The 288,358-nt window shown below is 39.6% G+C and overlaps 7 protein-coding genes and 3 long non-coding RNA genes across 20 annotated transcripts in view; 5 read left to right on the top strand and 5 right to left on the bottom strand.

Moving 5' to 3' along the window:
* The window catches only part of LOC121902846 (insulin-like growth factor 1 receptor), a 50,500-nt gene extending 45,359 nt beyond the window's left edge, over nucleotides 1–5,141 (bottom strand). Inside the window, exons 1-2 of one of the 2 annotated variants that reach the window (XM_042420010.1) lie at nucleotides 4,944–5,141; nucleotides 4,085–4,177 (exon numbers count right to left, since the gene is read on the bottom strand). In XM_042420010.1, coding sequence (XP_042275944.1) covers nucleotides 4,085–4,177; nucleotides 4,944–5,130 — 280 coding nt within the window. In that variant the 5' untranslated portion in view covers nucleotides 5,131–5,141. Of the gene's footprint in view, nucleotides 1–4,084; nucleotides 4,204–4,943 lie in introns of both variants that reach the window. The other variant, XM_042420011.1, reaches the window with a different exon arrangement.
* Nucleotides 5,142–6,824: 1,683 nt separating this feature from the next.
* Nucleotides 6,825–22,994, top strand: ap3s2 (adaptor related protein complex 3 subunit sigma 2). 2 transcript variants are annotated; one of them, XM_042420013.1, is made up of 7 exons: nucleotides 6,825–6,841; nucleotides 10,405–10,476; nucleotides 14,190–14,281; nucleotides 16,424–16,535; nucleotides 17,689–17,760; nucleotides 20,704–20,811; nucleotides 22,201–22,994. In XM_042420013.1, exons 3-7 carry the CDS (start codon nucleotides 14,199–14,201, stop codon nucleotides 22,324–22,326), a joined length of 501 nt encoding a protein of 166 aa, XP_042275947.1. In that variant the 5' UTR covers nucleotides 6,825–6,841; nucleotides 10,405–10,476; nucleotides 14,190–14,198; the 3' UTR covers nucleotides 22,327–22,994. The 2 variants fall into 2 exon arrangements, with proteins under 2 accessions (XP_042275947.1, XP_042275946.1); XM_042420012.1 differs by lacking the exons at nucleotides 6,825–6,841; nucleotides 10,405–10,476 and adding an exon at nucleotides 12,917–13,120.
* A 95-nt stretch (nucleotides 22,995–23,089) lies between these two features.
* On the top strand, nucleotides 23,090–40,360 carry LOC121902898 (aminopeptidase N-like). The gene is made up of 21 exons (XM_042420014.1): nucleotides 23,090–23,712; nucleotides 30,544–31,276; nucleotides 31,423–31,565; nucleotides 31,898–32,037; nucleotides 32,209–32,335; nucleotides 33,085–33,239; nucleotides 33,642–33,755; nucleotides 34,015–34,158; nucleotides 34,640–34,705; nucleotides 35,007–35,072; nucleotides 35,163–35,338; nucleotides 35,549–35,625; nucleotides 35,731–35,864; nucleotides 36,225–36,280; nucleotides 36,380–36,527; nucleotides 36,672–36,763; nucleotides 36,914–37,024; nucleotides 37,512–37,679; nucleotides 39,021–39,161; nucleotides 39,413–39,494; nucleotides 39,617–40,360. The coding sequence occupies exons 2-21, from the start codon at nucleotides 30,672–30,674 to the stop codon at nucleotides 39,767–39,769; spliced, it is 2,898 nt and encodes a 965-aa protein (XP_042275948.1). The 5' UTR covers nucleotides 23,090–23,712; nucleotides 30,544–30,671; the 3' UTR covers nucleotides 39,770–40,360.
* Nucleotides 40,361–41,894: 1,534 nt separating this feature from the next.
* On the top strand, nucleotides 41,895–53,904 carry LOC121897584 (aminopeptidase Ey-like). The gene is made up of 21 exons (XM_042412159.1): nucleotides 41,895–42,082; nucleotides 43,464–44,118; nucleotides 45,310–45,452; nucleotides 45,773–45,912; nucleotides 47,216–47,342; nucleotides 47,520–47,674; nucleotides 48,006–48,119; nucleotides 48,257–48,400; nucleotides 48,677–48,742; nucleotides 48,877–48,942; nucleotides 49,826–49,998; nucleotides 50,137–50,213; nucleotides 50,307–50,440; nucleotides 50,552–50,607; nucleotides 50,701–50,848; nucleotides 51,635–51,726; nucleotides 52,149–52,256; nucleotides 52,408–52,575; nucleotides 52,966–53,106; nucleotides 53,313–53,394; nucleotides 53,493–53,904. Exons 2-21 carry the CDS (start codon nucleotides 43,466–43,468, stop codon nucleotides 53,652–53,654), a joined length of 2,949 nt encoding a protein of 982 aa, XP_042268093.1. The 5' UTR covers nucleotides 41,895–42,082; nucleotides 43,464–43,465; the 3' UTR covers nucleotides 53,655–53,904.
* A 927-nt stretch (nucleotides 53,905–54,831) lies between these two features.
* On the bottom strand, nucleotides 54,832–55,760 carry mespaa (mesoderm posterior aa). The gene is made up of 2 exons (XM_042410409.1): nucleotides 55,077–55,760; nucleotides 54,832–54,918 (listed from the first exon to the last, which is right to left on the bottom strand). The coding sequence occupies exons 1-2, from the start codon at nucleotides 55,758–55,760 to the stop codon at nucleotides 54,832–54,834; spliced, it is 771 nt and encodes a 256-aa protein (XP_042266343.1).
* Nucleotides 55,761–66,258: 10,498 nt separating this feature from the next.
* sv2ba (synaptic vesicle glycoprotein 2Ba) lies at nucleotides 66,259–80,337 on the bottom strand. Its single transcript, XM_042412343.1, has 12 exons — nucleotides 79,536–80,337; nucleotides 75,002–75,182; nucleotides 72,953–73,104; nucleotides 72,550–72,683; nucleotides 71,575–71,664; nucleotides 70,131–70,244; nucleotides 69,923–70,011; nucleotides 69,526–69,690; nucleotides 69,245–69,378; nucleotides 68,802–69,002; nucleotides 68,526–68,685; nucleotides 66,259–67,725 (listed from the first exon to the last, which is right to left on the bottom strand). Exons 1-12 carry the CDS (start codon nucleotides 80,011–80,013, stop codon nucleotides 67,542–67,544), a joined length of 2,082 nt encoding a protein of 693 aa, XP_042268277.1. The 5' UTR covers nucleotides 80,014–80,337; the 3' UTR covers nucleotides 66,259–67,541.
* A 20,597-nt stretch (nucleotides 80,338–100,934) lies between these two features.
* LOC121892100 (A-kinase anchor protein 13) lies at nucleotides 100,935–211,373 on the top strand. 7 transcript variants are annotated; one of them, XM_042405176.1, is made up of 40 exons: nucleotides 100,935–101,271; nucleotides 122,255–122,298; nucleotides 130,199–130,352; nucleotides 133,392–133,555; nucleotides 134,122–134,293; nucleotides 139,464–139,647; nucleotides 141,413–141,608; nucleotides 141,872–144,032; nucleotides 146,215–146,300; nucleotides 159,680–159,734; nucleotides 167,479–167,615; nucleotides 171,516–171,880; nucleotides 174,283–174,330; nucleotides 175,848–175,910; nucleotides 176,884–177,061; nucleotides 177,502–177,601; nucleotides 179,893–179,935; nucleotides 180,186–180,297; nucleotides 183,282–183,441; nucleotides 185,510–185,577; nucleotides 185,673–185,739; nucleotides 186,372–186,522; nucleotides 186,859–186,971; nucleotides 187,296–187,442; nucleotides 188,199–188,455; nucleotides 189,021–189,146; nucleotides 189,692–189,809; nucleotides 193,869–194,117; nucleotides 194,231–194,307; nucleotides 195,908–196,089; nucleotides 197,354–197,436; nucleotides 197,609–197,797; nucleotides 200,058–200,204; nucleotides 201,919–201,992; nucleotides 202,852–202,896; nucleotides 204,077–204,127; nucleotides 204,372–204,644; nucleotides 205,775–205,957; nucleotides 206,342–206,639; nucleotides 208,332–211,373. In XM_042405176.1, exons 2-40 carry the CDS (start codon nucleotides 122,266–122,268, stop codon nucleotides 208,382–208,384), a joined length of 7,362 nt encoding a protein of 2,453 aa, XP_042261110.1. In that variant the 5' UTR covers nucleotides 100,935–101,271; nucleotides 122,255–122,265; the 3' UTR covers nucleotides 208,385–211,373. The 7 variants fall into 7 exon arrangements, with proteins under 7 accessions (XP_042261110.1, XP_042261046.1, XP_042260968.1 ...); XM_042405112.1 differs by having other exon boundaries at nucleotides 177,499–177,601; nucleotides 204,080–204,127; XM_042405034.1 differs by having other exon boundaries at nucleotides 177,499–177,601; nucleotides 205,778–205,957.
* Nucleotides 211,374–214,922: 3,549 nt separating this feature from the next.
* On the bottom strand, nucleotides 214,923–218,472 carry LOC121892435. 3 transcript variants are annotated; one of them, XR_006094564.1, is made up of 4 exons: nucleotides 218,235–218,472; nucleotides 216,364–216,436; nucleotides 215,395–215,899; nucleotides 214,923–215,087 (listed from the first exon to the last, which is right to left on the bottom strand). It is a non-coding gene; the product is annotated as an uncharacterized LOC121892435 (long non-coding RNA). The 3 variants fall into 3 exon arrangements; XR_006094460.1 differs by lacking the exon at nucleotides 214,923–215,087 and having other exon boundaries at nucleotides 215,273–215,899; XR_006094513.1 differs by lacking the exons at nucleotides 214,923–215,087; nucleotides 218,235–218,472 and adding an exon at nucleotides 218,043–218,174 and having other exon boundaries at nucleotides 215,273–215,899.
* A 22,210-nt stretch (nucleotides 218,473–240,682) lies between these two features.
* Nucleotides 240,683–255,751, top strand: LOC121912457. Its single transcript, XR_006100071.1, has 3 exons — nucleotides 240,683–240,766; nucleotides 243,047–243,136; nucleotides 255,641–255,751. It is a non-coding gene; the product is annotated as an uncharacterized LOC121912457 (long non-coding RNA).
* A 12,153-nt stretch (nucleotides 255,752–267,904) lies between these two features.
* Nucleotides 267,905–288,358, bottom strand: part of LOC121903983 — a 26,633-nt gene continuing 6,179 nt past the window's right edge. Inside the window, exons 5-6 of the long non-coding RNA XR_006098154.1 lie at nucleotides 272,111–272,210; nucleotides 267,905–268,808 (exon numbers count right to left, since the gene is read on the bottom strand). This is a non-coding gene — a long non-coding RNA (uncharacterized LOC121903983). The remainder of the gene's footprint in view (nucleotides 268,809–272,110; nucleotides 272,211–288,358) is intronic.

Here is a 288,358-nt window from a genome sequence, read left to right as displayed (position 1 = left end):
AAAACTGAGAGTCAGAACTCCAAAATCATAGACAGTGATCTTTTTCAGATCTAATCTGCAGAAGTATAGAAACAACAAAACAAGAAATGTGTATCTGTCCTCATACTTTCTTGCTGCTTTAAGAGAGGACTGATCCCAGTGAAATCACAATAGTGAAGTACACAGTATTTAAATTTAAAGGTCCAATGTATAAGATTTAGTGGCATCTAGCTGTGAGGTTGCAGACTGCAACGAACAGGATACCCCTCCCCTCACCCTCCACTTCCAAGCATGTGGGAGAACCTATGGTGGCTGCGAAACTCTCTAGAGTCAGTGTTTGTGGTTTGTCTGGTCTGGACTACTGTAGAAACATGGCAGTGCAACATGGCGGGCTCTATGGAAGAGCACCCGCTCTCTATATAGATATAAAGGCCTCATTCTAAAGTAACAAAAACATGACGATTCTTATCTTCAGGTGATTATACACTAATGAAAACATACTTATGAATATTATATCCCATTTCTGCCGAGTCTGTTCTGCTAGATGCCACTGAATTCAACACAATGGACCTTTAGGGTAGAAGATAAAAAGAGGAGAAAAATAGTAACATTTCTACATTATATTATATATATTATCCAGTCCAATGCCACATCTCATGTCTACTGCTTTGCTCCAAATACTACACTCCTTGATCCTTTTCAGGGACATAAAATACACGCAAAAAGCAGCAGACACAACAAAAATTGGCAGATAGACGCACAACTTTCTACTGAAAAACACAAAAAAGAAAGTTGGGCCCATTTATGAAAATTAAGTTGGTAAACTGGCTCAAACAAGTCTAAGATTGTCCTGTAATTTTTTTCCCCAAAAGCATGTTTTACCACAGTAAACTATACAGACAACAAATATATCCAATGTAAAAATGTCCCAAACTTGACCTCTTTCAACCCTACTTGGGACATCAATGCCAAAGCACAGTGACGCTGTGGCTCGCGGTGTACCAGTGTCCTGCTAAAATACGTTTCATTTGTATTGCCTTTCTTTGCATTTGGCATTTTAATTGGGGATAATTTGGTTCTCACATAAAATAGAGGGTTGAGAGCAGTAGGCTTTTCAAACTGAAGCTGCCGAGAGTTTAGGTCTTCTCGAGAGACGACATGAGAGCCTTTGGTGTGCCATTATAAAATGCCTTTGGTGTGATTTAAGGCCAGCAGTGTGCTGGTATGGCGGTTATGTCTTTCTCTGTAATCTACTTGTCAGTGCACACTGTCAGCAGCCCTCAGTGAGCTGCATACCTGTTAATACAATCCCAACACCCGGGCCTGTAAAAAGACACACTGCCTAGTGATGTTACATCACCACAGCCTCAACGCTTCACCCTCAGTGGCCTCACTGCAGCGCCAGCATGGCCATCTTTCATGGGAACTGCTCCTAATCAAGCCTGTGAAAATACTAAAGAAAGTTTCTGATCAAAATGTACACCCGGCTAAGTGAAAAATACCAATGGCAGGTGTAGGAGCTTAATAACTCCCCCTCTCTTTCCTCTCATACCGACACATTTTAAACAGCTGAGTACACAAGCCTATCTCCGCAGGCTTTGATGAGCCTCCAGATCACATATTTACTTTTGATAACCTTTTCCCAGCTGGCTGCAATACCCAGACTGTCCGCAGACAATCAGCGGAAATCCACTAGAAGCCCATTAAGAGAAGAAATAGGAAGCAATACGCCCTCTTAGCTGGCACTTCATTCACTGCCAATAGACTGCAGCAAGTCTGTTTACTCCTCATTTCCATCCCGTTAGTGACAGACGGCCCGAGGGGGAACGTATTCATAAATACTTTTCCACATGAGAGACAAGGTGAGAAGAAATGCGCTGGGAAGCTTTAGCAAAAGATCGCTCTTGACAGATAAAACTTGTATGGTTCATCTGAAAAGCTGTGTCTGCAGGAACAGAGCTGAACCTGGTTAACCCAAACCAGCCAGCTGCCCTTAAGCCTCAACTGATACAGCAGACCAGCAGGAATGTTCAGAGTTTAGCCACACAAGGAACCTTTAGACAGCTCCACACCGGAGTGAGAATGAATGTAGGATTTCGATGGGAGAACCTCTCTGCAGCTCCCAGGTTTGTCCTGTGACCACTGGGGCTAACAGTAAACCCCATAACACACAGTTCACAAGCTCCTCACTCTTTCCAATCAACAGAACTTGGTCTGTTTTGCTTGCGAATGTACTTTGGCTTGTTCTATTTAAAACCCAGACCCTGGATCAACCCCCTGACCCACCCCTCCCCAACATGTCATGATGAATGGGATGAATCGGGAAGCCCAGTTTACAGAGTAGCTGGAAACATGGAAAATTTTCAGATGGCAACACATATAAAGATTTTTTAAATAAATACAAAAGCTTAAAATTCATTAAACGTGAAGGTTTACAAGCTGACAGAGCATATGAGCTTGATTAGGCCACCGTAGTTTGTCACTAAAAAGTCCTAATCCTTGCACTGATCCATCTGTGTGGTACCAATTAGTGCCTCTCAAAATTATCTCGAAGTTTCAAATGAGTATTAGTTCACTTCAGGAAAAACATTGGACTGTAATCTATAACCTCAGCCCTTCTGTGATTCCCATCATTTGCCTGATGGGAGGATGTTGTTGCGCCTGATCAACACAGCTGCAGCAGTCTGGCATTCATGAAACTATTTCCAAGTTCAAGGTATCCCCAGGTTTGTTTTACAAAGGAGAATAAATGACTATGTTCTGCCAGAAAAGTGCACAGTGACCCCTGTAGACAAATAGCGTTTGTTGCTGTGGTTTCAGTCAGTATTAAGGGAGTTTTGTTCAAATGGATGGCTTTTTTGGGGAGAATATCTACATACAAAAGAAGACGTAAAGTTGACAGTGGTGGTTGTGATTATTTCCCTCGGTTTAGATCTGTTCTCTCACCAAAAATCATGGAAAGTTAACACGAATATGATGGCAAAGCTCTTCCACAGTTTTAAATTAAGTCAAGACCTTTATCTACAATAACATTGCTCCCTTTCTGGTGTTTACATGTTTTTATGTTGCACTTTCAAGATCCCAATTGGACTAGACTGTAAAACCATCAGAGCAGCAGTAATCGAGGGATTCCACAAGTTTTTCTGACTACTTTTGACTCCTTCGGATGTTTAAAAAAAAACAGCCCTGTAACCCACAACCATGAAAAACTAAATATTGTGCGCATGTCTGTGTGTGCTTGTTCATTTTACGGCTCTATGATAGAATACACAGGGTGTTATTTGTCAAGGCTTAGTACAAGCAGGTCCAGTGACAACTGACGTGTTTGCCCACCGTTCGCAGTAGTGTTTCTCACTTCAATATGAAATTAATACATGATATTTTTGAATGCAGAGGCAGACAAGCCCAACTAAACTCAATTAGCTACATTTTAATTACCCAATTCCTAACTCTGTTTGAGTTTTTCTCTTGAGATTACAGATACCTCCCACATTTTGTTGATTCTGATTCACCACACTGTGACTCAGAGTTGACAGTGAGGTTTGTATATATAGCATGACTGACTTTCTCCACTGGCTGAGTCATAGTAATGTATTTACCAACAAACTTAAATTAAGTCTTTCTTCTTTATAGTGGAGTTTAAAACTGACTTTTAAAACACCGTCTACAATCTATCACAGTATTCACCAAAACCATGTAAACTACACTTATTTGCATTACTGACACATTGTATATTAAGTACTTTTCCCACTGAGGTAAAATCATATTTATATCAGAGTATTATACTGTACAATAATACAGCTTTCATGAAGTAGGTTTAATGTAAACAGAAAAAGGAGTCCCCAAAGCCACATGCAGAACAGCAGTGTGATGACATTTTTCTTAACTAATAATAAACTGCAAATTCAAGCACTCATATTTTCGTAATGTAAAGATGTAACATGTAAAATAACAAGAAAACAATGTCTCTATTTACATAGTGTTGTACGATACAGAATATATACAGTGTATTTAGTTTTTATCATAAGGAAAGCTACCGTTACTTCCTCAGTTTAGATAGTATTTGAGCATGTAATAAACAGCAGTGTGGAGTAGCAGTACTTACTCTCTGCGGTGGCGGGCCGGAGGCAGGACGACAGACCCAGCATCACACACCAAAACAAGGTCAAGCGGTTCCTTTCCATTCGAGACCTCATTCCTGGAGAAGTAAATCCCCCCCAAATCCTGTAAATAAATATGTTGAGGGGAGGAAACGTCGGCATAAACTGGTCAGAATGATTAAAAGGCTTTTTTAATCTCCAGCCAGCACCTTTTAGCTGTTAGCCGGCTAATGGAGCTAATAGCTACTACAAACAGGCTAGCAGGACAGTCCAACCGTGCTCCAAAAATCACCGATTTATTCCCCTGGCCAGAAAATATGTATTCATATTTCTGTTTATTCCCGCCAAACAAAAACAACACCACGTTGATGTGTATAATGAAACCAATGCGGCTAAACTAGCGGTGGGGGATTCCTCTGTAATCCGCATCTTCACTCTCCATATCTGGAGGAAAAAACGTTCAACGTCCCGCTGCTGGAGTATCCTCAGGAGGCAGGAAAAAAGAGTCAAACCCCACTACAGTTGGGATGGAAAGAGAGGGTCTTGGGTGTACAATAACATATTAAAAGGGTACACAACCCCCTTGAGTGAAGGACACGATGTTTTGTTTCGAAATATCCAGGATAAAATCTGGTTTTCAGACCGCAGCCTCCTTCTCCTCCTCCTCCTCCTCCTCAGCCGCTCATCATGCACTCACACGCCGCGTTGTTGTTGTGGCTGCAATTCATCTTCATACCAACGGAAAATGGAGTATTTGACCTTAATGCTCCGGGCCAGTTCAAGTCATCTGGTTATCTAACGCGCTCCGTCGATAGATAGCTGAACAGGTAGCGTCGTTAGACAGATTAATGTACAGGTACATACCGTACACAGTCTCTCCTTCGGTCGGTCTGCAGTCTGCCGTGTCCGCTGTAAACACGCCGCCGTGCGCAGAGATCGTCTCCGTTTCAACAGATGAATCACTCCAGCTTGTTTTTGCCCCGCCTTCCAGTCTATGAAAGTGGGCGTGGCTCCTGCTGCAGTTCAGCCACAATATGAGAGCAGTTACCATAGTGACCGGTCTGGTACTCATCACAAGAAGGTCAGTTTTTATCTCTGCGTGTTAACAGTATCGTGGACAGAATAAATAGTAAACATCTACGCCACGGACACCACATCTCATTAATCTATCATATTTTCATATCTTTTACTTAAGTGAAAGTAGCAATCGTACATACCACGGCACAAAAATACAAAAATACTTCACTACAAGTAAAAGTCCTGCATTAAAATACTACTTAAGTAAATGTATAAAAGTATCAGCAAAATTTACTTAAAGTATTAAAAGTAAAAGTACTCATTATGCAAAATATACAAAATGTAAAATGTACTCACCACTCTTGGACTTTGTCATGTTTTCTTGTCTTAAAACATTGAATCAAAGAGGATTTAATGCAGATTTTGTGACACTAATCAACAGACAAAGAGCCCTTTAATGTCAAGGTGAAAACAGATCTCTACATAGTGATCTAAATGAATTACAAATCAAAAAATAATCTGTTTTACATGTGAAATATTGAACTGAAAAGTATCTAGTAACTATAGCTGTGAGGCAAATGTAGAAGAGTAAAACGTAGAATATTTCCCTGTGAAATGTAGTGGAGTGGAAGTATAAAGTAGCATAAAATGGAAATACTCAAGTAAAGTAAAAGTACTTCAAAGCTGTACTGAAGCACAGTACTTGAGTAAATGTACTTAGTTACTTTCCACCACGGCATATTTGCGACAGAGGACCACGTCACTATGCCACCTTTGCTTCTCTATACACACCAGTAACTGGAGTAAGGGTTATTAGATACACTGTCACTGATCCACCAGAAGCCTATAAACAAACTGATTCCCAGTTTGATGAAGCATTCATTTGTGCTCTTCCTCGCTGAGGTGCCCATCGTCACTATAAACGATCACAAATTTTGACAGAGTGAGACCTCAGCGCTTCTTCTCCTCTCTGGTCACCGCCGTAGAGACTCCGTTTACGACGCGGTGCGAAGGAAATCCGGGATGCTGATCCAGGATCAGGGTTGTTTTGCTGCTCACAAATACTCAGCAGAGGGCTGCCTATACAAAGATCGTGTCTGTCTGTCTGCACCACCTAGAATTACAGTCTCAATCAATCTGCGTAGTTTCAAGTGTGTCTTTATATGTGCACAGTGTACAGGCTCATCATTCATACAAGTACGAATATCACTTGTGCCTTTATACATCATTACCTACATTAACGAACCCACGGGTCCACATTATGTCTGGCCTAGTGTTTTGTAGGCATGTGGCCATAGTTTTCACATTGTATATGTGCGTGTTTATATAATAATCTGTAAAAGAATTCATGTAATATTTTTGTGTCTAAGCTCTGTGCCTTGTAATATTACAGTATATCTTAAATAAAAAGACACAAATTTAAGACTCATTTAAAAATTGGCTACTAAAATAAAAACCCTGCAGAGATATGGAATCTGTTAGGATGGTTATTCCATAATAAACATTGAAAATTTTGAAAATTAGCCCCTCAAATACATCTCATCAGCTCTGAGCTCTGTATTCCTGCAACGACATTAAAGGGGTTGTAAGCGATAACTTGGCTAACTTCCTGTCTGTTCTTGCAGGTAGCACTTCCCTCCCTCTTCCACACATCACCACATGAACGTGCAGCGGTCTTCGCCACAGCACCTTACAATATTAGGCACAGCAGCGATGGAGAGCAGAGGTTCAGCTACCTCAAACCAGTAAGTACAGTAATATATCTGTATAGCTACTGCAGAGTAAAATATAGCTTACACTGATATAAAGCAGGTCCTGCATGACACCTGTCTCTTTTTTTTCCGGGCAGCTTTCTTTTCTTCTTTCTTTTCTTCAGCCATCTTAAAGTAATAATCGCAAAGATTTTCACTAAATAAATGTTGCTAAGTCACTATCTATCGCCAAATGAGGTAACACAATGGTGATTGACCCTATGGTCCACTGATGAAAGCCCTTGCATTTGCAGTATTATGATTATTATGAACTGGGTGTCGGTGGCGACATTCCTGGGAAAAATTCAAAAGTAGTGACGTGTTTTCCATCACCCAGCAGTGGTTGGTCCGCCAAAGACGGGGCCTTTCTCTGTCTGTGTGAAGTGGTGTACTGTTTTTTGGGTCTCTGCTAGTGTGACATCACATAGGTAATGCTGTTTGGATCTCTGGGAGTGAGGTTGAGTGAGGTCCAAAAACACACCTGCAATTACCGCTTATCTCTATAGTTGCCGCTAATGAGAACAAAACGGAAATCAAGATTGTTACTTTCATTCTCTTGGTGTATTTGGTTGTGTAAGCCATTCCTGGGAGCGCTGGAATCAATAGGTTAACCTGTTCCGCCACTGAAATTCTGCTGCTTGCCCATGAACGCACAGAGAGGACCGCCTCTTTGTGGAGTTCTCTCTCCTGATTGAATAAAGTGGGAACGGGATACCAGAAAATGTATTTTCTGTTCACTGGAGAGCAGAGGGACTGGGTGACCCATGTTACCGTCCAAACACACTATATCAGTGATGGCTGTCGAATGTAAAGCTTTTTAACACTTATGTTTACCAAAAAATATTGCTTACAGTAAATTTTGGGTTTCCTCTGAATATACACTGAAATGCTGCCATCTTGAGGAGATAGGAACCAACTGCAGACTTTTAATGTACAATTAAATAAAACACAAGGTGGACTTTTTGTCCACATTTCTTTGCATTATAATGATCTGATGGGTAGTCCCAGTAGGTATATGGACCCCTTAACCCTGACAGTGTTAATGCTGTGTTCTACCTATAGAGCTAAACAGGCTTTCACACCTTTAACCTTGGCGTTGCTGTTGCCTTGCTCTACCTGTTGAGCTCCAGAAAGTCACATCATTAAAAGGGAGAAAATAGTAATATTGTATCATTGTGAGCCGAATATACAGGAACACAGAACAGTTCAAGTTGTGCCCTTCTAAATGTGTATGGATACAAAAACAACTCATCACATCTGCCTTTTCATCACACTGTCTTTTAATTTGTTTGAGGAGGTGCAGTTGCACAGGTGCAGTTGAAGTGAACTGTTGATGTCTGAGGCCAAGGCGGAGGAAGCTGAGGGCCAGCAGCTTGTGATGCTGTGAGAGAAGCAGACAGTAAACAAAACCATCCATAGAAGAGCCCCTGACAGTTTTGACTATCCCTGTAATTACAGGCCGCTTTCATCACAGAGCAGAGCAGAGCACAGAGGCATTATTTGAACGCCACACATTACCTCAGCTCTGGCAGACAGCACGCAGCATCCGTCGCAATTCAACAATTAGCACTGAGAGAAAAAAAAAAAAGCACATTAAAAATGAAGTGAATATCAGTGGCCACCCAAGAGTCCAAATACAGTGAGTCACCCTGTAACAAGTGCTCACTGTACCAACATGACCCGCTTGTGCCAGAGAATGTTGTGCCTGTCTACATGCATTTGTTAAGTCCCTATTAAAGTCCCCATGAAGGCAGCCGGCGGGCCCACCTACCTCGACTGTCCCGGTGGAATCCATTCTCACACTGCACTCATGTGGAAATAAGCCTGTTTACCACCAACGGGTCACACATGCTAATGAGCGTCTATTTGTTTTCCACTGTGCTCATGTAGGAGGAAGGGAATTTAGGGGGGAAATAATAGATGATACACAGGCAACAACCCGGGTGGCTTTGCAGCACTAATGATGGAAAACGTAGGACAGAGAATTAATGGATATGAAATCAGAACAGGAAATGCGGATTAACATTTTGATATTGCTGAGGATGATCAAACAGAAACACAGAATGTCGTCTGATCTGGATTGAAAGTATTGGTGCAGTTGTTGGGCAAGGACCCTCAGGTAGATTTACAACAGATCCCCATAAGGTTTGTCTGATGGACCTCCATCAGAGAGATAAGGTGTGATAGAATTAGATACGTGTCTAGACCATAGGTTCTAGAAATAATCAGCTTATAGTGTATATAAGTCATCAGAAAAGTCTTTTTGTATGTTTCCCCTTTGTGCAAACAAACAAACACACACACACACACACACACACACACACACACACACTACAGCATACACTATATTGTCTCAACATTCGGCACAACCATGAAAAAGTGCTAAATCCCCTTTAGGAGAAATTTTCATTAAGTTTTCTTTCTCCAGCGAAGTTAATCAGATGGTCTCCCTTACTCGTGGTTCCCTTGAGTAAGGTACTCTGAAGTACGGGTGTGAATGTGTGGAGCAGGACTCCGATGACAAACACATTCATGATACAATATGTGGACCCCAGGAAGAGTAGCTGTTGCCTGGTGTAATTGCTATTGGGGATCCCAATAAACGGATAAACTAAACTAAACAAGCAAATACTTTGAAGCCAATCGCGGCCCAATTTGCAACTCACAAAAGTGTGATGTGGAAACTTGAAGCCTGTAGTGCACATACACAGAATGGACTTTTCAGTGACGTCTTCTGTATGTTTGAAATGAAAAATATTTGCATATTCATAAATTCAGAATATTTCAATGAGGGAGATAGAGTAGATGTAATTTTAAGAATTTTTAACAAGTTAACTGAACTATTTTGTGGAAAAACCATATCAGACACAAATTATCATTCAAAGTATTACAGCATTTTTTATATATCTTAAAACATGTCTGATGGGTATCTTTAAAATTACAGTAATCACATCATCTACAAAAGTGTTAGAGAGACCTGGAGTGGATTTTTTTTTTTTGTATAACTTAAAGAAAATTCTGACCGTAACCTGAATGCATTATCTACTGATAAGACACCAACCTTTTATTTTTGCAAGTATGTCCAGCAACCTGTTAGTTAGTGTTTGGGAACATTCTATATAAGACCAAGACAACCCACCGCTAAGACGTGGCTTAGACTTTACGATGACAGAAGTCATTAGCCAAAGATGCTTGAAAGATTTTATTTGATGTTTTTGTTTCACAAGGCAGATGTTGCTGATTCTCATCTTTTCTGTGTGGCGTTTGAGTGGATTGAATCCTACAGTCCAAAGACCTGCAGGTTAGGTCGACTGAGGAATCTAACTTGCTTGTAGATAAAAAAGAGAGAGAGCATTAAACTGTTTCCCTGTGTGGTTTCCCCTGCCTCTTGCCAATTCATGCAAGCACTGGCTCCAGATCCCTCGTGACCCCAATAACCCTGATTAGAAAATAGAGGATGAATACATTCTGATTTCATGAATAATAATATTAAACTGACAGTATTTTGATTGTTAATTCACTAATTATATTACCCTAATCAGTTATTTTTGGAACAGGAACAGTCTGAGATGAGCCATAACAGAATTCACTGGCGGTAACAGAGATATTTACAGAGCAACATTACACAGGTAAGAAAAGATTTGCACCTTTATTCGCATACAGGGGCTGTCCAAAAACAGTTCCTTACAACACAATCATTTTGAAGTGAACAGGCTTACCAGTTTGGTCAAGATCATGATATTTGTTTTTGTGGAGACTGTCAGCCATTGACTGTTAACCATTTCTGAGGCTTTATTTCATAGTCTGGTCAAGAAGAAATTTCTTCAAGAGTTTTAGTGAAGCTCTACTCTAAATACAATTTTCCTGTTTTCAGGATGTATATAGATTGATTTTTTATACATTTTGCGGCTACTTTACATAATGTTAGTTTTAAACCGACTCTCCACCAATTCAAGCAGAAACAAAGAAAAGTAAAGCTGGTGTGACATCATCGCTTTGAGAGGTCAACGCAGTGTGAGGCAACTTACAAAGGTACAAAGGGTCCAGTAATTGCATGGTGCCTCAGTTGCTGGTGCATTACTCACAAAGGCTGCAAATTATGTAATGTTGCAGGGGAAAAGTTTCAGCTTTTGTGATGACACATGGGTAAGACAGAAAAAGAGAAGAAAGTGTAAACCCTCACCAATGTTAACTAAGGTCACTTTGTGGGATATTGGTTTAACAACACTACACATTTCCAACAAAAACTATAATTATGAGCTTCACTAAACTGCTGTACTGCAGGGCTCCTGTATTATATTGTGTGGTGTCTGAAGAATAGAACGTGTCATGTCAATGTGTTTTGAGAATGAGCTGACATACGAAGAACAATTGTACTAATGTTCAGGGGAAGCAAGGAAACAATCTTAAGTTTTTAGATGTGTTCCGTAATGATAATTTGGTTGAATTAAAAGCCTTAATATGTGCTGTAAATTCAATTACAGTTTTCCAGCTATATTCTTTCACATTCACTTTGAGTTTATTTAGTCTTTTAGAGTGTTTCTGACATGCAATGCATAATCAGAAACAGAATCAGAATAATCTTTATTGTGTCCATTGTGTTTATTTATGTCCAAGTACGTTTACACATAAAAGAATTTGACACTTGTTCAGTGTACTTAAACAGAATAACAACAAGAAAGACAATATACAGATGAAACCATTTCTGTGAACTGTAAACAGGATACAAATAATAATACATAAAGCTAGAATATGTGCATTTTCTGAAGAAAATGCGTGTGAGAGGTTGAAGCTGTTAGTTGCTGCTACCAGCTGCTACAGCTGCAAGCTGCTGCTCCAGCAGCCATTTTAAAATCTTTTAGCGCCACCTACAGGTGGAATTGTATTAAATGCTACAGACTTGTTTAGCATCCCCATCTGTACAACTTTGCTGAGTTTGGTTACCATGGAATATTACATTAAAGAGATGTGGCAGTTAATAAGTAGTATGGTGGTATTTCACTAATGACCACAAGGTGGGGCTATTGGTGCCATGATTCAATATCTCGTGCACATTCTCATGGAGAACTTGTGTACCAAGTACAGTTTTATTAATGACAACAGAATTGCAAAAATATCATGTTAAAATGTTACTTTAGTGCTCCCTTGGGGTAGAATTATATGAAATGTTACACCCTTGTGCAATATGACTGTGTGTACAACATTCCCAAATTTGGTTGCAATCCAATTTAGTATTGAAGAGTTATGGCCTGTTAAGTGCATCAGGCCACGTTTTCAAAAGTTTGGTAACCAATTACAGACAAATGGTAAGTGATATTCAAAAACAAACTCATAAGTGTTGTTCGGGGTCATCTAAATATGGTATGTTCCAAGTTTGGTGATGATTAAATGAAATATGTACCAAAAGAAAGCAAAAAATATGTTTACCAAAAAACCCAAAATTTTTCCAGGTGCGAATGAGCATGGCCTATATCAGTATAAGCTCATCCAAGGATCACACTGTGAAAATATTGTTTTGATACGCCTCATGGTTCATGAGTTATTAACCAAAACATAAAAAACACATAATAACTGTCCACATGGCGGCGCTATAGGTATCGTGTTTTAATATGTTAAGCATTTCCGCATGGGACACCTGTCCATGGAGTATGAATACTTTAGCACTTTTAGTTTTTGAGATATCAACTTTCAAACATTCCTCTAGACTTTCCATATAAATTTTAATATTTGAAATTAATGAGTAATTACATAAATTTAATTATATTTAAAAAGTATAAAACTTATATTAAAAAAGAATGATAGCAGTATTGTTCTGAAAAAGCTGAATGTTTTGATATTTGAATGGTTTCTGTAGCTGAAAGTATGCAGAAGTAGTTAGCGACCAGCTGCTGTGCAGCTCTCACACAATTATAAATAATAAATAATAATGTGCTACAACAGAGAGAGAATATCCGCATTTTATTCGATATTTTGATGAAGAACCAATAAAACTCATGTTTCAGTATTTCACCCGGAACGAATGATGTGATGGTGTTCGTTGGCGGTCGACTGTTGAATGTGGAGACGCAACCGGATGTACCTTATTAAGTCGTCCGGTCAGCTGAGAGGCCGTTCAGTACGATAGCTAATGTCATCTAAATAGTAAAAATAATAACATTTGAACAGTTATTTCTTATTGTGCTTTGAAAACGCGAAAGAGTAGAGATGATTAAAGCCATCTTGATATTTAACAACCACGGCAAACCGCGGCTGATCCGATTCTATCAGTATTTTGTGAGTATTTTGGGGATTGTCGTTCAAAACATTAGCGCTTTGGTAAACGGTAATATGTAACGAGCAGTCAGTGTTTGATTCGTTTTTATCAGTTTTCAAACAAATACTTTCAAACCTTTGACCGGTGGGTGTTGTGGAGATTGTTTGACAATAACACAAGTTACAACTCTTGTCAGAAGTCACAGTTGGTAGCTTTATCTTATGCTAGCATGCAGTTAAATGAACCGACATCTGTTAGTTTCAGTTCCCCTCCTGTTGAAGCAAACATCATGTTGATGACATATTTTAAGGATGTATTAAAACGAGCATTATTAAACGGATAGAATTCGGCTGAAGACGTGATTTCGCACAGAGGAATCAGTTTCATCCAGTAAATAATTATTTATTTTTCAATAAAAATTCGTCAGACTTTCTTTGGGGTAACAAGGGTCTAATGCTACACTTACTGTTTTATCAGCTAACCAGTTAAAAATCACATGGGACTACAAGTAATAGTAGTAGTAATGATAATAATAATAATAATAACTATTGATACAGCACTTTTCAGAATCAAGTTACAGAGTGCTTTACAAAGACATGAAACCAAGAGAAATTACCAGATAAATAATAAATAAAAGTAGAAGTGACAAAGTAATAATAACAAGTAAGGTATGAACTATTAAAACACAGAGTAAAAACAAAAGAATAACCGATTCAAGAAAAAGCAGTTCTGAAAAAAATGTGTTTTTAAAAGAGAAAACAGGGCTAGTCTGCCTGATCTCCGGCAGGTCGTTCCAGACTCCAAAGACTCAGTCTCCTCTGGTTTTTAGCCTTGACCTAGGAATTACTAACAGACCTCTGCCAGAGGATCTCAGGCTGCATTCAGGCTCGTAAGGAGTTAGTGAGTCAGTAACATAAAGAAGGGTCAACCCCAAACATGCTTTAAAAGTAATCATGAAAAATTTTAAATCATTTCTATAACATACAGGTAACCAGTGTAGAGATGCTACACTGGTTACCTGTAGGATAGAATTACAAACCAGACTGAACGGTCATCACTTAGTAGTCTGTGTACCATGTTTTCTTGCAGGCGGAGGACATGCAGCAGCAGATCATTCGGGAGACTTTTCACTTGGTGTCGAAGAGAGATGACAACGTCTGCAACTTCTTGGAGGGTGGAAGGCAAGTAGTGCTGTTTGCTATGACACACTTGAAGAACTAAGAGTGTATCTGCACATGCACATGCAAAAGGACTTGCAGATGTGTTTGTCAGTGGTTAGCAAGGTGCCACTGTTTGGAAAAACTACATCAACTGAACTGGGTTGGTTTATGTTGTGACAGCTAAACATGAGTTTTTCATATATTGAAGACTGTATGGCAGACCTCTCATTTCGATTATGATGTGTTATTACATGTTGACAACATTTTAGAAAAGACAAACAAAAGAACAAAAGACTGACACTATGAACCCTGGGCCATGTTTGTGGGATTTTGCTGTTCGATTTGATGTCACCTGACAGATGAAGATGAGCCAGCAGCTGACCGCAGATGCAGTAGCACAACTTTAACCATTAGATGGAGGCAAATCCACAAAAGAGTACTTGGTCTTGGTCACTGTTTTTTCTTTTCTCAATCAAGTCATTTTCATACATAGACCAAACTGATAGCATGTATTTATATCATTGACCATGCTGACCTGTCACCTTTGTTAACTCTTCACAAACAGCAGAAAGCTAAACCCAGTGTAGGAAATGTTAAAAAACATATTTTGGGGGGCAACTTTTGTCCCCACTGTCTAAAAAAAATTGGGACATTAACAATATTTTGGGGGCACTTTTAAAAAAAATAGTAATTAGTGCATAAAGTTGCTGTTTTTAATGTGAAATGAGCCCAGATTAACATGCATACAGTAAACACCACCTTGTGTAACCACAACCACCTCAGTAAACACTGTCTTATTCACAATAATTGTCTACATTTACTAACTTCAATAATAAGCATATGAAAAGCAAAACAATGCAGGCCTGTTCCCTTTCAACAACTAAGAGCCTTCAGTATAAACCACTAGATGATAGTATAAGATAATGATCATCAGGTCATGACAATATTTAATGGCCTTGATCTAATTAAATCTCCTGAAAGTTCTGGTTGGGGGGGATAATGTCATATTCAGATCTCCTACAAGTCAAAACTAGTCTAACTTCGATGATTTCATCATTGTGGGTTTGATGCTTTGCATGTCACATCCTCAGGTGTTTCACACAGTAACAGAGTAGTAGCTACAAGTACTGTCAAAAGAGCAAAAATGAAATTATTTATCGATGCAGTTCTGGAAATAACTTGAGTTGAAATTTCTAGCATGCTTTATTTCATCTCCAAATGTAGCCCTGATGACGTTTTGACCATGGATGAAATAACATTATAGACTCAACTATCCAGCACTGCATCTTTGGTTAGTAGACTGGAAACATGTTCTAGATTTGAGACTAAAAAGCTTCACTTCACTTGATGCACTGAGCTCAGTAACGTTAGTCAACAGCACCGATCAACCCTCCAGTTGGAAGGGAAAGAAACCACATGTAGGCTGTAACATTAACGCTACCTAGCCAACATGCTAACACTAATGTTAGCTAACGTGCTAGACCAAACACATTTTAAAGTCTCTAGCATTAATGTTACTTACCACAAGCGTAACGGTGATGCTTGCTTGTTTGGTGAAGATGAGCTGAATACTTTTTAACCTGTTTGTTTCCTTTAACAAAGTGGTGATTAGCTTGTGGCTGTCCAGACTATGTTTGGGTGGATGAGCTCTGCATGCTTTACAGAAGAGGAGAGTCATCTTATTCACCTCTTCAACATCAAGCTGGTCTATTTTCCATTTTTCAGTTGTAGAAGCAGCAACTTTCTTTGCCGTCTTATCGGCTAGGGATGGCGTTGGTGATGACTCATGATTTGGGTTGCTTTCTTTGGTGACAGTTGGAGCTTTTTTAATGAGGTAATGGTCCATCACAGCAGCCAACTTCACTGGAGGTGCAGGATTGCATGTTCTCAGCGCTGTTTGTGTGAGTGTGTGTTAGAGATGGAAATGAAATTAATTGAATTAGAATAAAATGATGGCTTAATGTAGGATTAGGGTATCAGTCTAAACTGGAAATATGAAATTATTTTTATTGAAATCTTGGGGGCAATTTTCGCTCCTCAATCACAGTTTTTAGGGGCATTCTGAGATTTCTTGGGGCATTTTTTGTCCTTGCCCCCCAATTAGTTTACAACACTGGCTACAGCTGAATTTTCTTCTCAAATGGCATTTTTATCTGTTTTCAGTCTCATCGGCGGCTCTGACTACAAGCTGATTTACCGGCACTATGCCACCCTCTACTTTGTCTTCTGTGTGGACTCATCTGAGAGTGAGCTCGGCATTCTGGACTTGATCCAGGTAAGCTGTTAGTTTATGGAATTGCTCTGTAGAGATACTTACTCTACTTTATTTATTTAATGTGTGGTTTCTGTAGGGGAATCACATCTCCTTTTTCCCATAACACCTTCTGTTTGTTCTCAAAGCTTGAAAAGAAAACACCCCGTCTCTCCTCGCCTTCTCACCAACCTCTACGTTAAAATATGTTTTATCAGAATACTCTATTTCTAAGACAGTCATGCAATGACAGAATGTGAATGAGGAAACTGTTATCACAGATACAGGCTGTACAGGCGGGTTAACTAAATTATCACCTGAACATGCTGACATGCTTTTTTCTTTCTTTCTTTATCAGTGCAAAAATCTGCCTTCGCATCTTTATTATCCCTGTGGGGAAATGTCAGTGTTCTTAGAGGCATAACTCATCCACATGTACGAGAATCAACGCCCTAAAAAGATAATCAATGTCACTATTACATTGAACTGAACGGACTTACTGGCAGGAGAATTATGACATGCAGAATAAAATACACAAGAACACTTACTCAAGGGTAAAAAATCTAATTCACTGGAAAAGATGTGACTGCATCTGTCTTTGCTTGTCTTCCGAGAATTGGTGCAACAAATCACCAAACAAACATTAACCAACAAAACCAAGAAAAGTGCATCACCAACGTCAGTTACGTCAGCAGCCATGTAGCTAATAAGCTGCTCAGCTGCAGCACATTAAACAGTGTGTAAAAATATCCACAGATGTCACTGAGGACCAGTTAGATGCTGGTTTGGTCGTTGCTCTTCTAAATCCCTGTTAGCGACGCATCTGATGACTCATCACACAGTAATTTGCAGACTAACAGTAAACCCAGATCCACTTGTGTGGTCCAACTCTTAATATTGGCATCAATATATTTTAAATCAACTACCATATGTGTAGTTTTTAAGATGTTCTGTGTGTTAGAGTCAGTATGAGGTGTGAAGTTTGGACCACAATCATCTTCACTCACATTCTACAGACTTAAAGGAAATTGTGTCATTCACATCTTAAATGCCAACAGTACAAATCCCTGAAATGAAATCACAATCTCAACTGAAATCATTTTTAGGCTCACTCTTCTCTACATGTAGATGTTTGAGAAATGAGATGTTTGACCGCTTGCATCCTTCTTCATCATAGGTGTTTGTGGAAACGTTGGATAAATGCTTTGAAAACGTCTGTGAACTGGACCTGATATTCCACATGGACAAGGTGAGAGAAAGGTCGTCCTTGTTATAACTATTAATGTTGGGTGGATACTTTGGTTTCTCTGATGAGTGCTGGGAATGACATAATGACATCATAAATGTCTCTGGGGCAGAACGCAACAGCCTTAGTAAATCTGACCCTGTCTCTGTTACTTTCATCCAAAAATCCGTCATCCAAATCCATGTTTGTTAAGTTTAATTTATGTGATGATTGATGGACATGACCCCAAAGTAATGGGCAGGGTAGTTATGTATCTGTGTGTGTGTGTGCGCGTGCTTGTGTGTTTCTCTGCTACACAAAGAACTGCTGTTTGTTTTGTGTGTAGTTCCAGTTTTTTTTTCCCCTAACGCTGTGTAACAAACTGGCCTCCTGACATACAGGAAGTCATGAGAGAGTAAGTCTGCAGTTTCTTTTCTTGCCATTTTCACCTCAGAGGAGAAAAAACAAACACATGTTCAAGGTTTTTAAAGATGTCTTTCAGATAATGGATTCTAAAGGGAATTTATGTTGGACTATACAGGCTCTTTTTAAAGTGAAGCTGTGTGTTGCTCAAGCCTCCTTTTCTCTCCCAGGAGCTCAGACAGAAGTGTTTGCTGGAGACTAATCAGACACTTCTACGACCATCTTGATTGAATTTTCTCAGCAGGAAATTGACGTCATGTGGTGCAGGGGGGTTTGGCCTGAGGAATGTTCACAGGATGAAACTTGAAGCTGGACAACAACCTTTCAGTCACTTATGCAGGGTTCAGTGGGTAGTTAGTTGTTTTTTAAAAATAGGCTTAATATCCCCAGTTTATCATAGACATATGCAGATTAATAAATTACAGATTTAGGCTGCGTCACCAGTTTTAATGAGGTTATTGTTTTTATTGCCTCACATCACTTAATGCAGCTATTACCGATACAGTCAAAGCTGTTCTAGGCGTGACTTCTTTTTTTTTTCCCAGTTAATCATCCTCAACCTCACAGTCAAACTGCAACCAAGGACACTCTCATGCTCCCCGAAATATATTCTGCCCACAGGAGTTCCCTAAATTTAAACGTGAAATTGAAAGTGAAAAGTCTAAAAGTGACATTGAAATAGTTTCCTAATGAGCCGTGAGTGAACGGCACGTTCCAGAGAGAGAGCTGGACTCTCCGACATTAGATTATATTCTTTTCTCACCCCATTTGTTTAGTTTACATACATCTTAGCCAAATACATTTAAACTCTGTTTTTCACAGTTCCTGACATTTAATCGTAGTAAACATTATCTGTCTTTGGTCAATTAGGATCACTACTTTTAACTTTTAAGAATGTGAAATGTCAGAATAATATTTCCAGGCAGAACTGGTGTAACTGAGTCACGTTTGTAGGCTTCCTTGCTTGCACACACTTTTTCAGTTCTGCCCACATATTTTCTATTGGATTGAGGCTTTGTGATGGCCGCTCCAGTACCTTGACTTTGTTGGCCTTAAACCGTGTTGCCACATTTTGGAAAGTATGCTTGGGCTCATTGCCCATTTGGAAGACCCATTTGCGACCAAGCTTTAACTTCCTGGCTGATGTCTTGAGATGTTGCTTCAATATATACACATAATTGTCCTTTCTTATGATGCCATCTGTTTTGTGAAGTACACCAGTCCCTCCTGCAGCAAAGCAACCCCCACAACATGATGCTGCCACCCCCGCGCTTCACTGTTGGGATGGTGGTGTTTGGCTTCCAAGCCTCCCCCTTTTCCCTCCGAACTTAATGACGGTCATAATGACCAAACAGTTGAATGTTTGTTTCATCAGACCAGAGGACATTTCTGTGGATGTAAACTTCCGACTCATTGGAATTGTGATATAGTGAATTGCGAAATTGGGAACACAGCTGCTAAAATTTCACACGACCACTAATGACTGTGTGAGCACAATAACACCCTACGTAATCGTGGAATTGTTTTGAGTCATCCTCATTCCTCGAAGGACATCTACAAGGACATCTGTACGGTGCTGTTATGTAGGAGTGTTTTCGTTATGTGTGTGCGTAGGGAGTCTGTGGTTGAGCAAGCGGTAAAATGAGCAATTCTCATTTTAGCGTCAGCCGCTCTTAAACAGAGAACGGAGAAATGTCTGGCTGCTGAGTCTCTTCCAAGTTTTGCCCCCCCCCCCCCAATCAGTCAACGTAGGGGAAACCCTTGAATTTAAGGATGCACGATATTATCAGCTTGTCATCGGTATCGGTTGATAAAAGCTCTAAAATGAAAGGGTGAAACAGTCCGTCAAGGAGCTGCTATGCTCGGCTGCACAGATAGTAAACACTTCAGCTGACAAGATGTACCACTCTGTTTGGAAAAAATTTCTTCTTTTTTTTTTTATAACGGCGATTGGCAACCAGCGTATTAGGTGCATTACCACCACCTTCTACTCCGGAGTGTGGACCAAAGATTAAATCCTACACATTAATGCTACTGCTCCACCCACATGACAAGTTCATTAAATTCATTAAGTTCATTAGATTTCTTGATCATGCTTAGTACAATCTATGCTTGCATGCATAATAGTCTCCTCAGCCAGCTGGGAAAAAAGTGCATATATCGGCATCGGCATTGTAAGTGAAATAATCTGTCCCGAAACACTTTTGTAAACATTAAATCTTTGAAGTGGTTAAAAAAAGGCAGTGTCAATGACTTTAGCGTAAGTGTGTGTAAACTTCTGACTTCAACTGTATAAAGAAACACAGATGAGATAAGTTGCGAAACAAGGCAGTATTAGACTCCACACAGCTTCAAACATATTCGTCTGACTGCTGTTTAGAACAACCAGCAAGTGATGATTCGTCTTCCTTTTTGTTTCTTTTGTCGTTGTTTTTTAAATTTTAAATTTGGCAGCATCTTCTAAATGTTACTGTAAGTCACAGCAGAGACTTGTTGTAGGGACTGTGACTGTTTATTAACCGCTGCGCCGTGCTCTCTCTGCAGGTCCATTATATCTTGCAGGAGGTGGTGATGGGAGGCATGGTGCTGGAGACCAACATGAATGAGATCGTAGCTCAGGTGGAGGTGCAGAACCGCATGGAGAAGTCAGAGGTCAGATTCAAGGGTCTTTACATGTCTTAACCCACAAACTTGAAACAGTGTGGACTTTCCATTAGTATTGAATATTCTCCAATGTGTACCATGAGTTTTTAGAAAGATGAATGTGTTTGTTTTGCGTCTCTGGCAGCCACTTTTTATCATTTACTTTACTTTAAAGCTTGCTTGAGAGGTCATCCATCACATTAAAGGTCACTGACATTCTGAGCCAGGATCCAGACCTCTGAGTCACCACCTACGTTTCAGATTTTTGTCAGTGATACAAGCATATCCTTTGATGGCTGTTCCCCACAGTTTAAGAAGTGACTGACCAATCAGAGTTACTTAGGTGGGGCTAAGGATGGGGCAGCTGTACAAGTTGCACAAGTTGTACAAATGACAGAAATAATAACTCTGCAGCTGCTTCCGTGTCAGCTGAAAACGATGTGGGACAGATATATCACTAGTTTCACAACTGATTTGTTAGGGGTAAACAAAACAAAATAGTCCCTCGCCACAAGACATGGGCTAACATGAGCTGAATGAATGAAATGAAACAAAACATGTTGTGTAATGACACGTAGCCTACTACAACAGCTCACATGGTAAATTTATTATGATGAAAATAATTCCAATCGTTTCTTCTTTACCGGACTCTTGTTTTTTGTTAAGCCACCATCAACAAACTCAACACTTCTGATGTTTTTTATCACATTTAAAGCCAACTATGTATGTAAAGGTATCCGCTTTCTTGCTGGTAAAAAGAAAGAGAAAATCAGTACCACTCTCAATATTTTTTTCATTTTTGGAGAGAGACAGTCCAGCTGTTTCCCCTCGCTTCCACAAGCCAAGCTAACTATCTCCTGTCTGCAGCTGACAAATATAATGAGTTTGCTAATCTTATCAGCTTTTAGCAAAGAAGCAAAGAAGCAGATTTCCCAAAGTGTCAGACTTCCTTGGAGGCTGCATCTCCAAATTTCCTGACATGCAATGAAAAGGAAGCCTTTCGTCAACAGTCCCACAACAGATTGTGAAAATGTCAGCAACATGATGTACTATGGGATAGAAGAAGTAAATTTCAGATGATTTTTCTTACTGCACAGACAAACTACCCAACGGTAACCTTGAAGGTAGAAAAAATATCAGAAATCTAATGATATGCTGCATAATATTAATCTAATGGTATGCTTTAAAAATAGCTGGCAAAGTATACATGATACTGTATGTAATAAGTGGGTTAAAACATTTTTCTGAAAAGCCCACAGTTATTATCTCCCTGCAGGAGCTTTTTTTCTGTTCCCAAAAACTAATGCCATCACAATAATACATAAGATGCTTTAACTATTTAAGAATTTCACACACTGTGGCTTAAAAGTTGTTTTCCGTGTCGTTGTGTTTGGGCAGGGAGGTCTGTCGGCGGCCCCCGCTCGCGCTGTCTCCGCCGTGAAGAACATGAACCTGCCCGAGATTCCCCGCAACATCAACATCGGAGACATCAATATCAAAGTGCCGAGCCTCTCCCCATTCTGAACAAGCATCCCAGCTGAGCTCTGCAGGGCTGATGTACTACTGACGGCCTCTTTTCCCTGCAGCTCCCCCCCCCCTCCCCCCCTTCCCGATTCCTCCACCCAGCTCTGTTGTTAATACAGAGTAACAGTTTTTATATTGTACCACAAAACCACAGCAGCCGTATTCTCCCCCTTCATTCCAGTCTGTACGGGAGAGAAGCTGCTGATTGTTTTTGAGTTCTACTGTATACTAGTTACAGGAGACTCCAGTTGAAGGATTTGCACAATAATGTAAAGCTCGATTCTATAAAGCATTAAGTGTGATATTAATATCTATGTATTTTCTGTGATTGTATATTTTCTTTTCTCTTTTTCTTCCTACCAGTTTATTTCCCTACTTTCCAAAAGAAAGATGATCTTTGTTGGCCCAGCGCACATTTTCCTACATATTTCTTCCAGTCCTCTGACGTTCATCACCAGTCCTGCCTACATTTTGAAAACGTTTCCCCTCTGTGTGGAGTGGAGCTTTTAGACAGTTTGCTATAATCATTTGTCTTCTGTGTTGGGCTCCAATTACTCAAACACATATTTATCTCCTGTTCCAAATGTCTGCTAATAATCTTCCCTGCACTTGGCTCCTGTCAAAATGTATTTTCCCTTTTCTGTAAAATATAGTGTTTCTGACATCCATGTGATTTGTTAGTGATATCACTTGTCCTCCTGTGTATAGATTGTGCAAATCTACATGTCGTTTAGTTCTAGCCAAGTTTTTATATGCTGTGAAAGGTTCTTGCCAACATCTGTGTAGAGACGCGACAGACTAACTGACCTTTTTTGGATCTTTAAGGGTCGTATAAAGTGTGTTTGAGTCTCATGGGCTGTGTTTAGTGGTCAGATAGAATCAGATTCATTAAAGCCATACGCTGTTGGTATAGTGAAACCATGAAATCCAGTTAAGCCTCTCAGTAAGGAGTTGTTTCTCTGTGTCAAAGACATTCCTTGCCAGTGATATAATCTGGAGTTTTTGTCAGCAGGTAAACAGTCACCAGGCTGCGTTCAAAACCACATCATGTGAAGTTCGCATTAGAACAGTCAGAACACTCTGTACCAGAAAGGATTTGAATTTTTTCTGCCCAACAATAAGTTAGCAGCATTGTTGACACAGGCACATTCTTTCAGCCCCCCTTCACACAAATTTAGGGATTTTTTTTTTTGTTAATTTAGGGGGTTGTTCCCTCCCTATATCCCTAGGAAAACCTGCGGTAGCTCTCACCACCCTCCCATCTCCACACTCGGAGATACAGACCGCGAGTGTTTCACATCAGCCAGGATCATTTTAGCTCAATTGATGTGTCTCATGCTGACTTAAAGCAGAGCTTGCAGTGGACATCCAGCTACACAGGGTTTGGTATGTACTGCTTTCCCATGTTTGGCAATTTAATTTACACAACATACTGCATGCCAAGTCGCTCTTTTTGTTGCAGGTTGTGTTTTTCTCCACTGAAATCGTTCTACGATTGCCTGTACTGTAAGTTTTATTGCTTTTGGCGTCTGGTACAATGTTTTTCAGCTTCTTTTATGCTGAAAAGGTTTCTCAGAATTAGTCTGCAACAAACCAAAAAGATTTACACCTCAGAGAGAGAAAAGACTGGAGCACACTGATGGATTTGCAGCCTTTAATAGTGCAAATGTTTCCACAGTCTGACTGTCTGTTTGCACTATTAAAGGCTGCAAATCCATCAGTGTGCTCCAGTCTTTTCTCTCTCAAGTTCGCTGTTGCCTGATCTGAGAAGCACCTGATTCAGCTGCACATTGCTTGAAGATTTTAAAAAAAGATTTATACCTGACTGTCCACAACTGGTGCATGAATGCAGTATAGACAGAATGTGTCCACAAAAATCTACATAAAACAAAACTACAAACTACTCTTTCAGTAGTATTCAAATACTTAATAGCACTTGCGTAATACAGTTGTAAAACACTTGTTGCCGTTACTAGGAAATAATTTGTTATGTTGTTATGCTTTGGCTTCACTGGTTGTCTGACTACATCCAGTGGGGGGCTGTACTGGATGTAAACTCTGCAACTCCTACAGCTGGTGAAAGCTTATCTGCACAGTGTGGCGCTTAGAACACACAGGATTGATAGTGCAGGTAGAATGATAATGCAAAAATGTGTGTACAGGTGATTAACGGTATTTTACCTTCACACATGAGATAAGATTAACTTTATTGATTCCCAACAGGAAATCTGGTTGAAATAGCAAAAGATAAAGTGTGAGAGAAGAGATAGATGATGTGGAGAAAAAAAAGACCATGTGTTGCACTGATGATGTGTTTTTTCTATACTGGCCAATGTAAGACTTGCATAGAAGGCAAATGGCCAGTTTTAGACATTCCCAGATGTTACCAATAGTACAGCCACGTGCAAAGGACAGACTACTGCTCCTATACTCACAAGTGTCGCACAGTTTGTATGTTTATGTATGTGCACCGTGCGCATCGTACAGAGCATTTGATTACAAATAGGAGTTCTTGCACTGGTTTTGACCAGCAAGAACGCGCAGTACTTGCAGGGGACTGACGAGGAGAGTCTATTAAAATCACAGTATGAAACAGAGGTGGTCACATGGCTCTTTTGTTGTAATTTTTACTCCATGAAAATATGCTTTGGCCCCCCAAGATAAACATTGCCACTCAGCTGGCACTGGGAAAGTGCTAGGGATTTGTTTGACTTCTATTGCTTACTTACTCAGCATTAGCGTTTATCTTAACTGGATGCAGAAAAGGATGCTTTTCCATTACTTATATATTATAAAAATATTTAAAAGACTCATAAAAACTTGAAAATTCATTTCAACATATTAGCAGTAATGTTTGGGGAGTATTTGAGAAACAGTTCTTATTTAAGTTCTCACAAGAACATTATGGCTTCAAGAATACAGACATTTTTCAGGCCTTGTGTGGCAGGAGCAGACTGATGATTGAGGGCATGTTTCATATTAAAGACAGATCCTAGAATGTCTACATTTGTTTGGTCTCGGTCTGCAGAGAGTTTAATCATTTCCAGATGTTCTTTACCTGGTGTTGGGTTCACATGGCAGTCACTGTTGATTTTTTTTTAATGCCTGGAAGACTCAAATATCTTTTCAGCCTACTTGTCTTTTCTTCATAATAAAATGACAGATAAGCTCGATATTAAGCAGGTCATAAAACTGCTGCACCTCACTTGATCTTTTAAACAGGTTGCCTGAGTTTGCTGTTTGATTGTCTCATCTCCTGCTGCCTGGTTTACGGGAAGAAATAGGCTGCAATAACAATACTAGTTAGAACTAGTAGGAATTCAAATGTACAGATTCATAATCTTACTTCTGCATTTAAAACTTTGTACTTTTATCACAATGAATGCTACCATCATGAAAATACAATGGAGTCAATTAATAATATGAATAAAATCTAACAGCGGATTCCTGACAAGCTGTTGTAGACTGGGTGTAGCTTATGTAGGCGGACTGAGCACCAGCTGTCAGCTGAAGTAAGCTTGTTTAGGTTTCTGTAACAAAGGAGACCTTATCTTTAGCTTTAGCCTCTCACTATCATAATTGTTATAAATTACTATTACAATGTATAATGGGTTGCAGATTGACCATCAGTAACCTTAATGTCCCATTTGATGTCACTCAGATATGGGATCTTTTTTTATTTAACAGCTACTGTGTGTTGTTTTATCATCTTGATACTTCATGATTTTTCCCAATTTTATGATAATTGCTTTTAAAAATGAATTTGGACTGATGATATTTTTCAGAAGTCCACAACAGAAAGTGACACATTACTTCAGTGTCTGGGTGACCCCAGCAGTAAAAACATGTTTGAAGATAATGGATTTTCATATTCTCCATATGATGCAATCATGTGTCAACAGTACTTTTTATGCAGCACTACCCTCCCAAATCTCAACTTGTTTTACTGGAATTTCTCTGATTGAAGTTTTTCAAGTCAATGGAGTAAACCCAAAATAATGTCACTGGTAGGATATGTTGCTCTCGATTTCTTTAGCTGTGAATGACTCTTTTTGCAAACAAAAGAAATATTTGCTCAGACATAGCTCATATCCCCTATAATGCATGAAATATTTCCTTATTTGGTTCTATAACAATGCTTTATGGTAATTTCTGTATTTTGTCAGCATCATCAAAAGTGCAAGCTCGATTTGTAGCAAAGGGAGGGGTTATGACTTCAATACCTTTCTACATATTGGCTTTTAATAAAGTCAGAAGAAAAATCATATTTAAAGAAAAAAAGATTGACTTTGCAATTAGCAGTGTGGTTTGTGAGTCCCCAAACAATGAGGAAGTAGAGCCAAGGTGCACAAAACACAAGTGTTAATCATGTTTAAACTCACTTTGTGCTGCTCACCAATAGTGAAAAAAGTACCTCTTTCTAAAAAGGAATTATAAGGAATAAAACTAATGGCTTTATTAGTGTTAATAAATCATTTAGTAATACTTTATACATCCATAAGCCATTAATAAGGACAACTTTTGGGTTGCCAGGTTGTGAAAAATCTATTTAGCTGGTTTATATTCTCCTCCAGCCTCATATAAGTTGTCTTTTTAGGAAGCTGTTCATATCATCACAAAGTTATTCCAGAAGGTACCAGGACCATCTGACCAAAATTTATTAGCCTAATTAAGAATTACAACTCCTGACTCAAGCTTTCATTAGAAAATCCCAAAACCATTTTCCTTTTTTAATTACTTGCCAGCATTCACGACTACAGATGTAATAGCTGATTAGAAAATTAGTCATAAAAAAAAAGTCACAGCTTTCAGGTGTCAGGTCTGCGATTATAAATGTTAAAAATCATTAATAGGATTGTGAGTTGCGGACTTTCAACTGTAGCTCACAGTCTTCATCAGCAGATAAAGTTTGCTCGTTTTGTCATGGAGATGACTCTGTTGTCATAATTAAGTGAACTTTGGTCAAGGTGCAAGGTCAATAAGGAACTTTTTCGCTCAACATTAATAGTTCTTCCAACACTAAAATCAATATAAGTTTCAACTTACAAATCCCTTGTAAAATATGCCCTATGGGAAAGTAGTAGAAAATATTTAATAGATACTGTCAGTGTAAAAACTGTTACTTAGATAACTGGGTGTTTCTCATACTCCCATAGGTACAATATCATGATCAAATGATGATGTAGCAGAGGAAACATCTGCACATGCTATCAGGTCAGAAAGGACAGATGTTTTACTCTAAACCAGGATTTTGTACTACAAGAGTGAGAGTATGTCATCCAGTGCCTTTTACTTTGAGTTTGTTTTCTCTCCTATCATGTATATCAGTATGCAGTGCACCACTGGATATTACCAGGGCTGCACCAAGATACCATAACTACATTTTATTTTACCTCTGACCTTTTATTAATAGGGAGGTGAAAATAGAGTTTTAATCCGCCATTCACATATCAATGTGGCCTTCTGGATACAAACTAAATGCAGGTTCTACAGATGATCCATCATTAGATAAATAAAAATCATTTTAATCACCTTCCATTACAATCTTCCTTACATAATGATTAGCATTTATGGTCTAGTGTGTGATCTTGTAATATAAATCTGTCAGACTGCTAAGTGTCAAGACATCAGCTGTAAATGTTGCTTATCAATAATTAACCAGAGACTCAATTAACTAGTCTTTTTTATAATGCTGTAGTCATCTTTGTTCTGATCATATTGTCCTTCCTGCCTGTGCAAAACCGAGTCATCACGTTCTGTTTCCTCCTACACGTGCTCAGTTGTAAAAGTCATGACTTTCTGTTCTTCACCCTCCTGATTAGTGTTTTATTAAAAATAAGGACACGCAGAGAAGAGTAGAAGTAATGACAAAATGCAACGGGAAATACAAACTACAAAACACAGACAAGAAAGACAGACCAATATTAAAAAGAAGAAATCTATAATACCAACAATAATAACCCCAAGCATGAGAAAAGGAAAAAAAAAAAACAATAATAGGGACGGGAGGGTTAAGCTTTTGACTTAATATTCTAGATCCATCTAAGATCCCTCAATATATTATAAGTACATTTCAGAAAATACATAATCTGTCCTGTTCTTTACTAAGAAAGAAATCAACTATTTTAATGAGAGGAATTTGCCTCCTCCAAATGGAGTGAGAGCACATCTCCAGTGTCCTACCCAACACAATATGATACAGTAGCTGTTCGAATTCAGTAACTAACAGAAGTTTACTGTTAATACTTCAAAGATATATCTGTCCATTAAATAAAAGGCTACAGCCAGCAGCCTTAGCTTAGCTTAGCACAAAAACTGGAAAGTGAGGGAAGCAACTAGCCTGGCTTTATCCAAAGGTAAAAATATCATCCTCCCAGCACCTATTAAACTGGAGTCATTAGTGAGAGGTTACCTGGAAACTTCAAGAAATGGTCCGGCACATAATGCACATGTATTTCATCTCTGGTGAAACTACATGTTTTGCTATGGACAAGTGCAGAAAATTAAATGTGACGTGCAATTATTTATTGCACATGTCACATTTAATTTTTGCTTTTGTCACCTTCACATATTTCACACACTTCATTTATTTGTCCATGGCACAGTCCATATTTCCTTTGTAGAGTCAATAATTCATTTCAAGTTTTATATACCTTATCAAAACTATTATTATTCCATTCTGTCGGTAGATTTAAAATTTTAAATTTAATTTTAATATTTTTTTGTTTATTTCATTATCTATTATTACCTTACTTTTGTTCTAATTTTATTCTTCTATTATTCTTTCTATTCTATCTATTATTCTTCTATCTTGGCCAACAAAACAGATTCTGACATTGTTGTTTTACCACTTTGGGTTTTTTATGGCATATTATGTGTTAATTGGTGAGCTTTACGGAGGATAGTTAGCCAAACTCGATGTATCCCCCCACTTCCAGTCTTTGTGCTAAAATAAGCCATCTGTAGCTACATATTTACTGAAGAGACATGGAGGTGGTAACATTACCCATCTTCTCATCACACTTTTGGCAAAAAAAACAAATAAGCATATTCCTCAAAATGTCAAACTATTCTTTTAAAGCATGTATTTTTTTAAAAGGAGAAACATCATAATATCCCTCTTACAGAAAAAAAAGTTAATTTGGTAGCAAAACACCCTTGTTCAATTCAATACACTCATGGGTCTTGTGGTCCGCTGAATAACTATTCCTTCTGTCCTTAGTTGTCTTTTTCATAATCCAGTCCAGCAGGAACCTTGCAGTCACCCCTAAGAACTTTTCCCTCAGCCTCTCTGCATGGGGGACTTTGCAATACGTGCTGATGAGTTCTTCATGATGTTGATGCACTTCTCTAGAATGCCATAGCGAATACAAAAATGAAGTAAGGTAGTTTTGAAAAAATTTAGTAGAATTTCTGGCAGTTGTATTTATAATTAATGACCATGAATGGCTGAAATGTAATGATTTATTGTGGTTAAATACTGCTGTACATGTAGCACATGTACAGTAACAATGATACTACAATGCCAGTTTTGAGCACCAAAGATTCTGCACCATTACTTGACATTCATGAATCTGAGAGCTGCTGAGTTACGGACAAAATGACCCAGGTCTTTCCATCCTCCCATTTTTCTCTAGGTATTATGAACATGTCTTTTGGCCATGTTAATAGCTCAACCTTTAACTTAGGAGAGACGAGACTTGGTGTACTAGACAAACACAGACTGAGTCCCCTCAGAGTCCTGCTCTGACCTCCTGATTCAGGCATGGGGAAAGTCTACTATGTCAGTAAAAATGTGGGACTTGGGCTGCTTGTACTGGCAGCCAGCAGGAACCTTGCAGTCACCCCTGAGAACTTTTCCCTCAGCCTCTCTGCATGGGGGACTTTGCAATACGTGCTGATGAGTTCTTCATGATGTTGATGCACTTCTCTAGAATGCCATAGCGAATACAAAAATGAAGCAAGGTTGTTTTGAAAAAATTTAGTAGAATTTCTGGCAGTTGTATTTATAATTAATGAACATGAATGGCTGAAATGTAATGATTTATTGTGGTTAAATACTTCTGTACATGTAGCACATGTACAGTAACAATGATACTACAATGCCAGTTTTGAACACCAAAGATTCTGCACCATTACTTGACATTCATGAATCTGAGAGCTGCTGAGTTGCGGACAAAATGACCCAGGTCTTTCCATCTTCCCATTTTTCTCTAGGTATTATGAACATGTCTTTTTGCCATGTTAATAGCGCAACCTTTAACTAAGGAGAGACGAGACTTGGTGCACTGGACAAACACAGACTGAGTCCCCTCAGAGTCCTGCTCTGACCTCCTGATTCAGGCATGGGGAAAGTCTACTATGTCAGTAAAAATGTGGGACTTGGGCTGCTTGTACTGGCGGCCAGCGCTCTGGCTACGATTATAGCTCTGTCCATTGCCTACAACAAGGAAAGAGCTAAGAATCAAGGCAATCCAGGACATGGATCAACAGACAGCACCAGCATGCCTTCACCCGCCACTACCCCCTTCATCTCAAAGGAGCCTTGGGATCACTACAGACTTCCAGACACCCTCGTTCCTCTCCACTACAATGTGACCCTGTGGCCTCGGTTGGAGCTCAATGCAGATGACATGTACATCTTCACTGGACATTCAGTAGTGGTGTTCAAATGCATGAAGGAAACAGACCTCATCCTCATCCACTCCAACAAGCTGAACCTCACCATCTTCAATGGGCACCATGCTAAGCTGAGTAGACTGGACGACGTCACTGTACCTGCTATACAAAAGTCTTGGCTTGTGGTGAAGACAGAGTATCTGGTTCTTCAGTTACGAAGCAAACTAACTGTGGGAACACTTTATAAACTTTACACTGAATTTCGGGGGGAGCTGGCAGACGACCTGGAAGGCTTCTACAGGAGTGAATACATTGACAATGGTGTGAAGAAGTAAGCAATGACATAGTGTACATTAATGATGGACCATCATTCTACAGTTAATTTCATGGCTCAAATGTTGCTGTCGTCGGGACTTTGGATTATCTCCTTTGGTTGATGTTTATTATGTGTTAATGTTTAATTTGAACATTTTGCAGAGTTGTTGCTACCTCGCAGATGCAAGCAACGTACGCCAGGAAAACCTTCCCTTGCTTTGACGAGCCAGCCATGAAAGCCGTCTTCAACATCGTCATCATCCACAATCGAGACACCGTGGCTCTGTCCAATGGCATGGAAATTGGTTCGTTTTCGAAACAAAACAAACAAAAAAATAAATTTAGTCCTTTAAAATGTGTCTTACATCTTAGTGGAAACTGGAGAAAACAGATTATATAAGAGGCATTTTACAAGATATTAAACAGACTGTCATAAAAGTTACTTTCAAAGTAGACAACATGATGAAGATGAGGAGATAGACCATATGTTTTATATTATCAGATGTCTCTGTTGTGTGCGAGACAGTTTTGTTATAAATAATTAATGACTTGGGCAATAGGTTATGAGAAAATCAGCAACTAGATACTGTTAATGCTAACAGAGTGTCAAGGTCTAACTCTTCCTCTCCCTGTACAGACACCGCAGACACTGTCATCGATGGCGTGGCTGTCAGAAAAACCACATTTGAGCCCACAAAGAGAATGTCCACATATGTGCTGGCATTTATTGTCACTGACTTTGTTAACATTCAGACGAACGAACACAACAATTTGTTGGTAAGAACTTTTCTTCCCTATATTTACATTGATTTCCATTACCATTGAGGTCAGCTTACAATTTATTCCTTGATCACCAGCAGTCCAAACAGGTTGCTCCATCTAGAGAGAGAGAGAGAGATACAGGTTTTTAAAGTTATCGTGGACTACAAGCCCTTCTATTCTTTGCAGATCCGAATCTGGGCTCGAAGAAAAGCCATAGAAGACAGTCAGGGTGACTATGCTCTCAGTGTTACAGGGCCGATCCTTCAGTTTTATGAGCACTATTACAACGCAACATATCCACTTTCCAAGTCAGGTAGGTCAACTCAGCATCAATGTGCTGAGGCAATCATTTTCCTCTGAGGACAGAAACATTAATCCCATTTCATTTATTTCAGTCAGAACACATTGTCTTTGCAATTGGAAAGAGATTTTATTCATTATGTGCAAGCATTGGACATTTGCTATTGAGCATTTTTCCTGTGCTCAGAAGCGTCTTTTCTTTAGATCAACATTACAAGAACCAGTATTGACTCAAATAGTAAAAAAACAGACAAAGCAACACAACATATAGTCATATGATACTCCCAGGATGCACCATTGTCTCAAAAGGTCTCAAAACCTTCTCATGAAGGTTGCCTAACTTTAAGAAAGTAACTTCAACTCTCAACACATGTTTCTCTAACCTTAACAAGGTGATAATCTTAACCCAAACCATGATCTTTCCCTAAACCTAACCAAGTGGTTTTTGTGCCTAAACCAGATATTAACCATAGTGTTGTCACATCATAAAACGTCATCATGTTTTTTTAACAATGATTTGTAACTGTTTTGAAAAGCACGAGACAAATTATGTTGTCTTGCCAATTACTGCTGATAAGGGCACCAAATTAGAAAACGCTCCTATGCTTCATTCTGGAGTGCACACTGTCAAAAGGCATATTTGGTCATTTTATTTGAAGGACTTGTTGGATTGAGGTTAAGTGTATATTATCATGGCTTTGATGGTCCATTTAGAAGACACCTAGGTTGTCTTTGAATTTCTGATGTTTTTGTCTTCTCCAGATCAGATAGCTCTGCCTGACTTCAATGCTGGGGCAATGGAGAACTGGGGTCTGATCACATACAGGGAGACGGCCCTGCTCTTTGACCCCATTATATCCTCCACTGGAAACAAAGAGAGAGTTACAACTGTCATCTCCCATGAACTGGCACACATGGTAGGTCACAATATTTCTGCCACATTGCTGTGTTCACATCAGACCCAGTTTCAGTAATGAAAACAAAAAAAAGGATAGAATGTTATAATAGAGGGTTATATAAGTAGGACATTGGTGCAAACCATCGACTAGTAATTTTTAGTTGCTTTTAACAAAATTAAGCTTATTCAAATAAAATCTCAACAAAGTCTTCCTCCTCTCTGGTGAAGAACACAATGATGTTGTAAGAATACATTTTGCCACAGTACTTAACCTCCCTTTGCAAAAGCAGATTACTCAGTTTACTGTCAGACACCAGCGGTGTTCACGGAAACATTAATTCTCTGAGAATGTGCTGTAATCACACAAGGCTTTAGTGGGTACAGTAGCGGAACTATTTTCGTATGTGTCATGTTTTTTTAGTGGTTTGGAAACTTGGTGACTTTGCAATGGTGGAATGATCTGTGGCTGAACGAGGGCTTTGCATCATACGTGGAGTACCTGGGAGCTGACCATGCTGAGCCCACCTGGAACATTGTAAGAGTTTGTACCTTCAAAGACAGTGAGCCTTGACACCCCTCACAAGAAATGTACTGTTATGTTTCAAGCTTTATGATGACCTCACTGTTGTATTTAGCAAGTTGGGTTTGGAGTATCTTTGGTAGGGAACAAAGTATGGTTAAAGTAAATGAGTAAGCAAGAGATACATAGACATACAGTTTAGTGATGTATTGATCATCAGCCCCTCACAGATAAGTTTAAACCTGTTCTAACTCATCTCTCTGCTTGGCTGCAGAAAGACCTGATTATTCTATATGACATCCACAAAGTCTTCGCTGTGGATGCCTTGGCATCCTCCCACCCACTGTCCCGCCGAGAAGAGGAGGTCAATGATCCTGCTCAGATCAGTGAGATGTTCAACACCATCTCCTACAGCAAGGTCTGCTCCTCTGACACAGTTTTACACAGTACCTGATATAGGACCTTTGCAGACATACAATATTTACAGCTTTGCACAACAGAACTCTTTGCTATTAATTTTACATTTAGGAGTGACGAGCCTTTAAGATACTCAAAAATGAGGTGATGCCTTAGGAAAGTTAAAGTTTTACTTTCCATATTAAGGCAGTTTTACCTGATAATTTATATAAAATGATATATAAAACCATTGACCTACAAAATGTTACCCAGGAAAAATGCCTTTATCAAACAACCATAGTAAAAAATAATACATTTATCCAAAAATATGTAGTAAGGCTATTTTTTTCCATTCCTGGATCTTGAAATTTCTATCTGAGCCACAATAGCCCATGAGGGAAACATCTTGTTTTAATATTTTCCTTGGAATGAATGTAAGAGTCTTTGCTGTTACGAGAAGTTGAAACCAACCAAATTCATGTGGTTAATGTGTTTGTTTTCAGGGAGCAGCGGTGCTCAGGATGCTGTCAGAATTTCTCAGTGAGCCTGTTTTTGCCAAAGGACTCAGTGTGAGTATTAACTCTGTTATAAGACCTCATCACTGAATCACGACTCCCATGTGTGACAGAGTCTGTGACAAAACGAACTAAATTCATCAAGACATGATGAGTGTGTGTGAGTACAACAAAAGATTGTTATTTAAATGTATGATATGTGGCTTTCTGTGTGCAATAGTTTGTCAGTTGAGATTCTGATAGACTTTTTTACTACATGTTGCCTAATACAGCTTTATCATTTTGATTACGGATGACAATCTGTTGACAGTTATTGACAGTTGTCCTGCTGTTTATCCCATCTTTCTTTCCTCAGTCTTACCTGAATACATTCGCCTTCAAGAACACAGTATATACAGACTTGTGGGACCATCTCCAACAGGTTGGTTTAGTAAAAAAACATCACACTCACAGCTGTGTTTTGCATGGGTGTGTGTTTCTTCAATTCCTGCTGCCCTCTGTTTGTTGTCAGGCAGTTGAAAACACACCAGGCATGCATATTCCACACACCGTCCATGACATCATGCACCGCTGGACCCTTCAGATGGGCTTCCCAGTGGTCACTATTAACACTCGGACAGGAAGTATCACCCAGAAACACTTCCTGTTGGATCCAGACTCAGTGGTGGACAGGCCCTCTCAGTTCAAGTAGGAATCAGTTTTACCTTATCCTGTAAGTTCCATGTAGACGATAAATGCAGAATTTCATCCCAACATGAGATATCCTCCATTTGGATTAATGTCTGCTTTGATAAAACAATCACTGCTGACTGATATCTTAGCTCTTGATGTATGGTTGTTAAAAACCGCCACTATTCTGTGTCGTCACTCATCATCTCTTTTTGTTTGTCTGTCCAGTTACACATGGTTTGTCCCGATTAAATGGATGAAGACAGGTGTGGAGCAGCAACAGTACTGGCTCCTTCATAAGACAGGTGCAGTCATAGTTCTTCTATATAAGACCTACATATTAGAGAAGCAAAGACATGGTGTCCACTGAATATTTTGCAGCCTTGAATTCCTTTCATATTTTTTACTAGACACCAACAATCAGATGAAAGCGTCAGGAGAGGATTGGGTGTTGGCGAACACCAATGTATCTGGATATTTCAGGGTGAACTATGATGCTGAAAACTGGAATCGTCTCCTCTCCCTGCTCAACACCAACCATAAGGTGAGTCGCATGTCTTTTCACCTGTCTGACATTCTTCATTCTATGCAGTTTATTTGTCCACTTTTAGATAGATTCAGAATATTCAGTTGCTGTCCTCTTTCCTGTTCTACACATGCATGGTTTCAGAGTTTTTATAAATTATGATTAATCTGGTGGTTTTGGAAAATTTCATTTTTGATTCTACATTTTGATAATGGTTTCTGAAACTACAGACCCCAGGGCAGTGTAATGAAAAATTAAAATGACTATAAAATGAAGTTATTATGGCTTTTTTCAGCTGGTCTGTTTGCTTCACTGCATCAGTTTGGTTGTCTGTGATATAATTTGTAAATGTAGATGTATGTGTGTCATTGCCTACAGAGTTTATCAATCATCAACAGAGCACAGATCATAGATGATGCGTTCAACCTAGCAAGGTAATGAAAAATAAGTATTTAAAGTATTCAACACCTCAGACATTGTGTGTCGACAAAGAATGTAAAAGATTTTTTTATTTATTTTTTTGCCATGTGTAGAGCTAAAATAATCAATACAACACTAGCCTTGAAAACTACCAAATACTTGTCCAAGGAGAGAGACTACATCCCCTGGGAGTCAGCACTGAGAAACCTCAACTACTACATCCTCATGTTTGACCGCTCTGAGGTCTATGGAGCTTTCCAGGTTAGTATTGCTTTACTACTAATATGAAAACTAATATTGATAGTGATTCTGATGCCAATTGAAATGCATAAAAGGAAAGAGTACAATGACTGGACATAAAAACTATTATTATACACTATATATGCAATTTTTTAAAAATTTTAGGCATACCTCAAGAAACAAATCCAACCACTTTTTGACCACTTCAAGACAATTACACTTAACTGGACTAGAGTACCTACAGGACACACCGACCAGTAAGAAATCTTTTCCCAGAAAAAAGCACACGATTTACTATTTGTTGACATAATTTAATTCAGTGCAATAATGTAATTCATTTGGACTGTTACCCTTTCTACAAGTCTCATTAGTTTTTTCCTAATATCCTTTATCACGTTCCCTCTCAGGTATAATCAGATTAATGCTATTGGAACAGCCTGCAGTATGGGTGTGGTGGGTTGCAGGGAGCTGACAAAAAGCTGGTTCAAACAGTGGATGGAAAACCCACATGTAAATCCGTGAGTACGAAGAACTTTAAGTCAGTTCTTTTATGTTTTAAAATTTGAGATTTAAATATCTGTCCCAAACAGTCAGTGAAACAACTGTACAGACGTTAGCTGTAGCTATCTGGCAACATACTGTACACACTGACTGTGTGTGTAAGGAGTGAGCATGAGCGGTTGTGTGTGTTTGCATTCACATATTCACAGTATATAACTAAATGATTGCACATAACATAAACGGCAGAATTTTCACTTCCTTGTTCGCCAATAAGCAACCAATAATCAAGAAAAGTTTCAGAAGTCCCTGTGACAATACATGAAAAAATACTGAAGTGACCCTGTAATTATAGACAATGAAATCTGCTAGTAGGTAGTCAAAATATCTTACAGCCCCATCACTAATAATTGCCACCTTAATTAGTACCATGGACCCCTCTTGGCTCTGTGAGATTAGTGTGGTATTCATTTTCCAATCTACACTGTTTATCTTGATATTGACCAGGATCCATCCCAACTTGAAAAGCACGGTTTACTGCATGGCCATAGCCTTTGGTGGCGTGGAGGAGTGGGACTTTGCCTGGAGAATGTTCAAGAACGCCACTCTAGCATCTGAAGCTACCAAGCTCAGGTCAGCATTGGCCTGTGCCAAAGCACCTTGGCTTTTGAACAGGTACGTGCAGCATCCTGATCTGTGAGAATATTTACAGTGTTTTGTGAATAAGACACTTCTATTAACTCTACCAGTGTATGACAGGTACAAATACGTGGAGAGTTTTTTATTTTCTATTCTGCAGGCCACTATTTTCAGTTGTTTCCTGTAATTTTCAAAGAAGACACTAACTGGGTTGATTAATAAGAATGAAAATCACTTGATACATTGGATAGTCGAACATTCATTTGAACATTTGTTCAAAACAAGATAGCCATGACAGATACAGCATGTAACCTGGTGTTTTCCTGTAGAATGATTTAAAGTGAGACTATAAAATTTCTGAACAGCATCCTCTGTGGACACAAGTAAAAATTACAGTATAATGATATATAAAACCATTGAAATTCTATCTGTAACATACTAAAATGTAACATTAGGTTAACTGCTGGACTGTTTGTGCAGAACTTTTAGTGATATGACTGTAGAGATGTTAGCTGTGGCTGTGGCTAGCAACACACCAACTGTGTGTGTTTGTGCGACAGAACTCACTGGCATGGATGAATCTTTGCCTGAATCACACCTTCTTGCATCTGTCTGTTGACTTTGCATGCAATTGTGCCGTGTCTAAAATTAGCTTTGCATTCTGTCTGAGCACACCTTAGCTCAATGACTTAAAGCAATGGTGCGACAGAAATACTTTCTTGCTGTGAGTTAGATGAGAAGGTTGATACCTTTCACTCTCATATTTGTCTGTTAACTATAAGGATACGGCCAGCAGCTGGTTAGCTTAGCTTAGCATAAAGACTAGAAATGGTGAAACAGCTACTCTCTGTTCAAAGGTAAAAAAATCATCTTCCAAGACCACTAAAACTCACTAATTAACATGTTATGTCTTGTTTATTTGATCTGTAAAAAACAAGTGTACAAATGACAGATTGTGCTTTGCCTATTCAACTATTTCTCTCACTATTTCTTGGCCCGGAACAGTTACTTCCTGAAGTCTCTGCTGGTTGCTTGGCAACCTCAGGGTAAAACCACAACCGGTTGTTTACTTACATTTTTTATGAATTGAACAAATGAGATATAAGGTGTCAATTAGTGGTTTTAGAGATTTAGAGGTTAGACTAGCTGTTTCCCCCTGTTTCTTTGTGCAAAGCTAAGCTAACCCAGTGCTGGCTGTAGCATTATATTTAATGAAGAGCAGTATCAATCTTTTCATCTAACTCTTGGCAAGAAACCGAAAAAGTTTAAATTTACCAAAATGTCAAATTATTGCTTCAACAAAAAGGTAACAAACACATCACCCTTTTAATATGGCCCAGGTGTTTAAAATATTGAACGATCTTTTGCATGAGCCAGGTATCTGGAGTACACCCTGGACCCAACTAAGATCCGCAAGCAAGACACCACCTCTACCATCCAATACATTGCCGGAAATGTTGTGGGGATGCCGCTGGCCTGGAACTTCATCAGAGAAAGATGGAGCTTCATTTTCCAGCAGTAAGAGCTCAGCTTAACTCCTAACATGAGGGTTTGTTGGAAAAACAGTCAGCACTCTTGAGGAATGATGTAAGAATGGGATGAAAGATTAAATAAACAGCATCCACAATAGCTCTTAACTGAGCGTAAAAGTCAGGAACACTGAGGATTTCTTGGTATTCCTTGGATGTAACCTTTGCCTTTACTTGCAGATTTTCCTGTTTACATTGACATTTATCTGGTGTTTAACGGCATCTTTCTTTGTGTTTTAGGTATGGAAAAGGATCATTTTCCTTCTCTAATCTCATCAGTGATATCACAAGGAGATTCTCTACAGAGTTTGAGTTGCAGGAGGTATGCGGTCCACACAGCCACAACTATAATGAAATACACACGAAATTCTCCTGAGGCTGTTTAGAAAAGAAAGACAAGAAATGCAGAAATGTTTGTGTCTTTGTTTTTGTTTCTCTATGCAGCTAAGGAAATTCAAAGAAGACAATCGAGATGTTGGTTTTGGCTCAGGCACCTTGGCCCTGGAGCAGGCTATAGAGAAGACCATAGCCAACATCAAATGGGTGACAGAGAATAAAGCCCATGTGCTGAAGTGGTTTACTGAGGAGTCCACATGAGAATACCTGGAAGTCAAAATGATGCTCTCTCTCTTTTTTGTGTACTGTCAGGGATATGTAATGAATGACAATCACTATAATCATCAGGTACAACAAATGCCCTGTTCTTTTCTTGGTGACTGATGTAACACAATACCTCACTGGACACCAACTTCAGTGCAAAAGAACAGACACATGATCATCAGTGGATCACATGTATCATTATATCAAGAAATTTAGTTATCAGTTGATTTGTAGTTGAACTCTCACCTCTAGTCTGTGATCATCATAAAGAAAACCAGTGTAACAAAAATAGCTTTACTCACATAACATTTATTTTTACCATCAAAAAAATATTAATATATGTCGCTTTCTTTTCACATTATACATTGCTGCTTTCTATGATGTATGCAAAGCATGTATACCATAAACACAGGGCATTAATCCACTAGTAGAGCATCAGAGTGACTTTAATGTATTACAGTGAAATGACTGAAACTGTGTTGGATGGACACCACACATTAATCATGATACCTTTCATGCAAACTTGATTCTGTATGATGGACTGCGTAACAGTTCAATAAAATTGTCTGTGTGTGGGTGTGTGCCTGAGTGTGTGTACAGTATGTGTTTATCCCTGCAAATGTGCGATGAATATAAGTTTGTCTCTGTTTTTTTCAACTTCGGAAAACTAACATTTCCTGAAGCTCCCTCCGTGTTAGGCCAAGATGCTATTCTCAGGACTGGATGTCTTTACATTGAGAATAATTTTGCCCTTCAGTGGTTGGACAGAACGGTAAACGTGATCTTCCAAAATAAATTTTGTTAGGCTTTTCATTGTTTGTCCTTTGTGACCAGGTTACATCGCTGTCTCTGTCTCTCTCCTCTGCTCTGCTCTGCTCTGCTCTCTGTCTCTGTGTCATGGTTGTATAAAGAGTCTGTGTGTCTGCTTGATCGAGGGCAGGGCTGAGCTACACACGCAGAGCAGAAAGACCACAGTGGGCAGGATGAAGCTCTGCATTCACACAAAATCCAGCAATTCGGCACCTTCCTGCAGGGTTGTGCGGAGGTGTGGTCGTGTTTATTTGAAAATAACATTTTATTTAACTGATTCATGGCTTTGTTCTTGACCACCGCTGCTCTCTCTCTCAGTGTGTGTGTGTGTGTTTGAGTGTGACCTCACTGTATGGGGTCCTGTCACACTCGCAGCACTATACTAAATACTGCCAGCCTGTGGTACCTTTTCCACCTCAGGACAAAATGTGAAAGTTTTCCAGAGAGGAGAAACCTGTCATGTTCCAGCCGGTACAAAACACTAAGTGCTAAGTGACACTGAGCGTTCAAGGTAACAACACGAGCTGATAAGAGGTTTTACTGACTTTTTATGACCTGTATAAGGTTGAAAATAAAATGGTTAAAAGGGCACTGCAGTGATTATACATGTCAAAGTTAATCTATCAGTCATGATGAGCACCACACAGCCTGTGAAACCAGTTGTGTAATTCTTTGGCTTTTCTTGTGTAATGTCATATTTGATGAGATTACTCACATCTAACTTTAGGCTTGGGCTTGGAGACAGAAAGTGGTCATAGAGTATGAAAAATATGCATTTGCCAAGCAGGGAGTGTCGAACAAAAAATGTTATTTTGTGTTTTTGGAGCTTTTTGGAGTTTGTGGCCATGGTATTTTGCAACCTTACCTTCACAGTTTTAGTAATTATCTGGAATCACTCTAACGTGATGACAGGCAGTGTAAAGCTAAGTACATATGTAGTAGGCCATGACAAGCAGAGAATAATTTTAACAGAGTGGGAGAACATTTTTTTGTTGAAACCAATGGGAAAGCTTTCTGATGTGATTTATTTCTAATGTGCCAAGCTGCTGTTGCATTTCAAAGCTTCTGATCTTCAGCACCATTTCAGTTCACTCCATGCTGATGTGGTACAGGAGTTCCCCAAACCTATCAAGCTTCACAACAAACTGAAACGAAACACTTTGAAATGTCAGTTAGGAAAGCCGACCGCATTGTTCCAAAAGTTTATGCCAGCTAGCATGCAACATAATTTCTCTTGAAAATGATCTCCAGCTGTTACAGTTGCACAACCAGGAAAGTGGCAGATTTTTACCTTATTTGGTACGAAGAGTATTCTGCTTTATAAACAAGCTCATCAGGATGCATTTTTCAAAAGAGAGATCTGGGGCATTTCTTGGCGCCAATGGACAATCAACTGACATGCTAAAAGTGAGTGCAGTGTGTCAGCTAACACTGACTTAAAATCAGATTCAACAATCTACATGCGCAAGGGCAGCTGAGTCAAAACTAACTAAATACAAGGTAAGAAAAAAAATACATTAAAATGGTTTGCCATCATTGCATCTCACAATAATTTGGTGTTTGTGTGTCTGTCTGCATGTAATGTGGGTCTTTAAAGTGGTGTGGCAGCTATATCAGACCTGTGTTAAAAAAAGGTTGCTTCCACTCGTAAGATTCATTATGATCCAAGAAGGTCAGTTTGAGTAATAGATCCATGAGTCTGAAGGCTTATCAGACATCAAAAAACTACAGAGTTTTATAATACTGTGCGTTTTTGCATGGAGTGCTGATGTCTGAACAGAGCTCTAAAGTAGAATTATGCTTATGCTAACACACATAAACAAACCTACACAGAGAAGGGTGTTGAGAAAATACATACATGTTATCTAGTTCTACCAACAAGTAGAAAAGAAACAGCCGCACAAATGTCTCTCAACATTTGCAGCCCATAGTCTATGAATACTTTCTGTGTAGATACTGTACAAAGGACTGAAACTGCTTCTGCTGTGCTACTGATGTGCTGCTTTAACTACATAGCATGTGTAGATATGTCAGTGTATGACTAGTTTGACACACCTGATTTACAGTGGGCCATAGCCCAAACACAATACAATTCTTGCTAAATTACTTGACTCTGGTTGTACACAATGTTGGACTATCAGACCATCATCCACCATCCTATTGTGTTGGCTGCTGATGCTTCTGTTTGACTTTATATTGGACAGAGGTTGATTATTCTTTATACTTCAGTAATACATTTGTATATTTTCTTATACTCTTATACTATATGGTTGCAGGCCAGATTCCACATGTCATGATGTCACCAAGACATTTATGTTAAGAAAGGCGCCACATGCATCAAATATGTGTTTTCAGTTTTACCATTGGAATATCTCCTTTTCTTAAAGCCACAACTATTTTGGTAAGACACTGCAAATTTAGGGTTTGCACAACTTTTGGGGCTAAATAAAAGTTTATGCAGTTTTGTAAACCCATCTTTAGACCATTTCATTTCATTATGCAATGAAATTGGCTGCCTCACAATCGTATAACCAGTTCTTGTATACGCTTGACATTTTCACAATGTACACATACACACACACACACACACCAACACAGAGTACTGTACTTCTACTGCCACACAATTTACAGTCTTGAATAAACAGAGACAACACAGGCCAGCCTCTACAGAGGGTTCTATTCAGAGCCATTATGCAAGTATAAAGTTCACAGATTAGGCAGCGCTCTCTCTTATCTCAAGGACTTTTTGCAACTCGTTGTTTCGGACTTTCAGCTGTTTCCCCACTAAGCAGATGAACCATTAACTTTAGGCTGAATCTGACAACACAGGGTATAAATAGCAACCCGTTTCCCCCTCTTGTCTTCTTCTTCTCTGGTGGAGACATGGGGAAAGGAATCTACATCAGCAAAGCGGTGGCAGTAACCTTATCGGTTGCAGCCATTGGCGCTGTGGCCACCATCATAGCCCTGTCTGTGGTTTACGCTCAGGAGAAGTCAAAGAATGAAGAGGCACCTACATCCACAGCCAACCCTAGTTACTCCACCATCACCACATCCATTGTGCCCTCCACTATGCCCTCCACTATGCCCTCCACTATGCCCTCCACCACGCCCTCCACTCCGAAGGGGCCCTGGGACTACTACAGACTTCCAGACTCACTTGCTCCTGTCTCCTACAATGTGACCCTGTGGCCCCGGCTGAAGCTCAACGCAGACAACCTGTACATCTTCACCGGAAACTCCACGGTGGTCTTCAGATGTGTGAAAGACACTGACCTCATCCTCATCCACTCCAACAAGCTCAACCTCACCACCTTCGACGGACACCTTGCCAAGTTGAGGGGCCTGAATGGAGCCACTGCGCCCAGCCTGAACAAAACCTGGCTAGAGGCTCCCACCCAGTATCTGGTAATCCAGCTCAGCAGCCTGCTGCAGGCCGGCAGCATGTACGAGCTCTTCACCGAGTTCGTTGGAGAACTATCTGATGACCTGGGAGGATTCTACAGGAGTGAATATATAGAAGATGGAGTGAAAAAGTAAGAGCTTATGTCAAGAGTTATGTCATAGTGAGGATGTAAATCATGCAAATCATGTATTTAAACAAGGCCTTCACTTTAAAGGAATAGCTTGTCATTTTGGGAAATCTGCTTATTCGCTGTCTTGGTGAGAGCTAGATGAAAAGATTGATACAAGATACAAAGGTAACAAAATCTCCCTACCAATACCTCTAATTCTCACAAATTAACATGTATTATCTCATTTGTTTAATTTGTACAAAAAACAAAGCATAAAAGTGACAATTCACCTGTCTCCTGTCTTTGTGCTAAGCTAAACCAGTCAGCTACTGGCTGTAGCTTCATACAACATTTACCAAAGAGACATGAGAGTGGTACCAATCTTCTCATCTAATTTGGAAAGAAAATGAATAAGCAACATTTCCCAAAATGTCATACCAAATAAATAACTAATTGTTATTAGTTAATTGTTATTAATCGTTAGTTGTTATTAAGTATATGAATACTAATTATGTTATGTTTTAATAAATGTATAAGGTGGGCCATTAATATCAGGGATCCTTTACTTCCTTTACTTTACCAGTTTAGAGGATAAAATTTCATTTTTATCCTTCTAAACTACAATGTAGGTAAAGGACTATTCTCCACTTCATACATCCACAGCCTAACCCTTTGTCACAGGATCATTTCAGCAATCTTCTTGGGTTTTTATTGATAATTCTTGTTCCAGCGCCCTTCTTTGGCTTTGGGCCCCCTGGATCACTTTATGTTCCCCCCTAACAGCGCCCCTGTTCCTGCAGTTACACTGCAGGTTGACAGCATATATTGGTTTGAGTTTGTTAATATCAAGAAAGAACTTCTTTCTAAAGTCACGAATAAGCATCAGTAGTATATTTAAATGTAACTCAGATGTGTTACGTTCTGAGCAATTGAGTGTTTTTGCTAGTGCCTCTACAAGTAAAAACCGCTGAAAACAAGTTCACAACCCTTTTCCACGGGCTGCTCAAATTCACTCTGGAATTTGTAGATGTCAACAACGAGGGAGATGTCAACAAGTCAGGTTTAGAGACAATGGTTACACCAAAAACTACACAACTACTTCTAGAGACCACTTTTATTATATCTAAGTATGAGAGTACCTAAGGGTGGAGGGTTCCTTTATGATTTCTCATCTTTATGTGGATCTTAATCATTGGTGTCTGCTATTGTCAGAGTTGTGGCCACTACTCAAATGCAGCCAACTGACGCCAGGAAAGCCTTCCCCTGCTTCGATGAGCCAGCTATGAAAGCTGTCTTCCACATGACTCTCATTCACCCCCAGGACACTGTGGCTCTGTCCAATGCCATGAACTACGGCAAGTTCTTCTTTCATTGTTTAGTGCAATGTTTCACAAGTATCCAAGAACAATGTTGGCTAGTCTCCCAAAACTTTGAGAGTAATGTGCTTCACTTTGATTATTTGATTGATTAGAATCAAATAGTAGAGGTTTCTTTTCGTTATATAAGTTATATTTAGTAGTTAAAAATGATAATAAGTGATGGATGTCAAATATGACTTCTACCGATAACACACCTAATGTTGCCACTGCTGTATTTTATTTTGTATTAGTTCATAGGCACACAATGAACTCCTCATTTCTTTATTTATAATAAATCTGTCTTTTTCTCCACACAGACCCTGTTAACATCACTATGGATGGCGAGAATTTAATCCAGACAAGCTTTAAACCCACAGAGATGATGTCTAGCTATTTGCTGGCTTTTGTTGTATGTGATTTTGCATTCATTGCGAATACATCGGATGCAGGCGTATTGGTAATTATTTATCACATTTTTAAGTCAGCATGCAGCATGCACCACTTTTTCAAATGTTTCCTCATAATGAGAATATTGATTATCAAAACCCTACAAATGGAAAAGGATGTAACATATCAGCATAATTTAAATTCATAGTTCTTTGAATACTTCTACAGTTACATTACAGTGCATGTTGTATGTCATTTTTGTTTGTCAGAGAGACCACTGTAGCACTGGAACAGCAGTTCTAGGCTGCTGTGCTGAAACAGACTCTGACTTCTGACCTCTCTGTTTAGCCTAACATGTGAAACAATAAACTATAACATTAATAATCATCTTTGAGAACCAAAGCAACACCTTACTACGATACTACTACTTCTACTACTATTGCTACTGCTACTATCCAGTACCACTGTTGCTACTACAGCTTAAATTAGACCCAATAATTCTAGTTGATCTGAGCCCAACACAGCCTGCACATTCAAGCAAGAAGGCAGTCCAGGCACTCCAAATGTAAGGAAATGTAACAGCGAGGAGGGAAGAATTAAAAAGCCTTTATTGTAGTGGCTAAATCATTAAAAAAACATGTTTCGACCACTGTAGGTCTTTGTCAGGGCTTTCAGATAGACACTACAGGTGTGGCCTCACCTATATAGTAGCAACAGCCAATGGGAGGCAATTACTTGGCCTAGACAATAACATGACAGGTGAAACAAATTGAAAATAATAAAAAAATTGGTAAGAGATTACACACAAATTAATAAATGTGCATCATAAATGGAAAATAGGTACCCATAGGCTGTGAGGAAAAAAGGAGGGCCTATACAGAATTTTTAAAATAGAAAACATGTGAAGTCTATATCCTCACTGAGAACAGGATACAGCCTGCACATTAGTGAATCTGCACATGTGCTTTGACAGCATATTGGAAGCGACTGGTGTACACTGACATTTATTTCAGGCCTGTTGTGAACTTGGATTCCTGATATGGTTTAGTCCACTCAGTTCTTCAGTGTTGAAATGATCAGAAACATAGCAGTTATGTTTTGACTACTGCCACATATACTAGATCATACATAGTTTTAATTTTTAATAATTTTGTACCTATGCCTCTGATATAAAACTACTACTACTGCTACTATTACCAGCACATACTGTAATATTAGAAATAAGTCAAACAACCAAACTAATGTGTTGATTGCTGCTCTGCCTGTTGGTTGGAGTGTTTCTATCCTGCCCTCTGCTGGTCTTAAAGCTCAGCACAGGTCTCTGTTCTACCGACATTTCTCTGTGCCATTAATAAAGCGCTGTTTATGTTCAGATCAGGATCTGGGCTCGCAGGAAGGCCATAGAGGAGGGCCAGGGAAACTATGCCCTGGAGAAGACCGGACCAATACTGGCATTCTTTGAAAACTATTACAACTCTTCCTACCCCCTGAGCAAGTCAGGTAGGACCAAGACAGACCACAGGGCCAGTGGATAAACTTACATTATTGTATTAGTACTTCTAACCAATATTAATTTATGTATAAATTGTATATATACTGCATAATTGCTTTATATTTTTGAAAATGTACATTCAGCGGCCTAAAATGATCTGTTGTGACCTCTCTAATTGTTTTTAGACCAGATCGCTTTACCTGACTTCAGTGCTGGAGCCATGGAGAACTGGGGTCTGATCACCTACAGAGAGACCGCCCTCTTATATAATCCTAGTGTGTCGTCCAATGGAGACAAGGAATGGGTGGCAACAGTCATCTCCCATGAGCTCGCTCATATGGTATTATCACATTGAATGGTGTGCTGCCCAAAAACAATCAAATATTTGATGGTAATTGTGTTTAGAACAATTATTTTGAAATGTCTTTTAAAACCTGCAAATGAAGCGAGATCATTTTACTTGTTAGCTACTCATTTCTGATGAAGTCACTGTGGACAGTGATGTATCTTATTTCACAGCATAACCATTTTATACATTATAGAGCAGGTTTTAAATAAATCAAGATCTCTTTTTAAAAACAAATGATGATACTAACAGTTCTGATGGATTTACAATGGACTCTTCAAAGCATATGATGTACAAGTTCACTAACATGTTGATCTGCTCACAGTGGTTTGGGAACTTGGTGACCACAAGGTGGTGGAATGACTTGTGGCTCAACGAGGGATTTGCTACCTACGTCTCATATCTTGGAGCCAATTATGCTCAACCAACTTGGAATATGGTGAGTTTTATAGATACATGAGGGGGATTAAAATTTACTCATTGGATATACAGTACTGTGGATCTCTCATTGCTCCACTGTGATAATGTGTCATGGTCAAATTCTAAATACAAACATTTTTCTGTGTTTTTTTCCAGAAAGATTTAATAGTTCTCAATGAGATCATTGGTGTGATGGGTGTAGATGCCTTGGCCTCCTCTCATCCCCTTTCATCCAAAGAAGAGGACATCCTGAAGCCAGAGCAGATCAGTGAACTCTTTGACTCCATCACATACAGCAAGGTGCAGTATAATTGACTGTAACATGTCACAGCAACCCCTTACCCCAATATATTGCTCTCTTCATGCTTCACTAGTCAAGATGCTGACCTCCACTCAACAAAATAACAATGAACCATTCTCTCTTTTTTCTGGATGACCCTCATCAAAGACTTCTTGACACTTTCATTGAGAGCCACAGAATTAAATTATTAATCACTGATCCTCATTCACAGATTGCTGTTGTTCTGTCACATCTGATATGTCACCCTGCACACTGCTAATATCCTTTCATTACAGGGAGCCGCAGTCCTCAGGATGCTCTCAGAGTTTATAACTGAGGATGTCTTTTCCAAAGGACTCCATGTGAGTACAGCTGATTAAACTGAGAACTGTTCTGAACACATGTTTTTAGTGCATGTTAGTGTCCTGCATCTAACTTATTTTGCTTACCACAAAAGCACAATTGGTATAACCAATATTTTATTATCTTCCTGCAGACATACTTAGAGGAATTCAAGTATAACAACACAGTCTACACAGACCTCTGGAAGCACCTGCAAATGGTAAGATAGCACCATCATTGTGACCTCTACTTTAAAAGGAAATGCAACCAAACCCTTTTTTTAAAAATATGAAATTACTGAAAAAGCAGATGTTTTTCTAAATAAAAGAAAAGAAAACCTAGCGCCACTAGCTGTCAAGCTCTGAAAAAGCTTAAAAAAAAAAAGTATGCAAACCTTACAGTCAGCATGTTCATCATATCAGAACGAAACCTGGAATGAATGTGAATATATTACTGAAATGATGAAACCAGAGGTGCAACTCCAACTGATGAAAACAATGAATCATGTGTGATCACCCTCTATTGGTTTGTCACTATGAACGACGCCTTTTACTTTACACAATAGTCTTTTGACCCATTGTTAATATAACAAGATTAGGAGTCTGCAGGAATTGCAGGTATTTGGTCATAAACCAAAGTTGTGGTCAAAATGAAATTTTGTCAGAGGGTCACTAAAGTCATTAGGATTCATCCTCTGGGAACCATGAATGTCTGTACAAAATTTTACAGAGATCCATTGGACAGTTCACATATTTCAGTCTGGACCAACTGACAGACCGCCATTGTCATCCCTAGAGCCTTGTTGCTAGTGTGACTATATTGATATAGTGCAGCTTTTAAAAAAATAATAGAATGAATCTACGTGTTACTGTGTCTCAGTGATCAACAGTCAACAGTAGAATTGAAGTTCTAATATCAGGTCAAAGTTTAGAAGTCATGGCACCTTCAGGAAATACAAAAAATATATCAGAAATATGTCAAAATATACTATAGTTGCACTGCCCTCTGAACTGTCTGTCTGAGGGGAGAGAAGATAGAGTATTTCTCTGCAGGAATCCTTGAAGATTCATACAACTATTAATATTTCAATGTTCTCTTACCAGGCGGTGGATAAAGCCAACATAACACTGCCCTACTCTGTGGAGGATATCATGAACCGGTGGATCCTCCAGATGGGGTTCCCGGTGGTCACCATCAACACCACAACTGGAAGAATCACACAGAAACACTTCCTATTGGACCCAGATTCTGTAGTGGACAGACCTTCACCATTCAAGTAGAAAAAATTTTTACATTTTTCATGCAAACCTGCTTTATATATGCAGTTATATTTCGCCTTGTCATACTAAACTCACCAGTCTCTCTGTATACTCTGTGTTTATGTACACGTGTGGCTGGATGGATGTGGCTCTAGTTATTCGTGGGTTGTCCCTGTTACATGGATTAAAACTGGTGCAGCCGAAAAACAGTACTGGCTTAATGACAAAGAAGGTAGGATTCATTTAAGACACATGTTAAGAGCAGTGTAAAGATGTTGAACGCAAAGTGAAAAGATATATTATTTTTCAATCTCCATTCAAACAGGATCATACAGTGAAATGGCACTTGGCGCTGATGAGTGGTTGGTGGCCAACATAAATATGAAGGGCTTCTACAGAGTCAACTATGACTTGCAGAACTGGGAGCGTCTCCTTGCCAAGCTGAGCTCCAAACATGAGGTACAACACCTGCAGATGACAATGGTGTTGCAATACCTCTCCAGTGCTTCTAGATGACCTCCCAAGCCTCCAAACTCAATCTCTTAAGTCAATTCCTTGTTCACTTTTCAGGATATTCCAGTCATCAACCGAGCTCAAATAATCGATGATGCTTTTAACCTCGCAAGGTGAGATCTTTTTTTTTAATGATTTTTTTTTATAAAGCATTGTTATCAAATATTTAAAGAGACAGCCAAGCAAAATATGTGTGCCATTTTCAGGGCAAAGATGGTGAGCACAACTCTGGCTCTGAGGACTACCAAGTTCCTCCATAAAGAAGTTGAATACATGCCCTGGCAGACAGCCAATCGCAACTTGGACTACTTCTTCCTCATGTTCGACCGCAGTGAAGTGTATGGACCCATGCAGGTGTGTGAACAATGCTCAACATTTGTCATACTTGATCGATTAATGAATTACAATGCTGAATCCAAAAAAAAAAAAAAAAATCAGCTGAGATAAAAGTGTTTATTGAGCAATGCAGACTGGTTCATCATAGGAAAACACAAGTTGTGGAAAAGCCGCATATCCTTTACTTGAAGGAATAGTTGTATGTTTTGGGAAATTTTCTTGCTGAGAGTGAGATGATTAATTAACACAATCTTCTCAGCAAGAAAGCAAATAAGGGTATTTCCCAAAATGGTGAACTATTTCTGTGAGTAAATACCACTAAATAAAATAACTCTTTTACAAGTAAAAGTACAGAAGTATTATCATACAGAGTGCTATAAATACTATTATATAGTATGTTTTACATTATTTGATTATCATTACAGATGCATTAACATGTAAGCAGCATTTGACTGTTGTACTTGGTCCAGGTGGAGCTAATTTGAATGACTTTATATACTGTTGATCATGTTAGTCTATGATAAATCATCCTGCTTTGTATATAAAGTATTAATCTGCAAAGTGACTATTAGTAAAAAGTACAATATTTCCTTTTGAAATGTGGTGTAGTAGAAGTATGTTGCATAAAATGGACTCTGGTAAATCGGCTTGTGTTGCATTTAATTGCAGCGGCAAATCTTTGCTCATCATATTTCAAATATGCAGATTAAATGTAACTTCCCAGTTAATTTCTTCCTTGATGACCCTTTTATCTTTTCAAACAGAAATACTAATTAACAGAGCATATGTATCTTCATCCTTCAGGCATACATAAAGAAACAGGTCACTCCTCTGTTTGACTACTTCAAAGATATCACTGCGAACTGGACCAAGATCCCCGACAATCACACTGACCAGTAAGGATGCTAACATGTTGTTGTCTGTTTTAAACCCTGTCTGTCACTCTTTTGAATACAACTTACATGACGCAAAATGAGCCACAGTAAACTGTATTCCTGTTGTCCTACATGCAGACTCAAACAAAATAGATAAGAGAAAACTTTAATGATCCCCTTTGGGAAAACTGGATAATTCGCAAAGTCTCTCTCCATCGTCTGTTGTAAATCTTCCCACGCAGTACCTCACATAACCTTCTCCACACCGTGTCCCTGTCTCCTGTATCTCCTTAATGTGTTCACTTTAATTTGCTCTTATCTTAATAGAAACATATTCTACCTTTCTCTCAGGCTTCTGTTCACTTCCTCCCTTTTAATGGACCACTTGATTAGTGTTAATATTGCCCTGACCTCCTGTCATCATCTTGTGTATCCCTGTACAGGTACAACCAGGTGAATGCGATCTCCATGGCCTGCAGCACTGGAGTGGAAGCCTGTAGGGAGCTGACTAGTGGCTGGTTCACAGAATGGATGAAGAACTCCTCTAAAATGTAAGTTCATACCCCACTCCTTTCCTTCCTTACCTTCCTTTTTCATACACTGTTAGTTGCTTACATATCCCTCCTCTGTCCTCTTCATTTGGTATTTATGTCACATTTTCCTACATGATAACCTCAACTCTTTGCCATCTAATCCTCCCAGCATCAGTCCCAACTTGAGGTCCACAGTGTACTGTAGTGCAATCGCGCAGGGAGGAGTGGATGAGTGGGACTTTGCTTGGTCCATGTACAAGAACGCCACCATCGCTTCAGAAGCCGATAAACTCATGTACGCTCTGTCCTGCACCAAACAGCCCTGGCTGCTGAACAGGTCCGTGGCATCCGCAGCATACTTACTGAATGACCTTTAAATTGCTGAACTGGACTTGCTTTCTCATTGTTTGTGTTTGCTCTTCTTGTGGTCATTTTGCAAATTTTAAAGACCCCTCTAGACATTTAAGATATATAAAATACTCTGTTTTGAGTTATAATTTGTGCTTAATATGGTATTTATACAAAAAAGTTAAAATACATCGTGAAAATTCTTAAAATTACACACTTTCTCTCTCCCTCATTGAAAAATCCAGAATCTATCAATATGCAAACATTTTTTATTTCAAAAGTTAAACGGCTGGACACAAGATGTCTCTTACTTCAGTTTTCAGGTTTTCACATCACACTTATTGTAAGTTGCACACTGTTTTCTGTGAATGTGTTTCAGGTATCTGGAGTATAGCCTGGACCCAAAGATGATCCGTAAGCAGGACGCTACCGCCACCATTGTTTACATTGCTAGTAACCCCATCGGTCAACCGCTGACTTGGGACTTTGTCAGAAGCAAGTGGGACCACATATTCAATGAGTGAGTTCTCCCTGATGTACACACATATTTGCCGTCTAGTGGTGCTGTATAACTCAGTTGTTAAAGGAATTTAGTGTCAGGGCTGCTGACGAGGTGACACATGTTAGAAATGTTTGGTAAATGTTTGCAACAAAACAGTCACATAACACAGTCTGTGGTGGATCACATTATGATCTAAGCCTTTCTTATTCTTTCCTTGTTCTCAGCTACGGTGGTGGATCATTGTCCTTTGGAAGACTAATCGATGGAGTGACCAAACGATTCTCCACCGAGTTTGAGTACAAGCAGGTAGCGTTTGATACATATTTATTGTTGTTTTCTATAAGACCCAATATTGTACACCCCAAAACAAAATCCCAATCATTTTCACCCTGTTTCTCTCTTAGCTGCTGCAGTTCAAAGAAGACAACGCAGGACAGTTTGGTTCAGCCACCACGGCTCTTGAGCAGGCACTGGAGAGAACTAAGGCCAACATGAATTGGGTGGCCAAGAACAAGAAAGAGGTGTTTGATTGGTTCACCAATGAAGCTCCTTCTCCTTCAGTTTAACTCTCTCCAGTACACTGTTTTTAAGTGTAGATTGTTTTATTGACTTTTACTCCAGTTGAAACCAGATTTATTATTACATATTATACAAAGTAAAGTTTTGATAAAGCCTTTTTATGGATAAAGATTGTTTGCTACCAAAATCTGGTTTTGTGTGTTGAAGATTTTTAATATTGTTTGTACTGTGCAATATTTTAAAGATCACTGACTTAATAATATAATTTTTGATATTCTGTACTCACCCTATTTTTTGCATTTTCTGTGGATGTCAGTGTATGAAATAAAAGCTGTATTAAATTATGACATTTTGTACTTCTACATTTAAAAAGTCCTTTGAATGAGCTTGGATGTCCAGTTCCCCCTGATCACAGTGCAGACTGCAAACTGCCTCACTGAAAATAAATATATACAAATATTTAGTTATTGTGAGTAGAGCAGCTCCAGACATCAGGACACCATCACAGATTACAGTGTTGTCATAACAGCAGCATAAAACATTAATTCACAAACAGGCCAACCATCTTCAATGACCAAGACACCGTATTAAGCTCTAGTCCATTTTGGACACTGCAGAGAAACATCTTCTAACAGGAAGTGACTATCATAACAGGGAGTGGAATAAAAACTAATGCACGTTAATCTCTTCTCTGAATCACAGTATAAACAGCAGAAATGGCCAAGTTTCTGAACTACATCCTGGGTCAGTTATTTATCTTGAGGTTTCTTTTAGGGTCTCAACCACGAGCCATGTTTACACAGGATAGAAAAGGTGCCAATCAACAAGCTCTTGTTCAGCTGCCACTCCTCTCAGTAGGGGTCTTTCCTTAAAGACTTTAGAGTGGATGTGCTCCCTGCTTAGCACCTCATTGTCATGGTGACAGCTGCAGTGTTTGTGTAAGGAAGTGGAGCCAATCACCAAGTCTGTATATATGATTTCATCTGTTAGTAAAATTTGAGCCAAAAACAGACACATTTAGATGAGTGCACCAAAACTCAAGGGTTATTATGATAAATAATGTTTATTCTGTTCACAAAGCTCAATAAATATACAGTTCTATGTACAAAAACACACAAAAGGACAGAAATGTGCTTTGTTCAAAATAACAAAAACATGAAGTTGTGTCCATATATTTTGTTAGAGGTCATTGTTGCAATGAAAATAGATGAGTGACCATGTCTCTCAGCATTGTCTGGGAAAAGTGACATTTTGGAGTTGTTGCTGTGGCATCCAGTACTGCTCACTGTTGAAGCAAACTCCACTAGGAACCTGGTGACAGAAATCAGATGTTGGTTAGGAACACATTCGACTGTGACTTTCTGGAAAATCTTTGTAAATACATTGGTAATGATAAACACAAGCAAATCCTCCATTTACAGTTAAGAGTTATTTAGATTTATGGATTTCTGTGACTGATATGAACATACCTGATATGAGTTCTGCAGAGAGGGCAGCTGGACTGTGCTCATGGTGTTACAGCCTGATTCTTGTGAGCTGTGGCTGGCGGCTGGTTGACCCAGGAACTGGTTGAGAGTTTGAGGCTGCACCACTAAGCCTGAGGATCTCCTTTGCTCCAGCACCTCCTCGCTGAGGCCCAGCTGGGCTGACAGGTAGGAGATGTAGCGGATGGTGAGGCGCAGCGTCTCAATCTTGGTCAGGGTCTGTCCGGCTGGTGCCACTGATGGTGGTAGGTATGCTCTGAGGTGATGCAGAGCCTTGGTCAGATCCCTCATCCTCAGCTTCTCCCTCTCGCTGGCCGTCTGGCGCTTCTTACCCGGATACCTGGACCTGGATTTCTTTGTGGTGGAGGTGGTTGTGGAGGATGTGGAGCAGGGCAGAGTCTGTTTCTCGTGGGTAGGACGAGGCACTGTAGGGCTGCTGAAGATGAAACAGTCCAAGGCATCTTTTTCGTTGGCCTGGAGGGAGGTGGGGGAAAAGCAGAAGGAGTCCACAGAGGAGGTGGGAGACAGGCTGCTGCCAGCGCTGAAATAGCCAGGGTCCGTGGCTGGATCATAGGCCAGAGGATCATAAGACTTGTCCAGCAGAGACTCGCAGTCAAACAGGAAAGAGTTCTCCTGGAACTGAAGAGGAGGGCAGTAGGACACATCCATAGCTGCTGGTGTAGTAGTTGTTGTCGTAGTTGGTTGCAGGCTCTTCCCTGAGCAGTGAGCTGTCAGTGTGTTGCTGGTGAGGCAGGCAGAGGATAGTGAGGAGCAACAAGGAGGCTGCTCCATATATGTGGTGGGAGGTGCGAAGTTGCACCTCCGGCAGCCACCTCTGGTCCTGAGAAGCTCTGGGAGCAGGGCCGACACCTAGGCCAGGGGGTCCCATGGGAAACAGGCCAGCTCCTGGAGAAGGTGTGACCTGGCAGCTCGCACAGGCATCATAAACTGGACAGATTCACACTACGCTCCTGCAGCCTGGGAACATGATCCTGCCATGACAGGGGTTGTACCTGGGTCACAGATCTGAGTAATTTAATTATATTCCAGTGTGTTGTGGAAGCAGCTAAACCAAAAAATCTACAAAATCAACTGTAAAACACAAAGGTGCTCACAATATCACAGTTCTTCTGATTATGCACCATTTTCTGAACAGGTGGGAAGACAGATGGATGAGTAAATGACAAACACAGTAATCAATGCTGTGTCCCATCAACATTCATATAAAAGTTTAGTGAGACATTGAAGATAATATGGCAGTTCTACATCTGATCAGTGAGGCTCTTTCTGTCCTGGTATTTGATTCCCTGCTCGGTTGGGCTGGAGAAGTGTGCCGGGGCAGCTGTGAGGTGTGAGGAGTTTACACCTCATCCTGTTTGGACAGCAGTAGGCCTCACAAACCTGGGAACCCTGATCCTCACAGAAAGAATGCACAGCAGCAATAACTACTGCCCAGCAAATCTTACATTTTATATTTTCAACTGTGTCTCTTATCCAGTCTTATCCAGTCTTCCTGTGAGGTCCATGGATGAATAATGTTCAGTTCCCAGATTGGTAACATTACAAACAACCCACAGCACTAAGATGAGATGATAATAGCACCTTGGTAATATTAAGGAGTATTGAATAATAATTAGAAAATTGGAGAGAAGTGCTAAAAAATGGTCAATAATAGCTAAGGTTGGTGGCCGAGGGGGTTTTGATATGCAAATTTGAGCGTCAGGATCATGATTCATTGTGCAGCTGAGGACATGATGCATCATGTTGTCAGGATTCAGTTGAATATTATTACATGATACAAGGGGAATAATGGACAAATTTGCAGTATTCAGTTTGCTATTAGAGACATCTGCAAATGTTTTAATCTGCTTTCATCAAAAATGTTTCAGTTCTTTTGTCAGCAGTTACTCTTTTTCATTTTGTGACAGAAATGGTTCTATTATACTTTCTCTGACCTCTGCTCTGATTCATGAACTGAAGGTTATACTACAGTTATGTTTTGAAAAAGAGCAAGAGCTGCATATTGATATAACTGCATGTCATATCAAATCACTGGTGAATTTAATTTAATTTAGTGCATAAACATGCACTTGATACCATTCAACTCACAAAGGTAACTGCATAACCGTTGCAGCAGTAACTACTCAAATATGTAATTTTTACATATTTGTTATGCTCAATGGTTCGTTTCATTTTTACTCACATTTAGCAGAGTAGCATTTTCACATTTGAACGGTATCTACAGATCACTGTTTTCTTTCTGATATTTCTGTGGATTTGAGTGTCAGGTGGGGAAGGTGGATCTGAGTCCTGAGCAGCGTTCCCACAAACTGCCGCGTCACATTTGTCTCCTGCTCTGCAGCAGAGGTGAAACCTTGTTATGAGTAGACGTGTGAACCGGTCTCACGCAGCTCTCCACCACCACTCTTATGCAGAAAAAACAGACATCTGAATGAGGAAAATATAAGAAGTAAAGGTGGAATTCTTCTGAGGACTTTTGAAAGTCAGATTTTCTCATGTGTGTAAACTAAATGTCAGTAAAACAGATTTTTGCTAAAGCAGTGGTTTCATTTTTTGTTTATTCTCGTGCTGGAAAGAGTGTGAGGTGACACGAGACCTGACTACTGACTTGAGGACTAGTCCCCACATTGACCTTTAACCCCTCCCCCCGCCACATACATTATTATGTGACTTATGACATTAGATGAGTCATGAGTCAGTTTTATGTGTTTTTGTCACACACTGTATATGACTGATAAATTAAGTACTCACATTCACATCAGTGACACATATAAAATGAATGATTGTACTTATTAGAACTTCAAATATTAATTTTCCATTTAAATATCTATTTTATTTTATATTTTGGGAAAGATCCTGTTCTATTTCTATTGCTGTTTCTTATTGCTGGTATAAACAGAATATCCCTAGCTGTCAACTCTCTTCTTTCCCTCCCAGGCAGATGATAGAGAGAATCTGTCTTCTCTTAATCCACATTAGCTCTGACGGTGTTTACTCACATGTAATGAGTGAATAATCAGCACAGCGGTGCTAACCCTTTCATCCCAAACCCTTTTAGCCCAGAGAGTTTATTAGCTTTACTGTGATGAAAGACTTAAGTGAGTATATTAGGCTTTGTGTTAGGTTTGCTGCATGCATATCAAATGAACTGCACCTATGTGGCAAACTAAACACTCAGGCCTAATTCCCCTGTCTGATGTGTAGAGCCACACTTCTCTATGAATATTAAAGCCCTCTGTGGTAGGTAATTAGGGCTGTAGGTGAGAGAAGGGGGAAAGAGTGGGAAAGATATATCTTAGTCTAGACTTAGCGGTGCCAAGGACCTCTGTGTGTTTGCAGAGCCCCATTAACAAAGATACACTAAATAAACTAGATAAATTGCAGCAGGGGCTGATCTGCTGTAACTCACCTCTCATGTTTAAATCCAGGAGAGAAAATGACAATAAAATATCTGGAAAGACTTGTGATTATATTATATTATATTATATTATATTATATTATATTATATTATATTATATTATATTATATATCATTGTATACTGTATGTGTATGATTCTATTTTGCAACCAAACACATTTTCAACCTGTTGTGTCACATTTTCTAAAAACAAATTGTTTTTAAGTGTTGCAACAAACTCCATTTTCCTCTAAAGAATTATTTCTTGTGATGTCATTACAAACTTAATACTGTGCAGCCAAACATTGTTCAAACCCACAGAACCATTTTGACTTTTAGTGGAGATGCAAAGGTTTCAAAGATACCAAATATGTCCGGCTAAATTTGGGGGGAATGTGAATAAAATAACGCACAAGACATTTAGAACATTAAAATGTTTAATGAGTTTTTTGTTCTTCTCTTTTTTAGATAGTTTACAGTGAAGATGCTGACAGAAAACATGTGGAGGGAGAAAGGAGGGTATTACAACATACAGCTCAAATCAGCGTGTTTCAACCAGGACACCCCTGGAATATTTCCCTGTGTTCGAATGGTGCAGGCTTTTCACTCACTGTAAACACCACATACTGTACAGTAGCTTGAAGAAAGAGTTTGAGATTGTCAGACTGAGTGGAATAAGGTGACTTTAACAACCTTAAAGCTACTTAAGGAGAAACTAAAGGGGGGGGGGGGGGGGGATGTACATTAAGGGGTTAATCCCAAACTGTCAGGTTTTGTTACATAAGTAAATGTGTTTGGCTTTTGTCAAGCTGAAAATTTTGATAACTGCAAAGGCAGATTCCTTCTAATTCATAATGTCTGTATATGCTTAAATTACATATTAAAAAGTAATATCTTGGATAATATATAAACAAGTGTGTAAAATAACTTTTTGATGAAGCTTCAAATCCTTTTTAATACACCTGACCAATGCACTTCATCTTACTTTGTATATTTTATGGTGGCAGCTGCTACATCATGATAAAACAATAACAGGCAGAGAGCCTTGCCATTTTATTACTATTTTTTATTACTATTACTTTTCATTACTATTACTTTTACTATTGTGTATTTTATGAACACTGGGAACCATCACTAAAGACAATGAAGTCTTAATCCAGTCCAGAGGCCACTGTTGAGCCTGTGTGGTACCAGTGTGCCTGTATGACCAGGAGAGGGCACTGTGTGACATTTTTTCCTCGGAGCACCAACTCCATTATGCCTCCTACTCACTGGGAGCTAACCAATCTGACCACATGGCTCCATTCTCTGTCTTTTAAACTATCCACTTTCCTCAACTTTAGCCAGCTTCTAAATCTGAACAACACACATAATGATTACCTGTCTGCATGGTCAATATGTTTAGTAAACAACCAACATCATGACCTGCAATCAAGGTAAGGAGGCTTCAATTGAAGACACAACATCGTGACATTTTAATATTTTATTATAAATAGTGGTATAAAGAAATATAAAAATAGTTGTTAGACATATCAATATTTACACTGAACATTTCATAGGACAAAATAAATAAAACGTAGAATCGCATATATATTTCAAATAAATTACTTGATTCACAGTGAGGCAGTTAAAGCAGTGAAGTAGTTTGTGTCTGTTGTTGGATGATGACGGTGAAGTGTCAGAGCGTTTCACCCCAGTACTCTCTCTGAACCAGCGGGATGCAGAAGTCTTTGCCACACATCTGTATTGAAAAGAACAACAGGAAGGTTTATTAGCATTTGTACTTAGAATTTTTTCAAAAAGATGCAAGATGAGTCATAAAAATAATGATTTTGATTTAGTTTTGAATGAGTATTGTGGATGTACATGGGTCTGTAATAAATGTTTTCCATACCTGACAGGAGGAGGGATGTGTTGCTGGATGTGACTGCAGGACGGCGTCCATGCTGATATCTCTCTGAGGAGCTTCACTATACTGTCTACTGTACTGATCCAGGGCCACTCCAAAACTACAGCTCCCTGAATGCAGTGCGGCAGGCTGACTGTGACACTGGGTTGGATACAGGCTCTGGTTCAGGCTCTGGATCTGCAGCTGGGTCTCCTGGCCTCCCAGGGAGCTGTGCTGGAAGTAGCTGAGGATGTCAGGTGAGGAGGTGTCACTGGCCGAGGTGTCTCCTTGCTCCCTCCTCTGAAACAGCACCTCCTCGCTGAGGCCGAGCTGGGCCGACAGGTAGGATATGTAGCGGATGGTGAGGCGCAGCGTCTCAATCTTTGTCAGGGTCTGTCCGGCTGGTGCCACTGATGGCGGTAGGTAGGACCTGAGGTGATGCAGAGCCTTGGTCAGATCCCTCATCCTCAGCTTCTCCTTCTCGCTGGCACTCTCCCTCTGCTTGCTGCGGATCCGGGTGGCTCGGCCCGTCTTCCGGCCACGTCCAGACAGGGAGCACGATGAGGACTTGAAGGTCTGGGAATATCCGGTCTTAGCTGCCTTGGGAGTGGAATGCGGCAGCCGCTGGTAGGTGGGTGACAGGCTGGAATCCATAGAGGGCACAGGGGAGAGTGTTTCTAGAGAGGAGATACTGGAGAGGTCCGAGTCGGAGAACCACTGGTACTGCAGGCTATCGTTGAGCAGAGAGACAGAGGAGGTATCCATGTTGTGTGCAGGGACTAAGTGGTCTCACTAGAGAGACTGGGAGGCTGTGTGTGCTGCTCAGCTCTGTTGCACTGGTTTATAAGTCCAGGCCAGGCCACAGAGGTGTGAAGTGACACCTCCACAGATTCTCACAAACCATCACTGTCTAAAGCAGAGGCCACTGCCCCACACACACACACACACACACTCCCTCACTAGGACCCTGTCTCTACCTCTCCTCTGTGTCTGGGAAAGTTCAGCTACAGGAGTTGAAGTGTGAATTCTGACTCCTGCTCAAAACAATAAACAGTTTTTGCTTTCTGGGTTTTCATCCCTGCAGCAACACAGATGCATTTTGCACATGTCAGAGGGATTATGTTTGTTTTGAATGATCAGATTTCTCTCTCATTCACTTTTTCACACTAAAGTCAAAATAACTGGTCAGCAGACAGGACAACATAACAGGAAAGTGTGATGAAGCTGTACACTGCAAAAATATAACCTGTACACCCACACAGAAAAAAGTGCCTGAACTCTTAGTCAATGCTTCCAAAATCAACATGTGATCACAACGCTCCATACATGTACATACCTACAATAACAATAAATCCAAAATGTTTACAATAGTAGAAAAGTATGTGGAAATTAAATAGGATTTGGGATCCATTAACACCAAATATATATAGATCTATAGTTGCAAAGCATAAAAATCTGTCTTACAAAAAAAATTAAGCACATAACCAGAGTGTATGAATATGAAGAACAAGTCTGCACAAAAATACAATCCTATAGACTGATAATTTGCAAAAATGTCCTTATACTCCATTACATTTATCTGACATCTATAGTTACTACTGTAGGTACTTGAAATTCTACATAAAAAAACACACACAATCTTATAAATATGAGGCATTTGTACAGATTTAACTACCCAACATTATATAAAAAGGTTAAAATTAGCTCCATCACTACAACATTAAAATGCTGCAACATGATAATGCATTACTAATAATCTAATAATTTAATATGTGTAATAGTACAGCACTCTGAAAAGGTTTCATAATGAATACTTTTACTTTTGACACTATTAGCACTAGAAGCTAAAAGTACATTTTGCTTTGCATACTACTAATTCTGAATACAGGACTATTTTTACATTGTGGTACTGATACGTTAAGTTAAGTGAAGAGTTTCACCACTGATTTACAATCAGTCTTGAAAGATAATAAAAAATACGTTGAAAAATTGGAAACCATCTGAGAATGATCAATAAAATGAGCCACCGTAAAATAAAAATGTTCATTCATGTTCATTCAGTCTCTGTGGAGACACAGTATCAAGACTATGGTATGTCTTACACTGAAGGAGTTTTCTTTCACAATTTCCACCTGTGAAGGGAGTGATAATAATGGATCTGTGCTGCCAATGTATGTCAGACTGCATGCACGAGTGGTACTCTGTAGAATCACACCTTGACTCTTTATATTATGTTTGGTGTGTGGCTGGTTAAATTGTTTGTGGGTAGAGAGGGGACAAAGTGAGCATGGATTAGTTTAGCATGTCTAGCAGTTTAAAGTTGGCTTTAGTGCCATCCATTTATGATTTACTAAATTCCAACCCAGTGCAGGATACCTTAAAAGTCAAGAGGTTTCTAACAGTCAGGAGAGTGGAGACTCCTGTCCTTGTCATTGGTTGAAACTTCCCTCTCTTACTTCTTCTTCCTCACCTCACTCCAACCTTGAACCTGACAGCCGTGTCTTCTACCCTTCTCTTGATCTCCTCACTTTATTTCCCACCACTTCTCACCAACATGATCATTTTATTGTCACAGCGAGTCAGGCGTGATCTGTGGTCTCTGACCCTTCACTTTCTTCATCTCTGTCTAAGAAGTGAAGCTTCCTCTACTGTGGCTCTTTTTATGTGTGATTCTGGAAACAGTAGAAGTCTATGTCCTTAATTCCTAAAATACACAATAAATGTAAATACATTAAGGTTTAATGAAGCATGATGAGCTGCATTATCCAGTTAAAGCAGAGGCGTGATGGTTTCACACTGATGAGAACTGATGAGTCCGGAGGTGTCGCTTCACACCTCAGCTGTGAGAACCAGGAATGCTGCGAGTACTGTCACTGCTAACCTTTCTCTGTCCCCATCTCTCTCTGCTTCCCCTAGTTTTTCTCACAAACATCATTTCTCAACACTTTTTTTCTTTTTCTGGGCAGCAAAAAAAGATTTTGCTTCAACATCAGATCTTTTTTTGAAAAGCGATGCCGTATGACATGGATAAAGTGATGTTAAATCACATCTTTAATGCTCAACACAGTGGATAATTCAGATTTTTCTAAGCCTAGTTTCCATGAAACATCAGCTTCCTGGCTGGCTCAGTATCAAAGTTTTATCATCCCTGATTGGAGGACTGGCTTGCAGCAATGCAACTCACTCAAAAAAAAAAAAAACTCACAAAACAAATAGATGAAACCCAAAACTGTCCTTCGGCTTTGAGCACCTTTGACATTCTTTGAGCAGAACACTGAAACCCTAACAGTGACAGAGACCCTAAAATGTAAGGGTAAGGGGTATAACTATGACTGTCAATCAACAAGATGAAATACATGACACCCCAAACAAACTAATACAAAGGTGGGTGCTGTGTCAAGCTGAGGGCAGAGTGAACTGGGGTTGAACTCGCAGCGCGACCCTGCCACCCTGACCAAGGTGAGGCTGTGGGAGCCTGGCTGGGAGTTTGGCACCTCTGGATGAACGCCCACCCACAGCAGGCTCTGAGGCTGGGCTTCCTGCCACCTGTCTGGGCCTCCACGACTCCATCCACCCCACTGCGACCTCCAGTGTGCTCCCTCTCAGATTTGTGTGTGGACAGGTAACACTTTAAGTCCCCCTACTTAGCATCAATAAGCAATATACAAACATTTAATACATGTTTATAACACATGATGATGTAGTTATAAGCAGATATAAGGACATTTTCAAGTGTTTCTTAATGTCTAGTATTTGTCCATAAAAATAGATTAGAGGAAAGAACTGAGACAGTCAATGAGCATTTTGTTTTTTCAATTTTAGTGAAAAAAAATTAAAATAGGAGAATATTTGCTATGTTAAGCAAACAACTGAGTATTGAGAGACACAATGCAATAGTAATAATGAGAAGGCCTACTTCTGTCTTTCCCTGTTTAGATCTTTGATTGGGAACCCATTTCAGCAGCAACAGTAACATCAGCGTGGTGTCTGGGAAATTATAACAAATACTGTTACTTTCATGAGTTTAGGTCATTATTTGTGTCTGTTGTTACAGCTACCAATATTTTAGGCTATAAAAGAAGGGAAGTGAGAGAGAGCAATTTAGACTCTAAGGCTCTAAAATATTCTTTTATTACATTTTTTAAAATTAAATTTATTAAATAATTTACCACAAGGCTGCTCCTGTTTTCATAATCAAGCTAATGTGAGTTTAATGTCAAAATGAATTTAAAAAAACCCTGAATAAATGAAATGCAGGTGCTTCCACATGGGGGTCACCAAACAATTTGATGAGTATGAAAATTATTAAAATCATATATCAAAATCATATGTTATGGCCTTCACAGCCACCAGATCTCACACACATTGGGAAATTGTATACCAATGTGTTGGATAGAGCCCTCTGCCACCACCATCTAAACATCAAATTGAGTAAATATACTGTATATATTTTGGATGAATGGTGTTCATCCCTCCAGTGGAGTTCCAAAGACTTGTGGGATTTCTCATCAACATTGAAGCTGTTCTGGAGGCTCGAGGTGGCCCAACACCTTACATGATTAGACACTTCATGTCATTTTTTCCTTTAATTTAGCAACCTCCTGTATCTCAGTGCACACTACAGTTAGTTCACTACTGCACAGGTGAACAAATATGAGGCATCATGTTCATGAAGATGTCAACCGTTATGCGATTCAATCACACTTCACTGTTAATTAAAATCTATGGTCTTTTGCTTTATAAAGCCACAATATGTTAAATTCACATTATTAGACAGATAACATTAATGAGTATTATCAACAAGACTTCTTTCAATTAAGTTTTGTAACTGTAAACGCAGTATCACAAGTCTGAATTAGTCTGACCAGCTTTTTTGTGTGTGTGTGTGTGTGTGTGTGTGTGTGTGTGTGTTTTCAGGGGATGAGGTGGTGGGTGAGGGGGTCAAATTCTGCACCATAGGTGTGAAACATAGGTGGACTGGAGAGGTCAGCCAGAGTGGGAACAGTAAATTTTATGTAATTGTGGGAGAGTGACATCATTAAACACAACAACTAGACAGAATAAACTGAATTAAGTTAAATAGTCTGACACACAGCATGAAACAGGAATCAGGCAACAGGAAGTGACATCTGACTTGACAGGTATGCTGATAATTGTCTACTATTGCTCCCCTTGAATGGAAAAACCTATCCATTAATGTAACATTGATAGGCCAAATCTCTCTCCACATAAAGTCAAAGAAGATGAAATAAAAGGATTAGTTCAAGAGTAAAATGAAGTCTATTGGTCTCCTCTTTGCTGCCCTCTACAGTTTGACATCCTGATAAACCTGGAGGACAGATCAGCAGTGTGTCTTTCACACCTTGGCCAGAGTAAACACATCCTCCTACTACCGGCACTTGCTCACACTTGTGTGCTGCCATGTTTTTACAAGCCCTCCTCACCGACCCCTCCCGACACACAGCTGCCACTGACATGGGAACAGTAGCGTTCAGGTCCCACTCACCGATATTATGCCTGAAATATAACACGTTTCTAGAAAGCAAAGTTAGGTCTGGACTGTTTACATTTGTGTGTTAGACCCACCGAGGGTGAGAACGATGAATGAGCAAAAGATTCAGATTTTTCAACTGAAACATAATACTCAGTCGTCTTTTTACCTTGAACCATGAGGCTCAGAGTGGAAACTCATCATGACATCTGTGATATATTACTTAATGCTTTATATGTGTTTAAAGTTGTCAAGTCAAATCAGAAATGTAAAGTTTAGAACAGATTTCACCTTAACTGTCTGTTTCATATCTTCATTGCACATTCTGCATCTATCATCAATCAGGAAACTGGGTCATAATCCCTCAGCTTTATTCAAGTCATCACGGAGCTACTATTTTACAGCTAATATACACAGGTCTACAGTATGTACAACAACAAATATAGTATTGGTAGTCAGACTATTGTGTTTCAGTAAATTTACAGACATGTGGATAACAACCACACACACACGCATGCGCACGCACTCAGACACACACAGCTCTGTCATGCCCAAAAAAGTAACATGCTCCTTAGAAATCTTGACACATGTTGTCAGAAATGCAGCAGGTTCTGTAAAACAGTTCTTCATCAGAACGTTACAATGAGAGCATAATATCAAAACATCTAATCTCACAAGTTTTGTATCACTCTCTCTTGTTTTTTTTTTTAGAAAAAAGACGAAAAAAGAAATCAATAAACAAACAGAACAATTCCTTACAATTTGTCATGGCAAGATTTGACAGTTAAGACTCCGATTCTACGTTATCACCAACTACAGAACACAGCTCTACGGTTAAGGACAGACACGACGTCTCAGAGTCGAAGACAAGACGACAAACAGGAGGAAAATCCAGTCAGCTGTTCAGGTTGGATTTGGATGAGCTCGGAGAAATGAACAGGAGCGGATTTGATTTTTTTTTTTTTAAAAAAAGCTTTCCACATTTAATAAAGGTTAATGTCTAGAGAAAACAAACCAAGCAACAACATGTGAACTAAAGATGACTAACTCAACTATAGAGACCACAGGACGGTGCAGAATAAACAAAGACTGGGTGTTTTCTCTGAATATTAACACCAGCAGTAATACTGCTGCTGAGCCTCGGCAGCGAATACAATAGGATGGAAATTCAATTCAAGTTATGACTATGAGTCCTTTCTCCTTTCTTTTTCTCCAACAGGGAATGAAATCAAAGCACAACATGGTAACAGGTACTACATCACCTTTCAAGTACAGACACGTTTTCATCTCATATTAATCTTTCTTTTACATACACAAACCTTAAAACAAAACAAATTTCGCTACACTGTGTATGTGTGTGACTAGAGGATGGGCAGTAAATGATAAAAAGAAAATGACAAACACTGGTTTCATATGATGTGACAGAAATGCTGGGCAGCCTGAGGAGCTTAGAAGGAACAGAAAGCAACCACAGGTTCATGTAGGCAACCAGACAGGTTTCAACATTTTTAATCCCATGACAGACTCGTAAACACAGTTAACATAGCACGGCCATTCTTCCTTGTCTTTCCATCTCGGTTTAAGCTGATACTTTCCAAACATTTTCCCTTCTGATACTGTGTTTGGGGCCTGGAGGCTGCAGGAGTTTGGCTTTTCAAGAGAGGATTTTCTCCCGGGTTTCGGGCAGCTTGAGAGCCAGAAGACCTCCGCAGACGAGGGCGGCGAAGGCCAAGAAGATGGGGATGATCTTAGTGATGCCAATGAAGGCTGCAAAGATGAAGCTGGCAATGATGGCTGCAAACTTACAGATACCATTCAGGATACCAAACGCTGTCCCTCTGCAGAGTCAGAATAAAAACACAGAGAGGTTGACAAACCTGAACCGCTACGATTCAAGAATAAAGAAAAATGTTGCTAGCGTGTTGTTTAATGTGTTTATAATGTTTAGTGTCATTATAGGACGAGAACCCACATAATGGAAAAATACATGATAGAAAGCTAAAAGCTAGATTCCAGGCAAAAACCCAATATTCTCATAAGTTGATGATCCATGTAGAAGACATGCAAATAAGTAATGGCATTGTTCTTGTATTACAGAGTAGTACTTGTTAGCCATAGAACAGGATTATAAACAAAAATGTGACTAAATGGTGTTTGTTCTAACATAGCCCTGTTTGGATGTAGAAAAACCTAGTGTACCTAGGTACACTAGGTACACTAGGTACTTTTAACATACATATAGATGTAAATGTAATTAATGTAAATATGTTAATAATTAATGTAATGTTTGGTAATAACGCTCATTTATTACTGTAAGCCGAGCATGCTAACGTTTGCAGCTTACGTCAGAGCAGATGAACACACTGTTTAATCCATTACATCTTCATTTTTGTGTGTTTTTGGTTTAAGAAAGGTTTTAAAAAGACACTCTCAAAATGCTTTAATACTGAGTATATCTTATATTACAGCCGCAGTACTACTGTGCCTTGTTACTGTTGCTAAGATATAACTGTACAAGTGGGTGAGGGGTTCAGCTAACGGTCAAATGCCCCAAACCTTTCAGGAGAGGGGTAGAGATGAACTGTGTGTAGTAGATCGAACTGGACCTTTTATCAGGGGGATAAAGGTGGACTTGTACCTTTTAGAGGAGGGGTAGAGTTCCACTGAAATGACCTCTAGTCCATTCCAGGCTGCCACGCTGACGGCATAGAAGAGACACTGCCAACATATAACAGCTCCTTGACTGAAACTCAGCAGCAACAGGAAAGTACAGGCAGATGACGCCAGCATGGAGCCACCTAGAAAGATAAACGATCAAATACTAAAACGGATTTGGCCATAAAAGACCCATCTGTCCTGGGTTACTGTACATACAGTGTAGAGTGTATTTATATGCACTTTCTGCTGATCTCACCTATTATTCGGATTCTTCCTATTTTGTCCATGAACAATGCTGAGATGATGTTGCCAGGCAACACAGCCAAACTACCCAGGAAGCTGACCATGTAGATGACTATGTCGTTCTCCTCCTGGAAGTTCAGATGGCAGCCTTTCTTTGGATGGAGGAAGGTGGTGTTCTCCATCCGACAGTCTTTAAACTTTTCCTGCCAGAGGTCTGAAGAGAGAGAGAACGGAGGCAACATTTTTTTTTTACATTAGGCTGTGAACATAAGTTTTTTCCTCTTCGTGATCTGATAACATATTGCAAAGTGTTGGTGTTTTGACGAAGATGACTGTTTTAGGGCAGCGTTAATACTTTAATATATATTTTATACCACTAATGAGTTGATTTTATTGAGCCCTGGGCCTTAATGTGCCAGGAGTGTAAAGGCATTCATTACTAATGCTGCATGGTACCTGTGTTATAGAAGACAGTGTTTTTGATGGTGCAATTCTCAAAGAAGGTGTTGGTTGATCTGACATCCTCAAAGTAGCAGTTTTCAAACAGGGAATCCTCAAATTTCACAGACTTAATCTCGATGTCTGCAAACCTAAATAGAAGGACACACAAAAAGAAATGACATTAAGCAGTAATATAAATAAATGGCCCAAATTAGCCAATTTCCAGTTAAAAAAACTAACAGAGGTATGCTGGATTATAGTTGATATTAAAAGAGGGATGGTGTGAAGACACCCACTTGTCATGGATGTATTCTCCCTCGCGGTGGATCTGGTTGACGAGGGAGAAGTTGAAGTGGAAACGTTCTACCCGTTCTCGGTGGAAAACTCGGACCTTGGACTCGTACTCCTCATACTGCATGTACTTGATCATATCAGGGAACCACACTCCCAGCCCATGGTAGCTGATACACACAAAAGCACAGGAAACCCAAAATTATCTGCATAGCTATATACCACTACAGGAGTGTGTTTTTTCTGACTTTGGTGACCCTTTAACTCTATCAGTGACAATCTTTCTTCCCACAGATAAACTCTGCCTTGGAGAGGTTTATAGAGCTCTACTATTCAGATTGTCTAACACCATCTAGAATGCATAACTTAATAAGCTGCATAGGCTAAAGAGTGTATTCCTACCTGAAGGCCAAGCAGAACCAGATAATAACCAGGAATAGGCCTTGCAGTCTGAGATCTGGAGCTGATAGTGACATCACGTTAGCCATCACCTATAAGTCAGACAAGCAGGAAATATATGAATTTTCTATGAACGTAAAGGAACAGAAGATGGAGGCACAGCAAAGTTTCTATTCTATAGTATTTTTTAGTGCCAGTGTAATTTGCAGACCTGTTGCAGCATGGTCATGTGTCTGACCGTCCAGCGCTGGAAGGCGGTGCCGGTTTCACTCTGGATCTCTATGAACTCGTCCTCCTGTGTCTGTGGGGTCTTAATGTTGGTCACCTTCACAAAGAGAGAATGGTTTGGACATTCAGATTTAATCGACACCTTCATCTTCATTACTGTTATCATTATTACTCAAAGTATATTCCCTTATTTCAAATGTTATATTGGTACATTTCTCATGTTTGGCTTTAATAAGATGGTTAGGGGTTGACAGATATTTAGAAATGATAAATGAATTTAAAGATTTTCAACCTGATTGATGGAAAACCTGATTAATTACAACTAGGACAGAAAGCTGCACACTACAAAGAGTCTTTATAGTATAGTCTTTATTAAAGACCCATTTCCTTGATTATAATTTCAAATTTCAAGCTGTCTTCATCAGGACATCAGTGTAACATTTGCTCTGATATTCAAACATGGTGACCTCATTCAGTCAACTAATAATGAGAGACAGGTGGAGTTCATTGTTATTAAGTATTTGTGTACACTTCATCTATAGCCTGCTGTATTTGTAAGGTATGCTGTTTACAAAAATCTTTTTATTAAATGATCTACCGTATCACTTATGTTTTATAATTTAGTCTTGTGCCCCCTAATAGTGAGCTCATCTTATTTGACGAGTTTCACCCGTTTAATCCCGTAAAGTCCAATGAAATAGTTTTCACCACGTTTGTACCATATACAAATACTCTAAAGCACATATAATGTGCTATTTGTGATATCAAATTATTCTTCTGTTTTGTACTAAAAGCAAAGGCAGAAAACAATCTTTTTCAATACTTTGAAATACTCCAACCAATCTCAAATTACTTATTCTATCACAGCAGACATTTTCACTTGCAGGAAAAGCACAGGTGCAACCAATAACATTAATGATGTCTATGTTCCCCCATAAGCCGTGGCAGTGAGCCAGTGTGCATGACCCTGGACCTGGAACACCTGAATGAAATACGGCAATCGTTATCGTCAGTAATTACACCTGTGTCTTTCCTGCTGGCGTGTCAATATGCCTGCTGTGAAAAAGGTCTTTTGTGCATGCTGGATTACTGTCATGTATAACACCTGAATGGAACAGTGCCATTATTAACATTACTAGTGACACCTGTTCTTCTCCTGCTTTGACAAGTCATAATGTCTGCTGTGAGATCAATACAGTCCATCAAAAACACAGTCAAAATCAGGCTATGTATGCTGGCGTTTTAAGTATTTCTCATTGTGGTATTCTCTCAGTGTGACAGGTTTTGAGGTCTTTTTTGTTGTCATTTAATGTCCAGAAGCACATCAGCTTTTGTCTCACCTGCACAAACCTGAGGATCTATTGTAACATTGTTGAGTTACATGTATTTTGTTGATAACGGCAGTATTGTTGTAAATAAAGACTTACAGTGAAAACTCTCTCTGGTTCGCCCTTGGCTTTCCAGTTGGTGTCATGAACCCGTCGCAGGATCATCCATGCCTCATCATGTCGGGCATTCTGAAATAAACACATAGGTATCTTCTGTTGGGATATTATCTGCTTTGTGTCAATTTAATTGTAATCTTTATGTTTTCTGTATCTGTGTATGTATCTTCGTACTGTATACACATATATTTATACTTGTTAATCTAGAGACAAGTGTTAATATATATTTGCTTAAGCTATAAAAGCTAGTACTGTATCTGTGCAAAAACTAAACTAAGCATGCATCAAACCAATGTGATGTAGCTTTGTGGTGTAATAGAGCCATGTAAATTGTGGTTTAATTCCTCTGTAATTTATTATAAATTATACAGTTTTCTCTATATGAGTGAAAATAATTACTATTTATAAAAGAATAAAAGAATTACTATTTGAATCATGGGTCACCCAACCACCGAAACCTCCCCACATACAGTCTAGTCAGATACGCAGTTGAGTAACAATGTTCCCATGAAGTCTGCCTCTTATCAGCTGGGGAAATGTGTGATTATTTGGGGGTGTGTGATAGGATGAACATGCTGGAGCAGCCCCGCTGTAACATACAAATACAATATCACATGTGGTTAAAGGTCTGACAATGTCCTGGACGAGAAACATGGGTGGGTGATGTTCTGGTGACGCCTTAGCAGCCCTTCGCTACCTTTGCACAGCAGTGGGATGTTGCTTTGGTGGCTGATGACTCAACATTTTTAACCAATCACAGCTTGATGTTTAATACTGTACGCTGATATAATGAATATTGGGATAGGAAACTTATAACCAGATGTTTCATAATTCATTGTCAATTTATCCTGAATCCACCAAGCACGCAATTGTGATAAAAGATAAAGATAAAAATGAATGCCAAGTTTTAGAGCTAAAGCGACGATCACATCTGCTACGTTGGTTCAAGTATCTGACCTCCAGGAGGAAACGAGGGCTCTCCGGCATGAAGATGACACCGACGAGTGCAGCCAAGGCAGGGAAGAGACACACCAGAATAAACAATCTCCAACTGTGCATCTGGATCTCTGTGCCAATGGCGAAGCCCCAGCCTGGAAAATCATTCAATAAAGGAAGTTCATATTTAAAGAAACCATCTTTCAGGAGATATTTTCATTTCCAATCACATCATAAGTCCAATAAAACACAAAAAGCATTCCATTTGTCATCTTTTGTGCATATCAAACTTATTTCATGCACTAATGTAACAAAAACAGCATATTACCTCGAGTTTATGGACAGTATATTTGAATGTCTCTGTCTTCTGTACTATACTGTACATGTGTGTGTGTGTTAATGTGAGTCAGTGTGTGTGTGTTACCATAGTGAGGGATGATTCCCCAGGCAGTGAAGGAAGCATACAGGCCTCCCAGCATCCAGAACATGCAGAGCCAACTCAGATGTTCACCACGTTTATCCATCTGTAGGAACTCGGTGAAATAGGTGTACACTATTGGGATGGAGCCACCGATTCTGGAGGAAGAATCACAAGAGCAACATTTACAGTGATCTCAGGTCTTTGATGCCTTTACTGTTGGTTGTTATTTGTCATCTTGGGATTTAAGAATATTTTGTACTGTTGACTTCAGAGAAAACGGTCAGTTCACCCAAATTACACAAAGACATAATTTCTCACTTACCAAATGTAATATCTATCCATGCAGATATTTGTGGTTTTATTCCGAACATATCTGTCTCTGAGATTCGTGCCATCTTTTCAATACAGCTGGGCTGAATGGAATTCTATTCATGGTGCTCAAAGGTTTGAAAAATTAAATTTAAAAAAAATCAACATCTTTCTGTAAAAAATGTCCAATGACCTCCCTGTCAGCAGTTTTCATTGGAACAACATTATATTGAAGAAATAGTCTCCATGACAACACACTGTCTATAGTTTGCATTTATCAGCCTTTTTAAGATGAAAGCTAACAAAAAGCTTTTAGGCTCATGATGTTCTCGAATTCAATTTTTTTCATAAATCACAACAGTTTTATTGTCAGGTTGACAGCCTCATACACATTGCAAACTCACTGCATTACATTAGGTAGCAAAGCTCTCATCACTACAGTATGTTCAACATCAAGACAAGTAAGGGCATTTGGAGAGATTTCTCTATTCTTTATGATGATGAGAAATCTTGTAATAAGAGGGTGTGGAGTCTGTATGCTCTTTGTGTTTTGTGAAGCCAGCAAAACAGTCCCAGTTCCTCTGCAGATGTGAGTGTTAATGACTAACATGGGGCTCATTATTACCGTAAATCAGCAATAGCTGAATGTTTTATTTCGGTGACCTTGTATTTTTTGGCTTAGCAAAAAGCTCAAACATCAATATAACAGGTCTGGGGTACACTCTGGTTGCCATCATTATTAAAAGAAATGTATTTTTGAAAGTTGCAAAATCAATCTGTGCACAGCAAACGCTTTGCCCGAAGGTGTTGGCGACAGCAGGACTTCGACAATCAAACTCAAATTAAATGCAAGCAGAAAGCATTGTTCACTTGTTTTAATTAGTGTAATAAAGAAATGCTCTGTTAAAGTAAATAAACATAACTGCCCTTGTGTGCAGCTCACGGTTAATGTGTCTTTGAGTTGGTGTTAATGGTATGCGACTGTGGTGTGTGCCAACAGGAAAAAAAACTCCACGCTCTCACAATTGGAAGGCGTCATGGAGCAGCATTATTTTAGCTGCATTGCCAGTAGGGTAAGTAAACTTTATCTCATCTGTGAGTGAGACACAACCAATGAGCTTTGACTTTGTGTTACATCAAGATATCATTTGAATTAAATGAACAACCCAAGATGTACAATATAGAATCCCACTAAAATAGAAGCTGCTTGTGATGAAGCACCAAGCAACACAACAAGTTAATGTTAATAGCTCTATAATAGGCTGTAATTCTTTAGGAAACCCCCACCCACCTGTACTTAAAAATCTGTCCTGAGCTGGACTAAACTGGTTTTGAAAAACAGCAAGACACTAGATTGAGTCAGAGATAAAGTAAGTAAGTGAAGTATAGAAGAGTAAGGAACATAAATTAATAAGTGAGCAGACTTGTGCTTGAATTATGTCTTCTCTATCCTCCAGGTTGTTCCTTAAAGACCAAAGTTTGTTTTAATTTAAGAGCTGCATATTACTCATCTAACTCAAATGTCAGGAATCCAATTTTAGAACAAATATCTTTAAATGCAAATGAACAGATGTACTCCCCACCCGCCCAAAATGTTACAGAATCACTTTTTCCCCAAAAGGGTTATTTATGGAAAAGGTCAGTCATTATAAAAACCTAGGCGAAAAAATGTCATTTATTCAAGCAAGCACTGCAAATGTAAATGTAAATGTGAATGTGAATTTAAGTGTAAATGTGTCTCACCCAAAGCCGGAGCAGAACCTGAAGAAGAGGAAGAAGCCGTAGCCCTGAGCGAAGCAGGACAGGAAGGAGAAGACCAGGTCGATGGTCAGGACGTAGATCAGACACTTCCTCCTCCCCATCTTATCACACAGACCCCCCCACACCAATGCCCCCACCATCATGGCCACATACACCAGCAGACCTGCGAATACACACACACAAACAGAGACTCACTTAGAGGCATTTGACCTTTAAACTTGTTACATTTTACTCCCATTATGCATGACTGATCTTACTGAAACACGTAGATACACATACTTTCATACTTATACATACACACAAAAATCATCAGAAGGATAATAGATCTGTTTAAAAGATGAATACAAATAAGGACAAAAACTCCACAAGGTTCCACAAGGGGGCACACTTTACCCTTCTATGAAGACAGAGGAACAGAGAAATCCACACTAACCACTGTAATTCAGTGTGATGCATCCTTACGTGTGTGCCCTGACCAACATTTCTGAATATTCATAATGATGTGCCAAGAAAATGGGCCTGGAATGATAGTAACATTTCCAGAAACCGGAATGAGAAATAAAGGTCAAATTAATTTTGAGGCATCTTCAGAAAGAGTACTTCTCTTCCGCCACATTCACCCTGCATGTTTTAGAAACTGCTTTCAGCTTTATGATTACTATTGCTGCATTTGTCTTTGCGGTCATCTGGATTTTTTTGGACATTTTTTATTACCTTGATTACATCCTGTATCACTGCACAATTCATTTTTTTCCCTATTCAGTCACAGTGGTCTGTAGCCTATCCCAGCGTGCAGGAGGCAGGTGTTTTCGTTTGCTATTTCAACAACCCTGAAAAGTGACCAACTGTGTGACCCATTACTGCACCAAGGAGATAAAAACAATCATGTACTTCCTTTTTTATGTCTTTAAGAAAAGTGATATTGTCTCCCCTGCTGTCAGTGTCAGGACTGAAACCTACAACCTCGGCCATCCTCTCCGTCATGTTGTTCAAACCTTTCAACCCATACTTCCTGCCTGCTCTGTGTTTTTACTACACACAGCCCTAATTACAGTGGGACTAAGCAGCTTAACGGCACGTGGAGCCATAGTGTGCACCTTCCCTGTGGATTACTAGACTATCCAAATGCTCCAGTGCTCCACACGCCAAGCTGCACCTCCCTAAAACTCATTCAACAAGAGACTGGTCAGGGCACCGGGAGAGAAAGAGTCAAGGCTGACATGTCACTTAATGTCTTGGCCAAGTTACTGCCTAAGGCAACATGTATGCCTTAGATTTGTACACTGACAGGTTGACAGGGTGACTTTGTGATTAGAAAGCCTGTTTCTTCAGGTGGAGGCTGACGATCAACCCTTGCAGCAACATGCATCTATACACCTGTTAAAGTGTGCTTGGGCACAGGGCAGACACTGAATCCCCGGAGGGAAAAGAAGAATTCACCTATTTCTTGCAGTATTAAAAGTGAAAGCACAGTAAGTGCATTTAGCACTACTAGATGAAGAGACAATCTACATGAAAAACTGACAAAAACACAAATCCAGGAGGCCTTTGCAGATCATGCATTCACCCAAATGTACCCTATGTACTGTCTTGAGAAATGCTTATCCTATGTACATAATTAAGACTGTTACCTTTGTTTTAAATTAAATTTCATTCCAGATACAAGAAATTAAGCTCACTACTAATGATATAGTATCAGCTATATTTCTTCACTTACACAACCAGGTAACATTTTAGAGCATTTATCTATGTGAGATGTATGAACGCTGTATCACACAGTGTTTTAACAAAATGACTTGATGACATTTTGGAGCCTTAAAATAATAATCTGTTTCATTGTTATATTATTAATGACTGAATCAATGCCACTGAAGTTGTTACAATTTATGGCTGGCCTGGAGCCAGTTGCACCAGCTGGTCGTAAGTACAAACTTGGTGGTTCTAACATTACGTGTTTACTAAGTGGATATTTTACACTGTGCTAAATTAAAACTGGTTTCAAAGCACAAACTAGTTATTACATAGAGAGTTGTTACTGCTGTTAATATTTATAGTCAGGTATAAAGGTTACATAGCTAAATGAACTGACAAACCTGGCTAATATATGACTTGTTTAGATTGAAGAGTAAAGGAGGTGAACTGACGCTGGATTAAAAATCTGTTTAATAATGATATAAAGGAATACAATATTCCTCAAATTACACAAACAATTTGCCATGATCAAATCATGTTGGTTAGGTTAGCGTTAATGGATATTTCTTGCTCATTCTAAACTACATGAGTTCTACTAAATCTGAAAAGCATATTTCTCCATGTATGCAAAGTAAAAACAAAGAAATTCCTACAATTACAAAGAATTGGCAGTGAGGTTTAATATATAGCTAAGTTTCCCAAAACTATTGTTTGTTGATCATGTTTGACTGAAAAGTGCTACAGGTGTTTCCTAGCAACTGATACATGTTATGTCTTTGCTAGCTAAGAATTTCCTTAAGCTTTAATGATTCAACCCAATTTAATAAGTCAGTAGTTTGAAACTAGCTTGTAGATATTGATAATTTAAGACCTGTAGTTATAATTATTTGACAGACAAAGATAAAGTGTAAAAGGTAAACTCCGTCTAAAGGAAATGACATCACAGAAATGGACATCGTTTTTGATTGATGTGATCTCAGGGAGGTGCAGTGCAAACACACTACAAAAATGAATGCTAAGTACCGAAGATATTCTAGATTAACACTTTAATAGTAGCAGGCAGGAACCATGAGGCCACCTCATAATGTATGCATGACCTTTTTAATTACAATTCTGGTTTTATTTGAGATATGCATTAGCTGCAGTGCAAGTTTAGCTATTTTTCTCCCTCTCCCTCTCTTTGGTTATGTCTCCAGAACTGCATAAAGTGTAAGATTTAAAACCAGCCAGGACTTCTTTGTCTCCAGTGCTATTTCTCCCACTATGTCTAAGTCCCTTGTATTTTAAGTCTATAGATTAAACAATAAAACCACCATTAAAGGTAAGTGCATGACCATCTTTTTCTTCTTAACAAAAGGTTTGGTAGTCTATCTGCTATCTCAGACTAAGGTTAAGATTAAACACGTCTGCTCCCGTGTGTGTGGTGAACAGAGCATGAGCGTGAATCAAATCGGATCATTCTGCAGATCTACTTCATATTCTCAGCCAATAATCAGTGCTCCCCTCCTGCTCTGCACAAACAGACACTGTGATTTCATTTTCACCAGGCCTTCCTCCTGCTACCACAGCCTGTCAGAGGCCTGAAGCGTATCTGACAGCTCTGCACCGGGCACTGCAGGCCGCCAGGCTCTCTGACTGCTGCAACATGCTCCATATTAGCCTGGGAACACACACTGAATACAATCACCATCGGGTTCCTCATCAATCTCTCGCAATGCCTCATCCCAGGAGCCTGTTGTTAAGATGAAATGAGCGATGTGCAATCTGCCACATCGCCTGGCTACACACGAGGCCTGGGAAATAAGGTGAGAAGCTTTAATTTGCAGTTTAGTTGTCTGCACTGAAAGTGAGGAACAGACGTTTTCAAGGTACACTTCCAGTAAGTTGGGTCCATGCTGCATACAAATTTCAGCATCATTTTTTAAAAAGGAAACACTTCTCTTAATATACATTATACTGCTTATACATGTGTGAGGTACCTTACATAATGAAATATTAACATCCCATCATTTCGTGTAGCATCCCTTCAGACAAAATGTTGGTTATGTTTATTTTTTTATGTTTCTGTATATTTGCCTAGAAAGATGCAAACCTATTTCCCTAACACATCCCAGCAGCTGGGTGATATTTCTGTCTGACGCATTGGTCTGCAACCATGTGCCATCAACAGCCAAACATATGCAAAATTTTGTTCCAGCCAAGCAGAGCAGCATATCATTTCACTCATGAGTTCCTCCTCTCTGGCTAAAGATTGGACCTATTCAACAAATGATTGCAATTTGCTAGTATTGTAGGTTTCCAAAAGGTTGTATATGTTGAGGAGAAATGCGTTTGCTAAAACATTTTTTTTAGCCATGCTAGCAGTGTGGCTCTAGGCATGGCAATGTCGATCTGTTAGTTGGCTGGTCCACAACTTTTGTCCAAGCTGAAATATGTTAACTATTATACAAACTGCCATGAAATTTTGTACAAACATTCATAGTCCCCAGAGGATGAAACCTAATTACTTTGGTTGACATTTGTGGTTTGGGAGTCATTTAATGGATTGCCATAAAATTTGCTACACACATTCAAGTATCCCCATCATATCATGTAATTTGGTGGTGGTTGTCCAGTTCTTTGGTTTATGACCATAACTAATGACATTCTCATCAGCCTCAGCTGTACATGCGTTTAGTGCTAATTAGTAAATGTTAGCATGCTAACACACCAAACTATTTTGATTTTGTAAAATCTCTTTTTTTTTCTCAAAAAGTTTTGCACTCAGCAGCACCCTCCTCTCACCTCAATATTTCCACTTTCCACCTCCTTTGCTGTCACTTACCCAGCAACCCCTTGTCAGCATTGGATATACACATGTCCTTCTCAGCGCTGGGCAGAACGAAGCCCACCACAAAGCCATCCACCCCATCAGCCATTAGTGCCAGGCCCAGCACGAAGAACAGCATCCACTGGAAGCGTCCATGGCCGCAGTCCTCCATGATGCTCTCGTACTGCTCTGGCAGGTTGTCCTCCTCCTCTTCCTGCTGGGCAGCCAGGCGGGCTTTCCTCTTGGCCTCCAGCCGAGCTGCCCGCCGCGCCTCCTTGATCTCGTCTGGGTGAGGGATGCCCTGGTACTCCCCCTCGTACATCTGTTCATCATCATCTGCCCCCTCGGTGGCATCACTAGCAGCATCTTCTTCCTGTGGAGGGTAGTCCGTCTGGTAGGGGTAGCCATCCTGACCACCTCCATCCTGGGTGTAGGTGTACTCTCCTCCCTCTGTCACCTGCTGGTTCACATTGTTTTGATAGGGGTCATCCATGGTTCTGGCTGAGTGTAAGGGGACCAGGACTGACTTTGCCTTGTAGCCGTTGTATGCTGAGGAAGCTCAAGTCGTCAGCTATAATGGCATAATCCTCCCCAGGAGCCTTGTGCTGCTCTCAGTGTTGCTGCGTCTCCTGGATTCCAGGTGTCAGTTGCAGGTTTTCAGTTTTCAGTCACTGAGGAGGTTGGGTCTGAAGTTTAAGGCCTCAACAGCTGTGATGAAAGACTATTACCTTCATTGATCTGCACAGAGCTGCATGCTGAACCTAAAACACAACAATGGACACACATCACAGATGGGCTGTCAGCAACACAGCAAAGAAGAATGCGCTTGTAGGGCAGAGACATTGCTATGCAACAGTGCCCTTTGGGACAGCTTGTGACCTGCCATGTCAAGTCACACTTACAGTCTCAAAGGGCTTTACAACATTTGTATTATAGAAAACATTAAGGGCACATCATGATCTTTGACCCTCACCTGAGGATGAAGTCCTAAAGAAAACTAGGTAAAGTCTAGAAGTATGTGATTTGCCTACAACATTTCATGTAATTGTAGTGGGGCCAGACATTTCTTAATTGATTTTGACTTTATTCCCTCAATTTACATTAATTGTTTTTGTCTAGCTGTTTGTACTCTGCTTCAGACCGCTTTCCTGTCAATTTGATCAATTTTGTCTTATTTATTACCTCTTGTAAAGCACTATAAGTTCTAATTAAACTGCCATTATTATTCCAGTCAGAAATGAAAAGTGTCATTTAGCAGGAAAGAGCAGGTCGGGACTGCCAGTCTCCCCTGTAGGCTGCATGTCCTTCCACACAACCAGATAATCTCATCGTCTCCCCGCTCAAATGCTCTGACGCCATTTTGATCCATCACATAACAGTGCTGTAATGATGACACATTGAGATTTGTCTTGATTTCAATAGTGGCCAGAGGCACCGACAGACACATAACAACACAAATTACATTGCATTCCAAGAATTTTACTGATTTTCACACGCTAACATGACTGGATAACTTGCACATTGAAGTCAGGCACATATTCTTGCAAAATTAACCAATTATTATCTTGAGGCTGGATCCTATGTAATTTGGGAATAACTCATGCTGATGTACTCTAGAGGCAATCTATGAGAAATGAGCTAATGTTTCAAAGTCACCCTGTTAAGCTGTAAAATTCAACAAACCTTGATTTACCCTATCTGGTCCAGCAATGAACTGAGAGAGATGCTTTTTTTAGTTTTTACTTCTCTTGGCTGACACTGCTTCACATTAACACTGGGAGCTTATGGGACAACTGCAGTCCTCGGTGCCTTTCTCAAGGGCACCCTTTAATGTGGACACATATAAAGTTTTCTACAAAGTGGCCACTGTGGCTACATAGGATATTACAGAATAATGGTAAATGCTAAAAAAAATGTTAGTAATGGTAAATGCTAAAATGTAATAGCAGTAACAAAAGCAGAGAGGAGTCACACTTCAACTGAGAGTAATGTCAGTTACACAGAAATATCTATCTAGCCTAAAAGTTTGCTAACATTGGCTAACATAAGCGACTTCTTATACCAGACCAAATTAGGCCGTAGCAATAAAACCCCTGAAAATGAGTGTGGGCCTTTTATTGCTTAAGAAATCAAGTTTTCATTTGTAAGAGAAAAAATGTGTTTCTTTTTCTTTTTTAAAAAGTATATATATTATATATACTATATATATATATATATATATATATATATATATACCCTTAACATTGTTTCTTTTACACTTAACATGTTGTGGAAATTATTAGGAATTTGAAACCTTATTGGTAAAGTGTATTGCATTTAACATCTATTTCCAACATCCATCGTCTATTGCCAATCCTTACAGACCTCTTAAGTTTTCATGGTGGTTGACTGGATTAAATTGGTGGTAAATTTGCTTGGCTGCTTTATGACACTAAAAAGGAAGCTAGAGTGTTTTTTTTCTTCAGAGCAAGAGGAGCCAAAGCTTTCAGCTTTTCTTGCTATAAGCCTATTGTGAAACAAATAGAATGTTGATGGAAAAATTAATTCAAACATGCTTATTCGTTTCACTGAATACTGGTAATAGCACTGGTGTGAGGATTTTCTTTCCTTTTGTAACATTATAAAGGGTGTAACATAACACACTGGGTTTTGAACTTTAAATTAGAACCATAAGAAGGAAATATCTGGCTCTTTAGCTGCTAAATGCTACACTGTGTTCACCAACTGTGTCTACCTGCAGTTTGGTGCTGGGCAGGTAGCTTACAACGGGTTTTTAGCGCTTTGTAACTGAAAACAGCTGCCTGTTGTGTCTAGAAACCAGGATGATGAAAGTGGTGATAGTGGACCAAAACAGTAAAATTGCGGGGAGTAAAACCAAAACAATCAGCTGAAAGATACCAAAATGCTCTGTAGAAGTGAGGGGACTGCAGAGTTGAGTGATAATTGTCTGTGGTGTTGTCACTATGAGCAACTCCTTTCAAATTACACACAGTCATTTCATCCATTGTTCATGTAAAAATATTGTTTATAGCAGCTTTAAACATTCTTTTTTTAATGCAACAACATTTTTGGAATTTTGTTCAAAGTTTCCAACCTTCAAGCATTTAGATTTTCTTCCAGAGTCTGACTGTTTTTGCGGTGTCACTTTTATAAAATGTATATTACTTGTTACATGGGTATTACTTGCTCGATCCAAAAACAGCTGTAGTCTTATCAGCCAACAAGTGGATTGTAGGTTTGGTTTGGGTTGGTCTGTTCCGGTTTGGAGCCAGGATGACGAACACTGTAATTTAATCCAGATTAAGACTGCAGATTTTTTATTTTGCCCTTGTTGCCTCACATTATTGTTTCATCACGAAAGTCATAGAGGTGGCTGATAGCAGCGGTGGATTATGGAGTCTGGATTGAAGCACTGAAATGTATTTGCTGCTCTTGGATAAGGAGTTTTGAAATTCCAACGTCAGTGTTAAAAGTTACACATTGATCAGTTTGGATGCCAGAAGAAATTGCAGTATTATGACGTGATCACGATAATCAGAACATCTCATACTTTTTTTTTTTTCATTTGTTGTTTTAATAATACATGAACGATTCAGGGGAAAAAGTGAGAGGATGGATGCTCAGTCTGGGTGAGGGCGGCGGTGTTGCTTTCATCATCCTGCTGCAGTGCCTGTACTTGCACAGCTGGCGCTTACATAACAGTTCGGCTGCCTACACTCACTCTTTTCCCCTCTGTCTCCCTCCCTCTCCCTTCTCTTTTAACTTATTGATCTGTGTACGCACTTATGAATATGTCAACTTGACCCCCCCCCCCCCCCACACCTAACATACGCACTTATTCAGATGTCAAATCAGCATTTATGTCTCTGAGCAGAGTTTGAATAGGTCATGATCTGCCTTCCTCTGAGACGGTCCCAGTGTTGAAAAGTCAAAGAGATGCTTTGAATCATGAAAATCAATGTGAGTCTGATGTTTAACAGGAAGCTAAGAGGTCACTGCGTAATTTACAAAACGCTATTTCAATTTCACATGTGACCTTTTACTGTTCAGATCATTTATTAGTTTGACTGAGTCAAACTTTGTCGTCTTCGCTTCATCGGTTTCTGTAGCCCATTCTGCAGAGAGCAATGGCACTATACACGTGTGTGGAGTTACATATTAATGCTGTGATAATGGACTTTGGAAGAATATCTGTAGATACATTAGAGCTGCTCTGTGGCCAGCAGTTGAAAACTTTTTCTGCTATACCCTCATTTTGATTCATCCAGTGCAATCTTCTACTGCAGCAATGTTGATTATTCACCTTTCTTCACTCATATTTTCACAGCCAGGGACTTCAAAATCCAGTGTTTTGGTTGTACTGACCAGTTGTAAATGTATTTGGGAAGTATAGAAATGGACAATAGATGGACAAATGGACAATGGAAAATCAACTCAACAACTGACAGCTTTTTGCAGGATCTTTTATTAATTATCAGCCTTGTTAGGGCTCTAAAAATACATTTTCTTACCCCAGATGCATCGGTTGTTATATATCCATTTAGCTTTTTTTGCATTTTGTCTTCTCGATTGTTTATTTTTCTCTCTTTATTATCGGAATGAGCTGTGCCTCTCAATGTGACTCCATCACACCTACACAGTTTGTACTCTTTCTGTATCTCAATCTGATATCATCGCTGTTTGATCTGTGAGAATAAACTAAACCCAGAACTAGACAGAGGAAGTTGGTTTTTAAAAAGAACAGTTGAACCACAATATGGATGTTTGAGATGAATCTGACAGCTGAAAGATAATGCAGTTTCTGCAAACACATTCTCCATTATAATTAAATGAGAAAATTACAAATAGCATATGATGTCATGTATAATATGATTTCCTCAGTGAATATCATTGTCCAGATACAAATATGTCTGACCATTTCTACCCAGTTTGCACCACCAGGGTTGAGCAAGGTAACAACAAGGTGAGGGGTTTGATTGCCACTGAAGGGACAGATATTACAAAAACATGTACCTTTTTCTTTGGAAAAAAAAGCATCTAATAGAATACATCTACTATATGCGTTGTATGTGTTGGTGGAGTAACTCAACGGTTACAGGTAGTGAGTTCATTTTAATCTCAGCTCCTCAGTGACCTCGAGAGGTCAAAGGACAATCTTCTGTGATTTCTGGGGACGACCTGTCTGCTAACCTCTCAAATACATTCACTAGCAACATGTTTTGGAGTAAAATGCTGTTACTAGGACAAAAAGAAAGTAAGAGTGACATGAGGATATTTTGATGCAAATACTTTTAGTACTAAAAAATGTCATATTGAATAGATCCTGATATCAGAGACTGGAAATTCCTCCTACTTGCAAGACGTTTTCATCCAACTTGTTGCAAAACAAATAAAAATGCAATGGCACATTTTAAGAGTAGTACAAAGTAAAGGTTTGGCCGACTAAATGACAATTTGGACTGGAATCTCTATTTAGATATCTAGGTTTTGTTATATGTAAATGGAAATGCTGATGACTCAAATAGGACTATCCGCATCCATAGTTGCATCACATCAATGCTGTTGCAAAAGATAAAACCTGAAAAATAAATAATGGCACGATGGGTAAATGATCTCTCACTTCCCCACTAATTTGTCTGACAAAACAACAAATTAAATACCACAACGCAGCAAACATTTAAAATAAAAGTTGTCTTACCAGACTTGGCATTCTCTTCTGAACAAAACACACATAAATTTAAAAAAATAGCTAAAGTCCAAGTAGCATTTTCAAATGTCCAAACCCTACATGTCAGTTTATCCTAAGGCCGTGTTGCAGACAAGCCTGAGGGATTAGGATCCAACCTCACGATCCCCCCCCCCCAGCAACCCTCCCTCACCCAGGCTCATCCCCACAGGAAACTCCCCCGAACTAACCCCCCCACTTCCAGGATCCAATGGTACAGTCCTGCAGGTTTAAATAGCAACAGGCTCCACTGACACTGGCTGTAAACTGTTGAGACACTCTACAGGATTTTTTGTGATACTCCAGATCTTTGAAAGGGATCCTCCAGGGAGAGGTCAGAGGTCAGTGTCAGCTGCCAGACAGCAGCGCTGGAGCTGGTTGAGATTCAGAATTTTTCTCAAAGATACTTCTGCAGGGCAGATGCTTGTTGTCATGGAGACTTGAATGTGGGCCTTCAGTGGTGTGCAATCATTGTCAAGAGAGCGCAAGTTGTCATTCCATGTGAACATTACACCAGGTGGTTTTACTGATTAACACCTTCAAGAACATATCATATATCATCAGCTTCAGTGATTTGTTACAATTGGTTAGCATTGAATCCCTGTAGTAGACTGTGATGACATATTTGTATAATGGTTGCCTATATTTAAACCAGCCAGGATGAGTCCTTTTGTCCCATAAGCAGAGGGCCACATTGCTGCAATAGCTGTATGTCCCATCAAAGTGCCCATGAGTGAGCCAGCCTACAGTAGCTGCTCATCCATCCCAAGTTGCTCCAGAAAAGCATATCAACAAAAATGGCTGAAATGTCCCTTCCCTTGAAGCAGGAGGGAGGGAAGGTTTATTTCTTTGGCTGCGGATGAGTGCAGAAGTGATTATGGATGTGTCTGAGTGGCATCTACTACTGGAGATGGATAATCATAGCTCTCCTGTGCCACATTCCTGTGGTTTACATACAGAAAATATACAGACTGTGAGATCTTGTGGGGCTGACGCCACAGAGAGAACAGCAGTTACATTTGGATGGTATGGTGGATTGATGCCAGGCTTTTCCGAAAAGACAGTATGCTATATAAAAAGATCTTAATAGACAGATGTATTACTCAGGCCACAAGAGGCCTTCACCAGTTTCCCTCTGCAGTCTCATCCAGCCAAGACATATTTATATTGTTTGTTTTACTGTAAGAATGGCCAAGTGTTTACATTGCCCTGTAATGGGAAGGTGACAGGCCTGATATATCAAAATGTGCTTGGGCAAGACGCTGAATCTCCAGTCTGTCTAATGTGTGGCGGACTTTAGATTTATGGAAAGTAACTAAGAATATTTACACGAGTACTGTATTTACAATTTTCAGGCATTGTGCTTTTCCATTTTATGCTACTTATACTACACTACATTTCAGGGGAAAATAATGTTGTTTTTACTCCACTGCCTTTCAGTTTAAGACTGTATAAAATAGTATCATAAAGTAGCTAAAATTAGCTCCTCTTGGACTAGCTACATTCCCTTCTTGTGTGCTTATACATCAGTATATATAAATAATAAAATATATGAGAATAGAACACTGACAGGGGCCATTCTGCTGCTTAGTTTTACTTTTGATATATTTTGCTGCAAATTCTTCTGTGCTTATACAAAAGTAAAGGATTTAATGCATAACAAAATATATTTACATTGTAATATTTTTTTTTTTATTCAATAAAATATCTGAATACATACAGTACCAGTCAAATGTCTGGACACATTTTCTCATTCAAGTGAATGGGAAGGTGTGCCCAAACGTTTGACTGGTACTGTAATTTAACACTTTATCTGTCACCTGGAGCACCATGCAATACCCCAGATGTATATATTTGTAGCACTGGAATTACAGTTATTCCTTTTGCATCCTCAACAGCAGTGGTTCCCAACCTTTTTGACTTATGACACCTTAGAACAAAGAGATGTCTACTTGTAACCCACTGTCATTGGTTGCTGTTGCTGTGTGTGACGGTTGTGACAAGTTTGAAACCAAACTGTGTTTTTTCTTCCCCCCTTGCATTACGCAAATAATTTTCATAGCTAAAATTATCCAGTAATTCACAGTCTGTATTTTCTGCTTTCTTCTTCTTTTAACCAGCTTGTGACTCTTCAGATCTGTCCCAATGTGGTGATTCCGATTCCCAGGTTGAGAACCTCCAAACTGCAGGACCTACCTGCTGACTATGCAAGAAAGAAGACATGAATATAAATTGTTAGTATGCAGCAGTACATAATATCAGATTCAGCTAACTACTACTTTAGTACACGTTTACAGCTGTTCCCTTTATACATCTGTCAACTGTCTTCCATTAATGCATCTTAAACTCTCAATATTATCATTTCCAATACAAGGACTTGTATGTATAAAACTATATAGTGTGGCTTGGAGGCTATTTATGCCATGTGCATTTTTTTCCCCATTGCTTGTTCCCTACATTATGTTTCATTATGGGATCAGTTTATTCCACTATATACAGTTAATATCATACTTATTACAACATGGACAACACTATAAAATGGCACTCACACTAGTGCACTATGTAGCAAACAGTGAATGATTTTGGTCCATGAGACAAGTTCTTCATTCATTACAGTGGCCCTCCTACTGACTCACCCAATCCCCCCCACCAGGGGACATGGTACAGCCTGCTATGGGACATCATTATAGAGAGTAGATGTCTTGCGTAGAGGTAAAGCTCTCTAATCCGAAGGCCAGATAATTCGAGTGCAAAGAGGATTAGCTCCACCCCAGCAGAGCCATTGGCTAAATTTAGCCCCCATACTCTCTGTCTTCACCAGTCTCCATTTAACCCCTCCTCCAAGCTCCGCCTATACTCCTCGCATCCATCCAGGATGTCCACCAATCACACGCTGCAGCTCACCATTACGTCATCATGACATTTTCAGACCTCTCCAGACCAAATAATCCAGTATCTAGGCCCAACAGTCAGGCCCCATATCTTGTCAATATTAATGATACAGACTGAAATCACATCGTTGGTAAACCATCTTGCTGTAATCATGTTGATGTGAGTTATCCAGAAAGGGAAAGTTGGTGTTTGGGTGCTAGTCTCCATAACGACTCTGCCCTTCATCTGTAGAGCTTCGTCCTCTGGTGAACACACCAGGATTACAGCTAATGGTGCCTTCGAGGCCCGCCTCAGGAGGAGGGGCGCGGCCCGCACAATCCCTGCAATGGCAAGCGAGCTGCATCCCAGAGACATCTCATGCAAACATCCAGGAAATTAGTAGCTTCAAGGGGAGGATTCTGGGAAAGAGCGATAAGCCCACTCCCTGTGTCGTCTTTCAAACTGGTAGAACGTCTGCTACACAGCTATAATGTTTTTCCTCCAGTGAATTTCATGATAACTCCAGGGTCATATGAATATTTGTTTCCTCTGACCCCTGACAATTAGCTGCTTGTTGATGGCCACAGATTTGAAGCTTATTCTTATTATACTGTGTCAGCTGAATGCACAAAATTTGAAATATTGAATGGATTATGTTGGCTCAAGTTAAGAAGATCATCTGGACTTCCGGCTATGGCAGGGTGCTGAGAGCTCTCTGCCGCATATTTAGACACATCCTTATCAAAGCATACTAATTCTACCCAAAACCTAACAAATTTAGTTAATTATGCCCCTAGACTTTGCAATGCCAAAGAAATTAAGGAAAATGTGTTCCAAAGTGCAGGAAACAACAAATGAAGGCGCCAAAGAAGCTAAGGACACCATGCAATAACAAAGTTAGCTCAGGTGATATTGTAAAAACACTTAACAGGCTGAAGATGGAATTCTCTAAAAAATTTGATGGTTTGCCATCAGCTATTCAGGACATTAGAACTGATGTGAGAATAACACATGCCAAAGACTGTATCTCTAACACCGGTGACAGTCTGTCAGCCCTTGAAGCCACGGTGAAAAAACCTGAAACAGAAGTGAAGATGCTCGCCTCCAAAATCAACGACCAGGAAAATAGAAGTTGCGGATCCAATTTCAAATGCATGTGCTTTCATGGAAAGTTGGCTCCCCGAAACACTGGGTCTCAAGCTGCTTTGTTCTCCGTTGATCATCGAGAGATGCCACCAACTCCTGGGTCTGAAAAAGCTTGACAGAAACAGCAACACCTTACCAAAGACAGTCATAATGAAGTTTCTCAACTTCAAAGACAAATTGATGATCCAGGTCGCTGCCAGGAGAAAGGGCAAAGTCCTCTACAAAAACCACGTTTTTCCTCAACTTGTCAGCTGAGGTTCACAAGCAGAAACTCCAAGCCAAGAATGTTCACTATGGAATCGTCTTTGCAGCTCGCTTGAGGGTCACACACGGAGAACATACCTACATGTTTAAAAATCCATTGGAGGCTGAGCACTTTATTGAAAAGTTAGACAAGGGGATTCAGCCAGAAGCAGAAGATGTTTTATTTTTCCTGAACAAGAGCACTGTCATTTCATTTTCCTGGAGCGAATAAGTACATTCTGCCTGTGTAACTTTAAGCGTGCTCTTTTTATTTAAAGCCTCTGGAAATTTGGCTTGAAATAGTAAAAACACATATATGATATCAAAGTTAAGTGTTTCATTAATCACCCACAAAAATCTGGCTGAAAATAAATGTTCATAACTTCAGAAAACCTAGTCCAAAAAACAGCTCATTTTGCCTTTTAGACCATTTCTCAAGACTGTGTAGGTGTGGCAGATTATGTTTTGATTGACATCTCCTTGCCTACTGGCAGGTACTGCAAGTTGGGTGGTGCTTGGTTTTGGCTCATCCATTTTCATCATGGCAGCCGGGTCACAAACTTTGTCATATTACAACTAGACATTACACATTATATATGTTTCTGAAAACATTTGAGAAAAGAAATAGACAATGCAGTAACTTAATCTTGATTCATATTTGATCAGCACTGCTTAGTTTGACAGTCTGATCTTAGTTTCGTGAGCTGTGTGTTCAGGGGCCATTTTCTCTGTTTCACAACACATTGCTGGGAACATGAAGGGAAGGGGGGAGGAATACTAAATGATTGGTTTGCCAAATTAATTGCATAATGTTTGTATAACCATAACCATGCATAACCATGCATAAACACACCCAATTCAAAACCCAATATCAGGAGTTTACAAAAACTTGAATGACAATATTTCGGATTTGGATTGAAACTCATTTCTAATACTTTTTAAATGCTTACTATTATGTACATAAGACCCTAAATTACATAGTTAGAAGGCTATTGTGGATTTGTGTTTCCAGGGGCTTTAACATTATGGTAACCTGATTGTTTTTCTAAGTTGCTGAAATGGATAACTGCAGGCCATGTGTGGCCCAGCCAATTTGGAGGGTGATTTTGTATTTACTTAACAATTTAGACAAATGTGTTGTAATGCTACCCCATGTGAATATCGATCCATTAGTTGTATTTTTGGTGTCGGTGTTGCCACTGTGTGTGTGTTGATACGCCAAGTTACTGCAACGTTGAAGAGGGCCCTTTTTAAATGTTTTGTTGATCTGCCGAATGGAGCACATCATCAAGAGATAGATGATAGATGGATTTGCCAAACGGGAATATCTAATGTGTGCTGGTGCCATCGATGGCACACACATTAACATCAGCGGCCCCCCATGATGACGCACCAGCCTACTACAAGTAAGAAGGGGTGGCACTCCATTGTTCTCCAAGCTGCTGTTGACCACAACTGCTGGTAAGGATTAATGTGTTTCATATGTCAATCTATACACTCAGTCTTTTTTCCCCTTTATTTAGTGCAAGATATGTGATTAACATGAATTGAGTGCAGGATTAAAATGAAAACAAACAGGAGAAGCAAAGAGAACCAGACAGTAACCCAAACAAAACAACATGATCAGCATAAAAAATGTAAATAAATAAATAAAATTTTGGCTTAATACTAGATGCACATGGTGTGTGTGTGTGTGTGTGTGTGTGTGTGTGTGTGTGTGTGTGTGTGTGTGTGTGTGTGTGTGTGTGTGTTAGTATGGGTAGGTGTTATGTGTGATTGTGTGTAAGGATACAGAGAGGAGAAAAGAGAAGAGAGAGAGAGAAAAAAAGGAAAGCTGCAGTGTTGTTGGGGGATCTCTGGTTGGGTCTCAGGGTCGAAGGTGCACCAGGGTGAAACCAGGATGAGTCAGGAAAGAATTTTATTTTATTTTTTTCTCTCTCCCTCTCCACTCCTACCTAACCACTTCTTTTTATAGTTTGTTTGCTTGTCTGTCTGTACTCCTCTTTCTCTCCTCCTCCCCCTTCCATGCTCTCATTGCTGCTTTAGGTCGCTCCCAGACCCGTAGGGGGTTGCTGGCCTGTAACAGGTCAGATACCCTCTAGAACAGCCCCCACTCTGATGGGAGGGGTCTGTTCATTTGGGTCCGAGGAGCATCTTTCTATTTGAAGGGGGTTGAACAGGGAATAGGCCCCCAGACACCAAGCTGTCCGAACCAGTCAGGACCCCTGTGCCCCCTCAGCCACCTGGGCTCAGTATGAGGTCGTCCCATGATGCAGAGCTATCCTTTAGAAATGAAAGTAAATAAAATAAGTAAATAAATCAATCAATATATAAATAAAAAAGGAAGATACATAAATATATAATAATAAAGACTAAAAAACAAAAATGGAGGACAAAGTTCAGTAGATGGGTTGTTGTGTCAGTAAGTTGGTGCAGTTTATAGCCTGAGAATGAAGATGTCTGTGTGTTGTTGTGTGTGTTGTCTGGCAGGGAGTAAAAGTTGTGAGCAATGGGTAAATTAAGGTTGGGGATTTGTACAGTGGTGAGGTTATGATGACATTTGAAGAAACTAAAGCAAAATTTCGTGTTCCTAACAAACACTTTTTAAAATATTTGTAAGTGAAAAGTTTTATTGCTGCAGTCCAAAGTCAAAAGTTAACTATACCCCTCCTCTCTACTCTGGAGGAAGCAATTCTAATTATGTGTATAGTTACAGGCAAATTTCATTTTTGTACGACATGTTGGTTTCGAGCTCTACTGAGTGCTATGTAGGCTGGCTGAATGCCTGGAGGGAGGATATGCAGGAGGAGGTTACTTTGGAATATTGGGGTACTGTATGCTTAGAGGCCCATACTGAAAGGGTGAATACAAGGTTATGGCTGTAACAATTTAATTGGCTAATGTGCACATATATAATTCCATTCCAACGACACAAATTTAAGAGAAATATCCCAGACACATGCATTAAATGTGAACAAGAAAAAGGAACATTGTTTGACTATATGTGTGAGTGTGAGGAGATTACAGAGTTTTGGAAGGAGATATCACATGCAATATATAATATGCTGTACATAAATTGTTCATACATATATCCAATTGATCCAATATTTCAAAACAAAAAGAAAGCACCTATTAATATATGCTTGCTCCATGCTAAACGCCTCATAGCTTTATCATGGAAAAATGTAAGTAGGCCGCACTTAGGTCAGCGGCTCGGGGAGATGTCTTCCTACCTGTCAATGGAGAAAATCAGTTATATTTTGAAGGATAAAAAGGAGACCTTTGACTCCGTATGGGAACTATTCATTCTCTTTATGGAAAATATGGATATGTCTGAAGCGCTACAAGGGGCTGGGGAAGAAGGAAATGTTTAAGTGATGAGAGGTTGGGTATAAGCAGAGAGGAGAATAACCTTTCTCTTAATTTAATTTATTTTACTTTGCACCCGTGTATTTTTTGATTTGTACATTTTATCTAGCTATTTTGACACAGTAATGTTTTGTCAATTATGTTTTTCAATATTGTCTTGATGTTTGTCTATTTGTCTTACTATTGTTGAATATAAATGACTACATTTTTTTTTTTTTTTTTTTTAAAAAGATCATCTACTTTCTCTTCCTTTTTTGTCTCACATGATAAAAGTTTCTGTTGCTGAAGTTTCAGTCAGTTATATCTGAAATGTTGTTTAAAAGCCCCTCAGGGTTTCTGTATCACCTACTCAAGTTTCACTTCTTTATCCTCTTTTTTTTAAGTTCCTCATCTTCTCTATGTGGGCAAAAAGTAACCTTAAGATAACAAGGTAGAGGAGACAGCAAACAACAAACTGTGCTGGTACAATTACTGCTGCAAGGTTTTGTATTATTTTGCCTCTGCTGACTGGGCCTTAATGATGTTGTATTTTCTAGGGTTATATTTTTTTTAAACAGTTGTAGAGCATCATGGTGGATCTCAGGGTTGGGGAAAGTGCTGGTCATATCAGTAAGACATGTTATGGGTTATTCTCCCTCACCATCTTTGAGAGGCAGAGAGAGATATGGTCATATACAGCATATTTAAAACCATTAGACAGGTAATACACATAATTATAGATAATATTTCAGCAACAATAAGTCAGACCATCTCTGTTTATTTCCAAACTGTGCTTCTTTTGAATTATCTTTCTGGAGTTGCCGTATCCCCCCTCACCTCCCCCTCATGTTTCCCTCTAATTAAAGAGGAGAGATCTGAGGGAGTTAATCTACTGGGCTTTAGTGAATGGAGGTGGGTTGTTGAGGTGGGTAGGAGGCAACAATCGTTCGATCTTCCCAAATCCCTCTCATTTGGTTGGACACACCAGCCAAGCTTAAGTCACCTGACCTGGTCTCTGGCATGCATCCAGGACTACATGTGTGGATATATATGTGTATTGATACACAAAGACTTAGACGTGAATCTAAAGATATAGAGGTTGGTAAACTTTGACCTTAAATCAGCCATTATGAGGCAAACAAACACCTTCAAGAACTAGGGTCAGTCAGTTTTATTACATTGGATCTGAAGACTGAAAATACTCTGAAAACACACACAGTTTGTGTGATAGTGATTTGCATTGTGGTGTGTGTTTGGAGGACAGTAAATCCCAGCTGATGGGATCAACTGGATTTACTGACCTGCAGAACCACAGACTGACATCTTGTGGACATGACTGGGACTGAAATGATTTATAAATGCTATTTATTACAAAAACAAAACACCATTTGACTTATCTCACAGAGATCTGGTATCTGGCTTCTCATCTTTAACAGGGTAGGTATGAGCATCAGTTCCTCATCTCTCTCTCTTCCTGGAAATGATTCACTTTATGTTTGTTACATTCAGTCCAACATTATTATAAATGTTTGTCCCTCATAAATAGAACACAGTTTTAAGCAAATAGCTAGGTAATAAAAGCTTGTTGCAGCACCATACCTCATCTTGATGCACACTTTAGTGCCAACAGCATCTTTTGGTCACAGTGATACTTCTAATACCTACACAGTTTATGGTTTATAATCAGCAACCATACAAAAACAACATTCTCAGTGCATGGTCCCTTGTTAAGAACAGTAACAAGTCCGACTTTCCTACACTGTCTGTGGCACTCAAGCCTGTTTGTTCCTATTGAAGATGAAAATCCTTAAAAGCAGATCACAAATGTACAGTATTTTCTTTTAAAAGGCTTGGTAGCTTTCTAAAACAGCTGGGCACTGTAGTTTTTAGTAAACATTATGCAAACAGGAGGAAATAGTGTATTTGTTAGGGACTATTTTCAGCATTGTATTGATGCACATTTGGTGTTATACTGAGTATCAACTCAAAAAAAGTGTCTCTGTTTATTGTAATGAAGGAAAATCCGAGCCAGTGCAACAGAATGGCTCACAGATGTGTTTTTAATAGTTTTTGGACAACAATTAAGCTTTATGAGACAGAGGAAAGAAATATATCAGCCTTTGAAAGTAAAGGGAATAGGCGTTCTGAAGATATTTTTGACATGTCACAGGTGTAAATAATAAACTTAACAATGACCAATTTCCATTTAGTTAGTGCATGCTTGGCTCACTGTCACATGACTCAATGGGACATGTAACGGAACAGAGGCATCGTTAATGTTATTAGTAACGCCAGTACTATTCCTACTATGACAGGTCAAAATGTCTGCATGAAACGTCTCTGTGAAAAAGGATAGCATACTTTCTCGTAGGATCAGTTAATTGTTGGTTTTGGTCTTTTTATTGGATTTGTTGACAATAAGAAAAAATACTAGACTTGTCCTTTAACAGGAAAACCCACATTGGCTGTGAGATATAACAGAGCCGGTGTTTATTTACAGGACAGTCTCTGGTATTCAATCCAACCAGCAGAATGACAGCAGCATGGCTGGTATACTGTTATCTGTGCAATTACATCACACAGTATCAAGATCATTCTGAGGCCCCTGTTGAAGCTCTGAGACATATACAAGCTAAGATGAAGAAAATGAGGGACTGCTGGAAAAATCACACATCTTTTGTCAATTTAAAGCTGATAGTTAAAGAGAATCTGTATAAAAGAACTGTTGTACCTGTAGGGCTAGCATGTAAAAGGCTCCTCTAAAACACATGGTGGGTGGTAGTTGAGTGACTGTAATGCTCAGAAAACAGACAGCATCAACCTGGAGGAGGCTTTGATCTTTATGGTGTCAGAACTTTTTACGCTGAACTTGTCAACTTTGCCAAAATCGGAAACTTAACAGAAAAACAGAGTAGGGAAAGTCACGACATCTTAAGTCGTGATCTTTTCAAATTCAAATATTTGCATACAGAGACATTTTTAGCTTTAGACTTGATACATTTCTCAAATAGATGGATTCAGTTGACTCAAAGCTGCACAAACCAATATCAAATCATCAAATTACTGTGTAAATGACAAAACATTTGTACATCATTTGTCCATTCCCTCATCTCCTGTCAATGCCATCCAAAATTATAACAAATCACTATTTCAAAAATAGAAGTGTTTTATGGTCTGGCAATGCTATGGTTAAGGTTTAGGTATGCTCAAAACTGACTTGGTTAGGGTAAGGAAAATAGCACGGTCTAGGCTATAATTTCCTCGTTAGGTTTAGGGTTCTTTGTTGTCATGGTTACGATAATAACCACTGGGTTATGGTTAGGGAACGAATGAATGCCACAAAAACCTTATAAGGTAATAAGATGTCGATTTTGTGTTTACAGCTTATTCAGTTGCCCTCAAGTGACCTAAAAAATGAAGCTGGTAAAGAAAAAAATAAAACAAGAAACAAAACCTCTCTGTTTGTCTCTAAGTTAGCATGGAGGTTTTTTTTGTATATCTTCTCTTTGGCTTCCAAATTGTGGGAATGCAAAATATAGTCATCAGATATACAATCACTTTGTTTCACAGTAATACATTATGTTCACATATGAAAGGAGAGTAACATCTGCTGCTCTTTATGGGCGACTTAACACTCGCAAACAAAAACTCATAAAAGTTATTTTGGAAGTGAGAGTTCCAAGAAGTTGGACATGCAGATAAGCATTTTGATGAGGTTCAAAGTTAATTCTTAATCTTGGAAACAGCAGTTGACAAAGCAATTTCACCTCAAGAGATCTGAGGAAGGTCATGTGATTGAGATGATATGATTTAGTAGCTAATTGACACTCAGGTGAGTCTGTGTTTTGTAAACTGCTGTTTCCAAGGTGAAGAATAAACTTTGAACCTCAACTTTAAAGCCATCATGGATGAGATGTCTTTAGAGTGCCGAGGAGAAATGGAGATTTAAACATCTACAATCCCAGTGACAACTGTGCGATCTATCCACCGATGAAGATCATGTGATATGACTGAGAGCTTCAGAACAATGACTAAATGGACATTAAGGTGAGATGTGGTGTATGTTATGTACATTGTTCATAAATCATCTGAAGAGACAATCAAAGCTTAAGAATGAATTCTTAACTGTCTCCTGAGCAGCAGTAGTGTACAGAGATTGCAGCTGTGTCTTGTAGTTTATTGACACGTTGTATTTTCAGCGTATTGAAGTTCAAATTGTTTCAAACATGTGTCTCTTGCTGCCATTTGGGCTGAAAACATTTCCCAGTGCAGCCTTAAATGAAGAAAAACACCAAAATCCTCACAGCCCGGACCGAGCGGGAAGAAATGTTGACAGTGCTACTGAGAATATGAAGCTTTCCACTGAACTGTGAGACAGTTTACACAGCACTCTGAGGGCACTTCAGCCAAATGATATGCCTCTCACTCCTCTCTCTCCCTCCTCTTGCAACTTGTGTGTTTTTGTCTCTCTATCCAAGTGTTTACTCTGGCTGGGGGGTTTTCAGCGCTATTTCTTCCATCCAAGTCCTCCAACTTACAAAACCTCTTTTTATCGCAGCACAAAGGCAGCTATGTACTTCTTTGTGTCATGCTTGTTTCCTGGTCTCGCCTGTGTTCTGGCAGTCTGCAGACCTCTCCGCTTCAGCATTCCCCCCACGTCCCTCCACTCCTCCTACAGACTGCAATAATGTGTCTAAGTGCAGCTCAGCATGGCGGTGAATGGAGACTCTTTTCAATACCACCTGCCATTTATCTAACCCTCAGCTGGTTACAGGTGGAGGAGAGGGACAAAGCTCCGAGCTCTTGTGAAGGGAGGAAGGCCCAAATGCCTGCTGGGCCTCCGAAACAACCTTTTGGTGCATTCAATCTCACATACAGTGATGGAAACTGTATACCTGGTGTGTTTGTAATACTGTGTCCATAGATGTGATGAGGTGGCAGATGCCAACTTGTTTTGCAGGGATAGCAGAGCTTTAAAGACAGTAATACAGTTTTTCTATATAGTGTATCTTTATAGCTGTAGCTGCTGTAGGATGGGACATTCCAGTCAAAATCATGACATTACTTTTGGGAAAAAAAACACACAAGGGATCAGCATTAAGTATTTCTACAATGTCTAGGTTCTTATGTATATGTGTAATTTAGTCAACCAATGACATAACAGCTTTTGTCCTTTTCAAAACATCAGCATTTTCATTTTTGTGCAAACACAAAAATGGAAAAGTAATAACCTCTGTACCTCAAATGTGCAGAAATTTCATTTCAGTATTACGCTTTTCTAATATGTATTTTATAACCCTCTATCCATCAGGCTTAATGTAAGTCTCTATATAGTCAGCCTGCTGCAGCTGAAGACACAGCACTGCAGAATATACTGTAGGGTATTTATTGTGTTTTTTCTCCTTCAAGCAACACGCATTTATTTGGGAAAGGCAGCAGACAGCAGTGTGATTCATCAGTAATGCTTTTGTCACAGTTATGATCCATAACAGCAGATAAGCAATGCTGAGAGTGAGACAGACTGAAACCAAGATTCTGCATCTCACCCACAAATATTTGTCTGTCTCTGATAGGTCAGTCTGTTTTTACAGGTCACCAGCCATCAGTCTGGACTCCTTGTTAGCTCGTAATATAATCGCAGTAGTTTAAAACATTTTAGGCCATCAAGTTTGCCTCTCTGTTTAACACACAACTCCCCCTCTTTCTCTCTGTCCTCAGGGGCCATTCTGACATTATTAACAGTGATTTCATCTGGAAGTGTGGGCTCACATGCTTGCAAGGCTCAGCTGAAAACCACTGAATGTTTTTTTTTTCATAGCCGCATAATAAAAGCTCTGTTCAATTCATGTCAATCCAGAGACTGTAATCTGTACTCAGGAAAGGAATGATTTTAAACACATCCGTTTTCTGACATCATACATCTGCGTTCTGCATTTTGAATATGTGATGTAATGTACACACGTTAATGAACTGAAATGATTTCTGAAGGAAAATAATCTAAGTGTGTTTGGATATCTAAGGGAAATAATGCTCCTTTTCAGCACCACATTGATTTGCATTCATACATACAGTACCTGTATGCATAGAAACATGATGAATAGTAAGGTTATTCTGAACACTGCATCTTTTATACGTGTGTGTGCAACAAAAATACAAGGTCTAGTCTATTTACAATATTTATGTGGAGGCTTGACACGCATTGAGCAGAACACATTTCACACCAATAAGTTAATGAGAAATAGACAAAAACAGTGCTCATCAGAGGTATGCAATCATTTCTGAATATAAAGGAAACATTTCAGTCAAGTATACGTATTGTATGAGTTGTTTTTCTGTGAGAAAAAACAGGTCTGCTTTTCCAGTGTTGTATGGGTCTGTATCATTAATAAAATCAAGAGGAAATTATAACCTTCAGCTGGTGATTCTCATTAAGCAGCTGTATTTTCAAAGCATTGACATTAATGAACATCCCAATGGCTTTGCAAATGCCTAAAGAGAATGTAGATGCCTTTACTGCAAACCACATCCTTTGATTTCTATACATTTCACTTGCAGATATCATTGCAGAGGGCTTTCTGAGCCAGCAGAGGGCAGTTCAAACCACAGGAGTTTTTTTTTTCTGTGCCTAGAGGGTGACTGACAAAAAGCTGTCATGATGAGACAGCAATCGAATCTTCCTATAGAGCAATACAAACAACTCCTTAATATTTGGACCACTGGACAATCCCAGCAGCTCTGATTCATACTTTAATGACAGTGGTCATAGTTTAGCCACCTCTGACCACTTAACCCAATACATGGACCACAAGATGACACATTACTGACATTACTAACGTTATTATCCTATATGGCATGAAATCCCAGAGGTATGTTATGATATTCCTACAGACACAATGTTGTACTGAATAGTGAATTTACTGAAGCTACAACTGAATGCATTTTAATATTTATATAGTTTTGCTTTACAGTTTTGACATTCCTACAGGATATGATGTACAGTTGTTCTTTCACAATGGAATTACAGTAAGTTGTTATTAGTTATAGTGGATGGGAAAGTGAAGCTGGTGGAAACTGTCTTGTATCTACACCAATATGAAGCTGAAGATAAACAGCACATATAGTTCAGTAATGCAACAACTAAAATTCAACAAAATGTGCAATAACTCCTAACTTAATTCCCTTTTCTGCCTTCCTTATTAATGATAGGGAACATGGTAAAGTCTCTCTCAATGGCACAGCAATTGCAGCTTTTTGTGCTTTGCAAATTTATTTTCAAAATGAAAGCTAGTGGAAGGTCTAGCTCACTACAGGCTCCTCTGGGCATGATGGGATATGGAGTCACAAAACAAATAAGCTATGCTCCAAACGACGTGTTTCTAAGCAATTCAGTGGGATATTTAACACAGCTACAGAAGAAAAACACCAATGTGACTATGCAAACAAGAATAAGTCAGGACAAAGAGGGTCTTGAAAACACATTTTATAATAATTTTAACTTATCTTAATTGCCCAAAGACATCATTCAACTCAATTTCCTGCACCAGTCAGTCAGCCTTGTGGGAGCTTGTTTGAAACTACACACAGGAAGTTTGTGACATTTTGTTGACTTGACTCCACACATGAGGAGTGACCACAAAACTTTCTCCTCATCTAGAAGTCACAATTATAATATGTGACCTCATGTAGTTCATTAAAAAAAACCCACCATAACTTAAGTTATTTAGGGCTACCTCACAGAAGACCAGTGTGTAGAATTCTGTAGCATGTAGTGGAAAAGCCTTTGCAGAAACGGGGTGTAATATTCATAAGTATGTTTTAATTAGTGTAAAATCACCTGAAAATAAGAATTGTCATGTGTCCGTCACTTTAAAATGAGCCCTTTATATCTACATAGGATGCGGGTCCCCTAGCTCGGAGCCCACCATGTTGCACCACCATGTTTCTACAGTAGCCTAGAACGGACAAACCAAACACTGGCTCTACACAGAGCCTTTCGCGTTTTTCGCAAGTTTCGCGGCCACCGTAGGTGTTCCTGCATGCTTGGAAGGGGAGGATGAGGAGAGGTGTACTCAGTTGGCTGCAGTCTGCAGCCTCATCGCTAGATGACACTAAATCTCTCACACTGGTCCTTTAAAGACACCCCAGTGCAAATAGTGCTGATAAGAGCTCTGCTGCTGACTCCGCCTACTGAGTTGTCCTGGGAAACACTAACAACTGTAAGAAAGTGCAGGCAGTTCTCCTGTTTTTGACCGGACACTTTCGTAGGAAAACTACTCCGCCGCTCTTTCTTTTCACCCAGCAGTACAAACCTTTTTAAAGGACATTTTGGCCCAGCTCCAAACACTGTAACTCCATCCATTAGGAGGATTATTATGCGTCCAAAAGCTGCAGCTTCACACTGAGCTCCATCTGCTTGAGGTAAGAGGACTCATTTACAATGTAGCCAGTTACAAACTTACATGAAAGGACTAAACGTTGTATCTTTTCACTGAGTTTTACATTGACAGAAGTTGTTTAATGGCTGCGGGAAGCTGTTTTTTTAACTTGTTGCTTGGTAGCCATGACATCCTCACTCACAGCCTGTTGAGTCAATGTGGGAACTTCTCACGTTTCTGTGAACTCAGCGACTGCGAGGAAGAACACAGACGACCCATAGAAATGTAAAATGATACTACACAAAAGCAGCTAAAGTTTAATACAGGCCATACGCATGCTATAGGAGATTTTAAAACCCCCCACAAAGTATGCTAAATGTTTTAGTTAGCATCTAAAACGCACGTTAAGGCTACAGGAATATTCAATAGGAGATTTAAAAGTACGTAGCATAGCCTCACTGAACGACATATGGAAAAACTATTGTAAAGATACGAAAAAAAGGCATTTAGAACACTTCATTATCGACATGATATCATATTACCTCTTTGTAAAAACCATTTATTGATGCCATTTTGCATAACGAGTCCATTTTCAGCTGTCATTGAAGTATTTCATAAATAATTGTGAGACATTTGACTTGATAATTGCTTACATGAATAATCAATATAAAATGACGTCATAATAATGATGCGATATGAAACTACATTTTACAACAGTAGTGACTTTTTTTTATAATGATAAATACTGATATATGATTATATACTATATTGCCCAGCCTTAAATGAGTGCTGCAGTGATTTAGTGTTGCACTTCCATAAAGTTACAACAGATTAAAAGGAAATGGAAGCAGCATAGGCCAATATATCTGGACTTTTAATGGTGGTGGATTGGTGTCTGTAAAATTTTATTGACAGTATCTCAAATAAAATGTCAATAAGGAACAATAAGATCATTATAAGTCACTTTTGATCAATACAGACTTCAGATCTCTAAAAGGGTTGCAAGAGTTGATTTCACTCCATACTTTTTTCTTGCTAGTGGGAAGATCTGCACACATGTAAGGGAAAAGAGTAGCCTACTAATTCATTTACACTCACTTGACCTCACCCACTCACACATGTGCAAAAGACCAGGCACATAAACATGGCTGCCCTCTGGTTTCCCATGTTGAAACACACCCATAGCTTTGCTCTGAAGTTGCATCATGGACCTCATGACCCTCCAGGGTTGTTGGACCTCATTTAACCAGTGAAAAATAAAGAGGATCCTTTTATTTCACAAGATTGACACACTCATTTTCCATCACAGAAATTTGATGCCTGGACACAGTTTTTTATCACACCACTGACATAATGGCATGACCCCCGTAATCACTGGTTTTGACTCCTCAAACATTTTTTGATAATGATGTATCTCCTTGTGGATGCTTCTCACTGTGGGACTGTCCTGTAAATCTGAGTCAGTGCCTTTTGAATTTAGGTCAAATATTCAACATCTGCATATTTTATTCCAAAGAGGAGGTGACAGTGTAAAAGAAGGGAGTACTTCTTCCTATATAAAGGTGTGTCTGATTTACAATGGCACTTCAGATACTTTGGTTGCGAAATTTTAACTTTTATGTCTTCAGGGAAATATGACCGAGGTCCATAGCAACACACAAATATAAACTGGGATCCTCCCATGACAACTGAGCAGCTGTAACTTCATTGTTGGATTTCAGTGCCTTCCTTATCAGAACTTTGACAGGCATCCGTAGTATGTGCTAAACATTTCCCCAGATAGTCAGCCCAGTGTTTGCATAATTTAACACTAGTGGGTGAAAATCTCAAAAATTCCTACTTTTCAAGACCTAAAAAAAGAACATTTGGGTTTGTTTTTTTTTTAATAACGGCAATGATAGTATCAAGTGCATTTTGAAGGGATGGGTTTCTTTTAAATGAATGCATTCTAATCATATGCAAATTCATATGAAAGTAAGCATTTTAGTGAGTGCAGCAGTAGACGAAGCAGCAGTTCTTATATTGCCAACAGTTCAAAAATCAGCAAATATTCATAAACAGTTATATTTTTATTACATAGCTGAGGCTATCAGCAGAGGACTACACAATGCTTCCAAAAGCTTATTAGTCTGCTCCCTGTGTGTCTCTTCCCAGTCAGAAATATGTATTTAGCTCCAGTACAAGAGACAAATGAAAGAGGACTTGGCCTCACATTTAGAGTACTGTAAATTACCACGAGGATTCTGCTGGCTCCAAGCTGAACCCAGCCAATTTCTCATCTTCACAAACCCCCTAATTTAATGATGATGGAGGATACGCACAGTGTCAGCCTTGTAATTACACTGCATTTACTATAGAATGGAAGCATTAGAGGAAGTCTTACAGGTACTAGTTCATGATGTAGCACCGTCCCAGCGACGGTTTTGTGTGCCTGGGAGGGTGACTGTTGAATTCCCCCACTGATATTCACAATAAAGCCTTGACTTAGTTTTTGTTAAGACTGGAATTGCTGGAATCCTCGTGGCACGCCAAACAAGCAGCCGCACTCACTGTTCCAAAATAGCAGCCATCTCCTCAGCTCGTCCACACTATGTGCCCCGGAGTCATGTCTCTTCTCTCCTTGGAGTTATCAAGAACACTTTGTTGTGAATTGTTGCTGTGCTGATGGTGCTGCAAAGATGTGCCATGATATGCCAGCACTGACTTTCTACAAAAAAATACTGCAGCACCATAGCAGGGAGATGACATAGTTATTAGAAAGACTATCCTGTAACCAGTAGTAGGGCTGTATATAGTGTAAAATGTTTTGTTTACTGGGGCTCATATGATACCTGAGTTTTGGTATGAATACCAAATTGATACCATACAAGAATGACCTGAATAATCTTTTCTAAATATGGTAAAATCTTTTATCGAGTTCTGCTCCGAGAATAAGTAAACAAGATTATGAATCTGAACATTCAGTGCTAGTTTTTTGTGTTTTGCAGTTGTCAATACTCAGATTGGATCTTATAATAATGCATAAACTGTATTCAAACAAAGGTCTGATAATGAAAATTGCATCCAGAAGTGGCCAAACATGTGTTTCAGTCCAATAACATCAAAATGTAATTGCTAGGAGTCTCCATATGGGCAGAAATACACATTTTGCGTGTCGATCCACCAGGAAGCAAACACAAAGCAAACAGCAGACATGGGGGGGTTCAAATACAGCGATGCACAGAGATACTTACCAAATCTGTATTGTCAGGATAGATGTGGTACAAACCAGCTAGGGTATTTACTTTTGGATTTACATGCTGCTGGAGGAAGTTGTGTGAACATTCTGCATTTTGACATTTTATTTCAGTATATATATATACAGGAGATGTTTGTAATTCCTACATGTGAATGTAATCCAGCCACACACAATCTGAATACAAGGTACGTGTAATGCTAGGTATAAAGGCCTCTGAGCCTTTGTCTGTTCACTCAGTGGATGTGAATGCCTGTAGTGTGAAACTTTCATGCTCAGCAATGAGAACAAAAGCCATTGCTGTGGATAGACTTGCCAAACCAATAAAAAATAATGTTGAGATAGCTCATGTGTCAGTACTGTGTGGGGTACTGCTGCTGTTCTGCTTCCTCATACTGTATGAGTGTAATTTACCAGTTCTCAGAATCTGGTGTATGTCTACCAGCGTTATTAAGAGTGAGTGAAACTCTCTTGTAATCATAGTTTTAGATGTTTGCAGTGATGACATTTGAGTCACAGAAACACTGTTTTCCCTTAAAGATAAATACAAAAAAAGCTTGAGTAAATAGTTTAACAGCACTTTCATTTTGACGACATTTCAACACTCCTCAAAAACCCCTCTATTCTGCTACTAAAAACACATTTTTTCGTGTGTCTGTGTGAAATGTCTCAACAACTGTTGGACGGACTATTGGATTTCCATTAAATTTGGTACAGATGTCCTGGGAACCAAGAGGATGAATCCTAATGACTTTGTTGATCCATTGATTTTCTTCTGCACCACCAGCAGGTCAAATTTTTCACTTATCCTGTGAAATATCTCAACATCTGCTGGACTGCCACAAACTTTGTTACACACTTCAGGATGAACTGAAATCACTTAGCTGATTCCTTAATTTTCATCTGGCACCATCATCTGGTTTATATTTAAATTTGTACAGTACTTTGGTTTATGATCAAATACGTGCGAAACAAATGACATTCCTATCAGCCTCAGTTATACTTTCTGTTTAGTGTTATTTAGCGTATATTAGCATGCTAACATGCTAAACTAAGATGGTGAACATAGTAAACATTATACCTGCCTAGCATCAGCATGATAGCATTTTCATTTTGAGCATGTTAGCATGCTAATGTTAACATTTAGCTCAAAGTACCGCTGTGCCTGAGTACCGACTCACAAAACCGCTAGCATGTTTGTAGACTTGTAGTCCCGTTCACCTGTTTCAAAATGTGAGACTGCATTCCTTCAACAACAACGACAACAAAAAAGTAGGTAGTTGCAGTGGTGGAAAGTACATTTATTTAAGAAGTGCACCTTAGTTCAATTATGAGGTACTTATGCTTAGTATTTTCATTTTATGCTACTTTACACTTATACTCCACTAGATTTCTGATTGAAATATTGTAGATTTATTTGTGGCGACTATTGTCACTTGTTAGTTTGCTGTTTAAGAGTTTACATACATTAATATGATAATCTGTTAGGCATTGTCATGGATTAAAAACCCACTGTATACAGGCTACCTAAAGCAGATAAAATTAGCTTCACTGTGACCAACTAACATTAAAGTAATGTTTACATGTTGATGCATCAAAAACAATTATGCAGTAATATAATAATGTAGCACTGAAATGAACCAATCTGCTCTCTAATGAGTACTTTTACTTTTGATATTATAAGTATGTTATGCTGCTAATAATTTTGTACTTTTATTTAAGTAAAGATTTAAATGCAGGACTTTTACTAATATCTTTATATTGGATTGATTATGATTATGAATATTTTTTTCACCACTGGGCAGTATATACTTGTCTTGTACTATACCAGAAAAATAACATGAATATATCATTACGGTCTTGTAAAGTATCCCAAAGCTTCCCTATAATTTAATGGTTGAGGTTGAGCACCTGTTGTTGATCTTATGTGTTTCATAGACATTTCAATCGACACCGAAACATTGTCATCAGCCCTTCTCTCTATATGATCCTAGCATACATAGCACTCTTACTACTGCTGATATTGTTGTCTGATTGATCGATGAAGAAGCAGCTGTAGTGTTCACCTGCACATGCTTCACACATCTTTAAGAACGAAGGAGAATGTGTTTAGAAAGCAGAGGGAGTTGGACCAGTGCAGTTACAGCAGATACCTGACCTGCGGGCTGTAGGCTCCGCCTCTCCCCTCTGACATCAGGGCTTTGATCTGCCTACTGTCTGTGTTAGCACAAAGCCATATTTAGCTCACTTTAATCAGTGTGGTGAGAGCTTGCATGCCTGCTGCTGCTGAGGATACCTGCATAGTGTAAACACACCTGCTCTCTCTGATGGACTTAAAATGAATTTAAAGTGCACCTAAAGGAGACTGCTCGCAGCCGGCATCATCAAATAGACTGTGGGTAAGGTTTCCATTGATGCCTTTATCTGCTGCTTAGTTAGCTGAGACAAACGACAAAGTGCTATTAAAGTTGCTTTGTAGTTTGAGGGGACAGAATTCAGAGAACAATGAAACAAGCATAGCTTTTAGTTTTCAGGAGGTGACTCAGACTAAACAATTTAATTATCATTGATTCTGAAGATTCTCTTCCTTGTTATTGTTTTGATAATATTCCCCAGGCAAAGTCTGACTGTGATGCACCTACTGTGCCTAGCAACGTATGCCTCAGTGTTGACGTTGTTTAATGGTTTTAATAACAACACGTGTGACCAAAGGGCCTACAGTTAAATGAGGTTGTAATTGTGCTGTGCATATGGGAAATTATATACTTTATCTCTGCACACACATTTCCTAGAGTTAGTTGTTTTTTGAAGCTATGAATTAATGCCTGATACATAAAAGACTACATAGATTATTATGAAAGGCCTGATGTGTTTCTGAAAGGGTTTGTATGTTTACATTTCAAATAATTTTATAACAAGTTAGCCTTCATTCAGTTTAACGCAAAATTCCTCCAAATGATAAAAAAAGATGGCCCACTCTTTTACGGTCGAAACCTTCTCATTCAGACACAGGAGAAATAGTTTTCTGTGTAACAGTCTTTTCCACTTTGATATGTTTTTGTTTTGTTTGAAGATATGTTTTTTTCTGCTCACATCTTCACATTAACTTAATTTTTGGTCACATGGCGCCAGGTGTGTGTTCAAAGGTTGTGATAGGTTGATAGATACAGCGACTAGCAGCAGTTAAATTTAGAAATGGACCTACTTAAGCATACATGTTAACCCCTAGTATTAATCTCCAGAGCTCTCAAAGACCATCCATTCATTCATTTCCTGTTTGGGAAATAGAGCGTTCTTTTGGGCTGAGTAGCCTGACATAGACGTTGAATTCAGTAGGAGAAGTGAATAAGTCATGTACATCATGAGCAATTCAGTTCCCAAAACCACTGCAGAGGTATTAGTTTCACACATGTCTGAATCCTGTCCATTTTTGAACAATTTCTAAAGAGACTGAGATGACGTAAATGATTATGCATCATCTAGTTGTGGTGTAACTCTTGGGAAAGACCATGGAGAGGTCACCAGTGCATCCCAGGGTAAACACACACAAACACATGCATATTTGTGGGCAGTTTAGAGTTTCTGATTGACCAAACTTTTATATCTTAACTTCACACACAAGGAACCAGAGCTGATATATAAACTCAGGACCCTTTTGCTGTTAGGTGATCGTACAAACCACAAAGCCACTATGTAGTCACTTTCAAAGATGCGCATGAATATACTTTTATTGCTCTTGTTGCAGCACTGCTTCTTGATGGGGCTCAACTAAAGTTGGTTTGTTAATTGAAATGAACATATGTTTTATGCAGCAGTGTCCCAGCAGTGCACATCAGCCGTGACTGCAGTAGAGGTAATATTAATCTGATCGGGCCTGCTGTGAGACTAAGGTTAACATTGCTAAGGATTCTGCGGGCTAAACCTCTTACCTCCCAAATGGGACTAACAGCCACTTTCCTTTTCTAAAACTCTGCTATCTCCATGTTTGTTTTCCTCGCTCCTCAGCTCATATTTTGACTTCTTTTCAATGCCATTTTCTTATTTCACATGCCACGGCTGAATGAATAAGTACAGCAAGTTGACAGTGCAGTGTGGAATTCGCCATTTTGAGAGATTTTGTTTTGCTTCATGAAATAAGTTGAAATCCACATTGCTCACTTTGCTATCACCCATCAGAATCTTGTCAGAAACAAGATTGCCAAATACAGCTGAATTCAAGCAGCGGAAATTGCCCCGCTGATCTTGTAATGATGTGTTGAACATTTAAACATGGGCAAAAGTGTATATATAGTGTGAATATTTGTCTGCAGGTTTCTGGGCCATTTCATCAGATAGTCATTGCACTCTCTAAATATCCCTTTAAATATCAGTCCAGTCCTGTTCTTTCTGAAGACTTCACCACGCATAGCAGCAGCACTTGTATTTGCTTTAAAATGTCTACAAAGTACCTCCATAGCCTTGTGGTGTGGTAACAGATGGGGGAGGAGGGGGTGGCATCAAACCTGGGGAGGAGCACTGATCAAGGCCCAGGCCCTGATTACAGGCCGGCCCCCAGTGTGCCTCACAATAAGATAATGCTATCTGGGCCCACAGGTATTTGGTTTCAGTGGAGAGGGTAATAACTGTCACCAAACACTGAGGAGACCTTTCATCCCCCAGCCTTGTGTTGTCAGCCAGCGTTTGTGTGCAGTCTGCGCACAGAGGCAGCTTTTGTGTGGCAGGATGAGGTCGCGTCACCACGATGGCCTCATATCTGTCCATAGAGACAATAGCCAGGTTTGATTAAATCAAACAGCCGTGACTATCTAAATGGTAGTCAACATGGTGCGTCCGAGTCACTGTGGTGGCGTTGTTCAGGAGGTGACGTAGCCCTGACTAATTTAGCAGTGCCTCAGAAGAGCAGAGCTGATAGTGAACCGTAAAAAGAAGCACACAAGGGTTCAACAGAGAGCAGGCGCACTTTGCTCTCTCTGGGGTTTTGTGATGTAGGCGAGTGCAGCGTACTTGTAGTTGTATGCCAGAAACTAGCGGTTAACCAGGGGAGAAAGCATGACAGGTTAAACAAACATCTCAGTTAAACATCAAACCTCACACAGGGTTTTAGTCCTCCCTCAGTTTGCCATGTTTGATTTAGGGTTGCTCAATTATGGCAAAAGTCATAATCACAGTTATTTTAGTCAATATTGAGATCATGATTATTTAACACAATTACTCATTGAATTTGGAAACATCATGCATTTATTGAACTTTTCAAAAAACTTGTCTTTTTAACAGTTTAAATATAATGCAACTGAAAAACAAAAGAATGTAAAAAAAAAAAGAGAAGAGATAGATAAATAAAGTATATACTCTGTGTGTGTGTGTGTGTGTGTGTGTGTGTGTGTGTATATATATATATATACACACACACACACACCAGTTTCTCTGCCATAAAAACACGTAACCACGTTTCTAATCAGCCTTGTACAAGTAAGCATGCGCACAATAACAGAGCAGACATAGAAAGCACAGCACCGAGTGACTGGATGAAAGGAGAGATCATTACATGGAATGAAGAAGCCTCATATCTAAAATAATAGCATCCAAAGTCTGACTGAAACTAAAGCAAAGTAGCCTGTAGATGTCTGAATAAGTCAGGTTCCACCGCTGAACATTTGACCGTTTGTTAAATTCAGACACATTGGCGCTGTGAAGAAGCGCTCCACTCTGCCTGTCTGTCTCTCACTGCGCTGTCCGGCTACTCTGACATATGATGTGCTGGATAAATAACACAAGGCAAAACAAGAGCATCATTGAGAAATGGAATATGGCACAATAATCATTTTATCTCGATTATCTTATTTATAATCGTTGTAGCCAAAATCATAATTGAAAATAATATTCAATTAATCACCCAGCTCCATTTTGAATGCTGTGATTGCTAGGGCCATAGTCAACCAAAAAAAATCTTGGTTGACTGAAATTGTACATAATCTTTTTAGCATTTATTAACTATTACACTACAGTCTGTACTGTACATTTACTGCCAGACTGACAACTTACTGCTAACCTTTTCGTCTGCTCTGCTCGCATCCACCATCATTTTCCTGCTGATCGCTCTTTCCCACTCGCTACGTAAACATATTACGCAATGCCCTATTCCTAAACTGTAGTTACGCTACCAATAGTTTCCTAGGTAACGACACAGAGGTTGACTCATGTTTCAGAACAGCGCTGCACAGAGGCTCCCAAATGCTATTGATTTCCGAATTAATGGATATTTGGCGTTATTTTTGGCATTAAAAATATTTCTTGGCCTGGCGAAGGTTCTTGTTTTAATTATAGGAGAAACACTGATTCAGTAAATGTTCAGTAAATGCTCAGTAAACATAGAGTACGGTTAACCCTAGCAGTCTCCATTAGGTTGGGCGAGTTTAAAGTTGTAAAAACAACGGGGGTGTTTTGAATACACCCCGGTTTTCGCAGTTAATTTGTTAGTCTGTCCCTCCCGCCGCAGGAAATAATGGATTAATCCTGAAAAGCTATTGATGTAGCACTTTTCTCCTTATGAAAGTAACACGGCGATTATTCGACCAATGAGAATTTGGTTGGACGAGAGCATATCGACCAACTAATCGACCAGTCGACCAGCACACTACAGTCCTATTGATTGCAAATGTATTTTGAAAAATAGTAGGTGTCAAAAAAATATACTGGTGAATTCTTTTTTGAATTTGGTCACCAAAAGTTTCAGACGCTGTTTCATATTTGGAATGAAACTTTTAATGGGATAGAAAGCCATTAGCCATTCAGCCTAAAAATGTCAAGTTTCATTTGATCTTTTATTTCTACGGCCATTTTAAAATGTAAAAGTTGATTTAATTTCCTGCCCAAGCTCCAGCACTTTCTTTTTTAATAAAAAGTGTGAGACATGACAGGTTGATGATAAAAGAAAGAAAAGGAAGTTGAACACAAGATAAGAGGTGTTAAGATGAAGATCAGTGAACAGTTGGACAGTTCATCTTAACTCTGGCTACATCCACACTAATAAGTTTTTGTTTTAAAATGCATGGCTTTTGCTACATTTACGCTTAGCATTCATACTACTCCAGCGTTTCGAACCCCTGAAAGAGAGAAAACGCTGCTGAAAATTTTTCAGTCACGAAGTGTCCTCTCCTGATTCATCACGCCCCTATCACGTGACCCTTTTCCAGAAGAAAAGGGTAACTTTCCTTATACTTGTGTTACTTTCAGTAGGCCTAATAGTTCCACCTTCACGTCGGTCCAATCAAAGAAATCTGTGGTCTTACTTTTCACTGCTGCTCTTCCTCCGTGGTTTTTTCTACAACTAAGCAACCAACTGCAGAATAGAATATCTGTTTCCTGTTTACACTGGCACGCGCATGCCCAGTGTAAGTAAGTGTTAGTATGGATGGAGATTATTTCTGAAGCGGTGCTAAAACGCTTGTGTGGATGAAGATCGTTTTCGTTTTAAATTGCTGTTTTAAAATGAAAATATATTAGTGTGGATGAAATCTCTCTCTCTCACCAGGCTTTAAATCAACCTGCAAGCCCTCCCTAGCACTCATACCTGCTATTCATTGGAGGATTTTATCCAAAGCTCCTTATTGCACCTTGAGGCCTTACATTTAAATCAAGAGTGACCTAAGTGGGCATTGAACCCCTAAACCTCCGAGACTCATCACATCATTGCTTACAGTTGGAGAACCAGTATAATCACAAGTAGATGTGATGTCAAGACAGAGTTGCCTTTGTGTTTGGTAGATGTATGCATATAAGAGTAAAATACAACAGGAATGAAGTATTCAGGCCAGGCTGTCCTTGTATATTTTATATTAGAGGGGTGCACCTGTATACTGTAGGTGAGGCACAAACTCCTGTTCTGCCCCTCCCTGAGAATTAAGTCCTGTCTCTGTTGCCATCATGGAGCCCTGGTGTTGGTTGACACCTCAGGTCTATATTGGGCTCCTGTCCCTCTTTACAGGTGTCTCCATGTCCTTGACTGCAGCTCTCTATGCGCAGCCAAATAAAAAAGGTTTCATGAAGAAGCAGCCTGAGGTAACTGTTGTCCCGGTAACACAAATTTGCATTGACATTCTTCAAGTTACTTAATGGCCAATGGGAGTTTTTTTTTTTTTTGCCAATGAGGTTTGCAGTATGAAGCTTTAAGGCAATGAAAACACCAGCGTAAAGTTATACATTGCCTGTTGTGCATATTGAGTTCATAAGATGTGACCTATTTTATTTCAAGGATCTTCACTGGATTCTGCACACCAGCAGCCACCAGCTACCAATCCATCCTTAAGTGACATTATTTATCCAGCAAAGGTTTAATGGGTATTGTGCTCTTTTTCAGCAGCAGATATAAAGATTTGAACCTTAGCCAGTGCAGTCACTTTGCATTTAACCTGGGCAATTTCTTCAAAAGTAATTATAAGGCATGTGAAATCGAATTTAAGTTACTTTTGAATAAGAGTTTTGCTTTAACCAAGTTTTCAGTGGTCTCCTAGCAACTGCAGAATCTTGACCTGCACTTAAAATCTGTGTTTCTTTTATTTTAGTACGTTAAAAAGAGTGGCCTTTGGACACAGATGTTCCTACAGGAAGTCTTTGAGGGAGTGGTGCTGACAGACCAGATTGTGTTGATGCCATTACAGGCCTCTTCACTCACTTCTGATCTACCCATTTATCACTGCTCCTATCACCAAGTCATTGCTTCACTTTATAATGTGATCAGATCCACAGTTTTTCTTTTTGGTCTGGAGCATTTTGAAAAAGTTGACTCTGTGACAAGATTTTCTGTCACAATGTGAGTTAATTTAGGTCCATGCTTCCATTACAAATGAACCTTGTCTCGTGTTTAGAGGTTGATGCGAGAGTGGGAGGTGGTGCAAGTAGGGGTGCTTATAGAATTCACAAAAAACAGCTGAATTTGATCAGTGATGAATCAGTTTGGCTTGAAGTTCAGTCAGGCCACTTCTGTCCAGTTTGCTAGGCATTCCTTCATAAGCATAAGTTAAGCATCCATGTGCGCTTTGTTTAAAACCCTTGTGTACTTAAAAGTGAGCACAATAAACATTTTTAAGAGATTAGAGATTGACAACATTGATTGATGTGTTGACAGTTCTGCCAAAACTGCTGAAACGTTCTGTGACACAAATCAAGAAGGCACCTCACCCCAGCAGGCCTTTTACACTGAAGACATTTTGACATGTCACAGTAGGAAAAGCCCAGGTGTAAATAATACAGTTAGTGATGTCTGAATTTCATTTAGCTGCCTCAGTGTCACACTGTCATGACACATGAATAGAACAGAGGCATCGTTAATGTAATTAATAACATCTGTGCTTTTCCTACTATGACAAGTCAAAATGTCAAAATAACTCTTTGTACAAAATTTAGTATGTGAAGTCTTAGGGTGCTTTCACACCTAGCCTGTTTGGTTCAGTTCAGACAGACTGATGCATTTGCTCATCAGGTTGGCTTTGTTTAGGTTGGCATGAAAGTTGTCAGTTAAACTCGAACTGGTGCAGACCAAAACCTGAACCAAGACTGCCTGAAAAGGAGGTTCTCAGTCTGCTTCAAAGCAAACTGTGATGCATTTTGTTTATGGTGTGAAAGCAAATGGACCAACCACAGTATTTGACAGTAGATATGTGATTTCAACTTTTGTTTAAAAGATAAACTGCTTGTAAATTATTAAATTATTAATGGCATGCAATATTATTCTGTAACCATGGTGTCATATATGCAGCTATTGAGCTTGTATGTATTTTAGCGATTCCTAAATAACAAGTGAGTGTAATGCAGCGACTACTCAGTAACTGTCCCCAACAATATGACACAAAATGCCTCATTTTTTGCCACACCCCTGCCCGTTTCCCACTATATATGACATACAAGGTATAGTTACAATCATGACTAATAATGCTCATAATCATCAATTTATTTATGAGCTCTTAATAGCCAACAAGTGAAGATAAACACACAAGGTGTGGTGAAATGCTGCAAGACTTGCTGTTATCAGTCATTTCCCCTTGTTGGTCCATGTAGCTCTGATGCAGGAGGACAATCCAAGTCAGTCCATATGACTTCATGTTCACAGATCTTGGTTCATTTCCTTGGTGAAGCCTTTCCTGTGGTTTATATTGGACCAAAACTAGTGTTTACTTGACTCTGGCATTTACCAGCGTTGGATGCACTTCTATCCAGGGAGGATTATTGAATCATGTGTGTTGGCAGGCTGATTAGTGCCTCCAAGAACAAGAACAAAGATCTCTTTCCCCAAGTGAGACCTTGTCACAGACAAAAGTAACACATTTATGAGCTGCAAGAAAAGTGATCAATATTGACAAATGCACTGTAGACATAGTCTGTCCTGTGCATCCGGTATGCTGTCATGTTGGGGAATCCTCAGCTGATTATTGGTAGGGGTGCAGGAGACAGTCCGATTAATGAGTTGTGAAGTTAATCCTATTCATCCTCCCATTCATGCTGCAGTCACATGGCTATTATGGCTTATTCTGATAGCCAGGGGACCTTTGGAAGCCATAACAGGTCCATTTACAACTCTGACTTGGTGTATCACCACTCCTATCCCAGCATTGAGGGGCTTTTGTCTCTTGATTTATTGGTCCATTTGTGATGGCTGTGCACTTGAACGTGGCTGATGCCCTGCTTCTTTGTGGCCTTCTTGCTGCAAAGGTAGAAATTCTGTTTCAACAGCAGTTCAAAGACAGTTTCTGCTATAATGGAGACTCTAAGGAGCTTGGCTGCAGGCTGGCTGCACCCAATGTTTTAGGTGGAGTTAATGGGTTGTGTAATCTCTATAAGCAGGTGTCGGGTGGCTGTGGGGTGAGCTTAGGGGATGTCATTTCTCAAGGTTCTTTTGTTACCAGAGAAGGAAACTGAGTTTTATTTGGATACAAGATCTTTTCTGAAATACATGGATTATATGCAGGTTGTTATTTACTCATATTATGTAAAGAAAGCTTATTACAAAAATAAAAAGTCTATGTTTGTTGGTATGACGTGGTGCAGGTTTAGGGTCATTCATTGTCCCATTATGATGAACTTCACTAAAATGTCAGTGTCAATTTGACCCATCCAGGTCCATTCCTCTTTCAAGTAAACCAAAACTCTTACTAAACTTCTACTAAGGAAGAAAGATTGGTTTCTAATGTTTTGAATTTCCTCAGCTTTGCCAATAAAGGATATTACCTGACATGTACACGGTAACTTGACCTGCAAGTCCAGGTATGATCCATAGCAGCACAGTATCTTGTTACAGTAAATTGCCTGGAACACGTTTTCTTTTGAGATGATATGCAGCCTTTTGTGACACAGAAATTAAGGTATTGAGACTTGTTATTTGTGAAGTTTCCAATGACAGGAATTGTGGTTAGAAGTGACCCTCTGATATAGCTGTTTTAGATTGCCCCCTGTGTAGGCTACTTGCTGAATTGTTGTTGCTGCCTAGAAGGAACTGTTAGACCCACAATACTGTGTGATCGATAATTCAAAGCAGTCTGGTGAAAAGATATAAAACCTGCATTTAGTGATTTTTATGCCTCCACACCGGCGACAGCCTTGGCTGGAGGCATTATGTTTTTGGATCGTCCGTCTGTCCTATTCTCATGTGATATCTAAGGAACACCTCGAGGGAATTTCTTCAAATTTGGCACAAACATCCACTTGGACTCAAGGATGGACTGGTTAGATTTTGGTGGTCAAAGGTCAAAGGTCATGGTCACTGTGACCTCACGTCCATCCCATTCTTGTTAATATAATATGTCAGGAACGTCCAGAGGGAATCTCATTACATCTGGCACAAACATCCACTTGGGCTCAAGGATGAACTGATTAGATTTTGGTGGCCAAAGGTTACTGTGACCTCACAAAATACGTCTTTGGCCATAACTTAAGAATTCATATGCTAATAATGACAAAGTTTCATACAAATGTCTAATAGGATAAAATGATGAAGTGATGAAATATATCCAAAAGGTCAAAGGTCAACTTCACTGTGACATCATAACGTTCTGCAAAAACACTTTTCTGGCCATTATTCATCGGAACAGAAGGGGAGATTGTGACCATATTTCACATTTGGTCAGATACTGAATTGGTGACATTAATCTTGGCACCCACCTTGAAACTGTAGTGATTGTATAGATCTTCTGTGCTGCCGGATTGAAGATGTGTGTGTGAAGCATCTACATTTTAGAATTTGTAGCTTTCTATTTTGCTTTCCCAAGGTACTTTTATGAGTCCACCCTCTTCACTTCCTCTCCCTGGATGACAACCAGGACAGGGGGCCTCCAGTACCTCCGGTAGTCCACCACAAGCTCATTGACTTTGCTGATATTGAGCTTCAGGTGATTATAGTTGCACCATGTGATGAAGTGAAGACAGCATATTTCTCACTGCAAATTATTCACTGGAATCATACATGTCAATATAGTGATAACTTCCATTTCCAAAACTTCCATTTGCCAAAAATACACATAATACCTTTTATTAAATTCCTTCAAAGTCTTCACTACAAATATTATGAGTCTGGACAGACATGGATGTAAACTGCATCTTGACTGGCTGGCAGAGGCATACAACTGTGAGGCGGTATTTCTAGTTGATATTAACATAGAATCAAGTGACTCCCTGCCGTGTGAAAGAGTCTCTTGTAGTCATGAATACACAGAGAATTAACACCAAGTTCTGCAGCCCCACCCAGCTTGTAGCCTCTTTTAGTCTGTTATTTTAATTTGGTTTGATTTACTGTTTGGTAAAATCCCATCTCTCTCATCAACTCCTGCAGTTTTTGAATTGAACTACAGACAAAAAGATAAAGGCTATAACTTACTAATTTTCTTGTTCATTCAGAAAATGGGTGTAGTTGTGTGTTCATGTGAAGTATTTTGTGAATTGTCCACCGTGTTTCCTCTTGAAGTTAACTTGTCATAGAAAACACATTTTGATCATAATGGGACCCTAGCAGCTATACGTTAGCCTGATTACCTCCTCATGTGGGAGGATGTTTGCTGCTTTAGATTGGCCAACTAGCTTAGCTTGACAGTCAACTCGAGAGGAAGTTTTGGAAGAATGTTGCAATATGACAGGTCCTCGATGAATCCAAAGCAACTAATGGAGCAATTACATCCTGTGATGATGCAATAAAACCGGATCAACTTCCTTTTTTATGTTACATCCATTCATGCATTATATTAGAAAAAACTCCAAAGTGATGTTGACAGGAAAATGTCACAATGCTGTCCAGCTCAATTTAAGGGATGTCAGAGTATCTCTAGAGAGGTTTTCTGACATTTAGAATACCACAACACCACAACACAACCAACTACACCCTTCCTAACTCAATCGCCCTAACAACTGTGAAGGTGCAGGTGAAGACATCTTAAACTATAAATGTAAATATGACATTATTTTTACAGTGGCAGACCTTCTCTCTGTTCTGCAACTGCCAGGTGTGAATGTGTAGAGAATGTAGAGCAGGGTGGAGATAAAGGGCATGGAGCTCAGAAAACCTTTCATGGATGAATGAATGTTATCAACAGTGAAAACTGTGAATGTAGTCCCACAACTGAGTTCCAAATATTTTCTTATTGTGCAATGTGCTAGGTCACCTAGTGGTCAATAAGATGTTGCATAAATGAAATTTCTGAAACTAGGTTTAGGCTCAATGCAGTGTCCCTGTTGCAAGAGTGTGTGTGCCAAAAATTACGCCATTGTGTCTTTCGTGTCAAGCATGAAGGCTCCACAAGTTGTCATAGCACTTGGTTGTGCACCTCTAAATTTTTGTAACTAGGTGCGTGCTGCGTGTGGACAAGCAGAAGTAGTTGAAGTGCATTTCCTCGTTGATAGCATGCCTTGGCCCACACCTACATTCCCCGTCAAGGCTTCCCTCTGCATGTAAGGGATGGACAGACCACCTTCTCTTGCGTCGCATTTGTAGTTTTAATAGCCATTAGCAGATAAATTCTTCCTCAGCAACAATGAGCTCCATGGCAAAGTTTGTAACCATGTTGGATACTGATGTTCTTCTGGTAATTTTTGTTGACTTCTTGCGTATTCACAGAATATTTTCTTTGTACACCCCCTGGCGTTTCAGAGAATAATGCAACAGACAACACATTGAGCATAAATGCCTCTGTGCATGCTCGTAGCTCGTGTGCCATCAGCAGGCACCTGCACCACGGTGTCTCATGCAAGTATAAACAAGGCTTGAGGCCCAATGGCTGGAACATTTAAACTCCTTTCATATATGCACTGCAACCCTGAAGTTATTCAGAAATTACCTGGAGGAACTGTATGTCAAATAGCAAATGCCTGAATCAGTTGGAACGGACATTAAATGGATTTCAACCTGCCAGCACTCTCGTACAGAGTCTGTGTAATGTCCGATTGAGCCCCTGTGTGAATATAACAGGTCGTTTTCCTGCGAATTCACAGCAAGTGAATGGACATGTTGATGACATTTCTATTATGCGACAAAGAAGAACGGTCATTTACACGAAGACACCAATGAAAATGTCTAACTGGAGAGATGAGATGGGGGATCTTCTGTTGGTAAGGGCCAAAATCGTCAGGCACATTCAATGAATGGCAAGAGACTCGGTTTTTATGACCAAATCACAAACTGGCTACATGACCACACATACTTTTTGCGTCATGTCCTGCCTCCTGCACGCTCTACCCAGGTGCCACCCCTTGCCTATACTAAACAGAGTATTTCCAGTAGATGAGAAGGCGTTTGACATGGACAATGTCCTGTTATGTATTACATGTGTGAAAGGGCAACTATGGACAGTGTTGAGACCTGATTGTCCAGACATTGTCCGGAGTTCATATGAGAAAACAACTTTAGTGTGTACATCATAGACCATGTACGAAGTGAATTGGCCTATTAAAGCAAGACCCCAACTATGGATGTCAGTTTCGGTTGTGAGAGCTGTCTAGCAGTAGGTGGTCAGAGCTAGCTTGACCTTTAGCTCATCCTTCTTCTCCTTGAAGTGTTTTTTTAATGCATTTAGTCACAGAAGCTCTTGATGGCATAACGTACTCGGGCTGGAAGTATGAGTATAAATACTAATATGAGTATAAGGCGACCCTGATTACAAGACAACCCACCTTTTCCAGTAGCTATTTTTGGAAAAATAACATAACTTTTTGATTTACATCAAAGTGTAGTTACATACTCACACACTCTCCTACCAGGCTCCTGGAAGCAGTAAAAAATAATTTTCTCCTGCAGTTAGCATTAATACAAATGCCTATTTGTCTTTTTGAGCTCCTTATCATCTGTCACAGTGGTTATTTGGCAGCTTGACATATTCCACTTGCAGTAGAGATGTCGGAAGACCCTAATTTTCACTCGTCATGAAATTATTTCCTCCGTGGCAGACTCACACGTTTATATGAGCGTTCTGAAACTCCTGCAGGTTAAAGTGGACTAACGAAACACTTTTAGTGCTGGCTGACTCTAACACACTCACCATAAACAGACTTTAAGACACTCACTAGCCTAGCAACATTAATGCTACATACAACCCATAATGCAACACTCCATGTAGAAGTCGGTTTTACACCGCTACTTTATCCATTCAAAAACAATGTTGACAAATGTTGTCATGTCATGTTGTGAACATGTAAATGTCTTGCTGTTAGCAGAGTGTGTGCAAAAATATTCTCGGCGGTTAACCGATCAACGGCTAACTGTTGATCGGTTAACCGCCGACCCATGCTGGCTTATGTTCTGTGGATTGGTCTTAAGGGCAGCACCACCGGATGACAAATGTCCAAAATTTCAAAGATATAAAAGAACCAGTGAGCCTGTTGGGCACATTATGTGACAATCTTATCAGTCAGAGTTGTGCATGTGGTGAGGAGGTTGGTCTCAGGCCCAGTGCACTTAAGGCAAGAGGATTAGACTCCAGAGTATTATTAGAGCTACTGATTATCCCCTTACCTGATCCGCCTAATTCTAGCTCGAGCCTATTTATTTAGCAGAAAAGTGGAAAAATGTTTGGATTGGGCTGCAGAAAGTAAATTGGCCTCGCTGTGCTTCAGCGCTCTGCCGAGTCCAACATTGACTCTTTTGGTGTTCTCTGCTGAACTCATTAGGTCCTGGCCTTTTGTCGCTGCCTCCCCCGCTGAGGGGTTCATGTGATTAATGCACTGCTGACCACTGAGGCTAGCAGCAAGGACTTGTTTTAGTGCCAGGGAACAGCAAACAAAAGAAAATTGTCTCTCTGAATAACTGAGGAGAATACAGGCTCTCAAAGCCGACCAATCCCTTGACTCATTGATTAATGCAAGCAGGCCAAGATCTCTTCAAGAAAGTTCAACAAAAAAGGTTTTCAAACCATTTGTCCTCAAGTCTATAACTGTAATATATTTGTTTAGATGTAATTACACACCCACTGTTTCTGACCTTGTACCCAGAAAACAGCTTTGAGGCCTGCATCCCAAACTGGGAGTAGGGAATCAAACGTGAACATGAGCCGGTAAATCCTGCTAACTGATCTTCCTGAAATAAAGCCATGTACAAGTGGCAAAGTTGTGTGTTTTGGTGGTGGATCACCCTTATTATTTTTGCTTGGTAAAGAACTGATGGGTGATTGGAGGATGCAGGAATCTTAATAGCTCACAAAAAGTTTGTACTCATTGGCTGTCTTTGAAGAAACAAGCACAGATAGAGATTGGATAGATTTGGTTGGATCATGAGTGTGTGATCTCCTGTGTGTGATTCAGTGTGTGTCTGTTCTGTACTCACGGACTGTTAACCTCCCGCAGAGCGTTGGGATGACTGCCAGGGTCAAGCTTAACTGTCACCTTGTCGGGAACAATGTTCTGATGTTGCTAGAGCCAGTATTTATTTTGAAGGAATAATTACCTGATGTCTCATGTTGCGTTATTTAGAACAATGTCTTTGCGGGGATTGATTCATTTAAAACACTATAGCAGCTTATTTCAGTCAGTAAAGCATAACACTGACATTTAAGAAGTAATGTGAATAAGTAAGTGCATTTAAAACTTTGTGAGTAAAAAACCAAGAGTAATTCATTAATGCAATCCACGCAGAAGATGGACTCGAAAGATGAAAAATATTGCCGTAAAGAGTGTGCTTTATGACACAACGAAATAAACAATAGAGCATAATATGAAACGATAGACGTTTTTCTGTCGTTACCCATTATATATCTTCATATTACACAGCCCTAGTTGCTAACTTTGTCAGCTGTTTGGCGCTGAGTAGTATACAGTCAGTTTATCAACACATTTTCTCATTTGAACAATGGCTCAAATGACTATGTGTAATTTGAAAAAGCTCTGAGATAGCCTAACCACCATATGCTACTTGCACAGCACTCCAGAGGTTTCTTCCGTTTTTTCCCTCTTAAAAGCTTGTTTTGGGGACTTTTTCCATATTGAGGGTCTAAGGATAGAGTGTTATGTATCCTGTATAAATTGTAAAGCTCCGTGAGGCAAATTTGTGATTTGTGATACTGTGCTGTATAAATAGAACTTCAGACTCATGCTTATGTTGGTTTGTGTCTCCTGCTAAATAGCCAACTATTTGCTAACATGTTAGCCATATCAACCTCATAAAATGCCAAACTGTTAATGTTGTCTTTTCAGCTTTTTGCGATGCCTCTAGAAGCCAAGACATCTATTGATACTGCTTTAAGACATTATCTTGTTTTTTTGTCATGATATCTATTGTATATTAACAGAATGGAAAGCTATAACCTGTAATTTGTTCTTTTCTTTACAGTGTCCAGTGACATGAAACTCAATCCACAGCAAGCTCCATTGTATGTAAGTATCATTATTCATACTATTGTATGTAAGTATCACTATTCATACTGTTACTAACATAGAAGCTATTTCCGTTGTGTTCACAGTTCTGTTTGTTTCTAGTGCCCACCATTAGTACACTCACACAGCTGTTTTGCCTGATTAGACCTCTTCTTAGGTTTGTGTTGTGTTTGTAGGTAAATGCTAGGTTGGATCAGCTGGAGGGACAAGCTCTTGCGAGTGGGGTTAGGGTTAGGGTTAACGTTAGGTTTAGGTTAAGGTTAGAGTCAGGGTTGATGTTAAGGTTAAGGGTAGGGTTAGGGTTAAAGTTAGGGTTAGGGCAATAGAGAAACAAAATGCATACAAATCTCACAAGAGTTTCGCAAATTGTCCCCCCCGGCTGATCCAATCTAGCACCAACCATATTGGTGTGCAGGATGTGGCTGAGGTTTGTTGTACCTGTTAGGGCAGGATAACTGCCACCTTTATCATTCTTATTAGTATGTAGACTTGATGACCTTGTGTAATTCCTGGAATAGCTTTGCCTGATATGAGAACAGGTTCAATCATCTGGAATAACTGAAAACAACTGTGTGGGTGTGCAGGGCCAGATAGTGGCAAACACAACATCAGCATACAAATCAACTGGCTGTTTAATGTTTGCTGACTGGCAAATGTGTATAATGCTTTCTTTCCGTCCACTGTGTATTTTAGTTATCATGTTTTACATAGACCCAAATAATTTATTGAAAAATGTCCAACATAAGACACAAACAAGACTACTGATAGGAAAGCATTTCCCATCTGGTGGTCATTTTGTCCAAAGCGAACCCCTTTAGAACATATTTAATATGGTGTTTTGGGTGAAAGGAGCAAATGGCAAACCTCACCGTTCAATCAGAGAATAGGTACTGCACTTAGAGTCCTTGGAACTTATAATAATAACAATTATTCAGCATAGGACAAACTGATATCTAGTTTACCTGGACCTGACCTCTTGATTGCTGGACAGTAAACTGAAATGTTGTGATAATGCAGACTGTGTGTGAGTATGTAAAACAGAAGGCTGTACTGTAAAGTTGCTTCTTTTTTTTTTCCGAAGAGTGGTGTGTCTGCAATATTGAACAATATTTGAAAAACAAGTAAAAGGCCTTTGCCATATAGTATTTTTAAAGCTGGTTACTAAAGCAATAGCTTAACATTTTGAGAAATAATTAGATGAGAAAATTGATTTTGTCTCCAGTCTTTTTGCAGTCTTTATGCTAAGATAAGCTAACCAGGGCTGGCTGTAGCTTGGTATTTAACTGACAGACATGAGTCGTATCAGTCTTCTCATCTAACTCAGCAGGAAAGAGAATAAGCGTATTTCCTAAAATGACAAACTTTTGCCTGAAGAGCTGAACAGCCTTTGAAACTTCGTGAATATATGGATAAATTCAACTACATTTCCTTTTTGTTAGAGTCTGATGTGAAGCTGATTATTATTATTCAAAGCTTAGTTTAAAAAAAAGTTTCATTAACCATCTACCATTAATCGATCCATCCATTTTGTAACCACTTACCTGGATTTGGGATGTCTAGACAACACAGTGAGCAGACCGCTCTAACATCCCCATACTCTCCCGTGACTTGCCCTTAAACAGAGGTACCTGGATGGTCTGCTTACCAGTGGAGCCAGAGATGGTTCAGGAAGAGGGTTATCAGGTTATCATCACAGGTTATGACAGTGCAGCTGTCTATACCCATGCCCCTAACAAGTGGTCAATCCCATGATCTTTGTTACCCTCAAGATGGCTGAATTTCCTCATCAGTTGACTCGTTCTATTTTTTCCAGGACTAAACCAATTTTCTGCTGTCCTTTTCCTTATGAAGTACCTTTTTTTGGGTGCTAAATACAATTCCACGTAATATGAAATTCTAAACTTTCTACAGTTTTGCATTGTATAACCTGTTTTCTTTGATATAGCCTATATGTAATGAGGTTGGAAATATTTCTGAGTGAGTATCTGAGTGGTTGCACTGGTCCCCTATCACTAGCAGGTGAGGAAGGCACACAGGATATGTGATAAGCCAGAGACAAGTGTGTTTGTGTGTGTTACTCTAAAGGCTAGACTGGCTCACACCTTAACCACCCAGACAACCATATCTGTGATTTACAGTCAGACTCTTCAGTGGAACAAGGCGGGCAGTCAGGCCTCATTAGCCATCAGATTTTAGACACTTATCACAGCAATTCACAGTGCGATAGCGCATAAGGGTTAAGTAGTCGGTCTCTAATTGTACCTTTTTGCCATCCAGAATGACTGAAAATGACAGCCCCAGTTTAAAATAGTTTAAATCATTAGTATTAGAAGGAGAGAGATAAAATTTTGTTTTAGGGGGCAATTTGAGGGAGCAGGGAGGGCATATGAACCATCGGTCAGAGGATGACTTTAGGAGTGTCTGTAAAAAACTACTATAAATGAGCAGGTAGGGGTTAAGTCTATGCAGGGTCTGAAATTAACACCCGTAAAGTGCCAAAGGTGGGTAGATTTTCCGTTTGGCGAGTAATTCTCAGAAGGCTATCTGCCACACTGTCGGGTAAATGTTTGTACCAAAATAGTCATGTAATAAAATATCTGGCATGATAGCTCAGAGGAAATTACTTATGTTTGTCCCTATACAGTGTAGACGCGCGTGCCATATGTGTTTTTTACACACGTCTAAACTGCTGTGAAGCTGTAGGAGCGCTTGAGATGGTCTGGGGCAAAGGAGCACCAGCTACAAACCGTCTCAAGTGTTTCACCGCACCATTTACTGTATTGGACATCAGCTACTTGACATCTCAGCTCCCCGCTCAACTGTCACTTGCCATCGGTCTGCTGCTAGCTACCGTTAATTAAATAGCTATTATGTGGTGACATATACAAGGAGTAACGGAGGACGAAGCAAATAATTAAGAAAGTTTTTTGAGAAATGGAGGTTTGGAGTTTGGAGCAACAGTATGCTACAGTATGATTCTGAGGCTGTGGTGATGAGTTGTTCTGTGTGTCGCCAGTATGCCAAAAAAAAAAAAGGCAATTTATTATTTTGGCCGGTTGATTTTTTTCTCTGCCAGTCCCCTTGGTAGTTGAGTCAAAAAGTTAATTTTGTGTTATTTTCAGATTAATTTCACTGAGTCTGCAACACAGGACACATTACTGTTGGACATGGCAGCAATTGTGCTGATTGAACGTGTGACCTCTCTGCTATGTCGTGGTCTCTAACTGCACTGCTATAGGGCTGACGGATGCTCTAGATGTTGGCAGCCTTTGTCAACTGGAGGGAAAAGAGTGTGTTTAATTTGTCAATGCTTTGGCAATTTTACATGTCCAGGAGTTAATTTACTGTGAGTCTGGATCTGGCCACTTGCCAACAAGTAAGATTTCCATAAATTGTCTTTCACAGCTCTAGTAGGGACATAAGCAACAACGTTTCTGGGTAAACCACATAAAAGGCTGAAGCATTCTGCTGTCAAAGAAACCCTCTGATGTTAGGTTAGCTCCACTCGCTAGTAAAAATCATACAGTACGTGTGAATGCCAGCGGGGATTAACGCACAGTTTCAGGCAAGTGTAGCCATAAACCTTTAACTTTTTATCACACAAGCTCTTTATACCTCTGACCTGTTGTCCATAGTACATTTTTTATTGTTATTATAGCAGTTTCTATGCAACAGGACTGAGTAAAAGGCAGGTCTCTTGAATTTACAGTAATTAAAGGAAAATGTCTTAGAGGGGCCATGAGATGTCTTTACAATTAGTTTGGGTTCTGAAGTGGAGCAAACCTCCTATAGTTTAGCTGCCTATAGTAAGAAACCCAGCCAGGGGGATAAACATTTTTTTAAAACTGCAAAATAAGTTCTAAAATCATCATTAAAAGCAGCCAGTATGTGTGAAGGCCTAAAACCAACCGCCAGCATACCTGGATAGTTGAACTCGGTACAGTTGCAGGATGTGTAGAAAGGGCCACCACTCACATATGCATATTTAAAAAGAGGGGGTTGGGTTCATAGCCTCCAGCTGTTCTTTTGATGTTGCTTAAAAGCTGCCTGTTCCCCGTTGAAGCTCCATGATTAGCAGGTCAATACCCCAGCAGGTCACTTTGTTAAGTACTTATTACCAGCAGAGAGCACAGTCATACAGTGAGGCTGAAAGACATCCATTTGTGCACATAACACACAGCTCTGGAACTGCTGGTTTGTTTTTCTGAATTAAACTGGACAAGCAAGGAGTCACTCAGGTATATTGTATTTTGAATCGTAGTTATTCTTTTTGTCAGTGGTGTTAGTTTCAGTTTTTGTGTGCGCTTGTTTTCATGCTTTACAAAGGTCGGCGTGTGCAGCTGTGTTTCCTGCCATCCCCAGCAGATGTTTCACATCTCTGTTTCTCCACCTACACCCCCTGCCACCATACTTGCCTCCAAAAGGAGTAACAAAGATCTTATTCAGATGATATGCTATTCTCCTCTTTAATCTTTCTCTTTTATCTAAATAAGTTTCAATTCACACATTGATTATAAGCAATCACGACTGAGGAGGTAAAAACTCAGAGGAGAGTGACAGGATTTTGTGAATTCAATTCTTTATTTAATCTGTTTGCAAGTCATTGTAAAAAATCAGTGGCTCATAATGTTATTTATGATGGGCGGATATTAATTTAGACAAAATAAGAGCCTGCTGTGGTTCCGTCAGAAATAATTTGAGCAGCTATTGTGCCAAATGCATCAGGTTGGTATTGTGACTGAGGTGATTTACCACCCGCCTTCAGCAGTTGAGAGAAAACCGCTTCTCCTTTTGCTCCTCTTTTGTTCGTAGTGAGGATGTGGAACTTATTTCACACTAATACGTTTTCATTTTCACGTAGAGTGCAAACTCACAAATCCACAGAGGTACCAATCTGTTCAGTAGCACCAAACCCTAATTTCCAATCTGGGCTTGGGATAAGAGATGAGTTTTTAATGGAGAGAATGTCATGCATGCTGGCTTCCACCCATCTACAACTCATTTACGCCGGTGCCTCTGCTCTGCTTGTTAAAGCGGAGACTCTCCTTGCATAGCAAAACCTGCAGCCTCCACGCTGCAAGTCAATGTATTCAGTCCCGGCTCTCAGAAGGTTACTACAGGCTGTTTCTCTTCCTGTGGCCTCTGGGCTATGTGGTTGCCTTTGAACACATTTTCCCCCTCACATTGCTCAGCAGCAGCAGCGGATTGCCAAACAGACTTGCAGATCCCAAGGCTGCTGGTTAGCCTCGCTGCCGTCAACCTGCTGATACCCCCTGTATGGAACAAGGCCCTGAGGCTACCACTTTATAAGAGGAGGAGGAAGCACCTTTAACCCTGACTGCTAAGCTCTCCTTCACACTGGCCGCCACATCAGGCTGTACATGTTGGACGGAGCTGGTGAAAAGATTGCAACACTGGTCAGATTTAGTGGGAAGAAATGTCCCATTATCCCTCCTCGGTGTCAACAAGCTGCATTCCCCCAGTGGAAATAAGCTAATTCCGAACAATATCCCTCTTTTTTTGTTGCCTCTCCTCCTCCTTCGTCTGTCCTCAGATGACACCACATCATGCCACGCAATGCTCAGCCACAGCATAGCCGATTGTCACTTTAGAAAAACAGCAAGCTGCACAATGAACTGTGCATAATCATATTTTCACATCAGAATGTTATCATATTGGCAATACTGACAATACACATCATATGGCTGGAAAAGATGTAGACATTTTTATGTGGATTGTTTTTTTTTTTTCCTGAAATCAGCTTTCAGTTCTCATACGGGACAACGCTGGAAGATTTACTCCTAGTAACAATGGTGCTTGATTTCAGACAGAGGTAGACAAAAGCAGGCTTAGATTTTGTCAGTGGAAACTACGACAGTCGCTGGCAGATTTGATCAGCTTTTGCCAGCTAATTTAGTTACCAATAGTTCCATGAGTTGTTTGAAAACGCGGCCTCAGGCTGACTTTTTGGGAAGTTTTAAGAGAGAACCCTGTAATTCTCAGTTAATTACTCTGGGAAAGATTGAGGCTAAAGCTGCTTGTGCTAGACAAAAAGCATCCTCACCAGTTGATGATCCATGAAGAAGACATGGTAGTAAAGAAACAATAGAGCTAGTTAGTCTTATAAGTATGATAAAATATGAGACCATACTCTTACCATACAGATTTTCAAACAATATGTTTTCACTTTCGACATTACAAGAGAAAAGGCTAATTAGGATCATGACTAACCAATGTGATTGGCAAACATAACGCTATCTTGAGTAACGTTGCTGGGGTTGCTCAAGTGTAAATTTCCCCAAATCTATTAAGGACAGAGGCAATAACCTAAACTCTCACTGCCTTCAGGACTGGCTCCCAAACAGTGAGGAAGTGCTGCACAGTGATTTTGTTAATGTAACCTGTAACTCCACAAAATAATATAGATAGTTAATGATCTAATATTTAATATCTTTAAATGCCAAGAAGTCCCATGCACATGCTCACTGGTTTGGATCATTGAGCCAAAGTGGAACATAATGTCTACAGAAAGTGAATTAGTAATCACTCAGTAACTACTGTTTAAGTGCCACTGAATAGTTCTTTTAACCCGTGTGTGAATGTGTTGAACTGTATGAATAAGAAGTATACTGGCTCTGGAAAAAGAGCATTGACCTTGGTTAATATTCCAAGGATGCATAAGGGCTAAAAAGCTGTACTAGTTGATTAAAAAGCGTTCAGAAGTTTAAAAATAATAAGAGGAATAAGTGTTACGATTGATGATGTTGCCTCCTCCTGTTGTGAAATCATTTCATTGTTCTCTGATGCGGTGGGACCCTCACTGCACTCCTTCTCTGAGTCGACGGAAAGTCAAGCTGTTCCTCCATATTTCATCGCTGTCTGCTTCCTCCCCGTTTGTTTGTTAATGACGTGATGTGAAGCATTTGAATGTCAGTAAATCATTACCACATTAACTTTGAGGTAGTAGCGTAATTGTTTAAAACAGTCGTGTTGATGAAAAGACTGGCAGCTTCCACACAGCATTTGTCACCGTCATGGTCTAGATCCTCTTGTGAAGGATTGTAGTTCACACGTAGAGTCGGAATCTGCGTCAAATGTACCTGAAGTGACCTATTGTGATAGGATTTGATTTTCCTGATCATTAGATCGTTTGATTGTTTTATCTGTGGGAAACTGTGAGTGTGGCTAAACAGATAAACATGCACATTTGCGCCCAGCTAGAAAAGATGCTGTACATTAGTTTTGGTAGTTTTGCTTTGGTTGTGGACTTTAAAACCTTAATTTTCTGAATTCGTTGGAGTTTTTTACATAATATACACACTATCTAGACTGTGTTTAATGATGTCAGGGATGCATTTGTGTTCACACTATGCTGTGCATGCATCCCTGACTCCCTCCTAATGTGGCTTGATAAATTAGGTCCAAATGCATTCTTTTGTACAGTTATTTAGAGCTGTCTGTTTCTTATTAGATTAGTCAAGTTGCATTTTAGCAAGTGTGAACAGGACTTGTGTTCCTTTTAATTACCTAATCATTGATGGAATATGTGCTTGTTTTACAGAACCATGTACGGTTTTACTTCAAACGTATTTCATTTACTCTATTCTAACTGCAGACGTTCAGCAGGTGTTCCAGCAAGGACTTAAATGGCTTTTATCGAATAAATAAATCGATATTTTTTTTATTTTGAGAAACACAAAATTGTGTGTCACAATAGCACAGCAGTCAGATTTAACACAACCAGTAATTTCCTTCATCTTAACATGATTAAATACTATTATATTGAGACATATTTTAATATTTTATTTCTTGCTTTTTGTTAATCTGTCTTTTTTTGTGCTTTTTTTCTTTTCCATCCACTTTCCTCTTACTGCCTGCCTATCTGTGGCTGTCCTTACAGGGGCAGTGTGTTATCACAGTGCAGCTCACCGACGAAGAGCTGGCTGCGGATGAGGAAGGCGTCGACTATTTCCTGCTGTTTGCTGGCAGCACACAGAGACACCTGACCGGCACCGTAAGGAGCAGTCATGACACCTTGCAGGCGTTGTGCCCTGGTGAGCCACCTCACTCACAGTCTCTTGCAGCTTCTCTGTTACCTCTAATGGACCCATGGGAAAGCAGTTCCACCTACAGTGTGTAAAACATGTTAAATCTGTTTTTAATTCTGCCTTCATATTCGTCTGTGTTAACTGGTAGAACAGTCCTTTGTAAACAAAAACAAACTGAAATGAAGCTTCTGTGAAAGCAGCGTCTATGCAGACACAGGATATGCTGCAGGCTAATAACAAACTCAACAAACTCAAAGATCCCTTAAAGGTGTAAAATAGAATATAAAATCATAATATGATCATAATCACACATCTGTCTTCTATAGCCCTCATGTGCTCTAACACAAAATTAAGGTTGATTGGTGTCAAAGCTTGTCAAAATGTCCGAGGTTGTTTCCGAACAATAATTGTATTTGAGAAGCGGATGGTGTCGTACTGCCCTCACATCACACAGAAAGCATGAGGCAGTCAGGAGTTATTATAGCTGTGGAAGAAAGTCGAAGTAATTAATTGATTAATCATCCAGAGCCACTGTCCTCATTTTTAAACTAATGTTATGTTTTGGAGAAAGAGAAATCACCTCACTTAAGTTCTTCCAGAGCCTGGCTCATTCATCACTCCTCTCGGACCAAATCCTACTTATTCTACATGCAAAATTTAACATAGTTAGCCAGTGCGGTTACTCAGAGATACTTCCTGTGAAGTGTAGAAGCTCAGCCAGACACAACAGGCAGCACAGAGATAAAGGGTCAAAGGTCACTGTACACAGAAAAAAGTTGGTATTAAAATACAGTGTACTTGTGACCCGGTAATGACCCCGTGGATGGAAGTAAAGTGCTGGGAAAGACCTGAAGCTGAAGGGGCAGGTAGAAATAATATTTTTTTTGTTTTTCAGGCGTCTGCCCTCCAGACCGGAAAAAAACAAGCCAGAACATGTTAAACTGTGTTATCTTGTTAAGAGCTCGACTGAATTACAGCCGTGTGAGGGGGTGCAGGAAGAGGTGTTACTCTCTAGTAACAGATTAGCTCTGCTTCACTGCCCCCTCCGTCGGGATGCACAGAGCTCCAAAGGACCGAACTTGTGACCGACCACAAGGTCGCAGGATAAAATTCCCAAGTGGCCTGGGAAAATCACCACAGATACACTGAATCAGTACTTTGGCTTAGACTGCGGTTCCTTTGAGCAAGGCATTTGAACCTTAATGTTCCATTAGAGAAACCCTGCGGCCTGGTTGTAGAGACCAATAAATAACACTGAGATGAAGTAAATGAAATAAAAATCTTTTGATAGCATAGAAATCTTATTCTAGACACAGAGGGAGCTCTAGAGGCTCAGCTCTTGTTGCTTTCTTAGCAGTGATTGACAAGAAGTGCTGCACCCACAGCGTATGACTGGAAAGGAAGAAAACCATGTAACGCCCTGCAAATCAGAGACAGGAAGGCTGTCAGCGCCGCATGCATTTAGGGCAGTCGTGTTTTCACATCGGCCATGTATTTGGACTACGGTCCTCTCTGTTCATTCTTTTTATTATGACAACTTTGCATAAACGTTCATGTAACTGATCACACATGTTTTGTTGGTTGTTCCAGTTTGATTTGTGACTGCTGAATGGGTTTTTAGTCAGATAAAATGAGTACATTGAATGCATTAAGTAAAATAATATTCTAATCTACTCTTATTAATCATATGGGATTAAAGTCAGTGATTTAAGTGTATTGTAGTTGATTATTGTTAATGATTGGTTCTTATTGTGCACTTTTTTATGTTAAGTGACTAAAATATTTATATATTGTATGTTTTCTTCGGTTAAACGTGTGTTTGTATTGTGGGCGTGTGTGATTATTTGCTACCACATAAACATGGCTACATTATTGAACTATTTATCCAAACAAATTTGGTCTTTTAAAGAACGTCTCAAACTCACTGTTCATTCATGCTGCCTTTTTAGCAGCAAATTGCTCATACAGACACATCTCTTCAGCCAATTTAGTTCTGCTTTGGAGGTTGATTAATGCAGAGCCAGAGAGTTTCCCTGCAGGGGAAGATGTTACCATATACTGTAGTTGTCACATTTTTTTGTTCTTAAGTCATTCTTCACCATGTGATGAAAGTAGCACTCTAAAAATATACCTAACAACACAATTAAATAACTTCATGAATTAAGTGATGGTACTTTTTCAAAGGTAGAAGTGAAATATAAGCTCAGCCATTTTCCCCTTAGTTGGGTAAATTGAGCTTTAGGCTTTTTTCATATCAGACATTTTGACTTGTCATTATAGGAAAAGCACAAGTGTTACTAATAATATTAACAATGGTTCAGTTCTATTCAAGTGTCCCAGTAAGCCATGACAGTGTGACAGTGAGCCAGCATGAACAACGCCAGGACCCTGAACCCGAAGCAGCTAAATGGATGCATCGTTCATTTTTAATCATGTAATTATTTACACTTGTGCTTCTCCTACTGTGACATGTCAAAATGTCCCAGATAGATTTGTGAATCGGAGTAATTTGATTTAATTTGAGTGTTTTCTGCTCTTTTTCCTCCCAGTGACTATTTTATTCACAGGTCACAACAAATGCACATGAAATTACTGTGTTGTTGCTAAAGGCTAAAGTCACCTTGCTAGCAGCAACTAGTTAACAAAGCTCACACAGTACAACAGAAGGACAAAGAAAATTGTTAATGTCCAATACACACTTAACATTGTAAAAATCCAATTTCAAAACACATGGTGGATTTAGTTATGTACACACGAAGACTTATAATATGGAATATAAATGATTTATCTGTTGCTAAAAACAAAACAAAAAAATAATACCCCAATGTGGGAATTATCACTATCACAAGCCTCTTTTCACAGTAACATTGAAGTGTAGATAACAAGGATAGAAAGTGTGGCGTTCCATCATGCAAAACTACTTTGAACTACTAATAAATTACACTGATTTTCTGTCCCCTCTTTCTCCTTTCCTTTCTCCTTTCTGTTCTCCTCCCTCCCTTTCTCACTATCTCCATGTCCCCTCCTCCCTATATCATAATGTAGCTCATGACTGTTGTGAGGCGGTGTTGGTCACCCTGTGTTCAGTCTGCCGAGTTGTGTCCGACACCCCCGAGGACCTAAAGCCCTGTCTGGGTCACGTGACTCCACTGGGAGAGCATCGCTTCAGCTTTGTCCAGGATTTGGCTTTTGACATGGCCCAGTTCCTGGTGAGCAACATGACGCGTCATTTCCAGGTCTAAATCAGTGGTAGAATAATAAAGCAAAAAACAAAGGCTTGTCACAGAACAAGGAAAAAAAGAGGTTACCATTGGTTACAAGTGATACAGCAACGTGGGGAGAGTGACAGTAAAACAAAAGATTCCCATGTTATTGTTTCTTCCCTGACAAGGACTGATGTCTCACAGTCCTTGGTATTCAATTAATGAAGTCTTTTCAGCACAGTTTATCATCCCACAGAAATTTGATATTGAATTTGCTTCGCCAGGGAGGAAGACAGAATAATGTAACTGTCAACTTAAGCGCTCAACTTAAAGCCTCTAATGGAACATTTTCCACTTTCTAATCTGAATATGATTTGTTTTTGTCAACATAGTACAGCCCCAAATCGAGCTTAGACGCCTGTGGATATGTCTTCCTACATTTGTATCTTACATTTTAGGCATTTGGTTAATGCTCTTATGCTGAGCGTCTTAAAATGAGTGCTTCCAGTATACTAAGCCTCAGTTCCACTCCTCTAAAACTTGACTCATCTTTGTAATCACCCTTCACACAGGTAAGCACAGCGGGCCGGGCTGACGGCCTCGATGGGGCGCTGCTGCTGGATGAGTGTCAGATTCCCCTGTCGGAGTGTGAACGTCTGGATGAGAGCCTGGCCCTGGCCCTCCACCACCTCGTACTGCCTCCAGGATGGAGCTTACTGGGGAACAAACTCGCCAACAACACTGGTGAGACTGGAGGGCAGTGGGCTGTCTGTAACATGTAATTTCTTTGCATAATAAAATGTCCAAGAGTCAGACAGTATGTCTCTGCACTGATGCAGAAACATACCGGCAAATTATAGTTGTACAGCACATAATGACACATATGAGACCTCTGTTTATCTGTTTGTTTATGCAATATTTTACACAGTGTTGACCAGAGATTAGGAAGAAGTCTCAGAATTATGTTGCAGCATTTTCTAAATTGTGCTACTTGGCCCCAGTTGAACGCTACAATTACTGGTCGAAGCAATTGTGACATTGTTACTGGTTTGTGCAGAATAGCGTGTGTGTGCTAACTGTATGCTGTGTGAGTATGTGTGTTTTTTGCAGTGTCTGCTGCTGATCAGTGGAAGTCTCTTAGTAGACTTTATTCCATTGTCCAAACTCTTATCCAAACAACCATAATGCTCCAAAATGTAGGATACCATACATGCACTAAAGCTAGACTCATGTCATGAATCGTACACATAAGTATGCTGACACACATAACACATAACATCTTCAGCTATAATTATTATTTAAAACTTTTTAATGATAAACTGTGCATTTTATTAACTTATTATTCACATTGTTGTGACAAGCTACCATGAAATTTCTTCCTTTAATGGGATTTATAGTTTATACTGGGTTACAGCATATATATGGAGCCTGCGCATGTCGCCGCCGTAGCTAGGCAGCAGGCAGCGTCGTAGCTGACGAGCAGCTCCTTTATATATGTAAATGCACATCGGGGCAACGACAGCCACAGACATATTATGTAGGGACCACAAGAACTGTGATTTGTTTCTAATGCTGGTGGAGATTGTTTAGAGGGAAGACAACATTAAGCTAGTTGAGAAAAGGCCCCGTTATCTTCTCCTTTTCAATAACACATATTTAGCAAAGCCATTTCCAAAGCTGCATTTTCTGCATTCTCTCCTTGCCGTGATCACTACTCTCATGAAAGAACAGAAACACAGCAATTGCACAGCAGTAGTCTTCTATTGATTAAAGACAATGATAGAATAGAATAGAACATTGCTTATATAAGTACATAAGTACATGTGTCTAGCCCACAGTCATTCTATATCACAACATGAGTAAAAAAATGTAAACACAATTTCAATAGGAAATACAATTGAAGCACAATGCAGCCTGATCACAAAATACACCCGTCCAGTGTTTTTCTGGTGCTATCAGTGGGTGAAATCTGATGATAAACTAAAAATAGAGAGGTGGTTGGGGTGGAGCAACAGCCAAAAAATAACTTGTAAGGTATCAAAAGAAACATTAGCAAGTCATAGTATTGGTAAGGTGTAACCAGCATATCATGGCAGTGCTTGATAAATAACAATGATACATTCTCTGTAATCTTTTATTGAGCTGTGCTTGACATTTGACACAGTGGAAACAATGGAGGCCATACACATTCCTCTTTTTTTTTTTTTACATATCCAGGCTGATGTCAGTGTGCTAAACATGTCGCTATATGGACTTCAGTCTGACTCTGGTATTACTATAAACAAAACCCATCTGAGTATCTGTGTACTGCAGCGCAGCCAGACAGCAGTTTGGGTTGTGAGAAATAGCTCTGTCAGTACAAACAAACATACATTTTTATTAAAATTAAAGTGCCAATTTTCTCCAGCCATTGACTCTGATGGCTTTAATCAGTTAAAGGAAGCCAAACGAGCTGATGGGGATGATAAACCCTGCAAGGTAATTGCTTTCTGTGAAGCAGCATAAACAAGACTTTCGGGAGCAGTTAGAGTGCTGCCTCTGCCTCTGGCTATTGTTGAGATAATAGCTTATGGTCTAACTTGGACTTGCATATTAGACCAAACTAGAAGAACCTGCATGATTTCCAACACAACTGACAAAAAAATAAACTGAGTAGACTCAGTAAGTGTATAGTGTAGATTGAAATTCCATACAAGCCTTAAAATATTTATTCATTATCATCATCAAATCAAATGTTCAGTAATGATCTCCCCGCAGATTAGACGAGATTCACTTGTAACTGTTGTGAAAAGTGTCACTGCTTTTGCGAGATGGACACACACACACACACACACACACACACACACACACACATACACCACACATACACACGGCCTCCTTTACATTGAAGTCAGTTGTCATGTTGTTGATGTGGAAGGCGGCTTCCTGCTGCGGTGAGTGATGTGTGCTCTAATAGGCTGTGCTTCACAATATGTCACTGCTTCAATAGAAGAAGCTTGGCTGCGGTGAACTGCGGGGAGGGAAGAGGAGTGCAACTCTACTCTCCATTTATCAGATCTGTCAGATGATGGATAGCAGCAGACTACAGGTGGAGGTGACGGTGGTTTATCTCAGTCATCCTTCACGCTGTGGACACACAGCAGTCACTGATCTCACTGTAGCAAGTCATTTATTGTTCTCAGGAGAATTCACTTCACCTGCAAGAACTGTGCAAGTCATTAGACATGGTGACCAACGCTCCACTAATTCACCAGTGTGGAACACTGTCAAATCATCAATAGCCTATGGTTTGTCAGTCAATACCATTTAATTAAATGACATGGAGATCAGATACAAGGGGTAAACTCTCCTGAACTCAATTTATCCTTATTTGCAGTATTGAGTGTTCTCAGCTTTTAAACTTGACATATATAATATCTTTAAGACATTGTATCAGTACAATACTGCAGTTGTTTTAAGGATATATGTCGTAGCTGTTTTACCTTAATCACTGTTGTGCTAAGAAAGCACTGAGACAATTATTGGATTTGTCAATTACCAGAAAAGAAATTGCCAAAAATCTTCATAATCAGTTAATCTTTTTAAGCAAAACTTCCAAACATTTGCAGGTCTAAGCTTCTTAAATGTGAGGATTCGCTGCTTTCTTTGTTTTATATTATTGCAAACTGAATATTTTGTGGTTTTTGGACTGTCAGTCGGAAATAGAGGCTATTTGAAGATGTTACCCTGGGCTCTGGAAACTTGGGTTCAGCATTTTCTTGTATTTTTCTGACATTGGGAAGACAAAATGATTAATTAATTAATTATAAAAAATGCCAGATTAATTGATTAATGAAAATAGTCATTAGTTGTAGCCTCAGATTTGTTCTAATTATGCAACAGTTTCATTAACTGGACTGGACAAGAAGTAAGAAAAACATTTGACCATTGCAAAGCAAACTGTAGCCTTGGAGCTGTTCTAGTGGCTTATAGTGTCCCGACACACTATTAAGTTACTTCATCTTGGTGACTGCTGTGCTGCAGCAGATAGCTGTAACAACATGTATATTCCAGCTGTCCAGATGCCATAGTAGGAAAATGTCATATTTGTGATTTGCCAGCCAGTTTTGAGGAACCACCATCAAACCTAGCAGTTAAGCATTTCCTGCTGCTGTTTGGCACCTCACATTCCAGTCCGGCCCAGCTCGGCCAAGTGGAGCATTAAATTTGACCAATTAGCTTGAGGTTCGTCAGGCAGGCTGGCTTGTGGTAAATGGAGTGAAACCTCTCATCAACAGACACAACCAGCTTTGTAAATGCTGCCTAATGATTATCGTTGTGCTGATAAGCTGAAAGTAAAACGTGTTTTCCCTTTTACAGATCTAGTTTTGATCTAGTTTTCAACACTTTTAAAAAACTTTTTCCAACTGATTCTATCTTTTGGTTCTGCTCAAACCTGCACAAAGCACAGTTATAATTTAAAAACAGCTTTGGAAGAAATCATAGAGGGCTCAGATTAGAACAGCTCATCTCATCTGCCTCTAACTGAAAAAAAACATACATTTTCCATGTTGGCTTAAATAAAACTCTGGCTGGAGAAAGAAAATCTTCTGCTCACAGGCAGTGACAAATGAAAAGAGAAAGAGAAAAACACGAACTTTCTAATAAACAACAGATTTCTCAGCAACAGTAGATCTTTTATCTTTCTCAGTCCTGTAGTTTCTGCTGTTATAAATAACCACAGACCAGCTGGTTTGATAAACATGAGCACTCTGTGTGCAGTTAACTGAGTGCAGTATAAGACATTTGGGCACTAAAATTGTGATTTGATTTTTTTTTTTTTTTAAAAAACGCACCATTTTAAACCAGCAAGCATGCTTTGTCAATTTTTCAAGCTTACTAGTTTTAACTTATAAAGGTTTTTTGAATTATTCTATGTTCCATTTGTCAATTTACCATTTTTTGAACTCCAGGGCTCAGTTTTCCACTCTTATAAACAACTTACATCTTGTCTCAGGATGCCTTTCTAAACTGGCAATAAATTTTCCAGTGGCCCAGACAGTGAAAGATATTAATTTTAGCAGAAAAGATTGGGCAGCTAAAGAAATGTTTTAATATTCTTTCCCAGTGAGCACACACAGAGAGATTTAATTACAGAGATTCAACTTGAGATGAAAAGATCTCTGAACTGACTAACAGTCACTCAGCTTGGCTTCACTTCTGCAGGGAGCTGCACTGACAACCTGTTGCTTTGGCAGGAAAAAGTAGGTCTTCATGTTTTTGTGTGCGTGTCCATGAATCTCCATTATTGTCTTTGTAGATGTAGAAAGGGGAGGGTTGCAGTGTTTGATGGTTTCATTAGGAGTTCGACTGATATATGGGGCCGATAATAGACTCAAATTAAAAATGGAGTCCGGTGCACTTAGTGCTGCTCACCTCTGAAAATGAAATGATGTCGTTTGTTTCATTAAATGCATCATTATTGTTGTTGTTGTTGCTGCTATAATAGTTTTATTACCACATTTAGATGCTTTTGCACTATGATGGCAATACAGGGATCTATTTTGTATTTGAACTGTTTAAAATGCACTCAAATGGCACATTTACTTTAATAAAATAGCAGTATTGGCCCACAAATTGCTCTATTTATCTATTGTTGACAACAGACAGACAGAGACAAGCTGTGGTTTTATCAGTCTGTAAATGAGTAAAGGTCTGTTGATAACTGGGTCACTGTAGACCCTGTACTGGTTTAATTAGGCGGCACTGCGGTGTTGCCAAGCTGCAGCAAGTGATGGTATGTCGGCAACGGGACAACAAATTGGCTGCCTGGAATGCTGCGCTCCCCTGTGCTTCTCTGTCTTTTCCGTTTGTGCGTTTGATTGTTTTTGTATTTATTCCTGTATTTCTGGTCCTCTTTCTCTCTCTCCCTCAGACCTGGATCCTCAGGAGACTCTGCTGCATTTTTCAGCACGACGGGGTCTCTTTCGGGTGACGCACTTCTTGCTGCGGCAGTCTGGGGCGAGAGAAGCCCTGCGACTGACCAACAGACAAGGCCACACCCCTGCCGCCATTGCAACACAGCGCGGACACACACGTCTCCACGAGCTCCTCACACAGTAAGAGCTAAACTGACCTTGAACAATCAAAAGCTGTATCAAAGGCTGTTTATACTGTAATAGTAATAGTAGTAATATTAATAGTAATAGTAGGTTTTTCAATGTTGTGTTTAACAACATCAAGAACAATGAAACATTAGAAAAAATGAAAATAATTAAGATTTAAATAATATAAGATCCTGATGCACAGCGTTAGGGCACAGATGTCTTTTATTTGGTTTCATCCTCTTTCCACTTTTGTTGATAAGATTTGTCACATGGCAGGCTTGGTTTCAGTTGAAAAGGCTCTTTCTCCACAACACTGTCCTCCACAGGTCCCTCTGGCAGTATGTCCAAAGGGTCTCTGCACTGTTTAACAGTGATGTTAGCTTTTAGTTTCAATGAACATTGCCCTCTTCTCCATACAAACAGTCTCATGTCAATATATCAGTGGGCAGATGGCGCAGTTCCTCTGGGGCCTTTAGGGCAACGTTGTTTGTCTGTTGTCTTCACGGAACAATAGAAGTATCCAAAGAACATCACCACAAAGCCACACTGCCGCCTAGCTTAGCACTTTCAGCTGCAGTCAGATAGTTGAGGGCAAATTGAAAAGTTGTGGGCTGCCATTATTTTTCCATGGGAATCCAGAGAGAAACTATTCCACAACACAAAAGCCTTGGTTATGTCTTCGGTGTCTGCTGACCTGTTGTACTAACTCTCTACAACATCCCACTCAGTGTAAGTCTACTTTAATTCACACTGCAGTGTTGTCTCTGCAAATTTAAATGGCAAGGAGATGGCATGTGTGTTGTTTGCAGTTGTCAGGCATTATCTGTAATAATGCCTTCTCTCTGAGTGACTAGTGAGGTCAAATTCCTCTCATCCCTTTATAGTAAAACATTAAACTGCAGGGGGAAAAAAGTGTTTTGGTAAATGGACTGAGACATGGCTTAAAGTGGAAATGGGCCCCTTTTATGTCTTTTAAGCACTCTACTTACAGTATCTGCCACAGAGTAGTTTTAACTTAACTCAAAATGAAGATGCCACAAGCTGAAAGACAACTACCACTTTGTGAGCTCGCTTGTTGGCAAGCGTGCACTTTACAAGTTGCTTTACAACAGCTCTCTCTTTATGTGTTGGTAATTACATTTCCTTCATGAAAAGTGAAGTCACTTGCAGTCTAGCTGGTGACCTCAGCCGCCTCTGCCAGGCCTCAGAGCTAAAGCAATCCACCCAGCATTACGCAAACAGATCTGCCTGGCTGGGAGGTGTCTCCCCTTAACAGCACTATCTTTATGAAAAAAGATAACAAAAACACTCCACATACTTTTACCTTCATCACTTGGAGGAAATGAAGCAGAGGTAGTGAAGTTTTTTTTCCAGAAAGCTTATCAACTAGGAGTGGTCTCTAAGTTGGGTATTGCAGGGTGTGTTTTACCACTGCAGACACAGGGAAAAAAAATAACACTTTTGGTTGACTAGCCACAGTGTCTGGAACTTCTTAACATTTACCAGCTACTTTACTACTTGACATCATCTCTATAGATTGGTTGATTACTTGCTAAACAACTAGAATAGACTAATATAACAACCACAGCATTTGCCACTCTTGAGAAAAAAAAAACAAAACATAATAGCAATGTATGTGGATTATTGAAGGAAAGGGGGAATGTGGATCAGCTGACATCATTGTTAAAACAATGTTCTCTCTAAAGCAGTTCTGTGTTTCGTTAGCCAATCACGCCACAGACCCTTCAGGATGATCTAAGTGTTTATTTCACGGCAGGGCTGAGACGAATACAGAGACGGACAAAGGGACTGGGACTGTCCAGCTGGTCTCTACAGACGGCCGGGTAGTTTGCCACCTCCCAACGCTGAACACACACACTCTGACACTGAGCATCTACCCCGGTCGCGACCCTCCGACCCTCCAGAGGAGTGTTGAGCAGCTGCTGCACTTGATATGTCATCTCCATGCCAAGGTGAGTCATGCCACCCTGCCCTTTCAGCGCGCTATCTGTACTCACAGTGACTTCATCCAGGAGTTCTGTTGCTGCTGAACATTGTTAGATTGTTTGCCTTTTCACCACACTCATTTTTTTAACCTTCAAGCTTAGTTTGTATAACCGGTGGAACACCTTATGCAATCACAGAGTTGCAGATTGATAAGAACTAGAGAGCAGCTTGTTTAGTTTCTCTGAGGGAAAAGCTAACGTTTATCCTCCTCCTTTTCTATATTCTGTAGGGAGTTTCTGTACTGGAGCTGCAGTTTGATTCTCTCCACACAGCTGCTGAATGCTGTGATGGTGTAGAAACAGAGATAACCTGTCTGGAGCGACTACAGCTGCCTGCTATAGCATCAGATACAACAACTCAAGAGAGCTGGCAAGAAAACTGCTCAGTGGAAAGCAGCTGTAGTGTTGATTGTGGACATGGTGAGACTGGGAATGCAGAAAAAGACTGCAGTTTGTCTGTGAGTACTCCAGCGTCCGAAGTACGCTCCCCGGAGCATGGCCTCGGCCCCCCGGAGGATTGGGTGTGTCTCAATTCCAACATTGAGAGAGATTATTGCCAAACGGAGGAGGAGGGAAGCAAACTGCCTGATGTTTCCACCCAGACTTTGAGTTTGTGTGACAGGAGTGAAGGAGCGCAGATTGAGGCAGAAGGGGGGAGCCTCACTGTGGGAACCCTACCACTAGGAGACTGTGGTAAACAGACAGAGGAAACTGATAGAGGAGAGGCTGTGATCCGGGAAGGACAGGAGGCCACAGAGGGAGAGGACAGATCTGAGCAGGAAGCAGAGGAAAGCACAGGAAGGACAGAGGAGGAGACCAAATCACAGTCAACAGATCTAATAACACCCAGTGGAGACACGATAGTTGCAGTCATGGGCCAGTCCGCTTCATCAGAGGGTTCTGAGGTATTGGACACCTCTGACTCTGAAATGAAAGAGTGCTGCCAGGATGGTGAGATTGCAGCAAAAGAGATGAAACATGACCAGGAGCTTTGTGCCGGACACTCTTTAGAGGAAAGAGCAGAGAGTGAAGGGTTAACAGACCCTGTATCCACCCCCGAGGACCTCCCCAACCCATCGCTGATAGACTACGGTGATGTAATCGAGGAGTCAGAATCTGCTGTTCCACGTCTCTTGATAGAAGGCCTCCATGAGGGGGAACCTCCACCAGACACAAACAGCCTGGAACAAAACCAGGAAACAGCTGGTAGGGATTACGCTACAGAGCAGCAGTGGGGCTTGGCTCCAGAAGCTGGGAACTGTACTGGAACAACCAGTGGTGAAGAGCTAGATAGTGAAAACGTAGTTGAACTTTCTGGATACAATGTAGAAAGTACAAGTTTGTCGATGGATGAACCTGACAAAACTGAAGAAACAGCTGTAACAAATACAGGGGATTTTCGGACTGCTGGTAACTCTGTGGAAGATACACAGACAGATCCGGTCGACTGTGATCCACCACCTGAAGCGATGCCCAGCTCCGGTGATACACATGCCGATCTTGAATCAAGGATGACCCACAGCATCTCCAGTGATGATGACAGCAGTTTCCGATCAGTCGGAAGCTCCATAACAGACATATTCCACCCGACTCAGGAAAACGCCACCGTGGAGGAGCAGGACTTGAATCAAACCAAGATAGCAGAACTGTCCTCCGCAGGAGACAATATGGAGCAACAAAATGATATGGAACCTGGTGAAAGCAGTGAACATTCACTAACCATGGACACAGGGCTCCATGTGGAGTCTGGCAGTGTCAGTGCACTGACAGTGACAGACTGCAGCCAGACTGGCACTGAGCCTGAAGCACAACTGTCACCCAGCCTCCAAACAATGGAGGCTTTGAATCCTGAGGGGACGAAAGAAAAACTCGCCCCAGAGCTTCCCAAAGAGGATCTGTCATTAGGTTCAGCATTGTTAGAGAGTGGAGATGGTCCAATGTTGAAGGTCGATGAAAGTGAAACTGGAGAGGCCAACGACTCTGACCTGAATGCAGAGATTGAGCATCCTGCATCAGAGGTCACCGACAGAGTCTTACTTGAACCCAGTCCATCTGCTGCAGAGGAGAGTAAAGTGATTGGCCTAGTTGAAGGAGACACTGAGCCTACAGGGACCAATGATAAATCTGCGGTGGCCTCAGCAGAGGAGAGTGGAAACGTGCAATTTGCTCTACAGCAACACAAACAAGATACTGCAGAGATGACAGTCGATGAAAGGACACCTGATGAGGGATTAAGGCACTCTGTAGATGTCACATCGGCAGGAGCAGAATCACCTCTTCCGAACAATGAAGCATCAAGTGAACCTCATGTTGAGAGTGAGATGACGGAAAATCCAAAGACTCTTGACACAGTGGATGGAGCCTCAGAGGGCCTCAGCAGTCCAATCCAAGGTGGGCAAACACTGATTTATTTCAGTCCCAGCTTAGGTTTATCCTACTTCCACACAGACACATAAATCACAGTGCAATATGTTTATCAAAGTCTTACTCCTAAACAAATATGCTAAATCAGACTCGGTCCTGCACTGGTGATTAATGGCAGTAGCTCCACAAAGCTAAATGCAACATAGCTCACCATAATTGTGCTCATAAAGGTTTTCAGCTTTTGTGTGACATCCTGTTATGATATATTGCTATTGTAAAGACCTGTTTTGCTTAGTCATAATGCCTTCTTTTGGGTTGTCAATTGTCCTTCGAATTGTGTTTTAGCATTTAGCCATTATATAGAATTTATTTTTTTTATTTGAAGAAGGAGTTATATTAAAATGCTTATTTTAAAATATGACATAAGCACAATATTGTGTCCCCATCACTTCATTCTGGGACACTGGGATGCATTGTGCCTTATTATGTAACAGGAAATACTGAGCTGGGTTATATCTTTGATACCTAAGGCCATGTATCGTCTGCCAGCACTTCCCTTTATATCCATATGTTCTGTGTTAGTCTCTCTGTCTCGTGCAAACATGCACGCCCTGGCTACAGTATATGTCAGCAGGCGCAGTCACATTACTGGTGCATGTGACCAAGTCTTAGACACACAGCTACAAGGCTGGGTTCTCTAAAACAAACATATTCAGGCCAGCTGATGTGAGTGTGAGCAGGAAGTGAGCCCTGCAGAGTCTCTGTTCTCTATGTGAACTTCCAGCACTCCTCTGTCGGCAATTTTCACTCATCAGGAATAATTGTACTGGACCCAAGTCCAATAAAAAGAGGTCAAGGGCAAGGTTGGTGCTGTGCGTCACACAGAGAGTGGGGTGTCATTATGAACGAAAGGATATATTTACAGCCTGACAGTAAATGGCCCAGGCCCAGCATCAGGTAACATCATGAGGCCATCAGAGACAAGCTTTGGTTTGGAAATAAAGATGTAATTCTAGTGAGTGCTTAAAAACAAAACATGAAGATTCCTTAATTCATCATCTTTTGTTTATGGAGAGTTATTTCAGAGAGTTTTCCACTCCCTCTGACATTCATCAAGTCATGTTCATTTACATAAGCTTACCAAAATAGATAGCTTTAATCCATCTCAGATACAGTACCATCACTGTATCATTGGGTTTCTGTTTTTATTATCAAATTATATTGAAGTCATTTACATTCAAATTGTTTATTTGGCCTCATTCACTTATACGTGTGTAGAAATGTTCTTACTTTGCACACAAAATAAGTGCGTATGCAAATTTACCATCAGATTCATGACATATGCACACTGGCCAATTTTGTTCTTACCTCCGTGCATATGTTAGTGAATCAGAATCATTCTACATTGACAGGTACGTACCCGCTATCGGTCATTAGCAAACTACCACACACATTCCAATATGGAAATTCAGATATATAAGCTATTGTCATCTAAAAGTGGGAACAGGACAATTTTAATGTATTAATAGTTTCATCACATTTATGATGATGGATGATGATGATTTATGGATTACATACATTTCATTATGTCCTCCACAGGTCATCATTACATTTTATACTTTTAAATGTTGTATATTTAGGCCCAATCATTTAATCATCAATCATTTAAATAATTGTGGTTGTAATATACTGTTTACATCGAATAAATATTGACTATCATTATTATAGTCTATAATATTATAGACTATAATATTGACTATTTTTTAAGTCTGTGGGACGGTTATGATTTGTGCATACACATGGTCTAAGGCAGTTCTAAATTTGTTTGCAAAATAAGAACAAATTCAGGTAAGAACATGTTGATGAATCCCAGATTTGTGCTTAAAATGTTTGTTTACACGGTTTATGCACAGATTTGTTGTACGCACTGTTTGTGAATGGGGCCCATTTTCCCTATACGAAAGTTGTCTTTCAGGGATGTTTTACTAGGAAATAAAAACAAATAACATCACTATACTATATATTACAACAAAGTTATTATAACGACAAAAGCTGTAACATCACTATTGTACACCGTTGACTTCTCAGTGTATCTGCAGTGAAGATGGACAAGTCTCAGTTCCCTTTACTCTAAACACTTGTTATTGATTCCTGTATCAGGAGGATTTGCCACCAGACTGATTGCATTGTATTGTGTGAATTTCTCCAGAGGTGGATATCATCATGTCTGAAGACGCTGTAATTGGTGCAGGAGGGGAAGAAAATGGCCCAGCAGAGGAAACAGACTTCTCCACGGTAAGCTCAAAGTCTCCTTAGTAGCTGTCAGCTGTTGAGCTCTGCTTTATTGTATGCTTGGATTTGATTAACATGAGTCTATGATGAGTCATTGTTTGATCAACCCTTGAAACACCCTACAGTAAGTAACCTTTGGCAGAAAGATGTTTTGAACAGTCAGCTAAGTTAAGTTCCTGAGCTAGATCTAGTGTAGAGACATGATCGCTACAGTTCTGTGAGCAGGGGGTTAAAGCCAATTGATCATCCATGATTAGATCTCTTAAGTGTATCTGCTTAACCCAATGACATAAGTAAAGAGTTGAGCTCTTTACTTATGTGAAAGACTGGTTAGTGCCTATTTTTATTCTATTTACATGAACAGAAGTCAATGACAGAAACTAAAGTTGAATAGAGCATTTTCACAGCAGAAATGTTGACTTGTCAAACACAGGTGTAACTAACATCACTAACTGCTAGAACAGAGTCATTGTTAATGTTATTAGTTCCACCGGTGCTTCTCCTGCTATGATTACTGTGAAAAATGCCAGTGAATGAACAATAGGAACAGATGGGAACAATAAATACAATAAAACAAGGGAATCAAAGTTAGCAAGATTTATTCAGGAAAAAGTAAAATAGTACATAAAGTATAAAGATGGCAGTTTCCTACAGAATTAGATTTTAATTGTGGTGGTAGCTGACTGGGACACACACACACATACACACACTCTTGATAATTGTGTTTCAATAAAATTCAACCTGGCTTGTTTGTCACGAGTTTTCACGGGATAGATACCGGCATATTTTGGTGTGTAGAAAATTTTGTTTATTCTGCCATACTGCTTTTCTGAGTGTTAAATACTTTATTATATAAATGTTAAATGTACCCAAAGTATACACAGGCTGTCATTGCAGCTGAGTGGTAAAGTTGTTCCATAGCTTAACTGTGAACATGGTGTATTTTATTAAAAATGTAACTTTTTCTTAAAGTTTGGCAGGGATAGCCAGGGATTGCATAATACCTCCAGTAAACTTAAGTACTCAAAAAATTTTGGGGATGGGACAGCAGAATTTGCAAGACCTTACAAGGTTAAGAGCAATAGAGTCAAAAGGCTGCCCTGCCTATTAATTGCTCATTAATTACCTGAGTTCAGGACTAGAACATTTTTCACTTTGGGTTTTTGATTAGTGCAGTAATGACAACAAGGAATATATCACCTACTGGAGTGTCCTTTAAGAAGATCTCTAGATTTACTTTACAGTGAAATGCAACAGGATCTCCCTCATTGTGTGGGAGACTCTTGTATGTTATGCAGTTCATTTACTCTCTCAGCCACTGAGCACATGGATGCGATCTTCAGTAGACGGAGCCTTACTCTGAAATGTTGCTGACTGACAGATTCCTCAGCAGCCATAGACTGGAGTGGCTTTGCTTATTCCTGGGTTGCGGTTTAGGTCAGCGGCTTGTTCTTAATGCCAGATGTTTGACTATAGGAGGAAACACACACACAGCCTGCAGGATGCTGGGGTCGCCAGCAGAGGGCGATGTAGCCTTTATGGCGTCATTGGAGCTTCTCCTCTTGCCCAGGGAGAGAATTTAATGACCTGCCATATGATCCTGTTGAAATCTCCTGTAATTTCTATGATGAACAGGCAACTTGGAACCATGCTGGTGTTGAACAAACTGCAGTAGGAGTTGAGGTGAAGAATGGCTAGTTCACAAGAGGAGACGCATGCTTCAAACTTCCCACAAAAGTTTCCACTATTTGACCAGTTGTAATACATAGTCACAGGGTGTGTGAAATGTAATTATAATAATGAGAATCATCAGAATAATCATAATACTCAACCGTAATTATTATAATCTTCATATTAACCTTGTCATCAATGTAAAATGACATAAAACAAAACAGTTTAAAAGTGGGAAATATAAAATATGAATACATAATTAAACTTCTATAACAGCACAAGAATAAAACTGAATGAATAACAAAATCTAAATGACAGCAACAACTAGCTGCATGAAATTACATGTAAGGTTAATGCAGTAATTAAAATCAAGTGTGTGTCAAGTGTTTAACAAGATGTAAGCTATTAAGACTGCAGACATTTTAGTCCTTAGACATATTCTGCATTTCAAGTTTTAGAATACAGCAACTTCTTAGTTAGCCACAGCAACACTTTGACCCATGAGGCTCATAGTGCTCTTCAAAGCTCTGGAAAGAGTAGAGTAACTGTTTTTATCAGCAGCTGTGAGTCTTGTCAAAGTGCTGAGGAGTGTAAAACACTTAACATGTAAGCATAACATAAAATCAGATAAGTCCAAGATTTTTTTTGAGTATATGGAATTCACATAAACATATGCATGCATGAAGGTCATTGCAACACCGACAACACTTGTATTAACTGTAGAGGTTACATTTTATCTGCCATTTCCAAAATAAAAAGCACATCAAATGAGTGAACTTCAGAGCAAAGAGCTAGAACAACAATGACAATATATTTCATATAAGATGTACAATATTATAGTTTTAAAGTCCTCCTCCACTCCATTGTTACTTCAGTTGGATGTTTGAGCTTCACTGTGTAGAGTGATTTATGTACAGTTTGACACTAGAAGGCTGTTTTCACATTCATCTGTTGAAAGAGGAAAGTTTCTCTGTGCTCACTTAATATCTGAGTTGAAGGCATGTACTTACAAGCTTGATTTATGAAATCACAACTAGTTTGAATCCAAACATGGTCCAGTATGCAACTTACACAAGCATGATGTGGAAACTTGTAGCCTCCAGTACACTGACAATGGACTTAACAGAGAAGTAGGAGACATCTTGTGTCTGTGTCAGCGGTTAAACTTTTGAAATAAACAATATTTACATATCTATTACATTATTTCCATGAGGTCATTGATGTTTTTTTTGTGTAAAAACCATATAGGACACAAATTATTTTTCAAAACAGAGTATTTTTTACATATTTTGAAAGGTCTGGAGGGTGTCTGGAGGGTATCTTTTGAATATTTCAATATTTATGTATCATGTATGTTTAATATAGCCGATATGTCACAGTATTATTGTCCAGAGTGACGAGGCTTTATATAGGCCAGGCTGAACTTGTAGGTATTGTTTGTTCTCTGTACAGAAGCAAAAACCAAAAGCCAGTTTTTTTTATTTTATTATTATTTATTTAATTATTTACTGACTGATGGATCACAGCACTGCTAGCTTAATAAGGTGCATCTAATTTCTTTTCTCATATGTGTACTTGCATTTCTCACTACACTGCTTAGTTCCTCAGCACCTCCCAATGAAGACAGAAATACATTTAAGTATGAAGGAATCGTAATCCTATACTGGAATAAATTACTGATGAAAAGAACCTGCCTGCCTAATGCACAGTGATTAATTACTGCATGTGACAATTGATCCTCTGGCTTTTGAAGACAGAACAATGACGAGACTTTTTGTGAGCTAGTGTGAAAGAAGTAAAGAGCATTGTTAAGTCAGTGGTTGAAGCCATGTGACAGGGCACCTTTCTTCTTTTAATATAATTCCATATGTGTATGTTTGCTGTTTCCCCTCTTCATAATGTGGAATGATGTAGAAATACAAGCTGGGAAGTTGTTTGCAGAGTTACTTGGCTTATTGTTTCCCTGGTGAAACACCTGGTGCCGTGTGAAGGTTCTCCATGGTGGGTAGGCAGTTTGGATCAGGGGAGGGGCTTATTTGTTTGTGGCTGCTAGTGTTCATGTCTTTGTACTATTGGCCAAGTCAGGCCAGGACATGAAGTCAAAGCTGGATTTGTACGTCAGGGACTACCACATGTTTGCATGGATCCAAATATCATCCAGACGTTGCTCAGCCACAGTGTGCAGGCCGGTGTTTTATTTGGGAGGAGTTGAGGACACTGATTTATCATAGATTTTTGTAATTTATCATATTTGTCATGTTTGTCATCATTTACATATTAAGCTATGACAAAAATATATACTCTTATATTTTTAATTAAGCAACACAACCACTGTACCATACCAAACAACCAAAGCATACAACCCCTCAAACAATATTCTTAAATAATTATGATAGAAAATGATTTTGAAAAATTAGTTTTGTAAGCTTTTGTCCAACTATTTCTTTCATTTTTCTGGGGCAGCTATGGCCCAGGAGGTACAGTGGGTAGTCCACTAATCTCAGGGTTGGCAGTTTGATTCCCAGCTCCTCATATCCATCCACATTTTGAAGTGTCCTTGGCAAGATACTGAATTTCTGACCTGATGGTAGCTAGTTTTCACTGGTGTGTGAGTGAATGGGTGAGTGAAATGCAACTATTTGCCATTTGCTTTTCATTTGAACAACTGAGTACGACACCATGAATGTCCTCCAGTAGAGACAGTCTGAAAATATGTGCCTTTATCCCCGTATTGAAATGACGACTGGCTTTTCACTCCACTTTTGAGTGTAGTGGTTCGGAACATCTATACACACTTTTGATTTCCAACTGTGAACCAGTTCTGATCAACCATAAACCGACCCTTACTGCTTCCTAATATGGACAGCTGTGGTGATGCAGCAACCTGAGTGTCATAGGAAATAAAATATTATGTTTGAGTTTTTTTGGGGACCTTATACTTCAAGAGGCACAGTATTAGTAATCATCAGAAATTTGCAATATGCAGTAAGAAATAGGCTGTGTGATAAATCAATATTGTTCATCAATTTGCCGTAGAATCGTATCATGATGATATGATATATATTTCTACAAAATTCTGGTGTCTGAATTAACGATTGGAAGCAAATTGCAATTAAAAACTCCTCAGATAAATACATTTCAGTTTATATGTGATTTGACATACAATTATTATGATATACAGCATATAACAAAACTGAGTATGGCCTTGTTCAGTATCACTAAAATGTTAAATTATTACAATCCTGTCCATTTAATACAATTTTATTTGTTTTTAGACAAAACTGAAGAAGAATTAAGCCAATTCATTAAAAAAACAGAATTTTTGACTAATTAAACTATAATGAAAGCTTCATATTTAAGAACGAACTGCAACAAAAGTCAGCACACCTTTAATTAGAGAGACTCCATTCTTTTATGTTTTAATATTTTGTATACCCGCCTTTGTTTTTGATGGCAGATTCGATCCTCCTTGGCAGAGATGATACCAGTCTAGAACAAATCTGTGGAGAGATGTTCTGTCATTCTTCACAGATAATTCTTCTCAGCTGCTCTTTGCTGGAGGGTTTTGTTGCTCTGCCTTCCTCTGTAAAATACTCCAAATGTGTTCTGTTGGATTCAAGTCAGGGGACATACTTGGCCAGGTCATAGTTTTCATTTTTTTCTTCTTTAAAAACTGTGAGATTTTTGCAGTGTGTTTGGGATCATTGTCATGTTGGAAAATTCCTCTCCTGACAACCTTCTTGAAACTGGGAGTCATCTTTTCATTCAGTATTTGGGTTTACAAACTTGATTCATAGTTCCATCTATAAATGTCATCTCCCCTACAGCTTTTGGACTAATGTAGCCCCATATCAGCAACTCCCACCTCCATGTTTCATAGTCAGCACTATGCAGTCACTGTGGTAGTCCTGTGGTAGGTCCACGCCAAACATGCTGGACCTCATCTGATCCAAACTAATTTATTGTTTTCATCTTGACCTCAGAACATGCTGCTAGTATTCATCAGGCTTCTTGTCATGTTCTTTTGCAAAGTTTAATCTTGCAGTTTTGTGAGCAACGGTTTTCTTTTTGGATGTCGTCCGTAGAGGTTGACGTCATGCAATGTCCTTTGCACTGTCTGAGTAGTCATCGAAACAACAATTTACACAGATAATCCTCGTGCCAAGTCAGAAGCACTTGCCAACCTGTTTTTCAATGCAAGGTTGTGTAAATAGTGAATTGTGCTTGCCGTCATTTTTCGAGGACGGCCACTGCGCCTTCGGTTATTGGTAGTATGGGTCCTCCTGTATCTCCTAACCACTGCTGCAACTGTGTTTTGGCTTCTGTTCAGTAACCTATCAATGATCTTGTACCCTCTCTTATCTTTATGAAGTCTCACAATCTGGTTTCTTACTTGTTCAGACAGTTCATTACCACAGGTTCTTTTATAACCTTGTTCAGGCAAGCAGTCTTTATTGGAGGTCACCGGTGTCCTCATTGAAGTTGTAATTTGAGGCCTGTATTTTCAATTTAGTCTATCTAACCTGTTTGTTTTTAATTATAAATAAGATCAAATACTCTACACTTCACCCTAAAATACTACAATTATTGTAAGATGACACAATGTTGAATCATTTAACATTTTAGTGACATTGCATAGGGGTGTATTCAGTTTTATTATACTGTATATCAAGATTGTACTTTTTATCCAATATCATGATATTCATTTTTTTTCTATATGGCGTAGAAATAAAAATCAAAGCAAAGAAAAAAAGCAAAAATCTTTGAGAAACAGACCAATTCTAGCACTGACCCTAGTGGAGGAAGATGCAATAGAGACTTATTTTCTGCTGCTATCAACATGCCATAACATCACTGGTCTGCATTTTTTTCAACATGGCCACTGGCCCAGTCCAGTGAGGAGGGGCATCATCTGGAAATGGTGCATTTGCATCCAGAAGGTGCCTCAAGTATGTCCTCATCCACCAGGGGGTGTTGAATCTCAGCAGCATAAAAGCTGACGATTGAATTGCATTAACTGAAGCAATAATACCATACTGTCATCTGTCATACTGCAACAATGTAGTACTTCAGCTGGCTGATTCACTGGAAGAGACAGAGAGAGAGAGAGAGACATTCACAACTGAACACAGCCTAGAGAGGGAGAGAGAGAGGAAAAGGCATGAGTCAGGCAGAGACAGGAGAGAAGTTGAGAGGCGACAGAGGAAAAGAAGAGGGAGGGAGGGAGGGGAGAAGAAGGGAGGGAAGAGGAGAAGGAGGGAGGGAGTAGAGCAGGAGTCTGGTAGAAGGCTGCTTCTGTGGCCAGATGTGAAGCTTAGCAGACAGCCTCAGCTCCCCTCACCAGTGTTTCTGCTGGATTTTAACCGTCTATTCAGTAAATCCGCTCTGGATATTTAAGGGAAAATGTACGAACGACACAAGCGGAGGTACAGTCTCTGTGCCAAAGGAGAAAGAGCTGTAGACGTGGTTTTGATAAAGGTAGGCTACCCATCCGCACTTTCAAACAAAGTTGTTTGGTATGATAATACATCTACTGCTACAGTAATGACAGTCATTAGAGCAGAACCTTTGAAAACACAGTTGTTAAGTGCCTCAAATAGATAAAAAAAGTGATGGCAAAAGTAATAAAAGCGAGGTAATAGATCTAAAAGCAGGAGTGAAACTTCAAAAGGTAGGTCAAAGATTATTAATGACATAACATAAAAGTAAGTCCATTGAAATGAGTTTCATCATGTGATTTAGCAGCTTCAGCTCCTCAGACAGATTGTTTTAGAGTTTGAGGGCTGAGGCCTGATCTCTCTCATTCTTACAAGCTGTCTAGAAAAAGTAAAACATAATCATAACTGTCACAAAGTGCTTCAACATGCTTTGGCAAACCGGTAGTCATCTGCCAGGGATGTTGTGACGGGTTTTGCTGTGTTGCACCCTGGGAGATGATTGCATGGTTGTTGATAGTGGCCCTCCAGACACAGAGTGCTGATTATTTTGGGGTGGAGTGTGGTTTCTGGACGTACGCTGCATGGGTATGCTGTATGTGATACCAAGACAGATGCCTCCACTCTATGCATCTCTGTGGAATAACTTTGTGTGAAAGTTAATGAGGCACAGACAGTATAAGTTCTTTTGGGGGTTATTTGGTCAGGATAGCGGGTAGTTAGTATTGTTTTAGAAAAACTATAAAGCTAAAACTGAATATAAAGTCCACTGGTGTTTTTAAAATGTCTTGTCACACAGCGTAGTTGGGACATTTCTCTCTCTCTAAGGTCCTGTTACTGTACCATAAATGTCGAACCATTTGAACTCAGTGGAATCTTTCTAAATGGGATCTTTATAGCACCCAGAAGTTGTGCTATTTAAAGCCCAAATGGCAATTTCACTGCACTGCATATATAGAAGCCATGGATTTTTCTTTTGGCTTTAGGACAGCAATTACCCCTGTTGATTGTTGCTTAAAGTGCTCTGGGTCAAACTCAATCATAAGAAGTTCACATTCAATAATGTGAACCTTCTCCAGCCCAGATTCTTACTCTCCAGGTAGCTTTGCTCATTAGCCTTGTGGATAGATGGATCAGATGATTTATAAACATAAAACCTCTACAGTCAGGTAAAAGTGTCACATCTCATATTACAAGACTGATTCAATTTTTTTTAATTTTCTGGTCATTTTCTTCATGTTGTTTCTAAATATTAGTTCCTCCTCTTCACCAAATTACCAGCATCCTCTTTTTTCCCTTGAGAAGTTTAGCTAAACTGGATTGAGTGTCATTGAACTATAATTTTAAAAAAAGTATAGTTCTGAGAATAGTAAAAAATCTTTGTGAAAATAAAAAATGTAAACTATAAAAGTGACTAAACTCAAAGAATCTGGACTAAACTATTGGCTGATATTATTAACTAAACAAGACTGGACAGATTTAATTCAAACTCTGCTGATGACTCACAAAACTGAACTATTTCCTTTTGTCTGATGACTCTTAACTATAATCCAAGCAGACTGAAAGTCTATTAATTATGATGTATAAAGTAAACTATGAAATAGCACTGTATTTGACATCATGTTCATGGCTGTCACGTGTGTGTGCATGGTGACGGTGACATCCAGAAGCAGAGCAGAGGAGAGCGGGAGGTACTGAGAGGGAAAATATCTATGAAGTGGATCGCTCTGCTATATGTAACACCTCTCTTTTGTCCATTGTCACTTTCTAAACTTGTTCCTGATGTCAGCTCCACTTTCACCCGAGGGGTGAAATAGCAAGGATGAGAGAGATTGTGTGTGAAAAAGAGAGAGAGAGAGAAAGAGAGAAAGTGAGGGAGATATGATGGTGTGGGAAAAAGGCAGCGCTGGGCTAACGGTTTCCTCTGGCCTCAGATGGAAACAGGCATTTGGCCAAATGACTTCATTCCAACCGGCGTTTCACATCCCAGCATCTATCCTGGCCTGCAGTCACAAAACACATCATCGTGTCACTTACCAAGTACAGTAATTGTGAATAAGCCTTTATACTAACTGACATAGTACTACAGTATATATGAGCACATGCGTCACTACAGACAGACCACCCCTAGAGGACCTGACAATAACATATCTTCCTTTCCTTTCTGGGGCACTTTCATAGCACGTTTCTATCATCTTTGATCCTTGACCTCTGACCCATGACCACATTGCTGCTAGTTGCTTATAATGTCAGTGATTTATGACCAGAAACTGTCAATGGTGGTGGTTAAAGTCTTCAACCAGAGAACCCAGATTCAATTCTTCAACTTGCTCCAATGTTCTTCAGCTAAATCCTGTCCCCGTCAGCTTCACTTGTTCATAGTTTTGCAGCTGACTGTGACCTCTGACCTCTCTTTGAAAGGAGGTTAGACAAGAAGATTTTCATAGAGGGAGGTATAGCACAACGCCTGATAATGAGTGTTAAAATATGAAACAGAATCAAAACAAATCCCATGTAAAAGTCATTTCCTGGGAGGTGATGCGTTTGCTTTTATCCTGTTGGTGCATTGAATTTAGTGCATGTTCAAGATGCTACAGAGAATAGCCTTACCCTCAGGTCTGCCGCCGGCCGCCCTCAGGAATCAAACCATGTATACATATCTGGCTAGAAACAGTCATTCAGTCAGCCATGGCATCCTTTAGTGCTGCTGAGCCTCTCTGGCTGCCTGCCTGTTTAGAAACAAGGCAGCAGTCCAAGCCCTGCCTGCCCCAGCATACACACACCAGCCGGCCTTTTTATTTTTAAACCAGATGTGTTTTTACTGGGTACAGTTTAGATTCCCCCGACGCTACAAATATGCACTGGGCTGTTTTGAATCTGAGCTGCCAGCTTTCAGAGGGGGGATCAGTTCCTCGCTCGCTGGCTGACTGACCGGGTTGCGGGCCTGCTAACCGGCTGGAACGCTTGTTTGATGAATGTGGGGTTGGTTGACCGGTTAAATAACTGGCTGCCTAACTGACTGAATGTCACCTCTTTGTGTCTTTTGGTTTGTATTGAACAAAACATATTTACCACTTCATCTCCACTGATCCCCCCCTACTGTCTCTTCTCATCCAATGTGCTTCACATAGGGAAAAATAAGCTTAACTGTTTTTTTAAATATGCAAAGACCTCTGACATTTTACTTTCTATTTGTTTTTGAGCGTGTCGGAGATGGTGAAAGGATGTGCACGTGTGGTGGAGGGCAAAGACAAAAGTTCAGATGTCACGGACTTCGAATTATGATTGGAAACAAGAAGTAGCAAGAAGTTAAAGCTTCACTTTTATCCAGAATTAGCTTTATGTGGTCACCCTTCATCCTTTCACCTAATAATATGAACTGCAGCTTACGCTCAAAATAAAGGAAACACATGTGTAAATATAACTTGTATTAAAAGCAGCTACAGTCCCCCACATGCGATATGTCTGCTACCAAAAGACAAGTATCCACCTCACATCCCATCAATGGAGTTAACAAAAACACAGTGAAGCAGTTCTGGCGGCTCACTGCGGGTAAACAGTCTATTAAAACACTTAAAGCTAATGTTTCCTTTACTTTGGCCGTAATCTGTAATTTTATTCAGGATCTTTCATTTCTGTTTGAAGTTCTGCTGTCACGGTTCTCCTCTAAGGTCAAGCTATGTAGCCTTTTGTAATTTGTTGCAATCACTGGCAATCATTTCACTTTTGAGCAGAACCTGTGCATGCATTTACTGTATGTGTGTGTGTGTGTGTGAGTGAGTGAGTGTGTGTGTACTGGCGCCCTCTGTGACCAGCTAATCTTTCCTCGTCAGCGTGTTTGTTCTCTCTCAGTGGGCTGTGTTTGATATCTGAACACAGCTGTGAGGAAAAAAAAAAGCCTGTGTGTGCATGCATCTGTGTGTGTGTGTGTGTGTGTGTGTGTGTGTGTGTTGTTGTGTGCATGTGAGGCTTGATGAGTGAAAAAAAGGCACATAAGCAAGTGTTTGTAATGTGTGTGCTCTCATTCAATACTGTTGGCTGATGTAGATGCATGCACACAGTGCCAGTTGGTATGTTAGTGCCTGTTACTGTGTTTGTAGGAATGCAGAAGTGTATGGTCACAGTGGGCACTTTCAAACACACACACACACACACACACACACACACACACACACACACACTCATGCACGCACCACTCCCAGGCCTGGACAACAGAGCTCAGTGTTTCTCTGGGTCTCAGCAGGCTTGTCAATAGCGTGCTCTGGGACAATTTAGAGTTGGCTGCTTAAAAACTGAGCTCAGCCCCCGCACCCTCAAAGCATTCTGGGAGGATCAACCTTGTTGATGGGTTGGGACTCAGTGATTCTCCTTTGTCTTAAGTCCTTAACCTCCTGACTTATCTCTGTTTGGGTTTGTCTCAGTTCTCCATTTGACCAAAAACTGCAGTGTTTTTACTGGTGTTTAGTTTTGACTTGTGTTCTGCTTTTTATTTGTAGCAGTTTCTATTGTAAGTTTATGGTCTTACACTGCTGAAATGATTAGTTGATTTACCCGTTAGTCTAGCATCGGGGAATTAATTTTGGCAGTATTTCTGATAGTTGATTAAGTCATTTCTCAAGCAACAAGACAAGAGTCTACAGCCGTGCTAGCAGCTCTGCAACGCAGGGGAACATCAAAGTCATTAAGATACATTTTCTGGGAACCAACCATGGCAATCTGTCCAATAGTAGTTGAGATATCAGTCATCTTTACAGCCCTGCAGCTAACTTGGCTAAAATACCAAAAAATCACTGGTTCCAATTTCTAAAATATGAGGATTTGCTGCTTTTCTCAGTTTGTAATTTGAATATCTTTGAATTTCAATCTCTCTCAGACTGAAAAAGCAAACAAACAAGCAATTTAAATATGTTTTCTTGGACTCAGGGAAACTGAGAAGAGCAGTTTTCACTTTTTTTCTGACATTTTGTAGACTGTGCAAAATCATTAGTTGCAACCCTGTTTCTTCCTTTAGTGTTGTCTTACCTCAGCTGCTTTAGTCCCTGCTCACATTCGGTCAGAAGAGTAAACATCGATTTAGCTCAGAAACACAGTTAATGGTATTAATGAACCAAATTAGTGTTCATACCCATTTACACAAGGAAAGATCCATACAGTATAATGGCTGGAGGGACAATATGTCCGTGTGATGTGGCTGATTCTTGGTGGCCAAACATCTTCTTTTGTTCCTCAGCCAGATTAAAGGTTTTGGCCTTTTGATTAGTGACTTGTTTGTACAGCATCTGGAAGTTCCTTTGTACCAATCTCACACAGCCAAGTTTAAAGGCCCAAACTAAACCCTGTTGATCTGAGCCAGGCTTAACCTGGGTTTACCCGGGTTGGGAGTTAAATGGGAAGGAAGAAGGAAGGAAGAAAGCAAGGCAGAAGGATAGTGCAAATCATTGAAGATGGCCAGGAAAGCAGAAAGATCATACATCTTAAATGAGGAAGCATCAACTGTACTGTCCATCACAGCAGTTTCATCTCAGTTCAGAAATCCCTCAACTGCTAAAAAAAAAAAGCAGAGTTTTCAACTAAAAGAGCTTTGCTAGCGGGCGTCTCTGCTGAAGAACTCGGTCTTGAAATCTGGTTTTGTTAATAGATTATTAATCTGTTTTTAGTTTACTGGGTTTGTATGAGTGACAAATTCAAAGTCAAAGCTCGTCATCTTTATCTGCATTTCATTGATGGAGTTCATTAAAACACAATGAGCTTCTCTGGATCTCTGTTAGCTTCACATTCAGAGCTGTCAGTCATATCTGCACAGCTTCAGCCAAACTGTTGAAGCTTTTGTGTTGCCTGCGAAGAGGGGAGGGGGTGCCTGTGGCTTTTGTAGCTAAAACCAGCTCTGTCACTCACACACGCACACTCTCAAACACACAGCTGTTGTATAGACATTCAGACCACAGAGGAAGCAGAGCCCCAGCTTTGTGTGTTTACAGCCAACCGCAGATATCTGTCAGACAGTGCGTGCCCGTTGAGTCGGTGTCAGCGTGGCTGTGAGTTCTGACAAAATAGACCAATGTTAGATCTCCACAAACAGTTCCTCTAGGAAATGGAGCTACTAAATCTGATGAATACTCTTAAGCCTGCTGTTATAAAGGGTGTCTTATTGTTGCCTCCCATCCTGTGTAGCGAGCAACACTTCCTAACTGCCACGCTCGTCTGCATCATTTTTTCTTTGTGGGTGATGATCACATGTTGCTGAGGCTGATTCAGTGTCTTCCTGTTTCTCTGTAGATCCACCGAGACAGAGAGGCGTCGTTCCATCAGCCCTTCAACACTCAACACTCAGGTAAGAGTCACCGTTTATTGCTAACCTTACTGATCACAATCAAATAGTTTTTAGTTTGTAAGTTTCAGAAAGTGGCTATTGTTCATGTATTATGAATTATTTCTCTCGTGAATGTTTCTTTGCTCTATTTTTTTTTTTAACTTGTGGTGATTTATGTATATAGCTGGAAGCTGCACTGCAAGATTACTTTCCCATCAATGACAAATGCGTTGAAGTGGATCATTTATGCATTAATGTTTATGCTGGAAGATGCTGTGTCCTTTTGTCTTATGAAGCCCATTTCTCTGAAGTTACAGCAAATTGATGTTTTGCTTGGTGACCGTCTGGTTGAAAGAATTATATTGTATAGTGCCAATGACACACACATGGTTTAAGCCTCAGCAGTTGGACAACAGCTTTGTCTTGTTGGATTCAATAATGTAAAAACAGCTCAACAGCCTCTGTCTGTTTCTCCGCTCAAAAGAGGAAATTGAGAAGCTTAATTTTTTTTTTTTTCATTTAGCTTGTCTGAAATGTCAAGTTGAGACTTTGACCAATATGTGAGTTTGTAATCAGATACTGCTATTTTCTGAGCCTAACAGCCTCTGATAGTATTTTCCCTGATAATATTAGATATATTTGACTATTTGAACAGTTTCTTGTCAAAGCATTTCAAGTATTAAATATTTCACCCCGCAGTAAATTTGTCCTAAATCTCTGAAACGGCTCATAGACCATCATGAGCTGAAACACAGCCACACGATGTGAGTGATAATTGATGATTATGAGTTTGGATGGCTGTTACAGTACAAAGATAGAGATAACCACAGTCAGGTATGGTTCTTACTGTGTAACCTTCAGGTCTTTGTATTAATCAACGGTTGGGGTCTAGAGTACTGGGTTGAGTTTGGGATTTATGAGTAAGTGGGGAAAACCAGCCCCCAGAGTTAAAACAGCACAGGGGGATGTGGTGGTGGGAGCATGTTTAAAGTACCGGTGAGACATAAAATAAGATCCAGAATGTCCAGTTGTAGCAACAAAACAATGCATATAATAATATAATGCATGAGTAATCCATCAGGAATGTGTGTGTTTGCATTTATGTGATTGGCCAATGCAGACTGATATGAAACAGCTTTTTGTATCAGTTGACCCTTTAGGTTTTTTTTAAATGACTGAGTGCATGTATGGTAGTTTCAGTGGCTTGTCAGAGATGCAGTAAGATGGACAAGGTATTCCTGGTGGTAAGAGGTGTGATATTTCTCAGCAGTATGCATCAATTTTATTTCTATTCTGTTTTGTTTTTTTTGTTTTTTGTTTTTTTTTTGTTCTAAAAAATGTGTTCCGGTGGTTAACAAGGTGTAGAGTCTACAGCTATTCTAGCAGCTCTTTGAAGCTACAGCAGAGCAAATTTCTAACCTCAGAATGCTTTCATGCTCAAAGTGCAAATGTTGCAAATGCTGATGTTTAATAGGTTATGTTTACCATAGTCACTATTTTAGTTTAATACCACTGAGGCTGAGTTAACTCATAACCTGAAAAACTGTAGATGTTGACACATTATATCTATGTCTGGGCAATGGCTGCAGCAAGAAGGGGAAAAAAAAAGATTCTTTGACCTCTATAAGATGAGTCGGTCTGCAGAGAGGCCAGTCTCAATAAAAAAGACCAACAGATCGATGAGCTGGATCAGGCTGAGAACAAACTGCCTTTTATCTGTGGTGGAAAACAGATGGAACATCAGTCTGTCAGATGGAGAAAGAGAGAAAAACAGGCTTTTAATGGATAAGATGACAAAATAAAGAGAGAAAGAAAGGAAACACAAAAATGGAAAGAAATTCAGTAGAAAGTCAGAACAGGAGTGTCAAACGGAAGTAATGGAAGGGTGGGTGAAGGTGGGGTTTCCTCTGTAGCAGCTAGGACAAGTAGGCATCACTTCCTTTTTGGTGGAAATATCTCTCCCTTTTCCTCTACTTAACTCATCCAAGCCTTTCAGCCTCTCTCTCTCTCTCTTTCTCTCTCTGGTTATTTATTTAGTCAGGTTGACAACAGCAGGTAGCAACAGCAGCCATGGCAGGAAAACTGATGGAATGGTTGATAAATCTCTAATCCACCAAGCATCCAAAGCACTTATGTGTGAACTCCTTTATTTTGCACTCTCTTATTTAAATGTCTGGATTCTAATTAAAGTATAAAATGTATGTGGTGGTATGCAGTGCCCTCAAAATGTCCCACAATGGAAACAAATCTGTATATGAATGTGCCCATTCCTCCTTTACATGACACTACGGTCAGTCAGTGTGACAAAATGATGACAAATTACAAGTATCTCAATTTACTGTTCACTATTAAGTACCCTCCTGAGGTTTAACCATGTAAGGAATAGTATATCAGTGAACAAGGGAGCGATTTCAAAACCTCCAAACGACGCTTGGTTATAGAGCAGAGTAAAGCACTACATGATGATAAAGACTAAATAGCTGCATTTATGTAGCACTTTTATTCAAAGCGTTTTACAGTGTTTCTGCTGCTCATTCACACTCGCATTCATGCACACACTCACACACAAGCTACCATACATACATGCTGTCACAACCATTAGGAGCAACTTGGAGTTCAGTATCTTGCCCAAGGACACATTGACATGTGGACAGGAGGAGTTGGGGATCAAACCGCCGACCTTCTGATTAGTGGACAACCCGCTCTACCTGAGCCACAGCCGCCCAGGTAGTAAGGTAGTGACTAGTGAGGTAGGAATTTATAAGTTGACCTTCTTTATCATAGTTCAATGTAAATGTGTTGACCTAGAAAAAGTGACAGAACCACCCAGGTCAAGGTCAGGGTTGAGACCTCAGTGTTTGACCATATTGTGTGGACAATGTATTCTTGTTGTGTTTTTCTTGCATATTTCAACATCAAAAACAAATCAAACCATATAGAATATTAAGTGCTATATACATACAGACTGAATGCTTGACCCCTACAGTGAGGGGATCCGGTGGCTCTATTATGCTTATATAGTGCTAGTAAACCTCAGTTTTGTGGTTGGATAGATACATTTCATTTGAAGAGCTCAAAGAGAAACACCTGAAGCTTCTTCACATGAGTACAAGACATTGTTAGAAATGTTTGTGGTGTTGGATGGTTCTGCATCAGCATCCCCTAATATTGCTGGTTAACATGTCGTTGGAAGGCCACAGTTTACTCCCTGGCCTGGTTACTTATAGTCAAAGTCATGCAGCTGCTTTACGTTGTTGTGTGATGCTGCATGCTATTGAATTGACAGTATCATGGGTGAAGCGGTGTCTTGCTTAGTTCATTTCAATTCAGTAACCCTTATTTACATAGGAGGAGACACGCTGGGTGTGCCTTGGTTTCAAGACAAAAATACAATGAGAAACCCTAGATATAGGAGTAAATTGTGTATTTACATGAATCAAAGTGAAGGTTTAAATTATAGTTTGGATGAGTGTTACTCTCTAAAATGTGTGCAGGGGACTTATCTCATAGGAAGAAAGCACCAGAGAGATTTTTTTTTTGTTGTTGTTGCATTATAAAACACTACAGTAGATGACAGAAGTCTCCAGACAAATATGTGGTGACTTTTCATTACTCACATTCATTTTTTTTCACAAATACTTAAATAATTAAATTAGTAAATGTGTGTTAACCTTGCTCATCCTAGCATATTGAACAGCAGATGGATGATACAGTAGAGTGATTCAGTTCACCTAGTTACAGCAACAGAAAAACACAGCACTACTATAAAGGCTTCAGCAAAAACAGGTGGTGCAGCACACCTTGTGTTATTCTAACCTCAATATGCTTCCAGTGTGGTCAGCCCCCAGCGGTTTCTCGGCTTTATAGGGTGACTGACTGGTTGCTGTCACGTTAAAATCTCCTATCTGCAAAAAGTCAGCCCAGCTGCGTGAAGCATCTTGCACCAATTTAACATTTCGTGTCCGCAGAGTATACAGGACAAGGAAATAAAAGGGTGTAAGGAAAAATAAACAAGGTTTTATCTGTAAGTGCTGATAAAATCTGCACTTAGGGAAAACACTTTAGGTTCTCTCACTGGTGACTTATCTCGACTAACAGTTCTGTGCAGGGAAGAGTGTTTTGAGACAGGGAGGCCCGATGGATACTTTATCTTGTCCATTATTTCTCACCACATTCATGGCCTCGGGCTGGATGATTTGTTTGGATCATATCTTCTTCACAATTTCTCTTCTGCCACATTATTCTAGCAGCTCCCAGTTCTAATATCTACAGGTGTGTACGCTTATTCACATTCAACCAATAAGTTCAACCACCCACTGACTCATCAGAGGGCTTTCCACCTGTTTTCTGTGCTTATTCAGAGACTGTGTGTGTGTGTGTGTGTGTGTGTGTGTGTGTGTGTGTGTGTGTGTGTGTGTGTGTGTGTGTGTGTGTGTGTGTGTGTGTGTGTGTGTGTGTGTGTGTGTGTGTGTGTGGGTGGGTGGGTGGGTGGGTGGGGTGAGGGTCTGTTGGAAAGAGAGGGAGGAAGACAGCTGTCAAAGCTCACAGTCCCCTGCTAGTTTTGGTGGACAGGTGTGAGGGGGTGGAGTCTGAGAAAAACTCCTAACAACTACTTCTGCCACCACCACTTACTGCTCCCCCACAACACACACACACACATTCACATTTACACGTCATGGTGGGCTTGTGACCGAGGAAATATGAAAAGCAAAGGTCAAAATCTTTTGACACAACTTCCAAAACCACTCTGTAAGCTCTGCTTCAGCGGTTGGGGTCAAAGGTCAGTGTAATTTTCATGTTTGGAATGATTATGTCACACATCATGAACGTCATGAGGTGATAGCCACATCCTGCTGTACACAGCTCAGTGTGCATCACCTTCTACATGGAGAGAGTTCAGCATCCTTTGATATTTCTAGTTGTGTTAGAGCTACAGAATAAGTGAGCAGCTCTGCAGTGTTGGAAGTTTTACTCTGGCCCCGCTGATTACATAATAACTCAGATTTGAATATTACTTAGTTTCTCTGCTCTTTCGAGCCGTGTAATTAGAAATTGATATTTTATAGCGCCGGCTCTCAGAGCTGTGCAACAATGTGATTGGGATGCAAGTTTTCATTGTAATCAAATACTCAGTACAACAGTTGAATGGTTTTAGGGTCCCACATAACTGCTGGCCTGCTGGCCTGGGTCCAGTAAAAGTTTATAGAAGGCAAGTTGTCCGGGCCAGTGACTGCCAATCAGAGTTATGGATATGCAGTTGAGGATGAGGGGAGGACATTTCTCTTCGTTTGATAACGTTATAATTAAAGTTAGGCTTTGCTGTTGGCTTCCAGACTCATTTTAAAAAAAGAGCCGGTGAATGAGAGAAATTAAATGTTATTTTCTGATTGTTTCATGGTGGTTATGTTCTAAAGCACAAATAAATACCATCAAACTAACAACAAACGATCAAACACTCAGCAGGTGATTTACTGTGAGAAAGATGCTCTTAGTTTCTGTTTCATTTTCCTCCTTCGTATTTCTCCTTTTCATTCATTCATTACAGTTCAGCTTCATGTCTGTAGTGGACAAGTAGCTGCAGACAGAAGGAGTTTGGAGTGAACACACACACACACAAACAAATGCTATTATGTTCTTTCTCTAGTAAGTAAAACTTTATTTATGTAGCACCTTTTTTAACACAAGTTACAAAATACTTAACATCAACATGGCACAGACAGAAAAAGAGAACAAGAAAAACAGAAAAAAAAGAAGAAAACAGAACTGAAAAAAAAAAAAAAAAATTCAAAAATACATACAGACATGAGAAAGCATATAGCAGCCAGTCACCACCCAGAGCACGCCCTTGAAGTTATCGGATGTTATAGAAAGGCCTTCCTAAAAAAAGTGGGTTTTAAAATGTTGTGTGAAACAGTCAACAGACTCAGCTGATCTAATGGGAGGGGGGGGGGGGGATTGTTCCAAAGTCTGGGTGCCAGGGCAGCAGATTGTTTCAGATTGTTACCCAGAAGAATCTTGATCCCTTCTGGTTTCTTGGGCTAATCATCGTTAGTCAGGTATGTCAGTCAGGTCTGAATGAGTAGGCTTTAGGAGGCCCCAGCTGATGCACCACCACTTCAAACGTGCCTACGTTTTTAAGCAATTGCAAGCATGTGTGAGTGGTCAGTAGTTCGCTGTCAGTTATTCAGTCACAGGAAGTCAGTGACTCTGCATCCATTTGCTCACTTGTTATTAGAGTGTAACAACTTGCTGTAATGACTGGCTCAGCGACTGACCACTCCCACTGCAACCTCTTGTCCCATCTCCCGACCCTCTGATGGCTTCTCCCTCAGAGCAGCTGACTGGAGCTGAATTTTCAGCCTCAGGATTCCTAGAGAGCCCGCTTGCTACAGTATAGCCAGACAACTGCCTTTACCGTCTGCCATTGAAGAAAACTTTTATTCCATAATACCATTTATTATTAAATGTAGACATTTTTACACAGAATGCAAGTCCTTTGGGATGAACACTCATATTGTATTCACATATAAACACACACGTACACAAAAGGAACTTCCTCCTTCTCACATGAGTTCAGGGAATTAAACATGTTCCGGAGGGATAAAGGATAACTTCCGCTTTTTGGGCAGAAATAGACATCCAAAATGATGCAAAATAACAAAGTTGGTGAATGATCTCATCCAGTTGTTCTTGGCAGCTGGCTAAAGTAAGCCTACTGTAACACATTGGGTACAATCTTCCTCTTTTAGGTTGGCCTGGGATATTATCTACATGTCCTTACATGTACAAAAAACTGCAGCTCCACAGTGCTGTTGCATAAGACTTGTTGTATTGTGTGCAGACTTTAGGACGGATTACTTGTTATTTTAACGAGGGGGCTTGAAAAAGCACCAGAAATTGAGGGTGTAAAACCAAAAATGGCTCATGGTGGGTTGCTGTTGAATACCTGCAATGGTTAAGGAGAACTGAGACTTGGTGAGAAATTCTGAACTGCGATCATGGGCGGAGGTTCACAGCAAGAGAATTAAAGTTGCTTTTGTCACTTGAAGATATTGAATGTGATACATTGCTGGCTATGACTCAGGTGGGGAAGTCTGTAAACATCAATGTAGCTGACAGTTGCAGACACTGAACTTGACACTGTCTGGTTGATATCTCTAATTGCTTCTGAACAAACAACCGGGAAATGAAGTGAAGATTACCTTTGACTGTAGAGCTAATACAAAATACCGCAGACAGCCTTTGTAAACATCACTGTCCAGTTGGCCACAGGGTGACTAATGTTAAATGCAATGCTGCAGCATCAATAGCATTTTCAGTTGTCATTTTCTCCGAGCGAGATTTTCAGCGCTGCCCTCAGACCTTTTAAACACACAAACAGCAGTTGTTTTCTTTTGCAGTTCTACACAGACGGCTTAAGTCAGGACAGTCGGCCATTGATCCACCAGGCTTTTCACACCTTCTCAGATTCCCAGAAGTCTTTTTACTGATGTCTAACAGACCTGCTTGTGTTTTAAAGCAGGGAAATGAAAACATATTATTTCGGAAACATGGTGTTTTTCACTTTAACAGCTGAAAGCTGAAAATATAATTGAATGTGACTTTGATCAAATTGTAACAGAATGTTTGCTGATTAAAATGTCAAGATTTCTCCTTACAGCTCAAGTCAAACTGTTTTCTACTTAACATCGCTCCTCCTCTTTCTGTGTTTTTAAACCTGTATTGCTATATCTCAGCATTATCTCTTTGTTGTTGTGTCTCTCAGGTTCCTCACAGTCTTCGGTGTTGCCCAGTAGGACCAGCAGTGCCACCAGTTGTCCCTCCACAACTCACAGAGACTCCAGCAGCGACACAGAAAGCTTCCTGGGTGTGGAGCCGGGATATGACAGCGTTTTCAGAAAGGTCTGATCCACTACTGGCAGTTTTTTTTTTTTTGTAGCCAGGGTTTGGTGGGAAAGCATCACGTCCAGGTTAGAGAAACTGGGCGAGTGACTGGAAGTTTGCCAGTTTGAATATCTTTACCTACTGGGTAAATGGCACAATTCTCTCCATGAAAATCAGTGTTGAGGTGTTCTTGAACAATCAACCTAAATTATAACCGTGCTTATATGAGGCGAGCAGGTAGTTCCTATCCCTGTACCAGCTAGGAAACAGCTGGGGGCAGATATGAAGAAAAACATCATATATAAAAATGAAACCAAAAAAACCTCCCAAAACACAGCTCTTATTTAACTATTTCTGTGTGATCAATAAATGTAAAAAGAAAAGAAAATATATCGAATTTGGGTTAGCAGTAAATTCACCCAATCTTCCGCTGGATACAGCTGAAACATCCAGTACATTCAAGTTGAACAGCAAGAATATATTGTGTTTGCGCCTGCAACTACTCTATAGGGATTATATAGTATATATGAAGTCGCTATTTTGTCAGTCAGTCCTTGGCTTTTTATTTATCAGCACCTCGAGGCTGAGATGCCACGCATCTACTAAGCAGCTCTACTCTGCTGCAGGGGAAGAGCAAGCGGTGGTCCCTGCTGTCCCTCTGCTGCTGTTGAAAGTCTGTTTGAAGCAAGGCACCCTTTGGTTAAAGTTGAAATACTTGTATCTCTCAGTTTCTGCTGTGTTGAGCAGTTGAAACACGCTCATGGTAATGTGAATTGTACAGTATGTCCTTTTTGTTGTAAACAACACACATAGAATATCGGCTGCCTGGGAGAATATGACGCTAAGGGTTGGGACACTGAAAACAGAGAGACGGGCAAACAGTGTTTCCTATTAATTACCTAGACTGTGGCAGCCTGCCACTGTTTAATTTGTCCTACCACAGTTTCATAATGAACCGAAAATATTTTTGCACTTCTCATAATAACATTAAAGATCTCTAACGTTGTGTTTTGTGATGTTGAAGCTTGTGGTGCTTGAGATTTTGTTGTCTGGTTTGTCTGAAGAAGAGTTGTTGATGTGAAATGATTCAGGTGTTTTATCACTCAGCTGCCAACACCGGAGCCCCGCTGCGACTGCATGTAAGATAAATATGGTAGCTTTAGCTACTAGCAGTCATTACTACCTATAGGCACGGTAAGCTAACCATCACGGCTTCAAGTTAAGACAAAGCTGCAACTTCAGTATTCTTCATATTCCACCGATAAGGAAAAGAATTACTGAAAGATAGAGCAGAGTAGATTGAGATAGTGGATTTTGTTCATTCTGGGAAAAAAAGCATTGGTTTACCAAGCAGGTCAACAGCATGACTGACTATAAATGTTAAAGTCTTGTCTTAATCTTATCTAAGAGCAAAACTAGCTGTATTGGAAACAAACGGCTTTGACTCTGTGTTTCGGTGCTGAGTGCAGCGAAGCCGGCTGCACTCAATTTGAACCAGACGGTGGTTCAGCCTCCTCTGCCGCCACCCGGTGTGGTTGGTTCTTTGACCACTCACACCAGCCGCTTCCCGGGTATACGGAGTGACTGACAGGCTTCACTGCCTCTGAGCTGACAGCATGTTCAGTCACACCCTGGAAGTCTCAGTATTTTGTCATTTGTCCTTAAAAAATGATAACAGTATGTGTTTATCAAAATAGTTACTGATTGATTTTCTGTCAAGCGACTAATCAGTTAATCATTGCAGCTGTATTTTTTTTGTCCTCCTGTTTTCAGCAGAAATAAGTAGTGAACACAAATAATGTCATAAAATAGCTCTAATAGTTGGTTATATTTACTGTGTCATCAGCATTCATAACTATAAAACCAATGTGTTTATGATAAATTGTTTACAAGAGCACAAAATTGTTTACAAGAGCACAAAGGAACAAAGCCTCTTAATTTTGCTCTTAAAGTACACCAGATTGATGCATTCAACTTTAAAATGTACAAAATTATCTTCTGAGGGAGCATGACCCCGGATCCCCCTAGAGGGTCCGGGGTCCACCCACCACAGTCTCACAAAATCCTGTGGGAAACACTGACCAACTGTGCTTTAAAGTCCACAGGCTTTGATTCCTGAGAAAGAACACAGCCGCTAAATTCACAGCTTCAGAAAGAGAAGGTTTCTTTTGTGAAATACAGAAGTGTAGATTTAAGTTGGATCATTTTTTTAAATTAAAAACGGAAGGGTACTGGGTAGAGAAACTGTCATAACTCTGAGAAACTCATTGTATTGATCTCAGTAACTATTCAGTTGAGCATGTGTCATGTCCATGTACACTTAAAAACACAAGACTGTGACTTTAAATGCTCACCGATTGTAGTGTGCAAGAATAAAAGCCCAAAATATAAAATTAAATTCCCTGCTGATTCCTTCTCCTACGTCTATAGCTAAAATCATGTGACTTGCACAGACACGCCCACATACATTGCAGTCACATACATTCTCTCCCATGAATGTACGCACACACACATAAACTCATGTGTTCTCTCACTCCCAGAGGAAGCCGGGTCCGCAGCATAAAGCAGATCTTTCATTGCCAGCTCTGCAACAGAAGCAGCTCTATGCTCAGCTCTCACATTGCAGCTGGCAGCACAATAGGCTCAGTTAAACCTCACACCTACAAATTAGCTCTTAATAGACTATCCCCAACCTGTGCATGTGTATCCAGCAGCTCTTTCCCACCAGATCAAATACTGTGTCATGACATTCATGCTCCCCAGAGGATGATTTTCCCGATCAATCGATTAATCATTGTGTATGTAAAACATCAGAAAAATGTCCATCCCAGTTTTCCAGAGCCCAACGTGACAAATCAAATGTCTTGTTTTGTCAGACCAACAGTACAAAACACAACAACAACCATATGAAAAACATATGGTTCTTGGGAATTAGACTCAGTGTTTTGCTTGATTCAGAGATTTATCAAAAAACAAACAAGCACTTTCTGTGTATATGCATTGTTTATGTTGACAAATGTGCAGTATACATATTCAGCATTGAATTAGTATAAGGCGGTCCCGTCCCAATGATGAAAACACCTTAAAAACATTGTATATAGCTTAAAAATCACCTTCCTGGGAAAAGTTTGTGTACACAAGGTTGCCATCATTTATTGGTGTTTGTTTTAATGTCAGCGCTGCTATAAAGTGGCTCTGGCTCATTATGCCTGAGCCCCTCCATTTGGTCTTCATTATATCTCATTCCTGTGGGTTAAATAGCTTTGCAGCATTCTTTTAATTCACCTCATGCTTCAGTGAAAAATGCTGAAGGATATACAAGGTAATAGGCTAAGTAATTAACAATAATTTGAAGGACATTTATTTTATTCTCTATGATTTTATTCTAATATTCCATTTCATTCTATATTATAATCTTCATTCTATTCTATTCAGTTCTATTTTAATATTAAAATATTCTATTTTATTCTATTCTAATTTTCTATTCTGTTATGTTTTAATATTCTATTCTGTTCTATTTTGTTCTATTATTTTATAATCTAATCTAATATTCTTCTCTTTGTCTATGTGGTCAGTAAAACTGAATCCATGAGCCAAATTCTCCCAGGATTCCTCTGTTACTGTAGCTGGATGATTTAAGGGTTTCGAGGTTAAAGGTTCCACTTCCTGTTTAAATGTGGGATGGAAGTTAATACTTAAGAGAAAGCAACTACTTTTATACACACCTGGTTCCTGAAATAATAAAAATCAATAAATATTCGATCAGATTCTGGCAGTGAGTTCAATCATTTTTAAATGAATGAAGGTGTTCTTGTGATTCATTATAAACCATCACTTAGCTTTGGCCCTGTAGCACATGGTGACGGGCAGTGAGGTTTTTTAAATAATAACAATAAATATCTTTTTGGATGTCCGCAGAATGATGAACCAGTGACAGGAGGAGACAGTGCCAGCGAGGTTTCCGTCTCCTGCTCCTCCACAGACGACACCGCAAGCGTCGGCCCGTCCAGCTCCAGTCCCGAGGGCAGCCAGGGCCTGGGCTGCAGCTGGAGCCCAGAGGAGGGCCTCCAGACTGGGGCTCCCATCACTGCAGACGGAGGTGGTGGAGGAGGAGGAGGAGGAGCAGCGGGAGAAGCCGAAGAAGAGGCCAAAGACAGAGTGACAGAGGTGCCGAGGCGCTCCTGTCTCCTCCGGAACAGCATCCGCTCCCTGTCGCCTCTTCGCCGTCACAGCTGGGGTCCTGGAAAGAACAACGGAGGAGACGCAGAGATGAACCAAAGGAGGTGAGAGATTGGCACCAGATTATATCAGATTTTTCAAGATTAGTCTCAGAGAAGTATGCATATTTCTAATTACACTCTGCTAGTTGTTATTGAGGAGGTATAAATTTGGTAAAAACATGAGCATAAAATACAGATAAAATATTGAAGCTTCTGCTTCTTATTTATTCTATGGAGTTGAATTGATTGTGAGATACAGCTTCTTGGTCCTTGACATTTAGTTGCTGGTGTTAGTGCACTGTTAGTCAGTAGATGTCAGTAGACCTGATGTGTGCAGATGTCAGTGTTATTAGAGCTTGTTGATGTCACTCCCTCTGTGCCATGTTGAGTGTTTCCTCCTCCTGCTGTGAGCAGCTGTGTTGCCATTTGTCTGGTGTTGGCAGGGAGCTACTGTACCAAAATTGTACCCACACAGATGCATACTCACAAAGACACAGAGACACACAGGTCAACTTGTTCACACTCACACCAGCGTGTACAGTAATCATCAGTTAACACATACTACTTCACATTCGCATACACCAACAACACCAATGCAGAGCACATCAAGAACAAGACCATGACATCTATATTGTTTTCCCTGCCAGAACAGCAGCCTGTCATAGACTGTCTGCAGAGTAGTTTACCAGGCCTCTGCCACCTTGTTGGAGTGAAAACAGAAAAACAACAGCTTTAGGCATTTATCATCTACTATTTTTATGATATTCAAGTTGGGCAGAAACAGCCATTATCACCATTCTGTTGTCTTTCAGTGGACCTAATGACAGAGAATAAAATCATTTTTTTCCTCTGAGATGTCTTTAATAGATAAACATGAGGCACCTAGAGCACATAAAAAGCATACAAAGTGATTGCAAAGAGTGACTAATGTTCTGAAAAATGTTGCTGCAGCTGCTTAAAGTACATGTTATGTAAAGAATAATGGTCGTAGTATTATTAACCTATTTACTGTGACCATAGAGCTATCACGCACATTTAAAGTGATGCCTGATTTGCCTCATTCTACTGTATATTCACATTTTAATGGAATTTTTTGATATTTTGAGGATTTGCTTATTCGCTTTCTTGTGACGCGTTAGATTAGAAGATCAGTAAGTATAGTAAGTACAGTGTAAGGCTGCAGCCAGCAGTTGGTTAGCTTAGCTTAGCACAGAGACTGGAAGCAAGGCCAAACAGCTAGCCTGACTGTGTACAAAGGTCATACAATCTAGCTACTTGCAGTTCTAAAACTCACTAATGAACCCGTCATATCATGTTTGTTTCAAAGAATGAGATGTAAAAAAAAGTTGTGGTTTCACAGAGTGTTATGTGTGAGGCTGTTTCTAGTTAAACTACAATGTGTCGTTGTTATGCCTCCGCACCAGCAACACCAGTGGCCCAGAGGCATTATGTTTTTGGGTTGTCTGTCCGTCGTCCGTCTGTCTAATTCTCGTGAACACAATATCTCAGGAACGTCTTGAGGGAATTTCTTCAGATGTGGCACAAACATCCATTTGGACTCAAGAATGAACTGATTAGAATTTGGTGGTAAAAGGTCACTGTGACCTCACAAAACACTTTTTTGACCATAACTCAAGAATTCAGATTCTAATTATGACAAAGTTTCACACAAATGTCTAATAGGATAAAATGATGAAGTGATGACATTTGATATCCAAAAGGTCAAAGGTCAACTTCACTGTGACATCATGATGTGCTGCAAAAGCACTTTCCTGGCTGTTATTCAACTCCATAATTCAGGAACAGAAGAGGAGATTGTGACCATATTTCACATTTGGTGGGATACTGAATTGGTGACACTAATCTTTGTTGCCCACCTTGAAACTGTGGTGATTTTATTTAAAGTCCTTCAAAGTCTTCACTACAAATATTACATGAGTTTTAATAGACACGGGTATAAACTGCATCTTCACTGGTTCGCAAAGGCATACAACCGCGAGGCGGTATTTCTCGTTACACTTTGGTTTTTTTTTTTCATTAGTGAGCTTTTGAGGTGCTGGTAGAGTCAGAGTAGCTGTTTCCCCCTGCTATTAGTGTATATGCTAAGCTAAGCTAACAATTTCATGACTCCAGCTTCACATTTAACTGGCAGATATGTATCAATACTCATCTAACTCTCAGTGAGAAAGCAAAGTGTATTTCCCAAATTGTTAAATTATTCCTTTAAGATCCTTATACTGAACAAATGCCATCGTTTTCACTCCTCCAGTATGGTGGCAAGGGCCTCAGACCACTACCACCACATACACAGATGGCAGTGATAATAGATATCCAACCTGCCAGAAAGATTATGGTCCCATTATTGAATAAAGTTTTTAATTCATTCATTCATTATGTTTTTATTGACCTGCCATCCCCTTATCATCCACCGCTTCCTGTCTCTGTCTCTCATCCATGACCTCCAGTTCCATCCGTATCCCTGGTGAGGGCAAGCCGACCTTTCACAGGAGAAGGTATTAATACATCACATCCATCGGTTCATGTATTCAGATTGACGTCTGGCTAGGTGACATGTACTGTGAAATCCATGTAGGTGTAGCCTTTGTGGATCCGCAATGAACGATTTTGCTCTCTTTTCATGCGTTGGATTGTGCAAATAATACTGTGGGAAATAGATTGAGACACACTAGTGTTTTGTATTGCAGTGGTAACGACAAGCAGTCACACAAAAGAGGGAAGTTCAGCTCTCAAGGCTCAAAGGACTGAGTTCAGTCTTGGCGAAGACAGTGTGCAACAGCAGTAAAGATGGGATGGAAGATGTTCAAGTGTTATGCATAATTGTTCTAGTTGCAAGAAGAAGGCCTTTATTGTTTGTGTGAAAAACTGCACTTTGACCAAGAAAAAGCAGTAAGTGGGGAGGAGAGAGGAAGGCTCAGTTAGGGCTGATGATAGCAGTCCTTAGTGTTTTGTAGCTTAGGTGTAGTGTGGTTTTTTGGGAGTAAAGTAATTGGGATGGGACCCAAGCAACATGCCATTTTTAGGTTTCAGCCTTCTGGCATGACTTCAGTGAGGTTCTGGAGATGTTGGAGGAGAGGATCCTAGATGGAGGCCAGAATGACATAAGAGTAGGACGTTGACGTTATAATATAGGCATTGATCTATTTACTGAACCCTTTGCCAGTAGATTCTATTGGCTCGGGAATAAGCCAGTGGGAGGGAGTGGGTCAGTGGATTTTGATGTCAGACATGCAATTTTTAAAACATTCTTCTCTATTGAATACTCTATATTTTGATTTATTTATTAATTCCGACATGAAACTTCTTACAGCTGTTAACACTAAGCGAGAAAACAGTTTAAAAATACAATTGTAAGTGATCTCTAGTGGACAAACTATGTAATGGCAACACTGTTTCAAAATTACCTCAAACATATCTTTGACATTTCTTTACTGCAGTATGTTGTTACTATACAGCTGACATATGCACTGATACCAATATGCTTTATAAGCTAATATCATTTCAATGGTATTGGCCTGGCTATTCATCAGTTGGGTTCTAATTAAAACTTGGCTATCATGGTTGGAGAGCACTGCTGTAACCTTTAGCCCACTTTTTACAACATTCAAGAGAATTATTCATTTGTACTGCAGTGGCTCCTACAGCACTGGTTTTAACAGTGCTAACAGTGTCCGGGCTATAAGTTCTGCATTGCTGTGAAACAGCTTGAGTTCCAGTGTATTTCCTGTCTTCTACTGATAATTATAACAACACCACAGCAGGAAATAAATGTATGTTTGATAGTATGAAATAGTCTACAGTACAGTACCAAGTCAGAGCAGTGGTCCTGACTCCTGATATGTGTGAAAACCGTCACTCTCCTCTGACATCCCTGTAACACTGTCCTTTCCATATCCTCCTCTATGTGCTTCATTATTACTTTTCCATACTCGCTTGTCCATCTTCCCATCACTCCTCTTCATCTCCATCTCCATTCTTCCCCGACAAACCCATCTACCTCGCACTCTGTTAGTATCAGCTGGTGCCCTCCTGGTGCTCCCCACATCCATGGTGCGGAAGTAGTTAGTTCCCTCAGGTACAGTGTGTTTATATGTGTGCATGATATTTTTTTCTTACTAAGGGCACATGACCTTCTTTGAATAGGGAGTATTTACATGCTACTTGATTTGCATTTGCCATTGTTGCGGGTGTGTGTGTGTTTTTTGTGTGTGTGTGTGTGTTTGAGTGTCATGCCCCATCATACAGTGTCAGTCAGTCAGTAGCTTCCGACAACAGAGAGTTGCGACAGCTGCTGGTGTTATTCATGTTTCAGTAGCGAGGATCTTCTTGCTCTGTAAGGTAGTGTGTAATAATACTGGCAGGAAGCAGGTCTTAATATGACAGATATAGTCATCTTCATTCACGGCCCGGAGGATAGGTGAGTGCTGCTTTATGTTGGTCACTGATAATCACCAAGTCATGACTCTTTTGGTCCAGTTTAGGTTAGTTATGTTTGAATGTGATGGGATGATGATTTGCTGGATAATAGAGTGCCATACAAACCCAAAGGCTGGAGATAAGAGATTTACTGCCGGAGCTTTAACTATCACCAAGTCTGTCCTGAGGCAAATAGAGCTATAGCCACCTAGCATAGCTCATCCTGAAATGTAGCTGTAGTTTTCCTCTCCATAATCATTGTATTGGATTTTTCAAGGCCTCTTATTTCCAGTCATAGATCGATGTAATTGGGTTTGTAAATCACAGCAGCACAGCTCTCTATGCTGATGCTGATGTTGGAAGTCATTTGCCACCGCTTCAGCTGTAAATCTGCTCCGGAGCCCAGTGATAACTCAGCTGGCTAAACACTGTGCAGGACCAGCTGTGTGTGTGTGTGTGTATTGGTGTGTGTGTCTGTTTGTGTTTGTTGCAGCAGCAGCTGTGTGTATTTGAAAGGCTGTGATGAATAGTCCAGAGAGACTAGTGAAGTCTGTGTGTGTGTGTGTGTGTGTGTACAGTACAATCATTCCACCTTCATTGAGGTCACCTCTGCCTTCTGTTTGTCCATACAGCTACAGCTTGGAGGGGCTCAGTGGGGGCCAAGAGGAGCTGAGGAGACCCACCGCCCAGGGGCCCCGAATCCTCGAGCCTTTAAGGATGTTCCGGCACGACAGCGATGATAGGGGCTCCCTGGTGTCTCTAACTGAGGAGCAGGAGGAGATGGAGGAGCACAGCAGACTGGACAACCAGGTCAGCTAACACACTCATCAAATCTGCCCTTTAGATGTCATATCTTCATGCAGTCATGCAGTCAGCCCGGAGGGAACCTCAAAAACATCCTTCGCCTAATTCACACGAGAGGAAAAATGTATTTGTAAAGCTTGTACATAAACAAGACTTATAAACAGTCTGGGGAAATTTGAGACTTGTCAGTTCGGGGATTAGCAAGAATTAATAAACACCACTTCCCTCAGGCTGCTTCACTCGGCTCACATTGAATTTAAAACAAATTGTGAACACAACATCACAAAATCATTTGTGCAGTTTCCCTTTTCAGTTTATTGTTCCTGTTTTCAGATACGTGACTGGTGATGTTTTGTTCTGCGTTATCTCTTTCTGGATCACTGTGTCTTTTTTTTGCATTTGTCATGCATTGTGTTGGCTCAACCTTGTGTCTCTTGCTCTAGAAGTCAAGGCGGTATCGACCTCTGCGAAACAGCTGTCCTCCAATGGCCCTGCCCCTCACCAAGTCTGTATCCATGCTCGCCATCAGCCAGAGAGACATTGATGGTGAGTGACAAGTGTAGCTATGCTGGAGTATTAAAGTTTATCTTGATATTGCCCTGACCCATCCCCCATTCTCACTGTTATTGGTGTGTTATAAAGTTGCTCACTTTTAACAAGTGATCAGTGCCTGCTGTGGTTCTTTCCTTCCTGCTCCCCCCCCAGCAGTGGGACGCCTGAGACGTAAGAGGCGAATTTCCTTCTCTTTCAATCTTTCCCCCATCCTCACCAAATCTAAGTCTCAGTTCGTTTATGGGGACTCTTCATCTAGCGATGATGAGGATAACATGAGTAAGTACAGTACTGTAAACTTAGGTGCAGTAGAAATTAGCAGTTATGTCAGAATCAGAACAGTAGTTGTCCCTTTTAGAGCCCTGGATCCTTTTGTAAGAGCCTGAAACCCACAGACAAATGCGCCATTACTATTCACTGTGTGGATATGAGAGTAAATGATGTCCCTTTCCTGCAAAGACAAACAAAAGTTGTGTTTTGATGAAAGGACACAGTTACGATCATTGACACAGCCACATGTTTATGAACTAGAAGTACTCAGATTTATGCACCCTCTGACTGGAAGTACAGTAAGGTCTTTATGCCCCGTCTGTGGAGGTGACAAAAACCTTCCTGGAATCACTCAAATAGACGGAGTATAAGGTTGGCTGAGGGAAAACTGGTTAATTTGAAAAAATAAATTATGAACACAAACCACAAAAGGCACATAATGTAATATATTGCACACTAAGGTAAAGTTTGCATAAGTTCTGCAGTCCAAACTTGTTTTTTACAGTTTTGTGCTGGGTGAATGCTCTGGACACAACTAAATGCTTGAGGGCAATGAAGCCCACAAGTTCTGCTGCAGCAAACTTGTCATAAGAAAACCACTAATTACAGCTGATATTAAGTTGCTTGCAGTGTTGAATGTGCAATTAGAATGGGCATGTAGCAAAATCATTGGTGTAGAAAATCACCTTTCACCTAGGCAGCAGGCTTTGTGCTAGTAAGTCCTGTCGACGAAAACAACATTAAATAAGGCTTCTCCTGTCCCCTGCCCAGCCCAGTATTTAGCTGACATTTATTTAGATTATTCTTTGTTTCGTCTGCTTGTGAATAATGAAACGTGATCACCAGAAAAAGAGGAAAAACATTATCATAAACACTGCAGGTGAACTGAGGAAGCCCTTTCTTCCCTCCTGATAAATGTGAGCCTGTCACCTTTAGTCAAAGACACTGAGCCATTCCTTCCCTATTCTTATCTATAAGATACTTCCAATAGTGTTCCCTATCTCCTTGACTGTGTCGCTAGCAACACAGGCAGGCCAAAACTTTGCCCTCATTATCCCTATTTGGGTTTGACTTTCTGATGCAGAGCAGGCGAGCAATGCGTTGCATATTTGTGTGTACGTCAGAATATTTGATAGAAATGATTGTTGTTCCCTGAAAAGGATGCATGCCTAGACTTAACTAATACCAAATAAGTAGAGACTCTCATGCTTTCATTTATATTTACATATTTTTAATTCATATCATGCGCCAACAGATTCAAACAGCAGATCAATGATTAATTGAAAAATACCAGCTTGAACAACACTTACACTTGGCATATACTGCAGCCACCCAGGAGAGTCTTTGTGCAATAGAGTGATACTCCTGTCAATCGAGCAAACGTGCTCCAAAATATCTGTAGGCCTTAGTATCTTGATTAAACAGTATATTTTTAAATAGACACCACGACACAGGAGCGTAATTAGGTATTGACAACATCACGTCTTGAGGGGAAAATAAATACTGAGTGTATTTTCACTGTGAGTTTAGATCTCTGCAGTACGCAGCCAGAGATCTTTTGGAGCCAGACTTTAGCAGCCATTAATGGCAATGAATCTGAAGGCAGTACTGGCTTCAGCTTTTGGCCTTGGTGCTGGCTGCCTCATCACTGCCAGAGTAATTGTGTCATTGACCTCCACATGACTCTACAAGAGTAGCTGAAGCTTGAATACCTTGCTCAAAAACATTAAAAGTAGCAGCTGAAGGACAGGAGAACATGGGTTATTCAATTCTCTGCCCAATTCTTGCAGCCAGGACTGGGACTTACAACCAAGAATAATTTCTGACTGTCAGGTCAGTCAGGTCATTAACTCATACTTAGGGAAAACAGGACGACCCAGTGGTACGTCCCCCAACATGAGGGAAGAAAGAAAACTTCCCCCTCAGATAATAAATACAGTGAATAGAAAAGAAACCTCCTGTCCTGTTGTAACACACTCCTGAATCTTTGTCCTGCTTCTCTTGTTTCTTTCCAGGTATGAAATCGTTTTCTAGCGCCTCTGGATCACTAGCATACAGGTCAGTCCACCTTTAACTCTGCACCCTAAACATTATACATATATTACCAGAAATCTGTTCTTAAGACTTTTAATGCAGCTGGGACTTTTATAGTCTTATAAAGAAAGTTTGGAAAGGTTCTCTGAAGCAGTCAGTGGTTGTCCATGGAACCTTTATAGTGCTGCAAAGAACCATTTTCAGAATGTTTGGTAGAACGTCATGTGAATGCGGTATGATATTAAGTGTGTGTGTGTGTGTGTGTGTCTTCCAGTATATCAGAGGAGGAGCCTGGCCCTCTAAGGAGTGACACTGAGGGAAAGAATGTGACGAAAGTCAGCCGGACCTTCAGCTACCTCAAGAACAAGATGTACAAAAAGACCAGGGTGAGGGAACGTGGAGATTTGAATTCTCCAGTTTGTGATGCTGTCATAGATGTTCGTTTGTCTATTCTCGCTGTACACACCACTCTGCCAGAGCAGGGCCTTCATGTGTGCAACATTTATTCCTTCGAGCAAGGATGACTGAACACCAGGCGGCTTTTCAGTCTCACAATGCTTCACATTAATGCAGTTTCACACTTTCACACTGGGAGCTGCCCTGTACATCTTCTCTTGTTGGCCTCTGAGCAGCACCAGGAGAACGGTTGGGGGTTGCATGTCTTGCTTTAGGGCAGGTTGGTGTTTCTTGTAACTTCCTCCGTTCTAATTTCCACAGCAGACTTGGTTTTGAGACCACATCATTTACTGGTCACAAACCCAAATCTCTGGTGTAAGAGGGTGGTCAAAGTTGTCTTTTTTTTCCTCAAACAGAGCCATGTTAGGTGATTTACCTTTTTCCAGTGAGAATAGAGAATTCCTTTCTTACTACAAAGTAAGTTAGTGATGATAATCCTGATTATTGTGTGAGATATTATTATTATGACTATTTTGTTTCAGGTTAAATGATTTTAGCTAAAGAAAAATGACAAATTTGGGCTCAAACAGGTTTAACCTTGTTGTGATTTGGAAGTTTTGGGAGTGTACAAATTGTAATACTATAGTCTCACGCAATTGGAGAATGCAGCTGTCAATTCTTAGATTTTTAAATTGCACTGACAAATGGTCTTATTTGGGAATTACGGTCACAGTAGTTACTGAAACCTGTGTTAGCTTACTATAATAGTGCAGCCCTTGCAAGAGACACTGAACAGGAAGTAAAACAGGAAGAAGAAGTTGCCTGTGGTTTTATAATATCCTCACTAACCTCAGTCAATGCTTTGCTTTTAAAGTGACAGGATAGTCAGAGCTTGTGGCAGCCCGAGGCTAATTATTCACTGTCAAAGGTGAAAATTATTGATCACAGTCTTGCAGATTCAAAGACATTTAGCAAAACTCTGATGTTGAAATTGTGCACATTTTGGCTGCTGTAGCCGAGGTCAGTGTTATTTGATGACATTAATAATTGACAAAAACTGTATATTTAGTGATGAATGAAAATAAGCACCTCAGCAACCAAAGAGCAGTCACACACCACATTAGTGAGTGAGTGAAAATTAAAGATGAAAAAATAATCTTCTTCTCATTATTACACATTATTTTCTCCTGTCAAGTACTAAAAAGTCTCTAAAATGTCCAAACTATTTTATTTATGACTGTTGTCATCTGATCTCTTTTTGTTCTTACTGTGCACACATACACATACACTGTACATGTTTCTGTACAGTATCGAAAGTCTGACTGCTCTGGAAGGGGATCTAGTTCGTGTAGTGTTGTCATACCATCTCTACCAGACCGAAGGGTCTTTGCAGAAATAGCACCTCCTGTAGCGAGCCAGTCACTTCCTCATTGCCGCTTGCTTCATGGAGCCTCAGTGCTGGCAATAGCTTCAGTCGCTCCACCACAGCCAGGGATGTTATACAGGAGATTCACAGGGAGCCATGGCTTCTCACAGAGATGGAAAGGTTGGCTGGAGGTAGGCTTACAGAGTGCTCTGGTTTCCCAGTCAAATTGTAGTGTAAGAGTCTGTCACAATATCATGTTAAAAGTTGCCTGTGTGCCCTTCAGGGCTGATCTGCTTTCCGGTGACGTCATTGCTTATCATGTTTTATTGAATCGTCTTTTTGTTGAAATCTATGGTTTTTACTGTCAAACGTGATTACTTCTCCTGTGCTTCTACTCAGTGACCTGTGAATGCATGTTGCCTAACAAAATTGTGCTGAGAATCTTCTTTGCTTATTATGTTTTTCCAATAAGTTGAAATCTTGTCAAGCATGATATTATCGGGCATAATTCTCGTGATGAACAATACTTCATTAGGCTTGTACTGTTCTTCATAGAAGTTTGTTGAAGTGTTTCACAATTGGTTAGCTGTTGTTGCAGGAAGTGAGCATGAATGCTAAGTGTTGTAATAGTTATAAAACATGCAATCTCGCTGTGGTCCAGTCAGGCTTATGGTATCTTGAAGCGACTGAACAAAATGAGCTCTAGTATGTCAGAGCTTTGTGGTCCGTCAAACCAAGAGGCCTAGGGCTGGCCATTAAAATGAGCTGGAAACTCCATTTTCCCATTTCCTCTGGGTTTGGGTGGAGGCTCTGTGATGTAAATCCAAGAGAATAAGAGCTCTGTTCTTCTCAGCATCACTTTATGGGATCGTGATTCAGTTCAGTGTACAGAGATGACCAACAGCTGAAGATGACCTCGCCCATTAATGCAGAAGCAGCAGAAAGACCTCCCTGTTATGGAAAGGTCAAAGATTTGATTCCCAGACAGTGTCTCATCAGTAATCATGCATTCTGCAGTAGTGTCTTTCAGAACACTAAAAGCATCTGTGCTCATTCATCATACGAGCTGAACAGTAGCTGAAAAACGACATGATATGTTACCACAGTTGTTATGTGCTGCTTAGCATAATTTCCAACATTATAATCACCAACCAGTCATCCCGTAGAACATACCACATTATCAGAGTTTTTCAGGGAAAATCCCACTGTCTGTAAATGAGACAAATTTGCAGAGACTGTCGGAAACAAAAATTAACCACATTTAAAATAGTCTCATAGTGAGGCAATTTGTTGTCAGCATTAATAATGTATCACTTAATATGCAAGAGCCCCTGCTGTGTGGTACATCAGAGTAATAATGTTGCTCTGCTGGAATTTAACATAAGCAACCAGCTGAATGCTGAGACATTTTGTCAATGCCTGGTAAATGAGTCTAATCTACAGGTAACCAAGCTGAGTCTTATTCTTTTCTGAACATTTATTATACAACAGTGATAGTCAAAACAGTTTTTTTTGAACTTCAAGTTACCTTCTTGTCCTGGCATGGTTAGGTCGTGTTCTTAATCCTCCCGTCATTTTTTTGTTTTGTTTTTTTTTACACCTGTGCAGGAAAAGGAGCGAGAGAAACGGGAGAAAGAGAAGGAGGGTAAGGAGAAGGACAAGAAAGCGGTGAATGGTCATCTATTCGTATCAATCAGCTCAGGGCAGGCAGTCCAGTGCTCCCAGTGCAATAAGGCTTTCAACAGTAAGGAGGCTTTCCAATGCACACGTGAGTACCTTTTTTCTCTTCTCCTATGTTTTCTTCATTTCCTTTTTTCTGTTGTTCTTTCGTTCCTTTGTTTGTTCTTTCATGTTTGTGGTTCACCAGGACTCCTGTTGCTGCAAGTCTGATTGAAGTCCTTTAAGTGCTGAGATGCTTTATTAAAAGAATTTATCTTATTGTAAATTCATTTCTAATCTGAAAAAAACACAAAGCCTTCATCAACATTAAACACAAGGAGACAAAAGAAAGAAAAGGCCTTTAGTGGATGTATATTAGGAGGCTTGAATCTTACTATATGATACATCATAACACCTTACTGTAAAGGCCCAGTCAGTATTTTTGGACCACGTAATTTACAATTATATTCACGTATTTAATTAGAGTTTGATTTTTAAACAAAAAGCACAGTTATTGTGTTTGTTTCTCTCATGATCATAATGGAAAATGGCCTGTTACACTCCTCTGCTGATGAAAAGTTTTAACAGCATCAGAAAACTTGAATAACTTATATTATTAGTGCTGGATAGTGTCTGTTCTTATATCAAAAAATATCTTGAAGTGTTCTCTGTATCCCACATTTACGCCATATTGGCAGTTAGCTGTAACCGGCTAGAGAATCAGTCATACTTGGCTGAACCAGCTTCATGATCTGTTTGAAGTAGTGAAACTGACTAGAGGGCTACTTATAATGTAACCCAGTCAGGCTTTCAGTGCAGACAACAAAAAAAAAGCTTTGCATTGTTTTCCACTGAAGCAGCAGCAGTCCTAAAGAGGATGTAGTTTATTGCACAAGCCTTTGGCGCAACCCCAAAAAAACCCTAAAAAGGAGAAACCAGCTCTGCGATGGATCACAGCGATGCTCTTTGGTCATAGTCTGCCTTCACAAGGCAGACTGGCAAAAACAGCTCTTGTTGTGTTCAGTCGGTCTGGTTGGGATTGTTGGAGCCACAGACAGTTCTGAGGGTGTTTTCAAGAGGTTCAGTCTTGCAGATGTCTGGCTAGTGTCCATTCTGCAGACAAATACAGGGATCCTTTGTCTGAGATTAGCTGGAATTAGTGGGACCTCCACAAAAAGCAGTAAAATACCTAATAAAACAATTTAAGAGGAGAAAATCACTACAGGAATTTTAAAGGGTTTTACTGTGCAGGTTATAATTAAATGTATCACATAATCCACTTGGCAGATACTTTTATCCAAACTATTTTACAGTATCACAAGTGCATACCCTTTCCTTGTGATAGGTGGAAGTGAAAAAAACTCTGAGACTGTGACAGGGAGAGTTACACCAGGGTTATTTTTTCACCGTGAGAGCGTAAATGTGTTGCTGTAAAGGAAAGGAAAGGTTGTATGCATGTTAGCATGGATGATTAGGATCAGTAGTGGGTTTGTGGGTTTCATGTCTGTTTCATACACTTCTGTCTATTGGAAACACGTCTCTATCAAAGTTAATGGCAACTTGCTGGAGCCTTGTTGTGAAGCTGAATTTTGATATCACTAGACATATTTGTTCCTCTCAATGGCACTTCCTGATGATCGCTTCAGTTATTTTTTATTTTTACACAGGTTAGTATATATAATATGCATATATACATAAGTTTCGGCTCCAAAGTCAGCTCACAAAAATGATTAGCAGTTTGAAACTTATATGTTTATATAGTTTGAAAGTATATGAGTTCTGTAGGAAAACAGGAGAATGTGAGTTGTTGATTGACTAAATGAGATCAGATTACAGCAAATCTTATTTTAGCAATCTTGAATGACGACCAGTGTTCCAAAGTGGTGACTTGGGAATGTTTACATAATTGAAATTTTCCCATGCAAGTCCATTTTAATGTGTGTGTCATTCCTCGGCCTATCTCTGTTTTTTTCCCCTTCGTCCACGAGCAGTATTACCCCTCGATTGCATCACATGCTCTGCTCTAGTCTGGCTTTCATTAGTGGGCTGGTGGAGTTTCCTGGCCGGCTATGAAAACCAGTCAGAGTTTCTGGCCCCCACCTTTCTGCACACCCTCAACACCCCCACCACCACCACACTCATAGTATTCACAGAGCGTTCTGTTGCTTTCTTCCCAGACTGTAATGCTTCCGTCCACAAGGGCTGCAGGGACAGTCTGCCTGTTTGCGCCAAGGTGAAGATGAAGGTATAAGTTCCCTCAGAGTTACTCCAACACTGATTCTGTTGTGTTCTGTTTTCCTGCAGCAAATATTGATGCCTTTATTCTCTGTTTCTGGCTAGTTGCCCAAGCAGCAGTTTACAGTACCAGATTCAAGCTCTTTCCCCACAGTCACGATGAGGAACAAATGTGAGTGTCAAAATAAACTTGGATTTCATTCATAATCTTCAGGTTTTTTTTTTTGCAGATTTGATGCCAAAACACAGCTGTTAATGTTGTTTTTTACTTTGTCCCAGCAATTATTTGCACCAAGGTTAGCTTAACTTCTAGTAGTTTCTGTACTTCTTGTGTACTCTGAAAACACAGTGCTCCTCTGGCTGTTTTAACATAAGAAGAGCCACTCAAAATTAAGATTCCTCACTTAAACACTAGAACAACACCAGTACACATCGTATAGGGCTGCTAGTTCTTATACAATAATCCATCGTCAACAGAAAAGATATCTGTGCATGACTTGTTAATAAAACTTGCCTCTATTGGGTAAAAACACCCACATCTCCAATTTTAGTCACTTTCATATTTATAGACCTTTTAAAAACTATTGAATAATGTCAAAATTGCCTCGTCAAGAAGCTAAACAAACGTTGCTTTTCTTCATTCTTGAAACACTGTAATATTGAAAATGCAGGATTGGAAGGATCACACAAACTGAGCCAGTATGAAGGTGTTCCTCAAGGATCCTTTTAGGATCCCCTGTGGTTGTTTTGGGATTTGTAGGCTACCTGTTCGCTAACTGTACCGCATGTCTCTCTCTTGTCCAGCTGGTGGGACAAGAGAACGTCCCTGGTCAGCCATCTTGTCCCCAGAAGATCATTCTTCACTGATTATTCCATCATCACGGAGACACACAAGTATCATGACCTTCCACGGCAACAACCTGTCCAAGAGTCTCTCCATAAGCAACATTGCTGGGTGAGCGCTTGTGTTTTTGTGTGCTTGTGTGTATTTGTAAGTGGTGCTGTAGTATGATGGTACCCAGGTAATTACATTTCCAAAGTAAAATGTTTCTGTTGCTATTTACCCTTTGTATTTGTATATTAATTATGCTGTGATATTAATGCTAATCAATTAATATGAATTACGTTGTGACTTAATTTGTCTTTTTGTTTGACGACTGCAACTACAGTGCATTTAAGGTTAACACCACAAGTGTTTAACAGCTTATTAATGGACTGTGTGTGGGTGCAATGGGTTGTGAAAACAACATTATTAGATAATTTGTATTATTATTATTATGTCTCCATACAGTCCGGTGTTTGACGACATGCCCATCAAAGGCCTGCGGTATCTTTCCCAGTCCACTGACTCCCTCAACAGAACAAACCAGGTCACAGAGTCCATGGAATCGCTCACTGATGAAGGTTAATACACACAAAAGAAAACCAAGGGAATAATGAAAGTTTTAACAGAATCTGTACATTACTATAACACTAACACTGATTGTTGTGTATTGTCATATTATAGTAATGTTGTGTATCTCCAATTTCAAAAATTGCCAGTCAATGTGAAAATATGACATAATGAGAAAAGATGAGATTTACCTACAAGTTACAGTCTCTCACTATAAATGAAAAAAGTAATGTCGTAAAAAAAAATATGTTCAAAGTTTTGTAAAATATGCAAAATCTCATACAAAATGTGCCACAACCTTCAAATTGTAAGTGCAAGCTGTGTTGTTGGTGCAGGGACAGAGATGATGGACGGGCAGCTGATGGGGGAGTTCGAGGCAGAGGCCAAGGACCTGGAAGCTGACTCGTGGAGTTTAGGTGTGGAGCAGCAGTACCTGCAGCAGCTGGACAAAGAGCTGGTGAAGAGACAGGATGTCATCTACGGTACACCTGATCACCACACCTGACACTCACTGCAATGACTTTGATTCAACAAAACATGTTCTTGAATTGATCTTAAGAAGTTAATGGAAAAATGAACGACAGTCTTCAGAGGAAGCTTAGTCTCAGCTTGGTTTCTTACTCTTTTTTGTAAACTAGAAAGGAAACAATTTGAAACATTTGTTCAGAATGGATTATTTTTAGTTGGTGGTAATTTAAAGCAGAGAAAAATCTTGAGAAATGGAACAATGCCTCTTAGCCAAAGGTCAGCAGTATAAAATAAGAATTTGGTCACTATTATGTCACCTGAGTGTCTGAATTGTTTATTCCAAGTATGTCGTCATTTGGTTTTTTGGTAGACCCACTTTCCCTCAGCATGCCTTATTGACTTTCACTTCAGTTTGTTTTGGTTGCATCTACAAGTCTCAATAGCCTGTTGAGGCTACAGATTTGCATCATTTAAATATGCTTTCAGATACATCCTGTTTGCTTTGAAAACTTGAGATGTCTCTAGCTTTTGATTAGAATCAACTTGTGGAAAATAAATGTGAATATAAATATTCTGAAAGGCACATCGCTGTCTACATAAGGTAAACAGTGACAAAAATCCTGTCATGAATTCTATGAAACTCTCTGTAGACCTTTGAGACAGAATTATGTAGATGCAAAAATTCATGGACGGGTATAACAACTGCTAAAGCATGAGCACAATGGCATTTAAATATCTGACTTTAGTATCACTTCCTGTATATCCTGCAGAGCTGATGCAGACTGAGATGCATCACATTCGGACGTTACGCATCATGTCAGAAGTCTACAGTAAAGGCCTGCAGAAGGAGGTGCAGCTGGAGCTACAGACAGTGGAGAGGCTGTTCCCAGCTCTAGATGAGCTCCTGGAGATCCACACGCAGCACCTCCTCCGCCTCCTGGAGAGGAAGAGGGAGAGCCAGCTGGAGGGGGGAAGCTTTGATGGAGCATTCATTATCAACAGGATCGGAGACATCCTGGTCAGCCAGGTCAGAGCAGAGAAGGGCTGGTGTGATAGGGATGCAGGTTCTAATATGATCATACCACATGCTGACCTATATTTTTCTTTTTAAAGGGATTTTAAATGAGTTAGTCTTCACGGAAGTCTTGAGTCTGCAAATATTCACTATTTTATATGAACAGAGCATTTGTCTGAAAAGCAAAATGTATGGATTAGAAACATATTCTATGAACTATCCACATTTTTTTGATAGTTTTTGTAAAATTTCAGAACAGCTGTAAAAGGTTTTTTATTTGTCTTCAACTGTGGAATATGTGTGGATCCTTAGCTAATGCTAATATTTTAGAATGCTGCACAATAACACCTCTAATGTAAATATATCCTTTGTTTTAATTTCATTTTGTTACAGCACTCTATCCTCACAATTTCTCCCAGCTCACAGTTACAGTTTTGAAACTGAACAACTGAGTTTAAATTAGAAATAGAAATTAGAGCCTTACTACATCTAATTAAAGTATCAGATTTATAGTTTTTTTTTCTCTGCTGCACCTGTGGTTGTTTTGTGTATTCATGCCTGTCAAATCCTGCTCTAGTTCTCAGGATCCAATGGTGAAAGCATGAAGAGAATTTATGGAAGATTCTGCAGTCGCCATAATGAAGCCGTCAACTTCTACAAGGACCTCCTGAACAAAGACAAACGCTTTAAGGCCTTTATCAAAGTAAGGCCTTCATTTCAGTCCTTGCACATGTGTTTATCATGTATATATCCTGCAGAAGTGTTTCTCTGTGGAGAGGTCCCCTCTCATGCTTTTGTGTTGCCCTGCATTTTTACTGCTTTTTTGCTGAAAATATATTTTTCTTGAAAATGTCTGGTTTTCCAGACACTATTGTTTTTTGTTGAATAGAGTGCAATCTGTTGTATTAACTAGGGAGCCAGGCCTTGTTCTGTCTCTCTTTTATTTTGTTTTTGAGTCTGTTGCATCTACGCTACATTTCAATCAGTGCATGTATTGGAAACATTTGTATATAGACCATATAACCCTTGAGAATTTCTTTTTCTGATTATAGAGGTTTCAATTCTTCCAGACTCATGTCACTGTCATATCCATAATCACAGTAAACACCTTCTCAAGTGTCATTACTGTGTTGTTCTACAGAAAATGAGTTTTAAGGTTTCCCACTGGTTATTTGAAACCTTGATTTGTTTTGAGCCACCTGTTGTGTGGGCACATTTTACTAAAGCACTTGTTGTTTATTCTTCCAGAAAAAGATGAGTAGCAGCATTGTGCGGAGGCTTGGTATCCCAGAATGCATCTTGCTGGTGACCCAGAGGATAACAAAATACCCGGTGCTGATTCAGAGAATGCTGCAGCACACTAAAGGTCAGCCTCTTCTCAGTGGTCAGCCATGCTTTTACTGTTTGTACATAATATGAATTGGCAAAACTGTGCAATCCAATGCAATCCAGTACAACAGCTCTGCCATAAAGTCTACTTTTACAAAGCTCATACATTTCCAGTTTTTGTTTACATTGTCAGAAAGGTGATAATTATACTTTATTTTTATTATTGAGGTCATTGTTGGTGGTGGTGGTGGTGGTGTACTGGGGTGCATTATATTGAATGGTGTTCCTAATATTTTATCCACTCCATTAACGTACATCAGGGGGACAAAATATTAGGAAAACTTTTCAATATAATGCGCTCTGGTACACCACCACCACCCACTACAACCTCAATAATAAACATGAGGTATAATTATCACCTTTCTTACAATGTAAACAAAAACTGAAAGTGCATAAGCTTCTTAAATGTAGAATTTATGTCAGAGCTGTATTGGATTGCATTAGATTGCACAGGTGTACCTAATGAAGTGTTCGGTGTGTGTATTCAGATGCATTATAAAAAAAAAAGTAGGAAGTTATTTTCCAATTGTCTCTTTGATTTGGTTATTTTTTTCTACTTTGTAGTTTCTATTAATGACATTCAAGTTATGAGTCAGATTAGTTTCTGATTAAATTATTTCTACCCCTCGATGCAGAGGGTGAGAATGAATATAAAGTGACTGATTTGAAGGCAGTAAGAGAAAATCTCATATTCAGTCGTAAGTTTGAGTTTTTCTTGAACTTGAAACTCTCTGCTAGTGGGTTGTGTTAATTATACTTGCATCCAAAGGATTTTCCCATAAACAAGTGACAGAAAATAAGACAGAATAAGGCCAACCACTGCATTGGTATCAAGAAAATAGTGCTGGCTTATAGATCATTAGAGAAACAAGTTGACTTGCAGTCCAAACGATGTCTAGAGATTTTGCAAGATGGCTTTCTTAGGTAAGTAAAGTTTTAAGACCTGTTGAGATGCATGCTTTTGCACTGCACTGAAATGTGCATTTGTCAAATCCGTTAAGTGTTAAGGTAAACCTAATCTGAAGTATTAAGTTGTAGAAATAAATACATTTCCAAAAATAAAATCAAATATAATGTCCACATCCGAACAATTCTGAGACAGTTTTTCGGTATGACGGCACATATTCCTGATATTCTTCATCCTGAAAATAGACAAATTTATCTAAGCGTGCTAAAATATAAGTATCTCATATAATAGGTAATCAATTTTCAGTATGGTTTTAATTTCACTTCTTCCTATATAAACCAGACTACTTCAGTAGTAATGCCGCAAAGCAACGCAAACCAAAGTGCCACTTGTAGAAAAACACTGAAAAGTTCAGTTTCTCACAGATTGTTTCAAATATTTAGGGGAAAATAAAACACATGTTCAACAGGTGTTTTTAGGACAATAGATCAAGTATACTTTGAGCAGCTGAAGTATTTCACACCATATTTATATCTGATTTAAGGCAGCTCTCGTCAGTTGGCCTCCCACTGTGTACATTCTCTCTAATCCCTCCCCAAAGCCTGTTTATAGTTCTATGTGGGATGGCGGAGCTTCGATTTAATCCCCAAGGTGCTTTAAGAAGACTCTCTCCTGCCAACTGATATATACCAAGTGGAAATAACACAGTACACTCACAGTTAGCGATAGTATTTTGGTGCTTAAGAGCACTGAAGTACAACAACCACAGGAGAAAATATTCCACTTTGGGGAAAAAAAATTAAATACCGAGTTCAGACTCAAGTGCCCAATATACAAGACATGTACAGTATAATCAGACACATATTGTATGTCTGTGTGCAGACCTACAAGGCACTGGTGATATGAATCCTTTCAAGGCTTCTCTAAATTAATTCAAATGAAAAGAAGTCCCACTGTTGGGAATCCAGGGCTGCTGATGTGCGTCTGACTCTGACCTTTGACCTGGTTTTCGTCTTATTTGATTTAACCGTAAAGCTTTTACATGTTCAGTTTATGTTTATACCAGAAGAGATGGATAGTTACTATGAGCAGCGATAGCCACTGTTGTGCAATAAACCTTCAGAAATTTTAGGTCAAACGGAAATAGACTGCATTTTTTTATCTGCTACCGCAGACATATCTGCTCTGTTAATCACTTATCCTGTGTTCTCCTTTGAGAAAAAATCTGAAACCCAAAAAGAGAAATTTCTATTTTTTTATATATAAATTTCTCTATTTCTGTAAATTTTTAATATTTTTTGGTTTCATGATGGCGCCCCCTGGTGGAATATCAATACTGTCTACATTTTGGAGACCTCATTTCGATACAGCTGATCAAATCCTTAATAAAGAAATAATGTGGCGTTCTATCATAAGCAGAGCAGACGGTCACACCGAGCCTGACAGCATCCTGCTACACAACACAAGAGCCACAGACTCAACAACAACCCGCATTAGCTTTCCTGCTAAAGTCTCCTCCTTACTTAACTTACAAACATGAACACTCGTCTTGTCCTGCACTTTAGCTTGTTGAATGAGCCACCAAACAAACATTCAACAGGAAAAACTTCACCACTAATGTCAGTTAGCAGGCTAGATAGTTAGCAAGTGGCTGAGACAAAATTAGCATTTCCCTAAAAATCTTCTCTTTCTTTTATTGATACAAAAATTTTAACAATTTATTCAAAATGTGTTGCCATTACTTTAAACTAAAATACTTTAACCTACATTGACAAAAAATCAATTGCAGTACTAGCTATACTGTTTGATTAACAAGTGAGAGGTATAGTGCAGCTTCAGATCAGTTAAAGAAACGCTAGGTTGGTCAGGAGTTTCTATTCAGACCTCTCTTCATCTTCAGTGAATTCTTGCTTTCTCACTGCCTGAGTGCATTTAAAACAATCTGCCATTCAACAAGCAATAAAAGGTTAAATATTTTTTCTGACCAAAGCCAAAAAACTGAAATCAGTAACACAGGTATTAATCAGTGTGAATTCTCAAGCAAATTACAGCAAATCCCATTAAGATAAGTTTAAATGGACCTTTTTAGAGAAAGGGAAAGTCATATTTGAGCTATTGTGAAAAGAACATGTATTCAGAATAACTACTGCAATTAACCTAAAGAGCAGAAATAGTTGTGTGCGACAGTGCGGCCGGTGTTGCATACAAATGACTTGAACAGTGAAATGTCAAGTAAATGAATACTGTATGTTTTTGAGATGTATAATCTTGCCCTTTTCTCAAGATGGAGCAATGTGGGTGAGGTAAACAAACATGAAATATTTTGGTGATCACAAGTGGAAGTGCAATCCTGGTACAACTCAGTTGTTATAGCTTTAAATTGTGTTAAATAATGTATGCCTTTTTTCAGTTTCAAATTATACAGTGTAAGGAAAAAAAATGGACAGATGGAAAAACCTGAATAAATGAATGGAGAAAGGTAACGCATGCTTCTACAGAGCATGAGGGGTCACTGAAGGGTTTGATGATCATGAAAATTATGTGAATCATAAGCTGTGACCTTCAAAGTCACCAGATCTCACTTAGTTAAATAAATGAGGGCATGTCTTTTGGACGGTGTGAGTCCTTGAAGAATCTATGACAAGGAGCACTGAAGCTGTTCTGGAGGCTAAAACACTTTAGTTTTGTTAGTTTTTCTTTTAATATCTCACCCATCTGTATGGCAAAGTGAAAGAGGCAAAACTCAACACACATAAAACTTTATAGAGGTTTGCGCGTCCAACCTCACCAACTGAAACCATGAAAACCACCCTCTGCAATGGCACTCGCATTAAAAGATACTTTGATTGAACAGCACAGTTAAATGCCATAATGGGCACCAAAATTTCACTACACCTTCTGCTGTGCATAAACACCTCCTCAGCTGTGCCACTCTACCCATCTGGTCCAAGTGTGTTAGTTTGGAGCCTTGAAATTACCAAATGGACTTGCCCAATAATAATGGCTTTCACTTACATTCATGCCTCTGCTGGTTTTGCACGTGCAGGAAAATACAAATAAAAAAAGAGTCTTTTGTGAATGCTACACTGCTGCCTTTCTAACCTCTCTCTTGCCACATGTCAAACACAGAGGGCGAGGAAGATTACGACGACCTGACAGAGGCTGTGCGGCTTGTGAAGGAGGTGATTGCGGCGGTCGATGCCAAGGTGAACGAGCACGACAAGAAGCGGCGTCTGAAGGAATTTCACAGCCGCATGGACAGCAAGTCCATCATGATGATGAAGAGTGGTCAGATCTTTGCTAGGGAGGATCTGCTAAGGAGGAGGCTGATCCATGACGGAGTGCTGCAGCTAAAGAACAGCCAGGGGAGACTAAAAGGTGATGCTTTACTGCCCTCTGACTGATCTCATTAACTCTTATGAAAATTTGGAAATGTGCTACATGTATTTTAACTTTTCACTTATCCAACCCTCTGTCTGTTGTTCTTTTAGATGTCCACGCTTTGCTCCTATCGGACGTCTTCGTCTTCCTCCAAGAGAAGGACCAGAAATATGCCTTCGCCATGCTGGTAGGATCATGCTGTCCCCTCAGTCCCCCTCTCTCCTGGTTCTTTATGTCTGTCTCTCGCTCTGTTCTTCACTCTCCCTCCCTCCCTCCTTCCTTCTGCTGTTCCCTGCATGTTCCCTCCATCCCTCCAGTAATAAAGATCTCATGAGCACTGCCAGAGATGTTGTTGTCATATTTTCCTATCCCACTGTTGTTGCTGTTAGCATTAGCTGCCCTGCTTAGCTATCCCATTGTGTAATATTGCCTGCCTGTAGGTAGCTAGCGAACTGTACCTAATAAAGCTGTTCTGGCCCCTGGCATCTAACTCAACTGTGATAAATCATATAGGTTTGAGTAGTTTTTTCCATGTTTATAGGACTCAGTTTCATGGCATGGCACGCACACACACACACACCAACACACACAGTTTGGGGAATGAAAACAGAGGCGGATTGTGGGATAATAATCACATCCATCATTAAAAAAGGCTTGGCATGTCTGAGTTGATGTTGTTTACATTAAAGAGAGGAATAACATGTGGTTCTAAATGGATGACGGCCATGCGAACCAAGCTGAGTTTTGGGCAGAAAAAGCTTCAATTCTGAGGATCACCTTACCTGACACGCCAGATGGTTTCTTACACAGAACCATCTGAGAAGTCATCCTTGGAAACTGTTTGGAAAAGGACAGGCACTTTTAAAAAAAAAATACTTGGCAGTTGATTGGATAAACCATCTGTCTATCACGTCTTAACTTGCGAGGCAGCTGGATTCGTGAGATCACAGGAGAATCCTCATAGGACGCTGATTGGTCCGAACCAACGATTGTTCGGACACAAGCGCATAACTTGAAGCCTGATAAGATGGATTCTCGTGTGATGTCATGATCTCACGAATCCAGCTGCCTCGCAAGGTAAGGGATCACCATCAGGACACACAGCCAGTAGCGGCGAGGTCAGAGGTCACAGCAACTGGACAGACCATATTTCTGTGAAACTAATATGACAAACAGAACAATGACTTGAGTTTGTTGTTCGCTTACAGCACAGTCACAATAGGAAGACAGACTTGGAAAAAATTTGAATATCTTTTAGACCTCAGACAAGAGATTGCAGGAAAAACATTGTGGTTGCAATTTCAGAGTTTCACTGGATAAAGCAGATATGAAACAGTGGTTTGTGGTGTTTGCAGCCTTAACGATACAAAGCTGCTGAGGCTGTAGAAGTCAGCTAACTCCCATGTGGATGATAACATTAACCAGAATCTGATTTTGTCTTCTTCTTTCCCTTCATTCCACATCTTTCTCATTCCTCCCTTTCCCTCACCCATCTCCTCACTCCTCATGTAATCTTGCACTCGCATCTGCCCCTTTTATTATTCCCCTGCTTTCTTTCTCCTTTTCTCATGATCTCTCCTCCTCCCATAATCATCCTTCTCTTCCTCTCCCATTGTCTTTCTGTTCTGCTTCACCCTTCTTCCTGACCTGCGCATCCTCTACCATTTGTCTTCCCTCCTCCCCTCTCCTCCTTGACCCTCCCACTATCATCCTTTTTGCCTCGCCTTTCATTCCCCTCCCTTGTCGCTTCCATCAATCCCTTCCCTCCCCTCCTCTTCTCCCTGTAGGACCAGCGCTCCACAGTCCTCTCCCTCCAGAAGCTGATTGTTCGGGAGGTCGCTAACGAAGAGCGGGGCCTCTTCCTCATCACGGCAGGCATCGAGAAACCGGAGATGATGGAGGTCCTGGCCAGCTCGAAGGACGAACGTAACACCTGGATGCAGCTCATCCAGGAAGCCATGCAGTCCATGTAAGTATGGTTTATTTTTGTGCTTAATTATGTGTTTTTACTTGCTGGAGGGACTCTACACAGCACCAAATTTTTTTATTTAAATCCCACATTCAAAATAACTAATCTTACAGACATTTTTTCAGAGCAATATTTGCCTCTGCTTGTAAGCCTGTCTTCTCAAACCTCACCCCCTGACCTAACCTGCACCATTTACTCTCACCCCTAACCTCTATTTCAGCACAGACTCAGTGCTTTACCTTCAGGGCTGCCCTCTTAGAGTTCACCTACGGTATATCTAGGTTGTAACCCAGGAGTTAGACCCAGCCCAGTCCTTTAGATAGTAATATACGGTAAGCTGTGACAGAGCACTGCGCTGTCAGGGGGATTAGCACTTCCCTACCTGGGATGGGATGTACTCAGGGACAGTCTAATGCTGGATTGGCTTCAAGGGCAGCTCACTATAAGCAGAGGATTATTCAACTGCAGCCAGCGGGAAGGAGAGAGATTTAGTACTCGGCCTCTCTCTCTCTCTCTCTCTCTCTCCCTCTCCCTCTCCCTCTCTCTCTCTCTCTCTCTCTCTCTCCCTCTCTCTCTCGCTCTCTCTCTCTCTCTCTGTCTCTCTCCCTGTCTGACTTCTGTCAAAATAAAAAAAAAATGGAGATCAAGCCATTGACAGGAACGGAACAAAAAGTTTTCTACTGATGCTCCAGCTCTCCACCAAAAACATCATATACATCAAATTTCTACCTTGATGTAGTCAGTGGGTACAGGACAACATGAATACTCTCAGGGTTAGGGTTTGTAAAACCTGTAGAGTCAAAGTGGTATTGATGTTGTACATGATGATTGGTTGTAGACAGGGCTGAGCAAAGTATCAATGAATTTTATATTTTAGTTTTTTTAAGTAACTGTCTAGTCTATAAATGCCAGAAAACAGTGAAAATGCTTTAAAATGACATCTTCAGATAGATTATTTATCTGAACAACAGTCCAAAACCCAAAGCTTTTCAGTAAATCTTCATATTTTACAAGCTTAAACCACAAAATATTTGTGCATTTTTCACTGATAAGTGACTTTAGTAATTAATAAATTATCAAGATCTTGGCGATTAATTTTTATGTCGACTAATTCATTAATCATCCAATTGTTTCGGCAATGGGTGAAGATATTGTTATAGATATTGTAGATGGTGTAGATTTTGAAATGCTTTTATCCTGTATTATTTACTAAATGTAATACATCATCTTTGTTTTTATGGGGTTTTTTTTCTTGGTTGGACAGGGAGAAGGATGAGGATGAAGGGATCCCTAGTGAAACAGAGGATGACAAGAGACAACTGGAGACTAAAGCCAAAGAGATGAGAGGTGAGAGACATTTTTAGTGTGTGTGTAAGAGAAAGAGCAGCAATAAGTCCAACTACCACAAAATATTTTTTTTCAATATTCACATGCAGTGTTTTTCATTTTCTCTCTTGTCCTTTCTGTCTGTTTCCCTTACTGTCTTCCTCCTTTAATGTCTCCTGTCTCTGTTGGTCAGATCTGTTGAGACAGAAGGATACAGAGATCATGTCTCTGCTGGAGGAGAAGGTGCGGCTCTTCAGGGGAATGTGGGAGGGCTTGAACTCAGGCGAGGAGGCCTGCCGTCAGGTTGAGCCTTTCTTCAGGTCAGCCTGCAGCCTGGAGCCACCCAGGGGGGCGTCCATCATGAAGGATGCCCTGCAGGAAGGTAAGCCAGAGAAAGAGAGGGCTTATAATGTATGTGATGTGCGTTTTTCATCTGTCATTCTTAACATGTACCAGAGAACCGAAGAGAATGTAGGTAGAGGAGAGGCAGACAGATGTACCCAACTCAGTTTCCATCCTGCTAGTCTGTGGTGACATATCAGAGCTTGACTTTTTGAAATGTTGTCATTTCCGACTACTCCCACAATTGTCACAAGAGCTGTACCACACATAAGGTATAAGGTACCTGTTGTGGTTGTATTCACATTTGTTGGAATATTACTGATAGAATTTTCTTGTTCTATGAAAGCATGAAATATTTTAGACGACATTCACAACACTAAGGCCCATTGCCTTGTAAATGTACCTTGTTTTTCACAGTGCCATCAATTGGGGACATTAAACTAAACCACCTAAACAAGCTGTATTTGGAATCTTTGTGTATAAAGCTTTTTCACAAGGAGTCATTTTGACTTGTTAAGGTGGACCTAAATGTTATTGATAGCTCTATTACATTTAAGTATCCCAGAAAGCCATAGCATGCAAAATAGCAGGATGCTGCTCCTGAACACCCAAACTGGACCGAACCTCATTTATGTTATTAATTACACTTGCCCAGATAAGAACACACCTAATAGTTCACGTATTTGGAGACTTTTGAAAAGTAATTGGCTTGGAAGCTGTATGTCAACAGACCTGAAGAGAGCAAAAGTTTGAGGGACAGAGTCTTTGTGTTTTTGGTTGATTTAAAGAGAGTGTACAGAAAACATAAAGGGAGTCAGAGTGTGTTTTTAGAATTTTATTCCAGCTCTGCCTGGTGCTTTTGCAGCCCTGTTCATCAAATGTGTATGAGAATAAAGCAGCACGAACCGAGAGGGATACTGTATATTGTGACAAAGAAAGAGAAAAAAGGGGAGAGAGAGACATAAAGCACACCATATTCTCTGCACAATAAGTTAACTCAAAATTTGAACATACTTTCTAATGGCTTATAGACATTTTTTGTTGTCTGAAAAATAATTCAGTATTTCAAGCCGGTGTTTGTCAAATAGTATTCTTAAGCCGCAGTATATTGTCTTCTTGAATCATAAAAATTAATTTCACTTGGTTCCAGAGCCATTTGAGGTGTTTTATTTCTCTGATTGTTTTATTTATTGGGTTTGTTTTAGATTGTGAAAGAGGTGGAATGATTTTTCATTTTCTACCTCATTTCATCATATAACGAATAAAAATAAAGAATCAAAATAAATATGTGCTGGAAACAAGTAAAATTATCTCAAGTTATTGGAAGAGAAAAACAAGACTTTTAGTCAGAACACTTTTTTTTTTATTATTTTTTTTTTTTTTTACATTTTATCATTTTCTGGTCTGGTACATAAAAACTATTTTTGACTGAAGAAGGTGCAGAAAATCAGCACTGCACATTGTTGTCACATACATTGCAGTATTGTGTAATTATATGCTAATATTAACACCTCTTTTTGGTAGATTAGATTTAGCCATTTTCTTCAGTGCTATTCAGTCAGAGCTATGAGCTGCAGGACATCAGGACATGTAGGGAAGACTGAGAAAATACATAGAGATGCAGCTAGCTCTTATTGATTCCTGAGTACTGCTGCAGGCAGCGAGTGTTCCAAGAAAAGGTCTAGTCGGTCACAAAATACTGGGAATCATAGTTTGCAGGTTTAGTAATTGACATTCAGTGAAGAATTATTGCAGCTCTAGTGCAGGCTGGATGTATTGAGGAAAACTTCCATAATGGTGTTCACTTTTGAAACTAACACAAAAGATTTAGCCACACTATTACAGAATGTATTTTTCACCTCTTCCTTTTATAGCCTTGGGCAAAAATTGTCCTCATTTGATATATGAATTGGCAACAGTAATGTAATTTCTTCTGCTGAGGTTATTGTGTTTTAGTCTGAGTTTACATCCACCAGCTACAGCTGTATTTCTCCTTATTTTCACTGGAAAGGTCACAGTGCTGCCTAGTCTATCTACATAGTGCATGTGGCTACCAGTGCTGTAGAGGTCTGTAGAGTTCATATAATGTTAGATGGTAAAGATATTTAAACTTAAGCTCTGTGGTTCAAACAGATTGTCAATAGTTGCTAAGCAACAGCAGCAGGTTGAAAGCAGAGGTGACTGGTAGGATTCGTGAGTGCAGAGCTGAACTGTAACACAGTTAGCCAGGATAATTCTCTTACTGACCTGCACATTGATGTTTGCCTCTCTGTGTGTACGTGTGTGTGTGTGTGTGACAGTGGAAACGTTACAGGCGCTGGTGAACGGCAGCCTGGGTGGTGCGATGGCCAGTGTCCAAGAGGGAGGAGGAGCGGGGCCCGTGTGTTTGCCCCGTCGGGCTGAGACCTTCGGAGGCTTCGACAGTCACCAGATGCACAGCAGTAAGAGTAAGTGTCTGCTGCTCTGGGTTCTTGTTGATGTTGTTTATGGAGAGATGGTGCCTGTAACATTCAAAGACACTGAGCCCCTACCTGCTGGTCCAGATAACTGCAACGGCTCCATGACAGTGTACCAATCCCATTACAAAAAGTAAAATCACTTTTTCATCCTAAAACAGACTTTTTATGGTCACATAACAGAAGTCACCACACCCTGCACCTCCCACAATGCCCCTGTTCAGTGCATAGATAGAACATTTTAGGTGAGGACTTGGACAGCCGAGCTGATGCTTCCTGAGGGAGACGTGACCCGGGGCAATACGTCTGAACTGGAGGCTTGTATGCTCATAGAGGGATTCTGTTGACAGTGTGGCAGATATTGAGCCATAAGAGGTCCAGACCTCTACATCAGTAGACCTCCAGAACTGATGTAAAAAATAGCATTATAGAACATTTTTATCCGTGTGGTATTTGTAACATTGACATGACATTATAAACACTGACTAGTATGAGTTTTGAGAAGTTGAAGAATCAACTAAACTACATCAGACAGTTTAAATTGTGTTAAAAAGTTAAAGGATGGCTTAGCAGGAGTGAAGTGGTGTGTGTGTGTGTGAGGAAGAGGAAGGAAATGCAAGTGCAAAGGAAAACAAAATATAAATAATAGTAATATAAATAAATGAATACAAAAACAGGTTTCCATTATTCCAGATGAGGTACCACATTTATCAACGAAAACAGTAAAAAAAAACCAAAAAAACTTTTAGGTCAACAGTTCTTTATAAGTTGATCTCTGCAGGCAGCTTCAGCAGCAACAGCAGCTGCTGTGATTAATTTAAGCAGTTGAAAAGCTACAGGTGGATGTTGTTCAGTTGATGAACACATCACTTGTTTTGCAGGGATCAGTCCTGTGACTTTATGGCTACGGGACATTTAGCCTCCCCAAACAAAAGCTCTTTGTCTGCCAGCTGATGGGGAACATTAATGTGGTCTATGAATAACTTGCCCATCTTATTTGTAAGTCTGTTGTGTTTTTCACTGAACTGAAGAGCTGATAGTAAATTTTGTAGAATTTTACAAACGCATTGCTATCATCAGCATGCATAAAATTCAAAACATTAGATCCTTTTAACCTGGAGGTGTGATTTTTACCAGTTAATCTATCCATTATGTAAAAACAAAAAACACATTTTCTCTGAAGACCTCATTGATTTTTGTTCTTGTGGGTGGTAGCTGGCCTGGTGATGAACAACTGGAGGCTGCAGCCCTCACACCTCTTGACTGATCACTGTAGCTGATGCGAACCAACAATTGTAACCCCGCCTCTCAAAAAATAATTTAAACATTAGAAGAAGGCGTTAATCTGTACCCCCAAATCTACCTGCCTCTCAGACTCTTATCTATTATCTGCTTGGCTACTTTTGATACTAATCAGAGTTCAGCAAAGTTTCCCATCTGGTCTCATAATATAAATTGACACCTGTTGACAGATTTCAGTTACTGTATGTCTGCAAAAGAGCAGAACTGAAAATACCACTTACTGATGAAATTCTTATTATATCATTATCTTTATCACTGTGCACTAAACATTAAATGTCACAGTTTTCAATATGTGTACATTTTCCATATCATTGTGCCCCTGTTCTCATATTCTCTGTTCTTGAACACAGATTCTTTGCTGCCTCTTTCATTTCCTCTCTTGTGGTTTTCCCCTTCATGTCAGGTGGAGACAAAGACGAGAGTGAGGATCCGACGGGTGATCTGCGCAGGACGGAGTCCGACAGTGTTTTAAAGAAGGTCAGTATCTCAGCAGCCAATTATTCTTGACTCAGAGGCTGCTACGCCCCCATACTTCAATGAGAACCTGAGGCTATGTGTGGGGGTGCATTTGTCCTCCAACATTAACAATACCATTAAGATTAATTTAGCAGCTTCTCTCCCTCTAGCAAATTAGCCTCTTGACTCTTCATGCCAGGTCCCGTTGCTAATGGCGACCATCCGTTGCATAAGAATTCAATAGCGGATAAAAATGATCGGGCCGCCTTTTGGTGCTGCTATTGTAGTTCTGCACTGGATGCCAGCCTTTGCAGTCATCGATCCTGTACCCAGCAGCTAGACTCCACATAATTGTTTCTTGAATGTTTTAGTAGAGCAGAGGTGCTGTAATATGCTGTAAAAGCATAAGCGTGTTTTTTTTTGTCTTTAAACCAACTAGATAACATTTCATTCCTTCTAAATTAAACTAACTGAACAATAGAGTAGCACTTGATGAACATTTCATACTGGGCATGAAGCCAAACTTCAGAGGTGAGAGAGAGCAGTAAAAGAAGGAAGTGGGTGCAGAAATCAGGATGATCATTAAATATACAGTACACAGCTTATTTAAGCATTCAGTATTCTACTATATTCACATTAGTTTTATAGTTTTCTTGTAAACTTTGTTTGACATGTTTAACCCATAAGCTGCGGGAGTGTTGTGTTGCTGTACCGGTCTTACATAATCAATTCCAGATTCGTACAGTACACCCACATGTGCACACCCACTCACACAGCCACTGTACACACACACACACACAGTAACATACATGCAGAGACGCACTAGCAGGTGTGCGCATGTGTTCTGATTGCACAGTACTTAGTGTGTGTTTGTGTGCAGGGAGGAAACGCCAACCTGCTGCTGCTGCTGAAGAGGAACAGTGAGGTAACAGACTGACTTCCTGTCACTAATTCAATTACAGCTGCTGTTTACATGGAAACTGTCTCAGCTCTGTGTTAACATCATTGCTACCAGCATTATGGCTTTATCTGTAATAACAGCAGTAGCAGGGTAGGAGTAGTCCTGTAGATGTTGGTATTTGTGCTATTAGATGTTAGTAGCATTACTCAAAACACGTTAATAAAGAATAAAAACCCAAAAAATGCTCAAACTGATAGCAAAAGCTGCAGAAGCCAGGAGTACAATGTAGACTATAAAACCACATAAATGCCACAGTAATATTCTAAAAACCACCCATAACACTCTGTGAATAGCTGAAAAACAGCAGAGGTAAATGCAGCATTAAATTGATGTGATTTCTGTCATTAAAGCAACTAAAACGCTTTACAGAGCAACTTTCAGCCCATTGTTTTCTGGCCCACAACTGAGCTGTTTTGGTTAATTTGACTGTCATTATAGCATTGTTTTCAGCCACAGCTGGCAGCTGTTTTCAGACAAAAGAGCTGTAAAAACAAACTGTCTGTTATCAACTTATTAAGAAGTTCTGTATGTCTGATTTGCATACACTGGTCAAACATAGTTCAAGTTAACTGAACTAAATATAAGGTATAAGTAAGAATATTAAACAGCTATCTGCGTGAGATGCTGGTGCTGTACCATCTGGTGATTTATTTTCCCATATTTCTTATACAGACTGCTATGGATGCCATGCTATATCTCTATTCAATGCCACAGCACTTTCTGCAGATGTGCTGTATTATAAATGCTTTTTTGTGCAGTTCCCAGGGAACATTAATTGGAGCATTTTGTGTCCTAGTTAACATTTGTGGCAGCTGAAAGCTCTGTGTTCTTGCCTTTTTTTTCAGTCTTTGAATAGAGAAAAGGTCACATCACTGTAAACTTAAGTTTTATGGTTTAATGTTGCTTTTGTCTAAGTTTGTGTAAGAGTCTACTGATAAATTCATGTTACATGAAATCTGATGCTAGTGCTTATTAAAAGAAAAAGGCACATTTAAAGTGAAGCACTACCTCCATCCATTGTGTGCTTTAAGAAGGGAAGTGAAGTGCAGCGATAAGCAAGGCAACAACAAACAGACTGTTTGTCCAGTAGAGTCCAGTATGTTTTGAGGTTATAAGATGATCAGTGGTCTCTCTTTTCCAACAGCAGGTCCTGAACAGTGTCTCCAATCTGCATCTCCTGCTCAGCACTCTACAGGTAAGATGGCCTCCACACAATACATCCATGTGCTCCAGATCAGAGTTGAAATGATGCAACTTTGTGAAACTTAGAACTTCTTGTTTGAAACCAAAAGGGGAAAAATATGAAATGAGATACTCTGTACTGCAGTGTGAACATAGCCAAACAGACAGACAAAAGAATATCTTGAAGACAAGGCCAAATAACACACAACACCAGGAGCCATGTGTCTGAGCTGTGGCTCTGCTTCTGTCTGTCCCAGGCGGTGGTGGTTCAGCAGGACAGCTTCATAGAGGACCAGCGGCAGGCCCTGAGCGAGCGCTCGTCCTCCTGCACGTCTTTATCACGGCCGTCTTCGCGGCCCAGTTCTCTGATTGAACAGGAGAAGCAGCGCAGCCTGGAGAAGCAGCGGCAAGAACTGGCATCCCTGCAGAGACAGCAGTCAGCTCATGCTGAGGAGAGGAGGAGAAGGGAGAAGGAGTGGGAGTTCAGAGAACAGCAGCTGGCTGAAAAGGAGGTGCTGGTGCACATACAGGTATCGTTGCATCATTTTTTACCAGTTCTGTCTATTAATAGAAAGACATTCTTGATATAATTCCTTACCAACCTTGAGGGGTGATTTTACAGTAATTTACCTTGTACTGTATTTAACCTGATAAATAACAATGTAGCCTTGTGCAGGAAACCTTCAAATATAAACCTTCAAATATACACCTCTGACTGGAAAGCCCTTAAAAATATGTTCACATAAAATATGTTCACATATTTTTAAGTGTCTCAAAAAAATACTTACATGCCCATATTTACACTGAAGACATTTCTGTGTGCTGTAATAATTCCTCCTGTTCATATTGGTGTGATGGGGGACAAACTCCACAGTCCTAGTCCTGTATATTCCAAAGTTAGTGAGTCTTCAGCAGTAAGTTAAATCAAGTGAGTTACAATTACAGTCTGTTTAGCACAGAATTCCCACAAAAACCCATGTTGGACACCTGACTATTGTTTTAAGATAGGTTCACAATTTTTCCAGTCTGTCTTTTAAGTTTACTTTCCCAAAGATCGAAGCTGTAAGGTCAAATTAAAACTGAGGATGCAAAGAAATAGCAGTAGTGTCAGAGAGAGGTCACTTACTGGCTAAAGATTTAGTTTAAAGATAGTTTACTAAGCTTAAATAGGGTGTATAGCTTGAGAGGATGGTTTGCAATTTGCTGAAAAACAAAAGGCAGACACCGTCTAGGCTACAGTCTCTATTTAGTTGTTGATTTTCATAAAAAGAGGCTCACTAATAGTATAGACAGACATGTGAGCTGACACTAAATTATTCACCCAACACTGGTGAAGTCTGGACTGCCTAGTTCCTCTTTTTTTGTGTGTTCTTTTCTTGACATGGGAAACTTGTTTTCAACCAGAGATATTAAGGAACAGCTACCACAGTAGAAATGATCCGGCAAAGTTTCTGACAGTAGAAACATTTCTATTCACAGTACAGCATAAATCACCATATCTCTCAATACTATTTCTAGTTTACTTATCTTTAAATATCGAACAGAAATCGCAGTCCCAATGGTCTGAACACACTCATTGTGCACAATATTAATGATGATGATTGTATCATTGTGTATTGTAACATTTCAATAAATCAATCAATGTACCTGCCAACCACTGCAGGAGGAGGAAATATCAAAACAGCACATGGAGCTGGAGGAGGAGAAGCAGGAGCTGCAGAGCAGGAAGGAGGAGTACCAGAAAGACTTGGAGAGGCTCAGAGACGCCCAGAGGAAACTGGAGAGGGACAGGGAGGCTGTGCAGCGGCAGCTCGACAAGATGGAGGAGCTCCGTCTGGCTGAGGTGAGCGGGGACGCCTTAAAAATCATAACAGTGATAAAAATGATAACATGCTGTGACACTCACTGAGCTGCGAGGGAATCAGTGTTTCGCTCAATGACTCTTCAGTAGGAGTGATGTTTATGGATGCTTACGTCGGGTGCTTGAACCTGGGTGCTCTTGAAAGTGAATTTTAAAAAGCTCTTTGCGGCGTAGTAACTTGCAAACAATGCTTCATTGTACTCCAAACAGCAGAGTTATACTTACAGGTTTTTATGCCACCGGTTGTATATGCAGATGAACTTTTTTTCATGTTAGACTCTTTACTGGAAATATCTTAAATTCAAGCTTCAGCTTTTACAACATCTGTGCTATTACATCTGTCTGACCTCCCTCCTTTACTTTCAGCGGACTCCCTCCACGACATCTGATGAGTTCCCCGGCAGCTCCCAGTCTCTGGAGCTGGACCCGCTGGAGCTCTCCTCCTCCTCTTCCTCCTCCCTTCCGAGGATGCAGCCCCAGAAGTCAAAGCCTAAAGGGAAAGGCCTCAATCCCTTTACCTCATCTTCCACTAACCCCAACCTGAAGGGCAGTGAAGCTAACAACCAGATCTCAAAGAGCCTGCTGCAGCTGGCCAAGAACAAGAACAAAGACAGCAAGGAGAAGAAGAAGAAGAAGGGCAAAGGAGGGAGCACACAAACTGCAGGTAGAGCATGGTGAATGGTAGGGGTGGACGGATTTACATTTAGTTTAATTATTCACTGCCACACAGTGAGTCAGCAGGTTGGGGTTTAGTATTTTTTTTTTTTTTTTGTCAAGGACACGTAAGATCAGAGGCATGACATTTGAAGGAGCGATGTGATAGGTAGATATGTGGATGGAAGATATAAATGAATGAATATAAGAGGGGGATAGAAAAAGATTAAGTGATCTTTAAAGCTGTGGTGCAGGACTTTTACATATAAATGAAAGTCCGTTACAAGCCCTTGCCAAAAGAGTTCACACAATGCTGATTAAGACTATCACCGCCAGGTAAATCTCTCTGTATCTCACAGCGAGTTTTTAATCTGGTGTCTGGTATGACATTCCTGCACTGGCACATCAGTAGTGATGCCTTTTACATCAACAAGCAATGATTGGTTTCCTCTCAGATTTGCCGGGGAAATCACATCATGTTGGGGCATCCCGACCCATACTGACATACTGGGTATGCTGTCTCTCCTGTGGATAAAAGCTGTAGTCATTTTAGCTCTAGAGCTGTTAATATGCCACGAGCAAGTAACCATTTAGATTCCAAATATGTGGTCAGTTTATCCAAATATCGGCTATTTGGAAATTTGCTCTGACGTTTTCGTAGCTGTGAGGAGCCGCTGGCCGCAGGACCGGCTCACGCATGTATTCATAGAACTGGAGTTACATCGAGTTAACTACTGTTTACTCTCACTGCCAGAAGGGGGAGACAGAAGTTCTGCAGGTGTTACTGCTTTTAAAAAATGCTAGTTTATAAATTTGAATACAGGATTCACTTTTAAGCACAAATCCTTGCAGCTGTGGGCAATGAACATGTCATGTTTTAGGTTGTTCTACATCAGGACCAAATGTTTTTTTTTCTGAACAAGCCAGATAAAACTCATGAAATCATTACTGAATTTTCTGTGAAAACATCTTTATCCTCAGAAGACACAGAGAGATATATCACTAATCATAGTCTTGTTATTAAATGACACTGGCCCTCGTCTTCAACAATATATTATTTGGCTTATTATGGTTGTGCACTCCAGTGATGTACGTATTTTAAAGAAATGTAGCCTATGAGAGCCAGTTTGCGTCATAACGCTTCTTTATTTCTGCCACAGTTTACTCCGCTGTAGCTTCACCTGTTTCTCTCACATCACCGTCTCAGCTGGGTCTTAGCACATTTTCTTGTGTCCTGTGACTCTGAAGCCTCATAGTTATAGTTCATTAAAAGTGAAGCTCATTTGAACTGTTTTACATACTGTTAGGTAGTGAAATCTATAGCAATGTAACATGTTTTATAAACTCATCATATGTACTATATGTAAATCCACATTTACAAAGCAACTAGTTACTATAGCTGATAACTAAATGTAGTGGAGGAAAAAGTCAAATATTTCCCTCTGAACTGTTGTCCAGTAGAAGTACAAAGTTACTGTATATAATACAGGATGTACAAATATGATTTGATACTGACATGAAATGTATAGATGTTCCCTCTGCTCACGATGAAGCTTTTGTCAATTCTTCAGAGGATCTCAATGGTGGCACCATCCAGGCTGATTCTGCTCACTAAACCTGCTTAGAAAATAAATGTTAAAACGAATCAGCAATCTCTTCTTACAGTGACGCTGACTCCTCTCTCCTCTCTCTCTCCTGCCAGACCCCCCGCACCTCCCAGAGCCTCCTCTGGATGGAGAGATCTTCTTCTGCTGAGAGAAGTGGCTCCTCTACTCTCCTCCTCTCTAACCCATCACGCCGCTCTGACATCCAGAGGACTGTGTTACTGCCAAGTAGTAACACAATAAAAAAGACTTTTAGCTAGATGATCGTAACGTAGAGCGATTTAACATTACATGCAAGAAAAATGACAAAAAAAAAATGTATGTTCAGTTCAAAATATCACCACTGCTTTTAGTTTTCTGGAAAATAGATTTTCAGTGGCTCTGTTTTGGTGTGCAAGTAGGCATGCTTGCACTTCATAAAAATTGGGAATGTTGAATGACGGTGCACTCTGGGGTATTCACTGTCCAAAAACAATGTTTCCTTTTCCAAAGATGTGGTTAGAATTTCTTCATTTTGAAGAATCTTACATTTCTGACAGCTCAGTATCAAATTGAAAGCATTTCACAGCGGATTGCCTCACAGGCTCTACTAAGTATGTCACGGGCTTCACTGCCTCTCTGTCTCCATGTTTGTTATGGCCCCAACTAGCTCCCTTTTCAGCAGTCTGTCCCACACAAACAGACTGTTTCAACCAGAAATATGTTAATTTACAGATGCAGTGTCCTGCCCATGTGACCACACACACACACACACACACACACACACACACACACATATATCCAAACGCTACTTTGAAACAGATACAAATGTCAACAAGCTCCATGTGGCACTGGAAACTGCTCACTCGGAAGCATTTTCATTGACAATTAATAGAAGAATGAAACCACAAAAGAAAATCTGCCAAAGCAGAAGTGTCCTATTAACATTTCCTAATCAAAAAAGTCAAGTGTTGTCAGTTTTTGTTCCAGCGTTTCAATCCAAAACGCTACTGCATATATTCACATCAGAATAAATCATAGCCAGACATTCCTTCACTCACCATTTGAAAAGCAGATGTGATTATGTCCACTAATTTAGTCTCCAGTTTGTAAGCAAAATGGAACTGGCACATGATAAGTTCAGTAATCTTGTGTAACGACTTGCCATCAATCATGTTTCTTGGCTATGTTTTAAATTTATCTGAATTATGGATATCTCAATTTTAGAGTGAAACTCTTCAAAATGTGCGTGCCTATTTTCCAGATTCAACAGTAATGAAAAGATTGAGACATATCTGCCTGTGTCTAATGGCTCAATTCATATCCTTTAGTGTGTTTTAAAGCCTTGGCTGGATATTAGTTTGATCCTCGCTTTATCTGCCTGTCACTGGGCTTTTATGCAGCCCTCATCGTTCATCTGAGCGAGGCTTTCCTTCGTTTTTTAATTGCATGTAACTCTGCAGGTAGCATACTAATGGCTTCTGTGTAGTAAAGAGTTCAGCTTTCCCTTTCAACCTCCCTCTTTCATTTCAGATAACAGACGCGGTAAACGAACACGGCTGATGGTTTTTGGAAATGGAGGCTGTTAATTTAGGGACAAAGCAGCTGGTTAGAGAAAATGAGAAAGGACATTAACTAAAAACACCAAATAATGTTACGTGTCCCTGTTTAGATGCTTAATGACAAAACCTGCACAGCAGGTACTGCCTGAGTATCTGATTATTTCAAATTAATCAACATTCTTCAATTTTGTTAAGCACTTTGGTCGTAATGTGTTGGTGCGGTTTTTTTTCTTTGTTATCAGTGTGAGATATCAATCAAGGGGATCTTTGTTTCCAGTTTTTTAATCAAGGGCACTGACGCTCATGAAAAGCAACAATGATCCAAAGTGAGATTGTTCACGATGTGTTGAATCACATCAAAGATGCTGCGGTTCCAGATTGTTAGTGTGGCAGGTAACTTTTATATGTTTGCAGCGTGACCTGTCTTCATTTTTCAAGCCTGTGGTTTATTCCCACTAAGGCCACAAATCTACCTGCTGGACAGGTAGGAAACAAACAGAGGAAGTTTAAAAAAAAAAAGCCCTTTCCTGATGAATTACAGAGCAGCGTCACTGAACTGCTTCCTTGCTGCCTCTTTTGTCTCATGTTTAAGTGCTTGTTTGTTAACTTGCCGTCTGTGTTGAGGATTTGACTTGATGTCCAGGCTGGTTTATTATAGTGTGTCTTGTAAGAGGCTTACAGAACCAGCCAATTAGTTGCTTCATGTCTTTTGTTTATGGCTTCAGTGTAATCCTGTCAAAGAAACAGAGAGGAATTTGCTTTTTTTCTCTCTATTGCTTTAGGTGTGTTTTGACCACTAGGGAGCACTGCACCTATGACTAAATTAATTCACTCCCTCACACAACAACAACTAGAAAGTATGAAACTATTTTTTAATTTCCTTTTTAAAATATATATATATATATATATATTATCCCTGCTGTGAAAAATTGAGTTTTTTCTCAGCAGGTCATTGCCGTACAGAGATAATGTGATGAGCGTGGGTTCTCATACTCTGTGACATTTTCCCCACGGCATTTGTAATTGACTGCAGAAACAAATAAGTTGTCAGAGACTGTAATTGGTTATTCAGTGAAACCAGTCGGCAGCAGCAGCTTTAATATGGAAAAAACGGTTTGAGGGAGCGACAGGGCAGAACCACAAACCTCTCTCTGTAAGGGACAATCAGCAGACGCGAGTCAAGAAAATGAACTCCCTTCCCGATCATGATAGGCCTGTCCACATGACGAGTGTGTCCATCAGGTGAACCCTGCGTAGCCTTAAATCTTAACGATGAAATGCACTAGAGTAGAACCCAGCATCTTCTCAGGAGAGAGGGAAGAGCTTTTATACCTCTGCTTTCAAACGAAGGAAATGTTTGTATCATGAAAATGGTACAGGATTGTTTCATTCTCAATTATGTAAAAAAAAAAGGGCAAAGACAAATGTGTAAATATGATTTATGTATAAAACAAATCAAATGTAAAAAAAATAATTGTTTCTTTTGTGATTTATTGCAGCATTTTGTAATAATGTTTTATTTATGTTTTATTCTCACCCGCTGGGTGACGAACAATGTAAAGTCATATTTCTCTCATAATAAAAAAAAATCATAATGGACATTTTGTGTGTTCTTGCTCTCGCCATGTTTCTCAAACAAGCTGCTGCACAAATTACCTGCAACATGACAAAGTTCATGACATGATGGATTCATCATGAATATAATAAAATGTGGGGTTTTTTCATATTCATCACACCCATATCGATAAATGGTGAAATATGGTTACAGTAGAGTTGTGAGTTTGAAAGACAAAAAAATGGAAATGACATTGAATTAAATTTGAAATATATAAACTTCAGTTTTCTGTTTTGGAAAATCAGGAACAGTTAATCATTTAAATACTTCATATAAAAGCATTTTGTATGACCTCCACAGGTGGTTCTCTCTTAAAATGATTACTATTTCCTTAGTAATCGCATCCAAGCGTTGGATACAATGAATGATGGGTAGTGTTAAATAGGTGTGCATGAAGATGTGATGCAGCCATGACGAGATCCGTGAAGACCTGCTATTGGCTGAAATAGTGGTTGAACAAGGGTACTGTGGGTAGACATGATTGTAGTCCTTATTTTCCAACATTTAAGGGTCACTACAGTCTGCACAGAGGACTTTATTCAAAACCTCTATGTGCTGCTCTTTACTAAGAATTTTTGGACTCAGGTCAAAGTTTTGAAACATTGTTGAGACCATTTCTTAGAAGTTTTATCCATACTGGTTCTGTTAACCAAACAGAAGCAGCAATGTGAAGGCTTTTATCATGACAGTTGATATTGTGCTTCATTAGTGCATAGATCCGTATTCCCAACAAAGTTACAGCCAATAAAATGACCTCAAAACCAAAAAAAAAGGAATTTTCCTTTAGGTTCCTCCTATTTCCTCTGTTCTGCTCTGTGTTTTGATCCTGTTGAGCACATTTCATCTCAGACACTTTATCACAACAAAAACAATTCTTCCCTTTTTCGTTTTCGGAGGCAATTAAATTGCTATCACTAAATTCTAGTCATGGTTTGATTTCCTGTTTCCATTAGTCATGTTACTTCTGTTTGAGCACCGCCACCAGAGGAAAAACTGACAACGATCTTGATGGATTGACAGCCGTGCAGGCACACAGCAGCATTTGTACCTCCTGATAAATAAAGAAGCAGCTGCTTTAATCTCTCCATGGTCTCTATGTTGCAGACAGCGCTCTGTCTGCTTGGCCCTGCAGTGTTCTGCCTCTGGGAACCTTGACTGTGAAGAATCATCGTTTTTTGTTTTTTTTTTCTTAACTGTACGATCTTGTACATACACTACCTGTTTCATCACCATCTCATCTCTCCCCATTTCTCCCTAGATCCAACTCACCGATCGAACCACAGGATCTCTCTCCAGCACTTTCTGAAAAAAAATCTCTATCCTGTTCTTTCCACATCCGACACAGTATAAACCGCAGAGACAAAACATCAGCTTATATCCACAAACAGGAAGTCAGTACCTTGATGTGGTCAGTTCTGTTTGTAAGAGGAAACACTAGAAGTTCTCCCAAATCTCTTTTTAGATTGTTCCTATCAAACCAGAGTTGTGTAGCAGGAAGTTTGTTGGTGAGCTACAACTAGAGGGTTTCATCTGCCTTTGGTTGTCATGGTGACGGGAATGCCAAGGAACATGAGGCAAACTGCTGCAGCAAAACGAGATGTCTGAGACATGGTAAGAGGTGGAGAGCTGAAATGAAATCACGACTATATAATTTTTTCCAAATAAAAAATGTCAGCATATTGTAGAGGAATAAAAGACTGCTACGTTTGAGTCTGTAAAGACTGAGTGATTCATGACAAACTGTTCATGGTACATTCTTTGATTTATTAATCATCTGTCTTAGATGAGATAAGTTTGATATTGTTTAACTAATTATCATATTTTAATTGACTAAATCTGTCTGATAGTTATAACGCAGCTCTAAGTTGAAGTATGATGGAAACAGTGACAGTGAGTGACAGTCCTCCAGCCGTCAACTTCATGAAAGCATCAGCACTTCCCTCCAGACTCATCTCTCATAGAAAAAGCTCTCATTTAAAGATCTGAACTACATCTGAACTTTAATTTAGATCACTCTTCTGAACATGAAGACAGTATAAAAGTATTTAAGTACAATAAGAAATACCAAAAATAAAAATATTTAATTTCACGTAAAGGTCCAGCATCCAAAAATTTTGTTAAACTTCAAGTTAAAAAAATATTTTTTTGGCCACTTGGGTGCAGCAGAAACAAAGCTGTAAATACAACACTGACATATTATCACGTTCTACATATTATCAAATTGATGAACTTGTTAGCAACAGTTGCCCATTTACGCATCCATACAGAGCAAAATTAGCATTTATTTTGAGTCTGTTTACCTGTTTAAGGTAAGTCCAGTATTCATTCTCCTTTTAGCTCTGTTTTTGGTCTTTACATAACACCTGAGGTAAATATCTGGCTCTTTGTCTGTGAAACGCTCCACTATGTCCACTAGCTAGTCGCTAACTTCGTCTTTGGTGCTGAGCAGTAAATGTACAGCGGGTTTGTGAGAAGTTTTGCACCGAAAAAGCATGGACTGAAAACAATGCTATAAGAACAGTGAAACATCACAACAATAAAGTTGCAGGATGGAAAACCAAAACAATTAGCTGAAAGACGCTGGAATGCATCATACGTAGAGCTGATAGGAACTGCAGTTGAGTGATAATTCTCTCTGTGTTCATCAACACAAGTGATGCCTTTCACATTACAGTCACTTGATATTATTGATTATATAGCAGCTTAAAGGAAAAGTAGAAGTCTCCAAAAGATACATAAAGTATGAAAAGTAAAAGTATTCATTATGCAAAATGTCCCTTTTCATAATGTTATACTATTAAGTATATTATTCTTTTATTCTTACTGGTGCCTGAACATGAAACCAGCTTATAAATGTTGCAGCTGGTCGGGGTTGAACTAATTTCAACTACTTTATCTACTGTTAGGTAGTTTAATCAATAACAATTATATTTTATTAGCTGATCACATTTTTTAAAATGTAAATCTTAATCTGCAGAGAAACTAGCATTAACTATTAGACTGATCACGGTTAGATAAAATGCTGTGGAGTAAAAAGTGTAATATTTCCCAGTGAAATGTTGCACAGTGGATGTTTTAATTTCACACATTTCTCTGACAACATATATATATATATATATATATATATATATATATATATATATATATATATATATATATATATATATATATATATATATATATATATATATATATATATATATATATATATATATGTGTGTGTGTGTGTGTGTGTGTGTGTGTATGTATATCCATGTATATCCTTTAATTGTTCTTAAGTACAGCACTTGAGTAAATGTACTTACTTACTTTCCAATACTGCATTAGTTCAGAGTGTGGAAGTCAACTTTTTTCCACTCTGATATTCTGACATTTTTCTGATGAGATCACATTGATACTGAGCTAAATGCATGTTTATTTGTTTGACTATGTACTGAAACTAGTTGTCATATGTGTCAAAGAATTTAAACTGAATTATGTACAGGTTTGCGTTGGTATAAAGCAGTACATATCAGTAATACCTCCTTTCTCTGCTGCCTCTCTGGCCTCCTCTTCTCCTGGTCTCACTAAAGCTATTTCATCTGCTTTGGGAAGGATGGACTCCAAGTGTGTCTTCTTATATTAGTCAGAATCCTACGGCAGGTTATTATCAACTGCTCATGAACACTTTGTTGTCTGGGGACTTTTTTTTTATCCATCTGAGGGCAAAAAGTAAATACACAAAAATGAACTGACCATTATTTTCATGGTCTGGAATAGGTGCTCTGAGCTGTGACTCGTCTCCTGTTTGCAGACACACAGATTTAAAGTTCAAAGACACTGTGCTGGTCTCATGAAATGCTGTTTATTGGCTTTGTTCAATGTGAAAAAGGATAAAGGTATTTTATCTATGGTAAAGTGAGCAAATCCGACTTTCTGATCTATTCTACTGTACTATCTCAAGAAAATCTAACTGGAAAAAGATGAATAAAAATCCTCACTTACTCTCAAAGTTCAGAACTTTACCTGCACAAGAGTGTCATGTGTAAAGATCAGGTATAGTGGCTCCAGCCCTCCATGACCCTGAATAGGAATAAGAAAATGAATAATGAATAATATTAGCTGAGTAGGCTCCTTCACCTAACACATCGCTTCCTTTTTAGGAGTCATAAGATGAAAAGTTCAAGAACAAAGAGCAGAAGTTGAGGATCAGCAGCCGAGCCCATATGCAGTAACTGTGGCACAGCTGCAATGAACCCGAGTACATTCTCCCAGTGGATATTTACAGAATGCTGAGTAGATATTATTCCAGTCCTCCTGGAGGTTTGAGGGAAATCACGGCTGCGAGCAGTATCTGTACCACAGTGGGGAGAGTGGTTATGGCTGCAGCAGGGATGGAGGGCGGGGAGAGACGATGCCAGGTCCTCCATCTTGCTCAGAGATGTGAGGATGATTTAGGAGGCCTGTCTTTGCCAGGGTGTCGAGAGAGGGAGCGGGGCCGAGCAATCCTATTACTCCTCAATGACCCTGCCTTAATGCACACACAAACACACACACACACACACACACACACACACACACACACACACATTTCCAATGGCTAGAAGGCTCAGGCAGTGTTCAGGAAGTCACCACCATACTTAAACCAGCAGGAAAAGTACTCGTTGAAACCTAAACGCAAAGACTCACAATACAACAGACTAAAATACTGTTTACACTGGAAGGCAATTATGTGCCGACCTTGTTACAGAAACTTACTTGCATTGCTTACTACTACTGCTTATTCAAAATCATAGCACCAATGGTTATGTGACTGCAAAGGATACTGTGTATATTATAACAAGTATACAGCCATTCTAGCAGCTCTGTGAAGCTGTATTTAGCATGAAATCACCTCTGTACTTTAAGCAATTATACATACCCAATGTACGTTCACACGTGAGCGAACATACATTGGTATGTTCACATGTTCACTTGTGTGTTATCTTTTTATACCTGTCTGGATGGGGGGTATAACATATGTGTCCATTAGGAAGCAGTGTCACATTTAGTTAACCACAATGTAGGCCTACAGAAAACAGAAAAATCAGGAAACGGAATCAGTTTCGCTGTTGACATCTGTAAAAGAAACATAAAGGAATTCATATTCATCAACATAAAAGGACAGGACAATGGCAAGATGATATTAAGTGCCTTGAAGGCGGATTTAGTTTCCTATGCTCTGCTAGAGGATCACCTGGCCTACTATGCTAAAATGTATGTCCAAACTCTTAAAGACAAAATTTGAAGAAAAAAAAAACTCCCAAAAGGAAGTTGAATCAACTAATCAGCTTGCTTGATGTGCAAGTTTGCATGATGCGTTGTTGAAACTTGGGAAATGTGCAGGTTGTGTTCTCTGTGGGCCTTTACGATGTATGGTTACCCATAACACCCTTCTCTACCTACATTCACAATGACGTTTACGTGTATCACCACAGATGCATGATTCCAGTGATACATGCTCATATGACATGCTTATGTTTAGCAGGTGTAAATGTTGACCATGTTCACCATCTTAGTTTAGCATGTTAGCATGTAATGCTAACATTTGCATTGCACTAAATAAATTAAAAACACAAAGTGGGAATGTCATTAGTTTTGCATGTATTTGGACATAAACCAAAGTTTTGGACAAATTAAATATTTAGCCAGTGTTGTATGATGTCTGTACAAACTCTTTTCGCCTAACAATCTGGTCGATGTTGGGATACGTCACTGAATACGTGAAAGCTTTGACCTGCTGGTGGCACTAGATGTAGTCAGTGGATCATCAAAGTTATTAGGATTCATCTTCTGGGGACCATGAATGTCTGTATAAAATTTCCAGAAACCTGTTATAGCAAAGCTTTGAATTTGGTCAGAAATGCTTCTTAAAGTTAATTTTCCAGAATCCACCTCTGCATACATTTTTCATGACTAGGGAAAGATAGAAATGAAATGGCACTTGAAAAAGAGGCTGTGCGGAAAGAGCAAACGGAAATTAGGAAGAGTTCAATTTGCATGGAAATTGTGTTATCAAGGCTCGTCTGCAAAGTACGGTGGGTTAGTATGAGTATTTTTTCATCACAAATTACAGACATGGCAGATACGATTGAAAAATAAAATCACTACTAATCTCCACAATTATTGTAAATCACTTCATGTCTCCACTCAGCATTTGTCCTGTACAAATATGACTTAAGTATCTCTTTACTAGCTCTTATAAATGCACATTTATAAGAAACATTACTTGGCCCTGTACCTCAGTAAATCACAGATTCACTTAAGAACAGTGTGTTATGGACAGACTACCATTATCAGTAATAGTGGGTACTTTGATTTGCTTACTTTTACTTTGATATGCAGTTAAAAACAGACCTATGAGCTTTTTCAATTACAATGCAGTGTTATCCTGTTGGTTCTGTGCTTTAATGAGGATTATATATATCTGGGACTTAAAGTCCTTAGCTGGGAGAGCTGGGGCAAGATGGCTGCAGAGTGGTAAGCCGACTTGAGCTAAGGTCTGTTTGTCTGTCCTTCTGAATTACTTAAAAGTTGCTCATCTGTGCTTGGCAAAAGGACAGATTATTTCTATTTTTGCCAACTCCAAAGCCAAGTTTCCAAACAATGAATCAATTCATCAATTAGATGAAAACCTTATCCGATGCCATCTGAGGGGTCATCGCACTCCTACTGTCTGACAGAATGACAGATCCAGTCCGAGGCCTATCCTGATAAAGCTTTTACACTTTCAGGATAAGATAAAGATCCTTTGGCTTTCTTGTGAAAAGAAAGAGCTGATCTATAATGGGAAGCACATCTTCATATACCCAGATTACAGCTCTGACCTGACGAAGAGATGTCGGTCCTTCCATCTAGTTAAACGGAGATTTCGGAAGCTTAAAGTAAAGTACTCCCTCCGTTATCCCTGCACACTGAGTGTATGGGTTGATGGCAATGGGCAAATATTCAGTGACCGTGAACTCTCAAGCATAAGTCCCTGCCGAAGCTACTGGCTAACTTTAGCTGGCTATCCATTACAAAGTTTATGAAGACTTCCCACTACGAACCATGGCGACACTCTCTCGAGATACAGTTGGTGACTTTCTAAACTTCAACTGGTGAAATAACTCTTTTTCTGTTATTTTTGCCGCCAGTGTTAGGATGTTTACATCCAGCAAGTTCACTGGTATGGTTCATTGTAAAAAGGTAAAGCGGAAGTCTAGTGTCGTACAAAAAGTCATACTGGCTGTACTATGATGAAATATATACTTTTTCCTGTCCTTTTGAGGTAGATTATACCTTTCTCCAGTTAATGATTTTCTTTTTCCCTCTTAATAAAACCAGCAAGGTATTGCAATAACATCCCTAATGAATTCTGTTATTACAGTTATGTGCAGCAGCCTTTATAATGTCCTATATAAGGCACTAGCCTCTTGTTCATTGATTATTAATATTTCTCTTCATTGAAGCGGACAAGAGTGGAAGTGATTTTGGCTTATTCACCAAATTCCTTGAGCCTGTGGGGTCAAGGGTCAATGGGTTGATCTTGGGTACTTTTTGGGGGGTTTTGTGTGTGTGTTTGTTATGTGTTTTGTCTGGTCATCCTGCCTGTGTCTAGCTGTAACTGATCTGGTTGACTACTGCCTTCCTTTAGATAAACTTCACTCTGTTTGTCTGTCATGTAATGCTTTACTTTGGTTCCATTCCTATCTTCATAACAGAAAAAAATGTGTTGTCATACAAGGAAGCAAATCTGATACATTAGTACAACAACGAGGTGTGCCTCATGGCTCAAACCTTGGTCCACTTCTCTTTTTCATTTTTATTAATGACATCTGCTTGATTTGCCCTGAATGCTGTAGTCAGCTTTATGTGGACGACTATACACAAATACACACTTCTAAAACTAATTTATCACAGACTGAATGAACTTTGCAGTCTGATATTAACATCCTACAACACTGGCTCACAGCTGATAAATTACTACTAATAAACCTAAATGCTACAGTATGATTTTCAGTACTCAGTAAAGCATTAAATCCAAATCTAAAGCTTATTCATGTGTTATTGCCTGTCTTGATGATACACCACTTCAAGGAATTTAACACAACAAATACCTGTGCCTATTGCTCGACTCTGAACTTTCATTTAAATGCCATATTAGTTATTTTGTGAAGAAAATGAACTTCAGCATTGGTGTTTTTCACTGATCCAGAAATTGTTTTTCTTTTACTATTAGAAAGAAGATTGCATCACAACTCATTTTACTAATATTGGACTATGTTGACGTATATCAGGCTGCATCCAAAACTAATCTTCTGCCTCTCAATATAGTTTATAATACACTACGCAGATTTGCTCTTGGTTGTCCTCTCATAACTCATAATTGTACAATGTATGAAACTTAATTGGCTCTGCCATCATAAGAAGACAGTGACATTTGCTGTAGTTTAGTTTTTAAATGTATACATTTCAATTACCCTCACTATTTAAAATAGTTCATGGTACCTTTCTCCTCCAATTATCAATTTAGGCACTCTATACAGCTCTTTGTCTGTAGCTAAGAAAGCCTTTATGTTTAAAGCTCCATCTGACTGGAATAATCTACCAGTAAATATTCAACTCATATCATCTTTCCACTGATTTAAATGCACAATATATAATTTCAGCCGCTAGGGGTCTCTCAATCAAAACAATAACAAAAGAGTGTGATGACAGTGTGAAGTAGCATGGGATCATGGGAGTTGTTGTCATCATTGTTAAACAACCAGCTCCTCTGGGATAGGATTAATTCAGTGTTCATTGTTCAGGATGTTTTTACCAAGAGCCAAATTATCTGTAGCGGTTTCCTCCTCTACAAAACAAACAGATCAGGTGATTAAAACAGGTAAAGACACCGAATCAAGCAGTTTTACGTTAAAAATAAGTGTTTCTCCGACACTGTTCGGTGGACACAGGATGTCCTGTAGGGCCTGCGAGCTGAGCTGCTGTTAACATTTGCTCAGCTTGTTTCTCTGATAACTTAAGAAACAGACATTAAGCAGGTTTTTACCGTGAGCCTAATTATCCCCAGAGGTCTCCTCCTCTCCAAAACAAATGTACATGGGGAATAAAACTGGTAAAAACAGTGAGTAAAGCAGTTTCACCTTAAAAATCGGTGTTTCTCTGATGCTGTTCGGCAGAAAGAGGATGTCCGAGAGGGGCTGCTAGCCGTGCTGCTGCTAACATTTGCTCAGCTTGTTTCTCTGATAACTTAAGATCCAGACTTCCAATGACTAAAATCCTTCATCTGGTTAAAAGATACAGTTAAAAATGACCAAGATCTAAAAAGTTTATCATAAGAATGTGGCTTAAAACTGACTAAAACTCAATTTATTTATTAATGTACTATTTTGTATGAGCATAATCTTTGGTAGACACCATTGTGACAGACAACCACAACGCTGACACATGTATCTTGTGCGCGTATACTCTTTGGGTATGATGCCATAGACAGGCGATCAAATGAAACAGACCGTTACCTTTGATTAAAATTACTGCTTTCTCTGGGTTTGAAAATTGTTGGAAAGATTTGGGATAATGTAAGTACACACCTCAACAAAATATATAACATAGGTCTAGTTGATTTTACGTTTTAATGCAGAATAGTTGCATATTATAGCTTTAAAAATGCCCTTTCTTCTTATTATGGGATCAGTTGTGCATGTCCATAATAAAACCTCTGTAATTCTGTATATATATATATATCTGTATTACTTAATGCTATCACCGACATTAATACTTTAGTATGAATTAATAATTAGCTTGTTCTGCTTGGAGTACGTATGTCTCATTATTTGATATGTACTGTTTTTTTTCGTTTGTCTGTAACACTTGGTATTTACACTTCATTTAATTATCTTGTAGTTAATTTGTTTTCAGTTAAATGCTTCGTCTAATTGTGCTCAGATTGTATTATTGTCATTTAGGACCGCCTCAAAAACAAGATGATACATCTCAAGGGGTTATTCCGAATAAAGAATTTCCAATAAAGTCATCTCCTTCTTTCAGGCATCAAACTACCCATAATGCAGTAGGTGGAGGTTAAGACTGGTAGACTAGAGCATTGTCACAAACTCATGGGGACATTTAATACACACACTCACATAAAGTAGGCTACACTAAAATATAAACAGAGACTCTCACAGCAACACATATGAGCATGAAAATGTGCAAATTCACAGATATACACATGCTCAGATTGTCTGGGGATCTCTTGTGTGCTTGTCAGTGTAGTCTGTTGCCAGGGTAACGGTCAGCCTGTCTTGTTTAAAGCAGCCCCTTGATGACCTCAGCGTTGCTTATTGAACTGTGATCAGCATGTTTGCCTGTCACCTTGGCTCCCCGCAGGTTTCTCCAGACAGAGAAGCCAGGGAAGCAGGAAATAAAACTTTACTTTCTGTCTTTTTTAAAAAAAAAAAATTTGACTGAGTTTACTAACACACAGACAAAATGTGTAATACTGTTGTCCATGTGTAACACTCTATTCTTTGTGGGGAGAATGTCAAGAAAATGCACCAGTCTCCTCTTATAAAATTAGGAGCAGCCCAGTGCTATCATGGTATATTGGCAGCCACTGAGAAGCTACACCAGGGTAACAGGTGGTTATGTGCCTTGCTCAAGGATACATCAGCAGCAGCTGCTAAGAGAGGAGAGTAAATATTAGATGTCCTAAAAAGGAAACTATACAAAAGAGGGACAGATACCCACCCACCCACCCCCCCCCCCCCCCCCCCCACCCCCTAAAAAAATCTGGTTGGGGCTTGCATCCTTCAAGCTGACAAAAGTGCAGAAGCCTTCACTCCTAGGACATTTGTGCTGATCTGATTGGCAAGATGGAGGAAATGTCAACCAGACTCTCAAAGGGCAGTGATGACTTCTCTTCCTTTGATCTTCATTATATTCTCAACCATTTCAAACTTAGAATAGGGGTCTTGAAAACTACTGTGATACAGATACTCATGATGGTTCAGCACTATTAGGAAAGAGGGCAAACACTACAACAGGTTACGTTGTCCTGTTAAGACAAGGCATTTTTTCAAGATATATATATATATATATATATATATATATATATATATATATATATATATATATATATATATATTTACACATCCATCACCACAGTCTTCATTCAGTTTGATAGCTGCTCTTCACCAAGCCCAGCTGTGAAGCAGGGTAACCTAGTGTTGTACCTCATTCCTCTACTTCAGGGAACACAAGTTAGTCATAACATTTCGTTCCCTTTCAGTTGATTCACTTGGTACAACACATATAGTGTGGGACATGTATTCATGCCCTGCAGAGCAGCCACCGAACCGGAGTCCAAGCTCCAGCACTCTGGTGCATCATAGACCCAGCAGAAAGGGCAGAGTGAGCCACTGAAGAGGCTGTCACATTCAGACGGTAAAACTGAACAAAAATGTGTGGTGATGACCAACTGGCCACAGCACAGATATCACTCACAGATACCCCTTCAAACAAAGCCCATGACGTTGCTAAGCCACTGGCTGAATGTGCCCTCACACCGTGAGGCAACTGAATACCTCTGCTGTTGTAAGCTAGGGAGACAGCCTCCACAATCCAGTGAGAATGCCACTGTTTAGACAGGGCTTTGCCCCTGGCAAAACAGACAAACAACTGGTCACATAAACGCACACTCTTGGTGCTGTCTATGTAGGTGTGTAGCACACCCACAGGACACAGGGAATGCAACCTCCTCTGCTCCTTGGAAGCGGGGGAACAAAAGCTCAAGAACTCAAAAGCCTTTGAGCTATAGGCTGTAGGGATAATTTTAGGAAAATATGCCACATTCGGACACAATGTAACCTTTAAGCCATCCGAAGTAAACTTGGGTATAAGAGGTATGCACAGGTGAAGCATGGAGCCCACCTGCTTAGCGGAGGTCAAAGCAAGAAGCAGTGCAGGTTTGTATTAAAGAAATTTCCCATCTGAAGACTCAATGGGCTCAAAACGAGGACCACAAAGAGCCTCAAGCATGAAAGCCAAATCCCATGAGGGGACACTAGATTTAACCACAGGCCTCAGCAGGTGGACTTCCTTTAAAGGGGAGGTATTATGCTTTTCCTTTTTTTCAGACATATATATATAATGTCACAATGTCGGATGTTCATGTTAGAAGTGGCTGACGTGTCAAATAACGAGGTAAACGTATGTAGCAGTAATCCCTGTAAGCAAAAAGGAGCAACTTCAGACTGCTCTGAACGCTCGGTTTCCAACGGTTTTTTCTACTTTCAGCTTGAGCTGACGTCAGTTCGTGACGGATTTCTTTATATGGACATCTCCTTCGTCCACAGTAGTTACGCCAAGCCATGACGCCATTACACAGCACAGCAAAGTAAAATAAGTAGTTTACCTGTTGGAGGTGTGCTGGATGTCTGCAGCTCTTCATGAAACATCTCACTGTGGCTAAGATAAATAAGGAGTTTTTTGAACTTTGAATCATGCAGAGCTACACTAGTGGAGTCCAAAAATAAAAATTTAGAGCTGAAATGAGCATAATAGGTCCTCTTTAAGAAACACATGGCAAGAGGGTGAACACCTAACATCAATCTGTCAAAGCCAACATGACGGGCAGATATAACTGCCAGATAGACCTTAATTGAGGAAAATGAGAGACCCTTATCTAGCAGTTCCTGAAGGAACATCAAAATATCCACAACAGAGCACTGAAATGGGAGTACATTTCGGTCCTGACACCACTGCTCAAACACCAGCCATTTATAGGCATGTAGGCCTCTAGTAGATGATGCCATCACACTTTGAATCATTGCCACCACACTTGGGGGCAGACCCTTAGTTATTAAATTGGACCTCTGAACCGGTAGGCATGCAGCTGCCACAGCTCTGGGCACGGATGAATCACCTCTCCTCCCGCTTGATAGAGGAAGTCCCTGTGGAGAGGAAGCTGCCAGGGCCTCGCCACCAGCAGACTGATTATCTCGGCATACCACGATTTCGCTGGCCACCAAGGGGCCACCAGGATCAGGGACAGACCCTGCTGGCATGAAGCAGGCAGTATTTTCACTGGGGGAATGCATACAGGAGCGTGTTGGGCTATGGGTGCACCAGCGCATCCATTCCCAGAGGCACATTGTGGTCCGTCATGGAAAGACAGGGGGCAGTAAGTATTTGCTGTGGAGGCAAAGAGGTCCGTTTCTGCCCTGCCAAAATGATTCTGGTGCAACCTTCACTCTCTCACAAGAGGTCCCCCCCCGCCCACCCTCCCTGGAGAGAAGGCCTGCCCCCAGGTTCAGGGACATGGGTGGCTCTGAGAGACAGAAAATGAACACTGCACTACAGCAGCAGAAAGCAAGACAGTTTGAAAACGGGAAGGGAACAAGTGTGAAGCATGCATTGTACTGACGTCCAGACCCCTCTCACTGGGGTCTGGATGGTGTAACTGAACCTGTCCAATGCAGAGTTGACATGACAAACAGTTTCACCACAATTTAATGTTTTTAAACAAAATTTTACCAGCTGATAACTGTAGAAACACATATGAGGAGGATTTCTGTTGTTTTTGTGGCTGCCAGCAGCTCTTCCACGGACAGTTGCAGACAGAGCAACCTCTTCCAGCAGGCCAGCACTGCTGTAGCTGCTGTTAGCTCCTGAAGCTAAAATGGTTTCGATCAGCATATATTTGAAAATGAACACAGGCTTGGGGGAGCCGGGTGTTATCATTTTACCATTTATACAAATTTCATGACATAGAGACCTCTCAAACGGTGGACTCTACGTCAGCATTGGCCCTGCCTTTTTGGGGCTGATGACAGGTTGAGCCATTTTCAACCCATGAAACCCCCCAATTTTTTATAAATTTGGTGTAAATGTCAATATTAACACCAGGATGGATGTATTTCACCCCAGTACAGTCATATAATTTAGTTTACAGTTCAAAAAACACGTTTTAGTCTGCAGTACCTCTTTAAAATTATTTTAAAATTATGTTCTCAATTGAAACTCAGTATACTACTTGTCTGTTATCTGTTTGGAATCCCAATGAATAAAGTTTGAAGAAAAATAATAATTTAAACAGTCTTGCATTAAGCTTTACAAAAATGTATTTGCAAAAATCAAGGTTGGCTTGCTGTCTTTTTAGCCATTACAGTGATGGTTTGGGAAATTACATATTGTTGGAGATGTGAAGGCTTGTTACAGCATCATATTCGGATTCTAACAGTATTGTAGGATGAGAGAGTGTGCTGACAAAACTAGTACAATAAAATAATAACCTTATGAAAAAATACAAGCTAATGATGAAGAAATCAGACATCAATTAAAAAAAGAAAGAAATAACCATGCTTAAAACATGCTTTGGCTCCCTCATAGTGACAGATGCTGCTCATCCACTTCTCAATGTGATAGCTACACCGTCTATATGCATATGTTTTTCTATTACTGCCAAGACAAACTGGCTCCATGTGCTAACAAATGTACAAATGTTTAGCCTTCCCAAACCTATGTCCCTTCAGTAATTAGTGTGATATCTTTTTACATTCACCATCTAATACAACAGTGCAGCCAGGACTCACAGCTCCCATTGCCAGAGCAGGACTGAGAAGTTGCTCATTTTGCCATTAAATGGAGCTAACAAGGTCCGCTGGGATCAAGCCGGTACAGCAATTGATGTCAGTTTAGAATAGTTAAGGAGCGCTGATAATGCTCACAGGAATGTCCCAGTGGCCCAGTGCTCTTGTTTTTTTCCACACTGGAGCTGATAGGAGCAGCACTGGACTCTATAGACCCATGAGCTTTCTCTTCGCCTCTTAAAAGAAAATGGCTTTTAATAGACTTGTGTCCTAAAATCGTTACCACTTCATCTGCTAATAGATTCTGTTTGAAGCTGGCAACTTATTCTACAAGGAGACATTCCATTGGTGCAAGTTACTGTCTTGCTAATCAGTATGCACGCTGAGTGTTTGATTTAACCAATTGATTTAAGCAGTGATTAGCCTGTAGTTTTGACTGAAACCACTGTAGTATATTATGACTATAGAAAAACAAAGGGATGTTAATACTTAAAGCCGTTTTTCTTCTTACTGTCTCTTCAAGCTTGTTGCATGAAAGAAATTTGCATCCGATTACGCTTACCTCAGAGTTTTGATCTCGGAGTGTTCCTTGAAGCCACAATCCTCTGGGCACATGCAGGCATGAACTAGCATTTGTCAGATACTTCCCTGAGCTCATTGCTAGGGAAATGGGTCAGTAGCAGAGTTTAATTAAGTTCACTGCATGGAAAGTAGGCACTGGCAGGAGGTGGTGGGGATATAGAATACATTATTCTTGTTTTTTTTTTTTTAAAAAAAGGCCCTTTGAAACTCCTTGGCACTTTGTCTGCCACAGTTGAATATTTAAACGATCCTGGTCTTGAGTTAACATGCAGTACATTCTGGGCAGAACAGAGCAATCTAGAGATTAGAGAAGCAAATTTGTGAGCGGGTCATTGGTGTGAATCCCAGATGGTTTGGAGAAACCCTTTAAGCTGGGAAAGCAAACAGACACATTTGCTTTGTGGATGACAGCAGCAGCCTGTGGTTGCACTGGGCATCTACCGATGTGAATGTGTGTGGAAGTATACAAGCGTGAAGCGGGGCGATGCTGACAAACAACATGGAGCTCAGCTGACTCTGCCTGCATAATTACAGTCCGCTCTGAAAAAGAATCTGAGAGCAATGCTGCTGCAGCGGCTTATCTGTGTCTCTCTATGTTGCATCTACTCCTAAGTGTACCATCTGTTTTTGCATTGAGTCTGGCTGATCTGTGACACTGAGTCTCAGTAAACTTGTACGCTTCTGCTCCCACTCAGCAGGTCACACTGCTGCGAGCAGATGCCTTTTTTCAGTCTTTGGTATGTTACACTGTAGCAACTCTCCAGATTTTCAACCCATACAGAGCACTATTGTCTTTTTAAAATATTAATATTCATTGCTGCTTGTTATTGCAACCGAGACCCATTAAACTTCAATTACATATCATTTGAATCCCCATGGGGGCCTGTGTGGGTGTTTTTTAACAAAACGAAAATCACTTCCTATTTAGATTACATTGAGAAAAATCTTTGTTTTGTCACCGGGTGCAGTTAATTGCTGAGTTGTAAAGGAAATGGCAACAGATTACTGCAGAGACCTTCTGTTCCCCTGCAGACTGCAGGGAAGTTGGATGGCGTCCACGTGAACCTGCTGACTGGAACGAACATACAGAGGAGAGGCAGCACTCCACTTTCAGCCAGGGAGGAGGAGGTGAAGGAGAATAGAGGAGTCATTTGTTAGATTCTGGTAGCATTGTTGGTTCCACAGGAACAAGTACTGTAGGCAGGAAACAACTCTAGTTTAAAGAGCTACTGTGCACATAGCAAAGAAATCCCCTTGATCTTTTTATTTTTTAGGATTTTTTACCAGTTTGTTTTCAGCACTTTTGGTTTTTATATAACTATAACAGTGATGTAGGGCTTGATGTTTGGTGTATTTCATCTTAAGTCAGCACAACTTACCACGATAACTTAAACTTGACAATAGTGTTGCAGTTGTGTAACTTTATAGCCCTTATATTGTAATAATTCTGAAACTGTATACTTAAAGTAGTTTAGGATGTTTATTTGGCTCAAAGACTGAACCTTTAATACCTTTAATTCCACAGAAATAAGCACAGATAGGTCAGCTTCGGAACCCCCCCCCCCCCCCCCCCCCCCCCCCCCCCCCACACACACACACACACACACACACACACCTTTCTGACTTTCAGAACTGGAGGGTCTGTGTCTGACAATTTCAGTAACTTTCTCAAACTGACAATCCAACATTCACACCTACTTCGCGCAAAGATTGGACAGGTGTGAGGAGGTGAGAAAGGAAAACATGTCACTGTAGTTTTAGAGATAATCCTTTGTATATCTAAAGTATCAAAGATTCAGTCGTTATAAATGATGTAAGAGCTGCAGCTATACAGTAAACTGAGGAAATTAAGTTAGCCAGATCAATATCTCCCTTTAAGTATCTTCTGAAAACACACTTCTATAGGTGTGCATTCATCTAAACAGTTTTATTTTAATAACACAACACTGCTGCTAAACAAAGTATTAGTGATAAACCAGTTTAACAAAAATAAGAGTCAGATTTGCAACATGCATGAAGTGAAAAAAAAATGTTATCAGAACTGATCATATCTTCCCCAGATGTTTGATTGAGATGATCCTACGCAACAGAACATGGTGAGCTGCAGACATGTCTCCCCTATTAAGACCTGATGAGGCAGGTATTCACAGAGATACAAATAATGTCAGCATTTCTTCCTTAGAGAAGATTTTCAGAGTCTTCATGGGTGAAATGGAAACAGGCTCTCCTGCAGGATACTGTATATCTCTGCTCACTACAGAATGAGAAGGGATACGTAGTGACAACATCTGAGTCATCTGCTTGTTTTATTTACAGCATAGAACATTATTATAATTTATTATCCGTATCTGCAACACATATGCAATTCACACGTGCACACATACAAATATACACTGACTATTTGCTAAAACTATGGTTGCAATTCTGTTTTTGTTTTATTAATTACCAACAGCAGTTGAATCTTTTTCAACATAAAGGTTAACTAGTTGTATTCTAAAATATGCATCATGACCTTCTGTAGCAGATAATATGAATATTAAGTACAGTTTGAGCTTGAGTATATGCTTTCAATTCATAGATGGCTAAATACATATAACCTTCAAATGTGCCATGTGTTTTCATTTGTGTTTTCTACTTCATACTGCATGTATTTCACATTTTTAGGACATTTTACTGGTAGAACTCCATATTATTTATTTAAATTAGCTTGTTCTGTATTCAGTGGTTATAGCTGCTACAACCTCCTAATGACCTTTATGGCTCATTAAGATTCAATTTCATCACACCACATCATGTGATCTCTCTCTTTTTTTCCTCTTCTCATATTCAAAATTATTAAGCTGTTTAAATTTTATTTATACGTTTCTTTTGTTCTTTCATAATTAATAGCAGACATCTTGCATGTGAATAGAAGTGGTCAATGCTCATCATCAATTAACACAAGACAACCTTTAAATACATCAAGGTCACATATACTCATCAGCAGAGAACAGATGGGTGATATGAGACCATCCTTTATGAGTGGACACTTTCCAGACATCGCTTTTAAATTCTACCTTTAAAGATCAATGTGTCCTGTAAATTTTTAAGGCAGTTCAAAATATATTCCCCACAGGCCAAATATATAGGTATTTATATCATAGGAGACGTTGTCAGCAGAATAAAACAGCCCTGCAGTAACAACGGCTATTCTAGTGAGTAATGTAGGACGGACTGATGCACCACAGAGCAGTCATGATTTTTATTCCATTTTACATTTTAAGCTCATACTAGCAACTCACAGTCAGCTTTATGTAGAGGTAGCAAAGGGAAGCTAAGTGTGAATACAAAGTTCTGGCTTTTTGTTGATGCTTGTTTGTATTGCCTGCAAAGGAAATGCAATTTCCAATAATCTTTTTATACGTAATTAGCATTTGTAGATTGTCTGTACCAGTGCTTCTCAAACTTTTTCACGTCAAGGACCCCTAAACTGACACAAATTAGACCACGGACCCCCATTTGATAAGATTTATTCCCAGGGTCCCCCATCTGATAAGATTTTTGCTTTTAGATGTTTTATTACATAAATGTATGAAACCCATGACCAAAATAGTCATACATTCTGTCATTGTGTTAATTATGGTGAAAATAAATGGTTCCCCTTTTTGCTGGGGACCCCCTGGAACCCCCTCAAGGACCCCTGGGGGTCTCCAGACCCCACTTTGAGAACCACTGCTCTGTCCATATTCTCTCTCCAAAGGCTGTTATTGCAATAACAAACTCGAAACACTTGGGAGCTGTTTGAAAGAAGCAAGAAGCAGACTCTTTGCCCGGGGTTGTTGGCCTGGGTCTGTCATGTTTGTACAGATAGACTCAAGCATGAATGCTGGGGACATATGCTCTGCCCAGTTCAACCATATGCCCATTCTGCTGCTGCTGTTTTCCAACAAAATGCATCGCTTTAGCACAACAAGTCTGTGTCTGGCATTCCTGTTTAGAGTCCTATTAATGTGGGCAGTTGCTATGTAAGAAACAGCGCCTTGGAGGCAGAGGCTAAAGGAAAAAATCACCTTACATCAGAATGAACATTGTGCTATTCTAATGATTTTAGATGGTGAAGTCATGATCCACTAACATAAAATGTCTCAGATTCTGGAGATCACAACATAAAGACATTCATTTAACTGGTGAACTTATATTCTCTAATTGACACGGAATTCCTAACAGACTTGTTGCCTGGCCAAGTTTTTATTAGAGACATCCTATCCAACTGATTTTTATATGACACTAGCTTCCAGTTCTGAATTAGAAAATGTCCCGATACCCTGGTAAAATCTCATCACAACTGTCCTCACAGTTGATCCATTATTCATTGTCTACGGATCAGCTTCAGCATTTGTCTCTAGATGACCTGTCAGCATAGTCTGTCTCTCGGCTGCTCAGCTTTAGCAGAGACAATAACATATAAATCTTGGTTAAGGCTGGATTTTGTCACTAAAATGCAATAATCTGGAACTTGCTAGGGCAACTTTTCATTGTAACTAAGTTGAGCTACAAGTAGACGGATAGATACATAGTTTAATACATTAATTTAAATATATAGATTCAGTCTTTTGAACATCTGGTAACACTTCAACAACACAATACCTATACCTGCATCAGCCCATGTATTGTTAACCCCTCAACCTTTGTGCTGCAGACATGGATGCATTCTACTTATGAACCTTCTCCTTCCCAATCCTGCAAATGCTTTGGGGGGAGTATTTTCCATCTCAATGGTAGACATTAACATCCCACTATCATGTAAAGCTGTTTTCTATCAAATTCAACTCTAAAAGTGAGCATGCATGAGCACTGCATGGACTGCCAAACACTTGGCACAAAATCCTTTTCATATTCTGAAGGGATGCCATTCTCTGAGCGTCCCATGGCTGTGTGCACAAATGCCCTCCCCTTGGCTTTTTGCTGTTGGATAAGTGCCAAGGGTAATGCTCCCTTCAGGGTGTTGTTACTGTGTGAGCCAGTAGGGGGCACTGTGACTTTGTGGCAGTGCTGCGCCTGTTGATTTCCTCCTGCAGTGGCCTCAGCAACATTATATCTGTTTTCTCTCAGGAGCTTTCACGGCTGGGAGAAAATCACTGTGTTTGCTGATGATAATGCAATTAATTAAAGAGCCAATCATTTTAGCCCGGCACGTCTAAATTTGAATGGAACTTGTGACATATTGCTGTGTGTTATGCATGCTGACGCTGGGCTGTGTCTGTGCTCATCATCAACAAACTTATTTTGTTTTTCGGTGACTGACCACCATAATGCAAATCATGTTTTCTTATTAATTTTGATATTCAAGGTGCTGCATAACAAGGCAGGAGGAAAAACAAACAAACCCAGACCCTCCCCTGTTGTCTTTCTGCGAGCTACTTTTAAATTGAATTCTATTTTGCTTTCTCTTTGGGTGTATTGGTGAGGCTTAATGTATGTCTCTGCGTGTACTGTAGCCGCGGGCAGCTCTGTAGATGAGATCCTGTTCCCCTGCCAGATAAAGGCCTCTGCTGCCATTAGTGTTTCAACGGAGTTAGGAGGTTGCACACACAATGCATCGGCTTGCCAGGAAGGGAGACAGACGAGGAGGAATAAGACAGACGAGGAGGAAGACATGCAGAGAGTAAGACAGGGATTCTAACCAGCGTCCGGGGCTTTACTGCTAGGCAGAAGGAATGAATGAAGACAGTTTGGTCCCAGATCTCCAGTAATGCCCCCTCCACTGCACTGTGTGCTCCTATACAAGATGGATAGCATGACAACGCTGGGGTAAAAGGGAGGCGGTGTAAAGCATGTGTACACATCACAGGGAGTGTGTATGGTTACGTGTGTGTGTGTGTGTGTGTGTGTGTGTGTGTTGACAGGGTCCTTTCAAGTGATGAGGGCACTGGCGTGGGATCCAGTCAGTGAACATTATCGCATGGCTTCTGGTGAAGCTGCAATGTTTCTCTGATGTCGGAAGAGACAGAGACGGGGAGAAGGAGAGAAAGATAAAGAGAGAGAGAGGAAGAGTGGAAGATAATCAGACAACCAGGGAGAGAGAGAGAGACAGAGAGAGAGAGAGACAGAGAGAGGGTGGGGTGGGGATGGAGGGGTAATTGTACCATCAGCAGGAAATGCTGCTGGGGGTTTTCTATTTTTCTTGCCTTCCAGCTAGCGGAAAGAAAAAAAATCATGTAAGGTACTCTTGCGCAGCCTATAATATGAACTTGGTGTGTGCATGATTTTTCTTTCAGCCTGTCCACAGGGATCTGATTCTCTCTCCACTGAAGCAAAGTGCAGGCTGTTTGTAAACCATGCACAGCCAAATCTCCAGACAGACTGTGCTGCATAACTGTATAATGTATCTCTGATTGACTGATTATCTACGAGCTAAAAATATACACTGCTGCTCACTCTACAGTATTTACTCCAAGAAATCACCATTTAATCCAAAAACAACACGCTGTTTGAATGCTTCAGATGTGCAGCGGCGGAAGACAGATTGGTGGTAGAGCATGGATTCTTTGCGGGTGCAAATGTGCAACACCAGCTACTTCCTGATGTTTGGGTTGCGATTGTGGTTTGTCAATCAGGGATCATGGAGCTTGTTGCCCTGGCAACTCCGTCAGCTCATTTGTACCGAGTCTGTGAGAGGCGTTTCTGAGAGGCACTTTCCATCAGCTGTGTGAATATTGACAACTTGAACAAAAATAGGCTTTGAGAGAGAACGTGCAGTTCCTTGTTGCAAAATAAATTTAGAAAAAATAAGAATGCTGTCTTGTCACAGACATCAGGCTGATGAAACAGGAGGGCCATCTAAACCGTGGGTGAGTTGGCCACATGGTGTTGCACCATGCTATCATCTTCACTCATTTATGTGACCATTTTATCCAGAGTGACTTCAGCTGTTCACTAAGCCTGCCCCCCTTAGTTATTGCCGCTATGGCTGTCAAGTTTCCCATTCTAGCTCAGTACATATCCAGTTTACAATGGCAGATTTACCATGCGATATTCATAGTAATTTTCAAAACGTCGTTGATCTTAGGTAGAAATAGACAAAAGCAAACATCTCATTTCTAGCCAGCTTTTATGAGCTGTCACGCTCACTAGCTACCTAATGAATTTAATGTCACCTCCATGAGTTGATTGAAAATGCCCTCTGACATTTTAATGCTTCAAGCTGAAACATATTTTTCAGTTTGAATTATTATTCATTTTTCTTGATGTCTACATACATGAAATTTCTCAAAGACTGAGGCTAAAGCTGCATGTCCCAAAAGTCAGCATCCTCACCATCATAATATCCACCTAGAAGACATGGAAATAAAGAAACAGCATTGTTTTTGTGAGTCCTAGTTTTATATGGATAAAAAGAAAAAATGTGAGATCGGCCCTACAAACGCATCTTTCCCTGACTGTCACACAGTGGTCAGCTGAAGGTGGTAACTGCCTATTTGGAAATTTGCTCCGACATTTTTGGAGATGTGAGGAGTTTTCGCCACACTTCCTGGGGTCTTGGTTGCCACTTCCTGTATTAAAAGCCCCCTAGCGTTTCATACACAGTCCAGCCATATACTAGGTTTTGATTTAGTCTTGTTTAAACCTAACCTGTTAAGTATGAAATGCTCCTTGGCCTTAAATGTAACATTGAGTAGTTTGTGAATGTTTGCAGCTTAGAGCAGAGACACCATGTATTATACATTCCTTGGAGAGGTCGAATGTCAGGGGTAAAAGCCTGATTCTTGTGACTCTAGTATGAATGTAAGAGAGAAGTGCTGGGAAAAGATATGCTATAAAAATATAATGATGAACCAGAAAGATACCAATATAATGATGAACCATCTTTTTTTCTGACCATTAGCTGAATACCTTATTCTCTGAATCTGAATTTCATATTTTAACTGTGTTCTCTGTGATTTTCTTTATGACTTAAAGGTAATTTAAGTTGAGTTCCACGTCTGTCCCAGTCCTGATCCAACTACTAGCACTAACACAAATCCTAAAACAATTTTTCTTTGGATAATTTATCATAATATAAGCAATATATTTTTGCATTTCAATTAGTTATTTTTGTTTTAGAGGGAAATTAGGCAGACTTATACATTTATGTTCATTTTCTATTTCCTCTGGCAGTGTTGGTAATTTGCTTGCTGTCCTGGCTGCTGAATACATTTTGGGGGAAAAAACACTGCGCTGGTGATTATTGTGGTACTGTAGAAGATGCTAATGGGACATCTACAGTTTCAAGGCTCAATGTGTGTATCACTGTCCAAACTATTAATACTGGCATCAACAAAACTATGCTATTGAGGGTAAGTATTTGGAAATGTAGAGATGTAACAATTGTCATATTCACACTGTTTACTGTGATTTAGTAAAACTGCATTTTGGCTTCATCCTCAAGAGAAATGGTTTGGAAAGAATTGGATTAGCTCTGTTTTCTCAGCTCAACTGGTTGTTTATGAAATGCAGGAGAGCAAGACAGAGCTGTGTAAGAGTGAATAAATCATTGTGAGAATTTCCTGCAATACAAAGGCTCAAAAGGGTATGACAATGGCCACAGCTCCATAATGAGATGTAATGAATGGAATCTGCGAGTAAACTGCGTGCAGAAAATAGTCACACAACAGTTTCCTCCTCTGAACAGAACTCAGCAGTAAACATGATCCTGCTGCAGCGTAACATCCTGGCATGTAACAGTAACATGTCCTTTCACTCAGATGTGTTCTGCAGCAGTGACACATTGTAGTGTTAGAAATACAGGCGAGTGAACAGACACGGTAGGTGCTCTCCACTCCTACTGTAATGCAGCACAATCAAATGATCTTAAAACAAAACTTGTGTACTGTATCTCTGTCCCACTTTGTTCTCCAGGCTAACATTTCACTGCTAAACAGGGAAGAGAGCATTTTTTTCTTACAAATTCTCTGAGGAAATGCAGAACAGCAAGCATTCAGCAAAATACTGTAAGAACCACTTGGGCATTGTGGTTTTCATTTAACATTAATGCCAATAGAATAATTGAATTTGAGCAAAAAAATTAAATTTCAGCCAAGATGCAGGTACAGCCAATGGCATGATTGATATTCAGCTTGTTTTTACTGAATCCAGTCCTTAGAGGCAGAATGTGTATTTATTAAGGCTGTCAAAGTTAACGCGATAATAACGCCACACATTTTTTTGACGGCATTAAAGCAGGTTCTGTTATGATGACCCCTCACCTCACCTGTAGTTTAGCACTCTAGCATTAAGTCAGATGGCAACTTGCAAGGAACAATGGATAAAGAAAATTATATTCTGAATTGCAGGTCCAGCTTCAAAGCCCCGTCAGATGGATTTGTCGACAAGACCAAAGTTATTTGTAGTTACTGTCGATGTGAAGTCTTAAATACCGTTTGCTAGGGAAGCACACAGCTAATGCTAATGTAGGCAACCTCATTAACCCCGAACCATCCAGCTTGCAGCAAACCACACTATAGTGTATGAGGAAAACCCACGGACAAACCTGCAAGCAGCAAGCTTTCAACAGCAATAACTAAATGTGTGGCTAAAGCTTGCAGACCACTTAACATTATGGAGGATGAGGGTATGCATGAAATAATTTGGATCACATCCAGCAACAGCACTTAATTGCTATCGAGAGCCACCACCGTATTGAAGATACACAACCTGTATGACCAAAGAGCAAAAGTAATTTTCTTTCTTAGACTCTCTTTCCACTGTTTCCTGCTCACTTTATTTATTGTTTGTTTTATTTTGTATGATCTTGTTTTCATCCCCTAGCACAAGGGAATGTTTTTTTGATTTTGAACAGGGTTGCCAGGGGTCTGGAAAGTACTTGAAAGTGTTTGAATTAAAAAAAAAAAAAAAGCCTTTAAAAGTGCTTGGATTTAGCCTATTGCAATCTCAAGTTTGAGCCTTGTGCTCTCCCTCATCTCAAAATTCACCTATGATGCCATTTTTGTACATCTGGAGTGCTGGGCCAAGCTTGAACTTTCTTCCTATCTATCACTCTCCGCTTCGGCTACACCTATTTGCTGATCACTGCTCTGTGTCATTGGCTGTTGTGCTCTCTCATAGGCGTTCCTCGCTCAAATATGCTGCTGGTCGTCTATTTAACCCTCATTGTTTAGGCCCCCCTCATTCTCTGGTTCGAGACAGGTGACACACACAGCCTGCAGTGGCACAAGCTATCGTGAAGTATGCCAACCACAACCAGCCATTGGGAGAAAATAATGAATACATGTGTGTGCTCACTGTTGAAGTAATTAATTATGCAATGTATTCAGATGATGCCACTGATACATTTTTGGTTTTATCTGGGGTTTTTTTTGGCTTTATTGCCAAAACATGTATTACCTATGTCAGAAATACACTCATTGCATTGGAAAAAGGAAACACAGAGTTTGGATTAAGAGCAGTGGACCTTGACATGATCACTGCCCACAGCATCTTCCGAACACCCAGACCAGCTGAGCAAACGCCGACGCAGGTGGTGCAACAGCCCCAGGAGAAGAGGGAAGAGAGCTAAGCTACTCAAGCTAACACAGCTTGGACCTAAGGCTGCTCCTCGCTAATGTACGGTCGCAGGAAAATGGACAAAATAGGACACAGGCAAGCCAAGCAACGGGAAATCAGAGACTGTTGTGCCCACATCTTTACAGAGACCTGCCTCCTCCAGCAAAATGAGGGGAGGTGGACAATTGAGTTGATGGACAATGTTTCCCAGATGTCAAACTTTTAATGTGAAGATGAAGACTATATTATCAACACCATTAGACAAAAATGTCCTCACTAGATTTCTATCTGATAGTGTTGTAGATAAATTTAAGGAAGCAATTCCATCAGTACTGAATTCAATGCCATGTCTCAATACTACAGAGGACTCTTATGTTAACTTTAGTCCCTCCCAAATTGATAATTTTGTTGATAGTGCTGCAGGCTCATTACGAATAACACTCGACTCCATCGTCCCCTTAAAAAGGAAGATAATAAAACATAAGAGGTTAGCTCCATGGTATAACTCCCAAACCTGCAAATTAAAACAAACATCGCGAAAATTGGAAAGGATTTGGCGTTCCACCAAAGTGGAAGAATCTCGCTTAGTCTGGCAAGATAGTCTTAAAACATATAGGAAGGCCCTCTGTAATGCCAGAGCCGCCTATTACTCAGCGTTAATAGAAGAGAATAAAAACAGCCCTAGGTTCCTTTTCAGCACTTTGGCCAGGCTGACAAAAAGTCATAACTCTATTGATCCATGTATTCCTATAGCTCTCAGTAGTAATGACTTTATGAGCTTCTTTAATGATAAAATTTTAACTATTAGAGACAAAATTAACCACCTCCTGCCCTCAACAGGCACCGTTCTCTCCCGTAACACAGGCACCTTAGAAACAGCTGTAAATCCTGACATATATTTGGACTGTTTTTCTCCAGTCGACTTTTCTAAACTAACTTCAATGATTTGTTCAGCTAAACCATCAACCTGTCTCCTAGACCCCATCTCAACAAGGTTGCCTAAGGAAGCCTTACCCTTAGTTAGCACTTCTTTACTAGATATGATCAATCTGTTTTTAGTAACAGGCTATGTACCACAGTCCTTTAAAGTAGCTGTAATTAAACCTTTTCTTAAGAAGCCTACTCTTGATTCAGGCATTTTAGCCAATTATAGACCTATATCTAACCTTCCATTTCTCTCTAAGATCCTTGAGAAAGCAGTCTCTAATCAGTTATGTGACTTTCTACATAACAATAGTTTATTTGAGGATTTTCAGTCAGGATTTAGAGCTCATCATAGCACAGAGACAGCACTGGTGAAAGTCACAAATGACCTCCTTACTGCATCGGACAAAGGATTTGTCTCTACACTTGTCCTGTTAGGTCTTAGTGCCGCATTCGACACAATTGACCATCAAATCCTTTTGCAGAGACTGGAACATTTAATTGGCTTTAAAGGAACTGCATTAAGCTGATTTCAGTCCTATTTATCAGACCGTTTTCAGTTTGTACATGTTAATGATGAATCCTCCGTGAAGGCAAAAGTTAGACACGGAGTTCCACAAGGCTCTGTACTTGGACCAATTCTATTCACCTTATATATGCTTCCTTTAGGTAATATTATTAGGAAACACTCCATAAATTTTCATTGTTATGCAGATGATACCCAATTATATTTATCAATGAAGCCTGATGAAACCAATCAGTCAACTCCAAGCATGCCTTAAGGACATAAAGACCTGGATGACCTGCAATTTTCTACTTCTAAACTCAGATAAAACTGAAGTTATTGTGCTTGGCCCTAAACACCTTAGAAACACATTATCTAATGATATAGCTACTCTGGATGGCATTACCCTGGCCTCCAGCACCACTGTAAGGAATCTGGGAGTTATCTTTGATCAGGATATGTCCTTTAACTCCCACATAAATCAAATCTCAAGGACTGCCTTTTTTCACTTACGTATTATCGCAAAAATCAGGCACATCCTGTCCCAAAAAGATGCAGAAAAACTAGTCCATACATAAGTTACTTCTAGGCTGGATTATTGCAATTCCTTATTATCAGGCTGCCCTAACAAGTCTCTAAAGACTCTCCAGCTGGTCCAGAATGCAGCTGCACGTGTACTAACAAAAACTAGAAAAAGAGATCACATTTCTCCCATTTTAGCTTCGCTTCATTGGCTTCCTGTAAAATCTAGAATAGAATTTAAAATCCTTCTCCTAACTTACAAAGCCCTTAATGGTCAGGCACCATCTTATCTTGAAGAGCTCATAGTACCGTATTAAACCACTAGAACACTGCGCTCCCAGAATGCAGGCTTACTGGTGGTTCCTACAGTCTTTAAAAGTACAATGGGAGGCAGAGCCTTCAGCTATCGGGCTCCTCTCCTGTGGAACCATCTTCCAGATTCGGTCCGGGGTGCAGGCACCCTCTCTATGTTTAAGAGTAGGCTTTAAACTTTCCTTTTTGATAAAGCTTATAGTTAGGGCCGACCAGGCTCACCTTGGATCAGCCCTTAGTTATGCTGCTATAGGCCTAGACTGCTGGGCGACTTCCCATGATGCACTGTGCTCCTCTCTCCTCCTCCTCCTCTCCATCTGTATGCATTCATGTAACATCAATGCATGTCACTAACTTTGCTTCTTCCCCGGAGTTTTTTGTGCTTTCTCATCTCACAGGAAACCCTGGGTTCTGGGCCGAGCCTTCGCGGTCCTTCACAGTCCTGTTGGCATCCTTCCCTGGCTGCTGCTGTGTCATTGTCATTGTTCGTGATTGTTGTTATGATTGTTCTCTTCTGTTCCCCCCCCCCTTCCCTCTTTTTTTCTCTCTCTCAACCCAACCGGTCAAAGCAGATGGCTGCCCACCAAGAGCTGGGTTCTGCTTGAGGTTTCTACCCGTTAAAGGGGAGTTTTTCCTTACCGCTGTCGCCAAGTGCTTGCTCATGGGGGAATTGTTGGGTCTCTGTAAATTAAAGAGTATGGTCTTGACCTGCTCTATGTGAAAAGTGCCTCGAGATGACTTTTGTTGTGATTTGGCACTATATAAATAAAAATTGATTGATTGATTGATTGACTATCTTGTTGCTGCTATTTACATTCTCCAAGACACAAATTCAAAAAATGCACTACAGAATTATTTCCTGGGTGTATACGGGCATATGTATATAAATAACTGTATAAATTGTTTTATTTTATTTTTTATTTTATCTTATTCTACTCTAAATTTAATTATTTGTATGTTTGTTCTATGTGTGTGTAGCATGAAGGGACAACAACTTACATTTCGTTGTGCAACCCTGTGTTGTAAAATTACTAATGAATTACCTTGATGTTTACACAACAAAATTATAGTCTCTGTTTTGCGTCATATCAGATAATGTTGCATACTGTAGCCTACAGCTCATGCTCTTTCTTTTGATATTAGCTAGCTTGCTATGTTTTGAACATAGAAATAACTGTATAATTCTATGGTTTTGACACTCGCCATGTCACTAATGTTGACCTGCCTATATAGTAAGAAAGAGCAAAAACAGATGAGGAACTGGTGATGGCTGAACTGCCAGTGGTAAACTAAGTTACTCGGATTAAAATGACTTTTGTAGTTTACGAGTGCCTGAGGAACAACACGCATTCGTGTTGTCACACTTCCAACATGTCACTTCACACAAAGGAATAGGCAGGGACAGGATAGCCAGACAAAGGTAAGAAAATTATGGCTTAGGCTATAGCTAATTGTGCTGGGTTCTGTTGGCTGTTTGTTTGTTAGACTCTTGAAAAATATTCAACATTGTGAATTGTATTTAGTGTTTTTGTGTTAAAAGCACTTTTTCCCCCTACTTTAAGCGCTGTCCAACATGCCTGGCAAATGCCAGTTCAAAGACCTATGGTTGCATAACCCAAACCACAAATGACTGCTAAAAGTCCAAAATAATGTGTACTTGGCAAAATGCAGTTTCTGCAAAAAATATATTAAACTGGAGACCATGGGTGACTCGTCTCTCAAAAACCATGTGAAAGGAGAAAAACACAAGCGTGCAGAGAGAGAGGACTTTCAAATGGTACACTATGCTATAATGTAGCTAACCTACTCATGTTTAACAGTTTTTATCTAAATCAATGTTAAGTATTGCTATATGTGCAGAGTTTAGTACTCTGTTAGATGCTGTGACTATCATTAATGTTGGCTAACTGTATCCACCAAGTTGAACTGTGCTAATACAGCTGCTAGCTAGCTTATTTTCTAATCAGCTGAGCTTACCCCATTCAAGTCAAGTCAAGTCAAATTTTATTTATATATATATTTATAGCCCAAAATCACAAATCACAATTTGCCTCAGGGGGCTTTATATTCTGTACAGTGTACGACACTCTTTGTCCTTAGACCCTCGATTTGGATAAGGAAAAACTCCCACAGAAAAAACTCCTTTTAACAAGGAAAAAAATGGAGGAAACCTCAGGAAGAGCAACAGAGGAGGGATCCCTCTCCCAGGACAGACAGACATGCAATAAGTGTCGCTTATACAGACCAGACCAACAAACTCACAGTACATACAAATTACAAAATTTCTGATACATTTAGATTATAAAATATATGTGAAGAATGTGGATCTAGGAGGACACTGAACAACTCAAGGTGGGACCTGAGCCATATGACCTCCTCCTCACCAAAGACACCTGGAAGAGGACAGGCTACACAAAGAAAGAAAGAAAGAAAGAAAGAAAGGGGAAGAGAAACACACAGCTTGAAGGCTTGTGGGAACAGAAACAAGAACAGAGGGTTAGCAGAGGTTATTAGAAAGTTTACAGTTTTATTCTTGTCGGTAGGACAAACATGGACTATGAGTACTACGGTTAAGAGATTCACTGAGAGTGAGACCGACCCACCGAAAGGATAATGGTAACAGGTGCGAGGCCTGAAGTAATTGAAGAATAAGCACTAATTGACAGTTAAGATTAAGAAGTGAGTTTTAAGTTTGGATTCAAAGGCCTCAATAGAGTCAGATTGTCTGGTGACAGTAGGGAGGTTATTCCAGATGAAGGGGGAATGATAGGAAAAGGCTTTTATAGTCTGGGAACAGACAGGAGCTTTGTATTCTGAGAATGTAATGCACCCAGAATTCACCTGTCCATTTTGAATACAATTCCTACAATAATCATCCCTGCACTTACAACGTAGAGAAAGAGAAACTACATGAAATAACAATAATATAGTCTAAAATACGATTTTACACAAAGCTTGCAAAAAGTGACAGATGGGGTGCAGGATAAACCACATAATAGGGTCAGAATGGACAAAGTGCTATTATTCTTCTCTATTCTACAATATTCATACAGTATTCAACAATAAGCAGTCACCAACTCAGCACCTCCAGCTACCAGTGGAAAGGGCCATTGCAGTTACCTGGTTTCACTAAAGAGGCAACTCTTAAAGCTGAGATATTGTGGTCTCTGAATTTTGAGATAATTTATCCTTGAAAAGTCCTTGAAATGTATCATTACAAAAGAGTGGCAACCCTTTTTGAAGTGAGGGATCCAGGGAGTGATCTTTAATCAGTACTGAAGTAATGGGAAATTTATCTGGCCAATGTGCCCATCTGTTGTCTGTTGGACTTAAGTTTATATTATAAGTTATGATTTGAGCACATTTTTAAAAAGCTAAATGCTGTACCTGTGAAGGTTTCTGACAATCTCTGTCATTGTTTTGTGTTATTAATTGATTTCCAACAATAAATGCATACATTTGCATAAAGAAAGCATATCTTGTCCACTCCCATGTTGATAAGAGTATTAACACTTGAAATATGTCCCTTGATGGTAAATTTTGAGTTTGAATTTTTGTTTGATTAATTTGTGATTAATTATGAGCAGTCATGCGATTAATAGTGATTAAATATTTCAATTGATTGACAGCCCTAATATTTACATTTCTGTCATTGTATTGTTGACAAGTGATCTTAACCTATTTCTCTCACATTTCCAAGTTCCAACCTGAACTGCTGCCATGGTGACACCACTGCTCCAATGGTCCTCCCGAGGAACAGGGCTGAATGTAAAGCAGTATATACTCTGAGGTAAATCCACAGTGGTCTTACAGTGGTCTGACTGAAAGTATTTTAAATAACAATACCACCCACAGCACAATATACAATAAGGTATATTAGGTATACAAGAATGCAAATGTAACATCATGGCAGGTTACCATTGGTGTGGAGGCGTACTATGGGCTTTTTCCAGTCCACAGTCACAGAGGTGACCAGCTGTGTTGACAGATCCATTGATGTAGCTATTGTGACAAGGGAACTGTTCAGTGAAGTTTCTTTTGTCCAACCCATTGACATACATGAGGGGGCAAAATATTAGGAACACTTTTCAATATATTGTAGTCCAGTACACCACCACCACCCACTATGACCTCAATAAAACATAAAGTAGAATCATCATCTTTGTGACAAAGTCATCAAAAACTGATAATGTACAAGATTCATAAAGGTAGAATTTATGGCAAAGGTGTTGTATTGGATTGTATTAAATTGGACAGGTGTCCCTAATAAAGTGATCGATGAGTGTATAAAGTCTACATGGTTTCCGGAGAAAATGGAAAAGTTACTCATCACAGTAATTCAAAACTTCCTAGTTTCTTACAATTGAAATCAGACATGCACTCATGGAATAAATGTGTGAAAAATGATGCTTAGAGTTTGTTTGCATTCATCATTTGCATCAGTGGTAAGCTCTCAAAGAGTTAGAGCAGCAAGCATGCACAAATATGTTTTGCACTTTTGATTAAATATCACTTAATAATTTGTTTACACTTCTCTGTAACTCAAACAAGAAGAGCTCTGCCTCAAGTTTTTTACTAACAATTTTCTAACATAGCTGACTTTTCAGCAAAAGGAAAATAATGTCCAGTAACTCAGACAGAGGAAAAAACAGCACTTCTTTGACCAACCTTATTAAGACAACACTTAACAAATGGACATCACACCTTTTAGTAACAAGCTGCACTAGGTAAAACTTATTCTTTACGTCTCTTGGATTAACTGCAATTATTTGACATCAGAGCATCAGAGCTTCTGCTGCAGGAGCTGTTCAGGGTTCAGTGTTCTCATAATGAACAAGGATGTGAGACCACATCCAAAGGCTAAAGTGTTTATAGCTGTTCTGAATGGCCACTCTCGAAGGCAGTGCAAAGACCTGCTGTCATAGCCTCTTCCTGGCTACATCACACTGCTCCCTCATCTCTCTCAAAGAGCTCTGTGACTTTTGTGTGTCATTGTCTTAACACAGTGTCAGTCTCCTCTAAAACATTCACTCAGCTGACACAAGTAACAGAAATAGTTGTGTGAAGGAAAAAGTTTAAACAATTTATCCTCTTATAATAATATCTGACACTTATTTTGAAGCACACTGAGGCTCTTAGATTCATTTCATGGTCAGTTTTTGCCTTTGGTTGTTTTAATAGAAGACTGATATGCTAGCTAACCAGGTAGCTAGCATGTCTACTTTCACCAAGTAGACATGAAAGTCGATGTTCGACTGATAAGGGTGTTTGAATGAAGCTAGTGTAAAGGAACAGTTTATGTCCCTCCAGCCTTTCTGAAGTGCTTTTAAAGGGAATTCAAACTTTGATCAGCCAAGTTATTATATAACAGGTGCACACATAGTGCCTTGCCTTTTTTGTGTGACCAAGACCTACAGAGATAGAGATATAACCATGTGTTTTGATATTTGTGGCTGCAATGCACTACAATCCTCCAAAAAATCTCAGCCGAATTCTTACTTACAAGGGAATAGTGTAGTTGCTTTACCTTTCTGCACTCCAGAAATTCTGTTGAAATGCTCCATGTGGCAGCTCCAGCTTATATCTTTTACCTTTGCAAAGCTGATGACAGAAATGGAATGTAATTTTCTCCATGACGACAGCCGAAGTGACAAAACACTTTTCTATAATGAAGAAAATTGGGCACCTCACTAATCTAGTACCGCTCCAAAGAGACTGCGCTGGTGGGAAGGTGTGACGACTTGTGTAGACCCCTCTAAATGACTTAAGAAGTGGCGCCATTAAAGATCTATACGTCAATGCAACCTCTGCTCAGCCTTTGACAAACACATATTGGCAAGCCATTTGGCGGCCCCTTTTGCCTCATTACATATGTATTTATTTCAGGAGCTTCTCTTTTCATGCTGTCTGCTCCTGTCAGAGGCTGTGCTTTGGTGTGCATCAATAACAGGAACATTTCTGACTGGGTGCTGATAGCAATACAGCAGCCAGAGTGAGGAAGAGGCAGAAAGAGAGAGACGGGGATAGAGAAGAAAGAAACAAGGTAGCGACAGTCTGAGAGAGACAAGAAGACAGAGATATAAACAGACTGATAAACAAAACTATATTTTATCAGTAAATGACTCATTTTTAACTCCAGCACTTTTGGAACTCTTACTCAAACTCTGTGGAAAGATCAACCACATTTAGCTTTCTACAGGAAAAAAGACTGACTGGCAAGTATTCTAATGAAAGCACACAATACAGAGAACTCTGCATTACTTCTCGGCTGTATTGTGCACCACACATGCACGTGTGAGAAAGCAATACCACTGTTCACCCATGTTTCTGAATGGATTAGCATGTTTATGACTTCCCTGCTCTGTAGCCATGTCCATGTTCTAATCATTACTGAAAAGCCAATTTTCAGGCAGACAGAGGGGGTGAGACATGAACACACAAAGTCGGAGAGAGCCAGACTCTCAATATAAATGACAATGTATATGCAGTTCGCCATTTGACACATTTTTGTTGTGTTGGTGCTATACCTTAGATTTGAAATGAAGCCATCACTATCAGGCTAAAATGTAAACTTTCAGCATTAATTTGAAGGTATCAAGGTGCCACTGTGTTAATAAATTTTAGGGACTGAGGGGCTAATATGATTTTATATTCATGTGATCAGTGAAGGCACATTTTTTTGTATTCCTTCTCATTGGACACTTATGGCCAAAATACACTGGGCATGGACACACTTGCAACACATTTGTCGCAGCATGGCCGCAGCAGAGCGCATCCATTATAATCAATTGAAGCTGCTACACTGACCATGGAAGCCATGCGCACCCGCGTGGGCATCACGAGACTCATCTCTATTTTTGCGTGGCTGGTCTATTTTTTATTCTCTAAATGCGGCTACACAGCCCTCCAACAGGTAAAAACTACATAGAACTGTGTAAAAAATGAATATAAACTGTTAAAAAATGAATAAAATGTACCAGAGGCAATGTCACGCAGCAGTGCAGCCTTGTGGGTTTTTTTTTGCATTGCACATTAAAATATATCAATCAAATCAATGTGTATCCACGATCCTGTAGTTACAACAATCTAGTTAATTCAGTAGCGGTTAATATAGCCTAAGCTTCTAAACCCTACATAACCAAATGCATTATCACTTGGCAAAACTCAATATGCATGCAGTGACGGTGACTGCGAGTGACAGTGCTGTCAAAGTTACAAATAGCTGTTATCAGGGGAAGGACTGAGAGAAAGTTTGATTTATAGGGAAGAAGGTATTTGCACACAACATAATGGAGCAGTATGGCTGACTGCAACCTGATGTTTAATTTCTTTGACTAAACAAATAAGAAGCAGCTCTAACCAGCTCATAGACGACTGATTGACACACTGGAGTACATTTTATAGTATTATAGGTTGATTCTTAAAAAACCAAACCAGTGTACAGTTTTGTTCTATGATTACAAGGTTTTGCATCCATACTAAAATGACAGACGTACAACATGCTGGTCTTCAATCAGCAGCAGCACTGCCTATTTAGGTACTGTTTCCCATGTCTAATCAAATTATACTATTGTTTATTTTATGGATATTTAATTTTGTGATAAGCCCAAACATATTAGGTGCACACAGCACACTGGCTGTCAGCTAAATACATAAAATGCAATTATAAAATATCGAGGCCTGTTGCATTGAGTTAGCCGCTGATTTTAATTTTTAACTCATTCTTCAAAAAGGCACCTAATTTACAAATAACTTTTGGCCTATCTGATTGTAACAACAAAAGTAATTTAAACATAGATGGGCGGTTTAAATAATGCTTTGGCAAGTACCTTTCCATATAATTCATTATGCGTACATTCTTACATTAAAACAAAATATGATATTCATTTCCCACACGGTTGTCATTATAACGGTTGCAGATCCTCTGGTTTCTATGTGGCCCTTTATATCTTCCAGTGACCTCGGGAATTCTGGTGTTGTTCACCATAAAGTTACAAATAACCTGTCTGTACTTTTGGTTTTCATACAACAGATACTTCTCCAAGTTAAGCTCTTGTTTAAATTCTACATAAAAATCACATGCTGTCATACTTTTTTTAGTTTCTCTTTTGTGCGACTCAGAGTGGGTATCTTCCCAGCTCCTCATAGACCATATTATTGCTAGTTGTCATTTTAACTTTTAGGGTGTACTTAAGAAATTTGAGGTGTAGTTTTTCCAATTAATCTATTTTTTCAACCCCTCACACTTCACATGCATACCTCATAACTGGTGTAACTAACCTGTCAAAAATATCTAGTGTGATCCCTACAGGTAAATCGAATTTTCCACATTTACAAAAGAGGGCAAACATAACATGGGAAACTTGCTTATGCAGCTCCTCAATGGCAATTTTAAATTAAACATTATAATTCATAATGACACAGAGATATTTAAAGCAGTGAACAATCACTAAGTTTTCTCCATTGCATACAAACTTAAGTTTCCTAATATCAGCTTTTCTGCAACCAAAAACCATGACTTTGGTTTTATCACTATTAAACTTTAATTTCTATTTCTCACAGAAACCACACATATGGTCTTTTGCTTTCTGTAACCCTTCTGTTTTTGTGGACATGATAATAGTATCATACGCATACATCAGCACCATAAGCTGGATATAACTATCTATCACTATGCCATTAAAAATTAATGGGCTGACAGCCACTCTGTAGTAGATAGTCCTCTAGATCACTGATAAATAATGCAAATAACAATGGTGATAAATCTTCACCTGTCTAACTCCCACTAGGCTTACAAAAAACTTAAACACCATTAACAAATACACATGATTTGATACCATTAATATGTGCTTTTAACAGTTTGTACTGGAGTGCATCCCTCCAAACTGTATCAAACGCCTTATTGTAATCAATGAAAGAACAAAACAGACTTTTCTTTTTAAAACAACACAAATCAATAATGTGTTTCAGTAAAACAATATGATCAGTTGTAGAGTAACTCCCTCTAAATCCTGCCTGAGTTTCCCTCAGGATATAATTATCCTCACAGAGCTTACATAACCTTACATTTAATACATTTGTGAACAGTTTATCCAGACAACTCAAAATGTGATGCTTCTGTAATTGTTACGATACCTGGTGTCACCTTTCCTCTTATAGATTGGCGCAATTAAACCAAGCACCCTGTCTTCAGGGATAACATCAGAGTCCAGAATCCAGTTAAACAAAGAGACATATAAGTGCATAAAAGTGCATACAGTGATTTCAATATACTCGTTCAAGACTTGGTCTATTCCTGCTGCTTTTCCAGGTTTTAGTTTAAGAATAATCTTCTTAATTTCTTGTTCAGTTAAACTAACATTTAAGACACCACTGTCAAAAATGTGTCCACTACAGTCAACTTCAAATAACTCATTCATCAGTACATCCCAGTCGGACAACCTTTTAAAATGCTTGTGAAAGTCTTTGTGCAAAATTGGACAATGTTTATATCCTTTACCACAGCCATTCAGCATCTTTCAATAGAGCTTTGGGTTTTTAGACTTTATACTCATCAACTCTCCTCTAAATTTCTTCCTATAGGCCCTCCATGCTTTCTTGTACTCTTTACTTTTTGTCCTTACACATTCTACACACTAACCACATTTATATGTATATTATGCATTTTCTTAACTTTTAGGTATTCGTGTCTTTTTTGTCTGCACTCATTATTAAACCACACCGCTTTTTTTACAGGATTTTATTCTGCTTTACCATTTTTTTAGGAAATACAATTTTTGTGCTATTAATCACAATACTGCACACCTCCTCCATTATGTCTAGGTCACACAATTTATCCACCTTATCAAGCTGTATGTTTCCTATAAACTCATCTATTTTTTCTTTATCCCTTTTACAAACAGCCCATTAGTAAACCGCCAGGAGCACAAGGTCTTTATTATATTTGAGTAGGTGTCTATTTATTTTTTAAGTACACACATAAATCACTGTTAATCAACTTTTGCACACACTTATCTGCAATTCTGTTACCCACAGCAATTACCACTCCACCTGACCGGCAGTTTTTAAACTTATGTCGGTTACTAACAAACTTTGGAAACCCATTGCTTTAAACTTTTCCAGCATCTTCGGGATATCTATATCATCTGTTTTAGTCTCACTGAAACACAGTACATCATATTTTTTTACATCTTTCAATAAAGTCAGGGGTCTCTATCTTATTTCTTATTAAAAATTCTCAGCCCAGGGTGGTCTGCTCTCCTCTTACTCGGTGCCGTCTCATCTGTCTGTACCCCATGTCTGTCCTATATGTCAATGCCAAAGGATTTGACATTGACAAATCTAACTATTATGGGTCGGGTTTTGCCCTGCTTCCTCGCGCCCCCCCCCCCCCCCCCCCCCCCCAAATGGTGCACTGTGGAAATATTGTTTTCCTTAGTTGTACCTGCAGCTGCAGCAAGTTTACACACCTTCTCCACAAGTTGATCCTCAGTCTCTTTGCCAGTCTGCTCCTCCTCGATCCCACTGATGCGGACATTTTCTTTCCAGCTATACTGTTCCAGTTCATCCTCCTTGTATCTGTGCTCCAGAATGTTTTTGTCAAGTTTTTTACTATCCACTGATGCCATAAGTTGTTTCTCCACTGCTCTGACTATTGCCAGTACTGCTGCTTTGATAGTGATCAGCACGATTTTGATTAGATCTTTGGTACCAAAGTCAGTCCAATTCAGCTTTAACTGCTACCCTTGTATCTGTATGCATAATGTCTTCCTGGCTCTTGCCTCTCACACTCCTGATCATGGCAGCCTCCTCCTCACATGTCTCACACTGGTTGGATAGAAACACTCCAGGTCTCAGAGCCCTGGGCCTCTTCCAATTTCTTGGTCCTTGGGCTCCACTTTCAGTACTGATACTGGGCCTTGCACACCCGCAGTTGTCTTTTAATTGAAAATGTAAATTGTTGTAAAAGTGGCCCACTTTGTGTGTTAATACTGCTGTTTTAAATGGCTAGGTTTATGTTTTTTCTTTGTTGAAATCATACTACACCATGGCAATCTTCCCAGAGAAGAAAGTGAATGCCAAACAGCAAAAAAGTAATAATTATAACATTATTTAGTTGATTGTCCTTGTGTGAAAACCCAGTCTTTGCTGTTATGTGATAGATAAAATGAAGATATATTTAATTGTGTAATAGAACAAAAAAAATGGAGTGATTTGTCCCAGTAATGGCTTAAAGCCACTAATTCATCATGTGATAACCTCAATTGTGTGCTTGTAAGTTGTGCTAGAAGAGGAAGAGTTGAAGTGGCAACAGAATTGGTCACTGCAATATTTACTGTATCAGACTTCTGTTGCATTGCCACATATAATTTATTGACCTACATTAATGACTAATGTGATCCCTCTGAACTATATCAGACTTACAAGCAGTTGTGCAAAAGAGTCTTAAATGGCTAATTTGGACAAGATCTTTCTAAAGTGTGACCTTGCAGTGATGTTACGTGTGTTAAGTGTGCCAAACATGTTAATATTTCAATCATCTGAGTAAATACACAACACCAACTAAATCATGTGCTTGGTTCATGGTCATTGTGACTGAGTTTTTCTTGGTTGGAGATCAGGGGTCACTGTGTCTGCACCATTCTTGGGTTTGTGTGTTTTTGAATGATGCCATCCGTTTATTCATTCCTGTACATCTCCATGAGAATAGTGTGGCTTTCAGCCACATATCAAAGACAAAGCTTTTCTCTAAGTAATCACTTACAAGACAAATGGTTGGCATTGAGACATCTTACATCCCTGTCTAATTAATGATTCCCTTCTTTACCCCCTGTAATAATTCAAGATGAAGGACAATAAATAAATGGTGCTGTCATATTGCAGGTTTTTGTCTAGAGAAGGAAGGATTCAATTAAAGATGAGACTTTGAGCCCATATTTACTCGAAGTTCTTAATCTACAATTATATTCTTTCTTGAAGTCAAGGTATTTGCTGTCAGACAACTGAGTTCCTGCTGCACTGTAACAAAAAAGTTGACCCATAGTCATAGTTAAGTTTATCTTTTTAAATTGACAGAAAACCTTGGGACAGAAGAATAGCAGAAATGCAAACTCTTCAGTTAGATAGAAAACCCTAAAAGGCTGATAAACCATCTCATCCCAAAAGGCAAAAGAAAAAACTGAGGATGACAAACACATACAGGAAAATGAGGCAGAAGAAACCAAATGGCAGCAGTACAAAAACTAAATCTGGAGACAGCACAGGGAAGTCAAATTAAATCAATGAACCGAGTGTAAGTAGGCGGATGTATTCACTCTCAAAGTCTGTGTATGTGTGGATTTGTGTTCACAGAAATAATATAAAAGGTTGAAGATTGACAGGTGTAGTCGTATTATCAAGCTGTTTGACTTGTGAATAAATATTTAAGCCTGAAAGTCCAAAAGGAATCAAAGCACTGATGCTCAATGAATATCAAATAAATTTTATGTAATCAGAGACACAATAGTATATTGAAAAAAAATCAGCAAGAGAGTTGATAGCACTGCCAGCTGCCTGCCATGCAGAATTTTTCACAATCTCATTGCCCACTGTATAAACATTATTACTGTGTGCTTAGAGTATACTAGTGTAGGTTAGTAGGGTTTTGCTTAGACACAGGAATACAGCCACTGTAAACCGATATTGAAATATCTGCAGCAGCCTAATAAATGAAGAGTGGGAACTGTTTGAAAAAAACAAAATTTCATTAAATGTGACCTCTCGTATTCACAGACGAGGCGTCCTACCGTTAGCGCACCCTCTGAGCTGATGAGGAATGTTGCCAGCTATTTTCTTTCTCGCCATGTTCAAAGTGCTTTCTCAACCTCACCTCTCACCTTTTCAGAAGCCTCAGCCAATTAGGATGGAAAACAAGGTTAATATTTCATATCTCATTCCCTGAGAGGAATCCTAACCATGCCCTGATGCCTGGCAATGCTCCCCTCTTGGATTCCTTCGCAGCCACGTGCCACCTTTAGGAGATGACATTCATTGAGGTGATTTGGCTTCAAATACACGTGAGCTGTTTGTGTGGTTTTTCAGAATCTTTAACAAGGACAACACACAACCATAGTAACACAAGTTTTCAATAGGATCCAGTATATACCATCAATACTGGAAAGTTGGTACAGTACATGGCCGCCTGCTGGCCAGGCAATTCAGCCATGAAAAATGTGCTAAGGTGTGTTCAGACAGAAGACAGTGCTATTACAGAAGTGGACAATTCCATACAAAGTTGTTTGAAAGTCTCAAATGGGCACGATTTTCCTCAAATTTGCTTGGAGTGGAGTAAACAATGATAGGTCTGTGCAAGTTGGATACTTGCTAGCTAGCTTACAACTAAAAAGTCTGTAAAGTCTGTACATTGGTGTTTTAGGGGAATAAACACATTGCACAAGTGGTCCAGCAGTCAAATTTGTGCAAATAATGCAAGGCAAAATTAGGCAATTATGGGAAACGGCATTTAAATTAATCAACCCTTCCTTGGTTAAATAAGGTTTGGTGTAACAACATAATAAGGGAAAAACATGGAAAAAGATCTGTAGGAAACAAATGCAGAATAAACACCCAATCACTGTCTTTTTCCTAACACCTTATATCTAGAAAATCTATCATATCCTGCTATCATATTCCATTAATGCCACGGTATCTCCACACCAACAACCAAGACACAAATCACAGCAGGCCATCTGTTTGTCATCATCCTGTGCCCTGCGGCTGATGCTATGTCCTCCTGTTAGAAGGTGCCTTCCCAAAGCAAATATTTCCGAAAGTAAATCACAGGGGAGCTTTTATAAAGGCCTGTGGAAAATCACTGTCCCTCAGTCCTGTATCTGTCAGTCCATCTGCTGATATGAACTGAAGAGTTAGCTGAATCCATTTTGATGCTTTGATGCAGTCAGATACACACTCAAGCAGAGGCCAAAGAGGTTAGGCTCATGTGGCTATACAGGGGCTAAATTAAAACAAAACACAGCAAGGGACCTTTAACGTAATTTTCTGTTAAATTTCAATCATTTTGAAACTACATCATCTCTGCACTGATAACCCTGTTGTTCTGCATTTCTCTTTTACCATATAGAGACTATGCAGCTGCTTTATATCTACCCAGCCTGTTCATGGGCAGCCACTGGAGTATTGCCTGTGTATAGATATTCAGACATAACAAGACAACATGCTTGTTGTGACAAATGGTAACACGGATGCTGGTAGACTAGCTCACACATGTCCATAATACCTGATCAAGCTGGTGACATGTTAAACCAGCTTTTTTGGTCTCACTGGGAACAATATAAACTGGAACCAGAATAAAAAACATAGTAGTCAGTGAAACAGTAGAAACTAAACACTGTCAACTCTAAGCATCATACACAATTGAGACTGTCAAGTTACACAGCACATAAAACAGTAACCTTATGTGTGCATAATGGGAAGAAGTGGAAAGCCGCATTCAAGTCATATCTCTCAGACTGTAATTACAGGATAAAAACGCTCATGTCAGCCTCCTAGTTTTAATTGCAAGTCAGAGATATTGGAAATTTCTGACAGTGCTGATATCTGTCACTTGGTGAAAAGAATTAAATGTCAAGAAACCTGTGACAAAATGGCTGCAAAACCTCCATCTCTGGAAGTTACATTTGAATAAAATCCAACAACACTAATTCAGTTGATTCAGCTAATTTAAAAGGGGCCATGCACTGTTTGTTTGTTATACTTTTACCTGGGAAAAGTAGCTAATTTAGGCTATTTAAATGATGTAAACTAGCTGTGACATAACCTTAGAATAATGCTAAAGTACATTATGTCAGTGTAGAGAGTACCATAGTGGTAGCTAATCATCCCACATCTCTCTAGTAAAACTTAAACAGTGATAGGGGCCGCTGGCTCTGGAAGTGTTTTTACACATTCCATTTTAAATTTTCCTTTGAACAATATCTTCAGTGTTGCTTTATGAAGAAACAGGTCACTCACCCAGCTAATGTAACAATCATATATATTATAACAATCCTTTTCAATTATTTGAACTTTGTTCCTGAGAAATCATGTTTTGTCCATCATTTTGACATGGCGGACATCTCTAAAAACTTCCCATGAGCCTTGGTTGCCAGTCAGAGGCACGAATCAGAGTGGTAGTGAATTACAAATGGTTTGTCATTGCAGTTGTAAACAAAACGCAACACCATACTTGTTGAATTCACCCTGACCCAGAAGTTAAAGGTGAGCTGATTAATGCTGTAGATTGTAAAAGCAATGCAAACTTAAGATTCTGCCCACCGTTAGCAGTGCACCGGACAGAATTTTAAGCTCTGTGATTGGATGTTACTTGCCGAGATGCATCTTGGGAATCGTAATTAATTTCTCCCCCAGCTCTTTCTCTACACAAGCTTGACTTTTTTTTTTATCAGAGAACGAGATATTTTTGAACATAGTTCTTAATCTTTTGGACTGATGATTCAACTGGGAGAGTTTCATGCTGATCCAAGTTGTAGATGTGCTCCAACTGTGAGTAATGTATATCATCTATAGGAAAAATGAATGGGACTTTTACTTACCAGGGGCGCTAAAAATACCTCCCCCCCGTGTTGATATCACTGCAGAGGACAACAATGCTTCTCCTGATCAGTATAGCATACACTATTAGCTGTTAGCAACACAGTGACGAGTCCTTCAGAGTTTGTATTTCAACGTAACTGTGCCGGATTGGGTATTCTTCAATACTCATTACTGTATATTCAATTCTGAAGCTCAGTGGAACATTATTGGCTTGCAGAAGAGTTGTAGACAGTGTCCTGTTATTTGGAATCAGTAAATCCCTGTTTGATGGCTTCTCTTGAGTACTGGACACCACCCCTACATAAATAAATAGATATTCAAATGAGGAAATAAAAATGAAATCTATTTTTGGTGGTTTTCCCAATCATTTATTCATTGTTTTGTGTTTACTTGGTATTTTATCAATTTCCTCCTCTGTATGCATTTCTTTTCATATTTATTGGTGGTATTTATGTTTTTCCTCACTTCCTGGTACTGTGTTTGTGTCATCTCTGCACAATCTATATCTCAGTTTCCTCAAGGTTTATATATACTCTGTTTAGACTGTCTAGTCCCCTTCATCTCCATCTCCCCTTCATGTCTAAAGTGGATTTAACAGGTAAATCAATCAGGGATCAGAGCTTTCACCTGGTTTCACCTGAGGAGGCTGATTGATGGAGACAGTAGCTGCTTCTGATATCCTCATATTTTGTCCACTCCATAGATTCGCCCTGCTGAGCCCCCACTGCTGCTCTCTGTGCTGTATATTTGGGCAAAGGTGTGATGGATGTTTTAAATGGAAGAAGAAAAGAGATGAGGACAGATGAGGAAGGGAAGAAGTGGAGGAGACAAAGATTGAAGGAGCAAAGGAGGTTCACAGGAAAGAAGAAGGTGAGGAAGGAGAACAGGAGAATGCTGAACAAGCTGTTTTTTACACACTGTAGAAGTTGGTTGTGTGTGTGTGTGTAATGAAATGTTGGCCAGCATCCGGCTGCAGCTAGTGCCTCCCCATCCCAACACCATCACCGCAACCACCACCCTCCACCTCCCCCATCAGGCTGATTAATAGTGAGAAGAGCCAGCTGCATTCCTCTCCCCACAGAGAGGTCGGGCATATGGCAGAGTGGAGAGCCGAGCAGCCGAATTATCATATCAAACCTGGTTTCCCTTGAACACTTGGGGGAGCGAACGTTGTAGCCACTGATTCTGAAAAAGGCAAGTATTATGAAGCTCAAGGTGCTCTAGCCATTTCTGACAACCACTGTTAACTGTGAGATTATGGATTTTTTTTTTGGCCAGGCTATGTGAGAGCTGCTGGACCTTTTCATCTTCCTCTCTATATCTGTCCTCACACGGGTCCTGATGTAAATTATGCATGGAGCAGCAAGGCCAATTTCCCAAATGTTTAAGCCTGTAACCTCCGAGGCATTGTCATGACCTCTGCTATATATATATATATATATATATATATATATATATATATATATATATATATATATATATATATATATATATATATATATATATATATATGAAAACTCAGCAATTGATGGCTGCAGATCTGCAGGACTGTGACGGTTGTAGAAAGCATTTTGATGTGGCAGCAGGATGGTCTTGTGGTTACGGAGACCAGCAGAGGCAGTGTCTGAAGGCTTGATCATTGTAAAGGTTCACTGAGTTGTATTCTGTACAACTACTACAAGAACTAGGTTACAGTTAGAGGAAGATGTGGATAAAGCTCCACAAATCTATGTTCTGTATTATCTTTTGGTGCATTGTTTTGGTTTTTTGGGCCACAAACTCTGCTTGCATCATGTGCAGCCACAGCAGGCAGCTTTTTTTTCATCAAAAAAAGCTATGATTAACCAACTGTGCACTACCTGCCAAATTTTAGCATCTACTGGGTGAACATAGTGGAGAATTTAGCAGCTTAAGAGCCAGATATTTAGAGCAAAACAGAGCTAAAAGGAGAGTGAATATTGGACTCATATTGGAAGAGACTCCAAATAAAGTTTAAAAAGGGTAAATGATCATACAGATACAATAATCATTGTACAACTAGCAACACTGGGCAAAATCATGAATTAACGCAGCTTTATGCTTAGCTAAAAGCCACTACTGTTGGCCATTGGTACCACACAGGATGTGATGTCTGCATGAGGACGTGGTGGTTCGTAAATGGTTCATTCTTTCTGCCTTTGCTACTTAAAGAACACTCTTCTCTCACTTTCTTCTCACACTCTTCTTCACTCAGGAAAGCAAAAACATAGGTAAGTTAGTGTTTGAACCACTACATGCTTATATATTACTGTGGATAAAAACACAAGCAATAATAATCTGAGATATCAACCGAATCAATGAGGAAGACTTAGGTCTAACAGCAGCTCTCACTTGTCAGTCCACCACAATATTCATGGTGCAGGTTCCACATACATCAAAAAGAATAACTGCAGTTTTGTAAAAGTAAAAAAGATTAAATTCATTTCTATATGTTTCATACAATTTATCTGCATTAGATAATGCAGCTAATGAGCTTGCCTTGTCAATTTATTCTGTCTTTGAAGGTCCTTTGCATTGCAGAGGCTCACCTCACTCTCATCAGTATATCTCGTTCAAATTGCATGTTGTCCAGAATTTCTTGTGATTAGCATAGCAAAGATACTTAGCAAAGTTCTGCATAAATTCTAACAAGTAACTTTTGGACATCATTAATATATGCATTACAACGGCAAGTTTCCTCTTTAATATGTCAGCCCTTTTTGGGGGCAAAAATTCATACATAATTAGAAACAGGATCCTGCAATTTGTAGCAGCTAATTGCACATTTTTGCCTGAGTGGGGATGGTAAGATAGCAGTGCTGCCATTTCCCGCTATGCACAGTTGCAGTGTGGAAAGCGGACTTTTTTCCCCCCAGTATCGGCCACAGAGTGACAGACAGCTGATTGGAGAGTCTGTTGTTGTTGGACCTCCGGAGCTGTGGGAGTCTGCTCTGTTTGTGCCTGACAAGACAGGAATGTGTTTAAAGGAGTAGGAAAATAAAAGAAGCGGGTTATAGGGGGACAAAAATGTACCAAAAACATTTCCAGGACAAGAGAGAACCGAGCCCGAAGGAGGAATCTTCCTCGTCGCTCCTTTTTGGGAGAAACACATTTAATGTTTCAGTTAGTTTGGGCATTTTATTCCCTGGAGGTCTAATTTAGAACGAAGCGATCTGATTAGCCCAGCTCGCCGGGAGCCTCTCTCATGGGAGCCACCACCGAGGGCATCACTTGAATCGTAATCAGAAGATGCAGAGACAAATTATGCTTCGTAAAAAAAAGAAAAAAAAAAAAAAAAAGATGTTTTTCTAATCTTTTTCCTCCAAACCCAGATCTGTGGTGATCCTCTTTTCTCTGGTCCGATACTGTTCAAGGAGACATTTTCTCTGAACATACAGTAGCTTCCTGCTTCCATTAATATGTTACAGTGTGATTACCACAATAACAGAGCACAATGTCCATACACTGTATACATTTGATTTTGTTAATGTGAACACACAGTTGTGCAAATATGCTTATTAAGGCTCTGTACAGTACATGAAAATAGTGAAAATACATATATATAATATAATGCTAATTATTTTTTACAGTGCACATCTGCATACCAGCACACATAACCATCTGTAGACCTGACAACATTAGTGCAAACAGCCTTTTTCACACACTTAATCTTTTGCTTTATTTTGCATATTTGTAAAACCATCATACAGCATATATTAATATTCAATGCTATATTCAAATAGCATACACATTTTCATGTATGTTTTCATCTCAGTAAGTCCTCTCTTAATGCTGTAACACATATCTTTTTATTTTTGCCAATTGCATGTGTTTATACAGATATTTCAGTCCTTTATTGCTCTGCTCTCATTAATATTTTAATTTTTTGAGCTGCATCTTTTTTACCACTTGCTACTGCAACAACCCAGTTTTAGAGTATTAGAAGAAATACTTACAACATCTGCCTAAGTTTTTCAAGTGGGATAACAAGTATTTTAACACTCTGTTTGAGGTGTTCAAAACGGGAATTATTTCCCAACCATTGCAGTAAAATTGTTTAAAACCATTGTATAAACAAGGTCATTATCTCAAACCTACACTGAGCACTTGTGCCTCTCAGCAGGGCCCTAAAGCTTTCAGAGGTATTACAGCCGAGTAGTTGAGTCAATGCAAATGTGTTTTCATGTTCTGCCTCGTGGGAGTATTTGTGTGTTGTTGTCAAGTGATCTTAATGTCACCGTGCGTGGCTGAAGAGATTGTTTTCTACAGCGCTGTACACAGAGGCGACTAAGAACTGATGTCTATTTATGAGCAACAAGGTGACAAGGACATGATTGAATGTGCTGCGCGTATGTGTATCTGCAATATTGTGCATAAAAGCTGCATTATGTTTTACAGAGAGACAGAATAGGTGAGAAGCAAGCTGAGGCAGGATGTACTGAATGAAACATGCTCTGTAGCTGTAGAGTGATTGCATGTGTGTGTATACCATGCAGTATGTGATGCATGATAGAGATGTCAAGTAGCAGAGTAGCCATCAATCAATAGCCATGATTAATATGATCATTTTATTCTTTGGAGCTAAACAGCCTGTGGGACAGCGTTAATCTACCTGTCAGTTTCTGCTGGTTTTCCCCCGGCTAAGACGCAGACTGTCAGTTTGATATTTGTTTTGTTTTTCTGTTTATCCTGTTACTGCTGAATCATTTAACTGAGTAACAACTGTATCGCCAGCGTGAATTGTTGTTCTGGGCTCGGTGTGGTTAGTTATGCTCTCATGTGCTCTCCTCTCTCTCTCTCTCTCTCTTTCTCTCTCTTTCTGTCTCTCCCCCAGTCACATACTGTACACATCGAATTTCACACACACTCACTGACTCGCACACACACCGCCATGCACACCAGCCCTTCCACTTTTCCACCTGGTATAGGAATAGAAATGATCAATTTCCCAAGCTGAAGTAGAAATGCTCATAGAGGAAAATTAAATCCCATGCCTGGGGCTGATGGGATATTTATCTCCCCCATTTTATCTACTGCTCTCTTCCCTCAGCAGTTGGCACATTTTCCATCAGTGGCATTCTCCTTCAATCAGTTGCACTGTGTGTGTACACCAAGACACAGTGCTCCCCTCTCATAGCAAGTCAGGGTTTTTAATTTAATAGGTGCACCTTGGAACCCAGATGAATTTAAGGGGCTGCACAACACTGCAATCAGACAGCCTTTCTTCCATACCAAAGCAGCACAGGGATGGGGAGGAGGGTTAAATTAAGATGTTTTCTTACATTCCTCAAAAACAGGTCTCCTGATTGTCTGGAGGTGAAGGCATTTCAGTCCTAATTGGTTGAGTGAGTTCAAGGCACGTTAAGAGTTGCTCATCTTGTTCGGAGATACACTCCTCTGCTGTTAGTCTGCTCACGATCGGTGATGATCAATTGCTGATTCGATCACTGTCATTGGCCAATCACCTGCATGTAATTATACCCACTGCTAATGGAAAAACCTGGCTGTTTGATGTCTTTGTAGGCTGATGTCTGGTGTTTTCGGTAAACTCTGTTGTTATTAGTTTTTAATTTTGATTTTATCTTTGAAGAGGCTGACAGCTGTCAGTACAATCAGGGAGTCTGGGAGATGAAAACCCATTCGTCTCTCCTCAGTGTCCTATCGATAGAAAGCAATATTGACTGATGTGGTGATGCGGATGGGATTGAACTGCAGGAGGCTGGTGGAGTCGACGGATGTCCGTGGCTCTCTGGATTCATCAGCCAAGCAGACTGTCAGAGGCCTAGTGATTCTGCTGGCAATCAATGAGGCCTTTCAGTAATGCATGGTTCCTCAGAGACGCTTGCAGATGACATGTTTAAGACAAGGTCACAACTGGGTTCCTAATGAGAGCCATAGATGGCTCCCATAGGCGTGAAAACCACTTACTGACACCTGGGAAATGGAGAAAAAAGGTGATGTCTCACATAATGGCAGCATTTGTAAGACATAATATATTTCATTAGTTTCTTGCCAGTATAAGGGGATAATCCATCACTGCTCTCATGCCACAAATCCAGTACAGATGAGAGTCGATTTAATCTTTCATTTAAAAAAAAAAATCATTATTATTATTATTTCTAGAGTGAGATTTGAACTAACACTACATTTATATAGTTTTACACATTAACAACTGGGAGCTGCCCATTTCAACCCCAGCCCTCTCTACCTGTTGGCCAGTGTGTAATCCTGTAGAGATCCCTACTTCAAATGAAGGACATCTTGAGAAATTCTCATCATTCGATAATGAGACCGCACTGAGTAAAGGCAGCACTGATTGGCTTTGAGTCTGAAATACATTTCACACACTTACACACATCTTGAAATGGCACTTGTGATTTGTTTTCCTGTCCTGGGAGTCTCTATCATTAGCTTAGCTAAGGTGCTAGCTACTTACTAGCTGTGGTGGTGCCAGTCTGCTTCAACACAATTCACAGTTGAGTTTCAAATCATCAACAGTGAGTTGGGAGGAAGTTCTGGGACACAGAGTGCTATTTGATACAAATCAGGGAGGTAACTCTCTGAGAATACACCAGAGGTACACCCACACAGATGATGACATCCTGGGGATGCACTGGCCATGTACTTATATCATATGAATGTCCAAATTTAGCCACTGACTGCTAATTTCCTAGCATTAAAATAATCACTCTTTTCTTGTGCAACATTTCTCTATGTCTGCATGTGAATTATTATATACTATTCAGTCAGTGTCATACATTATCTGTATACAGTACATCACCACAATATTAGTACTGATGAAATGTAACTTTTAACAAAAACATTTGTATGTATAATGTGAAAATAAAGAGGTGCTACCATCACATACAGTATTTACACACCAGAACATTTTGAGAAGCAAGTATCAGGTAGAGGAATTTATTATTAATTTCATTAAGCAGAGGGTCTAATTTAAGTTCAGAAAATTGTTGATATTGATATTTGAATGTATCACCCCCTTACAGGGATCACTGGTCCTACAGTAAAGGCTTCTCAAACTTTTTTTTTTTTTTTTTTTTTTTCATTAATTATGGCCAAATTCTAAGGAATGGCATGCACTGCCTTGATGTACTGCTAACTGAAAATAATTACATGTTGAATGATGACAGAATGGTACAAAGCCAAGAAAATGAGATATTTGTGTAAAAGTGTGTGTATATTTGCTCATTGGGGAAATTTCACTTTACATATGCTTGGTAGATTTATTTTATTCTTGCACATTAATCACAAGGTGCGTTTCTCATTCCCCACATACATATTTTAAACTTTGAGAAAGGCACATCATCAACATGCAATTACTCTATAAACTCAAAAGAGGTAAAACTTACATTCAAGAACAAACTGTTACTACTTCCCAACCTCATTTATATGCAAATTCTGCTCAGAAGTCCCTTGCCATGCTCACAGTCATCACTTGGGTGAAGATATGTTTTCTTACTTTCAGGTTATGATGGACCACAGGGATTCACCTGAAGGTATGTGTTTGGTTTAATGTTCATGATGATTGATGTTACAACTCACTCCTCCTAGTGCTGTGTTATTTGTCTATTAAAAGTACCAGTCCCAGCAAGAGCTCATCTATTCTAGCAGAATCCATTTTATTATTAAGATTAACCAGTGGTTGTTGTGGGTGAATTAACGCTTTTGTCTTCTTCACCCCCCCCCAAAAGATTCTCTAAAATATCATATTATAACTGCCACCTGTTGTTATCCAGTTGTTTTAAGGATTCTCTTAATGCCCAACACAAACCAGCTTCCTCTCAGCTTTGTTAAACAAATAGAGCCGAGCAGAAGAGCAAGCCACTTTAAACTGTGCAGATCCTTTCCCCAAAGTTGAAAATAATGATGGCTTTAGTTTCTCTTCCTGACCTCTGGCTTGTAATGGCTTCCCTCAGCTCTGTCTCCTGGCAGTCAGCTGGCATGGAGAGGACTTGTTCCCGCAGTTCTGCATCTCTCAGACTGTTACAACTTTTTCTACATCAAAGTCAGTGAGCACTAACTAAGAAAGACGAGAAGAGGAAAAGGCAAGTGATTCAGTTCTACAACACATAATAATTAAACTGCAACCACAGGCTGAGCACTGATTCAATTAAATAGAGCACTATACGACAAAGAAACATTACATTCAACAATGAGACAGTGAATGCAGCTCGGTATGCTAAATTGGGCTCAGCGGAATTGCATCTTCTTAATCAAGACCAACAATTTAAAGAATGTGGGCACTTAGACTAATATCAGTCTGTACTTCCTAAGAACACAGACAAGGTGCTAATAGATAGTGACCTTACACAAGTCAAACATCTGATCACATTCAAGCTCCAACAACCCACAATTAAACCCCACTAATGTACATGGAGTAGACACAATAACAGAAAAACCTTTAAAATACCAGTACAGTACAAAAGCAGGCTAGCTGTGAGAATATGTCAATGTTAAATTGAGTGAAAACCGTGAATATTTGAAAAAAATCTTTAAATATCACAAAAAAGTTTTTATGTTTGACTGACATGGCAAAATTGGTGTATCGATAAACACAAAATGCAACAAAGTGCAATGGAAATAGATGCTGTATTTCTATCATGTCTACATTGTTTTTCACTGTTTGAGGTTTCACTGGCACTCACACTTTTACAGCACTTTTAATTATATCATCTTGTTGCGCCCTCTTCTTTTGCAATGGTTAAATGGCCCTGACTGGAAAAATTAGCATCAGCTGTTTATCTGGACGACCCAACACAAAATATAACAGCGGTGGATATAAAAAGCACATTAATCGAATTTTCTTTTGCCAATTTTCTGGAAATGTGGTTAAAATTTGTGCTACATATGGATTGAAACCGAGCTACTGTCTCATCTAGTCTAGTCTAGTTTCATCTATTCTGAAAACACAACTGAAAACAACTTACTTTGTCTACTTACAGCTGGTGTAGACAAAACAACAGTGACACTCACGGCACAATATGCAATCCAGAAGGGGTAAACAACAAAAAGCAGCTGCAAAAATATATGAAGGCAGGATTAAGTCACGCATGTGATTAAAAAAAATATTGTACATTTATATAATTCTTATTTGAAGGAAATGTAATTGCTGCCTGGTATTTGTTGCCTGGCAATTATGTTTCCAATCTGTGGAAAGTGACATCTTGGTAATGTTTCCTGTCCATCCTTATTTGTGTTACCTTGTGTTGAAAAGAGAATACACTCTCCACCCTCTCAGCTCTTCTTCCAATGTTCAGAATTCATTTTTCTTGTGAAAATTTGACTAATTTGATAAAGGAAATTGGGAGGTTTTAAAACAGGTTCAAATATTTTCCACAGACTTAGACCCTCAGGAAGCAACCAATTCCCAGCTGTGATGTGCTGCTGAGTTCTGTCTCTCCTTCTCATTTTCTCTTGCTTATTAAAACTCTTTTTAACCCTCATTTGTTCTGTCCTCCCATCTTTCTCTCTCTCTCTCTCTTTTACTCATTCTTTTTATCTCTTATTCATAGTATGTCACCCTGGATAATAGTGTCAGATCAATGCCCACACTGTGAATGTCCTTCTCCCTTCCACTTCTATACATTTCTCCCCATAACAGTGTATTAGAGCTGCCCTTCTGGACAGAGTCCGCCTCTTATTAACTGCACACAACTGGATCTCTGTGTCCAGCCTTTTCAGCAATTGAATTCTGTTAATATCCTTTTGGCAGCTGCCCGTGAGGTGATAATATTGTTCATTTTTCATTTTTGTAGGGCGGGTGAGGTTTCATAGGGTTGGTAAATGAGGTAGTTGTGGTTAGATTTAGCTGTTGGAGGGATTTGACTGATGCAGTGGTTTGCGTGACTGCAGGGCCGACTGTCTCGCAGGGGTTTGGTTGTTTGCATCATGGCTCCTCCGGCGTGATGTCTTGTTGCTTATTTCTGGTAGGGATTTTATTATTTATTCACAGCAGCTTTATGACGGTGACACGAAATAACATGCAATCATGCTGTGAGGAGGAGGGGACAAAATCCAAATGTAGTTATATGCATCTGGCTGCGCTTGCACACAACAAGTGGGAGAAGGCTTTCGTGCAAGCAGAGATGGTGACCTTGAGCTGAGCCAGGAAGAAATGGCCGAGCCAAGCCCCCAGAGCGCTGAGGTGAATATGGAGTCCTGTCAACATGAGGAATGTCGCCATGCTGTTGTCTGGTAATAAAAGAAGCCATCATTCTCCACAGAACATCAAAAACAATGCTGCCGCCGAGCCTGTAGCCCAACAACCTGGAGAAATGAACGACTCAGAGATGTATGAATTTCACAGCTTTGGTCTGGTATTAGCTTTTTGACATTTATTAAAACAATGCCAACAAAAAGAGCAAAATACAGTACATCATAAGACAACAGAGCTTTTTATTATAGTTGACTATTAATGGTCAATTTGGCATTTGCTGTCCCTCTAAACTACCTCCAGGCAGTACAGCTGTTTATTAGAGTTGGGGGCTGGGTAAGAGCTGAACTTGACGCCGTTTAATTTAACTGCATATGTCTTTCACGCTACTGTTGTAAAATGTCAGGATTTACTGTTATAGTTCCATTTCAATTGCCTAAACTGCTGTGGTAAATCGCAGTGTTGTGAAAGCAACTGTTTGAGAGCATGGTAAAAATCAGTGCACTGTTAAAATGGGTGTCATCCTGCATACTGGGGTTAGTTTATTCTCTGCAGGTGGTGACAGAAAGTTTAGAAGTAAATCTGAAGGATTGAAAAACCAGCACTCAATCAGAAACATAGCCAGACAATTGTCATATAACTAAAACAATCCTGTGACTGTGAGAAAAGGGAACAGTGTAGCAGACAAAAGAAAATCTACTTTTTAAACCTGCAGTGTTGAACTTTTACATATAAATTAATGTCCATTTTGCCCTTGCCAAATGAGTTAATGCAATGCTGATGAAACCTATCACCACCAGATAAATCTCTCTGTATTTCACAGTATACAGAGTTTTTAAATCTCATGTCGGGCACAACATTCCCACGCTGGCTGTTTGGCTGTTAATCGTGCTGCTCTTCTAGACTTTCCAAATGTTATCGGACCAAATGGATCAAATTCTGATAGTGAAACGAATCATTTCGCAGGGGTTGTGTGATGCTCAAAACAATTTATCCACCGTTTTACAGCTACAACAGTATATAACAGCCAGTGTGTACGAGCATATTGGGACAAATCCCAGTGGGTCAGTGGTCCGTCAGACAAAATACGTTTTTGGAACAGTGGACCATCAAAACATATCTGTTTTTACCGGCCCTCTCTGTGTGCCTGTCATTCAGGGTGCACATGAGAGCATGCTGCATGTCTTTGTCAGGCAATCATAGCTGAGTGCCCCCCTTTACTCTCACTGCCAGAGGGGGGAGACAAAAGTCCTGCACTCCAGTTTTAATATCACAATTCAACAATCAAAAAATTTTTTCAATAACAAAACAGGCAGAACTTGGACAATAGAGAAAACCAGGAAATCTTATCCATTAAACCATCTCTGGTCCAATGTGATAAATGCTCAGCAAGTTCTTTTTATCTGAGTTCCATGAATTCAGTTTTGCGCAAAGATTCAGTGCTAAGAAACATCTAGCCATTTATCAGGAACATGGGAAAAAAAGAGCAAGAATTTGCAGTGCTAGTGTGGGGGTGGCAGAGCAAACACACAACAGGTCAGAGCTGTGGCGTTGGCTGTGAGAGACACAATGGTACAAAGACGAGAGGGGTTAAACAATATTGAAATGTTTGGATCCCTTCCTTGTCGTCCAAGCCTGTGACATTGACTTATGGTGACGCCCTCCAGCCTGTTTTACTTAGACAGTTAAATGACAAATGGTCCTGCCTGTCAGCCAACATCTGTTATTCATCTCCGGCCTCGGCTGGCACTGCCAGGCCATCAGTCTGTGTGGTGCTGGCCTGGCAGCCACCTTTAAGCCAGCCTCCCACGGCTCAGTCACACAATTATGGTCATCAGCAACCAAACTCCTTCAACCGCATTCACACGCTATCCGTAATGTCTTTGTATTGCTGCCTGTATTCAAAGAATAACCACTTGTATAAGTTGAGTCAACCGCACTGAAAAACATGAATCTTCGATTACTCCTGTGTTGTTGGAGCAGGAAATAATCATACAATAAAATAAGCAGTCTTCAAAGTATAATAGAATAGAAGTAAGAATATAGCAGATGGAGTAATATAAACACACAATATCAACACTAGAAGCTGTTCTTTAAGTTATTTTTATATAACATTACAATCATCAGCCTAAATGATAAAGTAAAGCATTCCATCTGGCCCCTGAGACCCTGTAGAGTTGCCCTAATTACTCACATGCTCAAATGTGTACGCTAATAATCAGCCGGAACATAAATGCATGAGAAATAATTGCAGCATTATGTTGGTGTTAAAAATACCAACAGCAGAACTTACTGAGAAAGAGAATATGCAAAACTCCAAGAAAACATACAAAACAATATGAAATTATATGATGAAGTATAAATTACAGCAGTTGAGAGTTAGTGGGACAAAATTACAAATTAGATAAAATTAGATGTACATATGAGATGAAACTGAATAATGTGATTTGATGTGATGTTCAGTTTTTCTCCTCAGGAAAAGAGAAAATTACTTATCTCAAATAACAGTACAACAAATTCCACATTCTGCTTTCCTTTCTGCTGGATGACACAACTAATGTCTATCCTCTGAAGGTGGAATTAGATGTTAAGTCAAGGTTAAATGACAGAGTGTTTGCACTGTTTTGTGTTTGGACACTGTAATGCAGCGTTTCTTCAATGATTATGGATAGTAGGGGAGCAGCATAAGTGTTTAGGGACTGTTATCTGCAGCCTCTTTTCATTTATGATGGTTTTATAATGCTCTCTCCTTCATGGATCACACTCTCACAGGCACAATACCGTGCAATACTGCATACTTTATTATGTTCAGCAACAGAGGTTAAACACACAGTACACACTGCTGCCCTTGAAGAGTGTAAGTAAGCAGCTGTATATTGTGGCTGCACAGAAGAAGTGGAAACACCGGAGAATTTTGTCTATTCTGCCTGAAGCTGCACTATGCAAAACTGGATCTACAAAAGAAAAGGATGTCCTATTTATCCAAGAGATACAGTAGATTTACTTTATCTGACCTGATGGAATTCAGGTGCTTGATCGTCCCTTGTAAGTATTGTTCTTTTCCAACTTGGAGATAGCTTTGGAAACCAACCAACAATTTTCACGTAGCTCAGTGGTGGTGTGGCAAAGTTCAACAAATTCAACAGAGTTCAACAGATTGTTAGTTGTTAATCTGCTTTCACAGAACATGGACCTGAAGAACCTTCCTACAATAACGTCTGGACAAATACACAGCTTGTTTCACTTTCAATAGGTTTGCTATGATATGGTGGTTGTTCAGGGAATGTCAAGTTTCTCCAAAATTATCCAAGAAATATGTAAAGTACCTGAAAAAATCGGAGGCAGAAAAAAAGCATGCAGTTGTAGAACTCAGCTTCATTTTAGGACAATACGCACATAAGTTCCTCATCAGTTTCTACAGTGCAGAATCAGCAGCACTTCTTCCCATCCATGTTCTCCTGCACTTCCTGAGGGATGGCAAGGCGTTTTCAAGCTAGATAGGATGTGCAATTCCTCCAGTGTGTTGCAGGGCCTTCTTGTAGTTGGACATGTCTCGAATACCTCCACCAGGAGATGTCTGGGAGGAATTCTGATCAGATCCCCAAACATCCTCGAGTGGCCTCTTTTAACAGGAACAGAAATTCCACTCGAAGCTCCTTCCAGATACTCGATCCCAGGCACACTGTAATAGAAGCTTATTTCACTCGGTTTTATCCTTGATGTCATTCTTTCATCACAATCACTGTAAAAAAAATATTTACAAAGTGCCTGAATAATGCGGGTCAACTGCAGGTCAAAATTTAAATTTGTCCAATACTTTGTTTGCTGCACTTGTGTTTCTGTTTAATTAGCAAATGTTAGTATTCTAACAAGCTATATGGTGGACATGTTAAACATTGTTGTTGTTATTGTCAGCGTGTTAACATGTGGGCATTACCATTTAGCTGCAAAGCACTGTGTTTGAGTACAGCCTCACAGAGCCATTCTTGTGGCTGTACATATGTATTTTTGTGGCGGCACAACAACCAGCACCAGCAGCACTCTGACAAGTTTGGTATTTTCCTGATCCTGAAAGATTTATTGAAATTTACTGGCACAGTTAAGACAAATTTTTGTCAAGGAAATACTGTAGAACTTTGCTAGCTACCTATCAAGATAGCAAGGTCTCAAGCTAATATAGCATAGACAGAAATTGTATGTAAAAGTAACTTATTACCAGCCCATCAGAAACTACCCCTCCAATTCAGCAAAACTGAGTGAAGGAGGTTATTATTGTGAACTCATGTGGGAAAATAGCAAATGTTCAAATAAATTGGAGAGGAAAGAGGAAAATATAGACTTTTGTTGCTGAAATAAATGTTTATTTGCGTGATAATAATTTATATTATATATAATTATGTGCTTGGATTTTTTTGTTCTGTACTAGAATGTCACATCATGCATTCAGGAATGAATATGCCACTTTACAATTGTTGTTGTGCTTGTGCAATTAAGTCTTGTTTTAAGAGGATGTTTAAATGAACTGTCCATTAATGGTGATTAATTGCTACAAACACATTTTGTGCTGCCTTATTAAGACAGAAATTTGACATCCAAATGAAATGAAAAAGAAAAGTATTAAATGAACAGTCATTAATTTTTTTCAAAGATATTTACTGACATGATGCCACATTATATCTAGATAATGAAATCCTTTGAATATATCTCTTGTTTGCACTTTTGGCTGCTAATGTGCAGAGTTGCACAGGGCACAACTGTTATCTTGTCTTGTATAGGAGGTGAAACTTTGACTTGGGAAAGAGGCAGCATATTGTTCAGTGTTAAATTACATGGATTATAATCCCATGTGAAGTTAGACCCATCAGTTTATTATGCTTACACTCACAGTCCGTTTCTAGCAGATAATATATGTAATCATGTGTTGTCTTTCTACCACTCTGAGAAGTGGAAGTAGAGTTTCCACAGCCACTAGGTGTTGTACATGATTCTTTACCAGGGGATTTTTAAACTGTACCACTACTTGAATATTTAAGATGAGTAATTAGACAGATAACAGATAGTATCATTGAAATGCTGCTGGGTTTCAGATACGCTTGTGATATGCTCAGCAGGTCCTACACTCATGTCTTGACCATTGACTGTAAAAAATAATGGATGTGGCCACTGTGATGTAGCCACCATCACCCATTGGTTTGTGGACTCCCATTTTGAAGCCTTAGGTTTGCATTTTGACCGTTCAAAAATATCTTGGATTTTTGGAGCCAGATGAGACCATATTTGGACGAGAGGGTGGAGCTGATGCGCATTTACAGTCTATGGTTAACTGTGATTTCACTAGTGAAAAACAGCCTTAAAACCATTAAAACAAAATGTACTTACCAGAAAAAAATTAACATTCAACATCTTAGAGGGTTGTTTAGTACAACTCAACGATGAACAAGACTTGTTTAGGCGACCAAAATGTTACAATTAAACGCACAATATGTAATTTCAACCGCTAGGGATCTCTCAATCAAAATAATAACAAAAGATGGAATGTGATGACGGTGTGAAGTAGTGTGGGATCATGGGAGTTGTTGTCTTTATTGTTAAACAACCAGCTTCTCCAGGATAGGATTACTCCAGTATTCATTGTTCAGGATGTTTTTACTGGGAGCCGAATTATCCGCAGAGGTCTCTTCCAAACGGACCCGGTGATTACAGGTAAAAACACTGAATAAAGCAGTTTCATGTAAAAAAATCGGTGTTTCTCTGACACTGTCCAGTGGGCACAGGATGTCCGGTAGGGGCTGTTATCTGAGCTGCTGCTAACGTTTGCACAGCTTATTTCTCTGATGAGGATATGCAGAGGTCTCCTCCTCTCCAAAAACAAACGTACACAGGGATTTAAACTGTAAAAATATTGAATAAAGCAGTTTCACCTAAAAAATCAATGTTTCTCCAACAATGTTTGGCGAGCACCAGACGTCCGGTAGGGGCTGTTAGCTGAGCTGCTGCCAACATTTGCTCAGTTTATTTCTCTTATAACCTTAGATCCAGGCGTTCGACAGGTTTCTACCAGGAGCCGAATTATCCACAGAGGTCTCCTCCTCTCCAAAAACAAACGTACACGCAGATTAAAATCAGTAAAAATACTGTATATAGATGTTTCACCTAAAACATCAGTGTTTCTCCGACAATGTTCGATGAGCACCAGACTTCCTGGAGGGGCTTTCTAGCCGAGCTGCTGTTAACATTTGCCCAGCTTATTTCTCTTATAACTTAAGATCCAGACGTCATGACTAAAATCCCTCATCAAAGATATAGTTAAAAATGACCAAATGTATAATGAAAATGTGGATTAAAACTGAATAAAAGTCAATTTATAACAGTTACAGTTGAACAATCAACAAGCCGATGTATTATCTTGTATGTGTGTAAGTTACTCTTTGGTAGATGCAATTGTAGCGGACAAACACAACGCCGTCACATGCATCTTGTGGACTATTGGTAGAGGGGTATGACGCCATTGACAGGCGACCAAATGAAACGGTCCGTTACCTTAATTAAGATTACAGATTTCTCTGGGTTTGAAAATTGTTGGAAACATTTGGAATAATGTAAGTATACAACTCAACAAAATCTATAACATAGGTCTAGTTGTTTTTAGACATTTTAATGCGGAATAGTTACGTATTATAGCTTTAACTTTCATGAACTGAAATAGCGATGGCTACGGCTGCGCCTATACTCTGTGAATCTGGGGTTACACCATGGTTATGTTCCCTAACCAACACTGTCACCATGGTAACCCACCTGTCACTCAAAGCGTCCACGCCCTTAATTATGCATAAGTTTAAGTCTTAATAAAATTTAAACGGGTAAGTTATATAAAAATTCACCCCCTGTACAGTTGTCATTGATGAGGAAATTAGCTATAGTGACCAAAACCATTTTTTGTAAAGTTGGGCATTTTAGCATAGGGGTCTATGGGGATTGACTCACCTTTGGAGCTAGCTTAGGCGTTGGCTTCATTTTTCAGCTCTGGAGGCTGCCACTTGGTCTTGACACAATATAAGGTGTCAATGTGCTGCAGAGTCCTGACCTGAAACACATCAGAAACAGACACTACCACATTTACACTGGAAATTAAACTGAACTATTATGAGATTAAAAGGCCCAAATATTGCTGATACTCTTGTTTGTATGATGCAGAATGGAGGTTTTAAAAAATTAAAGAATTCAATATAGGAACCATTCTATTTGGTGAATTTGCAAAGTAGATTTGGAACGGAGAAAAGTACCCAATCCCAGCTGAGACGAAGACCACGTAACTTTCTACTATGTCTTCAAGTGAAGTTCTAGTGTCAGGTACAGACATTGGTAGGAAATCTTCTCCAATACAACAAATGATTGTGTTAGTGGCAAAAGGTGAAAAAATTGGAGAGTAAAAACAAACAGAACCCGCTGATGCTCTCAAAGTGTTACAGAGGTGTCGAAGGGGTCACTGTCACAAAGCCTTGAAAATAGAATCCGTGGAGAAAGTCAGGCCCTTATTCCAGAAGAAATAAGAGGCAGGGGAAAAAGTAGAGTTCCCTTACTTTTTTTCTTCAGTGCTGGCCTGCATGTCTCAGTCTGTCTGAGGCTACTGCAGTTTTTCGCCTCGTTGACTTGTTAATGATGTGGTAAAGGCACGTATGAAACCAGTTAGATCAACTCTGTGAGGCAGAAACACGGCATCATCTGCAGCAAATTAACATTAGTATCATGTTTTGCATGTCATGAAGCTGGATAGTAGGCTCTTCTTTGCCGCATGATTGAAACATTAGTTTCTCATCTGTTAAAACACAGCTGTGACTGGTTTTCTCTTGCCATTACACTGACAGGAGGAGACAAAAGATGTGCAGAGGACTTTGATAGGAGGGTCCCTTGCAATAATGTGTACAGTGCAGTTGTTCTAAGTGGTGCATAGGGTTTTGTCTCAGTGTACACCTGACACACAATGTCTTAGGTTCCAATAGCACAACAAAAGGGTTCAGTACACTTCAAATGAACTAGTGTGTAGAAAGTGTCAGCAGAGCCCACCTAAAGGCAAAAGTGTTTATACCTCTTCTGAATTGTCACACTCAAAGGTGAAAAGCCTGCCGTCATAGGTCACACCTTCACGCCAGTCTTTTCTAAAAGGCATGTTGCACTCAACAGCACATCTGGTTAATCACTGCATGGAATGAGATCATGCTTGTTTTTATTTCTTATTATTCAGGAAGAAGTAATAATAGCAGTAGGCATAGCAGTAGATGAAAGTTGTAATAGAAGGAGAGTAATAGCTTTTGTTGTAGAAGTACACTAGAAGCAATTCCGGTCAACTGTAGGCTGGTGGTAGTTACAGTAGTAGCAGCAGCATCATTTGCAGTATTAAGCACACAAGCAGTAATAATAGTAGCAGGAACGTGAGCAGTTATAAACATTGTACCAGTAAAACAGTGAGAAGTTTAATAAAATTACAGTGTTATCTGCCATGCTATGTTAACTAAGAAACCTGTTGTTACTTCACAAATTTGATTAACAGCTACTGCGTGCGTGTATTGTATTCTCTTTAAAAAGGGTCTTATTATTCACTATGTGTACCAGATATCAAACAGGCAACCTACATTGAAACTGGGACACAACCCAACAAACATAATGTGGCACAGCATTTATCATTTTGTTTAGCCTCACATTTAACTTGTATTGACTTTATTTAACCTTGTTTAACAATTGAGTAATCCTGTTGAGATTAAAGCAGTTTTTCCAGGGAGATCTGACCGAGAAAGCAGCATTATGACCAGCATACAGATGCAGAAAATCAAAAGGCCATTTGCAGAAGTCCATATGTAAAGAAAATATCTAGACTCCTACACATCCACATCTTTTCTGTACACATGCCCTTTTGTAGACGTATACACTTTCTGTTAATTTCAATATTTTTCATTTTCTGTTAACCTCATATTACACATTAAACGCAGAGAAATAAAAGGCCAAGCCTACACATGGATAAAGTATAGATGTGTCTCTCTTTTTTTGTTTACTGCTTTATAGTACTGACAGCCATGAGTGATCTCTGAAGCTGGACCACAGAGAGTTACTGTAAATATTAGATTTTCTCTCTGTGCGTGCGGATGCAACTTTAACATGATTTCTGACTCTGGTGATGTGTCTTGCTTTGGTCTGTGTTATGTTTTTACCGTTTCACCCAGTGGAACAGTTTGGTGGTTTTACACACATAAACAAGCCCTGAATCTGGGAGAAAGAGCTCAGATCAGAGCTCTAATATTAATCAGACCTTGACTCTCCTCCTCCCTGACTCCCTACAGGTATAAAAGACCTTGCCAGCACAGTGGATGGACTCCTCCTCCTTCATTTCAGACTTCACAGCCACTCCTTCCATCTTAACAAAAAACCTAGACTGCAAACAGATTCATATCAGGCCAATAATTGAACAGCATATGAGATGTTACATGCTGTTTCCCACTGATATCATAGAAGTTCCCTCCCTTATTTGACTAAGAAAACAGAAACCTAATTTTTTTCAGGATTTTTTTTTCATATCACATATCTGACCAGAGAAATCTTTCCACTGTGGTGTGGGATAATTTAAGTAAACAGCTTCTGGGATGCTAGTCTGTAAAACCAACAACAAAATGTTTTTCTGTCTGTCTCCACTCATGGAATTTTAGTTTCTCATGATCATCTAAATAGATGTATTGACCCTGTCAACACTAAAGCCCTACAAGAAACACTGAATATATTCAGTACTGTATTTTGGGGGTGTTGTCATAGTAAGAATGTAGTCCACAAAATACCAATCCTTGCTTTCAAAAATCGAGACAATTTGAATTACACTGAAACTCAGTGTTTGAAAGTAAGCACATTTATTCAAGTACTGTAATTAAGTACAATTTTGAACTTAACTTACTTGAGTATTTCCATATGATGCTACTTCCATTTGGTATACTTCCACTCCACTACATTTCAGAGGGAAATATTGTATTTTCTACTCCACTACATTTATTTAACAGCTTTAGTTAGTTTTCAGATGAAGATTTGACACAATGGATATTAAATATAACAAACTTTTGAAATACAACACATTGTTAAAGACTAAACTAGTGGTTTCCAACCTTTTTGTCTATTGACGTCTTACAAAAAGCAGTGTGTAGTCAGGGTCACATTTCAGGGATTTTTCCCTCTAAACTTCTCATATGGTTTCATTTCAATAAATGTTCAAATGATCCAATATTTCACCAAAAATCAAAGATTAGAGAAAAAGTCCAAAAACTAAAAACAGATTTGTGTATCAGAACTTGTTTTTTTCTTCTTTCCTCTCCCATTAATCATCTCACAACTGGTGACCCTTTGGAGAGGCCCAACCCCTAGGTTGGGAACCACTGGACTAAACTAGCTAACTGTATATAAAGTAGTTCAAACTAGCTCCACCTCCAGCAGCTACAACAGTAATATGCTGCTTACACACTGATGCTTCGGTATTAATAATCTAATGTCATAAATAATAGCCTAACATATCAGTAAGAGGGACGAAACCACTGCTTTTACTTAAATACTTTTAAATTTTGCTACAAATACTTATGTACTTTTACTTAATTAGGATTTTTCATGCAGGACATTTACTTTTAATGGAGTATTTTTGCATTGCTGTATTGGTACTTCTACTTCAGTAAAGGATATGAGTACTCCTTCCACCAATGCTGAAAACAGATCTCCTAAAAATACTTACTAATACTCTTTCTTGCCATCAAATCACATTATACCTCTCCCATATCTTCCTCTTTAGCTTGGTCAGAGTGCATAGAAGCTACATTCCCACTGCACATTGGTCCCATGACATAGAGACATACTTTCATTAGACTGTGATCTCAGCTGTCTTGCTCTCTTGGTGATCAGCTGCCTTTATGAGGAATGCCATAATAAGATGCAGGATGAAGAACCAAGAAATATCTCTGGTCGCGTAAAGCTATTAATTTGCATGTAAGGAGGAAGTTGTATATTGTCTTATTTCTTTAACTAATATCACAAAATGTATGCTATATAAAAATAATAATATTTAAGAAGAACCTAACAAGTTTACAAGGTGCTGCACAAGGAAAAGCAATAAACATTAGAACCAACAACCAAGTAAAAGGATGAGTAAAAACATCAGATAACACAAGCACCAATAAAACCACACTGTAAGAAAGCTGCCATTGAGGACCTCAGGATACAAACAGGTAAATATGAGGTCAAGGCCAGTGCTTTGTAAAGCCAGTGGAGGACATCTAAAATAGGAGCAATGTGTTCATACTTCCAGGATCCTGTTAAAAGCTGTGCAGCTGTATTTTGTACCAGTAAATGATGTATGCTTGGTTAGGACCGTAATGTGATGCGTTGCATTAAAGGCAAAACTACGGAGTTAACTAACTTTGTAAGTCACCCTGAAAAAGGAATGATCTTATTTTTGGAATACTCCTTAGCTTTAGAAAGCAAGACTTTACAATGCTTTCAATTGTCCCCTGAAAGTCAAGTCTGAAGATTTAGCTTAAGCTGATAAGTTTCCAGGTTTATCTTTGAGTATTTGTCTTTGGGAGGACAAAGAATCTCCATCTTGTTCTGATTAATCTGCAAGAAATTTTGAGACATCCAACAATGAACGTAAGATAGGCAGGTCAGGAGGGAACTAAACAAATAGGACCTGATGTTTTGAGCTGGGGACAGATCCCTGTATCATAGCAGTAGAAAGAGACTTCATGTCATTGAATGATGTGGCCCAATGGGAGCATATGAACAGAGGAAAGTAATGGGGCTAAAACTAACCCTACCTGCTTAGTGTTTGTCCGTCATTGCCGATTACTCTAGAGTCACAAATGCATCTGCTATTTAGATTTTGTGGCCTCTAACCTTTGACCTTCTTACAGTCGTATGCCTACAGTATATATTTTAAGAGCAAGAAACTGACACTTGCTGAATTGATTTGAAGTACTGTACGTAAATGTCAGTCTAAGCAATCACTCACACTGTATGTGTATGTGTGTGTCTTCAGGACTTGGCCCTATTCAGAATCTGCCCATCCAGTAAAAGAGCTTGATCAGAATGGGTTGTGAAGGTGTTGAGCATGACACATACTTTTTCCCACAGGACGATCCCTTGTATTTTGCTGAAGCCTTGTCTACTTGAATCCAACTCAGACGCCCCTTCTGACAAAAATTATTTAACAGTCCTTCATTTTCACTGCCTTGGGCTTTCTGTCTCAACTCCTCCTGTTAAGCAAAGCCTCAGTGTCAGGGGAGTGAGACTGAAATTCACTTCAGGGATACAGAGGAGGATAAACCTATCTAAACTCAGTTTACTCACCTTTTGAATCCCAGAATACGGCTTTCCATCTTTTTGGTCTGACATAATTGTTTATATCAAATATTTATTATATATATTGAGAAATCTAAATATATTTAGATTTCTCAATATATACAATATTTATTTCCCACTTCAGCAAAACAAAGACCCACAATCTTAACAATAAAGCAAAACAAGACAGGAAGACAAAACAAAGTAAAACAAAATAACATACCACAGCAACATACATTTACCCCGCACTTCAAACAAACAAGCTCAACCTCAGTATCTTCATATCTGATCAACTTAAATAAACATACATATACATCACATATAACTCAAATACTATTCCTCTCTGTCGAGTACCCCGATCTTTTGTCCTTCACCAGCTGAAACTTCAACAACAATACAATCCTCTACATTCTGATAACTCAGTCGTTGTGTACTGTGCGCCATTATTGTCCACCTGTCCTACATTCTGACAATAAATAAGTAAATAACACAAGAAAAGAAGCGGTTTAAGTACGTATGTATGTACTTTTTTCATGTACTCAATGCTTGTAATAGTTTACCCTATATGATTTCAAATTGAGTTAATCGCACAATATGTAATTTCTGCCACTAGGGGTCTCTCAATCAAAACAATAACAAAAGATGGAGTGTGATGACGATGTGAAGTAGTGTGGGATCATGGGAGTTGTTGTCTTCATTGTTAAACAACCAGCTTCTCTGGGTTAGGATTACTCCAGTGTTCATCGTTCAGTATGTTTTTACCAGGAGCTGAATTATCTGCAGAGGTCTCCTCCTCAGTGTTTCTCCGACGCTGTTCACTGGACACAGGACGTCCAGTAGCAAACCAAGCTGCTGTTAACGTTTGCTCAGCTTGTCTCTCTGACAACTTAAGATACAGACATTCAGCATGTTTTTACCACAGGCCAAATTATCTGCAGAGTTCTCCTCCTCTCCAAAACAAATGTACATGGGGATTAAAACTGGTAAAAACACTAAATAAAGCAGTTCCAATTAAAAAATTGATGTTTCTCCACAGAAAGAGGATGTCTGGGAGGGACTGCTAGCCAAGCTGCTGCTAATGTTTGCTCAGCTTATTTCTCTTATAACTTAAGATCCGGATGTCCAATGACTACAATCCTTCATATGGTTAAAGATACAATTAAAAACGACCAACATCTAAAAGGTTTATCATAAAAATGTGGCTTAAAACTGAATAAAAGTCAATTTATTACAGTTTCTGATGGGCAACCACAACGCCAATTCATTATCTTGTATGCGTATATTCTTTGGTAGATGCCATTGTGGCAGACAACCACAACACCGACACATGCATCTTGTGCGCGTATACTCTTTGGTAAAGGGGGTAAGAAACCATTGACAGGCGGCCAAATAAAACAGACTGCACTGGGTTTGAACATTGTTGGAAACATTTGAGTTAATGTAACTACCCAACTCAACAAAATATAAAACTTAAGTCTAGTTGTTTTTAGACATTTTAATAAAGAAAAGTTAAATATTATAGCTTTAATTTGTTTTTTTCGATGGCCATTGTCTTTTCTATGTTCAAATAATAACAAATTTCTTTTTTCAGTGTAGTAGTGTAGGAGGGTATGTGGATTTCCAATGTTTTGAGTATCAATTTCTTTAATACATTTGATGAAAAAAGAATAATCCAACTCTACGGATACTTCACTGTATCCTGTAACATATCTTGAAATATACAAATTGATTGATTAAAATTAAATTTTAATCTAAAAGTATTTTTTGGAAAAGGTATCAGCTCAAAATACACTTCATTTTTCTCCATGTTGCTTCTAAGTTTCTTACGATGAAAAATATGATACAACGCACTTGACTCATGATAATAAAAGCAGGGTGCTGAATCCTTAAAGTAGTGACTATGAATAAGAAGGGCTAGGACAGCACACCTAGTTTATTAAGTGTGCTGTAAAGCTAGTAAACTAAGTGTGCTGTCCTAGCCCTTCTTATTAAGTTTCTCACTATAAAATTGACAGAATCAATGTTTTTATCCTTTGAAAATATAAATGCAAAAAGGTTTTGATGATAGACTCATGTATTTTCAGCTGTTCTATTGTATTTTTGGCTATATGGCATAGGTAAAACGCTTGAGTAGCAAGTTAATATACTTCTAAATCTGGGAGATTAAATCCCCCTTCCAACTTGGAAGATGGAAAGCCTTACTTTTAATTCTATGATGTTTCTTTCCCCATATAAAGTCTGTAATAATTTAATATGCTTTTTTTAAAATAATATTTTAGGTGGGGTAATTGTTACTGTCAAAAATAGAAATAAAAATTTTGGAAGTCACATCATTTTAAATAGATTAATTATTCCTGTAAAGTTTATAGGAGGATTCATCCATTTAATCGAGCCAGATTTCATATTATTGAATAACAAAAAATAAAATTTCCTTAATGAAGCTTAGCAAAAGTTCAGTCAGGAAGACAGATATTTTGCATGCTCAGGTCTGTAGTATTATTTCTCAATCCATCTGTCATTCCCATCCCTCAGGCATCCCTCAGCTGTTCACATCAGCTGGTCACATCTAACCAATAGCACGGTTACACACCTTCATTGTCAGCCCATCATATTACAGCTGTCTTTTTAAATATGTTCTCTCCCTCTCTGCCTAGTGCTTTCATGGTTCCATTTTGCACGCCCCACCACCTCCCCATCACAGCCCAGTCATCAGTCCATCACTTCATCAACCTCATCAGCCTTATCAGTCTCAGCAGGAGTCATCAGCCACCACCACCAGCATCTTGGGGGGGGGGGGGGGGTTATCTTGCTGCTGCTCAGGACTGATGTCCCTTGATTCAAAGTCTCCCTGTAGAGTCTAAGCACCAAAGACTCACTTCACTTGTCTCTCCTGATTGAAATACATCTGTTGCTTATTGTCACTTATTACACATCATGTAATTGATTGTTGTAAGTTCTGTGTTATGTTTTTTGTTTCCCTACTGCCATTATTTCTGTTTTTTTCCATATTAATTTTATAACCTGAGACCATTAAATATTCAGAAATAATTTTATACGCAGGAGGTATAGATTTTTCAAAATTAGTTAGGTACATCAAAAGATCATCTGCAAATAAATTGAGTGTATATTGTTGTTTACCAATACTGACACCTGTAACTTTTGGATCATCTGATTTTCTCTGCAAGCGGTTCTATTGCTAGACCAAAAAGGAGTGGGGAAATGGGCAACCCTGTCTAGTACCCCTCTGTAATTTAAAATCCCCAGACAGTAAATTATTAGTATAAATCTTAGCTGTAGAATATTTATATAATAATTTTACAAAATTTTATGATTTCAACCAGAAGATTACATTTAAACAAAAAAGGCCAGTCAGACAATAAAATGCTTTTTCAGCATCAACTGCCATCACTGATAAATCTATATTGTGCTTTTTTGCATGTTCTATTATGCCAAAACATTTTGTTCTATTTGTTTGTAAGTACCTGTTTTTAATTAACTCTGTCTGATTGCTATGTATTAGATCTGGTAAAACCTTTGCTAATCTGTTGCTAATGAGTTTAGTTAATATTTTATTATCACAATCAGTTAAACTTATAGGTCTAAAGTCTGAAGAGGATTATCCAGACGTGGTTTTAATATAACAAAGATTACAGTTTGATACATAGATCTAGGAAGGACTAAATTATTTGCCATGTATCTTGTCATTTGAATTGATAAGGGACCCAATTTGCTCCTAAAATGTTGAATAAAACTCAACAGGAGATCCATCCATGCTTGGGGCTTTCTTGAATACAAATGTTTAAATTGTTTGTAATATTTCAACCTTGAAATGGACACTCAGTCATGAACCCAACCGTGCTGCGCCTGCTGACCTCAACCAGGCTTCACCTCCTGCACCTGTGATGGAAACAAAGACTGATCCCTGTTCAATTGGCTGCGTTGCAGGATTTGTGCACAAAGTAAAGGTTCGTGAAGATGCTGTACCAGTGCAACAAAAGTTAGGTGACTCCCCTTTGCTGTGCGACAACCAGTGTCTGATGAACTTGACATGGCTCACCTTGGATTTTCCCAATCGTGGTTACAACAAGGAGGGAAGGCAGAATCCGTTGCTGACAATCACCCACTGCCCCTCATGGAGGAGCTTTTGAGTAAGCTCAGGGGTACTTCAGTGTTTTCCACCATGGTCTTGGCCTCAGCTTACCACCAGCTACCATTGTATGAAGACAGTTATGACCTGACTGCCTTTATTACACATGAAGGATTTTTCCACTACTGACAGTCCCTTATGGCTTGGCCTCCTTTCCATCCATGTTCCAAAAAATGATGGAAACAGTGCTAAAAAGTCTACCTGGAGTACGCAACTATCTCGACAATGTGATCGTTGCCGGACCTTCTCAGGATGAGCATGATGGGAGCCTGCATGTTCATTCAGACATTCAAGCCTCAGATTCTTCGGCCATGTCATTTCCAAAGAGGGAATTCTGCCTGACACAGATCACATCACAGCAATCCATGATGCCCCAGCCCCACACGACCTGTTCTCTGTATGGTTCTTCCTAGGACTAATCTCATGGTACAGTAAGTTCCTGCTGAACGTCATTACACTGGTGGAGCTGATGCGAGAGCTACTGAGGGATACTAAAAACTCTTGGTTTGAATGGACTGTGGATGCAGACCCCAGTCTTAATGAACTGAAACGGTTGCTACTTGACAGTCCAGTGCTTGTAGTATTTGACCCCTCCCTTCCAATTTTCGTGACAACAGATGCATCAAACTATGGGCTGGGTCACAAATACACCCAGATAAGACGTACTGCTTAATTCGTATCACGGAGCCTCACCGCTGCAGAAAGAAAATATTCAGCATTGGATAAAGAGGCCCTCACGTGTGTGTTGAAAAGTGGAGGTCATATTTCTGGTGATGGTGCTTCACACTAAGAACAGGCAACCAAGCACTGACAGCACTGCTTGCTACCAAAGGAATTGGCCAGGCAGGCATGAGAGTGGTGTGGTGGTCAGTTCGATTGTATGATGTAGAGTACAGACCAGGGTCACAGAGCCAGGCTGCGGATTTCCTGTCATGTCTGCCACTACCTGTCAATACAGCTGCAGTGGACGAACCTGATATCTGTACTAAGAGCTCTATCCATGGATGACTTCACATCTGCCTCTGTACGATGCCCTGAACTCAGCCCTACACTGGCATCATATTTCCTGATCCTCTACAAACTCTCTGTGTCCGACGCCTTAGTAATGAGAGGTGAGTATTGCTACATCATTCCTGTTTCCCTGCGCACTACTGTGGTCCACTTAGCACAAGGACACACCAAGGAGTGGTGCACACGAAACAGAGGCTATGTGAACTTGTACTGGTGGCTTCAGATGGACAAGTGAACTAAAACAGCTCCTGCTCCACTCCAGCCAATTGAACTGCCAGACAAGCCTTAGAAGAAAGTGGGATTGGACATTGTGGGCCTTTTTGAGAATACTCCTGCCTCCTGTAGGTTTGCAGTGACTCTGGTGGACTTCCACAGCAAATGGCTTCCTGACTTCCTGCAAAACTACCATCTAACACCTCACGCAACGACTGGTGTCTCCCCATCTGAACTGTTACACAACAGGAGAAGTTTGAGAAGTGTGCTACTGTGAGAGATACAGTGAAAAAGGAACAAAAAAATCTAAACAGTACATTGATAAATATTAGGGTGCAAAGACCCATGCCCTCAAACTTGGGGATTCAGTAAGAGTGAAAAAGCCTGACCATGTCCACAAAGGTACACTGAAGTTAACACCACCCTTGTTTATTCAGAGACAGATTGGACCAAGCACTTTTGTTTTATGTGATAATGAGAGGTGGAATGCTTCACGACTGACTTACCTACTGTGGAGCAGTCTCATACAGCTCCAGTGACTCTCAAGAGGAGTGCTAGAGTTGTCACTCCACCTACTTGGCTAATGGATTTTCAGCTGGGTTAAGGAATGTAAAGAACTGCGTCAAACAGTTACCTATGTGTAAGAAATAAGATGAATGAACAATGCAAACAACAGCAAGGTAACAAGTAACAAGTGTAATGACCTAAACATTATTAGACAGTCTGTTATGTTCAATTATTCTACTGCAGTATACTGGGGTTGAAATAGCCACTTAAGAAAATTTGATATGTAGTATACTCTGTGACATGTTAGGAATGCTTTGGTTATTACCTTAAAAGAAATAGTATTGCAGCTAAAGTTAGGTTCAGAGTGTTACTAACCTAAGTTGCCACAAATGCCTCTTATGTTTTACTTAGTCTATTTTGAAATGTACCTTACATAACCTTTTAAGTAAGGGGGGAATGTCATTTCTGGCTAGCAATAAAGCCGGTTAAAAGGAGTTCTTGCCTTGCTGATTATTACTACTTTGCTACTTCTACACATAACAGTCCCTTCCTATAATTATAATTCCTGTCTGATTATTATCTAGTATATTCTGAATTTTATCTAAAAATGCTAATTTGCTCCTGGAGGTATAAACAAAGATACTAATGTATACCTTTCGCCATATAAAGTACAAGTTAAAATGAGAAACTGGCCATCTCGATCTTTGTGTCATGCTATCAGTGAAAAGGGTATATTTTTATTGATCAAAATTCCCACTCCCCTATTACTGCTGCAGTGGTGGCAGCATAAGCCTCTCCCACCCAGTCTCTCTTCAAATATGCAATTTCCCCTTTTTAAAATGTAGTTCTTGTAGGAAAACAACATTGGAAGAAAGACTTTTTAAGTGTGCCAAAATCTTGCTTTTTGTACCATTATATAAACATGGACATTTCATTTGATTCACTGTATTTTATTAGTTTATACAGATGAAGAATCTAAATTTACCTTAGCTAGATTTACTACCATAAATTTTGAGTAAAAACAATAGTTTGTCAAGTGAGGACCATATGGGATGCCAGTGTCAATAGTTCATACAGACATCTAAATGATTTTTTGCAAACAGAAATAAAGGTGTTGAGCAGACGTTTAACAGTGGACATACATACAACATAAAATAAAGTACAATTAATTTAAGGCGCACTACCTACTAAATCCCCCTGTAGGGTCTTTGAACTCCACTTCTTCACCCACTGTGCCTAATCCTGCGGATCTTAATATTGCTATTTTTAGGGAGATATCTACGCATACATTCATCTATTGTTTTGGGATGGGGAGGTGCCCCCATCCCAAAAACATAGATGAGAAAAAATGAAAAAAAAAAATGAAAAAAAAGAGGGCTCAGGAGATATCCTCCTTTTCCCTAATCAACTTCTCCAGATCCAGTTTATTTATTCCATTAACAGTAGAAAGGCCTTTTATTTTAACAATGCTTTAATGCTTTAATGTGAATGCAAAATGGATAATAATCAGTCCACAGCAAAGGTTAAGCCTGAATCAGTGAACAATTCACCAAATGACATTAAACTTTAAAGCAAAATGATCAACCTGCCACGAACAAGCCAGCAGAGACAAAATAACACTATGACACCGTAACACTGTTTTCCCCTTGAATGCCCGCAGGAATAGTAGGAAGGCTGAGAAAATGGTGTTATGTGTTGCTGTTCACAGTGCTCATGTGAGTGGAGTAATGGTAAGTGGCCGTATGTAGGATCATTTGAGGAATGTAAACTGTGGGGAGGATTTGTATGTGAATATTGTACCTAAAATCATGGTGGGTGATATGCCTGTTTGCAAACTGTGGACCCCATCTCAAGTTACTGACATATTTAGGAGAGCCCCCAATCCAATTACATGCCCAGATGAATATCTAGTGTGGCTTACACAAGTGTGTACTGTCTAATACCTGATGTGAAGCAACTGATAACGTTCACAAATGGGACTGACTTTATGCTGTGTAAAGAAGAATTTGATTTCCCTTAGCTTATAGCAGACAGCTACAAATAAAACACTGATCGACTGGTTAAACAATGATGCCAAAACAGTCATTACAGAATGTTTTCACAGGTTGTTCAGTGTGTGCAGGGCAGTAAGGAGCTCTTGCCAGATTAACAGAAATGTTGAGAAGGCATCAAAACCAAAAGGAGCCTTTTCATCCATTTCAGGTTGGTGATTATGTATTAATTAAATCCCTGGACAAAGTGTCTCTGTCTCCTTGGTGGAAAGGACCATTCCAGGTGCTGCTGACAACCAAGATAGCTCTTAAGGTCTAGGGCAAAGAAGAATGGATCCATGCTTCCAGGTGCCAAGTGCCCCCCTCCCCCCCCCAACCACTGGTGAAAGGCCATGGCAAGTGAAGAAGTGGCTCTTCTTCTTCCTTCTGCTGGGTGGACTCAGGCAGGGGACCAGGGTGGGCAATCCAGGTGATCCAGCATGCTCAGATACTCAAAACACTAACACTGCTACAGTTTTGTAACCACACGTGGACAGACATTGTTTGCAACCACACATGGATACACACTCTTTGCAATTTGTTACAGATCAACTAACGGAGAAAATGACTGAAGAGAAGGACATTGTTCTGATGAGACAGTGTAAAAAGGACAAGTCAGAAAAGACTGATAGACATGTTTTTCCAGGCCTCATCCAAACGAGGAGGGAAGTAAATCCCGTTACCTTTGATTGCTCCACTGACAGATATAAAATGAATGTCTATAATGTTGCTCATCCACTGTTCTGTTCTAGGGGTAAATGGTGGTGGGCACCTCATGCTACAGAGTCAGTTTAACTAGTATAACTGTCACCAAATACAGTGAGAGTGCAGTACACACCTCCTATCCCGTTAATTGGGACCACAGAATTATGGTGTTTCACTAATCAACGGATACAAGGTAATCCTGATTGCAAACTGTGGGATGTCAGTATTCACAGGATCAGAATAGTTTGAAGAGTTGCAGAGTTAGTGAATATGTTGAAGAGGATGACTTCCACTATCTTGCCACCTTTTTGTCTATAAACAGTTATAAGCAGTTAAGTCCTTGCAATATGTAGACTTTGCTAAATTCATTGCAAAAATAATTAACGAGCAATACCTTCCCTTAGGACTCAATTTTGCGACCCTGTTGTGTATTACCCATGTGCAAATGTATGTGAAATTAGGATTTGAGTACAGAATCCAAGTAACTTTGGTGCAAACCAATTGTTCCAATCCTCTGGTTGACCAAATTTGAGTACCGCAAGCCTTTACCCCCACTGTATTAGCCAAAGCTATGGTTTACATACAACCGTGGTTTGGTACTAGGTCCTTAGGTTCAGTTAAAATACAAAATTGTACAGTTCCCTTAGAGACTAACCAAACACCTATGCATGATTTTTGGTTTATGGTTTATCTACCCCCTGTGTCAGTTCATAGACTACAGAATGTTTATTTATTCCCAAGGAGTAGGGAAGTGACAGGGCAAAGACTTAGGAGAAAGTAATTGCAACACAATAGTAGAGATCTCTCTAAACCAATCTCCATTACCTGAGAGAGTATATCTAGAGTGTGGAGAAAAAGCTTATAGTTGTGTGCCTTACGATGAATCACATGGTATGTGGTATTTAGCATATCTAATCCCTTTGATTACGAAGGTAGAGCCTACAGAAATAGCCAAATTATACCCTCCATTACACAGACACAGAAGAAAAATCACAAACATACAAAAAATAGCCAGTGGTGTTCTACCCTAGTATGGTGTATATGTCTCACGACAGGAACTCATATTCTTATCGAAGGTCCTAGAGAGGCATATTAATTCTACAAGCAGAGCTATGTTAGCTGAGTGTAAGGAGTTGCAAGAAGTCAAAACTGTAGTTTTGGGGGGGCATGCAAAGTCATTGGTACTGAATGTTGCTCCTGTATCTGAGATGCAACCACAGAGGTTATAGATATGATTTATGATACAGCTAAAGGTAAAAAAGAATTACATGAGAATCATGGATTTAGCTTGGGGGATTTTTCAGGTGTATTTGGGTCTTGGGGGTCTGGATTAATTAATTTTTCAATCACCCTCATGGTATCAAGACTTCTCTTGATGTTCCGTGTTCCTGTTTGGTGACAGCTCTTAAACAGTTCACAGAACTGCCATGGTTCCGTCACTGACTCTAGAGACTCTAAAGACTCTGACTCTATATTCCTTAGTTGCCATTGTCCACCAGTCCACCAGATGCCCTCAGACTTTTTCTCTGTTTGGTGAAGACTGAACTAAGTAGGAGAAGTGTTACTTCTGTACTTAAGTTATTTTTATGTATATTTTCTTAAGCTATACTAGTCGGTTTTCTGTTATTCACTTTAAGTAAATAGACAGAGATCTACTATTGGGATATATGAACTTATGGGTTAAGTTTGTTTATGTTTTCTGTCTCCTGGTTCTGGTGTGTCTTTAAAAGATTCTGGCATTATAATTATTTTAGTTGCCTTTCTATTTGGTCTGTCATTGTTTTTATTTCAGTCTGTATTCACAGCTTACTCAGTCTTTCTTATTAAGAGGTGTGTTTTCTGGGTTTTGGTTTTCTGTTTGCTCTGTGTTTCCCTCCTGTATTCCTGCACTACTCCCCAGCCCACTCCACACCTTCCCTGCTCTCAGTGATTTTCCCCAGCCTGTTTTTTCCCTCCACAACTGCCCTGTATCAGTCGTGTCAGCCCTGCCCTGCTCCCTATATTTCTCAGCCAATCAACTGCCCTTGTCTAGTCACCTGTTCCCTATTCCCTTATTAGTTCTGTCTGTGTTTAAGTCTTGGTTTGCAGTTCAGTTTTTTGGATCCTCTGTTCTGTTCTGTTGGGTTCAGTTCAGTCTGTCAGTTCAGTTTGCTCTGGTTTGTTCTGCCCTGTTAAGTCCCGTTCTGCATTCTGCTCTGCTCAGCTCGCGAGCTTTTGTTTTTTGCCTGCACAATATCAAAATAAAGAAGTTTCTTCAGCCACAAT

This window comes from Thunnus maccoyii, chromosome 1 (genome assembly GCF_910596095.1).
Source record: "Thunnus maccoyii chromosome 1, fThuMac1.1, whole genome shotgun sequence".
In the NCBI taxonomy this organism is placed as follows: domain Eukaryota; kingdom Metazoa; phylum Chordata; class Actinopteri; order Scombriformes; family Scombridae; genus Thunnus; species Thunnus maccoyii.
Note: the sequence above shows the minus strand (reverse complement) of the source record. Positions and strands in the feature narration are given on the sequence as shown.

What these genes read in the sequence shown, in the direction of transcription:
- ap3s2 (XM_042420012.1), top strand. Translation starts at nt 13,052, where the DNA reads ATGATTAAAGCCATCTTGATATTTAACAACCACGGCAAACCGCGGCTG. An exon ending in GCATTCTGGACTTGATCCAG is followed by an intron (nt 16,536 to 17,688) that starts GTAAGCTGTTAG and finishes TCTTCATCATAG; the next exon opens with GTGTTTGTGGAAACGTTGGA. An exon ending in ACCGCATGGAGAAGTCAGAG is followed by an intron (nt 20,812 to 22,200) that starts GTCAGATTCAAG and finishes GTGTTTGGGCAG; the next exon opens with GGAGGTCTGTCGGCGGCCCC.
- LOC121902898 (XM_042420014.1), top strand. Translation starts at nt 30,672, where the DNA reads ATGGGGAAAGTCTACTATGTCAGTAAAAATGTGGGACTTGGGCTGCTT. An exon ending in ATATCCACTTTCCAAGTCAG is followed by an intron (nt 32,336 to 33,084) that starts GTAGGTCAACTC and finishes TGTCTTCTCCAG; the next exon opens with ATCAGATAGCTCTGCCTGAC. An exon ending in TGGAGCTTCATTTTCCAGCA is followed by an intron (nt 39,162 to 39,412) that starts GTAAGAGCTCAG and finishes TTTGTGTTTTAG; the next exon opens with GTATGGAAAAGGATCATTTT.
- LOC121897584 (XM_042412159.1), top strand. Translation starts at nt 43,466, where the DNA reads ATGGGGAAAGGAATCTACATCAGCAAAGCGGTGGCAGTAACCTTATCG. An exon ending in ACTCCATCACATACAGCAAG is followed by an intron (nt 48,401 to 48,676) that starts GTGCAGTATAAT and finishes CTTTCATTACAG; the next exon opens with GGAGCCGCAGTCCTCAGGAT. An exon ending in AAGTGTATGGACCCATGCAG is followed by an intron (nt 50,849 to 51,634) that starts GTGTGTGAACAA and finishes TTCATCCTTCAG; the next exon opens with GCATACATAAAGAAACAGGT.
- mespaa (XM_042410409.1), bottom strand. Translation starts at nt 55,760, where the DNA reads ATGGATGTGTCCTACTGCCCTCCTCTTCAGTTCCAGGAGAACTCTTTC. An exon ending in CTCTGCAGAACTCATATCAG is followed by an intron (nt 54,919 to 55,076) that starts GTATGTTCATAT and finishes TTCTGTCACCAG; the next exon opens with GTTCCTAGTGGAGTTTGCTT.
- sv2ba (XM_042412343.1), bottom strand. Translation starts at nt 80,013, where the DNA reads ATGGATGACCCCTATCAAAACAATGTGAACCAGCAGGTGACAGAGGGA. An exon ending in GGAGAATACATCCATGACAA is followed by an intron (nt 69,379 to 69,525) that starts GTGGGTGTCTTC and finishes CCTTCTATTTAG; the next exon opens with GTTTGCAGACATCGAGATTA. An exon ending in AGGAAGAATCCGAATAATAG is followed by an intron (nt 68,686 to 68,801) that starts GTGAGATCAGCA and finishes TTATCTTTCTAG; the next exon opens with GTGGCTCCATGCTGGCGTCA.
- LOC121892100 (XM_042404955.1), top strand. Translation starts at nt 122,266, where the DNA reads ATGAAACTCAATCCACAGCAAGCTCCATTGTAT. An exon ending in CCTCAGCAGTCCAATCCAAG is followed by an intron (nt 144,033 to 146,214) that starts GTGGGCAAACAC and finishes GAATTTCTCCAG; the next exon opens with AGGTGGATATCATCATGTCT. An exon ending in TCCATAAGCAACATTGCTGG is followed by an intron (nt 186,523 to 186,858) that starts GTGAGCGCTTGT and finishes GTCTCCATACAG; the next exon opens with TCCGGTGTTTGACGACATGC.